Below are 288,358 nucleotides of genomic sequence, written 5' to 3'. Positions count from 1 at the left end.
CTGAATAAAACAGTTAATTAAATGAACCATGTACCAACTCTCAAAATGAGGTCGCAAATCTTAACCAAGAAGCATATCCTGAAAATCATGGTAACGGTGAATACAATCACCATTGGCAGAACTAAAAGAAGATATAAAATTTACAGTAAATTAAGACCAAGCATTGCTTCTACCACATAATTTCATGGTATTTCAACATCTACAGATACGATACGTATACTGCCGACGTCACCACATCCGTGGTCTTTTTTTACGTTTACCATAAAGTCACAGCAAATTTACAAACAATTTTAATTGATTTTCTTTATGGCACACAAGATGGATGGATGGATCGAATGAGCGCCGCATAGAACACTCTGTAACTAAACAAACAAAGAGCATTGCCTATTTCAGTATTATCGAAGTTTCAAATTAAACAATCGATTTTTTGCTATTTAAAAATCAAATTTTTGTAATTCATCGTTTTTGTTTGTGTCTATACTCTCTGGCTTTCATTCATTTTACGTTTTATTGGTTACCCAGCACAATAATGTGCTTCATCATGAAATAATCACATTTTTTTTACCATCCATTTCACGAAATTTTAAATTTACGAAAAAAGCGGAGAGACAAGAAATATTTTTCATTCAATTTTTCGAAGTGAGAAAATTAGTTTTTTCTCGCCCGTTTTTTTTTCGTTTTGGTTAATTTGTTTGTACAATCATTCATAAAAATGTGAAACGGACTTCTCAATGTTGTCTTTACCGTACGTCCATTCGATCAATGAATGAATTTCATTCAACCTTTTTTTTTTCCTCTTTGAACCATTGCACAAAAACTTTGGTTTACGAGAAACAAAAAAAGATTTTTGGTTTTTGTTTAAGTGGTTAGTAATAAGTTTTTTGTTGAAAATTTTTCTGATTGAATTCAAAAGATATGCACCAATAATCATTTGCTTACCTTTTTTTGTTGGTTGCATCGATTATATTGTGTTGATTAATGTGACTGACTTGTGTAAACAAAGTTCAATAACTATTTAATACGAGAAATGATAATATGATTGAAGAATGGGAAACCTTCAGGGCGTCAGTCTTCAGTGGGTTAATTTTGTATTTAATGACTTAAAAAAAACACGAATCAGTATACTAACCATAGTTCTGATGAAGTTTTGTAATTGAAACCTCCTCGTGGTGAGATTGAACGAAGTCTAAATAAAAACAGGTGATGTGGAACTTTAGGTATTCGGTCAAAATAACCCCACCAAAATAACGAATTGTAGTAATAACTAATGTCAAAAAAATTATTGGAAAAATGACGAGATGACCAGTATATCGACAAAATTCGAGGATATCGACAGAATTCGAGGATATCGACTATATTCGAGTCTATCGACTATATTCGAGGATATCGACTATATTCGAGGATATCGACTATATTCGATGATATCGACTATATTCGAGGATATCGACTATATTCGAGGATATCGACTATATTCGAGGATATCGACTATATTCGAGGATATCGACTATATTCGAGGATATCGACTATATTCGAGGATATCGACTATATTCGAGGATATCGACTATATTCGAGGATATCGACTATATTCGAGGATATCGACTATATTCGAGGATATCGACTATATTCGAGGATATCGACTATATTCGAGGAGATCGACTATATTCGAGGATATCGACTATATTCGAGGATATCGACTATATTCGAGGATATCGACTATATTCGAGGATATCGACTATATTCGAGGATATCGACTATATTCGAGTATATCTACTATATACGAGTTCGACTGTAATTGGAAGATATAAAAATTGTGGCTAGAACTTGCCCAGAATTCAATAAGTACAACATCGCAAATGCAAATACAATTATTATTTTTAGGGAAGTTAGCGCCGCAGGCCGTGAAGAAATAAAAAAAATAAAAAAGCAGGGTCGAGGGGCGGCAGCCCCCGCACAGGGGGTCAAGGGGGAATTTTCCCCTTGCGGGGTCTAAGGGGCGGAGCCCCTAGCGGGGTTTGGGGCAGAGCCCCATTAACGTCTACAAAGTATGAAAAAGCTCGCCGCTTTTAAATTATAAGAAAACGAGTTCGAGACTGACCCTAAATATTATGGGTAATTATCAGTGTTTTGTCCTCTTTTTTTTCACCGGGGTTATTTTGGTAGTAGTTATTTTGTCTCGTCGATATTTTATTGGGGTTATTTTAACCTAGAGCCATTCCACTTGGAGAAACCTTTGCAAAACACATAAATTTACACATTTGCAAAGGTTTCTCCAAGTGGAATAAGTTATCATCCACAAATAAATTTTTCCCTTAAAAGTAACACATTTTTGCATGCTTTTACTTTTTCAAAAAAAAGATTTTAATTCGAAGAAATCATCAAAAAACGAATATTTTTGCGCACAAATGTAGGCTAGAAAATTGCCAAGTGGTGAGCGCTCTTAAATGTAGGCTACAAAGCGAACGGATAAGTTAAAAGTTAAGAGGCATCGCCAAATTTCTGAACCTATAGCCTACATATAGGCGTTTCGTATTTTATTTTCAATAATAAATTCATATCTGTGTCGTTTCTGGAAAAAGTGGGACCATCGTTTTGTGTCAAAATGTGTTGGCTTTTAGTAAAAATAATAAATGTTTTTGGTGGTGTCACTTCTACGAGTAGCCTTCGTCACCACAAACATTTGTTATTGGTAATGAAAGCCAACACTTGTGTCAAGAAACATGGTTCTACTTTTTCCAGAAAGGACGCGGATATTATGTTATCATCGAAAATAAAATAAGAAACGCCCAAATTTAGGCTATAATGTCAGTCAAGTAGGGATGTCCCTCAAATACTTTTGAAATTTTAAATTTTGAAGGCATACCAGACCAAAATTCTGTTATGAATAATTTCCAGATCATTAAATTTCTGTTTTTCACATTTCATGAAACAGATCATATTGAACTACTTCAGATGTTCATTCTGACGTAAAACCCTGACTTTTAGTCATTGAAGTAAATGAACATCTTACAGCTAAATATGTCTATATAGCTTTACATAGATATTTAATAGAGATACCCATAAATCGAGGGGTAAACTACTTCGAGAAACGCTGTATCATGACTGGGTGTCAGGCTGAACCCAATGACTTTGACAGCTTAAAGCAAACCAGGCAGGAGCACTTGATTTGATTGGGGACCTGAATTATCTAGTAGGCTAATTTTTTGCGAAATTATTGAATTTATATTCATTTGAGTTCATTTTCAAACAGTGTATTAGGTCCCTTGACATTTCACAAAATAACCGCTCCTGCCTGGTTTATTTTACTCTGCCGTGCTTTTTGTGTATAGTTTCTGGGTCCTGTACAATGACTTTCCGGAGTAGTCCCATTTTTAGCATAAATAGCGTGAACTACACCCAACACATAACAAATAACTTCCATCTTGACAGCTTAATAAGATATGGAGTTTTCTTAGCTCGACAAACTGACGCAAACTATTTCATTTTTAACATTTTTCAAAAAGGCTTCCATCAGAATAATATCATCAAAAACGCATCAATGTGGGATTTTTATCAAGGCATCCAAGACTACGAAGTAAAAGATTTTAGATTAAACCTTCGGAGATAATTTAAACAAAATAAGTAAGATATTCAACGATTATGTCGCGATGCCGTTTGTAAAAGTTAAAGTTTTTACCGGAGTTTACCCAAGCTTAAAAACAAGATTCTTTCGAAATGTTCTTCCAAGAGACCACATCCGTGGAGAGTAATAAATTTCCGTTTTGACATTGAACACTGTTTGTACCCCGTGTAAATGTTAACATAACAAATTGTTGACCCGCAAAACATTTTCCCACTCAAAATATTAGTCTACCAAAAAGCAGAAAAGTTCCGTTCCAAACAAAAAATGAATTTATTCATTGTTTGTAACCAGCTGAAGAAACATATCAATAAATTCGAAATATTCAATTCCACCTGACATTATACATGGTGTATTTACAATAAATTATTAATGGCAGTTTTTCATGATGTAACCGCCAGAAATTTCGTATTCCATCGAAAAATGAATAAAACAAAAACCGTCCTTAAATCTGCAATTTAAAACAAATTTAGTTTAACATATTCACACGCACAAAAAATCCATCCTTTCCAATTCGAAAAACACACACAGACTTCCTTCGTTTACAAACTGTTATCGGACAATCGAAAACATTATTTCAAAAACCAGAAGCCTCCTCTCTCCCATGCACAGTAAAGTCGTTCTATTTAAATTAATTTCAAGACGAGCAAAAAAAAAACGACGGAAAATAATCAATTGAGTTGTGTATTTAGCGAGGAAAACGGATAAAAAATTACCTTCGCTGTGTTCCCTGCCAGCATATCATCATCAGTCTGCCAGTGGTACACGCAGTCTATTTGAATTTAATTTAAATAAATCCGAAAACCAACAAAAAACCAACATGATAATGTGATTCATTATTTTAGCAGTGAACAAACCATATTATCAGAGACCTACCTGATTTGAAAATGTTATTTTTACTTTAGATATCATGATACGACTGTTTGTGGATTGCTCTCTGATTTACCATTTTACCGCAATGGTGAACAGTGCGTATGTATACCAGACGAAGTGCGTTTAGAAGGTTATAACATAAATATTTTAAAATGAATTGGTTTCTGGATGAGTGAAGTCACATCTCTACACCCAAATCAGTGAACCCAACAATAATTATTCTAATCAGGTCTGAATGCCAGCGATAATCTGAAGAGTTTTCGTTCTACAATTTAAGCGTAGTTTAAGAACGTTGAGTCTGAAATTTTTCCTGAACAGGAAAATGGAACCGTACGGTGGGTAAAATTGAATATGGACTACTCTCGCAAAACATTCACATTCACCTTACCGACATGAATTCTTTAAATATTTTTAAAACGAAATTGTCAGTCTAATTTTCATCGAATATATCCTCCTGTACACATCCTTAACTTATCCAACAACAAAACAGCCAAGATATATACCAGCCACTATATCAACAAAATATATCGTGTAATCTCATCGTCCCTTAGCTCCGCTAAAAATATATATATGTTGGAATGAGGGCGAATCGGAGCGGAGCGAGAAAAAAAAAGATAAAATATTTTCATCATTGTCCGTCATCTTTATGTATGCGGGGGTAACGATGAATGCTCACTCTAATACATAACCCAAGATAAACCTTTGAGTGGAAACAAAGACATGGCTTTACACTGCTACACCGATTAATCATGACACAGCCATTAGGGGGGGCTAGAAATAAAATAAATTTAACGAGTACTGCAGAAAACTGGGCCGCATTGAAGATCGACCGTATTAAAGATGAGTTATATGTGAGAGAGAAACGATTTTCTTTTCTGGTTCTTCATTCACACGGACAAGGTTAAGTTTTTTAACGGAGGAAATTGGTTCGGCATAGAGTCAATAACTTCACTTAAATTAGCAGCTTTGAATGCATCACACTCAACCCCATATTACCCCACATCATCCATTTGATCCGTCAGGTAAATTACATAATATTCCTAACACGAAACATTTAATTTTGTCGAATGCTGTACACCGTGAAAAATAGTCTCTCCGGTTCGTTGTACCGAAAACATGAAGTGAAAACAAGACATTTATTTGTTTAGTGTCCACTTAGCCGTTGGTAAACCATAAAATTAAATGAGAAAAAGGCCAACATAACCGGCCCTTTTTCCTACTAGATGGAATTAACAATTTAGCGGACGAGTCAAACGGACATGATATATATGTCAGGTCATTTAATTAGGGTATATGTTTTCGAAATACGAGAAAATAAATATACATCTCGCTGGCATGCGATGATATATTGTATGTTAGGATTTGAATGTTAGCAGTATACCGTTCCCAGGTATACATTGTGTATTCGGTTGAACGTATTTCTGTGTGATGACCAACAAAAGGCTGACGTAGAACAACGAAACGAAAATTATGTAGTTGGTACAGTCAAACAAGATTAAAATGTCCACAAAAAATGCCATTCAAGAAAACCATAAAAAAACGTCGACATTCTCATCTTACAGTTCAAAATTTGAGTTCGGCAAAATCCTAGCAGTCGAATTTAAAAAGTGGAGGGTTGCATCACACCGTGTTATCCACCGTTTATACAAATTACGGGATATCCAACAACCTTCCATTTCAATGTGTAAATTTAAGGGATGAATAAATTCGAATTAATTCAGCTGCTATCCTGATCCATTTACTTGTTCGCCCCATTTTCATTTGAAATATTTTTTTGGTTTTCATTTTATCTCGGAATGTTTAAATCAATAAACACTTCATTGATCAATCTCGGTATTACGGAAACGGCAAAAAAACCCTCGTTGTTAAAATTAAAGAATTTCGACGAAAAATACCATGGATTTCGTGGGAAAATTTTTGTTTTGACTTCGGTGTATTTGTTGGAAAGTTTTCTTGTCGCCACTTGTTCAATCAGTTACACTTGCCAACAATTTGATTTAAAGAAAGAAAAAAAAGAGAAAATATTTATTGCGGAAAATCGGTTTAAATAAAATGGGGGTGAATGATAGCCAATAGCACAATGATTTTTAAATATCCGTATGAAAGGGAGGAAATTAGGTCATTTTAAATGTATTTAACAAGAACTTGAGGGACTCTTCAGTCAGGGTCATTTTAACTTTATTCAGTTCACAACATAGTATAGAAAACCAGGCGGGAGCTGTTGAGGCAAATGTGTTACGTGACTACTTTAGCAGATAAAAACTGTGTGCTCCACCCGGCCAAACTACTACGTATGGGTATCGTTGTAAAGCTGAGGTCCTCCGCATTCACTAGGCCCCACCTCTTGGGTGGGTCAGGTCCCTTGACTGGCTATTTTTTTTCTATAATTTCAGCCTTAGTTTTCTAACCATTTTTAAATGAGGTGGTGTTTTTGAGATCACAAAATTAAAATCACATGAAAAGTTGATGTCTCTTTTATTCAGAAAACAGCAGTCATCACATGCTTCATTTTACACATATTTATTTAATTTCCTGAAGAAACAAAAAGAGCTATGAGTTGAAGGTCCAGCGAGCGATGTCTTACTCCTAATATGAGTCTCCTATATAGTCTACTAAAAGCGCTGAACAGGTGGCGCATTTCTTGCTTACCTCTTGAAAAAAAAACTCATGTGAATTACGGCTCTGGTAAAATTCACACTCGTGCAAACACTTTAGGAACGAAAAATTTCTTTTAAGAACGCGATTTCACGCAAAAATTGTCGTATATCGCAGATTACCAGTCCAATAAAGTCCAATGTTCGAATTTAACCACATGAATTACGATACTGGTCGAAAACACTTAATATTTTCAAATCTGCGATTTTCGAAGCCTCTGAGAATTACTCGAGTTATCGTGTTATCAAGCAAGCAAGATTGTTCTAGACTTCTAGATTGTTCGACCAGAAATCCAGATTCACTTACTCGTCGAATAATTTTTTTTCTGGAAATCCGTTGCAAAAATGTCGCGGTAACAAGTTGTGTTTACAATTATACTCCAACCTCACTACTCCAATATTATCCATCTACGAACTTAAAATCGGGTAAAAATTACTTAAGTTATCACGATAACAAGGAAAAGCGTCTGAGTATAATTTGGCGTATTTCCTGCCTACCTCTTGAAAAAATTTAACTCGTGTGAATTACGGCCCTCGCTTCGCTCTGGCCACAAAGTTCACACTCGTTCAAACATTTTAGGAACGAAAAAAATTCTTTTAAGAATACGGATTTCACGCACAAATTGTCGTATATCCCAGATTACTAGTCCAATTAAATTCTAATGTTCGAGTTTAACCACATGAATTATGCTACTGGTCGAAATTGATTTTTGAAGCCTCTGAGAATTACTCGAGCTATCGGTTTCTCAAGCAAGCAAGCAAAAACTCTTTTGGGAAGTACTTCTTAATTGTTAGACCAGAAATCCAGAATTTCACTACTCGTCAAATAAGAAACTTTTCTGGAAATCCGTTGCAAAAATGTCGTGGTAAACAAGTTATGTTTACAATTACTCCAAACTCACTACTCCAATATCATTCTCTGTCAATTAAAACAAAAAATTTGAAAATCGGGTCAAAATTACTCAAGTTATCGCGCGGTAACAAGAGAGAGCGTCTGTGTAGAATTTCTCCCATCTCGTTGTTCGAACATTATCCATCTGCAAACTCAGCCTCAAAATTTTCAATCTTCGTCGATTAAGACAAAATCTTTGAAAATCGGATAAGAATTATGGAAGTTATCGCGGTAACAAGTAAAAAAATCTCTTGAGAATTACTCCCATCTCATTACTCCAATATTGCCCATCTACGAACTTAACCTCATGATTTTCATTCTCCGTCGATTAAAACCAAAATTTTGCAAATCGGTAAAGAATTACTCGAGTTATCGAGTCCACAAGTGTACGGACGTTTTCTGTATTTAACGTTTTTTGCCAATGTAGAACATTTTCAAAATATCAAAGTGAACTTAGCGTTACGGACATTTAAGGGTATTTTCTTTCATAAGACCCTGACTTTCAGTCAAGGGAATAATCAAATAATTGCATTATAGAGTTCACAGCCCTCGTCAAAGTTCGCCGAGGTTTCATCGACTCTGGGAAATTCTCCAGAGATCATATTTTCGGCCATTGATCATAAAATTTTATGAAGTTAATATTTGTAGTACTCAACGACTCGACCTCAGCTCTCCAACAAACCCATACACGGCCGTGTCCTCGCCACCTTACTGAAATAACATCCGGACTACGAAACCCCATTTTTTTACCTTTGGCCGCTTACCACCAGTCAAGTATGGAAGATCGGTTAGACGAAATTCCAAAGAATCACTCATGATATTTCAAATTGCAAGTGAGAGAAGTCCTTAGACTAAGTCTATGGAGAAATCAGAGAAACCAGGAAGGACAGCTTAGATACAACGGTTGGATTTTTAACGTGTGCAAAACAGTATACAAGAGAAAGCATAAAAAGGATCATCGACATGTAGATATATTTGCAAGTAAAACTACCTGCACATTTTGATGGTACACTAGCAATTAATCGTAACAAGAAACCTATTGTCCATTTAATAATCAACACATTCATTCACGCAGCGAAAAATGTTCCTCTTACTACTTTTGCTCCCATTCAAGCAGTCAATCTATAAAAATTTTCCTTTACTCTGACAGTGAGAGGCATCCACTGGGGGTTAACTACCGTAAAAATATTTCTGTTTTATATCCACTATACTCGTCCAACATAAAATTGTGTTTTGCTAATGATATTTGAACCCACAACACTTGGTCGAATCTTAAGCATTTTCCTTACAACTAACAAATGACTGTATCCAGGCAATATGCCTGCTAACAATATTATATTCTGCTAATGATACTGAAACGAAAATTATTTCGTAATTTACTGGAAATGCACATTGAAATTAATGATTTTGTTGCTTTACTTTATTCAATTGTGATATTAAACTACTCACGTAATTAATCAGTAATTCTAGTTTTTCTTCTTTCCTTCATTTTATACACAGACAAAACCAGTGGAAATGGAGGCTATATGGATGATCAATTCGTTTTGCAGTTGACTATCAAATAAATATTCGTATATATCGGAGAAGGCACAGTGTTACATTAACGCATAGTCAAGGTTACTCAAAATCTCATCTAAAATGCAAATTTTTTCCTAATTGCTCAGTTGTTCATTAATAAACAATCATTGTTCTGCCGAGGAGATATGATGTAAAAAGTATACTTATCAACATATTTCATATAGATTTTGCAATTTAAATTTACATAAACGGTTATTTATTCATTTTCAGCGCATCTGTTTCATAGTGTACAACGTTTAGCCTCTACATTTTTCAGTTAGACAATTCTCTTTCGCTCGATGTGAAAATTATTGTTTTGTTTTTAAATGTTATTGTACGAAGATGAACAGTCTTCAAATAAGACACTCCATGTTTGGAGGGCTTGGGGCTTCTTTATATAAACAGTAATTTAGCGAGAAATTAACAAGACAAAGAAAGTTATTGCGATTTATTAAGAATACAATGGGGTGCTTTTAACAGTCGAATCGGCTCTGAGTGGATATATGGCTGCCGCAGCTTCCAATTTAACATTTTGCTTTTACCAATAGGTGCATCTATAATCTGTTGAGTCTATTTTGCTGAATTTTGAATTTTTTCTTCATCCCATATGAGCAAGGTAGGAAAAGTTCGAAAATACACTGAAGAAAAAGAGTTCAAAATCTCACCTGTAGCTGGTAACTTTGGCTCCAGATAATCTACAATAGCAGCAACAGCTGTGGTAACTATTGTAGATTACCTGGAGCCAAAATTACCAGGTGAGATTTTCAACTATTTTTACTCAGTGTAAAACTTTCGTGTTAACTTTCGTTAACACGAAAAATGTGACTTTTTATTTTAAACCTTTTAAATACTGAGAAAGTTTAAATAAGTGCTTCAAACATGAAATGGATTTTTGAACTCGACTTCGTCTCGTATAATCAACTTCACACGAAATCTTAAATTTTTATATTTTTATCCCTTGTTATGTAAATAACAATTTCCGGTTAGAAAAGCACACGGTACGAAAAAAGTGAAATTACTAATGATAAAGATAACATTTTTCAAAATTCATTTCTTTGAAAGCGAAAACCTTGTCAAATACAATTATTTCATGCACGACGTTTTTTAAGGCGTCGATCAGGTCCTATTATGTAGAATTAAATTTGCAAAAATTCCCACAAAATTCTCCACAAATTTGCAAAATTTTTCAAAAAATAACTTCTACACACCTTCAAAGTCAAATTAATTGCTTTATTCACTTTAAATTGTACTAAAACAGACAAAAGAACGCAAAGACTTGCAAAATGTGCTGAAAATGAAGCGTAAATTTGTGCAAATTTTTGTGAATTTCTGTGAATTTTTGCAAATTTTGCAAATTAATTCTACATAATAGGCCCTGGTCGATTGTAGTGACATTTACCCCGGAAAATTACTTAACTTTAAATTTCCTCATGCCTGCAGCTCTGAACGGAATCCAACAAATAAATTTGAAACCTCTAGTCCATCCCTTTCGAAGGCTGTGGGTGCTTTGGGCCTTTGCCTAAATGTTGAGATAAAAACCAGGATTCCCGCGGCTCTTAGGACTGACAGTTTCAAACATAATTTTGAACTTTTCCATAACAGAATAGTGGGACAAGATTAATATTTATTCACCAATTTTGAAAATTTAAATGACATCGACATTTGGATGCGCCCCCACTTCGAGGCTTCTTCTCCTAGCCGGTTTCTCTTCCAGTGTGTTTAATGCCTTTGTCAGATTTTGCAGAAAAACTTCAGAGTCAACATTTGATAAGCCGTTAAAAAAATCTCCATTTATCCATTAAAGCAAAATAGTTCGTTCCTAGTACACTAGATGTCACTAGGTTAGTCACACAGTTTACCACTGAGCACTGTAAAACCTATTCGGTATGAGAGGATTTCGAAAAAATTAGCGAAATTAACACTGATGCTGTTGTTTTTATTAATTCAATTTATTATCATCCCTTGGGATGGAGGCGTTGCGGAGTAGGGTCTGTTATTAAACCAAAATATTTGATCAAACTAATGAAGTAAAAGATTTTTAAATTTTTCTGAAACAGCATATGCTTTGTACAAAATAAGTAAAAGATTTAAAAATTTTAACTGCGACAAGCTCGCAATTTATAAAAGCTTAAAGTTTAATTATCAGCTGTGATCGGACCTACGCTCACATAATTTCAAACGTTTCGTTATAATTTACACAAAAACAGATTTAATGACCAAAGACGGTTAGAGTTTACAATGTCAAATATCTGGGTCATCTGTTCTCCCTTTTTTTTCGAATCCAGCAAAAACATTTTGGAAAAACGGGCCATAAGATAATTATTTTGTCATTTTTTCCCTCCACTTGTTCAATCAATTTTACATAAATTAACGTCAGCATAAAATGTATATTTTATCAAAAGAGCATCGTGGAGAATTTATTTAACTCAACGGCAGACGGTATAGACCAAAACTATGTATGGCGTATTATTATAAGGGGGTTTCTGGTGATTTTTCTCAAATGTTAAGTGTATAACGCTGCTACATATAGTTGGCGTGGATTGTCAGCTAAGGAATGGGTGACTATTTCTCTCTCTTCAACAATGATTTATCGTTGTTTTCTGTCACTGCTATCTCTGCTTAAGAAAGTTGTAAATCCCCTTCCTGTGTATGTATCCTCAAAATTTTTATATTTTTGGGGGGTTCAAGAGATCATTGGTTATATATTTGAGCGAAGATTTACGATGATAGTAAACTCATTACTTTGCAATGAAATATTTTTAAATATCCCCGAGGTAAACTTTTCTTTTAATCTATTTCTGCCCCATCGAAACCGATATATGTCGTCAAACTACCGCATAAGTATACCTGGATCAGAATAACCAATTGTTTCAGTGCATACGGTACACTTTAAAGCTTGTAGTACATTCCGAAGAAGAGTATAAATGTAAAAAGTTTTACGAGAAATAATACCACCGAAGTGGTAGAAGTTGATCGAACATGTGAACGTATCTATACTATATCTATACAAATGTTGTTGACGATGTTTTTAAGAAACCAGCAGCAGAAAAAAACCTATTTTTATATCAGATTGTCGCTTGGGGAGCACTTTTAAGTTGATGTCTGAATGGTACTGTTAAGAAGCAATTCTCGATAAAGTTTTGTGTATTTTTATTTTCAACTTAGCCAATAAACCATTAAATATAAAGTTAAGTATTATTGGGTTTGAATTTGTCTGTGCGAAATTGTTCGTTTAATTTGAAATTTGTTTTTGCATTTATTTGGTACCCGTTCGTGAAGCAGGGGATATGAACATTGTTTGGCTTCATTTGTTACCACGGTGAGTAGTTTTCCAGGCAGTGAATTATTGGAGGTCGGGCTTAGGTTTCCGTTTAGCATAACTGAACCTGAAAAATTGACTTTAGAATCCAGGAAGCCTGAACAGGTTTCAAGGAATCTAAACAGGTTGAACCTGTCAGGTTCCAAGAAACGTAAAAAGGTTCCAAGAAATCTGAACAGGCTCCAAGAAACTTAGACAGGTTCTGAAAAATGTAACTATACGCGACCTGACTAATACTCGCTCAAGCCCTCGGATACGTATTCGTCTCGTAAAAACTACGGAGCATTATTACAAATCTCTTAGAGTGGTGTAACCCTAGGGTGGTTAAGATTAGTTATTTGTTTACTGATGCGTAAGTAAAATCAGGACATTAGACTTTGGATCATTTCGTTTCTCTATACTGCACAAATCCTCCCAAACCGTTGTTGAACTAATCAAGTCCCTAGCTGTGTGTACATAGTTCAATTATTTTGGCAGTGCTATTCACTATTAAGTCACAAGAACCTACCGTAATTTTTCACGAAAGTCGGTACTGTTCATCATGAAAGAGTTCCACTTGCAATAATGTATTCACGTTAATTAGCTAAGCTGGTCATTTCGTCCACAAATACTGCGCTTAAAAAAACTATAAATGTAAAAGAACGACAATAAAGAATGCAGATTTTTTTAGTAGTTGCTGTATACAAACAGTAGGATGAAAGAAAGAAAGAAAAAATGAAATCAACAACATGCATAAAATGTCTAAATGAAAAGCAATTTGTATTGAATGGGGTTTCGTTTTGCATAAAGACATAAAGAAAACTTTTAAGAAAATTAGCATTTTTCTACGACTCTCTTTTTTTTGTCGAAGGAAAAGCAAAATTTTTTTCTGCTGACAAAAATGGTATAAATTTACAGTTGCTAAATTAGATTTTGTATTCACATAATTTTGCTGTCTGTGTTTTTATTTGCAAAATTCTTTTATTTTCTAAAAAGAACACAAGAAACAAATGCATTAGTAAAATGATGACCCTTTCCACTCCATAATTTATATCCAAAATCCCTTTTGAATATTTTGGTTTCGCTTATTGTTTATGCATTCGATCTATCGGCTATTTATTGAAATTTTATTTTTTTTCGGCTGATTTGTCTATTTTCTTATGAAATTTTACGACATTTGTCTCACATCGTAAATATCTAAGTTTTTTCTTTGAATATTGGAATGGAATATAACAATAAATCGCTGCGCAGCATTCGTATTTAGCAAATGGATTAATTCTTTTTCAAGTCTACTAACAGAAGCATCTAAATAAATGAAAAATTATATCCACGGTTCGATGCTCGAAGCACTTAATGAAGACAAAATTTTGCAGGAACGGTCTATCAGCAATAATTAGGTCTGACTATAAGTAGAAGCAAAACAGATGCTGGCCAACTCCCTGTGGTATTCTCTTCTAATCTACGGCTTCGATTGTAACGTTTCTTTTGCAGTCATTTCAAGCAAAGATCTCAGCGCGTTCAGGATTACGATTGACATCCGAAGGCAGAGTGCAATAATTCTCAAATTTAACAGCGAGTTAAAAATCAACGTAAATATTAGGTATAGCCGATTCATGTCAAAATAATATGAAAGTGAGTGCGTTTGAATCCGTTTTGAAAATCCCGCGGTGACAGGAGACCATATCTGGTAGTTTATATCCATTGTTAAAAATGACAATTATTTTTGGATGTTTTCCCACTTCCTGTGGTATTATCTCCAAACCTTTCCCTTCGATTTTAATGTTTCTTTTTGCAGTTGTTTTAACTTCATTCTCAGAGCATTTGGGCTTATACGCATTTCATGGTCTTAATTTAGAGAATGGAAGTTTGAATTTTAAATAAAAGAATGTTTCAACGTCTTTTGATATCTTCATCAGTCAAGGGACCTGACCCATCCATACGGTGGGACATAATAGTTTTCGGCATACGTTATATAGGCTCTTACGACATTTTTAGAAGTCGAAATAATTTTTTTTTAAAATGTATATTCAGTTTATTGTCCAGGGTCCATCATTGGTAAATTTATTTACCGAAATTACCAAAATTTACCGAATAGTTACAAAATTTATCGATAAACTTACCAATAATAGGCCATGTTATTGTCACATCAGACTCATAGGCTACATTATCACTGGAAATCTTTGAAATTAATATTATGTTGCGCACGAGGTTACCGTTTAGGCTTCATCAGAAAATAATGCTTCCCTTCCAAACACAATTGGCTGATGTTTATTGAAGAATTAAATATCTCGTTGCATTACAAACAAAAGGTAGACGATTGCAGTTGAAAATGTAATTAACTAAAGAACGAAAAATGCTGAAAAACAAAACATATTATGCTCCTTCGTCGGTCGGGCTGAGAAACTGCTAACGAAAAAAGTAACAATTAAATTTCGCTTTATTCCCATTATGCATTTATGTCCATTAAAATTATTAGCAGAGAGAAGATGAAACGAAAACGAATGAAAAATTATTTATTTGTAACTAATTTTGATGTATTACTTGCAGTGCACATTAATGTAAATTGCATTATTTTAACTGAAGTAGCAGTATTTGTATTCTGAAAATGGTATTTCTTATAATATTCTATCTTTATACCACGCATCAGTCAAGTCGTTTCTCTTACAAAATGCAATTTATCATTAGTGATGGCTTATGTGTGGTGATTTAATGTTTTCATTTTGCTACGCATACATAAGGGCATCAGAATGGATTTTGTGTAAAATTGAGAGAAAATTAGCCGACGTTTCAATTTATTAAGTTTTTGTTTTTAACAAAAACTCAAGGTCAGAGTATCAAACATGTTTGATCTATAGAGATATGTCTCTTGCGTTCAACTTTGATTTACACTCTGAGACCACAACATAAAAAACATTTTCTTTATCTCTATGTCTATAAGCTTGACAAAGACCATAAAATGTAACAAATATCCTTCACATAACTTGTGCACTTCCTACCACTAAAAAAAAATCCCTCTAATTTGTGATGACATTCGCAACATCGCAACATACCAATTTCAATGTAGATCGAACAATGAAACGGATGTTCGGAAACATTACGTTGATTACCAGTCATCAATTTGATATATTCGTTCACATTGTCCATTCAAATCGTTTTCAATAATCCGAAATATTTGGCAAATATGATAAAACATCTTGTAACGTTCAGCACAGATGAGGGAGAAGAATCTTTTACTTAGATATGCACATTGAGAAATTGATAAAAAAAAAAATTGTGTTTAATACAGTCCTGTTAGTACAATGTATTATGGGGTGAATTTCGGAATATGGTTTATGTTAGCAATTGATGTTCGTAAATTTATGACTTTCTATTCTGGGATCAGTTGTGACTTCAGCTTAACACGTTTTATAAACGGTCAGAGTGTGGAGATATTTTAATTAAATCTGTTACTTCAATAGTCTTTTACAGAATCTTTTACTTCGTTACTTTTAGGAAGCACTTTAATGACACAGTCTTTTGCTTATTGTTGTGGTCGTTGCCGATACAGATCACTATAGTTGTTTCTAGAAGGCTAATACACGACCTATATTAGATCATATTGCACACATGCGTATGCAGCTAATTAAACTAGCTTAGAACAATTATCTGCATATATTTCCTGTTTCTTTAACTGACAAACATTATCCACTCCAACAAAATGTATTGCCCAAATACTAGATTTTGTAAGTAATGTTGGTAGAGTGAGCGTTTTTTTTGGAAATATAGAATCTAGTACTTCAAATTTGAAGAAACACAAGTGTACCGATCTTGTGGAAGCTGATAAAAGTGGGAAACTTCTATAACGAAGTTTTCCTATCTAAATTATCAAGGTAAACAACTGAATCTATCTTCTGCTTTAACTGTTTTCTAGTGTTAGATATAAAGCCTTTCATTCCATTTGTTGTTCCATTTGTCTTTTTTTCGCCTGGTGGCCGATAGTCATGACGGCAGTTTCTTACAAACTTCGAGTTGAAAATTTCATTGAGATTCGCGTAATAAAAAATCGTCAATAACTCATTTCAATGAATTTAGCTGAACAGAACATGACGCTAAGTGCCGTTCTCGGATAATCTTAAAACAGTCTATTTCGCTATTAACAACTCTAACCATTGTACATGTATACGTATTACACACAGCATAAAATTAAACCACAAAATATGCGAGGCGCGTAAAAAACAGATCACATATTATGAGACAGAGAACACATTGCAGGAAATGGATAAGTTAACATTAAAATGGATGAGAGAAAAAAAGCAAAAAAAATGTGCGGACCAGAAAAACGAACAAAATTATAATTAAGTGATATGGGAATAAAGTTTTTTTTCTACTCTGTGTTGATTTTATGAAATAATTTGCTTTTAGAGTGATGCACTTGTGGATTCACATTAAACTTGATATGCAATTTCTCCCAAGACAGATTTTAATTTTAATAATTCCATCCGAGAACGATGTAAAACATTTATGTACAGCAGTTCGAACGAAGTAGTAGAATGGATGGTGTCGGGGAATCTCGCACACGCGATCATAGTATGCGTCCTTTTACGACATGTAACGAAAAGTCATGACTGTGCGAGATTCACCACTTAGAGGTGAATCTCGCACACCATGAATTTGTGTGGTGTGCGAGATTACCCTACCCCGAATGGATTTTCATATTTATGCACTAGTACGTAAAAATGACGTTTGTAAAAATGACTACAAACTGACTACAAACTGTAGTTCATAAAGTCTAGTTTCTAACTCGTTTCTTAACTAACATTTTGTGTATTCGATATGTTGTCAACCTTAGCTTCGCCTCGGATTGATAATCCAACACAAGTTTTGCGCAAAAAATCCATTCACGCGCGCGTTGATAGCTATTTCTGAACTCATTAGTGACGATGACTATTGTAGACATGGGCGATAATTATAATGATTATCGATAATTATCAATTATCGATAATCGATAATTATCGACTTTTTTTATCGAAAATTATCAAAAAAATATCGATAATCGATAATTATTGATATTTTGATAAATATCAAGATATCGATAATTCGATATATCGATATTTCGGTCCGAAAATCCGATATTTATCGATATATTCCGATATATCGTTATATTATCATGAATTTTCGGATAAATATCAAAATATCGACATTTTGATAATTATCGAATTTATTCAAGAAAGGTGAATCTCACAAGGAGATCTTAAATAAAGACAATTAATATGAACCATTCTCAGAGCAAACGCACGATAGTCATCATAGATGAAAGGTGAATCTCTCAGAGAGACCGGAAACTCGTCACTAATGTGATAGATGGTGAATCTCCCACGGAGATCGGAATAGCAACAACAAACTAAACATAAATGTCGTAGTTAGTCGAACTGTACACCAGCTGAGGGTCAGTTCTTTGTATGTTTGTCCATTTTCCACATACCTGGTTGGCCTAGCGTAATCTAGGAGGCATAGCGAATGGAATACATCGCTCGCTGGGTATAGTGAAGTCGGAGTCGGAGTCGGATTTTGATAATTATCGAATTTCGATATTTTGATAATTATCGATAATTATTAAATTATCGATAACGATATGATTAATCGATTATCGATAATTTCTTTCGATTGATATTATCGATAATTTTGAACGCCTCCCATCCCTAGACTATTGTCACACTCAGTCTACGACCTTGAGTGACAATCTACAAATCTAGTGAATAAAAAAGCATTCGTACAACGGCGTTGCGAACAGTGAACTTTTTCATGTCTCAATCGGATGCAGAGAAATGATAAGTTGGTACGCATGTAGCGAGATAGAAGGAATATGTGAATGACAGTTGGCTCCCATGGAAGAGAATGTGAGAGAATTTGTATGCTTCCATAGGAGCCAGTTTGTGTGACATGTTCCTTCTATCTTGCCACAGGACTTATCACCAACTTATCATTTCTCTGGAGGGATGACGTTCGAGAGGTCTTTTCTCTATGTTTTTCTATATTCTGCTTATGTCTAGTGACGAAACCGATTTTCGTATACACTTTCGTCACTGAGAGACGAAATTTATTTTCATACAAACGTTTTGTCACTAAACGTAAATAAAATCCTGTCCTGACCAAATTTCGAACCCGCGACAACAAAACCCACTAGGTATCAAGCAACACCTCTAACCATTCGGCTATTGACATATATAATAACAAGGAACCAATTTTTGGAGCGTACATAATAGCAGTCAATCGTTCATATCATTCGCAGCTGGTTACGTGGAAAACGTCGTGTGCAACACGTTGGGAAATATAGTTGTTTTTGTCACTCAATGTGGTTATCAAACTCACTTCACTAGTGACATCTAGTGACCAAAACAACTACATTTCGCAACGTGTTGCATAAATTGCTATTGTCACTCTGTGGCATTATTAACTAATTCCACATTCAATGCCATAAATAATTGATCTACATTGTAGGTCTGTAGGCGCTTAACAGACGTACATTAGCATTGCAATAATTATGAATCTTGGCGCGAAGAGGCATTGTCAGATCGCTTTAAATAAATACCAATTGATGATCTATCATTACGATTGTTCCGCATTAAATGTGTGTTCGCTTCAGCGGCTATAGATATGCATGCAAAAAATAATAAGAAAAATCGCAAATTCTTATAAATGTTTGCCTATTACACACTGTGCTGTTTGCACCCAGCATTTATTTGACTTATTTGCTGCGAAAATGCTCTGCCATTACAGAGCTATATTGTCGGAAATAAAAAATATTATCCCGAATTTTTCATATTTTCCCTTGCTTTGTGTATGTGTGTCGGGTATACGTGGTATAAAAGTGGTTTTTTGTAAAACCAGAGAAGAATAATACAAATTGTGGTCATTATATATTAAAACAGAGGCATCATGTTTGCTGGTGGGATTTGTACGCTGTACATACATATATACCGAATGTGGATAAAGCGGGTGATGGCTGGGCGAAAGCAATTTACATAAAGAATGTTTAATTGGTAAGGGACTTTAAAAGCATGCAAAGAATTTAAGATTTCAGCGTATTACAGAGATTCCACAATCAAAAACATTATTTCCACCACTATCTTAATTGCATTCAAAACAAACCCCTTTTTGAATGTGCCATGCCGTTTATACTTACACCATCGCCATTGTGTATAAAATTTGTCTGTTCACAAAGGTGCAAACTAACTCTGCTAAGAAAGTTAAATATCTCGCCGAATGTCTTATCTATGTTAATCGTGTTGACAACATTAAAACCATTATTGTACTCTCGCATAAACCATACAAATTCTATAATTTATGAAGTCGCGTGTACGAGGGGTTACCCACATAGTCAACATTATATTTACATGTCTGAGATGTGAGCTCTTACTACCGCACGGCAAACGTTTTACACTTTATTCTTAGTGTCACATTCAAGAACATATTTTATCCTAAGTTGGAATTTTCTCGCACCACATCCACACAAATAAGCTGTGTTCATCTTGTCTGCATCCAACACATATACATAACATCCTTCAACTCTTACCACACGGCTAAAAAATAAATAAATTCTCGAAGACATTCAAATTTCCCAACGATAAATTGTCAAAAATATGCTCTGTGTGCTTTCTTTCTGCAGGTCGACCTTGTCTTTTTCACATTTATATTTTCTGTGTGAAATTAATGCGTCGGTTGGCGTGTTAGAAATTATGGTAAACACAACTTCTTCATGTCGAAAACACTCGACGGTAATCTGTCTACTATGTGTGCCCTTGTCTGAGAGGCTGGCAATTGTGGTATTGAAATGGGTGATTCAATTAGGAGTTTTGAATGAAAATTTTTGATTTTGTCGATGGTAAAGATCTTTCTGATAGATGCAGAATAGAAGCTATTCGATGTGCCTAATCCATTCGTATTTTTGTTTCTTACGAGGCCTGCGTCTCCTTAATTTTAAACTAACACACAACTTCTTATTGTCGTCAATGGTATCCGTGAAAAACTATCGCAAAAATTAGAAACAAAATCCGAACAACCAATACGAAAATCATTCCACTAAACACCCATCAAAACATTTACTCAAACACTGCTACCGGAATATTTCGTCGTTTTAATCTTTTTTCAGTTGCCACAGCCACCACACAATAATTTTCGATTGTCGGTGTTTTACCTTTTACATTTACTGTGTGTGTCCATTATAAAGACTTGGAAATGCATTTCGAATTAGCAACCGTATTACGGGTTGCAAGATTTGATAATAATACAGTTGCTTTAATAATACACTCGAGCGGTCAGACTGAGTGCGTATATAGCACTAGATGAAAATAAAGGAGTGGAAAAACGATGGTCAAGAAACTAATCGATGAAGTTTTGCTTGATTTTGTTTATAGGTACACGTCGTTAATACCTCCATCATTAGTGCAAGAAGGCAGAGCCAGAAAGTTGCTTTAAGTATGTTCCTCAGTTCCCAAAAACATGTTTAAAGTTTTTTTTTGTAGTAGAGGACTTGCATCAGGCTCCCTTACTACAGGCATGATGTAACATGCCTTGTACTCCAGGATCGAATTCAATTGTGTGATGTGCATTTTTTTTTTGAAGTTGTGGTCTGTATTTGTAATCCACATATTCCAATTAACAAACGAAGTAGTAGATTTAGATTTTTTGCCTTCTGGTATGATATATGCGAATGCAGTGAACAGGACAGTATTTTCTGCTACTTACTTAAAATTTAAATGGCTTTCGTCGGAGTTCGAATTCGAGGCCCAGTTCGAGGCCATTTTGTTCTTCGTTGGATAATTCCCTTGACTGTAAGTCATGGGTTTAACGAAAGAAAATACAAAAACTTTTTTTTTATCGACGAAGTATTGAAATCCTCAGGTCAAGTTCGAAAATGAACGGTATCGGTTCAACCATCTGGTAGTAGTTCTCAAAGGAAGCCTTTTCTGCTCTTTGTTAACACGATAACTGGAGCAAAGTTCAACCGATTTTCAAAAACTTTTTTTTATTCGACGAAGTATTGAAATCCTCAGGTCAAGTTCGAAAATGGACGGTATCGGTTCAACCATCTGGTAGTAGTTCTTGAAAGAAGCCTTTTCTATCTTTGTTAACAGTTAAGTCAAGTTCGAAAATGGGTGGCATCGGTTCAACCATTTGGGAGTAGTTCTCGAAAGAAGCCTTTTCTGCTCTTTGTTAACACGACAACTGGAGTAATTATCAACTGATAAAAAAAAATGTTTGGTGGAGATGGAGAATGGAATTAATTCCTGAGGTTAGGGTCTAAGATAGATTTTGTTGGTCTAACAAACAGCTTCATTTGTTTCGTGAACAAGATCGTCAATAATAATTAGTAACGGATCTTGAGGGTCGTTTTCAAAGGAGTCCGGTAGTTTATTAAAATATTCTATATCTAGATGCGCAGGAAGGCTTTCCCGTTTTGGGATAATGGCGACTACAAAATGACAAAAAGCGCACAGGTACTTGTTCCTGTACAGTTAGCTACACCATCGACTAATCCTCAACTTCATACTCTTCACTCAAATTTGGTTTCGAGTTTTTCCCAGCAAAATGCAACTCCTAACAAGAAGCCTTTTCTACTCTTTGTTAAAACGATCTGGAGTCTTGTTATTTGATTTTTCCTTGTAAACAAAACCGAATAAACAGAACCAAAATGAAAGAGTGTGAAGTTTGCGGCCAGAGCGAAGCGAGGGGCATTTTTTATACAAAGTTTCGATGATTTTCAGTGAAACTAAACAGAATTAAATCATCAATGAGAGATTTATTAGACCGTTCTAGTAGTTCTTCTTCTAAATGCGTTTTTATGGCCATCTACATACAAAATTACATTTCATTGAAATAAATCAATAAATCATTGCCAATAAAAATACTATTGATAAGCTTAGACAAACAGTTAAGCGATCTGACCCACCCAACAGGTGGGACCTAGTGAACTACTAATCAAATCAAATCGAATTAAGTAATATTCACTCTGACATTTTATTCCTTCGTTACGTATACTGGGTTAGATACTTATCTAAAAAAAAACTTCTGTTCCGCTTTGCATGCTTTTCACAATCGCAGTAGCAATCCTGCACACAAAATCTTGTTCCCAGATTGCGTCTGAAATGGAATTTTAAGCATAAGTTGGTCACATATTATGAAAATAGCTATTTTATACTATGGCTACGTAACGACCATAGAATGTACTCAAGGTATTCAATGTATTCAAAACTAGACGAAATAGTTATTTATGAAACAAGATATATATCGGTTTCCGCTCTGATGTCTGGTGCGATAATTTACCAGCAAACGATTCGTGTTGCATACAACGTTTTATGCAATGAACAAAATCGAATAAATATGGAAGATATTCGTAGTGTGAAGTCAGCAACATGTGGCTTTTTTCGCACTAGTACGATAAAAGCCCTTGCAAATCCGTTATCCCACTAGTGCGATAAAACACGTTCATGCGACATTGCACACAGGCTGCGTAAGTTGCATTATATCGTCACTGAATTGCATGAAATACAACAAAAAATGAGAACGATAAGACACCTACCTTCTTTCCTACAAAATAACAAAACTTATTACAGCCAGAATCTATATATCAGTTGTACTTAACAACGGACACATTATGAGCCCATAATAATTCCCAATTCCCAACCACATATTACGTACACAGAGTTTAAAGCACACACAAAAAACACACACCAAAGAAAAATAAAGAAAAATCCACAAAATGATTAATGAAAACAATAAATTATTTAAAAACTTTTTTCTGCAGCCTCTCTCATATATAAATTCTTCTTTTATGAATGCTTGACCGCTACTTATGGGTAAAATCCAGTCACCCTTTATGCTTTGCTTTGTCTTTTGCCGTTCCATTTGTTTTCTGTAAATGCCTATATGACTCTCTATAGTTGGTTGTATAATTTCGGCATGTTGCCGACAATGCGATGACTATTTTATAACAAAATTGACCATCTCTGTTAACCGGCGTTTCATCCAACAACGTTTCTTTTTGTAAGTATAGAAACAACTAATATCCACATCCAGATTTAGTCGACAGTATCGTATATATGTATACGCACGCCGAAGAGAGAGGCTATACTAGATAAAGAAGTGCCGAGATGATTAGTTAGATTAAAGATTAAGCTCGAGGGCGAACAACTACCTAACATTAAGCATGTAAAATATAAAATGTACAAAATAACATTACGAGTTAAAGGTTATCTGAAAATGCACCCGTGTAGCTCAGCTACTCTTTTTTCCATTTATATATTCATTTTGCCTCTCCTGGATGTGTGTTCGTTCGAATAAAACGTTTTGTATAAAATTGTGTTGTTCGGTTTATATCCATTTCTCTAATGACCAATGTCCGACTTGTTTTTCTGTCATTCGGGATATATTATATTGAATAACGAATGCAATGCTTATGGGTGGTGTGTTGTATGTGGTATTAGATTGTTGGTCCTGGTGTAGAGGAATACAAGTTTTCGATACAGATTCGTATATTATAGTGTTGTGGTCCCTACATTTTCTTGCAAATTTTGTGGATAAATTGCACTTAGATGGGTTTGTTGTTTTTTGGGGGTTTCCAGTTACTAATTACAAAAGATTTGTTATTGTCTTCTGGTCTCTTGGTTTATCGGGCATTGAGATTTATTGGAAATTTTATCAAATTTTGATGATTTAAATGGTTTTATAATTTATGGTCGGAAAATTAAACCCGAGGGTACAGAACTGTGTAACAAGTTCAGACAGTGTAAAGTGTTTTAGTGCTTGGAGATAGGTGAAAAGAGTGGTTTGACTAATGTAGATCTATGTTGGGCCGGCAATGTGTTACTTAATACTAATGAACATTGTCATTTTGTAAGATGATATAGTACTGAGATAGGAATGAACATTTATGCAATCAATGGTGTATGAGCTTAACAGGAATTCCCCCTTCAGCGTAAAAAAACAACACATTTAAAGTAACTCAAATCGAACTCGCCTCAATTCGTTCTGCACAAATTTTGTCTTTAAAAACTTTACGAGCTTTAAAGTAACCATCATTCGACCCATAAACATAGATTCCGTTCCCCCTCGAAAATCTTCCGAGAATAATCACTTTATTATCGGCATCAATCAAATTCACACAATAAAGACGACACAAAGATTACCCAAACAACACCACACAGTATCATCGGATAAGAGTAATAAAGTTTTTGAAACTTTTCCAATAAAAATAAGTATTGGAAATGGATGGTTATTTCGACATACATATCACGGTGCGGCTGAACAACTTTTTTTTTTAAGTTTGTTGACATGGGAAAATATAGCCCCAAGCGAAAGTTGATCATTTTGTAGCAATTTGCCCCTGCGAAAATGATCCATTACATGGTGGTTACTTTTTGCTCATTTTATGCGAATTTCTATGTGGTAGTCAATTTTCTCATGAGACAGGAATACCTTGGATGCAGCTACTTCATTTATTAATTCGGAAACAATCTTATGACACTCGAAAACTCACTCGTGTGTTTTTGAGATACTCGCTTTGGTAACTGTTTTTCGACAAATGCTGTTATATACCTCGCCTTTGACTCTGATATGCAAACTCTACAAACGTCGAAAATACAGTTACCGACGCTTGTTGCTCAAAAAACACAGTTGTTTGCTCTTGCCACAAAATTGTAACCTCATATAATAAATTACTTTCGCAACATCCAATGGTATCAAAATACTACTCTATTTGACGTGTAAAAACCTCTTTAGCAGGGTGCTTTGTTATTTGTATGTTCATTGAAAGTAGAGCTTGCGGAAGTTTGGTAGGATCTACGATTCAATATAAGAACTTAAACATTTCAACTTCTCATAATTTGTCGTAGATGCTTCCAAACCCAAATAAGACGCTACTTTCCCTGAGAGTATACAATTACCTTTCTATTGACAACCCACACGGCCATGTACGTTTCGTGTACCTCGAGAAATTTCTGTAAGAAAAGTCTAAGTTTCCAGTCTTTTTTCGGTGAAAACTTCAACTGCATATATCTCAGTGTGGATGAATTTTAAACCCAATACGTTCCTAATTGCCCCAAAAGTACATGTAATTACCTTTCTAATGACACCATACACGACCCTGTACGGCTCGTGTAACTGGAGTAATTTTTGTAAGAAAAGTGCAACCTCACACTAGCCACACAAGCTTCGAAGAATTTTTTTGAAAGTTGTTTTGGCTTCCGGTCGAATACCTCACTGGATACGTATAGAAAATGCGTCCGATTTCGGTCTTCTGTTTATCAGAAGAATCCCTCATAGATGTGTAATGATTTCTCTGATATGTGTAAGCTGAGTAGCGCCGTCACCCTTTATGATTTTAAAATAGAAATTTCCAATGTTCATGAACGTTAAAAAATGGTTGAGCCGCACCGTCATAATATAATATACCACAGCCATATGAACGAATGTATACCACACCGACCGCAATTTGATTTGGAAATGGTTTGGTTAGACTAGAGAGACTCAATTTGTGTTTCGATTTAATGTCGAGCGATATACTCGTTACAATTGTTCATATAGTCAGTGCAATATTTAACCTAATGCAATGGTCTCACACAGATCACATACATAAATATTCGATTCATAATCATCATATCGATATATTGCTTCGTTTTATCTTAGTTTTATTAGTTTTTGTTTTCTGTACGTACGTCTCATCTCATCTTTCGGTTGAACTTGATCATCGTATGAGAAATAAATCAATAAATTCATTTTGATACCTCAAATCCTCGCAGACGTTTATTTTTTATGATTTTTCATTCTCTGAAACACACCGCACACACTGGCTTATGTTTGAGCGCGTAATAAAATTGGCAGCGAAAAAAATCGCATGTTCCCATCGTAAATAAATTTATGTTTGGCTGTTGTATGATGTGCTCAATGAATAGATTGTAAAAATGTGCTTTGTACGAACGGATTGCAAAAATAATATTCTTAATTTCTCCGACTAATTAGTTGAACGCCAGTGCTGCATAAAGAAAACGCATAAAAGTAAAATGATGACGACGCAGCCATAAACATTTTATACAAATAATTTCTGATTTTAACTATCGACAAGCAGTTAGAACATGTGTTCGTAAACGATTTGAGAAGCTTACCGATCTTAGGTTCCAACCCAAACGATAATACTAAATTTGAAGACATTTAACGGTCGAATTCAGTCAATCAAAAACTTACCAAAAAAAATTGTTAAAACTCGTAGCCTTAAGGCAGTAAAACTATGCGCGTATGCGATTTAGAATAACGGATATTTTGAGTTCGAAAAGAAAGGTCCTAACGGTATCTTATAAATCTGTAAAATCGATAGGTCACTGTTACACATGCGTGTATCGATCACAAAACAATTTTTCTCACGAATTTCGAAATTTAATTTGCTTTCATATCGAAAGTGATCTTTAAAACTAAAAACCAAATTAAAGCAGAAAAAACTATGAATCAAAACTATAATCTCAAAATTTGCATAATAATACGTCTGCTTTACATACGGGATGACTATCGTTCGATAATGATGATGTGTTTGGCGAGCTGAGTAGAAAATTTCTTTGGTGTATATCTGAGTTAGTTTTAAATTACAAATGTTCCCTACACTCTGGTCTGTAACTCTCGAAGTTGCTGAAGAATTTAGTTTGTGTACAACACGAGGAACAGTATGCGTAAATGAGTTTTGACATAAATGTTTACGCACTAGTGCGTAAAAGTGACGTCTGTTAAAATGAGTATTTTTAAAGAAAATATTGTCAGTGAAAGATCTTGGAATCCGTAATTGCCCAAGGTGGCTTAAAGAACTTGTGGAGTCAGCCAAAACCCGCGTTGGTTAAAAATGACTGTTAAGTAAGTTGTCACTGATCTCACTGTGCAGTGTGCATGTATCACTCGATTTACGTATCGTACCTGTTTCGTAATCAACTCAAGCCTTATCATAACTTGTCCCTTGTCGAATTGTTGTTCGTACATAATTTTATACATTACATAGCCGGGCCAGGGTAGCTTGTTTACAAGTATTTTTGTATCTATTTAGGATCTATATCTCGATCATGTCGATACTGTTTTTTGTTTAAAGAGGTTCCTTGTCAAAATGAATTCCAAACTTTTCGGTTTTGTTTTATCGGTAGCTCTGGGCGTGATAATTTCTCTAAATTTTGTTTCTACTGCGGGTGAAGAAGCTCGGTAGCGTACGGTTTGTAGAACCAATACCAAATACCACACATGGTCTATTATTTGTGACATTTTTGCAAGTTTGTGAAATTTCACAAGTTTTGCGAAATTTGTGGAAAAAAAAAATTAATTCGAAAATGCTTTGCGAAATTTGTGAAATTTTACGGAATTTGTGTAATTTTACGAAATTTGTGAAATTTTACGAAATTTGTGAAATTTTACGAAATTTGTAAAATTTTACGAAATTTGTGAAACAGCGACATTTATGAATTTTTTGCGAAATTTGTGAAATCTTCCGAAGTTACGGTAAAATGTTTGCGTTTCCATTACTATTGGGGAGTTGTGAGGACGCAAATAAATGCTGTTTGGTTGTTTATTGAAAAAGACATTTACTGATGACAACTACGTGTAAACTTGTTACAAAAATAGCTGATTTGAATTGTTTGAGCATACTGGTATGGAGCTACGCTGTATTTCGTTGTTTTTGTTAATTAATGATTGAAATAAAGAAAGAAATAAAAATAAAAATGAGATTTTTTAAACAGTTTGAATCTTCACTATTTGCTTGCAGGAAAATTATACCCACGACCCACAGTTAAAGAACAGAAAAACGAACTGTCCTCATATCGATAGTGTGCCTCCACTTACAATATCAAATAAATTAAGAAAATTGTCACATAGACGCCAGCGAATTGTTTCGTACATTTCATTTAAAAGACATGTTCTCTCCACATAGTACTTATAAAGACCGTACTTTATTTTCACTTAAAATTCAGGGATAAAATGTCTTCGCCAAACCACAAGCCATATGAAAAAGGGGTTATGGGTTATATACCTTTAGCGAACAAAATCCAACTTAGTTTTAATGCCGAGAACGGCTTCACTCTTCGTACGTACACACTCGTATGTAATAAATAATACGAAAATTTATTGCAACATTAAAGATATTTAATATTATGATGGCTATATCCTTATAAGTGGAAGGAAATACTTTGTTTTCATAACGAGAAGAAGAATACCGCTGAGATGTTTTAATTTATTGGAATTTGTTGCTTTTAGTTGGGAAGGTTTCGTTCTTTTTTCTATACTTACTCTATCTATCTCTTTCTCTGTATATGGGTAAAATACAATACGAAATGCGGGACAGAGTTTGTTTATTTGTTTTCAATAAAATAATTGTTTTTCGGATGATTTATTTTATATAAATTGTTCGACATCACCCTCGTATTACTACTACCTGTATTCACAGTTAATGAATATAATGCCAAACAATTTAAATTAACAGTCTCCGACTTTGACTTCGTCTTTAAAATTAAATTTTAACTTAAAATTAAACAAATTTCCATTCGAATTTTCGTCTATTTTTTTTTTTGTTAAACCGACACAGAAACATATAACGAGTTCAAAATATTAGCTTAGGGTGAAGATATCGTATACCCTCCGTTTATGCGAGTTTATGTTGTGGGAAAATTCTTTTATAAAATAATTGCACAACATTGGGGATGACTCTACAGAGTTACTTTTTTACAAGTCATTTAGCGTGTCTTAAGATGATTAACTGAGAATTGAAATGATGAAAGTTTTATGTTTTGTAATTTGTTATTTTTTACTTTTTATGGGGGGGCTTAGAGGGGTCGCCAAAAATTTTTATTGATAAACTGATGATGGGCATTTTTTTGTCGGCTAAATGATTCGATGGTTTGCAACGCACAGTTGGACTCTTTGACATGCAAGAAGTGTAAATGTTATGCGTATAAAAGTTGTGACGTTTTGATTATAAATAATGTCAATCTTTTGCATCTTAGTTTGATTCAGCTAGTTTACATACTAGGCCACTCTTACAAACACACTGCTTAGCTTACCCATCCGTTGTTATATGGGAAAAATCTCCTTTTATAAATAATTCGAAGCATTTTACCGTTATTTCACTCAATTTCGATCAATATTGTCAGAATATATAAGTAGTACTATGTTTTCTAATGAAAACCTCATCTAAAATAACGCTCGATTATTACTATTTAAGAGTGTTATTGTTTTCGAAACGATTTTAATTTGTTGTAATGCTGTACGAATGTCTGTTGGAATCGGCAGGATTCCGGACAAAAGGTTCGAGTAGAAACAACGATTTTATGAAAGAAAGTTTAATGAGTCCGAACATGACGAATATATAATTTAGACTGACTACAAATATGTTTGATTGCTATGTTGATCTCCAACACTCCTCCTCAATCAAATGGATTTGGAATTCTCAATTCAGCCGGACTGATACCTTAGACCATTCAAGGTACAATCGGGCTCCTCCTGAATCAAGAATTTTTCGCCTTCATTATGTACTGAATATGCAATGCTTGGTTACGCTACGCCATGTACGACTATGCGTCTTGCCATGCTCAGCTATGCGATCTGCATTGCTACGCCAGTCGCTATGCTACGCCGATCGCCATACTTAGCTATGCAAATTGCCATGTCGATGATGTGCAATGCTACATCGAAGCTACGCCATTTCAGTCTTCATGAATCGCCCAATTGCCACCAGCCTTCCAGACTTCTTGTAAATTCTCAAAAAAATATTTGACTATGCTGCTATGAATTGCTACATCGCTATGAATTGCTACGCTGCTATGCATTGCCATGCCACGCCATGCTACGCCGCTATGCAATTCTATGCCACAATGCAATTCTACGCCTCGCTCTGCCAAATTACGCTTGATGAATTCGTTTCAACACGACCTAATGAACGTCCCTGGGCCCATAACCTGTTGGAATCGGCAGGATTCCGGACAAAAGGTTCGAGTAGAAACAACGATTTTATGAAAGAAAGTTTAATGAGTCCGAACATGACGAATATATAATTTAGACTGACTACAAATATGTTTGATTGCTATGTTGATCTCCAACAATGTCGGCCTTGGAAAGACCTAGAGGTAGAGTATACGCACTGGCTGGGACGAGTACATCCACGAGAGTTATGACTAAAAATATAGTTCGGAGAGTCCGCCTTCACTGCAGATTCGATGTTTCAATGAACTGAGTATGCGGTGTTGTATCTGGCCTCACCCACTATCGTTCCACATATAAATGAACCCAGTGCTTTTGTGCTGCAAGCCTACAGAAGTCTTGGAAAAAAGTTCGTGCGAAAATGCAGATTTTTTACTTCTTTCTGGGGGCCCAACTGCTGGAACAGCGTCTGGAACGGTACCACGGCAGTTATTTTTATCGTCTACTATTTTTTACCTTATCAATAGAAACATAGCTAACGCCGACCCGTACGAAACACCTATTCGTATCAAAAGCCTTTAATGTGAAACTCTTCATTTCTCTTACTTCATTTTCTTCTCTGCTGAAAAACTATTCTCCCTTTAAAATCACTTACATTATCCACTCTTTGCCTTGTTATCATATACAACTAAATTGCCGGAGGCAATATAGACAGCCCCGTACGAAGACAAATTTCATAAATTCCTATTTAAACAGCTGTATACCGCTATATTTACCTATATTTTCCTATAAATAAACATTTCACAGATGAATATGCTATTATATAGCTCTATATGCCTGTATATAGCTCAATATAGCTGTATATAGGTATATATAGATGTCCGTATATGGAATCCCTGAAACCCCACATACATAACAAATTATTTCCATGTTAACAGAGGATCATTTTTCCCAAGATATTTCTATTTTACTAAAATCCAATATGGCCGCCAGCAGCCATTTTGTTAGGAGACCGGAAATAGTACCGACGCTTTACATTCGTTAATACCTTTCAAACAAAAAAAAATTCATGAAATTCGGTCAAAATTTACTCGAGATATTGACAAAATACACCACGTTCACTGTACTTCCGAGTAGCCAGATAAGAGCTCACTCCAAGAGACCTAGCTCACGCTCCGGAGAACATAATTTCATAAAAAAAAATTTCCCTGATTGGTACGGTCAATACCTATCTAATAAAGCTAAAACAGACGAAATATGTTCAAATGTGGCCGACCTACAAGCAAAAACTGCTGTGCCTGTTCCACACCAAGGGGTCTAACTCACGAGTTGGTCATCTGATTTCCATAAACTTTTTTTTTTGTCGATCGGTATTGTAAATACCTTTTATTTGACGTATCACTTACAAGTTTAACGTTTAAATGTCCGGAGATATCTTCGAAAAACCGTAAAGCACTTATTGGGCCACAGCTCGGGAGGGGTCGATCCAAAATCACTCATCTTCGAACTTAGCCTGTCTTTTGACATTACCAAACGGGAAAAAAAAGAATTTTCAAAATCGGATGCGTTTTACTCAAGTTATCGTGCAGACAGACAGACGGACAGACGGACAGACGGACATTTTTTTTTTCGCGGATTTGGCATCTCTAGACAACCAGAATAGGTTTCCCCTTACTCAGGGAGTCCAATTCGACGTGTTACAAACGTATGCGTAAACCTATAAGACCCCAGTACTTCGTACGGGTCTAAAAACGCTTCGCCAAAACAGATCAAGGTCAAACTGGAGCAGACATTAGTTTATCAATCGGACCAATATTTGCTACGAAACAGGAGTTTGTAAAACCGTTTGCTCCCTTTTGATCATATCGTTTTTCCAAACTCCTGTCGCGTACAAAACCCCATAAGTTCAGTGGAAAGTCGAAGCTGCATGGAAGGCGGACTCTCCCGAACATTCCGAACATGCGCACAAGCGCGCATAAAGAACGACCAAACAGCCAGTAAATCAACTCAGTGCGATTTAATAATATTTCATTTATTCTCAATATCAATCTTCAAAAAAGATATATTCATCTGTTTGTCATTTATTGACAAAAATAAACGATAAGCTCTGATAAGCAGCAAATCTATAAGACAAAACGTATGTTTAAACAAATGAAGTAAAAGAGTTTTAATCGAACACTCGACATTTCGTCAAACATTAGAAGTAACAGATTTAATGATTTTGTGACGATATACATGAAAGACTACATAGCAGCAACATCAATTGCCATTTAATTTGAAAAAAAAAAATCAATTGTTTAATGATCCAGGCCTATTAAATTATCACATTAACTAAACAATTAAATTTGAATTGAACCTCGTTACTGCAAGTGTTTTTCTCATCGCACACAAAATATGATCTGACACAAAAATTTGAATTGACTTCTCTGTTGTCTCGAAAAGACAGCGAAACGATTTCACTCAAAGATTAAATAATTAAATTTACAACAACCATCATTTTTGCCATAAATATGCCACCACTGTACATTGCATCAACCAGACGTAAATTGGTTAAATTGAATGAAATGCGTGCGAAAATGAACATAAGCGCAGAGTGATAATGAAATGATGTTTGCAAAACATTGTCATGTTGGGTAATTGAAAGATAGATTAGTTTAGATAATTGAAATGGGGAATTTGAAACGGATATTGAATTTCAAATGATACAAAGTTCCCATTAAATGAAAAAAGAAAAGAAAAGATAAATGAATGGTGATGCTTGCAATGAAAATATTTTTTTTTACGACGCTATTGACCGCACGATTTTTTTAAAATATTTTTTTATAATTCACTTGGTATTATTATCACATTAGTTAGACGCTACTGTACCCAAGAGTCTCGTTTAATTGCCAAAACTATGCAATCGTGAAATGGTTTCTCCCAGAATTAATTTTCTAAGCCATTAGCCATTCAAAGCGATTTCCATAATTTTAATCGCCCTTTCGATGATACCTTATGCTCAAAACGATAAAACTAACCATGTATGTATAAAGGCAAACAATTTCACGAAATACATTTCCACCATCGAAGCTGAGCACCTAAAACATTCCCAAGAACTACTTACAAATGCAATGCGACATCTCAGACCAATTTAAGATAACGTCAAAATGGAAAAGGAATAGTTTTCATGTGGATAAAATGTTATTCGCAAGCATTGCGAACATTGAATCTCATAATAAATTATCCAAAAAGCTAAAATGACAAAGAGCACAATCCCATACATTGTTTTGGTATATTATGTATTGTGTGTGCGTGGTTGATTTGTGTTATTAAAAACACACTAAGATGAGGGGATAGGGAATCTATGCATATTTGTATTGCGGGAAGTAAGCTGATGGTGGTTTAACCGAGACAAAGTTGATATATAAAACAGCAGTGTCAGCTATTTGAATCACTTAAGTCCGCAGAACCTGTAAGTGCTTAAAGTTCATTGGTCAACACAAAGACATTTTCGTGATTTGTTAAGTAAACAATGGTCGATGTCCTAAGTAAAAATTGTATTAATAAATTGAGAGCCTCTGCGCTTATCATTCCTTCACGATATGTCACATTATATTGCACTACCAAAACGAAAATGGTTATTTTCCTAACACACGCTAAAAAAGAATTTTAGTCTAACCTATGCTTAAACAACAATATACGACTTTTGATTTTGAGGGCTCAGCGCTTCAAATTCAAACTTTGAAATATTGTCTTGGACGACTGGTTTCACCCTTTTACTAAAAATTGAATTTTAAAGTTCTTTTTCTCATTTGGGAGCAATACCTTCATTTTAACATCAATTCAGATTTTATACAATGTGTGCAGGCTCCCTCGTAAGTGATCTGAATCGCAAATCTAAATAACTTAATCACTATGTGCGAAAGCACTAGAGGAAGGATTGGACTAAGGCTAAGGATGGCCTATGTTCCTCCTAACAGAACATGGTAAAATGGTCCAAGGATTTGATTAACATGGGCTGCAATGGTAGAACTTTAGGAAAATAAGACCTGGAATACTTCCAACTTTACTTGTAGTTTGGAGTTAGGGGGAAGAATCAGACATCCGGGTTATTTGTGATTGCCCTAAGTTTTCTCAGCTTATCAGCAATCTTTTAGGAAATTTTAGGAGATTGGTGGTGACACAGTCATAAGTGTTGAAGCTACAAATGACTTGTCAAATTGGTCAGGTCCCTAGAGGAGACCGGAGACCTGGGTGATTTATATTATTAATCGGCAGGCAACAAAGGAACTACAGATCTGCATATGTAGATCAGATATGTCGTTCTAAACTGATAAATCTAAAAAACAGCCCAAACAGTGCTGCAATGCTATAGTCGTTGAAAAAGGGTTTTTCGTATCGGGTAATGCAATAATATGGCAAGTCTTATACGGTATGGCTATGAAACTCGTATCAGAAGGCAGTGAAGTTGTATGTGTGGATGATTGTTAAAACAACTGAATGAAATTGCAGCATAAATTCGGAGGGAGATGACTGTATTACAAAAGTTTTCTTTTGACATTTGTGAACTGCAGCATCAATTCCAAACGATATACCTCTAACGTGTCACAGACGGCAAGCATATTAACAGTTTTACTATCTGATCTATTACGTCATTTGACTGAAGATTTTCAGAGATTAATTTCAGAAATCTTTTACTTCATTTGTTTGGACACTCTTTTTGCTATAAGACTTCGTTAGTCAGAGCTTGTCGTTGTCGATTACAGATGACAGCCGTCTGTAACAGGTTAAGAACATTATGTTACTATTCGAAATTTAACGTACGCTCAGACCTTAAGTCTATTTTACTCCAATAAGCCTACGAAACGTCTTTTGAATCTTGGAGTTGTATGTTAAGCCGAAAAGGTTTTCAATTAATTATTTTTCCGTACACTTTAAAACTGTAAAGTAGAAATCTTCGTGAATAAGATTGTGCCGATAAAGAATATACATCAACGCTGACAAACAAAGTGAACCGTATTAGCCCAGCCACACAAGAAATAAAGATATTTTCCCAACAAAAGATGAAAAAGAAAATCAACGACTGAAATCCTAAAAGACATTTAATTTTCATGACTTTTCTCATCGAAGCAAATGATTTTATTATACACACGCATTAATACTCAACAAAGGGTTCAATATAATCATGTGATATGGGCTGTCACAATACAAAATAAGATTTATACATATCGCAATCCCCAATCTCGATGAAAATGCTTGTAACAGTATTACAACAACAACGACGACAACACTTCCCAAGAAGGAGCATTTTCATTTAATAAATTAATAACACAAAGAATGACTTGGCGAAAGTGTTGTTTCCATATTTTCCTTTACGACAAACGTCTCCATATTCCATACATTCCCCATTCATATACGGCTAGAACTGTGTATATAGACGAAACGCCACAGACACCATAGTACACATCCGAAATATTGTAGTAAAGCTCGAAAATGTCTGCAATAAATATTGAATTTATATGTTTCCACCAGTGTTTGCCATTAAGTTAGCGGACCTTTGTCAAAATTTTGGTTGATTAAATAATAGTTGTTGGTTGGGTCAAACAATGTTTTCAATGGCTTTAAAAACAAGAGAGGGGGTTTTATGTGTTGCAGATGAGTGTCGGTGGCATTGTTTTTCTGTTGACAGGGACTCATTTGGATAATTTAAATTATTTATTGTCGGAAGGTGATTATATGGAAAATTATGTTTGCATTTTGGCTGTGTGGTTCTTGAGTTATTGTTAATAAATCAATTTTGTGTCCACTTTCTCTGTGTGGAATATATTTATTGTGAAAGTCATGATACTTTGTGATATTTGATATTATGGGATTATTAGGGAAGCAGTGGTGGTCATATGCATTGCATAACAAAAGCGGTGGCCCAAAGGGTCTAATTCAGAAATTGGTTACAAGGCGGGAAAATTGAATGTAACTAAAAATTCTTCTGAGTATGTTTGTTGAAATAAGCCAACAATCACTGTTTGCTATGAGCTATGAACTCATACAACGAGAATATTTGAAACGTTGATTAACGTTGGACCAAAAAAATCATGAAAAGTGGAGAGCTCTGGAAAAGTGGGAAAACGATCATCAGCAGGAGAAAACTGACAGCAAGAATTGAATGATTTCTCAATTTTCTCGAAAATTTCTTAAATTTCCAAAAATCCAAAGATTTCTCGAATTTGTCCTCGTCGTGGCCGGGGAAATAAATGAGCAGTCGATACCTCAAATGAAATATATTGCGATATGATGTAAAGCTATAAATTCCTGAATTACCGAAATGTTAGGTTATGTTTGTACAAAGAGAATAAGTTTTTAACTCACGTTTGTGTTCGACCACAATTCGGATGATTCACAATTTAATACGATAATTATGCCAACTTCGACTTCGCCTCAGCTTGGCAATCTGACATCTAGTGCTATAATATACCTCCATACGATTCTTCTGACATAAATAACTATTAGAATCGTCTCTATCTCGGATTTATTGTATTATATTGGTGCAGTTACAGCACGTGAATCATTCACGGCAAATGTCTCTTTACCCCCTTCGTTATCAGTTTTTTTTGTCTTTGGAAACTATTCCATGGTTACTGAAACTTCCACTTGAACTGTGCCCCTTCAAACAGTATTCAAAGTTTCCTTTAATCATGAGCGACATTTTTACGTCAGATAAGTGGACAATCAGTTCCTCGAAAGATTTTTCAGACCGATTTAAACTCACCTGAACGTGAAAGTGGGCAACCGCAATTACATCGAGGTTCAATTACGCCATATCTTCATTAGATATTACGAATGTCAAATCAATTACAATGTATAATACCGAAATTACACCGACCTCTTATAAATTCATTAAACCAAATTTGAAATCAACAAACATATAACGCAACGCTGCTATAACGAACCAAACCGCAAATTATAGCTTTTCTTTTGTCGTCCAATTAAATCCATGACATGAAAAAAATAATTATAATTTATTACACGTCTATATTAGTTTTACATAATTGAGATATTGTTTTGATTGATTGCATTTTTCCAGCAGCACCCAACATATAATAACATTCGATTGAAGCATATATACATATATCGTGTATGGTGTATAAAGCACATCGAAAAAAAAATTGTTTTCAATCCAATCTTTCAACGAACATTTTACTTGCACTCGAATCGATTTTGATCGTAATTTCGGGTTATTCGGTTCGGAAAGATATAACATTAAATTGAAGTGTAACATCGCAACGGAGAAATTAAATTTCAATTGAATATTAAGAGCCGCCAAAAACATAAACAGAGCGCGAGACAATCGAAAATAGAATTTAGGAAAAAAGAAATGATTTCTTTTCGAACCAACAGCACATCATCGGAACCAACAAGATTAACATTATTTAAAATCGCTTAGGGCGCACCATATGGTGTGACTTTGTGAGGCATGATGAATTCAATGATGAACAATGTCTGATAATTGCCATATAATTGAAAAATGAATTCAAACGCTTCGATAATATTCAGTTTTACATAACGCCCGCTTTATGTTGTGCTTAGGTATCGAAAGTGGCTATATTCAAATCGTTCCACCGATGAAGATTTCTTCAGCAAATTTACTAGAATCCATAAATTATCAGATGATCTTCCCAGGAGATTCTCAATGTAAATCAAGTTAAGCTGAACACATCATCCGAAATATACAAATTTTGAAAAAAATTATTTTTTTCAATGAAAAACCACTATCACAAGCCAATCAAATATCGCAACGAATACGAGGAAAGCTAATTTACATTCCCTTGGAATACAAAAACAAAAGAAGAGGAGAAACTCTAAAAAGCGAAACGGAGTACGTTTTTAAAAGAAAGTTGGTCGGGCAATTACAGTTCTCTGGATGAGCGATAATATATTTTCATACCATCGGCGTGAATAACTTAATTTTCTCTACTACTATAAAAAAGATGACGTTTTGTTGACGCTTTGTCGGATGACAGTTCAGGTAAGAAATTTTTTTATTCTCTCAACTCTTGTTTTTCCCATGGGACGAACAAAAGTTCTCTTTGCAACTGTCATTTTGTTTTGAAAAAAGGTGAAACAAAATTTTTGTGTGTTGTTTCGTGAATAAAAACGGTTATTCACGCCACGCACGGATGAAATAGTTATTTGTTTACCAAGCGATGAAAAAGACAAATTTCATCAATAGCGAAAGTTCAAACGTCGAGATTATGTCTAACGATACTGGGATACAATACCTTGTTCAGAAACGGCAACAATTAGCGATCCTTCACTTCATCAACATTACATTAATGCAGTATCCCAACAAAAATCTCTTCGAGAAAAGTGTGACGCAGTCTTTGAAGTACAATTTCTAAAATGAATGATATCGCTAGAGTTGACGCTTTCAGCTTCGTTACGCAAAAATTAAATTTTACACCCAATTTTAGTTCAAACAAGCTGGCTTAGTTTTTCTCATCATCTGCCAAATAATTTTTACCAAAAAAAATTTGACTAGAAACAACCAAAATTTTACCAAAAAAATCTGCGTCGCATGTGGCAGATAAATTTTCTTGCTGGTCTGTTCCTGAACATTTGCCACTTTGCGACGCAGATTTTTTTGGTAAAATTTTGGTTGTTTGTAGTCAAATTTTTTTTGGTAAAAATTATTTGGCAGATGATGAGAAAAACTAAGCCAGCTTGTTTGAACTAAAATTGGGTGTAAAATTTAATTTTTGCGTAACGAAGCTGAAAGCGTCAACTCTAGCGATATCATTCATTTTAGAAATTGTACTTCAAAGACTGCGTCACACTTTTCTCGAAGAGATTTTTGTTGGGATATCAGTCGTTTTAGAAGTTTTAGAACACTGCTTTTTATAACAATTTATAACAGAAAATCGAAAATTTGACGATATTCGAAAATTTGACGAAATTCGAAAATTTGACGAAAATCGAAAATTTGACGAAATTCGAAATTTGACGAAAATCAAAAATTTTACGAAAATCAAAAATTTGACGAAATTCGAAAATTTGACGAAATTCGAAAATTTGACGAAATTCGACAAAAATCGAAAATTTGACGAAATTCGAAAATTTGACGAAATTCGAAAATTGGACGAAATTCGAAAATTGGACGAAATTCGAAAATTTGACGAAATTCGACGAAAATCGAAAATTTGACGAAAATCGAAAATTTGACGAAAATCGAAAATTTGACGAAGAAAGTAATTCTCTATCTGCCACCATTCAAGAAATATCTCTAAAACCCCAATTGACCCACCCATTTCCAACTTTCGACATTTTTCACATATGCCCCTCTGTTCTACTCGTAAAACTCTGAGACTTTGCCGAAGAAAGTAATTCTCTATCTCTCATAACCCAAAAAAATATTAGTCCTTTCATCCTACGCTCGAGTAGCTCAAAATTTGGTCACTCTAATCACTCTAGCTCAAACGAATCTGCCCCGATTTTTTTAATTATTTTTTTGTTCGAATCGTGTTACGAATACCTTTCATTTGATGGGTCGCCTCTGTAGGTTTCAATACAGCTAAGCTACAGCCGAAAACGCGTTCCCGACCCTCGAAAACCACACTCAGAAACCACTTCGAGGCCAATAAAACAAAATTCTGGTTTTTCCTGGGGTAATGGCGTATCACATTTTCATTTTTATGCCCACCCTGAGGTTCCTGCAAAATTTCATGGAGATTGGCTGACTAGTTTCCGAGATCGACCGTCGATAGATAGACAGATAGACAGATAGATAGACAGATAGATAGAAACATACAGAGTAAGTTGAAAGATTTTGATTCTTTGGAAAACGTTAATTTGGTGCATTTTCTATCAAAATGACCAACCTCAAAACGATGTATCTCCGGCAATTTTAAAGTTACATAGTTGAGTGATAGCTCGTTTTGCTCGTATTTGAAGCGCGAATAAGATAAAATAGGATTTGTGGTGATACAGGCCAAAGGAAAGAAACTTAAATTCTCGCCTATATATAGTTGCCGCGTCTCAAAAAATTTTCTTCGTTATTTTTTTGGAAGTTAGACTGCGTCAAGTCCTCCGCTATCGCTCCGGACATGATGCTTCATTTTATAAGAGAAAAACCTGTGTAGATCAATCGCTGCATCTTTTAACAGGTCGTTTGGAATCACTGAAAATACCCCCACCTGCCTGAAACTGAAATGCCTACAAATAAAGAGCTAAAGCTAGAAACATTTTCCAACAAACAGAGATTTTTCTCTTCCTTACCCGCTCATGGTTCACGTTGTGTGAATTTAACGAAGAAAACCGAACTGTTTCGACCTCAGGACTCAGTGGCGGTCTGGGGCTAGCGTGATCTACCCATCATCAGTTGTTTCCACTGATCCCTTCCCAAGACAGCAGTAAAACTTTCAAATGAACTCGTGTTCGAAAGTTTACAATGAAAATTTTTTACCGTCTCTTGATGGAAATTTCGGACATAAACAAAAAGCTACTTTGAAGAATCCCCTAGTGTAGCAAAGAACAGCAGCAAAAATTCAGTCAGCATTCGAGCAACAAACAAATCAAAAAACCTACACTTCACTTTCAATCATTCATCAAACTTGAACGCCTTCACCTAAAGGAAAAACTTTTGAACACGCAACAAGAAATTCTTAGCCAAATTCTTTTTGTCAGGAAGACCACGTAGTAGTAATTGTTTTCGACGAAGCCCGGTTTGTAGATGGAGGGTAGACTCATGGAGAACCCAACATCTGTTATGGATAATGACGACAAAAATAATGACAAGCTCTGGGTAATATGGTCCTTTATATAGAAAAATAATTTAACACGTATTGAAGTACAAGATTTGAAATCAACAGATTAAAAATACTCTGATCGTTGGAAGTAATAGACCCGATATTAATACTGGTCATATACGTGCCGTCAAAAACAGGTTAAATGTCGTCTTATCTGTTTTCATACATTAGAGTGTAGGCCTGTGCTCCATTCAATCGTACGTGTAAATGTAAATAGAGGTAATCATCTTCAGATAAATGTGAATGAAACCAACGAACCGATCAGCGAATGGAAAAGCATAAAAGTGGAACCTTTATGTTGAGTTCTACTGTATGAACATGTATGCTGAACTTAATTCTATCAAACGGCATTTTATAAATAAAATTGGTTTGTCTTTACTTTGTTATTTTGCAGCCTATCTCTGTTAAAACCAGGGCTTTTTATCACATACAAGCTCGGAGGAAAAATCCACCACTTTCAAAAAAACACTTCGAAGCTTGTGTGGCTGGTGAAAGGTGATCGAAAACCGAAAACATGCAATTTTCTTACAAAAATTTCATCAGTTACACGAACCGTACAGGGTCGTGGAGATGAATTTTAAACCCAATAAGTCCCTATTCGGCTCAACTCAACAGTACATGTGATTACCTTTCTAATGACACCCCACACGACCCTGTACGGTTTAATTTCTGTAAAAAAGTGCATGTTTTCGATTTTTGGTCACCTCTCACTAGCCATACAAGCTTCGAAGGTTTTTTTTTTTTTTGAAAGTGGTTTTGGCTTCTAGGGTCGAAGTCCTTTCTAGGTAAGAAAGTTCACTGGAAAATGCGTCCGGTTTTCGGTAGGCTGTTTTTCAAAAGAATCCCTCTTAGAAAGTTTTTAACTGATGCAGAACAGTTTTCTGATAACAAATTATTCTATGGAGTGCCTCGAAAATTGATGATTTTATTTCATTGTTAGAAAATTACATTTTCCTCCAACATACGAAACGGTTTCACTGCTTCGTTCCGTTGCTTATTTTCTACAAAAAAAGGTACGAATGAAAACCATGAAAACGGAACGTGAATATTAATTCACAATGTTCAATCAGTATTGAGGTCTTATATAGCAAAAAGCGTGGTCAAAACAAATGAAGTAAAAGATTTCTGAAATCAATTTTTGAAAATCTTCGATCAAATGAAGTAATAGATCAGATAGTAAAACTGTTGTTAAGATTTCTACGGTATCTAGCATCCTCTTGAAATGAAAGTGGTCGGAGTGGGCCGAGCTTATAAAACGATCAGAATAAATACAACAGTGAAACGGGCTGGATGCCCTAAATATTTGTGTTTATTTTCAAAGTTATTCGTAGTCGCACCGAAGAAGAATCGAAAGCATCTAAAATTTTCGACATGGCGACCGAGACAGGACGGTGCGGTTACGGATTTGGAAAAGTTTGGATAAATCGGAAGAGAATTTTGGTCATACCTGAGAAGGATAATGCATTCCGAGACCATTGGCGACGAAAGAAAGTTCGAGTCAACGAAAAGAAATGTTTGCATTACCAAGGAACGACGTATGGACCATTCACCGAATATATTTATTCATACTTTGGAAAACCGATTGCTAGACGGTTGGATCTAGCTGGAAAACGTCAATGCTTAAACGGGATTCGATGAAATCTAGCGTTGGTAAGGAATCGTTTGGTGGAGTTAGCAACGAAAAAACGCCCGGAATTTGTAAAACTTTAAATCTGGCATTGACAAGTTCACACGGATTGGGAATTCCTCTGTAACGTCGTTGACGAGACGAATTGGTTTTTTGTATTGACATGGAATGACCCAAATGGGAATCCTCTGTAAAGTCATTGACACTACGAATTGGTTCTTGTAACGACATGGAATCACCTGAAATTGTCTAAGATGGTCAATGGTCTTTAAACTCAGAAAGCGGGCATTGACAAGCCTGGTTCGTATACAGTCATTTATTGGTCGACAGTTGAATCGGTTGGTCCGCCGAAACAAGTTAGAAGCCGAGAATGATTAGGCAGGACAAGTTATCCTGGCATTCGTTGGCTGACGTGTATGGAGATCCGAAAATTGTCAATGGTATCTAATCCCAGAGTTCTGGCATTGACAAGTTTAGTTAACAGCATGTCTCGCTATGACGAGAGATGTCATCACAGGCACAGGAGGATCGACATATAAGTAGTTTTCCAACTTCATTCGAAAATTATAGATGGGAGTGTTAAGATTTCTACGGTATCTAGCATCCTCTTGAAATGAAAGTGGTCGGAGTGGGCCGAGCTTATAAAACGATCAGAATAAATACAACAGTGAAACGGGCTGGATGCCCTAAATATTTGTGTTTATTTTCAAAGTTATTCGTAGTCGCACCGAAGAAGAATCGAAAGCATCTAAAATTTTCGACACTGTTAATATGCTTGCCGTCTGTGACAGGTCTATCGAATCATCGTACCGAGGCCTACAAAGTAATAACAATTGACGATGTGTATCAAAAACATTAGCGATGTGTTGAGCTAAAACTGTTGGAGTGAGACACTCTTGTAATTTGTACTTGTTTGTGTCCCAACCCTTATTATACAAATTTTGTCTAATATTAGTTGGTGACTTCAAACATTTGAATAAGTAGATTCAAATTTCGATATAATGTTTCGCAACGAGATCCACGTCAAACACTCTCCAATTTTATTTTATTTTTTATCTCTGACACTCGAAAATATTTTTCCATAAATCGATAAGATAATGTGCAGTCTAACCTTCAAACTAGCACATTTTAACGTACAAGATGACTTCAATTTCCAGAAGAAGAACGAAATCCACGAGTCAAAAAAAAAGAACAACAACACACACACATATCTGCGCTTACATTTCTGATACTGAAAAGCAATTAATCACCCCAAGGGGGATGTTATTTTACGCTAAAATATTTTCTATCTCAATGGGATTCTATCTTGAATTTTGTGCATGGTAAATTTCTATGTAGACGCGACCATACATTATCATAATATAATGTATGTCACTAACTCTGACATTTTTGTGGCACGGTAGATATTAGATACACAAGAGTGTACAATGATATATTGGAATCGTTAATTTTATTTTTTTATTTTATTTTTTCACGTTTAATGACCAACTAACAGGCCGTAGCCCAATAACAAGTCAGTCAGATTACAATGAATAAAAACATAATTTACATAATTAAAGATCAAATTTAAATTTACGTTAAAAATTTTTTGACGCTAGTAATAATGAAAACATACAGTAGCAGAATTTAAAACAAAACCAGAACAGGGTAGAATAACCAAATGATAGCAGGTCCGTCTGCGAAATGATCACCAATCAAAAAAATTCCTGACCAAATTATTGTAAGCACGTAGATTCGAACCAACAACGTTGAGATCCCCAAAATAGATATCGTGGTTCAGTTGGATTCTATTTACCGGCGCATTCCTTTGATAGTTTGTGGTCATCACTGGCAGGCAGAATATGGATTTCTGTCTCGTTTGTCTCGTGGGGTTGTGAAAAGAGAGTTTCTGGCAGAGTGACGTATCAACAAGATTGTGGACTAATTTATAAAGCATGATCTCGTCATTCTCCAGACGTCTAGATTCAAGAGAGTGCATTTTTAAGCGTTTTAGTCGCACATGGTATTCAGGACGTGGATTAGCAATTTGAAATTTGTAATAAAACAATCTCGTAAACTTTTTTTGCACTCTTTCGATCTGATCACTGTGATTAGCGTATAGGGGATTCCAAACTGTGGAGCAGTATTCAAGCCGACTTAAAACGAGTGACGAGAAAAGCAGACGCATGCTCAATTGACTTGAAAAGTATTTGCCACAGCGGAATAAAAATCCAAGCATTTTATACGATTTGCGGGTTATGTCACTTATGTGTTCTACAAATGATAATTTATCGTCAATGATCACACCCAGGTCTTTTATCTTATCAACCCTCTTTAGTACGTCCTTACCAATGTTGTATTGGAATAGTAATTTGTTTGGTCTATAAGACGTTGACATTACCGCACATTTGCCCACATTGAGGTGCATGTTATTAACTCTACACCAATCTACGATCTTAGTGATATCATTTTGGAGTAATAAACAATCGTACTCGTTCCTTACGGACTTATAAACTTTAAGATCATCTGCGAATGCCGAGCATGATGAGAGTGATAACAATAAATCGTTGATGAAGAGAATAAAAAGTAATGGGCCCAGTATCGAACCCTGAGGAACGCCGGACGTCGGATTAATTCTATCAGATTTGGATGCACCGATGATGACAAATTGAGATCGGTCACGAAGATATGTCGAGAACCATCGCACAATCTTGTCCGGGAATCCATGGGACCTCAACTTGTCCAACAGGATACCGTGATCAACCTTATCAAATGCTTTAGCAAAATCGGTGTAAACCGTATCGACCTGGCCACCTCCTACTATTGCATCGGCAACATCCGATACATATTCCATAAGATTCGTTTGGGTCGACCTCTTAGCGAAAAATCCGTGTTGGGAATGATGAATGTTAGCTTTTACAGTATCGAAAAGCTTATTGAAAACCATCCTTTCAAACACTTTCGACATCGCACACAAAATGGTCACTGGCCTGTAATTAGCGACACAATTTTTGTCACCTTCCTTAAACACCGGGGAAACAAACCCAATCTTCCATCTCGAAGGGAACTTACTCTCATTCATGGACTTATTGAACAAAATGCAAAGCGGCAGGCTCAGTGACAATGACAGCCGCATGAAAAACATCATGGGGATGTTGTCCGGACTGGAAGCTTTATTCACATCAAACCCTTTCAGTGCTGCCTCAACTTGCCCAGGAGTGAATATCACATCCGTTTCTTCAGACTGACTGATTGTAACTGACTGGTGTTCAAACGGATCATAGACAACTTCAGAGGTGGTATCAATCGTGGGATTATACACAGAATTAAAGTACGTAGCAAACAAGTTGCAGATTGATGACCTACATGAAGCTTCCTCATCCAAGTACGTCATACAGTTGGGCAACGTATTAGTCTTCCTCAATGACTTTGTAAAAGCAAAAAAGCACTTAGAGTTCGACTTAATCTTTTCCTCACAACTTTTCACGTAATCGTCAAAGCAAACCTTAATGCCAGCTTTCACTGCCTTACGAAGCTTAACGAAATCAAACTCGAGTCTTTCTTTAACCGAAGGAGAGTCCTCTCCTTTGATACTTAACCTCACCCTTTCCTTCCTTTTTATCAGTGATATCAGATCATTCGAGTAGTAAACCGGGTAATCACCAGCATGAACAAATGTCTTAGGAATCGTTTCAATGAAGGGCTGAAGAAGATCATAAAATTTATCAACCGCATTATCAACATTGAGGTGCAAGAGCTCATTGCGCCAGTCAATTTCCATAAGACCTTTGTTCAGATGATCGTAATCGGCCTTGAAAAAGTTTACTCTTGGCGGTCTACGTTCCGCCAGGAATTTACACCGTGATAAGTTAATACACATATCAAGAGCTGGATGGTGGTCATCCTCTGGGACTAGTGGACTATCTGACCTCACTATACTCACACGATTAGGCTGCAGTGAAGTGATACAAAGGTCTAACGTCCTAATGATACCATTACGAACAACATTAAGCTGATTCAGATCACACAATGATAACATATCGAGGAGCTCATTCGGAATGGAACCATTTACATCGGACGCATAGTAGTTATCACTCAACGGGTCATGACACCACGTTATGCTTCCACCTAGGTTGTAATCTCCATACATAACGAACGAATCATTGACGTTCGATGACATCATATTCTCAACAGTTTTCTCGAAATGTTTTCTATACTCGTCTAGAACAGTGCCGGGCTCAATGTACTTCACATTGAAATATGTCTTACTGCCATCGACGTGTTCAATTGACACCCAGAGATCACTTTGGAGCTCAAAGCTCGAAATACGTTTGGAGAAAAGTTTTTTGTTCACCGCTATCAGGCACCCACCACCGTCTTTTTTGCCTGCGGCTCTATTATCACGATCGTTTCTATAGACAACGTACCGATCATCAAACAGTTCGGACGAAAACACGTCTTCTCTCAGCCACGTCTCACAAAGTATTATAACATCATACGATTGCAACAACAGCTCAGATCTAAAGTCTCTCGTCTTAGTTTTCAGTCCACGAACATTCTGATAATACACTCGTAACATACGATTCATCTTAGACTGAATCATTTTGTAGTCAACAATGAAACAAAATTAGCAGGAATATAGTTTTCGGTTTTTCGTTTGGTCTTACGTCGTAATGCTAATTTTGCCAGAGTGGACCACAAGTAATTCAAACAGTGCTTGACAGAAGAAAGCCGTACAGCCTTCAGAACAGAATTTAAAATTAAATGGTTTTGCGTTTGGTTTTTCGTAAGAAAATATGTATGGAATTGCAGTTCGGTTTTTTTTAACTGAGGTGGTTTTACGTATGAAATTATAGTTATTTATAGCAAATTACAATTACAGAGATTAATTTACCTTTTATAAGAAGTAGATCTACGATCAGTCGGTTTCCACCGATCGAAATTGGACAAATTTCTTTCAATAAAGGTAATAGTGACTTATTCATTGCACTATAGCGAACACATTACTGGTACAGGTGACTTAGCACCAAGTAAAGTTACCGTCGTGGCCTTTATCTCATCATCAATCGTATTGACGTTAAGTGATACGTCTTTTGTGTTGGATCCATCTTTAATGTATACAGTGCGTATAATTTCATGAAATTTAAATTCACTTAACTCTTATCAATGAAGTGGTCTAAGGGGTCCGTTTGACATGGGGTGTTTGTGTATCCGTTTTTTCTTCTGTTTTCTTAATTAAGAAACTCAAAACATCCGCCCTGACATTAAACAATTGCTTTTACAAATTATGCTCATTCTCAACACTATGCCACTGCTGAATTAAAATTCTGCATTAGCAAATTGTGTGACAGAGTTCCATTTCTTTTGTATTTTATCACAAACCATTCATAATATAAATAATAATAATTTCGTATAATGTAACCATATCCTACTACTCATAATAGCACACACATAACATTCTTCTTGGTATATCTATTCTTTTGATGGAAAACGATTTTTTTCGTAACGGGAAATAGCTGGCGTCTTGATGCTAACCAGAATGACATAGACAAATTTCCCAACATTCTATTCAGTTAGTATCCCATTCATATAATTTCATCGCAACGCCGAACAATTTTCCGTTAAGAAAATTATTTTTCTTTTTGGTGAAAAATTGTTACATATTTTTGTGGTATATAATACTACGCCATCCGTATAACCAGTCGATATTGGGTGTATTTATCACATGTTTCTATTTGCTCAATCTATATTTGGGCTTGGTAAATCAGAAAATTTGTACCACGTTTATGTGTAATAGTGCAATACCGATGATACGGATTCCACTTAGAGTAAAAAGAGTCGGAATTTGAACGGCAAAAGCACTGTACGCAACATATCAACCTTCTGTAACCTACTCTATATAAAAACCTCATAATTTGTTGGGTGTGTAAAAAAACACACACACACACACACAAATCGTCACAACTCCACATGGAATTCCAAATCGTTTCAAGTTTCAAGTAACATATAGTAAAGGTTTGATAAAAAGAAAGGATTTGACAGAAATGCAAGGATTTACAATAAAAGACTCCCATTGTTTTTTTCAGCCCTACTCCCACCAGGATCCTCATATACTCTGCTGGACAACTGGATTAAACCGAAGACACAATTACTCGGCTTGGGTCTACAATTTTACCTGACAGGTAGATAAATCTGCAAACTTTCGCCAATTATTTTAATCTTTGAAGTATCCTTGCATTCCTAATGAAAATGCTGCTTGCCCTTAATTTTCAGCCGATGTCCCTCCACACTATAACTTGAGGAAAATGCAACCGATTAGAGGGTTAGTCAGTGCTTTTCACAAATATCTACACCGTTTAAGATAGTGGCAATTTTTGTGTTGACAATTTTTTTGAAATTCGTTCAGTTTTTCGTTGTAATACAAATATTTGTGCCATCACGAATATTTAGGCTGACTCAATTTTTTTTTACTTCGGTTCAGTTTTTCCAATTCCCGCCGTAAGTGTGCCTAAAATTTGAATTTTATGTGAACGATTCGATGAAAAAGTGAACCACAAATTAAATTTCAACGCTTCCCTGTATGAAAATAACCCTACGCAACGCACTGCTACGTTGTAATCGGCCAATGGTACAAAACTTTATTTTACCTGGAAGCCAGACTAATTCCAGGGGTGGCGTTATCTAATATGCAGAACAATAACCAAAACAAACAAACAGAGCATAATTACTCTTCCATTTCCCATGGATCGCGTGAAGCGAAAGTGGAGACAAAATGCTCTTTCGACCTCCGGAACCAGTGGCGGTCGGAGGTTTGCATGGTCTAACCATCTTCAGTAGTGTAGGAAAATGTAGGAAAATTCGGAAAAATTTAGGAAAATATGGGGACATGAAAAATATTCTCTGAAAGGTGTCTTATTTGCCTTCATTGAGTGAATATGAACAGATTTTCATGAGCTTTTTTATTGGCAAGGTAATAAAGACCGCACTTGTGAAAAATGTCACTTTTAAAAGTTGTTGTCAAAAGGAAAGTGATTGGTTACGTGTTTGGTGCGGTAATATACTAGGTCGAGCATGTAGAATTTCAGTGAGCTTCTACATAGCTGAATATAGAGGTAGCACAGCTGTAATAAATATTGTGCACGTATGAAAAAGCGGTCGAGGCTTGCCGAGACGGCTTGTCATACGTGCATATTCTTTTTTATCGCATAAGCGAAAACGAGACAACAAGATATGCGAATGACACTTTGACAATTTACAGAAGTATAATGTTTGTTTATTCCCTTGACTGAAAGTCAAGGGTCTTATGCCAGAAAATACCCTAAAATGTTAGTAACCATACAGTGTATGAAAAATTATCAAAACTTTAATTGTTTGAAATATTTTTTTTGTCACGACGATAACTTGAGTAATTCTTAACCGATTTGGATGATTTTTTTTTTAATCGACGAGGAATGAAATTCTTGAGGTTAAGTTCGAAGATGAGCCATGTCGGGATAAGGTTCTGGAAACTATTCCAGAAAAACATGATTTTATTGATAATTGTAATTGATAATACAGTGCTGATAATTGCTATTGTGATAATGATAATTTAATGATAATTTAATGTGTTGTGGTGATATTATATAAAATGTTATTAAAAACGTAGAAGAATGGGATTTCTGAGGTTAAGTTCGAGGATGGGCAATGTATAAGGTTCTGGAAACTATTTCAGAGAAATAAGTATCTGATAATAATTGGTAATAATAATATTGTTCCCTTGACTGAAGTCAAGGGTCTTACGCCAGAAAACACCCTAAAATGTTGGTAACAGTTTACAGTACAGTCTATGAAAAATTATCAAAACCTTAATTGTTTGTATCCATTTTTTTTGTCATCACGATAACTTGAGTAATTCTTAACCGATTTTGATGATTTTTTTTAGAAGGTGGGCTATGTCGGGATATAAGGTTCTGGAAACTATTCCAGAAAACAGGATTTTACTCTGTTGATATTATACCGCTGATAATTGATTTTGTGATAATTTATGATAATTTAATGTGTTGTGGCGATATTGTATGAAATGTTATCAAAAACGTAATTGTTTGTAACCATTTTTTTTGTCATGACGATAACTTGAGTAATAATTCTTAACCGATTTTAATAAAATTTCTTTTAATCGACGAGGAATGGAATTCCCGAGATTAAGGTAGGAAGCTATTCCATTTACTATGTTGATAATTGATAATTATTGGTAATTGATCATGATTCCCTTCACTGAGAGAAGAAGATACGTCTGTTTTGAATGAAGTCGTTGTCGTTCCTGTTGTCAAAGTTGGGATTAACAGTTAATTGGAACAAACTGTTAGGACTGTCGTATGACTTTTAAGAAAACAAAATAATTTACCGCATTAACTTAAGTATGGTTGCCACTCAACAAAAAAGTACTCCTTGAGATAGCGAACTGTCAAGTAAACAAAGCAAAAATTCATTTTTTTTCTTTCACACGGAGTATTTTTGTGGTAAATGGTAAATGGAGAAATAGAAATGGTTCCTACAGTGGTATTATTGATATTTAGGTATTTATCTTCGTTCTGGTTACTTCATTTTCGCAATAATGCCACAGCGAAGAATTCGCCTAATTTAAAATACAATGCACTACGGCAATTATTTTTTATTTAATGCCACCACGAAAAAGGCTGTTGGCGCAACCTTCTAATAATACAACCTTGGAAACCACAGCGGATCATACTGATACAGACAGAGTGTGAGTTGTGTGGATTGAGTGGAATTCATTGAAAACGTCAAATTCCTAACAAAAAAGACATTTGAAATGTTGGCGGATGTACCTGAAATTACATATACAGTGAGCATATAGTATTACAAGCAATTCTAACATTAGACAACTCCGACGAGTGTGAAGTTTTCGGCCCGAGCGAAGCGAGGGTCGTAATTCACACGAGTTACGGTATCATATTGCAATCTTAGACAGCTCGAACGAGTGAGAAGTTTGCGGCTAGGCCAAACCTAATATTAGACAACTCGTACGAGTGTGAAGTTTGCGGCCCGAGCGAAGCGAGGGTCGTAATTCACACGAGTTGCGGTATCGTATTGCAATGTTAGACAGCTCGGACGAGCGATAAGTTTGCGGTTAACAACTCGGGTCTTATTGGATTATTGCACAATTTAAACGAATACAAAGTGACAACATTTCATTTTTGTAGAAGTAAATGTATCAAATTGAGAATTGTGTTAGATTATTACATCCATACCGTGACAAAAAGGCTTGGACTTCAGGAATTGTCCATTCTCACCCAGATGAAAAAATCAGTTAAAATAAAATAAGATAATCAAACCTGAAAGAACCAGGTTAAGACAACCTTGAGTTGATCACGAAGGCACACACAAAAACAAAATTCTTTCAGAACCTTGATTATAATATTCTGTAATATAAGGTAAAGGCAAAATGAAATGATCTAGTCTGGTTTTTGACAATTGAAATTCAGTTGACAAAAATGAGGCTCGATAATTTTGTTTTGCTTTCACTTTAATTGATTAATTATTTTGGAAAAATTATCAGTCAAGGGACCCGACCCGCCCAAAAGGTGGGACCTAGTATATCCTAGGTGAATAATTTTTTCGGGGAATCACACTGCGTATGCGATAAAGTCATTTATTATTACTATTAGATCGGACGGGATTTTCAAAATTGCTTAAAGCAATTTTAATGGGAGATAATATAAAGAGAAGTTTATATGGAGAGTCTTGAAGTGTAGTGCAGTTTAGTTTCAAGATAAATGACTTTTCTAGACAACTAGTCGACTCCCGTGGCGCTACGCGCCACATCGCCGCCTAGCAAGCTTCCCCGTCAAACACCTAATCCCGTCAAACACCTAATCCCGTCAAACACCTAATCCCGTCAAACACCTAATCCCGTCAAACACCTAATCCCGTCAAACACCTAATCCCGTCAAACACCTAATCCCGTCAAACACCTAATCCCGTCAAACACCTAATCCCGTCAAACACCTAATCCCGTCAAACACCTAATCCCTTATGTCGTCAAATACTTCATAGTTTCTGCATTTTCATGTTGTTATCTCAGTCTTAGTTGTTTTTATCTCCATTTGAAATCTTCATTTTTAAATTTTTAATCTCTGATGTTATCTTCTTTTCTGAAATTGTTATCTCAACTTTTTAATATGTTTTATCTCCATTCCATACATTTGTTATTTCCATATCTAGTTATAATATCTCCAGAACCAACTTTTTACCTTTCTATGACAAACCAAACAATTTACCTAATACAATTTATTAAAGGGTGAATTCAGTTGCCGTCTATAATTTGGTTCTGTAAATTTAAATTTTTTTATAACAAAAGTTACACATACTAATTATTAGACGTTGCGAAAGAAAAAAAAATAACTCCTAAGTTACCGACACCGTTCCGGCGCCCGGCTCGCATTGCGGCCCTCCGCTTCGCTCCGGGGCAATGGGCCGGATCGCTCGGCGTGTTAAACCGCTTTTTATGTACAAAGAAAATTGTAAATTTTCGTAAAAAGATGAATTCTGTAAGGACGAACAACACTCCGTAACGTTATATTTCATAAAATGATGAGCTCCCTAGGAACCAACAAAACGCCTTTAGGGCGAGAAGAAAGTTAGGAATTAAGTTGAGTTGAGATCTCAACTCAAGATCAGTCAATTTAGGAATTGAATTAAGATTGAGACCTAATCTCGTCAAACATGTAATTCCGTGAAACACCCAATCGCGTCAAACACCTAATCCCGTGAAACTCCTAATCCCGTAAAACACCCAATCGCGTCAAACACCTAATACCGTATCCCGTGAAACATCAAATCTCGTCAAAGATGTAATTCCGTGAAACACCCAATCGCGTCAAACACCTAATCCCGTGAAACTTTAATCCCGTTAAACACCCAATCGCATCAAACACCTAATCCCGTATCCCGTGAGACACCTAACCTCGTCAAACATGTAATTCCGTGAAACACCTAGTCCAGTCAAACACATGATCCCGTCAAACACCTAATCCTGTCAAACACATAATGCCGTGAAACAACTAATCCCGCCAAACACATAATTCCGTCAAACACATAATTGAAACACCCAATTCCAACTTCCACACTTTTTTATGAATGCTGCCGTCTTCTACTCTCAAAACTGAGACTTTGCCAAAGAAACCAATAATCCGAATCTCATAGGTCCAGAGATAATCCCAAAAACCTAATTGAAACAGCCAATTCTAACTTCCCGACTTTTTCATGAATGCCGTCGTCTTCTACTCTCAAAACTCTAAGACTTTGCAGAAGAAACCAATATTCCATCTCCCATAGTTCCTGAGATAATCCCAAAACCATAATTGAAACACCCAATTCTAACTTTCCGACTTTTTCATGAATGCCGTCGTCTTCTACTCTCAAAACTCTAAGACTTTGCCGAAGAAACCAATATTCCATCTCCCATTGTTCCAGAGATAATCCCAAAAACCTAATTGAAATAGCCAATTCTAACTTCCCGACTTTTTCATGAATGCCGCCGTCTTCTACTCTCAAAACTCTAAGACTTTGCCGAAGAAACCAATATTCCATCTCCCATAGTTCCTGAGATAATCCCAAAACCATAATTGAAACACCCAATTCCAACTTCACGACTTTTTCACGAATGCCGCCGTCTTCTACTCTCAAAACTCTAAGACTTTGCCAAAGAAACCAATATTCCATCTCCCGCAGGGCCAGAGATAATTCCAAAACCATAATTGAAACAGCCAATTCTAACTTCCCTACTTTTTCATGAATGCTGTCGTCTTCTGCTCTCAAAACTCTAAGACTTTGCCGAAGAAACCAATATTCCATCTCCCATAGTTCCAGAGATAATCCCAAAAACCTAATTGAAACAGCCAATTCTAACTTCCCGACTTTTTCATGAATGCCGACGTCTTTTACTCTCAAAACTCTAAGACTTTGCCGAAGAAACCAATATTCCATCTCCCATAGTTCCTGAGATAATCCCAAAACCATAATTGAAACACCCAATTCCAACTTCACGACTTTTTCACGAATGCCGCCGTCTTCTACTCTCAAAACTCTAAGACTTTGCAGAAGAAACCAATATTCCATCTCCCATAGTTCCTGAGATAATCCCAAAACCATAATTGAAACACCCAATTCCAACTTCACGACTTTTTCACGAATGCCGCCGTCTTCTACTCTCAAAACTCTAAGACTTTGCAGAAGAAACCAATATTCCATCTCCCATAGTTCCTGAGATAATCCCAAAACCATAATTGAAACAGCCAATTCTAACTTCCCGACTTTTTCATGAATGCCGCCGTGTTCTACTCTCAAAACTCTAAGACTTTGCCAAAGAAACCAATATTCCATCTCCCGCAGGGCCAGAGATAATTCCAAAACCATAATTGAAACAGCCAATTCTAACTTCCCGACTTTTTCATGAATGCTGTCGTCTTCTGCTCTCAAAACTCTAAGACTTTGCCGAAGAAACCAATATTCCATCTCCCATAGTTCCAGAGATAATCCCAAAAACCTAATTGAAACAGCCAATTCTAACTTCCCGACTTTTTCATGAATGCTGTCGTCTTATGCTCTCAAAACTCTAAGACTTTGCCGAAGAAACCAATATTCCATCTCCCATAGTTCCAGAGATAATCCCAAAAACCTAATTGAAACAGCCAATTCTAACTTCCCGACTTTTTCATGAATGCCGTCGTCTTCTACTCTCAAAACTCTAAGACTTTGCCGAAGAAACCAATATTCCATCTCCCATAGTTCCAGAGATAATCCCAAAAACCTAATTGAAACAGCCAATTCTAACTTCCCGACTTTTTCATGAATGCCGACGTCTTTTACTCTCAAAACTCTAAGACTTTGCCGAAGAAACCAATATTCCATCTCCCATAGTTCCTGAGATAATCCCAAAACCATAATTGAAACACCCAATTCCAACTTCACGACTTTTTCACGAATGCCGCCGTCTTCTACTCTCAAAACTCTAAGACTTTGCAGAAGAAACCAATATTCCATCTCCCATAGTTCCTGAGATAATCCCAAAACCATAATTGAAACACCCAATTCCAACTTCACGACTTTTTCACGAATGCCGCCGTCTTCTACTCTCAAAACTCTAAGACTTTGCAGAAGAAACCAATATTCCATCTCCCATAGTTCCTGAGATAATCCCAAAACCATAATTGAAACAGCCAATTCTAACTTCCCGACTTTTTCATGAATGCCGCCGTCTTCTACTCTCAAAACTCTAAGACTTTGCCAAAGAAACCAATATTCCATCTCCCGCAGGGCCAGAGATAATTCCAAAACCATAATTGAAACAGCCAATTCTAACTTCCCGACTTTTTCATGAATGCTGTCGTCTTCTGCTCTCAAAACTCTAAGACTTTGCCGAAGAAACCAATATTCCATCTCCCATAGTTCCAGAGATAATCCCAAAAACCTAATTGAAACAGCCAATTCTAACTTCCCGACTTTTTCATGAATGCTGTCGTCTTCTGCTCTCAAAACTCTAAGACTTTGCCGAAGAAACCAATATTCCATCTCCCATAGTTCCAGAGATAATCCCAAAAACCTAATTGAAACAGCCAATTCTAACTTCCCGACTTTTTCATGAATGCCGTCGTCTTCTACTCTCAAAACTCTAAGACTTTGCCGAAGAAACCAATATTCCATCTCCCATAGTTCCAGAGATAATCCCAAAAACCTAATTGAAACAGCCAATTCTAACTTCCCGACTATTTCATGAATGCCGACGTCTTTTACTCTCAAAACTCTAAGACTTTGCCGAAGAAACCAATATTCCATCTCCCATAGTTCCAGAGATAATCCCAAAAACCTAATTGAAATAGCCAATTCTAACTTCCCGACTTTTTCATGAATGCCGTCGTCTTCTACTCTCAAAACTCTAAGACTTTGCCGAAGAAACCAATATTCCATCTGTCTCAACAACATACAATCCTAATAACGAAAATATCACAAAAAAATATCAAATTCAAATTAAATATTTCAATCTGACAATGTACACACACACACACACACTGCGCATGCATAACATTATACCGACAAAATATACGCGCTGACTATGCATGCATAACAAACACACTCACTATACCGACACATACATAAAAATTTTCATATAAAAAACAGTGATACATAATTCTTATTAATCGCTAAATATTATCGTACGTCGTACTATGGTTAGGGTCATTGAATTTCATACATTCGTATCACATTACGTGGTGCTGTGTGTGAGCTTATTGACTCTAATTGGTTTGCATGGCACAATTATTTTTGTTTTGCCAATTTTTTTGGCTGGGGGTTTTTTATTTGCGTATTTTTCACGCTGGGAATTTGTGACCGACAAATAGAGAAATAGATAAACAGATAAGCAGACATACATTGGGCGTTTATAATTGTTAACTAGCGATTGCGTGTACTATTTGTTGAGGTCCCTTCGTAGGTTTATTTATTGGATTAACATTAACATTCGACTTATAAAGAAACGAAAACTTTGTGTTCGAAAACTTAAACGTCGACGAAATGCATAATCTGACAATGTCTTCAAAAGCAAAAAGGTTCAATAAAAATTGTCGTATACCATAAACATCGTATAAACCACAACATAAATCCATCATTTCTACGTTTATCAATATGTGGTATTCAGTTTATTATTAAACCAAAGATTTACGTTACATCTAAATGAACCCTCAATCATCATTCTATGAGAGAGCCAGATTTGAAAACATTAAAGTTATATGACCACCAACCACAGCCGCACACATGATTCATCTTATATATTAACCATAACTTTCGATATTAAATATTAAAAACGGACATTTTGACGACGGATGGTTTGAATCGGTATTATATCTGTTATCAGGTCAATATAGTTTGTGCACAAGTTTTCAATAAATTATTCCACAAAATCCCGGAGAAAGAGCTTATTGTTAAACATCTTATATGGTGTTTGGCTTCGGAAGAAAGAAAGAAAAAAATTGGGAAAAAAATCTCTTAATATTCATTCGTGTGGTAGAAGTTGAAGATGACCAAAGGGAAAACTTTTTACATGTTTTCTCGGTGTGGTGAGGTCATTTTAGAAATCATAATGTATGTGATTTGCGTCTCGATTATATATAAATATGTGAAAGAAAAAGGGATGATATATTACGTTCCAGAGATTTATGATGGGAATTTAGATTGTTTTGCTGATTTTACATTGACAATGCATGGATAGGGGTGGAAATTATGAATTCTAAGGTTCGAAGTTATCAGGCTTTTACATGTTTGCACGTTTCACGTACTATATGCGTTACACACAAACAATGGAAATCTCATATAAATTCTACTTCGTACATTGTACATCATTAGTTTATTTTATACCCACGAGTAGCATATAAAACGTAAGAGTACAAAGCACCAGCTCCAATAGTTTACAGTTGAAGTGATGTATTTATTGACTACCAAAAGGCGTAGTTGGGTAATTCGCTAATTGTCGTATGATACGAAAAAGTGGACAGTACGGAAAGGGATATTAGTAACCTATATCGATCGGAAACTGATTAATTAAATAATAAATATCAGGAGCAAATCAATGCATGAATTCAGACTTAATTAAAAAAGTTCCTGAGTAGGTACGCGAGCGGAGCGAGTGCAATTTTACTTTCCGTTGTTATATTTGTATGAGATTTGTGGAGTGGTTTGAAGTTACAACTAAATGAATCAAAACATTCGTCAGTCTGCACTTTGGATAACTTGAGGTTCTGGTTTTCAGCTGGTTCACTCAAACAACCAGTACTCCCCGTATGTCTTCATTTTCATACGGTTTTACCAATACCACGTTCGTGTTTGTTTTGTAACTAATTAACCTGTACAAACAAGGGTAAGAACTTCTATTTGCATGAGTGGACGTGTACCATCTTACAAACAGCTGAAGATAATTCTTGTCTAAATTTCACTGACGGGCCCTGTTCGTTATAAACATAGTGAATGGCGAACCGGTTTTACAAGTTTAACGGAATTACTATATTATTCGCGAAGAATGCAATAAGCCTAGCGATAAGACCAACTTACTTCTTTGCCCAACTTGCCCCATACTATCACTTATATTGTCAGGAAACGACATAAACTCCTAAATTTGAGAATGATATGTTCTCAATGAAGTGGCTCTTCAAAGCTTAAAAACAGTCAGAAGGAGAAGACTCTGTAGTATAGACTATATAACTACAGCCACTCAAACTTATTATTCAATCGTAAAACCTGTTCGCTTTGGACTTTGATTTTTTTTTCTTCCACTGAATTGCATGAGTGGTAAGACAGACACTAAACTTGCAACAATATTTTCAGTTTGTCTATCAATTTATCGTGATCCGTTTTGTTCCGTGATCAATTTCTCACAACAACAAGAAATCACATAAAAAGCAATTTTTTTTCCTCGCTCTTCTACCATCCGCACAACCGAATTCATTTCCATAAAATACGAGTAGGTAGAGCCCATCGTCAAAGTCAACATATAATTAAATGCGAACATATTTGAAGCTACTTGTTGTGCTTTTATGACTTATTATTATTTTTGATTTTTGTTTTCAACTCAATTTTTATGATTGAAAACGATATGGACGGGTAAAATAATATCGACAGCAACACAACCTTAATTGATTAACTGAACCACGTCGTTTATTATTATGATTATTATTATGGTTCGTATGCATTATATTGTATGTATGCCTACGGTAAACATTTTGGAGAATGTTTAAAACGTTTTTCAGATGGATATAGATTCGCTTTGTATGATTAATGCTGAGCCAGAGGGTAGCCCAATCATCATATAACATTTTTTAACGGTCGTAGGGCGGTACTAAAAATATATTTTATTACTGCGAAACATCATAATTTCAATATTTTATTTGACAATCGCAATCATCACACCGATGTAATAAGCCATTGATTTATTGATTTGTTGTTCTGATGATCATTACGCTTACAGTAAAAAATTGTGTATGAAACGTGTGCAGTATAAATGTTCCACATGTCATCGTTTGCTGATTAAATAATAAGAGTTCTGCCAACGAGAAACCAAAACTAAATTGTACTATTTTCGCTTTGTAATTGTAAGATTATTGCCGTAGCTATCAACCAATGCATGCATTTCTCACATCAAATATATATGTTCTGATGCAATCTTTTTTCCGTCTTTAGTTGAGAATTTATAAAATTGCAAATCGATTCAGATCGTGTAGAAGGAGAAAAAGAAGCTTAAGTACAAAATTACCATTATTACGTTACATTTAGTTAGCTCAACTGAGTTTTTCAGTTTGAGAAATGATTCGAAACATCACAGCTGGCAGAAAATGATGTGAAGTAAATGGTAAAGCTGGAGCACAGATTTAGAATAGTCCTAGAATATTGCACGAGATCTTGAAAATAAGTAGGGCTGAGTTGATCGAAAAATTTTTAAGCTCGTCCCGAACCTAGCCCAAATTCAATTTTCGACAACCGATAACGCAAAGGCTCGGTAAAATTAAATGAGGTTGTTCGGGCCAGAGTTTTTTTTTCGAGTAACTCGGTCATCTTTGAAAATAAGCTATTGCAGCAGAACATTGAATTGCGGCTTGTACCAAAAAAACTTGCAATAAGCCCAGAAAATATGAAAAAATTGACCCATGAACTTTGGTTTAATGGTGAAGCTGGGAGAGCTCGCAAAGATGTAATGGACAGACAAAAGGTCTTCGCCTGCTAGTCCAGTGTCACGGTCTTCGCCTGCTAGTCCAGTGGCACTAAGTATGATGTAGATACAGAAAATTTGGCCGAGATAGTTTATATTTCACTGACAAAATTTCACACACACGGAACTTTGAGTTTCAGGTATCCATTGCCCTGTACCTGAATTTTAGGTTGACGTGAGAGTATTTAAATCTCACCTGACCTCAATTCATCTGAAATATAAAAATCAGGTAAAATTTACGTAAATCAGTCAAGATTGTAGGTAAATTCAGGTCATGTAAAACATTTCAATTTTAGTTCAGATTAAGATAATCTGAGCTTTATGTTTATGTTATGACTAAAATAAACGAGAAAAAACGACCCTATTATTTAGTAGGGACAAAGCACCTAGCATAGTAGTAGAACAATTATATGTCAAATAGTCCTATTTACAGTAACAGCATTGAAACAGTGCAAAAATTAAAATATTTCATGGTACACTGTCGTAATTATACCTATATTTGAAATGGGCAATATTCTACTACAATGCTAGATGATAGGTTTGCTTAAGTTAGCGCATAACAGTCCGAGAAAAGGTATTTTAAACCAAAACTAACTTGCAATTCTATTATATTTAACTTTATATAATGAACATTGATGAGAGATATACGTGGGGCATAGTTACAGTGTTTCGTTATTTAATTGTTTCATAAAGCTTGAGGTATGCTAAACTTATGCTAAACTAATGTTGAAAAACATTAAAGCCTCAGTTAGACGTTGAATCAATGAAAAGAGTGTTGGAGGACACAAGACAATTAATGAGAACGGCACTTTACATTTCACAAGTAACTAATTTAGTTAATTCACTTGTTTTCCTGTTATTCTCTGCCGATTGGTCGAAAGAAATTAGTTTTGCAAATTATCCAAAATTATAATAATTTGGCCCACAAACAAATTCGTTTAAAGAAAGCAAAAAAAAGTCCTCAAATTATACAATTTGATGTCATCATACTTTGATCATTACAACACGAAAGCCATGAAATGAAATGGACAAAAAAAAACCATTTTGGCATTAAAAATTCAAAATTTCCATCAAAGCAAAAAGCGTGGTTGGGTTTTTTCATCAATTTGACTTTGCCTCCTCGATAAAAATGATAATGAACGGCAATTTGTGACATTATTATAGTTGAAGTCATTAGAATTGACCAAACAAACAACATATCTTTGCCACAGCAGCTGGTGACTTAAATATATTTATTTGTTGTTTAAATACAATTTAATAAATATGCGAATTGTGTAAAGCTAAAGACCTTGCTCGATTAAATGTAATATAATATAAATAGTGCTTCGATGGATGATTCGCTCGTAACAAGCTCAGGATCGTAACTATATACAAACAGCCTTTTTACCGCGGTTTTTTTTTTCTATATTAAAACATGGTAAAATAATATTGAAGAAGAAAAAAAATTGAGACTTTTCTCCCATCTGTCTCTGCAATTATTTCTGTATATAAAGATATTATTTCAACGAGAGCTCAAATATTTTATAAAAGTTCTGGAAGGAACGGGACATACATTTCCCTTTTATTCTTTCGTTTGCTTTGACTTGTTATATATCATATTTATATTTCACCGTTTTTTTCTTCTCTTTAATTTTTGTCATCGTATTATATATTTCATCGCGTTTTAATTGAATAAGAGAGCATAAGAATGGCAATATGAAATAAAACCGAACAAACGAAAAATAAAAAAATTTATCCAAGAGATTTCAAAATCGACATATAATTCTGTTGAATGGAAAAAATGTAGAGAAATACTTGAAAGGCGGCAATAGTTTGTCAAAAAACTGAAGTATGCGCAAAAAAAAGGAGATGCGATTCTCGGTTAGTTTTTAAAGAGACGTGCGACGAGACAGAATTCGTATCAATGTCATTTTTCGGCTTACGTTTTTCTTTTCATATTTTTTTCTTCTTTGACGATTTTTTTCACAACAATAAACTGTAGAATACATTACATCGATTAATCAGACACTTCATATAAATGACTTGTGCTGGCTTTTTCCTTTCTGTACGTTAGAGTTACACAATTTATATTAGCAACTTAGACGATTAATTCAAGTTTCCACTAGAACTGAGACTACCCAAAATGGTGACTATTTGTGCCCAGGAGAAGATTACAGCATAAGTTTCTCAATTCTATCCCGATTCTTCATGATAGAGTACGCTTCACTACTTCACTGAAAAATATCGTGTTGCAACAAAGTCAATGAGAGAAAAATAATTAATTTTTTACTCGACGGATTTCAGTCAAAAAAAAAAATGCCATCGTACTAGAGCACTGCGCCGTTCAGCCACGCCGAGGCCGCCGCCGAAAAAGCACATCAGCCGGAACCGCCGCCGATACCCTTCTCAGCCGCCTCAGCCGTGTTAAAAATCGGCGGCGGAAGATGGCTTGCGAAAGTTTTGGTTTTAACACAGTTTGGGAGAATTTTTTTCGTTGGCTTACAAAATTGTGTACGCACCTGTCGACTGGTAGAGGGCAGTACAATAAAGTCATGAATGTACTACATGTGAAATGGTAAATCGTGCGCGTGTTTTAGTTGTAGTACGAATGAGATCAGCTTATACAGCTAAAGCCTTTGTTGAATGTTTGATTCCTTTTTTGAATGGAAGCGGTTTCGTCTAATCCATATGAAACAAATATCTCTGTAACTGACTTCTGACTTGCGTACTTCTATGAGATTTGATTCGATTGTAGCAATACAGGAGAACAAAAGTGAATATCGTCAGGTATTTTGATTTGGGACTCATTGTGGATTCCAAATGATTCCACACAAAATGTGTTTAACAAAAGAGGACCTAGATTAATTTCATTTCAGCTGGCGATCGCGTGCCTACCAAAAATTCCGAATGTGAAATATTGGTCCTTTATTGGTTAAACAAATTTTGTGTGGAATCATTTGAAATCCAAAACTAGTCCCAAATCAGTAAACCTAACGGTATTCACTTTTCTTCTACTGTATTTTAATTATGTTATTCAGCCGGCTGAGCCGGCTAGCCGCCATAAATATCATACTAGCCGGCCGCCGAAGGGTGTCGGCTACGTTTTAGCCGCCAACTGTCCATCGGCTGAACGGCGCAGTGCTCTACACCGTACAAACCCCAAAAGATGCGAGAGAAGACAATCAGACTACATCTCGTAATCATTTATCTGATTTTTACTAAACATCACCTTAATTATTGGAGAACTCGGCTTCGTCTCGGTTCGGGAAATTTCACACAAAAATCGTAAAGTGGGCAGTTAATGTGGTCAATATACTACGTACGAAGACGTAAGACATATTCATAGACTCTGTGTTCTAAATTATTTAACTGACATGTTCCTGATACCTTCTTATCGAAATGGTTTATTCATTTGAAGTTTTGGCAATTTGATTCGACACCCATTTTTCATAACTTCAATTTTTTCTTCTTTTAATTAACTTACACATTACTTCTTCATTTATGTTTTACTCACTCTCCGTCCATGATCAGTTCATCTAACGTGAACAACCCGTCGGCGATGACATAAAAATTTATTATTATTTTTACTTCAACTTTTTTGTTTTCATTCTCTCGTCCATTGAACACAATCCACAGTGTGTTCATTTTATGTTGTGTAATTCAATGTTCATTAAACGCTTAATTTCCATTATTAGCAATTATTTCATTAACGCAAGATGGAAACATTCATTAAATTAATGTAGCGATAAAAATAGCGCGCATACACTTGTGGAATAGGATTGGATGAAATGTTATGCAATTATGGTGGTATTGCACCGGCACATAAACAAAATATTTGTTTCGTTTCGTCTTACTCAATAATGCAGATGAGATGAATCAATCTCAACTTAACAGTTCAGTGTAGACATTTGACACAGTCATGTCTATTCAGACATTCCATATATGAGTAAAAGGGTAATGCACTAATGCACCCATCCATTTAGAGAGGAATATCTTGGGTTGACTAAATCCAGACGTAAAGTTCTTAGAACAAATTTCAGAAGTTCTTCTCATGAGGTACGTATCAGATTCTTCTGTAGCTGCGACTGTAACAGTTCAGTGTTCAGTCTTCATCTTCAATCCTTACAATGCGCTTCTTCAAATGTATTTTCCTCTTGCAGAGAAATTTCGGAAGATGGACAGGAACTTAAAAGCCAGTTCATTGTTCCTACGTTTACATTTACAAATTTTCCCGATAAATCGAAGCAAATTTCTGATAACAATCTACACCGCTTTTCGCCACTATTACTTTTATTCCAACCGCCACATGCTGTGATTATATTTATCCAGCCAAGCAAAACCAAATGACAATGCAGTATATCGCCGACACACATAAAAGGAAGACAGATGAGAGGGATGTGATTTTTTCTCGGAACTTTATTTTCGTACATTTGACGAATTTCCCATATTCCCATCCAAAAATTATTTTCGAACTATATTTCGTCGATAAATAACTAAAAATGCTGATGGTGGCATTATGTGTGGATGTAATATGTTGTGAGACGAAATGACGTAGGCGAAAATTATTCCACCTTTTTTCTCCAAACATTTTGTTACATACGAATATGCCGAACCTGATCGTAAAGGTTTTCTTTTAAATGGCGATATGAATGCATTAAACTAAATTGAAGACAACATGAAGGACTGACTCTGTAACATCAGGCCGCTTGTAACAATAAAAACTCAAAGTTAATTCTAATCATCTTAACCTGTCATAGATGGCAAGCATATTAACAGTTTAACTATCTGATCTATGACTTCATTTGATCGAAGATTTTCAGAGATTGATTTCAGAAATCTTTTATTTCATTTGTTGTGTACATGCTTTTTGCTATATAAGACCTCATTACTGAGAGCTTGTCGTTTATTATTGCTGTCGTTGTCGATAACAGCTGACAGCCGTCTATAACAGGTTAAAGCATTATTCTACACGACAAGCTTTACTAATGCAGTGTTAAAATGCATGTTGAAAGAAATGAAGTAAAAGATTTGAAATCCATCATTTGGAAATATTTAGATAAAAAATGAAGTAATAGATCCGCTAGTAAAATTTCTGACAAGGTGGCAGTCTGTGACACGTTAATTAGCATCATCAGTCTCGTATTTGAAGCCTGAGATATCGATATGTTGAATACAGTTTGAAACAATAGGGTGATAGGTTTTGATATGAATCGTTTTACTTTCTGTTAACACACCCTCTTTAAAGATGCGTTTTTAGCTTATTTAACTGTATGACCCTACCAAATCTAAATAATTATCAGTTGCGATATACATTACCAGAGAATGATATCCTTTCAACTTGTTTTTTTATGATTACACGAAGAAAAAGGTCTTCTACTCACTCATTGCTCTTTTTTCCATAAAATTCATTCATAATCTTTCAATTCATGTGCATAAATTAACATAAAAAATGGAAAATTACCATCGCGTGCATATAATAAACTGTTATGGATTTTCATATAATAACCTTTGAATCTTTCTGAGTGCGTGGTGTATTATATAGCTTCTTGTTGTTCTTTTTTTTGTTTTGTTTTTATTTCATTTTTCTCATTATTAAATTAAGGATTTTTTTCTTTAAATTTGGTTGTTTGAATGGTTCGTTAAGAAGTCTGCAAAAATTTGTCTAACGCATAAAAGGAGATTCATTTTCAGAGATTCTTTTTGTTCTCATAATGGCTAAGATAATTAATGTTTTATCGTTGCTGTAGCTCTAACAAAATTTCGGAATAAATTTTGAACGATGCTTATATCCATCAGACGATTGTGAAGACTGAACAGGCATCCATACTACTTAAGTCACACTCTCACGGCGTGCTTGAACCGAAATTAATTGATTTTTTTAAGTATACGGAATTTATCTTACTGTATAACCTATAGTGACTTACTTTTGGCCAAGACATCAATCGCTGTTTCATCAAGAAGCCATGATAACACCATTGTGTCAAAAATGTGCCATCGTGACTTCTTGGTGCAAGATCGATGTAAAGATTGCCTTGACCAAAAATAGGTCCTTTTTATGATCAGACGATGTCAAATTGTTTGAAACCACACAAAAAAAAATTTGTATGGTGACGGTGACACATCTCCTCGGCTCGTAGAACTCGAAGAAAATTGACATGAAATCGACGACGTTTTTTTCTCACGCACTGAGATGTAATTCTATAAAACTTTTGTTTTGTGATTCCGAACAATTTTCCATCTGCAATCCTATAAACAGTCCTTTGAGCCAACCAAATTTGTATCTAAGTTTGCTTCAGCTGTTCTAATAGCTGATTCATTCTTGCCAACACACAGGTTATACGTCTTTATACGGGTTCTATAATCGCAAGCGCGAATAATATATATTATGCACCTGTTGCCAAGATTGGTATTTTGACGTGTAGGACATTATTGCCATAGCCGAAGGCGTGGGCCATAATGCCTATACGTCAAAATAACAGTCTGGCAATAGGTGCATATCATATTTTATCTGTCGAGAACAGATATATCGAGATAAGTAAAAACTCCCTAGGGAGATAAGCTCGAGATTATAGTTCTAGACAGATAAACAGTATTAAACACGCATAAACATGGTGCACATATGAGTGGAGCAGCTGGTGAAACTACTGAAGCAAACTTAGATACGATTTTGATTGGCATCAACTGTAAAAGATCAATCTAGACTTTCATTTGTTGAACGAAATTTTTGTGGAAACAATTACAAATCACAATTAGTCTCAAATCAGAAAACATGTGGTATTTCACGCGAGTGTAAAGATCGTTTGGCGTGTTTACAAATTACATTTAGAGAAATTTATTTTTTTTTTTTGTCACGTCGTAAATGAACTGAACAGAAGTTCCAAAAAAAGAACATGATGTTGATAACAGCATTTAGTTTTACATAATAGGGTTCCCGTTCAAACAATTAAAGTTCGATTTGGGCCATCCCTCTGAATGTATACCTTAATTCAACATAAAAACACCTTTTCGCTTTAAACCTGTAATTTTGTTACAGACAAATCCTCAACCATTTTTTTGTTGTTTGCTACCAAAATATAACATTTCGAACAAAATGTTCAACAGTCCAGAACTAATGTGTCAAATATAACGCCATTTGATCACCTGCACACCCATTCTCGTTTGTCTATTTTGATATGAGTATATTAACCCATATGTTGAATGTTTTAGAAAAAAATTATGAAAAAAATGATTTAAAAAAAAATGTTCAGAACAAAAAAACTGTCGCAACTACTTAGTTCCGGTAATTTTTGGAACCAACTTTTTTTTGCACCGGAAAATGTTTAAATTGTTGATAAATTGATTATAGAGGTGAGCAATAATTTACCTTTTGTTGTATTGAATTTCAATGCGACGCAAATCATTCAGGCAGCTAGTGTGTGTAAAACCTTTACATCCAAGTGAAGTACGTATCACATCAGATATAAATTTTGTTGAACCTTTGAGTTGAGAAACTAAAAACAAAATCGAAAGAAATGGAAGTAATGCACTCGATGTTGCAAAAAAAAAGAAAAGAAAGAAAAATCACATTGACTCCAAACCAAACAGTCCAACTAACCGAAATTATGAATCTTGGGTGTGCTTTTTACGAAAAATCTCACCGAGAAATTAGCTCTATCGTTCTTGGCGGAAGGCTTTGTTGCGTAAGAAGAAATGCCGATTTTAAGTTTGTTAAACTCGAGGAACATGAGACAAACAAAGCGAGGCGCTCATATTCCGATTCTTTCATATTGAATGATTTCTGCACTAATTACCACTAATAAAGATAAATAATGCAATTCCGGAAAGACGCAAACACACGGATTATCAGCAAAATAATAATTAACACATGCCACGTCTTAGCAGTCAATCCCAATATAAGGAGACTAGTCATAGATTTATCCAGGTGAATGTTAAGCGAATCATAGGGAAAATGTAACAAGTTTTTTCATTGATCTCATGCAATTAGATTTTTATTATGATTCGCTTAACATGCACGTACGTGGATAAATCTATGACCAGTTTACTTACGTTGTGAATATTGAGACGTGGGCAATGTTAACGAAGCTTGTTATCGTTGACATTTGTGAAGCAACAGTGGCTAAAGAAATATTGTTTTGTCGTATAATGTATGTTTCCATGTTTTAGCGCAGAAACAGTTCATTCCGTCATACAACTAGAATCGTATGCTGGTACATTATTTCACACAATGTCTTGTCAACCTCGGCTTCGCCTCGGGCGAAATATTCTGCAGTAAAACACACGTTGAAGTTAATTGCGGCTTGTCAACTTTCTGCACCCTGGACTTTACTTAAATCGTCGAGGAATACCTCCAAATAAATTTCTAAAAAACTAAAACGGAATTCTAGACGTTCAACGTAGTTATTTATGTAGGAGCTCGAGCAGGGTTAGTGAATTAAAAAAGATTTTCACTCTCTTCATCAATCAGGCCCTTCACTAAGTTACAAACCGAACTTTTCATGTTTCAAGCACTACTTTCGACGCCCTCAGCATGTAAATTCCATTTCATAACTCGGGATAAAAATGAAAAGTCTCGTTTTCGTGTGTTTATTGACCTTGACTACGCCTCGGATCAAGAACATTCACACGAAAACTCTACTTTTCATCTTTTTATCCCTAGTCATGTAAATAAGTATTTTGCAAATGGCTTACGATTTGTTGGATATTGTTGACATACTTTACTCTCAGATATCCGACTATCACACATGTACCTGGCCCATGAAAAACTGACAAAATTTCGGTTCGAATAATCATACTTCACGAGAACATAACACCTACCCAAATCACACATTCTATTTGATTTATACTCATGAGGTTATTGAATTGCATGGTCCTCCACCAGAAACAAAATGTAAATGCGAAATTCCATCGCCAACAATCAAATAATAAAAACCGAATACTCAATATTATACGAAATGAGAGAACAAATTTCAAAAAATAACTTCCAAACTCATTTCAATGCAATTTCGACGAGAAGATACATTGGTATCGACACAGTTTTTCTTGTTGCTTACATTAAAATGCCATCAGATTCTGCCACAAAGCACAGCATCCACATTATGCCAGTATCACATTCAAAAATATGTTAAAATCTGTAAATTTTATGTTATATGCAACATACATCTTTCTCGTTGAGTTAAGATATTCACTTTCGTGTAGATATATAGCTGTGTGCAGCCAAAACATTCAAAACGGATGGACGTTTGAATGATGATAGAGACATAAATGGGTCTCGAAGAATTGTGTAATTTTGCATAATGATCCTCAAGTGAACCGAATTGATGCAAAACCTGATTGACTTGATATCTCTCTGGGTGTAGTACATTCATTCAGTGGTTCTTGCAAAAATCAACATAAACACACATACGTACAAATGTGTACACACCAAGCATCGGATCGCCGATCGTCAGTTGTTTGGTTTTTTATTCTTGTCTGATTTTGTATACACACAAAACGGAAAGAGCCAACATACCGATCGAAAATGGATTTTTCTGCAACGTTTTTTTTGCGTGTGTAGCGTAGTGCGTTCGAATGGGTTTTGAAAAGACCTAATTTCCATTTTAACCACTGGTATGCGATTGGAACAAGTGAGATAAGCAATCAGTTGAATCGGTTGCATTTAAAGATTTGACGATAGGAGTTCGGTTCGTCAATTTAATTGTTTTTGATTATAGAAATGTTTTGTATAATCTTATATACGAAGTGGTGTCGAAATGGAATTGTAATTTTCCGTCAGTTGTCCTCAAATGGAGGAGTGATTCAAAAGACTTATTGATTGAACTAAGGTAGTTGATGTGCAGATTGTAGAGTACTTACTTACTCCAATGCCTGATATATCGACAGAATCGACAAGAACAAAGTCCATCTAGTCTGTCAACGAAGCCAATCATTTTATTACGAAAACACTTGCAAATTTCATGTACAATAAGTAGATGATGTAGAAGCTTAGAACTGTAACAAGTATCACAGAAGTAACTTTGTACGACAATTTCGATGCGAAATCAATTCCCTTTCCAACAGACTCCTCTTCAGACCCAACAAAATAATTGGATAATCTACCGATTGTGCATCCGAGAATATATTCCAGCCCGGTCTTAACGTATGACTCGGTAATTGCGAATCTCTCTTCGATCGTATGTGCCGCAGTTGCATTTTCGACTCGATGAATCGGATATTCTGTAGTCAGGAATCCAATCAATGTAGACCGCAATTGTAAAACCAGTCGCTTTTCGGCAAATTTATCGCGTTCTCCAGCAGCGCCATACCTGAACTTAGGCGAGTTGATTTTGTTCGTGAAAACTTTCAAATCTTTCCGTCGATTGCATAGGAAACAATTTTTGTACAAAACTTTGCAGTCGCTGGAGCTACTTATGTTGAGCAGGGAGAAGCAACTACGTCTGGATATTTTTAGGGTATTAATCTGAGCTTTTCTTGATGGTGTTCCCTCTGCTTTTGACTTCAATGTGACTGTGATGTGGTCACCGCAAGCATTTGTCTCATGCTGTACAGTACGTTTGTCTGGGCTGATTTCAATTCTTCCGGTAAAATAAGAGAAGTCGATAAGGAATTCGTGATTGACTTACGTCACTCATTTACTTGTTGTTGCCTGCTTTCGTCAAAGTATTCGTAGATTTTTGTAACTTCCAAAACGACTTCACTTTACTTCCACTTTTTTCGATTATGTCTTTCGGAGTGGGTAAGTGACCTACACGCAATTGAATTACAAAAAAGCAGGACTAAGAGTCGAAGTAAACTCACCTGTGGGGGAGTTAATGGAACCGTCGATAGTCGAAGCGCTGTGATTCGTGTAAACGTTGCTCTTAAAGATCTCTTTCATGTTCTTAATCCTTTTCTTGACCACATTCTCATGTCTAAATTTCAAATCTTTGCTCTTCACATTCTTGTCAACCATTGACTGACTCCTTGCACTTCCAAGTCGTGGGGTTTTTGGTTTTTCAACTCTACCCGACTGTTTCGCACTTCCCTGCTGTGGTGTCTTTGGCCTCTTCTTATTCCGGAAGTCATAACTCGCCGTTTTGATTTTAGATTTCCACAGACCGGTATACTTTGCATTGATTTCCTTCTTCTTCTTCAATGTGATCATATTTTCGCATTTCCTAAGATCGTCTCCGGTCAGGCTATGCGCTTCTTTGCGATCGACAATGAAAGTGGTAACGAATGACGGATTGTACTTTTTGACAAGCTTCAGCGTAGTTAAAGTGTCCACATTGAATTTTGATGGTTCGTTGGTGTTGAAATTTGCCGGAAAGTTCATGAAAATTTAATTGCTTTTAAAAGGTGTACTATGCGCACAATAGAAAATGCTCTTTGATTTATATGGCCATTGGAGAAAAGATTGAGAAAAAAATGAAATAATCGAAATCAAACAATTTCTGAATGAATTATTTCAGGATATTTTTCCGGCCAACTCTGTGTTGTCGGCATTTGAAATGAATGTGAAACTGGAGTACATTGGATGTAAATATTGGCTTGTTCATTCTACAAAAGCGATCAATTCTAGTTGAGGTCTGTGTTAAGTACCAAAATGTGACGTCGTTACCTTGAGTCATTATCCGTAGTCAGTCTATCGTGTATACCAGAAATTATCCGTGATGGTCGTAACACACAGCGTATCCGGTCGATCGGAAGGTTGCTCGTTGTTAAATGTTCAAAGAAGATCTGTCTAATGACCACAGATTCCGATGTGACCTCCTAGATACCCTGCTAGTTTCTGTTAAAATTTACTTTCCCCTTTAAAAAATGCCTTCGATCACACTTATGATGTCAATCAGTTCCATTTTCCCTTTTACATAGTGATTCGAAACTCTTTTCCCTTTACAACTGCAGAACATACATGATGACAAGGGCAAGGGTGACTAACTGGTCACATTAGGTGTTTCTTTTCAAATATTTATCTCAAGTGAAAATACAGTTTCTTGCTTCAATGATCACGGTTCGTAGCCCTGACTGTGAATCTTTAACCCATTGCTGTGTCTAGGTATGGCCACGAGACAGTCTAAGAGACACTTGGGTCGACCAGATCCGGCGCCATGGCTGTGACGTGAAATGGATAGTTTTTGGCTTTTGTGAGCTTTGTGGGCTTTGTTGTAGAGCTTTCGAAAGCTTTGAGCTTCCTTTTAATTCCATTGGAGAAATGGATTATTTGGGTGGAATGCGATAGAAGCTTAATGCATTCGTAAGCGCCTTAAATGCAAAGTAGATCATAGACCGCCAACCTCTCACTACAGTCTCGCGTGACATCATGTGTTGTTTCCGCCTTGACGTGTGTTATCTACTCTCTGCGTGACACGTCACTTTGGTAGTGAGTACAGACCTCGACCTGACAATGAACTAATTTAAGATTTTATCTGTTCTACTAGAGCACACGATACCGAACGTATAGATATTTGAATAGGGTCGATGGACGGCCCATATGTACACTTTATACATACATTTATGAATTAGAACGAATCGCTCAGAAACTATGATCAGAATGGTGTCTTCCACCGCATCACAAATTGCGTAATTAATTTATTACTTTGATGTAAACATACAGTAAAAATAATAATTTACCATGACCGCATCGCTTCTTGTTCATTTTATGTTTAGCTAAGCAAACAAATCGATTATTCCATATCGGTATTAAACATCAAAACTAAAACAAAGTCAACCACTTCGAAATCAGATCTCCATATCAATTCTCACATCAAACCGCGACACAAAAAAACTGTCCCGTCACTATTTTCCTATTTACTTTGCGTCGCCGTACACACCGACCGCTATGTGCTCTTAATTAAACACAAATTGACTTGACAAAAAAAAATGCTTAACATCCGACACCTTTAATCGAATTTTATGATATCCGAAACTAGCAGTGAAAAAATCGTGGTAAAAACATTCAATTTCCATGCTCATCTCTGTAAGACAAGAGAACATTCTTATACCATCGGTTCATTCATAAATATTTTTTTTCTTTTTTTTTTTTAATTTTGACTTTGACTTTTTTCCATCTTTGTACGCACAATCAACCGAAAAAACGTACACACTAGTTGAAACAACGAAATTCAATCATTCTGATATTATACGTTGCATTAGAGTCAACGTACCTTCTCATCAACCATGGACTCACAATCCATTTTAATGAAAGAGGAAAAAACCAACTCTGGTGTAAGTATTACACCATGCTACTCCAGAAGCTCATGACTATTCAATGCTAAAACAAATAAAAATAGATTAGCGAAGATATGTTGATGGATGCTTTACAACCCATCATCATCATTATCATCATCGACCGAGAAGTGTTATATATATATGCATCAAAGATACACTTATATCGTATGACATACACCAGTTGGCATTCTACTCGTTCATTCATGATATTACTTGATGCAGAAACAAAACGAACCAACAACCAAATCTGATCAAACATTTGAAACATTAGCCAACCAATACACACATCATTCATTCAACAATCACTCAGATGTCCATCTTTTTAACATTTTTGAACATCGAAACCATCTACGCTTTTAATGTAAGTACAATCGAAATAACAATGCAGAGAAAAAGCCTTGGTCTAATTTCAGAAAATTGAAATAGAAGCCATCATTACAATACAAAAGGAGACGGGCAAAGGTGATGATTAAAAATGAATTTAAGTTTTTTTCCACCGCTTCTCCTCTGTTGGAAGTTTTTTTTTTCGTTCATACTTCTGACGACTCATGATGCTCATGATTCGGAATGATTTTCGGTGAGGTGTCGTTTAAAAACATTATATTCTTGACCAGTAAATAATAATGTTGAAAGAGTTTAAATTCATTCGTGTGTACGCGCACCTGATGTACCACGAAATTAGTGATATAAAAAAGAACCGAGTATCTAATTATCGTCGAAAATAATGGATATTTTCGTTGATTGACCGAACGGTATATCCAATGTTTGTTTACTTGTTAGTGGTATTCGTTTTATTTGTTTATGGGCTTTTATACATCTGAGCGCGACACGATGTACAACAATGAACGATTTCAAATTTTTGAATTTTGATTTTCTTTATTTAAGTGGATTAACTATCTTGGCGACAGTGGTACTTGATGCAATGCTTTCGGAACACTATATCAATTTGCACACGAACAAGTATAGCGAATCATAATCAAAATGAAATTCCAATTCATCACTATCCTTGTAGGCTCGTGGCGGTCTGTGGCTAAGCCACCATAAAAGCTAAACAAAGTTTGGACTTTTGTGTCTCATACGATGTGAACTTAGGAAAGTTTTTTCAAACCTTTATAAGCCGTACAACATGTATGTGACGACGGGGTTTTGATTCTTCTATAGATACGAAGTGCAATGTATCCATATTTGTTAATGTTGTTAATTTGTCGAATCTACTACTGCATTGTGGTCATTCTCAGTTATTTGCTTACATTTCGATGACATTCTATTTCTCAATTAATGAAACGCATTGAGCCTGTAATACTGACTTATAAATTAAGACATGCTTCCATTCAGCATCGTATAACGTTTCCATTTATTTATACTCATTTCTTCGTCTGTGTGATGCGAAGCTCTGATTGAAATTTCTCCTGAATGTTACACTGGGTACGCAAAAGCTTCAAACTCTACCAAATCCATACTCTGTTGCCTGTTCATATGGTTAATTACGGTTCCAGAATTTTATAGAATTTCGAGAGAAATGTTAAGTTGGTACACATGTAGCGAGATAGAAGGAATATATGAATGACAGTTGGCATATAAAGGAGAGAATACGAATTCTCTCCCATAGGTGCCAGCTGTCATTCACATGTTCCTTTTATCTCGCTGCATGTGTATCAACTTAACATTGTTCTAAGAATTTCATCAGAATTCTTGTATTATTGTCGTTACATCGGCTGAATCCTATACAATTCTGGGAATGTAATGTAAGTTACTGTGGAATGAGCCGTATACTGTTGAAAAACTGATTCTTTTTGCTTCCTACTGCGTGACGAAAGAAAGAAAAAATTTAAACCCACGGGCCGAAAGTGACGGATATGTAAGCCTACGCGGCTAAAGCTTCGCATTTTTCAACTTTCGTAATACATAACTCTTTCGGCCTCCTCAATCGATACGTAATAGTTATTTGTGTATCTGTTTTGGACGATTGTTTTTAGGCAATTTCGCTTGTTGTAGCCCGAACGAAGTGAGGGCTACATGCGAAAGTGCCTAAAATCAATCGTCCAAAACAGGTACTCAAAAAATTTTTCATGTAAGGGGTCGAAAACCTGAGAAAAATATCGAAACTCCCTCATTTTCGGCCCCGACACATGAAAATAACTAGTACTGACTGTCCAGAAGGCGATTTAACGAGGCTGTTTCTGAATATACTTAGTAAGTTGTGGAAATTACCAAAGACGATGAGAGCTTTTTGGAACTTTTTACAGTCATTGCATTCAGTTCAGCTTTGTAAAGTTGGCAACGTTCATACCATAGAACAATTTCCTTCCTAAAATTGAACCCTTTATTGAAATGAGATGGAAAATCCGTGTGAGTAGTGAGTAGTCTCATAGATCGGATGTAGTATGATTCTTAGTCAATCGCACAAGCTTTCCATTGCACTTTATCAGTGTTGTATTAGTGAAAGTATTCAAAGTTAGAATTTTAAACAAGACAACTCAGTTTGAAGATTTATCTTTGAAAAAGGTTAATAGCACCGATAAATATTCAACAGAAATCTAGAGCAGCTAAATACAAATCATGCTTTATGGTATACTAAATCATGCTATAAAGAGTGACTTGATTTTCAATGGCCTGAATTTGTCCTCTTGACCTATTTGATCATGAGGGATTCTTTTGAAAAACATACTACCGAAAGCAAACACATTTTCCAGTGGATTTTTTTACATGTAACTTGAAAGGTATTCGTTCCTAAAAGCCAAACCAATTTCCAAAAAATTCCTCGACGCCTTGTTTTGCTAGTGGGGAGTTATCAAAAATGGTAAACTTTTCTTATGAAACGTCTTACACCATAAAAGGTCGTGCAGGGAGTCATTAGAAAGGTAATTAAATGTACTTTCAAGGTTTAAAAATCATCCGCACTGAGGTATGATTCAGTTGAAAAAAATTGGGTAAAATATTACGATTGCTGTGAACTTCTAGCGGTTCGTCTGCATCCGAAACGAAACGAAAACATCAAATAATTTTTTTATCTGCTTGCTAGTGGTCCCAGCTTGGCAATGACACCTTACTACTATTATTCTTCAACATCAAACGAATTTTTCCATTATTTTTAGTATAACTAAATCAGTGAGTGGAGTAGAAATGTAAAAATATTTTGATTGTAATTCAATCACCATTCCGATGACTTGTTACATATTCAACAACAAAAAAACTAGCCAGCGTCGTCATTAACAATAAATCAAATCATGTTTTTCACCTGATGTCCACATTGTCCACTATATAATCAACCATCATGTAAGTACTTCCGTTTTTATTAATAAAATATTTATCGTAGATTATCTTCGAATTTACAATTGTTATATCAAAAATTGTGTCATAATTTTTCATAAAAATTGACTTGTTTTGTAAAGCAATTATTATTGGAATTGTTGCCATTAAACATTGTTGTGGTAAATTAAATTTGTGTCAATAGAATTTCCACTATAAAAAAAAAATAATTCAAAATTGCAACACTGTAGCTCGGTATTACATTGAATACGAAGCAAATTACAGTGTTTACGATACATTGTATAGCGACAAAAATTACACTTTATTCATGACAATGATAACAATACAAACATTAATATGGAATGATTCCCTTTCATCAGATCAATTTACTTTATTATTATGCTGGTAGCCCGAACGACTGACCAGTGACCATGTTAGTGAATATTGAGTTCACGATGCATAAAACCGGGTATGACACTATGTTTACTGGAACTAATGAGTCTATATGTTTAGTATTTGTAATAAGGCCGTAGCGAAAACATATCCATCTAATGCCACAACAAATCCTAGACGATGGTGCACTACGTATAGATGAGGTTGATTACCAAGATCACATATTTTTACTTTGAGTTAGACAACTTAACTCATTAACTTATTAAGCTTTAAGAAACTGTAGAGTTTTCGCAACAAAATCATTAAATCTACAACTTCAATTTCTGCATCATGCATTTCTTTACTTAATAAAACTCCGTTTCAACAACGATAAGTAGAATTTTATTAGATAGGTATCATTCTGCCTATGGCCCTTAATCGATTTTTACATTTCACAAACAACAAGCGAATCTCCACATTGTCAGTAAATCTACTACTTCATTTATTGTTTTGTAGTTCATGTTAAAAGTTGTGAATATAACTCGGGATGAAAATGAAAAGTCATGCTTACGTCGGCTTCGCCTCGGATAAACAAAATTCACACTCAGCTTTTCATCGGCAGTTATGTTATTACAGACCAACGGATAAAAAGTCGAGTGTGAGTTTGATTGCCCAGTCGAGCGTTGAAGTCAATAATCACATGTAACGAGACTTTTCATTTTTCATTGCAGAAACTCATGAAATCTTTTACTTCATTAGTTTTGACATCGGCTTTGCTAATATTAGAACAATAACAGATAATTTGTATGGCCATGTTCGACTATAATTTCACAATAATCTACCGCTAATGTTTTTCCATAATTCAGATATCATCTTGAAACTATCGAATTAATGTTACTATTGAGCCAGTTAATTGTGCAGTGAGACAACAGTATCAAGGTTTAATCCATGGTAAAAGGAAAATCGAATCGGATGTAATTTGACTATCCACTTTAAATTGGAATTGGAAACCATCTCCATCGACCTGTAATGTTAACGATAATGATCTCTCATCTGAAACTAAAAACTATTGAACATAATTACGTACATGGCATTATACCTTCTCCGATTTTAATTGAAAGAATTCCATCGTAAAATATATATAATCGACTATACAACAATTACACGTACAATGCCATCAAAATGTCCATCAATGAATCTAAAGCTTAACCAAAATCAATCGAAATAATATTCGTTCGAATTGATTTCGAGTAGCCGAAACTCCCATTCCAATTTCCAATTCGACGGCATTGGGTATAGTGGCGATGTTGTGAACGTTATGTTATTAACATTTGAAAAGATAATTATTTTTAAAATTGAAACAGGAGTATGTTAAATCAATTTGATTCGAATGACTTGAAGAAAATTTATTTTGAAAAAAAACAAGAAAAAAAATGTTGCATTCGATTATGTGTATATATATGATGGAAGTGTGGCTAAATTGTGTATAGTTATGTTATTCCGAACAGCGTATAAATATCGAGTAAAACAACGAAAAATCATTTCTAATTTTGAATTAAACTTCTACTCGAAGAATGTGTGTATAACTACTGCTTCCAGCTATTTTCTTTTTGTTTTCAGCGAACACAATCCATTAAATCAATAGGTGCCGAGTCATTGTTATGCATAATGTCCGTAGAGTTAGCCGACAACTGTAAAACATAAGACAGACTTGATAACTAAATTCTTACTTTCAAAAGTAAGGAGGATGTGGGTAAAACAAGATACTTCTTTCATTTAACCTTTTTCGGACGACTATTCATCTGTTATCGATTAACGTCCCGTTATCAACTTTATTGACAGCATTAATGTCAAATCGGTACAACCCGAAAGTTAGGAATATTGGGAAACAGATGATGCTGATATCACTACCATTGATCAAAACAAAGCAACATGAATTTGTTGTACTGACTACTCAACTCAGTTGTCTGTAGTCTGTTTCCACAGTACGTACAGACTTTAAAGCGAAGTATTCGTTATTGAGAATGCTGTAAGCTACATCAGGCGTAGGGTCAAAGATAAATTGCTGTAATTTAACTATTATACCCCTATCTTACTTCTTTGCCTGATGAGCTTATCAGAGTTTTTCTTAAAGTAAAATTTCCATATTCGCAATATGTATGCAGCAAAATGTCAAAAAATGAAGTAATAGATTTATCATGCTACATTGGACAAAAGCGACCTTGTCATGTTTCAAGCACAACTTTCGACGCCCTCAACATGTTAAATACATTTCATGACTCGGTATAAAAATAAAAAGTCTTCTTTTCGTATGTTTATTGACCCTGGCTGCGACTTGGATCCCACGAAGGCTCTACTTTTCATCTTTTTATCCTTAGTCAATGTCTCGTTGCAATGTGCATTGTTTGGTATTTTTGAAAAGGTGAGATCTGCAGCTTTATGATGATGGTAATTATTTTCAGTTAATGATGAGTGTGAGGGTTACAGGGTTGGCCAAAGTTCACAAATGGAAACACATTTACATATTTGCATACACAAATGCGGTACTAAAATCTTCTAAAACGAAAAAATTACCTTTTTTCCTATTTCTCTTGTAACAGTTTGAATATAATCAGGTTACAAAGTAACCAAAAGTTTTTTAACCAAAAATTTTTTAATTTAAAATGGAACAAATTTGAGATGAAAATTGCAGCTGTTCCTTCCGTTTGGAAAAATCCAAAATTGGCTTCTTCGGCACAGTTGTAACAAAGAATCCAAAAAGAAACTTTTATTTTCAAAACAAAATTCAGCCCATATTTAAATTTAAAAACTACCCGCGAAAAAAGTGGAAAAATCGGAAAATTTTTGGTAATTTTATTTTCCTGAAAAAAAGCTTTGACGTTTCTTTTTCCTTTGAGTTAATATACCACTACACTAGCCCTGGGTGAAGAAAACAGTTCACAATAATTCATTTTGTTGCCGCTACACAAAAAACTTTGAAAAGGAGGTGGATGGGTAAAGAATGAGTTTTTTGTTAAAATCTACGTTTCAACATGTATGCCTTTACACTGACATGTACCCAGAACTCTTGCTTTCTTCAGATTTGTGGTAGCTTCAGTTCACAAACTGGTCACGAGTTAGCAAGTTTGGTTGCTGATAAGTTGATGATTCGTTTTAACTACGATTCGCTAGAATAGTTCGTGTACAAAATGGTATAATGTTGTTAGAGCATTTTTCCAAATACCACTGTCGCGCCAGTCTGATGTGAAATGTTATTTTTGAACGCAATGTTAGTGCAAAACATCGAAAAACTTACTTAATTTTCTTTCATATTGAAACAGTGATCAAATGTCTTACTATAGGTTATAGTGATTCAGATATTACATAAAAATTTCTATATATTTGTGTCCAAATATCTCATCCACCGAGAGATATAAAACTTGTTTATTATAAGAATTAAAATTCATTAAAAAAATCATCAAACAAAACAACAATTGGTGTAACTGATACAGCTCAGAATATAAAGTAATTCAAGCTTCTCCATTCTCTCTTCTCTATTCGATGAAGCTTTCAGAATGCATTTCACTTGAACCTGAAACGCATAAAATCTCTCCATACTGAAGCTAAGCCCTTCACCAACGAAGCTTTGTGAGCGCAACGTATTAAACAAATCTCTCGAAAAATTGCACACATTTCTATATAACGTACAATCGTCGAAGGTAGACCAATAATGCAGCTCTCTTTAACACGGTAGAATGTGATAACGTCGCATTATGCCTCTTTCTCAAGACAAGTGAACAAACATATAGTCTATAGACAAACAAAGTCCGCGACGGCGCATAGTATATTTCTTGGCAACTATATATGAGTATAAACAGCCAGTCAATGTAACAACCTTTTTATTGTTGCGGACGGACCAATGGGAACAAAGAATAGTCGTTTGATTGGCGCGGAGGCGTGGACCATTGTGTGTGTGTCAAAATAAATGAAATTTATTTTTGTTTAAATTTCGTTACAAACGTTTTGCAATTTTTAATTGCGCGCGGATTTTTTTTTCTTTTCTTCATTTGTGGATTTATAGTACGATTGTTCAGTTCGTTTCGTTTCGTTTCGATGGTGCTGAATATATTTATTATGCTGATTGTTAACCATCGAGAGAGAGAAAAAAAGCAATTCTAGTAAGACTAGTAGTACGAAATACATGTTATGCTTTATGCCTGATAATAAATGAAGTTTTGTGGTTTTGGAGATTGAAGAAAATATTTTATTATTCATTGGATTTTGTAAGGCCTTTTTTCCTGAGCATTTTTTTGTGCCTCTGGTTGGCTGGCAGTTTAGGTATTAAATTATGTGTTGTGTGTATTCCACACATGTTCATTTTGTATATAGATTGGCATATGGTCTCGTTTATCGATCATATCCATTTATATAATTCGGAACGACATATTTTTAACGTTTTTGTGCGACGGGAGTATATTGATTGAAAAATGTGCTGAATAAAGTTGAATATTGGTTCGGTTTGATTAAATTTATTTGTTACTTCGTTTTAGAGGGTTTTCGGGCAGGAGAGTAATTCCACTCTTTACAGTAGGTTACATACCAAAAAGAGCTCAAGGAATCAGCCTTCTGCAACGGATACTAGAGTAGAATATAATTCCTAGTCGACATGAGGAGGTGTCATGTTAAATCGACGATAAGTACTGATAACAGCGACACATAGTCGATAGATAGATACTTATAGCTCACCAGGCACCTCAAACTAATTTCCATTTATCGTGACTGCAGATGGCACTCAGTCAATTTCTAAGTGTTTCATTTTTCCCTTCGGTATCAAACCTTACATCTTGCAGGTACTACTTTGAGAAAAAATATTACGTCTGACACGTATAAAGTGTGGTAAGGTAATTATACACCAGTCACGTGTGCGTACTTACACACGACACGTATTTCCATACATAGTCACTGTATAATATACGATGACTAAGGTAAGAAACATGCCACTCGTATTTTATACAAGACGTATGTGTAACAATACGTGTCGTACGTTAGCACACATACGTGTCTGGCGTATAACTTCCTTGCCACACTTTATATGTGTCAGACGTAATCTTTTTTCTCAGTGTACAGGAAATATTTAACCAATGAACCCTGGACAAGTTAATGACTTTTAAACTTAGATTCTAATTTTCGTACGTTTCGTACCTTTGTTCGGCCCATATCCTTCCACATGTTGCCAACAAAAGGAGCTTGAGAGAGGCGTTTCACTCACACGTAGAGTTGAAACGTAAAGACAAGCGCTATTTCTATGTTATGGAATGGATGGAATGCAAGTGGAACGAATAGAACGAAAGAAAGAAACGAGACCCATGGAATTTCCCATTACAACGCATGGACATTTTCCACTGTGCAACGAGGACATGCAGGTTAGCTGTGTTGTACAAACAAACCCTTTTTTTAAACTTTAACCGTCAAATTTACAAGCTGCTTCAACAATCTATACTTTCACAATTTTAACCTTTTCTCATTTGTATTTTGCTACCTAAATATTCTCAGATCATTGTCACATACGTCAAACATGTCAGCGCACCAATATACTTAACTCGATTCAGTTGCAGTCCTTTTGCCAAAAAAATCTTTTACTTCATTAATTTGAACATGCAATTTACTATGTAAGATCACATAAGCAAAAGAGCTCATCAGTTATGTTTATCGTTGCTGTCAATAACAGATGACATATTGGTGAAAGAACATCATTAATTTACTGTGCAACTTACCATTCATCATCACAGTATATCACGAATTAACCTCAGAAGAAGTAACAACAACACAAAAAAAAAACATTGCCAGACAATGCAAAAATGTAACTATGAAAAATAAGCTTCTGCAGCAACAGTTAGTCAATTACTTTTTATTTTATTGCTTGAGAAAAATCCAAATCTTCTATCCTATAAATTGAATACATAAGTTTTTCTAACTCGACAAAACATCTTCACTCTCACAAAAATGTTACCGAAAACAAACCATTTAGGGTGAGCACTAAACTCAAATAACGAGCGATAAAAGTCATTTTTATTGCTATTTAGTAGAGAGATACATATATATACAATCCGGGGTATAATTTGTGTGTTATGATATTGATATAACTCATGTGTGTATAAATACTATTCGAGAGCCATTTCGTACAAGTCGTTTGCTCTGGTAATAATTATCGTCGTCTATGATCGATGTACTTACTGTTTGTTTATATTTATTCAAATTTCCAGCCGTTCACACGAAAAACACATTTGCTTTACCAAACAATTGAAATTTTACCATGAAAAAGCCACCGAAAAAAACCAGCCATTTGAGAAAAACCACATCTAAACACTCGTATTATTGAAATAGAGACAAAAATGTTGCTTGTGATGCACATCAATCACATACACGTCAACGTTATAACAAACTGCACCATTTTGCTGTTTTGTGCATATATGTAAATGAAAATATCTTCATTTTGATCATGACCTATCTCAAGTCGTACATTTTATGTTATGTATGAAAATGTCTAAATGATTAAAAATGTGGCTGCAAGAAAGCAATGCAAAAACAACAAAAAATTGACCCAACATGGTGTTGTTACATTCTCGCATATTTATGTCGTATACAGACTCGTACGTATATATAACACACTCAAGTGTGTACGGGCTCGTACTTTTTTTTTCACGAAGCAATATCTCATACGTAAACCAGGCATATACGCAATTTATTCAGCTAAATGTTTGGTTTTCCCTTCCATCCATTCTAGGAGCAGAATAAGCTGACTGCTTCTTCACATACACAATATATTTAATTTAGCAAAAACAATAAACATTTTTTCACATGCATATGTTGCTTACATGTTGTGGCATGAACATCATGTAATGAATACGTATATAAATGATGTGATATATATATACATATCTACTATCTACATCGTCAGTGCCGTATGTGAGCGCATTATATATGTATACACGTACGTATATAGTCGGTTCGTTAAAGTTAAACTCATTTACATGCTTGCTAAGCGGGGCGAAAAAGAAATGTAAACCCACGGGGCGAAAGCTATCGCTTTCGCCCCTTGAATTTGACATTTCTTACTTTCGCCCTGCTTAGCAAGCATGTAAAACTATATACGTCACTCGGAAAGTATCTCCCTTGTAACGTAATGTACTATTTCAATTCACCATCCAACATATAAAAACGATATGGCAGAAAAATTGAAGTACTGGCCTGACACAACTTCATCAATTTAGTAGATAACCCGTACGCGGTAGTCGTCCTAATTCATTGTTGCTTTTTGTGTTGAAATAATGGCTCAGATAAACGGTCGCACACAACTTCAAGGTCTACCAGGCGCGCCGACTTCCTATGGGCGAATTGGGCAGATGCCCCATACGACTTCATGCCGCCCCATACGTTGCCCCATACGGTTTTTTATTTCTTTTGTTTACCAAAATTTTGCCCCATACGACCAAAATAGAACTCTGCGCGCCTGAGGTCTACACTTTATTTCATTAGAGTAGTATACTTAAAACGTTTCTTCTTCACTTCTCAGGTAGTTGTCAGAGTACATAAGTCCGTAAGTAGAGTACGAACAGTTCTTGTTCCGTTATATATTTGAAATGTAAGCTTTTGTCCAAAATCAAGTTGTTCCAAATTCAATAACACGCAGACTGATTTTGTTCAGAAGATTGACAGCAGCAAACAAAGTCTGTTTGTAAGTGAAATATAATTGACCAAGAGAGGTGAGCACAATTTAAGGCTTTCCAAAACAATCAAGACTTTGAATTCTCATCTTTTTTGGCATCCAATTTCCATAAATTTTCCTTACGAAGTAAAGGTAATTTGACATTAGTCTTTCTCGTCACAAACTGACGCAATATTGAAGATCCGTCAGTTTGTGACGAGAACGTTGCTTCGCAAATGGCTTAATATCTGTTAAACTACAACTACGTTCGAAATAAGCCACTATCTACTGTTCATCATGTGTGGTATCATTTTGAAGACTGAATGTTTCCACAAACGAAGTAATAGATTTTGTACGAAATAACAGCAGAAGTAACAGATTTAATGATTATACCACGTTTGTCGTTTGTAGAAGCTAGAAGATCGCATAACCACACTCAATAACAAAAGTCCAAGAACATAAATTTATCATTTGCTAATATAGATTGTACATGTATCGATAAAATGGACACCGTTTTATATAATAACCAAGTTTCTTCCATTTAAAAAATGGTTATTGCTGAAATGAATGTTGCTGAAATATGAGTCTAACGTATAATCTTACGACAGATAAAGTAATAGCGAATGGATTGAAATTAATTCGAAATTCGAATTTGTGGATTATCAGGAAGATTTTCCATGGGAAATTTTCCTCGTCTTGAAAAAGAAACCTTGACCCTATATTTGCGAGGGGAAGTACATAACCATTCACACACGGCAATCAATTCACTGATACAATTATCGCGTCTACTACTTCTTTTGATCTATGAAATTTCAACAAATAAAATCTTTTACTTCAATAGTTTTATCGTACAATTTGGTATAAAACATTACATAAGCCAGAGTTCATCGGTTTTTTTTTGTCGTGGCTGTCAATAACAGATTGCATAGCCGTACCTACTTTGTTATGAAATCTATCGATACTGGACTTAACAACCTGAAGCTACGATTCATATCATAAGTGCTTATGCCAGATGTGGATGGTAGCCGGTCGAAGCAATAATAAAATGGTAAAACTTCTTTCATATCCGTCCATCATTGTTGTGTGAATACCTCTATAAATCTCAAATTTAGTATTCAGAACTGTCGTGAAGACTTACACTCCCAAGCAAGTGTTGGATTGTGACTCTTACTTGCCTCTCATATCGCTATCAAATCCCTTCACTTATTTTCATGAATCTCTTCATCCAAGAATTTTCCGACCTAAATTTCACAAAAATTCTATCTGGAAAAGCAACCACCTTCTCAGTATCAATTGAAAATCTTTACAGTCGATTTTCACTTGAAACGCCGACCAGACCGCAGAGGAAAGGCAAGTGGCCTATAGAACAGGCAGAGAGTCAAACACTCACACACACACACACATACACTCTGGCATGTATACATAACATTTCTAAATCAAAAATTTTAGCAAACTCAGATAGTATAGCCAACCTGAAATTTCTCAATTTGTGTTGGTCAAAATTTTCAGTTGCCACACCCACTAAATTTTAGTCCTATTGATAAACGATTCATCAACAATAAATATGTATTGTTATGTCCCATTTAAGCAACTCGGAATCGTAGATTGTGAGGACTTATGTGGCAAAGATTTAGGGAAATTTATTCCATTGAATCGATCATCACTAAAGATTCAAGCAAATTTTGCCAATATGATTTCACAAAACTTGTAATCAGTTTATTACTCCGAGGCGAAGCATCTACTGAAATCGAGCGAACAGAAACGTTTGTGTACAACCTACATTGTCCGCCGATAACAAAAGCACAGAATCAACGAACCAAACAAAACAGCGACGTTAAAACGCATGCACCAGTCTTAAAGAACCGAATATTTAATGATGTGCTTCGACTTGACTGTTTTGCTCTTTTCATTGCACTTGAACCGGTGAGCTTTCCAGTGTGTACGTATATGGCTAAGTTGTAACATAAAATTGCATTCAAAAAGTACAACAAGAAGTTTAGTCACAAAGAGATGTGTATGCTTCGGCTGTGTATAGTCGTTCGGTTGCAGAGAGAGAGAATTTCAAACTTTTCGCCATGTAACACCACATGGTATGGTTGGTAAAATGTTTTTTGTCCAAAGTGTTGTCGTTCGGCAGCGTAACAGTCGTGTGCGTTTTTTTTTATCCACTCGCTATACGGTTGGCGTAGTGTATATATATATATAACTAGAAATTGAGCTTCGTGTAATCCCTCCCGTTATATGGGTATGAATGAGAAAAACAGAAAATACTCGGAACCAAAAACATTCAACACCAATGAGAAATAGTTGAATGGCTTTGATGATGGAATGGATTTTATAAATGTATGTTTTGTGTGTCTCTAACGTGCGCTAGCCAATATATTCGTTTTTGAAGCCACGTATTTTCTATCTACCCATTCATTGCCGACGAATAACTCGGTAACGATTCAGTAGCGCGGAATCGACGGTGTGTGCAATTTCTTTTTGTTATATGCTTGTTCGATACAAGAAAATATGCAAAAATTTTCCTAAAAACTGGGAATAAAAACGGACGAAAAAATTACTCAAATTACACAAAGAGGAAAAAAAACGATAATTGTGCGGACGATGTGGAAAAAAAAAGTTTTCAGTGTTTTTCTTCACCTATAATATTAAACAAAAAAATAAATTTTCCTGCTTTTTTTGCATCGCATATTACTTGGCATTAATGTGTGATTGAGAAGGGAAGAATAATAACAGAAAAAAAAATTTATTGTGCGGGTTTCGTCACATTTATTTTGTGTTTTGTTTTCATTGAGTGAATCACTGGTTTTTTTTCCGGTTAGCTATATAACATACCAAAACTACACCGGCTCCTTCAAAAAACATTAAATGGTTAATGATGTCGTTTTTACATGAAGTAATTTTTTGGGTGACTGTGCCAAAACGGGGGCTGAATTTTCCGTTTTTGTGGTGATATATTTATTGACCAAGAGATTGTTTTCGATCCGAAACACGAGACACCGGGAGGAAAGAGATTCAGATAAAAAGTGTGTGACTGAAAAACGGCTTGAGTGTTGTATAAAACCGAAACAACGTAAAAACTGTGTCTGGAAATAATTCTCTTTTTGTGTGTGAGGTTGTTACCGAGTTGTGTTTGATAAATAATTTTTTGTTTGTTTGATATTTTGGTTGGACGACCTTGTCCTTTTGTTATAAGCGAATTTACAATACTATCAACAATTTTGAAAACAGTCAGTGAATTTTGACCCAAATTTGGTTTTCCATTTCATTTGAAAAACAGAAGAGTACAAACAACAAAGAAATAATAATTTCTCGCGTTTTATGTGATAACATGTATCCTTGGTATCGAGATACTCAAATTGGTGTTGGACAATTCTGTAATCCTATGACAACGATTAAAACCGAATCCGGATACAATGATTGCATGTTAGCTCTTGATTACGCTGCACAAAGTAAGGTAAGCATAATGATTATATTATGGTCTTCTTTATACGTCGTCCGTTTATGATAATTATATATCTATGCGGTCTTTAAAGGTCTTCTTTCTTTCTCTCTTCACTCATTATATATTATCGTTTTGCATAACAATTTATCGATCTCTGATGTATGAAGATATTAAAACCAAAACCGACGAAATTGTTTCTTCTTTTTCATCATTTCATACGTACTTCGACTCACTTACATTAACATCCATGCGATCAGATTCGTTACAGTAATCGTTTGGTTTTTAAACATTTTTTTTCCAAGTCGAAAGAGAACGAATTCAGATGTCGGTCGGTTTATCGTTCATTATATATTGTTTGGATCAGTATCGGAGTATGGTTCTTAGAGGTTTCAGATTACATTTGTTCTGATCGTTTGACTTGTTTCTCCTATATTTGTATCTAGAGTACCACCAGAAAATCTTGTAGGCTTCACTAGCTTAAATCTTTCGTTACTAAGCAAGACGGGTTTTATACAAAATCTTCTACTTCATTTGTTTAACATACGTTTTAGTATATAAGACACTCGGAAGGAAATCCTTGCATATTTATGTCATTGGTCTCGATAACATATGATTTGCCGTTTTTCAATGACCTCATCGTATCTTCACCTTTTTCGTTCCCGCGCTTCAAAGCCAGTCGTGTATCAATTCGTAAATGAGATGTTAGGCTTTGGGTTAACATCAAAAGAAATCTTGCTTTATTCAGCTTGGTTGTAGCTGACCACTCACTGGCCACGAATAAGTAAGATTAGTGGGAAGTTGATGTTTCATTTCGACTATGATTCACTAGAGTTGTTCATGTTCAAAGTATTCATAAAGGATTGTACCAGTTCCACTGTCATTTGTCATGGTATATTTGTACTTTTATACTTTTAAAAGAAATAATTATTCGAGACGTAGGTGAGAAATTAGTCACTTTCTCCACTCCGCAGAAACTTCAGAAGTCTTGAGAAAAAAGTTGTGTTTACCTCGGGAAAAAAGTTGAAATTTTCTCGGGTGATTTGTGTCCCTTGCTACGCTTGAAATGCAATTTTCAACTTTTCTTCCCTGGTTGAGCAAATAACTATTCTGTCTCAAGACCAAAAAAACCTGTAAATATTCATCACACGCCGCCTTTCAAAGTTAAAGTTACTCGTCAGAAAAAATATTTTACCGACAAAAGTGTCCTAAGATTTATTCTTACCAAACCACCCCATTCTATGTCCTCGGATCTTCTACGTTTCTTCTTCAACTAAATTTCGTTTGGATATTTTGGGTGGGTCTGTTGTATTCGGCGAAGATTCCGATAGATGGAAGAGTGTCGGTTTTAACATAAAAATTTCTAAAACAAAAATCGGTTTTTTGTTTAGGAAATTTTGATTCAATCACGTTAAAGTGGTAGCGTGTGTGACATGTTGGCCTTTAATTTCAGGTGTTGTTTTTTTTACTGTATCCATTTTTTGTATGGCGCTTCCGTTGCTGCGTTGTTTCTTTTCTAAAAAAAATATATTTTCGTGATCTCTTCAGATTAGTTACAGTTTGGGTTAGTTGATTGTTTGTTTTCATTCTTTGTTGAATATCAAGATATTTTCTGAATTGTAACAAGGTCTATAGCTGCTTAAAAAACTACAGCGACCCTTCTTTTGATTATGCGGAATACAAAATATTTTCCATTTAGTCAGCATGTTAAAAGTCCATCGATTTAACGGTTACTCAACTAACCAAAAGTTATAAAGAAACAAATTTTCTCCTCATCAGTTACATTCATTAAAATAAACTGACAACCCCTACTTGTGATACTGAAATAATAATTATAACAACCATAACCATCCCAATTTAAGACCCACCAATTTTATCCATCAAAACAAAACATCCATTTCAATCATAAATGATTATGCAAATGAACATTAATTTTAACGCGAAACATTTAATTTAATGACATAATTTGAGTAACTCAAAACCGTTCCCAAATCCCACATCGAATGCGAAAAATATTTTCTGAAAAATGTGTGCCCAACATGTGTGTGAAAATTATACAGCTCCGTTGAAGTTGAGTCGAAATTGAAACGGATGTAATCGTGAACATCAAGTGATATTTATTTGCCTCATCAGCGACAATTACACAACGAACCAGAAGAATTGTGAAATGATTACCATCAATACGTTGAGCTACTAACCGCATCACTGTGTGTACACTTTTTTTTTATGGAATAACGTTTTCAAGTCTTTGGTTTTGTTGATGCACTTGTGATACATTTACGATTCTTATTTTGTATGTTTATTTGTTCGTTTTGTAGTCAACAAACTATGTGAAGCGACGGTAGTTTACGTTTATGAGGATCTAATGTGTTTGATATGCTATACTAGTCTGTTTCTTTGCTTTCCTCAGGTTTCTAACAGATCGATAAAAATCTTTTACTTCACTACGTTTAACAAGTCGTTTACATATGTCCGGAGATCACCGGACATTATTTTAATGTCGTCGTCGACAACAGATGAAATTTTTAACGTTTTTTTAAGTGGAATTGGGGCATTTACACAGCATAAAATCATTAAAAATTCTTAGAAACTTCGAGGATTTCAAGAATTCTTCTTCTCAGAAATATGCTCTGCTTATCACTCATCACCTCAACATAGTTTGAGATTACGGTGAGAATGATATTACATTTCTGAAACAAACGTTATGTCGTGATGAAGATTTGTGAAGTGTCGGAAGAGTCGCCTTTTTTAAAGCACCTCCGTAGAAATTTCGCACCAAACGTCAATCAAACGAAAATATAAAACTAAAGTAGAAGTTAGTGGAAATTAGTTAGTGGTGGAGAATAAATAGCCTCAATCCAAACAACACACACTCTACGGATAATAGCGGCAGAGTTGAAATTTTGCTTGATTTTTGCAAGTGGTTCCAGGTGGTTCCGGGTGGTTCCCGTGGTCCAATCGAAAAGTGATGTATGGAAGGTGTCCCTTATTTTTGATAATGAACAAGTCGTCTATACATCATTTTGTCCAAAAACTTCAAATCTAGCCGATATAATTTTGGGTCATTTTGACTCTGCCGCTATTATCCGTAGAATGTGTGTTGTTCGTATTGAGGCTATTTAGTGGAGGAGATAAAAAATCTGGGAAATTGAGTCATTGATTCTATGGAGGGATTCTTTTGAAAATGTATCTACCGAAATCGGACGCATTTTCCCACGGACTTTTTAATAGGCCAAAACTACTGTAAGACGATGCGGGGTGTCGTTGGAAAGGTAATTGTGAGTTCTTTAGGGGCAAATAATTCTTATTGGCTTTAAAACACTGAGACATAAGCAGTGGAAAATAGGGGAAAATTTAGCTACTTTATCATGTAAAGGTTCCTCTGCTGCCGAAAAGCAATAGAGACACTAAAAAACTGTTTTTTCCTGATTATTACTGGGCGTTTCAACGATACCAGACATGGTTAGATTCACGATGAATTTACCTTCTAAGTAGAACTCAATTCCCGGAGACTTAGCGAGTAAAATCATTTACTAATTGAATCTTCAACTCTCAACATTTTAAAATGTCCAGCCCCAAAAATGTATACGAACGACAGACAAACAATTTATTCCCGCAGCCAAAATGCTAATAAATATTTAACGCTGACCTTGCCACTTCTATCGATTACAGAAGCACAGCTTTAATTTGCAATAAATTCACATAAAACGCTTTTTGATTTGTCCTGATTCTCAATCTGATACACTTAATATCTAATCGTAAATGTTTCTCCCCTTTTTTTTGGCCTGTGTGCATCCCCCAACTTAACATAAATAATCTCCGTATGGGATCCTTTCAAAATCACATGTATTATCCAGAACACACACTTGTTTCACACCAAAACAATTCGTAAAAGGAATTTTACTTTTTGGGGCAGAAAAGAAAAATATTTCCAGAATATTACATGTGACACAACATCCCTTTTTACTTTCAAATAAATATTATTTTCATAACATTATTTATGGGCATTTTCCCCAAAATAATTTTTCCTGAAGAAAAGCCAGTCTGGTGCGTAGTGTGTATAATATGCAGGTCCTACACACAGAGCAGAGAGAGTCGTATTCTTAACAAAAATAAATATTATTTAACGGTTGGTGTATATACAACTCCAAGTCAAATTCCTTCCTACAGATTAAATTTATTGCTATTTGGTTAGTCAAAATCTGTTCGGTTGTAAGTATTTATGCGTTAGAGCTCCTAACACAGTGTTCTCTCAATTCGTGTACGTTCGATAAAAATGAATTAACGACAAAACATGTTGTCCCATTGATATAATATACGAATATCCATCAAATCGGAGGATGTAATAAAATTTATTAAAGAGGAAATGACTTATCAATTTTATTGACTATCTCTACAGAACCGTTGCTCCATCGTACACGTTCATATAATGTACATAAATAATGTAGGCTCATTTAGACGGCACAGAAAGTATAACATTTGAATTTGTCGCACAACAAATTTATCTTTATTTAATTTTTGGCAATTTGTCATGTAGCAAAAAAGAGATATCCAACGAACTTTCCAACGAAAACCAAACTTAACATAGTTAAAAAGGAAGAAAAACTAAATAAATCCGTAAAACACTGACAATGAACTTCCTTCCTTTGGCTTCGTATCGCAAATACAGTTTGCGAAAAGTTTTCGTTTTGCTTGAATATGAAAAATGTGTCCTTAAGAGAGAGATGAATAGGAAATTCATAGAAAAAAAAACACACAAATTGCCATACCATATTCAACCGAAGGAACATATAACGACGTCGTCGGTCCGTGTATTGCACTACGTTAGCAATATAAAGAAATATTTTTCATCATTCGGACATTTTGCTACATATCCACATTGTGGATTCCACAATTCACATACGGCTGAAAATTGTAGCTTCACCAACGGTTTCTTAAATGATGCGATAAAAATATTTTTATCTGACGCAATGATATTCTGGATTTTTTTTGAAAAATGACCAACGAAAACCTTGTTGAATGAATGATTCTATTCGATTAATTGTAAACTTGGGAATTGGAGTGTAATGTTTGAGTGTGGTGGGCAAGTATGATGTATGGGCTACGCATGAAATATCTTGTGAAATATTTTAGGGTAAACTTCAATCTCAATTTCGGTCAATTTGCTTTATGTGTTAGTTAGCTTATGGTTTAGATGTGCCAAAATGTTTCAAAGAAATCAGAATTTAGGATGAGGATTTCGTTGATAAGTAATTTTACTTGATGAATAGACTACACAAAGTCAGACAAACGGTTTTTTTTGGTAAAAGATGACATTACTCTTGGTTGGATATATCTTCCGTTTTTTTGGACATTGTTGACAATTAATAGTACATTATGGCATATGGGATGTATTTCTCGTCTTCGACTCGAAATACAACCCTCCCACATGCCTCAACAAAATAATTCCTAACAAGGCTGTAATGTACTATTACAACCCTAGCATTGTAAAGTATTTTGTGCCACCGAGAATTGAAATACGACGGATTTCAATATCGATAACTAGATTGAAATGTCCAAAATTACAACACCCGTTTTCATGGCTTATTACAACACTCAAACCAGTGTTGAAATGAAATTCGTATGAGTTATTACAGCATTCGTTTTAAAAAAATGCAAAGCAACGTGATCGATCAAATTCGAAGAGTGATTGTTTACCATGAAAATTCTGAATTTTTGTGCATTTGTCTATTTCAATTCTCGGTTGGCACAAAGCATGATGTGTTACACGTATTGTAATGAGATTTTTTCAGCACACGACCCAATTTTCCTTACTCGCTCCGCTCGTAAGGAAAACTTGGGTCTAGTGCTGAAAAAATCAACATTACAATACTTGTAACACAACATACTATTACGGCATGCTTCATTTTCACTTACATTGCCTACGTGAAAGCATTGTACTTACGAGGTTCCAAGCTGTAATTTGACCAGTGGGTAATACAGTCCTCCTGTCGAAAATTTTAGATGCTTTCGATTCTTCTTCGATGCGACTACGAATTACTATGAAAATAAACACAAATATTTAGGGCCTCCAGCCCGTTTCACTGTTGTATTTATTCTGATTTTTAACAACCTCGGCCCACTCCGTCTACTTTCATTTTAAAGAGAATACTCGATCACCCGTAGAATTCACAACACTCCCATCTCTCGTTTTCGAATGAAGCTGGAAAACTACATATATGTCGATTCCACGGTGATGAAATCTCCCGCCGTAGTGAGCCATGCTGCCAACTAAACTTGTCAATGCCAGAACTCTGGGATTAGATACCATTGACAATTTTCAGATCTCCATACACGTCAGCCAACGAATGCCAGGATACAACTTGTCCTACCTAATCATTCTCGGCATTCTAACTTTTTTCGGCGGACCAACCGATTCAACTGTGGACCAATAAATGACTGTATACGAACCAAGCTTGTCAATGCCCGCTTTCTGAGTTTAAAGACCATTGACCATCTTAGACAATTTCAGGTCATTCCATGTCGTTACAAGAACCAATTCTCCATGTCAATGACTTTACAGAGGATTCCCATTTGGGTCATTCCATGTCAATACAAATAACCAATTCGTCTCGTCAACAACGTTACAGAGGAATTCCCAATCCGTGTGAACTTGTCAATGCCATATTTAAACTTTTACAAATTCCGTTGCTAACTCCACCAAACGATTCCTTACCAACGCTAGATTTCATCGAATCCCGTTTAACCATTGACGTTTTCCAGCTAGATCCAACCGTGTAACAATCGGTTTTCCAAAGTATGAATAAATATATTCGGTGAATGGCCCATACGTCGTTCCTTGGTAATGCAAACATTTCTTTTCGTTGACTCGAACTTTCTTTCGTCGCCAATAGTCTCGGAATGCATTAGCCTTCTCAGGTATGACCGAAATTCTCTTCCGATTTATCCAAACTTTTCCAAATCCGCAACCGCACCGTCCTGTCTCGGTCGCCATGTCGAAAATTTTAGATGCTTTCGATTCTTCTTCGATGCGACTGCGAATTACTTTGAAAATAAACACAAATATTTAGGGCATCCAGCCCGTTTCACTGTTGTATTTATTCTGATTTTTAACAACCTCGGCCCACTCTGTCTACTTTCATTTTAAAGAGAATACTCGATTACCCGTAGAATTCACAACACCTCCCCTTCGGGTTGGCGCGCTCCAACAAAGCTCATATTCTCGACACAAGGATGAACGTGCAGATAGTCTCTTCATAATAGGTTGGATATTTGCACGCACGTGCAAATAGCATCTACATAATACATTCGCTATTTGCACGCGCGTGCAAATAGCCATTTAATAATGTAATGACTATTTGCACGCCGTGCAAATAGTGCCTACCTTTCAGAATTGGTGCGATGTAACATATTCAACTCTAACATATTTACTTAGTGATTCAGACACGTAAAAGGCTAAGAATAAGGTTCAATCATTGTACTATATTGCCGACAGAGTCAAATTAAATGTGAAGCCAAACAGTTCCAACGGTTTTCCATTTTCCTTCAACTTGCCGGGCTGATGCTGATGCCGGGAAAGTAGAAGGTTGTGTGTTCTTGTCTCACCCGTGCACATCAAAATTTTTATTTCAAATCCAATTCGATTCTAGTATTTCTAAGCTGAAATTTAAAAGAATTCTTTTCGTTTTCTTTACAAATAGCTTCAATCATGGATCATGGAAAAGGCCAGATCATTAATTGACCATTTATATTCTTTTGTTTTATTTTTTTCTAAAAAAAATTCTTATGCAAATTACGGAAGTCATAGGATCAACATTATAACTAATCAATCTTAATTTTGATTGGGGGAACCTACACTAAATCTTGAAGTTCGCATCAGTCAGAAGATAACTTTAATTGACTCCGACTGTATTCACTGTATTCCATAAAGTACGGGAGGCTTAATCCGAATGATGGATCGTTCATATAAAATAATTAAATGCCAAGCCAACAAAGTATATAAATATTGGCAGACATCATTGTGTAAGTTTGTCGGCGCACTGCACACGCTTCTAATGTGTCTAATAAAACTTCTAAATGTAATTAGCTAGTAAACGATCAAAGAACCAATACAAATGCGACATTATTCATTCACCAACCATATCAATAATTATATGGTCAGGGTTTCATTTTTCAAATCGGATCGTAGCACTAATTTATTTTGTAACCTGATAGCCGTAGAACATACATTATTGTACCCTGTCGAACAGGTAATCATATATTTGCAAGCATTAGAAATCTCATACATTAAAAATTATATCGACGCGATTACAGCCTCAATTTCAAACGCGCATATCACTTTGCATTGCTAATGCACCAATTGGTTTGTATTTTTATGATATGCGTTAGATGTGAGAAATGTCAATTGTAAGTTCAACGCAGTGACGTCTTCGTGTACACAGGTATTTAAATTCAATTTGTAGAGATAAGATGTTGCGCCGCTCTAGACAAAGGTATTTCTAGCAAAACCAAGTCAGAAAGTTTTTTTTATTGAAGATGGCCAAGAGTGAAGTTTTGGGAGCCGGTTTAGCATCCACTCCACAGTACCTATAGGTCCAATTCAGCTAATCACAACAAATACGGCAGATAAATGTGACTGTCGCACTGTATAGTATATACCCAGAAAATGAGTCATTACTTTATTGACACGAGCGTTGAAACTCGTCTCCCGGGACGTAGTGAGTAAAATAACTTATGTAATTGTTTGAAACTTCCTGTTTTTCCTTGTACCGTTGCAAACCTTCTCTTCGGCTCGGATTGCAACTCTCATACTTCTAAGTACTGAGTGACACCGCGTGACACTTGTGATCTGGAGGTATTTGGATCGAGTCCAGCGAGCAACTTTTTTTTTTCTGCTTATTTGGTGCACCAGTCACAGATTTATTTCATGTGTTAAACGCCACAGATAATTATCAAAACGTTACCTGCCGCCGCAGATGATATAACATTACTCATAGACATACATTACCTGTTTCTGCTGGTTACTTTTTTCGTCGTACCACTGAAAAATTCCTTAAAATGTGATTTATCCATCGTACAGTCATTAGGTTTGATTAATTTTATTTCCATCTCGCGAGTACTTCCACTTACATTTGTGCCATTTCAAAGTTCCTACTCAATTCTGTTCGCGCTAATCTCATACGCTTATTAGCAATTTTCCATGTCAGTAATGATAGCGTATTTATACTGATGTGTTATGACAATTTATAATGATTGTCGATTACTAAAATGAAACGTATTTATATGACCCGTGTGTCAGTCGATATTAGAGAACTAGAAACAAATTAAAACTGAAACTATGTGATATGCTGAATGATTATTCCAAATTATATCTCTCGTTTGTAAATTTAATTTGTTCATTTTTATCCATTTTTTTTTCTCTTCATTTCGTCGATATTAAATTCCTGTTGTCATAACTCTTGTTGGAAAATTGCATTCAATTTTCAATGATTTTTATATTTTCCTTTTAATTTGATTTGTAATTGATTTATTTAATATGCAATGAGTTACAATACTTGCTCATACAATATATGTATGATATGTGTACTGTATGCACCGCCGTCCGTCGTCATTAAGTCATTATAATTGTGTAGAACATATTTTTCATCTAGCGCATAGCTGAATAATATCTTCTCGTAAAATAAACAAACTTATGAAATAACGGCTTCAATCAAGAACGGAATGCCATACAGTCAAAGTCTATTAGCACACTGAACTTCAATTAGTATTTATGAGTAAAAATTGTATTATGCTTTTTTGGAATGCAACCTGCTCTTTGCAGACGGATTGTTTTTACGCGGTAATTTTGCAATTATTTGCCACAGAGTAAACTCTGAATTGAAATCAAATAAACTGTAGCTAAGCGATGTAATACATCCACTCGAGCTGTATCTAGTCTAATGTCAAACAGGACAATGTATTAAAATGAATTAAGAGTTCTTCTTACCCCAATCATAGGAACATAGTCTAAAATTCAATCAAGAAGCTTAGTTTCTACATTTAATGACTTTGATGTCACAAATTTTCGATACGGACTCAATACCTTAGTGAACGGCCATACTTGGCTCGCTTGTCTGGTGAGTTCTTCAGAATAATATCTTTAGATTAACGAGATTACCCACCCGAAGGCATAACATCTCGTCCTCTCTAAGAGGAGTAGATTGAGATACGCTCAATCAGCGCGTCAAATGACTACCTTTATATGCCGGTGTTTCATGCACCAGCATAGCCAAAGGTGGGGCAAGGGCCTATCACAACCCTTACTGCAATTCACCCGGGAGCAGTACCCCAGCGTATTAAACGCACTTGAACCACAGCCACCACGTTTCAGCCAAGGATAGGCTCCTCAACCATAGTTGGGACCAGGAGGATAGTGCAATCCTGGTGGGCTCCCAACACCCGTGGTACCGATTTAACCCTCGGGTAGGGTAGGTGGTATCGAAGACCACTTCGGATGGAAGCATGAACTTCCAGCTCCGATCGACTAGCTCGAATTGCGCGGAGTCGCCACTCTCCGAGAGACAGTCTGGAATTGGCCTTAGCCGTTCAACCAGCTGAACTCATCCTGCGCCGGTCATTCACCCCACAATCAACCACATTCAAGACATAACGGCGTACACATGCATCATTCACGGATCCTCGTCCCCTCTCATCAACCTCGACCTCCTGCCGAATAGCGATACCGCAAACTGATTCAACTTTTCAAACGCTCCAATCTCGCTGAGTGCCCCGCTAACGTCAAGCGACCCGTTACGAATGAATAACCCACAACCATTCAGATCACGAAGATCCTCGTAGAGCGGGCACTCCCCGAGTAGGTGCTTGACGTCCTCGTTAGGTGCTCCACACATGCATACCGGCGTATTTGACAGACCACGTTTGTGCAGAAAACCATTCATGCTACCGTGTCCCGTTAATACATAACCAAGACACAGTCCAAAGGCCATCCACTCATTCTCACGATCAAATCGGACACTCGGAATAAACTCATGAGTGAGGCGTCCCTTTTCCGAGACATCCCACCTGCCCTGCCACACATCCAGCAACCTCTCCGTCAACAGTTCCTTGAACTGAGAACCACTCAACCCTAGCATCTCTTCATCCGTGATCGGATCGCCATCCACCGGCGTAATGCCTCTACGGAATTCGGTGAGCAAACCTCTACGGGCTCTCTGATTTTTTTAGATCCTTTTGGTAGCCAGTCTGGCTCTGATTTTAAAAAGATCGAGACTGCCAGGAATCTCGCGCCGATGTGATTCTTAATTAATACAAAATGTCAGAAGAAACACCGGCGAGAGATTCCGTACTACCGCTTGTAATAAGTTTTGACTTAAGATTTCGTGAAGTTTTTCTCACGAAAATATCGAAATTTTAGCATGACTGAAGAAATTTGTTTTTTGGTCGGATTCCCGCATCCTTCTCCAATAATCGTTTAAAGTATGTTTAACGTAAATGTAGTTCATGTGTAATAGTTACACCAATTTGCTCCAATTGAATCGTCATTACTGTTACACGTGTATTATAAAAGGTAGGTGTGACCTTTTCGGTAGATCAGGTCGCCAGACTGATGATCATCAAAGTGGACTTGAACTTCACGTAAATATTTAATATTGCTACTGTCTTCTTGAATGTTACGGTACACATCTTAGGTAATAATACCAAATGCTACCATATAGTTTGTTGGGACCTCAACACTTCTGACAATCATGATGGATGCTTTGATTAACTATTTGCTCCATCATCTTTGGAAATTCCTGAAACTTTGTTTTCTCCAATTTCTTATAGTGCTATTTTAAGCATCACAAAAAAGCAAATCTTTGAACGCCACTGTTACTGCGCTTGCAGTTACTCAAAATTTCTGTTCGCCAGCGTGTCATATGTTCTCATTCTTCTTCGGGTCACACTTAATCCATTTGTTTCGTCTGAACTGTGCAAGTTTTAAATCAACATTTGTGTGAGCCTATAATTCCGTCATAACTTAATGTCTGTGTGTTGTCACTGAATAGGCATGCATATCGTATCTCTCGTCAGCTATTAAATAAAACTAATTTCGACTAAAAAAAATGATGAAAACAATCAAATTACTTGCAATTAAAAGTTTTCTGTACTTTTCCGAACTCACTTGCTCACAATGTACACGTCGCATATACGTATGTTTACGTTCGGAGTTTAATTACGAAGATGATTTGCCAGTTTCGTTGCATATTACCTTTTACCAGCGTTAAATATGGCACAATCATTACACGGAAAACTACTAAAGCGACGACATTCGCTTCTTTTCAGCGACACACAATATAATTAATGAATTGAAATTGAACATGGATAGTATTTTGCACCCAGTGAAATTTAGCGGTGCACTGAATTAGCATAAATTTCAAACAGAGCTGAACAATTTGTTTTAATTAATTTATTTTCGATAATAAAATTAAAAAATAAATTTGCATTGAAACAATGTAGATATAACCGGTCAACACAGAGAACCAATTTCAGTGGTTGAACAAATCGAACCGGAGACAATTAATTAAATGATTAAGCGATTTGCATCGGTTTAATCTTGATTTAATCTGAAAGGGATATGATGTATCCCATCAATATTTCCATTATAAAAATTAATAAGTTCGATTAATAGACTTGTCCATACGTTCTTTCTGTTGCATACGTACCGCAAGAAGTCAATCAAAATTGCCCAGTTAATTTAATAATTTATGCGGAGAAAATTGACACTATAAAAAGCGCAAACACTTATTGGCTGTATATTCAATTTGTTGTATTGCATAAATTAATTTCATTCGATGCATTTACAATATTATGACCGAATTGACGCTTTTGCTCCGGTGGTGGTGACTGTGGATGCATGCATATTACATATTGCATATATATAAATACGGTTGCGGACAATGTGCAGCGATATTTTTACATTATTATTATTCATTTCGCCATTAATGTCAGATTATACACTTACAATATTTACAAGCGCACGGAGTAATACACCATGTTCGATTATTGATTTTGCCTGCGTGATCGATTAATTGTGCTGATCGTTACGCAAAATACGTTTAACCATGGCCACAAGCATTTCAAAATGATATAGATACTCGTTGATGTTATAATTAAAATATTTCCTGTAGTTATACGTTTATGTTACGCACTTAACGATTGATCTGTTGATAATGGTGGCAATATTTTCGAATTTGATCATCGTTTGCAATGCGAGAAATCGATGAGATCAGTGGGTCTAAGAGGTTTTTCAATATTGAAATTTTGTCATTTTTTGTTATCAATAGAAAATATCTGAAACCAGATTTGATATCTTGGGTGGGACCAAGAATTAAACATTTTTCCCCTCTGAAAGATATGTTTAAATATTACTTACTTACTTACTTAGCAGCCTTTGTCAACCCAAGCGGGTTTTGGCTGACTCTACTAACTTCCTCCACTCGTTCCCATCCTTGGCCAGACTTCTCCAATCCGCGACCCCCAATGATCTAGTATCTTCGACCACACAGTCTATCCATCTCTTCCGTGGCCGCCCTCTCGGTCTACATCCTTCAAATTTTCTGTCAAGGGCTTTCTTGGCAGTTCGGTCATCATTCATCCTAGCCACATGCCCCGTCCATCGGAGCCTCGCTGATTTTACTGCAGCTGTGATGAAATTCTTCCCAAAAATTTCGGACAATTCCATATTCGTTCGTCTTCTCCAACCATCTGCTTCATGTACTTGTCCACATATCGATCTTAAGAATCTTCGTTCAAAGCAGTTCAGCATCTGCTCTTGTTTGGATGTCATGGACCACGTCTCACAACCATACATGACGATGGGTCGAACTACAGTTTTATAGAGTCGGAGTTTTGTTGCACGGGATACAAGTGAGCTTTTGAACAGGTGTTACGTTGAATGTCAAACATAAATACTTGAATGACTGCACGACTTCAAAATTATCCGTATCCATCGTTCACGTTTTGCCCCACACGAGATCCTTGACTGCGCTCTAGTGCCATATACTTGGTTTTCTCTTCGTTTACCACAAGTCCAACTTTACACGCTTCTCTTTCCATTTCTATGAAAGGTTCCTTGACTGCTAGTGTCCCCCTTCCTATCAGGTCAGCATGGTCAGCGAAAGCCGTTAGCTGATCACTCGTATAGAAGATGGTGCCAGTTTAAATATTGGGAGTCCGAAAATTAGCAAAATCGGTAGGGTCGAAAATTAAAGATGCCACCAACTAGAAAAGCGCTTCTTCATTCTGCTTCACCACTACCAACTCTTCACGGAAAACTCATATGTGCACCCCAGACGAAGAAATCGGGAACAGCTTCACGATTATAGAACATTAGTTGTGTGCTGCATATTGATCTGAGGATCATACAATGCCCGCCTAATGAATATTGTTGTTGTGTGCTGGATATTATTTTTCAGCGTGCAGGTCTTAGCTGTATGCCTGTTTTATAATATAAAATGACGCCATTTTTTTTCAATTCAATAAACAACCTAATTTATCGTTTAATAAAAGAAATTGATTTAATTAACTTTATCAATTTTATTTGCGTTAGCAAAAAAAACAAAAAAACTTTTTCAAAATTTTTTTTATTTTTTATTTTTAATTTTATTATTATTATTTGTTATTAGCCGTAGATTTATATTTAAATTCATCATATTAAATTGCTAACAGAATTTTTTTTTGCTTACGTTTTTTCCGGTCACCCACCCAAGTACGGACCGCGACCATCGATGCTTAACCTCAGTTTCTGACTGCCAACGACTTTACCACTGCTGCTATACTGCTTGCATATAGTGGCAGTCTTATTTCGAACCGTTGTTACTTTGCTTTATGCAGCACACAGGCATATTTATACCTGCATGCTGAATATTGACTAAATGAATAAAGTCGTCCGTATTTAGAATGGGTTATGCAACAACATTTAATTGAATCTATTTTCTATGAAATGTAGTACTTCTCCCCACTAAGCAATGTCATCGGATATTATTATTTTAATTCTGAGCCTGGTTCTGAATTAGAGGTTTTTTCAATCGTTCTACAAAAAAACTGTTCACATTAATAGTGAGCATCTATTACGCGAATTAATAAATTAAGATTGGCTCACCTAGTTTGTGTATATTACGTGGGTGGAAGCACGGGGTTTCAGGGAGTTTCGAACATTTAGTTTTTTCATGTTGCAGATATTGCAGTGTCAAATTCTGTCCAAGATGTGACATATTTGCAAGGTATTGACCTTTTTCACAAAGTATAATCAGCGTAACCTTCGTAAAAAGAATCTTGAATCTGACAAGAGCATGTGAGCCAACGTGTAAAAAACAAATGTTCAAAACCCCCTGCTGAACCGTGGCGATCCTCTTGTCAAACGGACAGTACATAAACAAATTCCATCATTTATTGCTGAATACCACCAACTATTTCTGTTAACATTTCAAAAGCCTTTAACACCGAAAATGGATTTAAAAGTTCGTTCGTCAAAATTTCTATTGAAATACATAAATGTAACATTATCATTGCATATTAATTCGGTAAAAATAGAAATAACTTTAAATGAAGGAATAAAATTAGATTTGATAATCATCTTTATGCGTATGTTCTTGAGATCTTCCTTTTATTTCATTAAAACAATAAATTTATTGTTGCATAGTCCATTCTAAATACAGACGACTTTATTCATTTAGTCAATATTCAGCATACAGGTATAGTCCGATAGTACCATTTAGTCAATATTCGGCATGCAGGTAAAGTTAAGTAATACATCCCACAACTAATTTGAAGATATAATTCAGCACACAGCAAATATATACCTGGGAACCTCACAATATTCCTACGAGCTGAATAATATTGTTGCCGGAACTATATTTTGAAAATATTCATATTACATGTTTATTGTAATACAACACACGGGAACATTATTCAGTCTGCAGCAAATATATGCAGCACACAACAAATGTCGAATTTGCCGAATTTTCCGTGTTGGATATTTTTTCGCTTTTCTTGGATTTCTTTCTGGAGGTTCTGGGTATTATTGAGACGGTATCGGATTGGTTCTTAAAATTCCATCATTCACAATCTTCCGAGAACTTCAGAATGTAGGAAGGAATTTAATTCTTAAAAATTCCATAAAAATCTTGCAAAATTCGCTCAAATTTCGGAACTTGTAGATTCAGAAATTACATTTATTTTCATGAAAAAGAAATCTTCTTTTAACAAATGATCAGCGTAGTTCTGAGGAGCTACATTCATTGCCGTTGATACATATTATGTACGTACATCGACATCGTTTTAGGAAAGAGCTGACATATTTCCTTCAGCTCTTCAAACCCATCTACGCTCTACAACCCACACTCGTTTCTTTTAAAAATTAACAAACGGAAAATGATTTTGATTTGTGTGTGTAAAACACTTACTCCGTTGAGGACAGAGATCTACCCAAAACTGATCCATTTATGTCTTGTGTTGTGGATAAAAACAAGCTTTATGCAACCTTGAACTTAACTCAATGAGACACTAAATTCTCAATAAAAATCAATCAAACATTCAACCATATTTCCAATTATGCGTTCGGAAAACATTTTACGAAAACGTAAATAATATCGTGATGGATTTTAATTATATCAATTTTATGGTCAGATCATGATCAAGACTAACTCTTAATTTGGAGAATTTAGTTTTTTTTTATCTTGTCTGTCCTCTCTATCTTCCTCTTTCACAAGGAAAATCATTTTAGCTTGGTGAACGAAACAGCAGGTGACAAATAAAAGTAAATTTATTGAAAATGTGAATATATTGAAGGTTTTGTCGTTCTGTTATTCGTTGGCATGTTTCGACGATTTCTGTCATGCATGTTGAAAATAATGCACGTAGTATTTTATGCACGTAATGGATCGTCCCTTGTGAGGAGAGTATTTGTATACACAAGTTGTCAATTATTTGAAATGGAAAATAATGTGAAAATACTCAGAGGTAGCGTACGATCACGATCATTTACTGACAAAATGAAATACGATTAGAGGTTAAAAGCTACTTTTCAAGTTTTGGTTTGGTTCTTTCGTGGAAGTTCATGTGGAACGAAATTAAATAGAATTTTCTAAGTTTTGATTTTTCCAAAAGTGGTGTAAGTTTTAGGGAGGAGATGTTTGAAAACGTAGTTGTTGGATGTTGGTGGATGTCTATTATGTGTGCGTTGCAGTAATTTAATTGTTTTTGCTCTTAAATGCGCTGAGAAAATACCATATTCCACTCACTCCCTCGGGAAAAAGAAAGCGGGGACAAAATAAACATTTTCTCAACAGAACTGTCAAATCAGATTTTTTTGTTGATTTTCTTGTTTTATGTTTTTAACGAATTTTCTAGCCAAAACTTTACGTCAATCCACGAATGTCAACGTTTATTGGACATTCCGGGCATCCGCAGTCATCGTTTGATTCAGTTGAACTCTTCAGATAAATAAAATTTCAAAACATTACTTTCGCGTGCATGACCACTAAACTACATTATATCAATATCTTCTACATAGTCTCGTGTAAGTAAAACAAGCAAAATTACATTAACTGTAAAGTAAATAATATAAATTAATGCAAATGACTACATATTCAAACCAAACGTTAGGTCGAAGAGGGAAACGTAAACGTACGGTTGAACATGCATAATGCAAGGATTGTTTTTGATTTGATGCCAACTTTAACTTGCTGGTGTATGATAATCATTCGCAGCGTAAATGGTTGGAAATATTGAAATTAAAGCCATTTAGATGCAATCGCGTTCGCAAAACGCTAGACATAAAATGGAAATGCTAGACTTTCAGCCAAAATCATTTTTAAATTACTCATTAGTTTTTAGGTTTTGCGATAATATTTCCTTTGTAATGTATGGACGGGTGTTGTACATACAACACTGTCTAAACGTACAAGTCACTTAATTGAATTATTTTTGGGTGGTAAAGACTATCGTTTTCCTTCAAAGTTATTGTTGACTAAATGTGACAAAAAAGGACGAAGAAATTTTATTTAATTGACATTATGGTACTAACAGTTTGTTACAGTTGATTGATTTAGTGATCGTCAGGACTCCTGACTCAGGAGTTTAATTCAATGATTCTTACTTAAAAACTTGAGTTAAGGCTGACTTAAATTGACGGCGCCGAAACTTTACCATAAGTTTTGGAATGAAATACCTCATCTGTCAATGTAAGAATGATAGAAAAGAATTGACTCTATTCGTACACGTAATGTATGAGTATATCTCAGGATCCATCCAGGATTCCGTCAGGGGAATAGCGTTCAACATAATTACTTATTGCAAAGAATTTCAATTGCTATTCAAAGGGGAAAAGTAGCATGCATTCTTGGAACATTGGGTAGGAATAGGAATAGAGTGGACGATTTTTATTTATTGTAATTTCTGTTTTTGAAAAGATCGTTTTTTTACTGGCTGTGCAATTTGAGCAGTCTTTTTTTTCTGGTAATAATATCCATGTAATGTCCTACTTATGGCAGTGAAGTTCGTTTATAAAAAAAAATGAGCGTGAAGAATCTTGAAAAAACTCTCCAAAATACACCTGGTATTCGACCAATTTCGCTCTTACAATCAATAAATGAATTAACACCTATTTATCCACCGGCTGCACATAATAAAACAAGGCATCAGAACAGTCGGAGCGTTTGCTGCGACTTAGCCCCGTACGAGCCGTAATCCTATTTCGTCCGTAACCATAATACGTCCGTAGCCGTAATACGCCCGGAACCCTAATACGTCTACAACCCTCTAATGCGTCTGTTACCAAAATGCAAGTCAAGTTGGGCACGGTCAAATTTACTCAAAGTGTTCATTTTTAAAATTGCGCATAGCGCAATTACGAAAGCCCGTACGAAGTACCTTTCAAATGAAACCAACAATTTACGACATTATTTTAGAAACCCAACATTTTTCGCCAACCTTCCATTGGGTATTCAATTACCTCTCAAATGAAACAAAAACTAGCAAAATCGGATGAGATTTACTCGATTTATGTGCAAAAAATACTTAGGGCCGAGTAGCGGCCTTAGTCCAAGGGGCCAAATTTGAAACTTTTTTTGCCATCATTCTATTCGGCATTCAATTATCTATCAAATGAAACAAAAACTAGCAAAATCGGATGAGATTTACTCGATTTATGTGCAAAAACCACTTAGAGCCGAGTAGCGGCCTTAGTCCAAGGGCCCAAATTTGAAACTTTTTTTTGACATCATTCTATTCGACATTCAATTATCTCTCAAATGAAACAAAAACTAGCAAAATCGGATGAGATTTAATCGATTTATGTGCAAAAAACACTTAGGGCCGAGTAGCGGCCTTAGTCCAAGGGCCCAAATTTGAAACTTTTTTCGCCACGTTCTTTTCGGTATTCAATTACCTTCCGTAAAAAACTAAATCTGGCAAAATCGGATGAGATTTACTCGATTTATGTGCAAAAAACACTTAGGGCCGAGTAACGACCTTTGAGCTCTCCCAACAAGACCACGTTGGATCTTACCCAAAAACAATGTTCAGCAACTTTATTGCGGATTCTTCATCTATTAACATAACCAAATGCTTTGCCCTTACTGTCTGCTTCCAATTCGACGTGTTACAAACGGCATATTAATCTTATAAGCCCCCAGTACTTCGTACGGGGCTAAAAATAGAAATTATGGCGCTGACTTCATTGATAATAGTTTATATGTAAACAAAGGACTTATGGGGCTGTGCACCAATTGGTGGATAAACAGCTGTTGCTTACGCTGCACAAGAAAATCATTTAATGATTCATTCGAAATTAGAACTACGAATACCTTCCAGGTAAATAGTAGATTTTGCACCTCAGTCTAAGAAGTTTACTTTGACGATTTGGAAGTTATGTGCCGAGTCGAAGGCGAGGTACGTAATCCAAATCGTCAAAATAAACAATCAGGACTGAGGTGCATACGCTATTTGAGAAGAGATATGCATGAACAGAATTTTTTTAAATTTGGAAAATGTCTTTTTGTGACGGTTAGTGTATAACTCTCCTCATTTTATCTTCCGAGATATATGAGATAAACAAATTTTCCCTAGAGGTATAACATGAGATTATCGTTCTGGGCAAATAACAAAAGATGATCGAACTATTACAGTACTTAGGTCCAGGTCTTTTAGTGATGGTGCTCTCGATATATTTGTCGACTGTAATTGACAATTTACAGCAACCGATGTTTTAATCTTTTACATGCTTATGCACGGTAAAGTGTACTTTACATCACTGTTTGCGACAGGGAAAATGCACTTACCGTTCACAAGCATGTAAAATGTGTTACGTCACTGCTTGTAAATGCTTGTTTAGGCACGTGTGATTACTCCACTCGCCTTCGGCTCGTTCTGCAAACATCACACTTGCCTAAACAAATATTTACAAACAGTGACGTAACATACTATTACGTGCTTCTGGTCGGTAAATGCATTTTTTAGTACATCTATCGACCGAAAGCACGTAAAGCACTGTACGTACGAGGATCAAAAAATTTTATTTCGACGAGTGGGGACGGTATGGACGTAATGTAATAACTAATAATGTGATTATTGTTCTGTTGAAAGTTATTTTAAATTCAATGTTCCTTGAATGATTTAATATTTATTTCTCGACAGTTGTATTTCATGAATGACTCTTCTACTACAAAAATGGCAATTCTATAATTAGTCACTTAAAGACCACGTAAAAGAAAAATGCTGTACATAAGGCACCAAATGACAGAAGTCCATAATGGATAAACTTCCATATTGTAGAATTACGATTCAAGGTCTTTTCGTCCGACTTGTCATTGAGAAGCGATTGCGTTATACCTATTTTAACATAACAGTCCCGGTATTCAGGCCAATACGCATCGGCAAAATCGCATGGAAATATTTGCTTATCTGCCAGTGTCAGGCTGTAATTCAAATTTGTTTAAAAATAACTGTTGAAACCAGGTAAATACGCTCTATACCTCTTACAAACCCTTTTCATGTTTTTGTTCTCAAATTTGAATGTACTGCAAATGAAGAAGTTAATCACATCACCAAACGAATGTATCTGACGATATAGTTTTATAATCTGCGGTTTTTTGCCCTTAAGCAGGAGTCCAAGATCGAAAAGGACTGCCGGAATAATATGGAAAAACAAATTGCACAAAAAGAAGGAAACACTGTCACGGCAAACAGTGCAAGTTGGAAACCAAAGCGCCTTAGAGGGGACAACGCTAAGGCGTAATGGTAGGATTTCGTCCACCATTTGATCTAGCACAAAAGACTTTCCATTAGCGATGAAGATTTATTTACTGTGGAGAATGCAAAGGGACTTGCCAAATGTTGTAACATAATCGTTGCTTGATACAATGTTGTAAATTGGCGGTTTACCAATATTTCCTCCGATGGAAATATCGTGACCAGCAGCCAGTGCTCCATTAACTACATAATCACCGTACACCATGTCTATGGCTATGTCCTTTTGAATTTTAAAGCATCTTAGTACACCTCCAACTATTCCAGCAAAAACGCCGTTCGCTCCGGAAAAATTTGAAGCCCATCCTGGAATCGGTTCGCGGAATGTTGCCGTTACTAAAGGAAATGAGTTTTTTTTTAAAATTAAACTCATCATAAGTGGATCAAGCATTCAAGCAAGTAAAATGTCTTCGTACCAATCGATGGTTTGATGACGGTAATTTTGAAATGTTTTTCGTACTTGCGAACCATTAGTTCTGTTATAGCCTTCGTAAACGTGTATGTATTCGGCCACGGGTGTATGATTTTGTCTCGGAACGCCACTAAAGCAGTTTGATCATCTTCGCTGGTCATATTTTCGGCCATTCTTATTACCACCTCGGAGTCGAATGGCGTTTCGTAAAATTCTTCACCAATCACTTTACGCATACAAAATGCGTAGGCCGTTGAAATGTGAATGAAATTTTCCAAATTATTCATTTTCTGTGCAAGTTTCAATAGTTCTCTGGTGCCGCGAATATTTCTGATTGTAGCGTTAGCAATCGGAATGTCGAATCGAACATCTGCAGCTGAATGTATTATTAGTTGAATGTTCTCGGCTAGCATTGCCTGGTCCTCTTTCGATATCGCCAGTTCAAGTTCGTCCAACGAACCAGATATGGGTATGATGTCATTGGCAAATTGGGGTCGTTCTTTACGAAGTAATTCGAAAATCTGAGAATTATTCAAGTGAAATTCGGATTCAATATTCGAAAATAAACAACAGTTACTGGACTCTTCAGCAATTGTTCATATCTTTCTTGCGGTGTTTTGTTTTTTCGGGAACGTATTAATACGTAGACGGTCTTTACGCCAATTCTAAGGAGGAATTTAATATCAAGTGAACAGCTTGAAATTTTTTTTCACAAAAAAAAAACGCGAAAATTTGTGTTCTGTAACGATGAGATGCTATTCACACATTGTGCGAATGGTCAGTTTATAATTCTTTGACTATTCGCACACTAAATGTGCGAATAGCATTTCAGTACTGGAATTGTCGGGAATTTTTCGAATTTATCGTTTCACAAAAGCAATTTCCACAATAGTGAAAAATCACGAAAAGCATCCAGTGGCAAATTTCAGAACTTTTCTTTGAATTTCGTTGTTTAAGCGTTATACCTCAATAATTTTACCACGAAGCATTCTCCGAGGAAACCGGTCACACCTGTTAGCAATACTGTTTTTCCACGATAATAATTCAAAACTGGCGAACGCTCATTATCACTTTTATCTGCGAAATTATTACCACAGTTTTCCATATCAAAAGCGAAATTCTACTAATTGTTACTTGTACACGACCGTTCGTTCCGATTTCTTTCGATAAACTAATTAATGAAACTTTGAATACGTTTCAGACTACAATGAACGTTTATATACGTAAATCCGTCACAGTGAACCAATTTGAATTATTAATATTAATTTATTAGCGAACGGACGCTATTGAACTCTAACTTGTTAGGACGTGCACTTTATTAATACGTTTCAATTTGTTAAATTTGTGCGGGGCTAAAAAGGCAGAGACTATTTTCATGAACTACTTACACATCGATCAAAATAATTCGGGACTATACATCGAGTGCATGTTATGTACCAAAGGTATTTTGGAATGCTTCGAGTATATTTGAGTGTAATGTGGACTCTCTACATGTATATTGTCCGCGTGATATGTATTATCTAAGTGAAGACCGTTTACAGAAATCGCAATTTATTTAGAAGAATTGGCAGTCAAATGACCCAGTTCCACTTTCAAATTATTCATTTATTTACGATTCATGGTGGTTGAATATCAATTCTATATTCGCACATAATCCTACAAATTCACTTTCTCCATTTATTACAACCAATGTGTACAGTCGGTCACTTTGCATAATTTCTTGCGTTTGACTTACATTTAAATTACAGGCAGACAACATAATAGCCGGAGGGAAGGTAATCATGTTATATACTTTGCACTTCTTCCACCAACTGTATCATTAAGAGATAATGCAAAACGAACAAAAGTAATTTTAAGTTACTGTTCTATATAATAATAAGGTGCAGTAAGAATTTATGATGTACGATGCATTTGTGGAAGGTATTACCAGATCGTACAGATTTTTTTCTGAGGATTAAATTATTTACAAATTTGACTTGTAACCCAGTCAAACTTTGATAATATTAGTAGACTTAAAAAAATTCAACTTTTGATATAGATACTTCAAATGGTCAGCTGGAATATTCCTTGTAAATGTTAACATAGTTTGAAATTTTATTTCAATTATGATTCGCTAGACTTATTCGTGTGTATATCGGTATTGTGTTCGAAAAAGCACTGTGTCGTGTACACTGTCGCCATGGCCTGATGAGAAATGGTATTTTTGAACTGCATATTAATGCAAAACGTCGAAAGACCTATTTAATTTTCTCACAGTTCGAAACAGTGGTCAAAATATCTCACCCGTTAACAGAGTAACAGAATAACAGGGTCGCTTTCTGAACCGACTTTTTCTTTTACTTAGACTGCCAACTTTTTTTCTAAGACTTCTGTAAGCTTGCAGCACTAAAGTACTGGGTTCATTTATAAGAGGAACGATAGTGGGTTAGGTCAGCTACAACACCCCATACTCAGTTCCGCGGAACAACGAAGCTGCAGAGAAGGCGGACTCTCCGAAAATTCACTATATTTCTAGTCATAACTCTCGTGGATCAACTAGCACCAAGCGGTGCGTATACTCTACCTGTAGGTCTTTCTAAGGCCGACAATCGTACACCATTACAACAATTTAAAATAATTTTTTCGGTACTCTCTGTCATGTCTTCACTTTTGAGCGCTTTTCACAGAAAACAAATTTTTTTAAGAAAAAGTGAAAGACACGTGTTTCTTAGAATTGAAAGACGATTCCAACGAGCTATCACTCATTAAAATCGGAGACCGCTTGTTTCAAAATCACCTGAAAATTTGGCGATATCACTCGAATTAATGAATTATGTGACTGGATAAAAGTGAATTCTGTTCACTCATTCTGTTCGATCATTTTCGCAGAGGGCAAATTGCTACGTAATGCTCAACTTTCACATGGGGCAGTAAATGATAATTAGCGATCATATCAACGAATGGAGTAATGACTCATTTCCGAGGGGGCAGTAAGTAACACCGATTTTCATGCAATTTTAAAGAAATAAAATCTAGAAGAAAATGAGGGCGTTGTCGTTTAATTCTGACTTTGTTATAGTCATTTTGTCATTAATTCGAGTTTTAAATCCAACAAAACCGAATATTGCTGTGGCTCTTCGAAATAACCATATTAGCCTGGTTCTGACATAAAGCAGAGATAGTGAAATTTTGTGTTATTGTTGCTGGTATACGCTTCTAGAATCTGTTGATTTTGTAAAGTAAAACCAAAATTTGGGTTCTATTGAAATGGTATTTAATTGAAATTATTTGAATAGAAATCATAATCGACCAATTTGTTACAACCTTTGAATCGTGAGCGTCCAGCATATGTCATGCCTTTTTTTCTTTGATCGAATATAATAAGGCTTTGAATTAGTCTTCAAATTTTACCTTTGTATGTATCAATTAAACGTTCTGCCTCACGCCAACCAGTTTCGATCGCCCCGTGAACACTTGAAAAATAATGCTTCGAAGTTGCTTCGCCAGCAAACTGTACAACGGGAATTCCATTTTCGCTTTCTATTGGTTCCGCCAATTGCGAAGTTGTTGCACCAACTGCATCACTCTTTAACGTATAGTACGAATATGAGCCGCGAAAATGTGGATTCGAAAACCATTGGGACCGTTTTACGGACTTTGTGTCTGGCACAGTGAATTTCTTCGATAAGAACATTTTCATCACTTTATCAACGCCACGTTTAACGTCTTCATCGCTTTTTCGTTCCATATTCCGTGCTTCTGGTCCAGTTATCCATCCACATAAAATGTTTGGTTGGTAGCTGACACGATAAAAACCAATAATGCCACCTAGCCAATCTCCGTTAATTGCATCCTCACGGACTACTTTCAATTGCTCGGGTAGCCATAACATTCCAAAACCTTCCCATTGATCGTGCCAGAATGGTGCATCATATTCAGCGAATAGTTTGTCAACGGTACCTAATGCTCTTCCGTCAATACTGTTAATTTTCCGAGATGGCAACAATGGTTCGAACAAACTTAAATGACGATGTTGCAGCACTCCCAGTGACACTGTACATATTACATGATCAGCATTGTAAATAGAACCATCACTGGTTTCAATATGTATTGGGGCGTTCGCTGTTAAAGCTTCTTTGTAATTAATTTTCTGAACTTCTTTATTAAGCTGAATGTATGGCAAGACATCGACTGTATTTTGACTATCGTTTCCGCTCGGAATTTTGTTTTGCAGCAAATCGAATACAGTAACAAATCCTTTGTCTTTCCAATTTAATAAATAGTCACCAGGAGAATCCTCCCAGTCATTAGAGCTTCGACAGGACAATTCATACCAATTATCGCAACCATCGTTCGTGCGTTGTGATCCGTGATAGTATTCAAATGCCTGATGTTTCAGTTCGTCGTCAACATCTTTAAAATCATCACCTTGAAGTGCTGCCCAGTATTTATCGGCGAAAAAATTTCCCATCGATCCATTGTACACAATTTGTTCTTCACTGAAACCAGAATCTATTCCATGTCCCACTGCATTCAATTTACTTGCTATTTCCTTTGGAATTGCCTCACCATTTGATCTAAATAAATTGCCGACTGATACATCTACTACATGAGTCGATAGCAAATCTTTGCCTTTGGCCATCTCGTACACAACATTACCAACTTCACCATGACACCATTGAGCCCCCATATCAAGAACATTTGCACCATATTGAATAGTATTTATGCGGCCACCGAAACGATTTTCAGCTTCTAAGATTGTGACATTTTTGAATCCATTCGAAAGCAGTCTGGTTGCAGCAGCTATTCCGGATGGTCCTGAGCCAATGATTACGATACTTTTTTCCGAATTCACAGCTGCTGATTCGAAGTGGTTTAGTACCGAGAATAAGTATAGAAATTGAAGCATTAAAGCCCTCCCGTTCATGTTCACAGTTTTTCTATTTATTCCGACTTTGTACTGCACAGTTTGAAATCTACTTCAGTATTCCGTCGCGGACCAGCAATTAACTAAAAGTGTTTGCTGTGTGTTCACCAGCTACAATATTATGTAATAGTTTGGCATATAAATAGAATGTGATAAAATTTTTGACCTTTTTCATTGCGAACATTTATCTTAAGTGGATTTCCTTTGCAAATTGTATTTTTAATGGAAGCCATGGCTTCTATCATATGCAAATGGAGAAAAGAAGATAAGTAAAAATTAGTACATTACTGTAATCCGTTGTTTTTTCGAGACATGTACGTGTAGGAGAGCTTGCGCGAGTACATGTCGAGTGTAAACTACGGTGCATGGATGCAGTAATTATGACAGATATTTTGTTGCAGTAGTTGCCACTACATTAATAGTACTTTACTGCTATAAGGCTGTATAAGGCCGTACACGAGCGCTTGCGCGAGTATTAGTACGAGTCTCTTATATCAATTAAGTATTTTATCTCAGCAGGCAAACATCTATTTTTCTAGTGGTATAATTTTGCTTGCAAAACCGTTAGCACCCCAAATAAAAATTTATTCTAAGCTGAACGTATTGCCAATTCACACTCACACCGTGTGCGATAATAGTCATTTGCACAAATCCTATCTAGGTTCTTATAATATTTGACTTGATGCATGCGTCGAAAACCATATTTTTCATGATTCAAGTACTAACCCATTTAAAAAAATAATAAAAACTGGAGTTTTCGTGTGAATTTTGTTGATCCGAGGCGAAGCCGAGTCATCCATATTCATGTAAATTGATATTACTGCCCAAGGGTTTTATTGTATTAATTTCATTTGTTACCATTCCAAATTCCCTCATTTTCGTCACCACCACCTGTGATAACATTTAACTTAAAATCGTCTAAAATATAGTCGACCGGTCGGTCAAATCAGCGCCTAAAACCAGTAATTTCACGTCATCTTTTATTCTTTATCGTTCACGGCGAAGTGAAGATAACCGAAGACGAGAATTAGGTGTTTCAAATTCGAATTAACTTATGAGATTAAACACACTTTGCTGTATAACAGAATGAATCCAGACGTTAGTCAGCGAGCGTGACGCAGTCCAATACTGCAAACAACAATTGTAGGGACTAAGGAAAATCATTTGTCCTCAACCGAACACTCGTCACGCAACTTTTTTTCTTCGGGTACAATTCACTCTGGTAAAAATTTTACGTTCAGGCGCAGAATACGTCACCATTAGCGTTATTTTGGAAGTGAACACACAAGAACCTATTGCCTTTTACAGGTTTTTTTTTAATGATTTAACTTTAACCTTAAATTTGTTAAAAGATTCGGGGGGCTGCATTGATTTATTCGATTCAGCTGTCTCATTTTAAATTTGTCAATTAATTTAATCGTCAAAAAAGATCGGCTGAACACTCCAAGTAGCTCTCGATTCTCTGTAAAATAATTCCGAATTGTAAATCGTTATCGGTCTGGTCCACAACCAGAAATCGGATACTTACGCAGCCCTTAAACCGTACGAGTTCACGGGAAAGAAATGCTGCATTGTGTAGCTCATGAATGGGAACGTATTGTTACCGGTGAACACCAGAACATTCTGATTGGCCCAAGTAACTCGAAAATCGTTCCATTGATTTCGTTGGATGATATTTGGTGTCGGAACGGTGACCACGTTCGTTTCGTCATTTACACGAATTACTGACAGTGTATTATTGGTCGAACCAATATAAATCTCTATCGCTGGAGTCCACATGAAGTTGAATGGTGTCAGTGCGATTTGTATCTCGCTGTCGGATCGAACGCGTAGAACGATTCCAGGCTGTGGTGCTTCGAAAAAGGAATAGATGCCATCGTTTTCAGTTGTTGTTTCTGCATGGAAACGACAAAGTTATTTCGTTTTCGACTTCTCAGTAGTACTATTTCATTACCTGTGATGTATCTCATGTTACGGAAACATCTTTCAAGCATTGGCAGATATCTATCTCTGTTGTTCGCGAAGTTTCCGAAATAGTTGCTTGCACACAGATTGGCATCGAAATAAAGCGTATTAAGATTCACAGCATCATCGATGACTTCTCTGTCGATTGCATTCACAAGGTTTCTGTCCAAATCTAACGTTGTTAATTCGGTCAGTGTTCCAAAGCTACTTCGGCGCACCGTTTTTATCCGGTTTGCCCATAGTCCGATATAATTTAGCCTTGGCATTGATTCGAAGAATCCAGAAGGAATTTCCTCAATCGAATTGATATTTAAGGCCAAGTAAGTCAAATTCGGAAAGTTATTAAAAGAAACCGAATTCAAGTCACGTAGACGAGCCCGTTCAATTATTAGTGAAAGTAGTCCCTCGAGTCCTCTAAATGCGTTCTCTTCGATTGTCTCTATCGGATTTCCGCTCAAGTCGATGCTGTATAATTGGCTAAGGCCTGGGAACGAATCAGCTCGGAGTGTAGTGAAATTATTCCAGTTTAAATCCAATGCTGTGAGATTCGGTAAACCTGCAAATGTTCCGTGCGGAATCTCACCGATTCCATTGTTAGTCAAACTCATAAAACGTAACTCGTCCAATCCGGAAAATATGTTTGGTGATAGAGTGATCCTGTTGCCTCCCAAGTACAAATAAATTAAACGAAAATTCTGTGCGAATAACTGGCTGTTGATGGTAGTGATGTTAAGATTTTCGATGAACAAATATCGAAGATTTTCCAGAGGCCGAAATATACCGGGCGCGAAGTCATTAATCAAATTGTTATTCATAGTCAAATACTCTAAATTTTGTTGATTGGCAAACAGATTTTCTGGTAATGTCGCTAGTAAATTATCTCCTAAATTAATTAAAGTAGCGGCACGAAGGTTGGTAAAAGCATGTTCAGAGATCGAACTGAGCCTGTTGTTAGACAGATAAAGCCAACCGATTTGTGTACATCCACCGAATGAAGTATCATCAATGTAGGTCAGCCCAGCGCCGTAAAAGTCGAACTGATCGATATTAGGAAATGTGTCACAAATGATCCGTGGTATATTTGTACTAATACCTCTGCCCACTTGAATCGCAGTTACAGCTTCATTTGTGAACCCTTCCAAATGGACGCCATCAATTTCAGTAAAGTTATCAAAGCCGCTGGGATTGTCGATTGCTAATCGACATAGGTAACCCGTCCCGACGTTGAAGTAAAAGCATGACAGCGGAGGTTCCTGTGCAACAACGATAGTCGCCAACAACGAAATTAATATTAACAGTTTCATGTCTCAATTCACAAGTTTCACAAGTTTACGAAGCGATGATTAGTAAAAGACTGAGGAAATCTCAATGTTTTTCGGTTTAAGTATAATCTTTGAAGTATTGTTGGTTATATGATAAGATTTCTTCAGAATTTTTTTGAAGATTAGTTTAATTCAAGATTACAACAACCTGTCGACCTTTACTACGAAAATATGATTCACGAAACATTCCGCATTCATTACGACGAACACATTAACTAATATGATATGGGATATGAAATCGGACATGAGAGTTGGGAGGACACTAATGAAGGGAATAATCGACCTAGAAACTTCATAGTGAACCTGGAATGTGTTAAAAGAACGACAATACACCGTCAACGGGCTTTTCGCCTAATTGAATGACACTGAACGATGCACAAGACATAGAACAGTTAGTACAACGGAAGAATGAGAGATGTCGCGTCGCTCGTAGATAATATAACAGCGAACAGCCGCAACCAATGAACCAACGCACTGCTCCTAGCATGAACATAAGAAATATTTGGAGGCTGATGAAGTCACAGTAGGCACTGCGTTTCTTTCGTGAAGATAGGTGACTTGTTTTAGTTGTATGAGTTCAAACACACAATACAATCAATCTTAAGCGGTAGCTCTCATCACAAAAGCCTCCAAATTCGACGTTTGTCAAAGTAGTGTTCATGCTAGGAGCAGTGCGTTGAATGAACCGATTCAATCAGATGTTGTTATTGTGGACAAGTCTGATTGACATAATCATATAGTTTTTCATTTGAAATTCGAACCTACGAACTGGCTACTCAATAATTCGATGCGAGTCCTCTGTCAACACTAATAAGTTGTTTTGGTCAAATGTATGAAAATGTAAGGATACCAGTGAACTTGAAAGTATAGTTGGTTTCCTCTGCCTCTATTTTAATGATAGCTCGTTGAACCCGTATCGAAGAGAAGTTTCATTTACACTTAATTTTTGGTTCTTTTCCTTTTTTATGGGTGAGGTACTGGCGTCACGAATTCAGTTGTCGTTGTTTCATTATACTATAATGTCGTATATTTGACACGACTGTATGGCGTTATTCTCACATTTCTACAGAAACTGTTATTTGGAAACTAAAGCTAGTATCAACTTTACTGCTATGACATTTCAGGTAATTTGTCTCAAGGGAACTTTACTTTGCGTGTAATAGTATATTACTTCCGAGGTTCCAAGTTGTTTATTTGATAAGTGGGGTGTTACAGCCCGACCCGAAGGATACAAGTTACCTGCTACAGGTAACATTTTAAAATCTTTTTTGTCTGTGATGTATCCATCCAGGTACGTAGCCCTTGATCAAGAAATTTCACACCATTTCCATCGTTTTAACCAAATCCAAATGGAAGTTATTTTATTCAAACTCTTAATTACTTACATCTGGTCTCTAATTGTAGGATGTCGCCGGATTACATTTGATTGTAATATTAGTCTTTAAAGTGTTTTCTCATTGTAAAGATCATGATATCCATACAGCCAAATAATGAGCAACAATAAATGTATAGAAGATGTGCTGTGCTCGCCCATATATCAATGATAGTGGTCGTATGATAGGCATGAGCTAACCTCAGTTATACGCTCTTTATTTCAGTGGTTAGAAGGAAATATAAATTATTGATTGAACGTGAAATCGCATTTGTTTTACTGATTTTGCAATTTCGCTCTCATCAAATTTTTTGTTGTTGCATTGGCTTGTGGTCAGTCGTAAAATGGTAAATTGATTGAGGTGAGATAAAAGTTTAACAATCAGAGGAGATGAGGTTTGAGAAAGAATTGGTCTCAAGTGCTGTGGACTTGTGGTTTTTTCATCTTGTTTTTAATGGTGATCACTTGTGCCCACAAAAAAGCAGAATCGCTAGCTAAATGCTGTTTTGATATGCATTTTTCCGAATTTTCCTTTAGTGAAAAATTACCATAAAATTTTATCGTCTCATCATCCCTTAACGATTCGCTTAAATTTCCTGAAATAATTTTATTCTTCGCCGTACTGAACTACCTAAAAATGGTAATCAAATTTCTATGTACAGAAAATACAATTTTCTCTTTTCCCAACAACAACAACCACAACCGAACATTATTTTTAAGTTGAAAAGGAAAGATAAAAATCTCAATGTCTCGCATATTACTATGTTAACATAAACGCAGGAGACATAATAATTCAACGCAAATTGTCTCTGATCTCTCGTTTTGTTCTTGAAAACATTGAAATTTAAACGCATTTTATGCACGGGGTCTTTCGCATTATATCTACGTTATACTTGGTCTGATTCGTATGTTTCTCCAGATTTCGTACTGATTTTGCAACTTGTTTGTACATTAAGTAGTTTGTCTGTATGGTTGGGTAACAAAACTCGAAGATTTATGACTTTATGTGTAATTAAGTCAATAACGTAAAAAAAAATAAAGAAACGGAAGAGGATATTAATATAATTCCTGCATAAATAACGGTATCGACAGAGTCAATCGAATGGGGTCCGGATGCAAATCTCCCGTAAAAGTAATTTTCAAAGTTTGGAGAATGTAGACTATCTAATATATCTGCCGGTTCGAGTTACCTAATAACATACTGATGATGTTAAATAGTTAACAGCTTGTTAAGCTGACCTTGCCACAAATCAAATTGATATGACTGAACCCACTATCTATTTACCACTTTGTTGGTCTGATTTGATTTTGATTTGAAACATTTTATTTATCAAAAGATTACAGAATTTACAAAACCAAGTAATCAGACTGATAAAATCATTACGGTGCCAACATCGATTAACTGTGATGTAGCACGAAGAAGCAAACCGGAAGTGGAAGCAACCCAGTCGACCCGTCAAAATTGCAATCCACCTTATGCTTGTAGTACGAATGAATTGTGTGTCATGAGTTGCTGCAACGACGAGAATAGCCAGTAACGATCCTTCATCGTGAGGAGGACTTCACCCTGGAACGAAAAATCTCCCGAGAATCACTGGTTCTAAAAACGTCTATAAATCTTTCAAATTCTCTACATGCCTCAGCAATCGGCTCATGATAGCCATAAAGCGTTCTATGGCGTGGAGGACGAAAAACATTAAAGTGACGCAACCCGTATGGGTGGTCAGGCATATGACGATACGAATCAAATATCGTAGTCAACTTCGGCGAGTTCACTCTGGCCTTCAGCACATCATACAAGAAAAACACACGCGCGTTCCTCCTCCTAGTGGACAGCCGCTCAAGACACAAAACCCTCCGACGCTCGTCATACGGGGGAAGCTCATAGTTCCGATTTCTCCTTACCGAGTGCCTTAGAGCATACAAAACAAACCTCTTCTGTACAGACTCAATGGTGTCGCTGAGCTCAACACCAGAAGGAGACCAGACCACGGAAGCGTATTCAAGATGAGACCTGACATGCGCATTATATAGACTCGTCAAACATTTCACATCCTTGAAATCAGAACATATTCTCTTTAAGAAACCCAGCATAGAATATGCCTTCGCAACTTTCACGCTAATGTGAGGCTTAAAGGTCAGCTGGGAATCCAGCAACACACCAAGATCGGTCATCTCGGACACCCTCGTCAGAACAACATCACCAACTGAGTAGTCAAAAGCCACTGGGTTCTTAATCCGATAAAATGACATAACCTTACACTTGGAAACATTAATAGTCATAAGATTGCTAAGGCACCAATTCGCAAAAGCATCAATGTCACTCTGAAGGTCAACAGCGTCGGATAGACCATTGACGACGTGATAAAGCTTAGTATCGTCGGCAAACAGTCCACAGTCAGCTCTTACGAGAACATTCGTAACATCATTAAAATACAAAATGAACAGAAGAGGCCCAAGATGGCTACCCTGAGGAAGGCCTGACGTGACTTCAAACGACTTAGATGAGTGGCCCATGACTTTGACAAATTGGACCCGGCGACGGAGATAGGACTCAATCCAGTCCAACAAACACGGCTGTACGCCCAACTCACTAAGTTTCCGAAGAAGGTAGCTGTGACGAACCTGGTCGAATGCCTTCTGAATATCAGTGTAAGCTACATCAACCTGGGACTTAGACTCAATGGCATGAAGTGCACTGGTCACAAACTCTAAAAAAGATTGGTGGTAGTGGAGCGCCCCTTCAGAAAGCCGTGTTGTTTCACAGAAATTTTATCACTCAGGTCATCAACCATCCGTCTACACACCAACGACTCAAACAGCTTTCCCAGAGTAGTCAGTATCGCAATACCTCTGTAGTTGGAAACGTCTCTCCTAGAACCGTTCTTATGAACCGGCGTCAAATAAGAAGATTTCCACAGAGAAGGAAACGAACGAGAACTAAGAGACAAGTTGAAAATCCGATGGAGAGGCGAATACAGCGAGGCAGCACAACTTTCTATCAGAAGCGGCGAAACGTCATCTGGACCATCACCCTTATTAACATCAAGGCTCTGCAGAGCTTTAAGCACTTCCTTTGGTAGTGATCTATTCTTCTATTCGTTCAAGTTTTAGTCAATGTTTTCCAGTCAAGCTGGACCAATGGCACAACTGTGCCTTTAGGAAGCCAGGCTGGCCCTGGTCTGTTCGTATGGAATATATTTGATTGGCACGAATCTAGAGACTCTTCGTCGTAAAAATAAAGTTGGAGAGTTATATGCCTCAAGTGTTTCCTAAAAGAATCATTACGTTGTTTCTGTTAATCAATCATAGCCAGCATTAACATACAAATGCGCCTTTTCCTCTGTTAGTTTTTTTCTTCTTCCATTCTTCCTTCGAACACTCGGTTATCGTTACCATTGCTTAATGCATTACTGCTCGTCTCAAAGTATTACATAATCGCATTGATGAGAAAAGGGCGGACAAATGTGCGTTTCCATCGTTTGTCTAATAGAGATGGTTTTGATGCGTATTTACTACACACTGGAGGGTGCGTTTTTGGTGTTCCAATGTAGAGCGAAACGATATAAATACAGCTGTGGGTATATCGGTATAGATATATGTATGTGAACGATTGGAACATTAAGAACAATCATTTTGTACATCGTGTCATTGATACGAACGAAGGAAAAGTGTCAGTGTCATTCTATTGTTTTTCATTAATCATTTTCGTGTAGACAATCGACCAGGGTATTGAAGATGGTGATTTTTTCTCGTTGAGTTTTAAAGAGGCAGTTGATTTAGCAGATGAGTTGGATATATAAATAGTGGATACAAGTTCATCAATTCTGTGTCCCCTCAACTGAAATGTTCGTTGAATTTAAATGTATAAGAGGCGGAAAACATGAAATTAGGAATTGGGGAAAACTGGGACTTAACATTGAGCTGGACAATGTTTTGGTCCGTTGATGCTCCATGTTCAATATCCAATCAATGTATCCATGTTACGATCATTCAACGAATAAAAAACGTGCTTGCGGTTAAAAATCAATTTTCCCTGCATTCGCTCAAGATCGAACAAATTTATCAATGGCATGCCATTATTTTAACCTACAAATAGCACCTTCTTGTGCACATCACCTCGCACAGTAGATATTGTGTTATTATTGGCGTAATGTTCTTCAAAATCGCATCCGATTATTATTTATATTTATGTGGTCAATGAAATTTTATGGCGTTATCGATCCGATTTGCTCTGTTTTCGCGAAATCAATTTAAAAAAAATGGTTTTACTTGATCTTCATTGCTCATCGCATATTACACTCGTTTACATTTTATAAATGTAATGACTTCCGTTCGATTGACCAAATACACGAGAAGGAAGAAAAAAGAACCAGAGAGATCGAGTATTGTGGATTTGTTTTTTTTTTTTGCTTTTCGTTTGTTCGTAACAACAACGTACAAAATATTAAACCGCAAAGTAAACACGGGGTAATTTACGATGTTGGTGTTGCTAAAAAGAAGATAAATAAACAAAAAAACTGGAGCTTGAATCAATATCATTGCGACGGTATGCCTGAATGGAATTGAATTTCATAATCTCGTTTCCTTCTTTTTAAAATAATAATCAAATATTTTTGGGGACCCCGGGACAGTGCCGACAGAAGCGTTGATGTATCCTGTCGTGGCGATAAGTAGTTTGATTAATTATTTGATGAATGAATTTCTTATTTCTTCGAACTGGTTTTACGAGGGTAAAAAGACAAATGATTTTGTCTTAATCTGGTGAAGTATTGCGGTAATCGTTCATTGTCTTCAATAAGTTCAATTAATTAGATGGCATAAAGCTAAACAGAATGTCGATTTCGTCAGAAGTTTGGAAAAAGCACAATAAACAATCGTAGTCAATTGCAAGGTAATTTACAGCAGGAAGGAGTATACAACCCGAGGTTCAAAAGAATTCAAAACGACGAGTGCCAAGATTCTTTGATTTTGTATGGAGCCGTGGGCAGTGATTTTGATTCATTTTTGACTTCCCATAGATTTTTCTCACCTGTTGTGACATGATTCTCAGGAGTCATTCATCCCTCGAAATAGCATATGATGATGATGGATTGAAATGTAATAGTAGGTTACAGTGCACCCTGCGAAAATGATTCATTACATGGGGGAACAATTTTGAGATACGAGCAACTCACAAGTGTGTGTTTAAGCGCCAAGATTTGAAAACTGTTATTTAGACAAGGGTAGAGTTTGCATATCCGAGCCGAAGGCGAGGTATGTAACTACCCGCGTCAAAATAACAGTTTTCAAATCGAGGCGCTTAAACATACACGCGTGAGTTGCGAGTTTCAAAATTGTTCCACAATGTAATGAATCATTGCAGCAGGGTGCACTGTATTCTATTTTATTGCTTGCCCATGCGAAAATTGATTCTTACATATCAATTTCTATAAATAGCAACAAAAGCTGATTTAAATACAACTATCTCCGTAGACAAAATCAACAAAACAAATAAAAAAAATTTCGGCACTATAAAACCAGTACACAGCCGACATCGACTCATACTTCTTCAAAAAAATATCCCGAAAATATTGGTATTGGTACTGCTGTACCAATACCAATATTTTCCGTACCGAAAGTGATCGAAGTGATCACACCATAGCAGGTGCCATATTGTCATTGAATTGTTATTCCGTTACATGATAATACATTCTAAGCAATGATTTTGTTGTTTTTGTTATTTAGACGAAAAATTTTGCAGTGAAGTGAAATGAATTGTATCTAAAATTAATCAATGTGTGAAGTGTTTTCGAATTGATGTGAAAAATACGCAACTAAAAGTGCTCGCCATGTGTGTTCATAACAAACATTGAAATTATTGCTAGAACAAATATGGCTGACGCATTCAGTTTTGTGATTTTTCTTTTTAAGAATTGAAATTCTTTTGCCACACTGAACTCTCGCCACTGCAAAATAATTGTCCAAAAACACAAAACATCAATAATTATTCCGTTTTCATGTTAGAGAGCATAAAATATTTCAGATGACGCATTCACCTTCATATGGCTGCACCCCACGAAAACTGATTTTACATGAATGTCTCGAGCACCCCGCGAAAATAGAGATTTCCTGACGAAAGTGTTACGCAAATATCCCTCATGTAATCGACCATTTTCGCAGGGGCCAAATTGATATGTAAGAATCAATTTTCGCATGGGGCAAGCAATAAAACTATTTAACGGTCAACGAGCGTAGAAAGTTCTTAGCTTGTACCCGAATTTAAGATTTCCAAATGAGTGTGAATAAACCTGAACCGGAATACCATTTCTGGTTTGGTAAATACAGGTGGCCGTAACCAGAAAAAATTTAACTTAAAATTGACCGGAACTCCACCTGTATCTACTAAAAGCCTGAAGTCATTTTCATTCTCTGGTTTATTCAGACTGGTCATAAGTCTTCAGTACGGTACATTACGTCCGTGCTTCCAAATTCTTTTTTTGACTGGCTAGGATATATACATAGGCACTGCATTGTACGTGATTAAGCAATGTAAATGCATATTTCATATAATCAAAGCGTCAGTTACACAGCTGTAACTCGTACAACTCCTTCATCCATCCTTAACCAACGTTTTAAGAAGCGATATACGCGTACAACAACAAAATCAGTAGATCTATTACTTCATTCGTGTCAAATTTATGTTAGTGTTTGTTCCAAAATCTATCACTTCAATATTTGTATCATTCATTTCGTTATTTAATAGAACACTAGCCAGAGTTCATTGTTTATTCTTGTAATCATGGTCGACAGCAAATGGCCGTTTAACATGAATAATCTGTGTGGTGGATTATGATTCACACACGAAATAAACCGGTCCACAAAAAAATGCTATTGATCCATTTACCCCGAAAAACCACTTTTCAGACTTGGGTCTGGAACAATTTCAGGTTTAAAAAAGTCCAGTTTTCACATTTTCCAATCTGTTTTCGTTTCATTATGATAGCGTGGAGTTTAACGAGAAGAAATATACAAATACGGAACGAAAATTGCTTAATACCGTTTTCTGGTGAAGGTAATGGACCAATATATCGCTACTCGAAAATTTAAAGTTTTGGATTTTTCGCCCCTGAAGTTGTTCCAGACCATAATCTGAAAAATAGTTTTTCGGTGTCCCTGAACCGCCAATTTTTTGTGGACAGGTCTCTTTCGCGATCCGCTTAATCGACCTCTCCTAATGTGTGTGCAACATATTTTGATCAGCAATTTTGTTACATTGAATATGCAATCCCTCACTATTGCAAATCAATTCTAATTTATTTCTTTCGATCTGATCCTATATAAATGTATGGTACTATATATAAGTACATTATAAAATAGTCGTATCTATTGCTCTAATGCTAAACTTAAATTATAAATTAACTTTATACCACATTAATGATATCATAAAAGATTCCGAATTAATTATTTAACAAGTTACAACCTATTAATTGTTTAACTGCACAAATAGATATAAAAAAAGTTGAATTAACTCCCCATTGTTCAACAATATTTAACGACTAATACATACGTTATACATTTATGTTTAATAATTAATTGCATAAAATACATAAATAATCGAAAAAATAATTTTAAATTTTCAATTAAACAAGCAATCAACATTCTTTTTCGAGCAAAGAAAATTCTTTAGAAAATTACTTTTGTTTTCACGAAATATTTTATGATGCTCCTATCGCACGCACATTTATTTAAAATTCATAATGCAAGGTGCAAGGAAAAGTTTTCTTCATTCTGAAGCTGCACACTGGACAATACAGTTTTTACAATTTTTTTACCCAATTGATTTTCGATATTTAAATTGATTGCCAAGTCCCCCCCCCCATTCTATTAGTTCAGTATTAATTTATTGAAGAACACAACCGAAAGTACAAATCACTTGAAATAAATTGTTATTTTGTGGTGAATAAGATCTGAGTAGTTTGACTATTCTCCGCCAGATGTAGATGGCAAACTTAGTTGGTCTATTTTCAAATAGCAAAGACGCAAATCTTATGCACACAGTTTTTCAACATGGTACAAGTCTGTATTTATGTATGTTACGGCGCACATTCCGATAAAAAGGAGAATTTTTACGATGTGTTTATGAATGCTTTTTTATACTTCGGACACTATCTGTATTTGTGCCTGGTTCTGGTTTCCGGTTACTGTTGATGTGATTTCTTTTTTAAATCTAAGCTTTCCGTTCAAATCTAAATAATTTATTTTGCTCATATTTCCTGCATCAAACTTCTTATTTTTAAGGGTTTCTGTTTTCCAACGACAATCGTTACAATAGTCAACTATCATTGTCACATCATAATGACTTTCAGAGAGTCTTGATATACATTCTGATTGCTATTCTAACATTAGGAACAGGTGAACAGGTATTCAAACCACTGATAATTTTTCCTTTGAATTAACAGTTTGCAATAGATTTCGATAAACTTTTATAACTGTAATATTAATATCCACTCTTACGTAAGATATCGATCCAATAAAGCGTAACAATCATATTGAATTAAAATGTTTCTTTAAAATTAGATTTTCTTCGATCATTTTAGAAATTGGCGTTCACAACAACTCCTGATCACATATTGTTGATTCATGTATTTTTCCACAAAAAACACCCTTCTTTCAAGGGTTACTTTCAAGGCCAATGATTGTAGAACGTATAATGTACATACATGTAGCGTTGTGACGTGAATGTGGAAACTTTTTCCTTTTGTACGAAAGAGTAATGATAGAAGAGCTAGAAGAGACTAGAACACATTAAACCTACGTATTTATTGACCTCGGCTTCGCCTCGGATCAACAAAATTCACGCGAAAACGGTACTTTTCAATTTTTTCCCTTTACTACAGTAAAATTCAGTTCCTTCCTTATTAATCCATTATCCGAAAATAGGACAACTACGGATGCTACATTTCCTGGTGAATATATTTTTGCTATAAAAAAAAACGGAAACGTTGTAACTCCTTTGAATAGTGACTGTGTCAGTTCACCAGCAATTCAATAATGGTACAGCAAATTTATTGTTAAATTTTATTGATGAAACCGTAATTGTGTTGTAAGCAAGCAAGCAAACTATTATATCTGTATGAATCATGTGCATGAATGGAACAGCGTTTGAGTGAAACCATAAATATGAACAGAAGTTGATGCGTCTAGAAACAGTAATGCCTTCCCATTCGCATAAGACTTTAATGGAATATTTGAAGCATCTGTTGAGATAAATATTTGAGGAATAAAAGTTGATGTGCTGTAATAACGGGGCAGGTAAAATTTTACATTCAGACAATTAGATATTTTCACAAAGATGAGCTTCACCTATCCTAATTAGGTCATAGGCAAAAACAAAAATGAAGTGCTTTCTCATTACACTATCGAATTGAATTAGACGCAAATAAATTCGGCTACTGTAGCAAAGCAACAAGTTCACCCTTTTATTGCCGTGCCCGATGATGGTGTTTTGCTACACAAACGTTATAACATAAAACCATGGCCCATGCCAATGAATATGGCATTGTGAAGAATTCCTTTCATTTTCTTAGCCAACAAGCAAATTATTTCCACTGCGCTCTATATTCAGGTTTGTTTTTACTCGACGGTTTCCTTTTTTTATATTTCCCTTCTATCTATGTATGCATTCTCTCTCCGTCTATTTGCAGCCAACCACTACAATCACATATATTCATTTCACGGCATAATGGCATTGTGTATTGTAGTCGTTTATCCCAATTTTTTTTTTCGCTCGCATATTTGCTGTTGCTGAATATAAAGCGGAAAATTTATTTAAAATATTTTTATGAAAAATATTTTATCCCCAAAAACGGTTTTCTTTTATGTTTATTTTTATCCAATATTTTATCTGAGAAAAAACACACTCACTCTGTGTGTGTATATAAGCATACAAATAGGTAATATGCGAACGGAAAATGTATACAAAGGAGACATTTTCCAAGCGAAAACCAAATATTTTGACATTGTGCATCGGGGCATTGCAGTATCTCTACTCACAAGATGTTTTTTTTTTTTAAATTGGAGACTCTCCTTTAACATTCAACTAAATTAGAAATTTGCAACCAATAATTCTATCCATGAATGTTACAAGTTACAACTCTCTTTCACCAATTCGCCTTTTTACACGAAAATCATCGTACATCGAATATAATAAATTCAAACTTCTATTGCATCTATTGGTACGAATATTCAACAAGTGGTCAATACGGTCAATGTCCTGCGAAAACAATATATTTCTTAGCTCTATACATTGCCAGATTTAAGCTCATTTTGAACTTTAATTTCAAGTGGAAGCTTAAAGCTCGGAGAAAATTTTGTAAAAGCTTACGTCCCAATTGAAAGCATGTTTTTATGTGGACTGAAGAATCCTCATAAACACGATATGAGTCGACTGAAGGACTTGATTCACTTATCATTGCTGGACTCAATGAAACTAATTGTCGTCGGCACAAAACGGTACGGAGAGTTTACCGGGAAGCTTTTTTTTAGTAAACTAAAATTTTCTTTGATCAAATAACAATGCAAAGCTGTTATACCCTTTCAAGCAGCGAGCACCTTTCAACGAATTTCATCAAGCTTGCATCAATCGGTGTATATATTGGAAAAATATGAAAAGACTTATGAAAATTTCGTTTTTCGGTTTTTAACATGCATCTATACGTTCAAAGTAGGCATGCGTGTAGAATTTTTTCGCGTGATTTCCTATTTTATATCATTTTTTTCTGCCAAAGCGTCGTATCTCCCGCAAACATATATATATATACACGAAAGTGCATTCCGCATATAAGTGTACATATAGATACTGTACACATTTTCGTGCGACATATATAACACTGTGCATCTGTGTATATACATATATACATCGAAAATAGTTTTTTTTTTCGAAGCTCTGCGATTACACGTACATGGAGTTATACACACATTGCTTCGATATGAATTTTTCCTCAATGCATCGACGAAAAGTTTGTTTTGTCGATTTTTATCATAAAAATGGAATTTTTATTTTATACTTCCTTTTTTTGCAGCGAGCGCAATAAAATGGAATTGGGTGGGTTTATTTCTCGTATTATTTTTTTTTGTTCTCTGTTTCCTTTCTTTGCACTACAAGGGTAACATGATGAACAATTTCATGGAATGGGAAATATTTTCTCCTTTTTTCGAAATTACAAGACACTTTTATGTCGGTGAATGGTGTGCTTCATTTTTCCCTTTCTTTGTTTATTTATATTAAATTCCGTTGGACAAATAACAGAACCAAACGACAAAAAAAAATATTGCAAACCGCTCTACTTCCTGACTTCATATGTTCTGCAAGGAAAACAAATCAATCATTTTAATCTAATATCTTGTTTTTCATTTTGTAAATTCCATTGAGTGGGTGCACTGGCGCCAAATGTCCTTTTCGATTTGAAAAAGTTTTTGAATAATGTTCTGAGTTCATAGATGGTGCATTGTGTATCCTCGTAATGATAAAGTTAATTTCATCGTTTAATTTTTAAGTTTCCGTGTAAGTCACCCCTATTTTATACGTCAGCAATTTTGTTACAACTGTTCACCGAAATGAATGAGCTGGATTCAATGTCTAAAAAATATTTTACCTTCGTTTAAAAAAAGGCTTTGAAGACTACGTGCATTGTGTCTTTTGCTTATTTCGGCTCGAAAGAGTTCCTAAGTCAATTCCGCTTTAACTTACTTTGAACTACGTTGGAGCAGTACATTGTCTACATAAGAATCGAACATTAACTACATTAGAACCGTAACATCTATTCTACGCTCACAGGTAGCATTCATAGTGACCAGACGAGTTGTTACTGTCCCGTTTTCTCTTCACTTTACTTTCCTCAAAGTTTTTTTTGGTAAAATATTCATTTTAAAATTTGTGGGTCAAATTTTTGTTGTTACAATTTTGTACAGCACTGACAAAACAGAGTTGAAAATGTTACCTGTTGCAGGTGAGTTTGTCTCTAGGTAATCTATGTTATCTGCTACAGCTGTATTTTTTCGTATGTAGAGCTACAATTGTGGCAATTATTGTAGCGTAGGGTACCTAAAGTCAAAGTTACCTGCAACAGGTAAAAAAGTATCATTTCTTTTTTATTAGTTAAGTGCAGAATGCGTCACCTACAACGATATCAGTTGTTTGGAAGTGTACACAGGGATTTGTATCCCTTTTTAATCTTTTAATGGTTTTAGATAAAGTCAGACTTAGGCTTCAAGTAACGACAAGAGGGATTCTTTTGAAAAACAGCCTACCGAAATCGGACGCATTTTCTATTGGAATTTTTTATATGTGCCTAGAAAGGACTTCGACCCTAGTGGCCAAAACCACTTTCAAAAAAATTCTTCGAAGTTTGTGTGGCTGGTCAAAGGTGAGCAAAAACCGAAAAGTTGCAATTTTCTTACAAAAATTGTTCCAGTTACACGAGCCGTACAGGGTCGTGTGGGGTGTCATTAGAAAGGTAATCACATGTACTATTGAGCCGAATAGGGTCTTATTGGGTTTAGAATTCATCCACACTGAAATATGTGCAGATAAAGTTTTTAACCGAAGACGTACACTGTTCTTACTGAAATTTCTCGAGGTACACAAAATGTACATGGTCGTGTGGGGTATCATTTGAAAGGTAATTTTATGTGCTTTTGAGCCAAATAGAGACTAATGTGGTTTGGATACATATGCGATGAAAAAGAAGTTGAAATGTTTAAGTGTCCATATTTCATCATAGATGCATCAAAACCACATTAGTCTCTATTTGGCTCAAAAGCACATAAAATTACCTTTCAAATGATACCCCACACGACCATGTACATTTTGTGTACCTCGAGAAATTTCAGTAAGAACAGTGTACGTCTTCGGTTAAAAACTTTATCTGCACATATTTCAGTGTGGATGAATTCTAAACCCAATAAGACCCTATTCGGCTCAATAGTACATGTGATTACCTTTCTAATGACACCCCACACGACCCTGTACGGCTCGTGTAACTGGAGCAATTTTTGTAAGAAAATTGCAACTTTTCGGTTTTTGCTCACCTTTGACCAGCCACACAAACTTCGAAGAATTTTTTTGAAAGTGGTTTTGGCCACTAGGGTCGAAGTCCTTTCTAGGCACATATAAAAAATTCCAATAGAAAATGCGTCCGATTTCGGTAGGCTGTTTTTCAAAAGAATCCCTCCAAACGTTTCGCACTATAATCATTAAATCTGTTAACTCTTTTATTTAAAGTAAATCTTTTACTTCATTTGTTTAACCAATCATTGTGGAGTGGTCATCAGTTATCGACAACGATGTCAAAAACAAGCGATGAGTTCATTCTAGAGGCCTATCTAAGTTATACTAGAACTAAATATGACAAGATTTGGTATCAAGACGATACGAAAAACAGAGGAAGCAACAGATTTAGTTGTTATTTAAAAAACAGATACGCTTGCCGTTTGATTCGACAATTCAATCCATGCAATAAAAAAAAACGGGCGACAAATACGACAAATTTGTAAAGCCTTAAAGCACTTCGACCTTTTGTTACCCATCGAAGTAATTTATTTTTTTGTATTTATTATTGGAAATATTGCTTTTCTGTTGTGATGAGTAATCAGTTTTTCGATATGAAAATCTGCATTAAGCTTTGCATTGCAAAATTTACAGTGAAACATTCTCAAAGCTGAACACAAAAAATGTTTTATTATGTTTACCGTAGCTTATTGCAATCGACTTTTCGGAATAAATATTTCACACAACAACATCAACTTCCATCCCAGGAACAGCAGCAAAAAAAAAACAACAACAACAAGTCAACCGAGCCATAAAACGATATCTATCGTAACCCATAAAAATGGCTGGTGCATAGAAGCTATAAAAAATGCCATTTATGTTTTATAAAAATAAAAAAATAGGAAAAAAGGTAAATCACCACCATTCCAATGGTTCCAAAACCGTTATTTTCTCGGATATCGTGTGCATACTGAAAAAGAGCGACCCAATTTAGAAACTGCGCGCGACTGGCGCCAAAGTCTTTCTTCCAAATACTCTCGAGCATATACATATACGTATAAGCTAGTGTAACTTCTATTTCTTCTTTTTTTTCTTCTTCTTTCATTTCCCTTAAAAACTATGATAAAAGTAGATATATATCGATGCACATGCTATGCATATTATACGAATGTCAAATGTAGAAAAAACCATATTATATGATGTGTATACCACCCTCGCACAAAATTTTCTTCCCAAGAAACTGTGGTATCTCTTAGCTAGACCATGGTGTATGTGTATAGTCCACATGTATGTATGAACAAAAACACGGGTATAAGAAAACTTAAAAAAAAAGCTAACAACTGTGAAACGAAGTATGAGAAAACATGTGGGAAAACCTACTTGCCATTCTCTTCGTCGTTGCACCGAGTTCATAGCGTTAACACTACTCTCATCATATTGTACACACAACTGAACAAGATTTCTCATTTTTGGACTTTTTAATTTTAATTCGATAAATATACCACAAATTGTGCGGCTCCGTTTCGTGCAAGAATTTTAGGGTATATTGTGTGTACGAGCGAAAAACTGATAATTGTATTGTGATTGAAATCAGCAATTCATTTATGGGGTCGTTCATAATACGTAACGCAAAAATCAGGGTTTTCGAGACCTTTCCCGTAGCCACATTTACAATATATATTAAACAATCTAGAACGTCAAAAGAGCAAAATAAATTTAGATGTTGCACAACGCACTTTCCGTTCTTATGCAGTGCGATGCGTTCGTCTTTATTTAAACTTCGAATCTCCCTGATTTCAAAAATTCCCCCAGTGGGAACAGTTCATGCAAAACGTTGGAGAATTAAAATAAAACTGTCACACAAACCTTATATACGCACCTCTCTGTGATACGTAAATTATGAACGACACCTAAGTTTTTTATAGTTAAGGTTTATAGTAAGTCCAATTTTTACTTTTTGTCCATTAATTGTGTACAAAAAGGCATAAGATGTCTGGTCTAACAGTGAATTTTCTTGACCTGCACACTAATTTTTGTATTTGGCTAGTTTCGCCTGACTTTCATTCATCACTTTGATCTTGAGCATTTCTGTTTTGAGCCGGTAGAAGCGAAAGGGTAGCTATAGGGGCAAATAACCAATCAACGTGTATGTGAAGAAACATATAGTAGATCGACTGGGATTCTTCACACTCTATCGTTGAATAATTGGTTGTTTTTTCTAGTGTTAGTCAGTCTTACCGTCAATTACGTATAAGCGACTAGTCATGTTTTAGCGACGGTTGTCCAAAAGTAGAATGTTCGCTCAAACTATCGAAGTAAAAGATTTTGGAACGATGACTAGGCAATACGGGACGATTTTGCTGAGCAGGAAAGAAATCGGTTGACGAAAAATTGTATTGGTACATAGAACTCAGAAAACCACGTTTTCGCAACAAGTGACGGAAAGTTCGACTTTCCGTTACCTTTATTGCGAAAAATGTTGTATACAACTCGATGATAAATGCTTTTTTTTGGCACACGATGTGTATTGACAATCTACACATCTAGTGCCTAAAAAAGTGTTTATCACTCGGTTGTATAAATAACTATTTAGACGATGGTCTGGAGATAGTCTAGGTGGCGAAATATTGTCTATTTTTTACTATAGAAATAGTCCAAGCTAAAAAGTTTCGAGAAAGTAGAAACTTGACTTTAATTTCGCACTGTCAACCAAGTGGTCGATTTTCAGACCAAATTGTGTTCAAGGTCTTCATAGACTGAATGGTCCAGACGGTAAAAATAGATTGCCCAAGCTGAATTCATTCAAATGTAGGAGTATATTGGCTATAGCGAGAAAGACATAGTGATGTAGCCGTTGCTATCGCTCTAACGGAAACAGGATGACCACTTCCGAATTGCGATAGTTTTCGCCCCTTTGCAAAAATTTTAAAATCTAAGAATCCAACCTGGTGTCATTTGATGTTCCTGCATTCACAAAGATGTAGCCAAACTTTGACCCCAGGCAGCCTCTGAATTTTGTAAAAAAAGTACTCCTTTTACGCTATGTGTAATGCAACGAAAGTGTTGAAAAAAGTTGACTGGTCCAAACATTCTACTCTAACATGAAAGAGTGTCTAATATTTTCCTTCTTAAAACATTTTTCCCCTCTAATATAACGGTAACCTCATCCCTCGATAATGTTTTTTTTTTCGAAAAGCTTCTGGTACTTTATTCTTGCCATAATACTTTCAAATTTCAATATTTCTGAAAACATATTCCAGTGTACATTACATGAAAATTGCCTGCCATGGAAAACATAAAAAATGCATTCTGATCAATAAATATTTATTTTGGTTTTGGTTTTATTTTAAAGTTCTTGCATTGGGATTAATAAAATCGGCCAAGCATCAACTACACACAGTGCATTTTTTATACAACTAAAACTATAAAAATATGCGTCGATATAGTAAACTCGTATAGATATGTGAGTCTCACAATGTGAGAGTATTTTTCTTGCAAAAAGTTTTTTTTTTTCTTGTGTATGCTTTTTGCCCGTTCCATAGCTTTTCTGTGTAATATATACAACATGCATTACTCAACGGAATGTTACGATATTCGCTTTTTATATTAAACATGAGGAGAAAAATTTTACGATCACACCCACTCTGCCATTCAACACTAACAAAAAAAAAAAACGAAAGATGAAGCGAATGAAATGTTTGATGGCTGTGTTACACATATTACGTATTTAGACATTTTTATCTCATTGCGGTTGGGTACGGTAGATATTTCCATTCATATTATGAAGTTTTCGAATTTCGTCTCAGTTGGAATATGATTTTGTTCTGACACAACAAACAGACTACAATAAAGGCTCTCATGAACGTAGTCCTATATATCTGCGCCTTTCCTCCTTTTTTTTTCTTTTAACAAATTATAAAGTTACAATTCAAGTATCAATTATGGAACTTCGTATACCGTAGCGCAGCTCTTTGATTAATATCGAGAAACTATCACATTTAATGTCACTTGGTTTGTCCTGAACTAAGCTTGTCAACAACCACGGTTGATTAATAATGCACTAACAATTTGAACGGAGAGGCGTTTCATTATTGTCGTTTTCTACTAATATCGAAACGATTGATTTAGAATGACAAGCCAATATTTGATTAAAAGACTAATATAGTTCAATGGGAAACTTATAACTTATTATATTGTGGATAACTATCAATCGCGGTCACAGCAATCAAACCACCGTATCAATTAAAGGAAAACTTTTAGATTTTTGTCTGGAACGGTTTATATATGCAGTGTAAGTCTGTTTGACTTCGAATTAAATGACCGCTTATGTTTGTTGGTCAACCTGGTCCTATTTTTGGGAAAATGTTTTCATTAATTGTTCCAAATGTTCCTACACCTTCTCGAATTTTCCTGCAAACCAAAATATGGAAAAATCATCGAAAATTCAAGAAAAAGTCGGAAAATGTTTTCCCAAAAATAGTCCCTGGACTCAACACCGCATTACCAAAACTGTTGATTTCAATACAATATTCGAATATAACAACTGACCGGTTGCCATTCAATAGCAACCCTCGATTCCGTTGTGGGCTACACATTTTTGTAATCCGGTATATATAACAGAACGTTTCTTGACATGTATGGTAACATACTGGTTTAATGCAATAAAAGGACTATTTTAAAGTAAAAAATCATTAATATGAACGGCATTTGGGCATTTGTTACATGAACGTAATGTCTCATATTAACTTTAACCTTTTAGCTCGTAATGGGTATCGCAACAAAATCTTCTGCTTCATTTGTTTTAAGTATATTCAATGTTACGAAATCTATTACTTCAATGTTTTTATCATAAATATAAAAGAACATCAACCATTGTTATCATAGTTAACATATATTTTAGCCGTTACTATAATTTAAATGTCTCTGTGTGCCACACAGTGTGTGGTATGACGAACATTATGAGTCAGCTCGGAGAGGGAGTTTGGGTTTATCTTTGCATCGACACATAATAGTACATTATGATACTGGAGAATATTGCGAGCGTTACACACTCGTGTATATTACACAAATTACGAGTGCTAACAGTGTTTAATGTCGATGCAATAAACAGTATATTACTATACAAGGGAAAGAATTTGATATTTCGTATCCAGATGAGTAAACGTGTCCGAGGGCTTTAGCCCGAGGTACTTCTATATTCATCGTGATACGAAATATCAAATTATTTCCCGAGTGTAGTATGACGTTTTCCTTTACGACGGAGGGAAAGACTTTTCCCTATGGACTCAAAGTCCATTTTCCCTCCCTAGTAAAGGAAAAATGATATGCACCTATCTATGTCCAAATGTTTATTTTGACGAGTTGGATTATGATCCGCGCATTCGGCTTAGGATCACAATCACAAACTCGTCAAAATAAACATTTGGACACAGGTGCATAATATTTATTAGTAATCTGATTGTAGCCTTTCATAAATAACAAGCGCTTGGCGTTAATCATCTGTTACTTCATTTGTTGACAACATAGCGTAATAGCATCTTCTACTTCCTTAGTTTAAACTTACATTTGACTATAAATGATGCCGATATACAGAGCTCATTTGTCTTTGTCGTTGTCGATAACAGATGACTAGTCGTATACGGAAAAAAATCGTGCAGGTACAATATAAGCTAGGAAATACGAAAAAGACAAAGAAATGTTGTCATTAGAAGGACGATAATAGTTATTTATCTACCAAGGTAGGTATGAAGGTATTTTTTCGCACTAGATGTCGATTGTCGATCCGAGGCGAAGCCGAGGTCGACAAGACGTCGTGTGCGAAAAAATACCGGCATACCTACCGTGGTAGATACAACGTTTTTCGCAATTTCGGGCCATAATCACCTTTCCAATGCAAAATATTACCAAAATTTCTACCAAACATTCACATGCAAACATGAATTCATTTGAACGATCAAGCAACCTGTTCTATATACACATTGCAATGTGATGTATAGAGACGCGCTCAATAAAATCAAGTAGTCAATGCTTTGCTTAGTATGTACGCTTCAACAATACGTTCTGTATAATTGTGTGACTCTGTAGCCGAATGGCTATGGTAGTTGCTTGGTGTTTGGAAGAATTTTGGTGTTGGATGTTCAAATCCTGGTCTGTGCAAAGTTTTTATTTATAAAATTTAGTCTTTCTTAAAGGTACTGAGCTATGTAGCGTGCGAAAAAAATGTGAAAAAGCCCAAGTGCGAAAAAATAATCAAAAACGCACTGTGAAATAAATACCTTCAAAACGACATTAAATGGATGCATGGAAAGGTGATGATTATGGACCGGAATTGCGAAAATTATTATTACAACACTGACAAAAAAGTTTCGAAAAACTCACCTGTAGCAGGTCTCCAGGTTATCTAAATTATCTGCCGCAGCTGTATTTTTTTGTATGGGGTACTTGTTACCGTTTACATTTTTAAATTTAAAAGAAACGTTTTACCGTTTACATTAACAATAGACGAATAAAAGTAGATTACATTGGATGCTGCGGAGGTAGTTCATTACATGAGGAATCAATTTTGTTATATGAGCCAAACTCACAAGTGTGGTTTTAAGCAACAAGCTTTGGAAACGGTTATTTTGACAAGTGAGCCGAATTCGAGTTATGCAACTACACAAGGACAAACGATGCTGATTTTCAGATAGAATCCTGAGAAGTGAATAAGTCAGAAAAATATCTAAAAATCAATGAATTTAGGGAATTTAATTCAGTTCAAATAGGCCCGAGTTAACAGAGATCAAGTTAAATTTACGTATTTCAAAATTTATATAAAATTGAAATAATTTTTGTAAAAATTGCATACACATTGACTCTGTGGTGTTTGGCTGCATTGTCGCTTCTTCTACTTATTTTTCTTTGCATTCGAGTGATACATACACAGAGAGGTTAGAACGTAATAACAAAACCATTAATCCCTGTGCCTTTGTACACCATTCCATAAAGAAGTCTCTATGTACTGGATAAAAGCGAATACGGAAAAAAATGGCAAATCATATAATCGAAAATAGAAACAGTATATATATACCCCGTCATATAACCGTATGAGGTTGAAATCATTTTTTTTTTTCTATGTTCGTTTTTATATAAAAATGCATGTGCATGTTTCAGAATATCCCATTTCCTGTATTATGCTTTCTTCCATCTATATTATATGAAATGAATACTAATATCTATATCTGTACTTTGAAATCTCAAAGAACGAAGTAAAAACCGTATGGGGGTGTGCGCGCATATATAACTCTTTTTTTTCATTTCGTTCCACCGAAATATTGTAAAGTATTGTTGAGGAAAAAGGATTTACTCCTAAAAGCGGAAATGTCAATATCAAGTGAACTATTCCAATTTGTAATTTCTACAAAATATCTATCACAACAAAGGAAAGATTTTCACAATCATATTTTGTTCGGAAATTGTAAATACTCAAAGAAAAACCTTTACGTTAATTTAGTAACAAGTTAGACTTGCAAGATACAAAATAATGAGAAATAAGTGTGAATGTAAAACGACCTACAGGGGACGTCAGTAAAATTTAGACATGACTCTTCTTCGGCTGTTTTTCAGCTGGTACACTCATACAAACAAAAGTGCTTAGGCCCGTTTAAACGGATGAAATAGTTACTTAATCGCACGGGCTTTTTTAAGCGTGTATTTTACACATTGTGTGTAAAACCTTTTTGGAAGTGTGTATTTTACACACTTTTTTGTAAGGCTCGGAACGGGTCGGGTTCGGTCAGACCGGAACCCGAACTTGATTTAACCCGAACCTGAAAAATTATTTCGGGTTCAACCCGAACTTGACCCGAACTTGAATTTTCGATTTCGGGTTTAACCCGAACCCGACCTGAACCCGAAATTGTTCAACCCGAATGTGACCTGAACCTGAATTTTCAATTTCGAGTTCGACCCGAACCTGAACTGAACCCGAAATTTTAAATTTAATCAGGTCGGGTTCGGGTAACCCGAAATTTTTGACTTTTTTTAGTGTAATAAACGCTCAAAATTTCGGGTTACCCGAACCCGACCTGATTAAATTTAAAATTTCGGGTTCAGTTCAGGTTCGGGTCTAACTCGAAATTGAAAATTCAGGTTCAGGTCAAATTCGGGTTGAACAATTTCGGGTTCAGGTCAGGTTCAGGTTAAACCCGAAATCGAAAATTCAAGTTCAAGTCAAGTTCGGGTTGAACCCGAAATAATTTTTCAGGTTCGGGTCATAAATCCGGTTCAGGTCAACCTGAACTAAAACAGGTCAACCCGAACCCGTTCCGAGCCTTACTTTTTTGTTCGTAGTAAAAGTGTGTAAAATTACACACTATGCCTAATAAAAAATGTAAAAAATCGACTTATTGCCAAAAAAAACTGAGGCTTCATTCCAAACGAAGCTTTATGAGCTTAATCCATTTAACTGATAATTAATATTTTTTAATTTCAACCTTACTTCGCTCTTTTAATATTTTCTGTACATTACTGCAAGTCTTTTCGAAAGAATAAAGAGAAAATTGAACAATTGGGTAGAGCTAAGAGTAAAAAAGTATCCAGACGCTCAATACATCGAAGAAATCATCATCGTCCGAAGACGAAAAAGTTGAACAAGCCGTTCCAATTCGCAAACAGATTCTTAGCGCATTGTGTGAGTGCTCCTTTTGTGAAAAGCAACGAAAGATAAAAGCAAAGCCACGTTCGACGCTGAATTTGTGATTTCAAGTACATAGTAAGGAGTAAATTTGGAGCTGCGTTAAATGTGTAATAATTATACACTCTTCAGTCTACGAGTGTGTAATCATTACACATTTTATTCTAAAAAATGAAAAAGTGTGTAATTGCACAAAGGTATTATACACACTTTTTCGGAAAGTAAGAGTCTAGGAATTGATAGAAAAAAAGTGTGTAAAAACTCAAAAAGCTTAAAAACGCCCGTGTTAATCGGCATGAGTGACAAAAAGCTGAATCAGAATCATGCCTAAATTTCACTGACCTCTTTTGTATATGGTGGCAATGACAATCAAAAGTTAGGTTGATTGAAATATGTTGGCTTATTTATCGTCATGACTTTAGAAAAACTTTGATCAATTCCGATACTTTGCTTCAGTTATTTTACCAATTGATACCAGCTCATACAATTTCACTTCTTTTTACGGCCTTATCCCTTCTACGTATGAGTTTTACTATAAAATCTGTGTGAAGGGCCTTTCTGATGAAGCTGAAGCAACCTTAAACACGAATTCGGTTGACATTGGCTGTAAGGAATTTTTCATCTGTTAGCTCAGTATCAACGGATTACTTGTGCGGACTTCGATTTTATTCTTCTTATTTTCCTACTTTGTGGGTTTCGTTACTACATGAAGTACAAGATTTAGGTGGATATAATGAGTCATCTGTCAAGGGAAGAAAAACTAGATGAAAAGTTGACTATAATTATTAATGAGCCCTGGATACGGTTCGGTTGAACTTCGCTCGCCTTTTTTTGCTTTTCTTTTAATAAACTGCTGTTTTACCAATGCAAATTTCGTGTACCTGTCAAGGTTGCTGAATTCATCCGATACTCTCACTCACTTGACTACGACATCTGAAGTTTTTTTTAGTCCCAGTGACACAATAAATTATTACCGATGAAATGGGAAACATATTTTCCTAGAGGAACTTTAATATTCTGATGAAAAAGAAAGTATTAAACAGAAAAGATGTTTGTAAAAAAATAATAAGCAAAGCGGAGTTCTATTGTGAGTTACGAGCTTTGAGCGAAAAATGCTAGTTTAGAATATAAATGTGATTTCAAACATCATTCATACGAAATGAAGATGCAACCAAATAAAATAAAATTAAATTAAAAATTTAAATCCTATATCAAAGAAAGAGCCAAAACATGCACTGTGATATGCAGCCCATATATATATATAAAACGTGGTGGTGCTATACGTACGTACTTATATGTTTACCAACCGAATACAAAAATATAGAAAAAAAATGAACAAAAAATATTTTCTACAAAATACATAAACACACTCACACACAAAACTTTGAAATTTTCTTCAGTTTTTTCTTTCGAAATTTTCTTTCGTGCATTTCTTTTTCAATTTTTTTTTTATTTCAATTTCTCTTATTTTCCTTATTTTTCTCATATGTGCTCCTTTAGGAAAATATATATTCACCCTTGCACGCGAGCTAGTATACGTACATATATATATGAAGCAATACTGTACAATGGTAGAAGAAGAAGAAAAAAAAGAAGCTTTTTATACTACTAGTATACGCTGAGTGTACCATGAGTATAGATGTAGAATGCACAGAACATTATGTTTATACGAACCGCACCGACACAAAAGTGCATGTAATCTTCAAGCATGTAGAAGTAATATCATTGCATTTCTTCTGTTTGAGAAAACCAGAAGTAGTTACGCGAACGTCAAGACGGATAGTTGTCGTCGTCGTTGTCGTCTTCGTCGCGACTTAATATAAACAAAATAACAAAAAAAATTGAAACCAAGAAAAGAAAAAAAATATTTTTTTTTCGAAAATTTATTTTTTGGTTTAATTATGGATTTGTGATAAATAACAAAAAAAAAGTCGAAAAATTCTATTTTGTTGTTGGTTTTGAATAGTTTTTTTTCTTCTGAATTTCTGAATTTCATTCATTGTTTGACCGGAAAGAGATATATGTTTGGTGAATGAATCAGTGGGGTTTCAGAGTAATTTGTTTGTTTATTACTACTGTTGCGTCTTGGGTGTGATTTAACGGAAATTATTTGTAAAACCGATTGCCTTAAATGTTCCTTGTGCGGTAAAATTATTTTTTATTTTGAAGAGAAATTATTGTAACAATCGATTGTGTTGAGAGTTATGTATAAAGGAAGTAAAAATAAAATTAGAATCTAACTAAAGTTCCTAACAAAAAACCAAACAAATTTACGTGGCAGTAAAGTAATTTTAATAAATTCGTCGAAAAGTTCCTATTCATACGTCTTATTATACAAAGAAATAATAAATTATTTATTGCTGAGAAGGTTGAGTTCTAACTTCTCAAAAGAAAAGTTTAACAAAAAAAAAGTATATTTTAGACAACTGAATATAGTAAATATAAATCAACCATCAACCGTACCAAAGAAAGTCTACAAAAACCACAAAACTTATACTACATATACTGCGTTGCAAAGTGCTCTCAGGTGGATGTGAAGAATTTTTTGCCGAAACCCGCTCAATGAAAAATGTTCTGCTGCGAATAATAATATTATCCGCACATGTAGTAGTATTGGTGTAAAGGCGACTGATCCGTCTCCTCTAATTTACTAATTTACATTGTTTGTGGAACGTAGAAAGTGTGCCACGTTATACATTTTACGGGAAGTATATAGAAGAGTGAACGAAAAATCGAAAGTGCAAGCAAAACTTTCTGCATATATAATTACAGGAAAAGTGAAAACTTTGACGAAGTGTTAGACTTAGTGGATGTTCGGAAGAATCCATTACGTTCGATGATGCTCTTGGTTTGTTATGATGCATAAATTAGCGAATCAATTTTTCGAATTGTTCCAACCAATAACTAGTGTAACCGAATTCGAATCAATTTGATTGAATCGATTTTTATGTCACACGAATGTCGACTTTAGTGGGAACGGGTAGCATAGACAGTTCCGGTTCTTTCGTAGAAATTGACAGTGAGAATACAACATCGTCATCACACGGAATAGCTGACGACGACGTCGTTGACACTAAGCCAACACTCACCCATTATTCACCCAACTCCTTCAAAAATAACTTCAATACGATGGGTGGTATATCGATACCGCATCATGGATTATCGGCTGCTTTTCACGGTTATCACAGTCATCACAGCGGTGTGAATAACAATTCAAAGTCACCGTTTCTGTTGCCGGCTCAATTATATAAAAGTTTGTTTGCTAGTGCGGTGTTACAAAATCCGGATAAGATGAATTCGGTGCAGCCGTTTCCGAGAAATTTGTTATTTTCTTGTGCGGAAAAGTCACCGAATTCGGATGGCGAAGTGGATGAAAAGTGTTCGCTGGTGGATGAGGTAAATTCGTCTCTTTGATTGTTCCATTATGTCTTAGAGTTTTTTCATTGAATTATTCATGTTTCGTTGTAGAAATTGAGGAAATTTTGGAAATTTTTTTTCGTGATCTCGTCAGATTGCATGAAAAGTTGTCTACGTATCTGTATTGGACGATTGTTGAACGTTTAGGGGTTGTACTTGCACCGATATAATGAAAACAAAAAAGAAATGCTCGTCTTATTCGTACACTGCAACACTGCAATAAGTACATTCGAAGATCGTACTGCAGGGCCTATATTCGCGAAAATATTTTCACAAATTTTCACGAATTTTCTTTAAATGTCTTTTGGTGAATGGGTAGTATGATGATATCAGGAGGACGTTGATGTTGATGAGGGTTATCGGTTATATCGTGCCAAACTATAGTATGATGTTTTGGAAAAAGATGTAAACAGTGTTCGACGATGTATAAGTAGTAGTATAAGTAGTAGTAGTAGTAGTATAAGTAGTAGATCTTTTGCGTAGCTCCTTTGTGGAAAATGACTAGTCTGTGTGACGGTAAACAATGTCCAACTGAAGAAGATAATTAATAGAATGACTGGATTGGAACCATAAACAAACTTATTGATTGAAATATTTCCAATAAGACATAAACATTGATCGTCCTCAGTGTTGAAGCCTTAACTGCAACCAGGGACTATTTCTGTGAAAACATTTGGCAGTGTTTTCTAAAATTTTGAATATTTTTCCAAATTTTCCCAAAAATATTCTTGTGCAAAATTAAGGAAGAACTCGGAAAATCTAGAAAAATTTGGGAAAAATCATAGTGTTCCACACAGAAATATATTGGGATGATAATAAACGGATTATTTAAAAAAAAATCCTGAAAATAGTCACTGCCGATATTTTCTTCGTTCTTAAGATAAGTAGATAAGTGAATGGATGACTGAATAAATAAAGAGTAAAATTAAGACACAGTCGATGGAGTTTATTTGTATTATTTTACGGGATGAATTATTGAACATTCAACTTTTAAATTATTTGATCCTATTTTTGTCGCTTTAAATGTCCATTTTGAACGAACTGAATTTTTTGAACAATACCATAAAAAATGAATAATGTGGAGTGCGGTCAGAGGTTTTCATTCATTATACCTTTCGCTTAAATAGTTTTATCTGATTAAAAATTTACTGACTCCAACCAAATGTTAAAAGCTTCGATTCAAATGCAGCTCTTTAGCCTTAAACTTAGTTTATTCATAAATCACGTCTGCGATTTTAAATTGATTTTAGTCCATCGGGGAAATGTGTTGCTGTTGTTGTTGTAATACGAACATTTATAATTTGAAAAGAATGAGGTACACAATGAGCTTTCATTTTGTGTGTAATTACAAAGTGTGTATAAAAACGTATGAAAACCAAGATCATCAAATTCCTCCTTGCCTACTGTTGATGTGATATCTGAATGTCACTTAAGGTGTAAGTGATACAATCAGAACCTATCGAAATCCTTCTCATTTGGACATAATCCACTATATCGCGTAAAACAACAAACAGACCTTCATTACGAAGGTATTAACTATAGACGACAGGCATATCTACAGTATAAGTCAATATGTCATCATTATCGGATCGGATCTATTAGTCACCTTGATGTAATCATATAAACTAAATCTATTACTTCAGTTGTTTTAACATGTATCTTGCTGCATAACAGCACAATAGTCAAATCTTGCTACATAGCAGCACAATAGTCAATGCTTATTGCTTAATTATGCCGTAGCTGTCGATAACAGATGCGTGGCAGTACGTAAATGGTTTATTTTATTTTAATCTGAAACAACAACAACGTGGTGGCCAGTTAATTTTCCTTTTTCTCATAATTCTTGGAAACCGTTTAGTGTTCAAACGATTTGTTTTTGTCAATAAATTTCGAGGTTTTTTTCCCTTCTTTCTCATTTTATTCTTTTCACAAAGTTTGACTGTTGCAAAAAAAGTTTTCCAGCTATTATTGTCCGACATTTTCGTATCGAATTGTGTATGTAGTTTCAATTGCTAATCATGATATGTGTGAATCAATTACAATCTCTTCGAGTTTGAAATAATTTTTAGTTTGGCTCGTAATCATTGTCAATCAAAGTTGTAGCAGCAATGATTAACAACAATAGTAGATTAGGGGAAGGTTGTCTTGACCTTAAGGGCGGCACTGAAAACAATAACGCAAACCTGCAGAACGGAGTGTTAACGAAATTTTTAACTTCCTAGACGCACCCTGAACTACGTTGATCTTCACCCATCAATTGACCTAACATATCTCTGGAAATGTAATTCATTAATAAACAAACATTTTCTTACAGAAAGCCGCTGTAGCCGCATTTGCTTGGAGTGGAGAGTCTGGTATTAGTTCAACAAATCTAGCGTCAAACAACAATAACAATAGCAACAACAATAACAATACAATCGAAGCAACGAATACAACACCTGTACCCGGAAATTCACCTGTACCAACAACAGCCGCCACAACGACGACGTGCTCAGCGACCGGACTACCCGCCATGCCCGTTGGTGGAGTACAAAGCCAAAACCCTACTCAGGGCTTGGTTCATTGGATGAGTGCTGTGATGGCCGAACATATGACGTCAAATTCGCATCATGATCCTACCGTTGGTATGCATTACATGTGGAATGGTGGCGTTGATGTAAGTAAAGAAATAATATATTTTCCTATATTGCTACAACAAGACTTCACCCAACAACAATGTGAATGTGTGGTAGGTCAGGAAATGTGAGTTATGACTTCCAAGTGCAAATACGTTTGGAAGAATGATAGACGTTTTCCCATTTGGGATTTTACGGTTTCCTCCCGTCTACCCAACGACGATCTATCAATATCTGTGAGCATATATTTTTTCACCCAAACACCTTCCTTGTCCACCCACCGAAAAAACAACATAAAAACTAATGCATCGATATAAACGTTCACATCCATACAATGCGCTGCATAGCATATTTACACATATAGTGAATGCATAAGAAAGCTATCACAAAAAATAGCAAACAAAAAATCGCATAAAGGAAAATGAGAAAAACAAAACTTGCTCGCGGCCGTTTACAAAAAAAAAAATTGCAAAAATACACCGACGACGAGAGAACTGATTGGAAAATCAATAGAGGCAGACATAGATATATATGCGAACATCACATACGATAGGGAAAAAAGTGGCTCGAAGAGTGAGGAAGGGAAAGATGAAAATTTCTTTTGCTATTTTTTCTACTTGCAGAAAAAAATAAAAAGAAAAAGAAAAATCATATATGGTCTTGGGAACGTATGCACCATATATAGAGGTACATTACATTACGTTTGGTACATAATATAAAGCGAAAAAGAAGGAATGGGTTATTGCTTAAAGCTTATAGTTCCATGTGTGTACGTATAAATGCTCAGTAATATTGCTTCGGTTTTTATTTCTTCATATGTGAGAGCAAGGTTTTTACGACGATTTTCTTTTTTTTATTATTCGGATCTTGTTGAGCTCCGAATAGAGCATACATTTTTCTGTGTAATAGACAACAATTTCTCGGACTTTTCTTCAATGCAACGGGACTTTTCAACGTCTGTTTTATATGTCATGCAAAGCTCCGTTGCTTTACCAGATAAATTCTCCATGCACCCCCCATTAATAGCTTGATGATAACACCAATTTTGTCGGTTTAGGAATCGAATCGACTATGTCTTCAAAGATAACTTTACAATATATTACCTGATCTCATTCAAAAGAAATACACCAAGATCATAAGTTTCCCAGCCCATAAGTTGAACAAAAGAATAGATTTTCAATTCGAGCAAAATAGGTACTTCGGGACTTGAAAGACTTTTCTTCAGTAGCTTTTCTGTGGAAAGAATTAGTTGAGTTCCATCTGAAGTAAAGATAAAATGGAAGACATTTTTGTTTTTTTTTTTTTTTTTACAGCAATGTGGTCAGCACACAAAAGAAATCGACTACGGTGGTTGGCCAGCGCCGAGAAACCACATGTCAATGAAGCAAGGATATGAGGTATTGTGTACAATGAACGTTTTATAAATATTTTCCGAACTTTTTCTTTTTACTTTTTCTTGCTCCAGTTATCTTGTTGCATTTAAAATAACATTTGATTGAGGGAGTCTTTAGAAAACGGCTTCTACGAAATCAGGCCGAGTTTCCTCAGGGGGTGTTCTATGTATGTCTAGATAGTCCTTTGTCAAAACCGGCATCAAGGGTTATTCACAACCCTATAGGTCGCCAGTGGGTTTCTTCCAAAATTCGAATGGATTTTACAAACCAATTTATACGGCATTGGAAGCGAAGGATATGGCTGACAATGGATTTTTAGATCTAGGGACTAAAGGGCATATCAACACATTTATAAAAGGAAAAGGCTCGCCGCTCACAAATAGTTTCTTTATATTCACTTTGGTTTTTTTAACACTGTGCGAATAGCACGTTGTGCCAAAGGCGTGCGAATAACCAAGTTTTAACAAAGAGACTGTTTGAATAGAGTGGCAGATTTCGTCGTCCTTGTAATCTGCTGATTTTTTCTATGATTTTTTCGCTGATTTGAAGTTAGAATATTGAAGTACCAGTCAGTACGTCAGTAGACATTTTGCGCAAATGCTGTTTAGTTTATAAGTCAACTTATAAGTTGGAAATTATAAGTCATATCTATCTTCATACCAGACGTTCTGGGAGACTTATAATTGAAACCGTTGATTGTCGTGTAAAAATGACTTATGTAACTGGCCCGGTTCACAAACGAGATAGAAGTTCAAATTAATGAAACTTACAAATGAGCTAATTACCGGCCCGAGACTCTCTGACTTTACCTGTTTCCTGACGGCAATCGTATGACTTACAATCAACCCCAATTTGGATGGGTGGTCTTAGTCAAGCAATTGGCGTTGCAAAGACTTATGTCCTTCATGTACAACCCTTCTTTAAACCTTTAAACTTCAAAGGATGGGTGAAGTAACTTTTGTGGTTGATTTTAAAATAAATGTCAACTCAACGAATTATACCAGGATTTATAATTTGATTGGACAAAACAGACAATTTCTGAGAAACCATAAAATCTACTTTGTGTGTGGGTACATCAATCGACCATGAAAAATTGTATTGATTCCATGTTTATCAATAATTTTATTGTTGCCATTCTCTGTAATGCCATTGTACAGCAACATAAGATTAATTTCGTTTGCTCCGCAGAGTGTTTTCGAAGACAGTTTTATGAATGAACATAAAAATTTTCATTTTTCCTCTAAAGATTTATTGAGTTTACCGCCAGTGGTTAATGTGATGTGACGTTTTTTTTCTCTATTCTGGCATCAATAGACTATAAATTTGTCGACTAAAGAGAAATTCATACTTTTCTTCGCAATAATGACATCGTATACTGTGGCTTCTCAATTACGTTTTTCATTTTTTTTTATTTTTCCAATATTACATTTCGATATAAAACGAAAGAATTGTGCAACTTGATTCATATTTGTTTTTTACGCAGGCAAAAATGAATGAACATCACCACAACAATTTACAAAAGGGTAAGTACCACAATTTTGTCATTGTTATAAATGTAGACGACAATTTCCACATTTTCCGTTTCAAAACTTTTGTTGAACCAATTAATTGGGCTTCCCGGCGACACATAGAAATTTTGTGTTGTTTACGAAACACTTGCCCTTTTTTACGTTCGTTATAATACTTTTATGTCTAAATATTTAAAAAAAAAGTCGATCATAGTATGCAACCTTCGATAGCTCAGTTGGTAGAGCGGTGGACTGTAGAAGATTTGTCAGTGATCCATAGGTCGCTGGTTCAAATCCGGCTCGAAGGAAAATGTTTTTTTTTTTCTTTCCTTTATTACTCTATCTGTGGCAAGTACTGGTTGCTCACGGAATGTTAAAGTACAAATGTAAAAACAAATTGAAGCTAATGCAATACATGAAGGTCAAATCAAATTGTCTTTTCTACTGCTAAAGATTTACAAGCCGAAGCTTGGAACAAGTGAGGATTATCTGAACCTGTTCAGCTCCAAATGACATGATTATTTCTCTTTTCTTTGTTTTTTTCGTCAGACTTACCTAATGTCAGCGAACAACATAACCAACGCAACAAAAGTGTTATCAATGATAGCTACCAAATAGAGTACTATAGACTGTTATGATCAGAGCTATTATAACTTGCCTTGGGGTACTTGTCAAAGTATTTACTTCTCTTTGAACGTGGTACGTTGAGAGCGAGAGGACCGAATACCAGTTTATTAAAGCTTGGGGTACTTGTCAAAATATCTCTTTCTCTTTCATCATACAACTCTATTTTGTATGAAATTTTATCCACACTCTTTTTGCAGTGTAAAATTTTGTTTGGAGCACTGTCAAGTTTCAGTACCCAATTTCGAGTACCACTGTTGCTTGAAGTGCGTTGACATAACTTATAACAATGGATTAGTCACACTTTTGCACCGAGTCTCAGGTCGACTAACGTTCTTTTTTAGGGTCATATGTAATTCTTAGGAAATATCCCAAAGTTTGGATTTGGGAATTGTGACAAAGATTGTTGTTCGACGAAACTGCAGCTCGGTTTTCCTGTTTTTTCCCCTATAAATACGAAAAATGTCGATCGTAGTATGCAACCTTCGATAGCTCAGTTGGTAGAGCGGTGGACTGTAGAAGATAGAAATTTGTCAGTGATCCATAGGTCGCTGGTTCAAATCCGGCTCGAAGGAAATGTTTTTTTTTTCGTCTGTAAGTCTATCCACGTGAATTTTTGAAGAGTTAACAAAGTTCAGAGATAGCAACAGCTTTTACTTCATTACTTTGATAGGACATTTTGCTATGTAAGCTCAAATTAGCCAGAGCTCAACGTTTATTATGTCGTCGATTAAAGCATACCCTTAAAAGAAAATAAATTACGCACCGTAAACGAATCACAAGTAATTATCAACTAAAACAAATGTTCGAAACTCACATTAAATTTGATAATCAAAAATCATAATTCACAAAATATGAAAAGATTTTTTGCAATAGAACGTCGATGCATTGACGAATAACAACCATTAAATTGCATCGTAGCACACAGCCTTCGATAGCTCAGTTGGTAGAGCGGTGGACTGTAGTAATGCGAAATTTGTCAGTCATCCATAGGTCGCTGGTTCAAATCCGGCTCGAAGGAAATATTTTTTTTTTAGTTGAATGTCCCAACGATTCTATTGTCACTGAAAAATTCGATGCTATGTCAACGGAAAAGTTAATTTAAGTTCATCGAAACGTTGATAATAAAAACATTTCTTTCGTTTTAAACGTATGTGGCATTCTTTTCGTTGCATGTTTCGCTATCCATGTGTACCACATGTAATATTACAGAGTTAGTTGGTGTGCTATGCCGAATATTATATTGCCAAGCTCAACAATATATACGAACTATAAGTAAATGCAATACCATTTTGTGTAACAGCATTTCGTTCAAATCGACTTAAAAACCAGCATACGTTTAACATGGTTGTAATCGGCAAACATGCTGCCTTCATGGTGGTGTCGAATATCTGTTGATGTTGTGAATTTGTAAGACAATATACCGTGCTCCGTACGCGTATATACATAATGTTGTGTTATTACTCCTTATCTTATTGAATTTGTGTGTTTGAGACGATTAATCTGCTCTCTTCATTTATAGTCTTCGCGACTGCAGGGCAAAGATAATACAAATGACGACATATGTTGCAAAAAGAAAGATAGTGACGGACACTTTTTTTCGATAATTTTTCTCCTCATTAGCACGCCAAACAATATGTGATGGTTGTTGATGATTGTCCTAAACTTTCATTCAGAAAAAAAAAATAAAAAAAAAGTTCTCCTTCGAGCCGGATTTGAACCAGCGACCTATGGATTACTACTAACTTTTTCGTTCTACAGTCCACCGCTCTACCAACTGAGCTATCGAAGGTCTTACGGTGATTGAATCAAAATATGAATTACAAATTTTGATGAATGTGTTTGCCAAGCACACTGTGGCTGCATATACAAGCAAAAACAATCCAGTGAAAGGTGAAATTCGTGTTCTGATACGAAAATGTATACTTAAATAAAACATCAGAAATTAGTCTGATGAATAAATTTAAAATGTTTGATTTATCAACTGCGACACTGCACGTTCAGTTCATGTTCAAGAATCGGAAATTTGAAAATAGTTAAACAGAATTGTTCTGTCATACGAATAACGATAATTTTCTTATCAAACAGGTCATCTCTTAGACGATGGCCACCATGGTGGACAAGGACAGATGTCGATTTACGGTGCAACTGGACCAATACGTTCCAATTCTTCGAACAGTTCATCTCCAGGTGGCGGTGGTGGTCATCCGCACGCCGGAACACCAGCTGCGCTACTTGTCGTTCCACAACCGATAAATGCTACGAAAATCGGTGCTGGTCTCACAAATGGAGCTGGACCAGGTCGAAAATATCAGTGCAAGATGTGTCCACAGGTAAGACATGTAAGAATATTTTTTTGATACGTATTTAAAGCTCGAGTTGGAGATATTGATTAAATGAGTAATTGGAAATGAGAATGGCCTTCTCGCAATATCATGTTAGGATCATTTCACGTTATGACCATATCACTGTACCATCATTTTCATTGAGCCGTTCATATGCTGAGTATATACAAGAACAAGTCATCACGCTCATTTTACTACTTAATTGATATCAACTTCTTCCAAAATCTTGTTTTGTGATGCAAGGGATGTGTGGAAAAAAGTTATTTATTTGCCAAAATCCATGTGAAGGTATAAGGTATTTTCTCGCACCAGATGTCGAGAGTGTGAACCAGAGGCGAATCAATCTGTATTCACCATTCATCTTGGCGTCCGGGAAAATGTTTCTTGCACTAAAATGAAGTCAAATGTGTGCATGGAAAGGTAATGATAATGGTCCGGAATCTGAGAGTAGGTTTCTACTTTAAAAGTATCATTCTGACTATAATTTAGGAAACCAAATATGTGGTCTAGTCGATCCTAGTGACCACCTTATGTACTAAGTTCTGAAATAAATAGTTGGGACCGGGAAATCTTCTGTAGATTGAAAATGCATTTGGAAAAGTCCACTAAACTGTTCAAATTTAAGTACCAGCGGCCTTCGTATGTGTCTTAATCGGTTCTTTCGGAACCTTTAACGACTGTTTTTGAGGTTGAACACAATTCACTTCTGATTCGTGGTAAATTATTTGCCTTCAGTAAATATAAGCCACAATAGAACTCCTTAACAAGAACCTGATTGAACAAACTGGCTCTGAAATATAACAGCAAATGTAACATAAATATTACATGATATCCATTTGCTCTAATCACCTTCGAACTAGAAATTGACAAACTACCTACTTCCTGTCATATCAAATTAAAAAACGTTCGGTTATGATTTTGGATTATTTTTTTGGTTTGTGGTTAAATACACTGTGCCCATAATTTTATTTTAATTACACGTTTTATTTAGACAAATTGCTGTGTGATAAATCTTTTTGGGCTCATTTTAATGATAGAATTAAACCACTAACTAGAAGTCTTACGGGCATTTTGCTGAATTTTTGTTATTTCGTTACCATTACCATAATTACTGCAAGAATAGACGTTCTTGTTGTGTTGATTGATACGGAATGAAATGTTTTCGTGTAAACATTTCCTGATTGAGATCAAGAGCTTCTAGGTCGGTTTTAAAACGTTTTTCTTTTCTCGTCCATTTGCGTTACGGAAAGAAAAATTAAATTTTCCCTTTCAACCGGAGACTAAACTTTCTTTCGTTCATTTGTTTTTTATAACCTTATCAACAACACCCAATACCCGACTCTATTATTATAACAAGGCCAACAAAGTTCTCTCTAGTGAAACATAATTACAATTGTTAATTACAATTCTTTTAATTAAATATCCAAAATTCGAAATCCAGGAAATAAAAATTCAAATCATAACAAGTCATCTTCAACGCAGTGCTGATATAAATTTACAGACTACAAGAACTCGTCGCGATTTAAAATACAGAGAGAAAAAAATATGTAAACCACAAACAGACTTATCTGACACAAAAGTAAAGTCATTACCAAATGAAAAGGAAACACCTTCCATTACCTATATCTAAATATTTGTACGAATAAACTGTGAAGAGCTACGGGAACTAAATTTTACAAAAAAGGGTTTTCAACAATAGTCACTTACAGATTAAGAGATACAACTCGAAAGAAGTGCAAGTTAATTATAGAAAAGTACGATTTTTGGCGCATGCAGCATGTAAATGTATAATTTCTTGTAAAATACAGAAAGAGGAGGAATACTCAACTGAAACAAAGATATCTTGGGCATGTTTCTTCTACAAGACCTAGAGGCTTCGCCAATTTGCCGTCAAGAGCACATTACATTAAATACCAATATTAAGTATCTTGACACAGCCTTCAAACAAAGACAATTATTTTCAACGTCATATCAGACTTCTTTTAGAGATAGGATCACACTGTATAAGCTACCAACATTTTATGGGCTAAGTATAAGATCATTCCAGTGCATGTAAGGCAGATTCAGTAACTGACGTCATTTGTTTTTGTTTCGACAAAAATTTGAGTATCTTACACATAACCACTCGACACTGACAAAAAAGTTTCGAAAAACTCACCTGTAGCAGGTAACTTTGTCTCCAGGTAATCTGCATTATCTGCCGCAGCTGTATTTTTTGTATGGGGCGCTACAGCTGTGGCAGCTATTGTAGATTACCTGGAGACAAAGTTACCTGCGACAGCTGAGTTCTTCAAAACTTTTTTGTCAGTTTAGGAACTTAAGAGTTTGGAAAACCGTTTGCTCCCACTTCATCATATCGTCTTTCCAAACTTCTGTCGCGTTGCAAATATTGGCCTAAGTGATAAAATAATTGCTGTTCCGGTCTCCTGAGGTCATGTGCTATACGCTAACACTTAAGTTGACTAAAATCCTCCGAGAAAAATTTAATAATTTTTGTCTTGATATAACTAACATTGGATCTCTTTTAACGACATATATTCGCAACATAGCTAAGCGTTTTTCTATTGATAAGGTAAAAGAATAGTGACGATAAAAAATGACTGACGTAGTACCGTTCCACACGCTGTTCCAGCAGTCTACATTTTGGCACCAACTTTTTTTCCAAGACTTCTGTCACCCCCTAGACACTTCGACAAAATATATATGTGAATAGCATGAATAGTGTCCCACCCCTGACTTCTGTAGGCTTGCAGCACAAAAGTACTGGGTTCATTTATATATGGAACGATAGTGGGTGAGGCCAGCTACAACACCCCATACTCAGTTCCGTGGAACATCGGAGCTGCAGGGAAGGCGAACTCTCCGAACATTTACTGTCATAACTCTCTTGGATGTACTCGCACCAGCCAGTGTATTTATTCTACCTGTATAGGTCTTTCCAAGGCCAACATTCGTACAACATTACAACAATTTAAAATAATTTTTTCTTGAGTTATTGTCGAAAAACTGTTTTCGGTACCCTCTGACAAGTCTTCACTTTTGAACGCTTTTCATAGAAAATAATTTTTTTCGAAAAAGTGAAAGATACGTGTTTCCTAGAATTGAAAGACGAATCCAACGAGCTATCACTCATTAAAATCGGAGACCGCTTGTTTCCCAATCGCCTGAAGTCTTGGCGATATCTCTTAAAAATTACTTTCAGTGTCAAAGAAGACTGATCTTGGGCGATCTCTTACATCTATTCAAAGTAAACGGATCCAGATAGGATCGAAAAATTATTGAAATAAAAGACGGAATACCCATCGAAACGTTGTTTTCCTGCAACTCAATGTAATCAGAATAATATAATTCACGAGTCATGACTTATAACATCCAAAATCATTAGTGAAAAAATAAATCTCTGAAAAAAAAGAGAATTATAATAAAATGATTGTAATCTTCAAATAAATATGTTATTAGAATCATGAGGTAAAGCGAAGACTAAACAATTCTTGGAATATAATTTCCGTCAAGGACGTTCAAAAAACAATATTTCTTTTTTCGTGTAATACAAAGATCTTTTTCGGTTCTTCATTTGTTTTGTTTTCGAAAAGCACGGAGATTTTTGATTTTACAAATATTCTTACGCTACATGATTTGGGTATAACCATACCAAAACTCACACAGAATCTCATTACAGACAGAGTAAGTTTTGTGTTTTTACAATGAATGATAGAATTTCGGATGATGAATTGAAGTTATAAAAAAAAATAAGATTTTCGTCTATGCAATTAACTATGGCTGTATAGGATATAATACAAAATAACGAAACAAGATATCTTATAATGACTTTTGATATTTTTGTTATGTTTAAGTGTTGGATTGTATAATGTGTGTACATTGTTGGAAGCGTACATTATTTTGTGGTACCACAAATTGTTTGGCTTAATAAATGTGAATAAATAAATAAAAATCTACATTTTTAGATTATGTTCGGAAAAGATTGAGTTTGATAGATTGTAACAAGTCTCTTGGCTCGTTTTACGAACTGTATTCGATCAAATAAAAAAACTTTTTGTTTGTAATTAGAAATGACCATGAAACCCTGAAAACTATGAATGAATTTGTACATTTTTTCGGTCGTATTTTCAAAAATGGTTTAATTAGTTTTGGTTGATTCAAATTAAAATACCATTTCGCGTTCTTTATGTTAATTTGTACTTCATGTGATGGAATTTCCAGAGAATGCCTCTATATCTTTGTACACATCGTATTACTCTCTTGTATATAACCAATGGTCGGTGTGATCATTAATCATACTAATTTTTCAGAAGTTTCAGAAATTTGAAAGCAATCACTTCTCTTACAAGTTAATTGAGAAGACGCCATCACCTTTGGGCACCTTCAAAAATTTGATGTTCATGAAAAATCATATTTTCTCAACTCAGCATCGTAATTTTTTGAAAACTGCGAACTTTTGATGTCTCTGCATAAAACGTTGTATGAATCTCGGTGCAAAGTGTTTCATTAGGCACAAGATGTGTGTTGTGACACTCTGTGACACTCAATGACGAAAAGTAAAACTTTCGTTGCCAACATGAGCATTGTATTGTCGCACTCGACCTTCGGCTTTCAATCGCAATGCACACATCTAGTGCTATTTCGATTCAGTTTCTGATTAATTTCCTACATTGAACGTATTTTCTGACGTCTTCACTCTTTGATCTTTGATTCACGTAGCTTAAATAGTCAGATTCCGTTTAACTTGAAAATGTGAAAAAGCATGAATCGAAAAGAGGGATTCTTTTGAAAAACAGCCTACCGAAATCGGACGCATTTTCCAGTGGACTTTTTTGTATGTGCCTAGACAGGACTTCGACCCTAGAACCCAAAACCACTTTCAAAAAAATTCTTCGAAGCTTTTATGACTGGTGAAAGGTGATCAAAAACCGAAAACTTGCACTTTTCTTACCAAAATTTCTCCGGATACACGAGCCGTACATGGTCTTGTGGGGTGTCATTAGAAAGGTAATCACATGTACTATTGAGCCGAATAGAGACTCATTGGTTTTAAAATTCACTCACACTGAAATATGTGTAGTTAAAGTTTTCAACCGAAAACTTGTACTTTTCTTACCAATATTTCTCCAGTTACACGAGCCGTACATGATGGTGTGGGGTATCATTTGAAAGGTAATTTTATGTGCTTTTGGGCCAAATAGGGTCGCATGGGGTTTGGATGCATATGCGATGAAATATGGACACTTAAACATTTCAACTTCTCATATTTCATCGCATATGCATCAAAACCCCATAAGACCCTATTTGGCCCAAAAGCACATAAAATTACCTTTCAAATGATACCCCACACGACCATGTACGTCTCGTGTAACTGGAGAAATATTGGTAAGAAAAGTGCAAGTTTTCTGTTGAAAACTTCAACTGCACATATTTCAGTGTCGATTAATTTTAAAACCAATGAGTCTCTATTCGGCTCAATAGTACATGTGATTACCTTTCTAATGACACCCCACACGACCCTGTACGGTTCGTGTATCCGGAGAAATTTTGGTAAGAAAAGTGCAAGTTTTCGGTTTTCGATCACCTTTCACCAGCCATAAAAGCTTCGAAGAATTTTTTTGAGAGTGGTTTTGGCTTCTAGGGTCGAAGTCCTTTCTAGGTACCTATAAAAAGTTCCACTAGAAAACACGCCCGATTTCGGTAGGCTGTTTTTCAAAAGAATCCCTCAAATGTAAAACACAGCACTGCTCCTAGCATGATAACAAGTGCCCTAACTGCCTTAACAAGTGTCAGCTATCGCTTAGGATTGTTTGCATTCTATGTTTTAACTCATACAACGAAAACAAGTCATCTATCTTTACAAAAGAACCGCAGTGTCAGCCGCGGAATATTTTCTAGACACTGAATAATTCTCCCTATAATGTATCTCTACAAAAAGTGCATCGTTCATGATGAATGTGCGAATGAAAGTAACAAATTTTCATATTTTTCATACATACAGTCGACGACTCTGAAATAAGGTTTTAATTTCGTTTCAGCTGTTTGTCAGCTGGTTAACTCATACAAACAGGAAAGCTTTTACTTGTTTATTCGGCTGAAGCGATTATACGCATGCAGGGCACGTATAAAGACGTAATAAAAAGTTTGGTTTGTATGAGTGGACTTGCTGAAAAACAACTGAAATGGAAACAGTCAACTGTTCAGTGACTAACATTTTAAAACCAGCAAATCTAAGAAAGTTCATTTTCTCGATAATTTCAACATTTTCCAGTGTTTAAAATTCCGAGGTACATTAGTTTAGAGCAAATCTTTCCTTTTGTGTTCAATGTTAAAAGGATTTTTTTGCTTTTAATTTCTAATTTGGGTGAACCCGAAATGTTATGAAAATAGAACGTTGTTTTAATTTTTGACAAAATTTCAAATCGAGGGCAAATAGTCTAATATACTGTGGATTGGATATTTGTCCGCGCGGGCAAATGGTCAACTCCAATGTGAAATGGCTATTTGCCTCAGCGGGTAAATAGTCAACTCCTATGAGGAATGGCTATTTGCCCGCGAGGAGTACTGCGTTTATTTAAAGGGCTTGGTGGCCAAAACAGGTACACATATGGATTACATCAAATACCGTTAAGCAAAATTGAATAAAACTTTAAGCACCAATCATTGTACCGATAGAAAATAATGAACGACCGATAGAAAATAATAAACGAACGATAGAAAATAATGAACAACCGATAGAAAATAATGAACTACCGATAAAAATTAATAAACGACCGATAAACAGTCGTAAATTTATGAATTTGTCGGTACTTTATTACTTTTTATCGGTAAAAAATTATCGGTACTTGTGAATTTTTTTATCGATCATTTATTATTTTCTATCGGTAGTTTTGAATTAATTTATCGGTCAAATATAATATCCCTTAGTTTAATACGGCCTTGTCACATGCACCCGTATATGAATAGGAAAAATGGCTGGGAACGGCGCGAACATTGAAATCTTAAAATTCCACTTAGCCTCCATCTATATTCTCCGTCTCACAAGCATTAAAATGCAGAGTCTGAGTCGTAAAGATAAGATCAGTTCAAAAACAGATTTCTAGCAGCTACGTAAGCTTTCGTCAGAATTTGACGCTTCGACACGCAGATGTTATCAACTTCAAAATGACTGAATGACTGATGTCACAAGTGAAACGTTCAAAAAAAACCTCATAAAAAACTTGAAGTTCGTAGGATTATAGTTTGCGACCAGACTGACTCGCATCAAAATTCATTAAATCGTAAATTCTCATCTTGTGTTTTGCTTATACCAAAATCTACTCATTACAGAGCTCATAAAAAAAATCCTAGTTTATAAGCTGTGGCTGTATGTATACACTTCACTGTACGCTATATAGAGATGATGGAGTTTGGATTTTTTTTTAATTTGCCACCATATAGTGAGCGTCTCGTTAAGCTTACAAGAAACACCGAAAATATGGTTTCTGTGTTGTTGTTTTTTTCGAGCCAACTTCAGTCGAGGTTTAATATTGCATTGGATAACACTGAAAATTCATTTAATCCACAGAGAGAGAGTCAAAAGCGTTCGTTTGTTGTTGTTGTTTGTTTTTAATTTTATTTTTATTTTGTTTTAAAGTTTATTGTTTTGAAATTATTTCTTCTCAGTTTATTGTTTTTGTGCGGCCCACCAATGCTTTAAGATAAATTGATTGTGTGTGAACTTTTCGTTTTTCTCTTCCTTTTATTTAAAAAAAAAACTTTTTTTTTTGGAATTCAATGCAAAATAATGGAGGGTCGTGTTATTGAATACCGCCACTCCGGCGGTGGATTAGACTATCATCATTCTCCATTGACCGGTGAAATACCGAGCGGTGAATATACCATTGTGCATCGATCCATTGATCAGTTGCGATTACTGAACGATCGCAATGCACTCAGTGAAATATCGAATACGGACTTAAGGACGACAATTATATCGAATCATTTAGAGTACAAATACACAAATAATAATTTAGATGAAGATGGTGAAGATGGACGTGAAATACTTTATATGAATAATGACAAACATTTAGTGGTTGTGCAACAAATCGATAAAAATCAGAAATTTGAACAAAAAATCGAAAATGATTCGTACAATCATGGATCGTCGCTGTCGCCAAAGTCACAGATTTCGACGCATAGTGATGAAGATGGGGAAGTAAAGGATACTAAAAAGAAAAAGGTATTTTGTTTGAACTGATGATGAGACATAATCTTCACGAAGACTTTGCGTGAAGTTCGTATGATGATTTTGTCACGCAAAGTTAAATTCATTATTTATGATTGATGATGGTGACTGTGTGTCGTTGTAAAATCAGTAGATTAGCGTACTTTTGGCGCTTTTTCATATAGCCGAATTATTTAATTTATTTGAAGGTCAACCAATTTTTGAAAAATCTAAATTTAATCGACGTCTCTGGCTTCTAATGTCTAAACTTCAATAGCTTCGTAAATTTTCAAAATTTACTTTTGAACAATTGAATTGAGTTGTTTCTCGTGTAAACGTTTCACAGACGGAAAGTATATTACCACCAGGTGGAACTATCTTCAGAAGAGTTTAAAAATTCAGTTTCTCTTTATTTTGGATAAACAAAGTGACAAAAAGATTGGTTTCAGGTCGACGTATCCAATTTTTGCGATAGTAAACACCTTAACCTGGCCTTAAGAAAATTCCTAAAATTTTCTGAATTAAGCAATTTTTAGGGAGAATTTGTAGGAATTAAAATCCTAAAAATAGGCACTGCCACAGGCTACGCAGATCGTTCTTGTATCTACTCTATTAGCAGTATGCGAAGTCTCTATATTATCGAGCTTTGTTTTGTCAATGCATTTGCCACAATATCATTGCCACAAGTTGTCGCAACGTCTATATAAAGCAAACATCGAAACCAACCGATACGGTGGAAATATTGATTTTTTATTAATTGGAATACGTGGTTTAGATTTTTGTACTGTTTTTATTTTCCGAGCTTTCGCTCACAATCAGTGAGGTTCATCAGAGATGAAAACGGCGGCAATCCACTTGTTACAACGAAAGAACGAATTGCTCCATCAATTCCGCAAAATACAAAATTATTTGGACGTAAATTAACATGTAAACATGTAAATCTGGTCAGATGAAGTAACCATTTGCAAGAGATCAAAATTAGTGTCGAGGAACATTTCAACTTTTTTTACTCACTCATCCCAACGTCTTCAGAATTACGTGAAATTCGGTACCGTGCCCATGGCCCATTTACAAAAAATTTGTCTGCTGCATTCATCGACACCTTATGAATGCCAATGAACGTCTAGAACAGGTATGGTCGATCGGCGAATTCGTCTTAAACACACTCACGTTTTATGTCAAAATAATATGAAAATGAGTGCGTTTAATTACGAAAATCAAATTTTTATGTCCTCCGGGCCGACAATAGACCATACCTGTTTTACACTTTCATTGATGAATGCAGCAGACAAATTTTTTGTAAATGAAATTGGCACACGGCTTGAAAATAGACAACTTTCGAAATCAATTTATCGCAGAGGAACTACTGAATTTTTGATGTAACAAATACCTTTTTCAATAGTTCTCTACTTAGTTTCTCCTTTTACAAAATGCGATATGATAAAAATGTCTCCGAATTATCATTTTAAGAAGTTTGATCAATGTTTCTATGTTCACGCCGTGTGCCAGATTACCCTACGCCACGTCATATAAACGATAGAGAGTTTCCATTTCAATAATCTTGGCAACGAAACGTTCGTCTTGAACAAGCAGTAACATCCGTTTCTACCACGCATCATATATAAAGAGTTTCAAATAAAAAAAATTTCGCTGAAATTGCGAGTTGTCAGTGGCGCTGAAAACCTCAATCTGCCCTGCTTAGTGGATCACGATTAAAATCCACTGAACCGTTCAAATTTTGCTGCCAGTTACCTTTCAGAATCTAGCTTACGTCGACGGTTCAATGATGATTGTCAAAAAACTGATAGTAATGGGTTCTACGCTTCGGTTAAGCAGAAGTGACACACATTATACGCAGGTGGAAAAATGCTACTTTTGCTGTAAGGATAAATACAGGGGACTTCCGCGAAATTTAGACAAGAATTCGCTTCAACGGGTTTTCAGCTGATCGACTCGTAGAACTACTCGTGCAACGACTCGTTCGTATAAGTTGTTGCTGTTGTATAAGTGGACCAGATACGAAGCATCTGAATCAAATCCATGTCTACGATTCACTAACGTCCTCTGTACGTGTACATTATACAATGTACAGACCCACAGAACTAAATAGAATTTGGTATTGTCGTTTATACTTCTGATCATGAGAATATCTCGGTTCCTGGTAATTAGGAATTTCGACGAATTTTTAACATTTATCCGTTGCACCTAGAGTTAAGCAAGCACAACATGAGGACCAATGATTCGGTAAAAAAATCTCTGTCCTATCTTCGATCTTCGGCGTATTTTTTTACGAAAAGCAAAGAAGTTATTTCCTCATCACAAAATGTTATTCAACATCTCGCACAGGTGGATATCGCAAATTAAATTTCATCATCCGTAAAATTTTTATGAAAATATTACTTTTCACGTTCACAATAGACGAGTAATTAATAAAAAGCAAAAATTTTTAAAACGAGAAAAAAAACCATTGAACAAAACAACCTGTTAAAGCGTCCTCAATAAGCATAAAACATTTCGTTGAATCAACCATAACATTGGCAAAAAGTTTTTTTTTAATAATTTTTTGGCTTAACGTTTCGTCCACACTATGCATAGACGAAAAATATACACAACGCGAGATATATATTAATGAAATAAATGACTACTCACATACCCATACCAAAACTTTTCGGTAGATTAACATCTCCTGTCTCTCTAATGTACCACACACCAAAAAATGTTTAAAATAAAATTTTTGGTACATGCAGAGTGACCTTTCATATTATATTTAAGAAACGAAAAACGAACAGAAAAAAAATCTTTTCATATGAAGAGAAAAAAAAAACGCCTCAGGTCTCGCAGAACAAGTTATTCTCAAACGAAATAACAATTTTTTTTATTCCTTCACTATTTTGGCTGTAATTTTAAAGCTATCACTAATACTCACTAAAATACAAGAAGGAGAAGAAAAAAAAACAGCGCGCATAATTACACCCGTGAATTTTTGGAAGAAAAAAAAATTAAAAATTTTAATCCGCATCGATCAGGTTACATTACCCAAGTCCATTCGATACATTATATACATTATTTATATATGCCGTGCATGTTCCATACGTTATAATATTATAATGTATGGGTTTTTGTTCAATTCATTGTTGGCTCTATGTTGAAAATAATAGATTTGAAAATAATTATCTTCGTCGTATGTGATGAAATTACACACTCTGGTCTTTACAATAACACCAGTCTCTCCGAATGTCTTAAAGTAAAGCGAAGTGTTGTTTTGTTTCAGAATACCGGAGTGTAAAAAAAATTATATTTGAAATTAATCGATTTTTGACTGTTTCGTCCGTAGGTTTTGTCGATTAAATCGAAATTTGATTTTTACTTTAAGTTTCATGCATGACTCAGAATTTTGATTTATTTCATTAGGTCAACCTTGCACTGATTGGGATGAAATAATGTGCTTTTTAATGCAAACCAACACTTGTTTCCATAAATTGTTTTATTATTTATGAGGTTGATGGATTGAACACTTTCTTTTATTACTAATCGGTGTGCGTGGTCAGATTCTGCTGGTAATGTTAACAATAATTCAGTAAACTTTTCCATGGTCATTCGTTTACGCATACAATAAGTTTAAAAGGACAAAATGCAGGCTGAAAAGTCCACGGATAATTTGGTCTTTTTGATATGAATACCGTTAGATTCAGTCATTGGATAATGAGAAAATGCCGGTTCGCTGGGCCGGACACACTTTAAAATATTTAAAATCAGTCAAAAACACTCAAAAGAGTAAAAGTGACGCAAGTCCCTGTGCATACTTCCAAAACAACTGATATCGCTAGATGTGACGCATTCTGCGCTTGTACGCAAAAAATGTAACAGGAAAAATTTGACCAAAGAAATTCTAGAAACAAAATTTTACCAAAAAAATTTTGCGTCACAAAGTGGCAGATGATTCGGACGTATTAGGACGTATTCTTGCCTATTTTAAAAAAATTCTTAAAAGTACTTTCCTCAACATCTGCCACTTGTGACGCAAAATTTTTTTGGTAAAATTTTGTTTCTAGAATTTCTTTGGTCAAATTTTTCCTGTTACATTTTTTGCGTACAAGCGCAGAATGCGTCACCTCCAGCGATATCAGTTGTTTTGGAAGTATGCACAGGGACTTGCGTCACTTTTACTCTTTTGAGTGTTTTTGACTGATATCAGTTCTTTTGGAAGAATTAGTAGATTAAAAAATTTGAAAAATTTGAAAAATTTTTAAAATTTCAAAAATTTGAAAAGTTTGAAAAATTTTAAAAATTTGAAAAATGTAAAAAATTTGAAAAATTTGAAAAAATTTTGAAAAATTTAAAAAAAATTGAAAAATTTAAAAAATTCTATATTTAGGGAAAAAAAATTGAGGCGAGCAGAGCTTATCAAAGCGAACAAATTTCTTCTACCATACCCATCCACACACACACACACACTTAAGGTGTTCTTATATGGGGCTTATATGGGAACTTCGAGGAGCCCTAGCTCCGAAACGAGGCCGGTTCCCCCCAAATTTTTTTTTCTGGAATGACTTAGAATGACGACTAGAATCTACTCCCAAAATTTCAACAAAATCTAAAGAATACTTTAGAAGATAGGAAACACGGACGGACGGACGGACTAACAAATAACGTAGGATTTTTTCATTTCGTTTAAAGTACTGAAATTGACCAAAATGTATGGAAATGGGGCTTCTTGGAAGATTTTTTGCGTGGCCAAATTTTAAGCTGCAAGAACGTGTGATAGCTCGTTGAACTCGTACGGACGCCTAGTTTTGTTTTAATGGTAATTTGGAGTCATTTGTATTTGAATTGTGGAACTTCAATATTTGCTGTATATATGGTTCTGCAGTCTGCGACAAAAATTTTTTGATTCTGTTCAGTCGGACTTTTTTCAGTGTCTTCCGACCCGAACGTCTTTCAAACATAAAGTTGTAAGCAACATAAGCATCATAAATCGTATACAATAATCTTGATTACTATCAAAATATTTGTTCCTGTCGGGCTAAGAAGCCATCAGGCTAGCCTTGAATCGGATGGGCACCGGGAAAAAACCTTGGCTGGCATAGTTCTAATTCGAATATTAAATTTTTCACAACGCAGGCGAGAAAATAGTCATTTCCTCCCTCAACTGAAGGTCCAGAAGCCTTTGTTATGAAAAACGTTTTTATAGCGGTGTCTGCAAACCAATTTCTAAAAAAAGTGTTGAACTCGGGAAAAAGTTAGAAATTGTATTTTCTCGGGTGACTTGCGGCCAGAGCTTAGCGGAATGCAATTTCCAATTTTTATTCCCTCGTTGAACTATAGTGGAGGAGATGACGTTGACATCGAACAGTTTCCAAAATTGTTAACACGGCATAAAAACTCATACTACCTCAAGCCTTGTACAGTGATATTTATATTTTATTAACTGTATTGCCTGCATATCCACATAAAGATTCAATCTAATACTTCTCTGGTTTATCGCATAATGTTCATTACTAGATCTTGTACTTCATTAGATTTACTCTACATTTTGTTATATGAAGGAAACCTTACCAGAGATTGTCATTCATTGTTGTCGTCGTTGTCAATAACAGATGATCTTATGGAACAGACTTGTTTTGTGGGTAACATTGTTTTTCTCGTATCACTAACAACTTACAATGTAAGTTGAACAATTTTGTGAGCTGTCTTTTTTGAGATGATGTAACGAGTTCACCATATAAGATTAGTATAATAAAGCAGTTACAGGCCTGGCCCATTTAGTAAAAGTAAGAGCTGAATAGTTTAGAAGAATTCTTACAAGTTGTTTGTACGAGAACGTCAAGGTCAAACAAGAAAATTGAGGAGATGGTAGCTGATTTTTTCGGGCTTGTAACAGGGTGAATTCACTAAAAATTTTGAGACAGTTACTCTCTGTCACACGAATACAAATTAAGCAGCAATTGCATTTAAGTAGCGAAAAATGGAACTATGAACAGACCGTAATTTTGTAGTCTAGCAAAATACAAAAATTTTTCAGGACCGATACCGGCAAATGATAACGATTTCGGTAATGATAGGTATGGTCGGTTTTGCTTGAGCAATAGACTAGAATTGATCTTCCTTAACTCCGAAAATAGAACGATCCCCTTAAAGGGTAAATGTGACGTAAGTCCTTTATCTTACTTACAAAATAACTGATAGCCATGGGGGTGATGCATTATGTGCGCCGTACGCAAAAGTTTTATCAACAAAATATTGACCCAAAAAATTTGTGAAAGAAAATTTTACAAAAATTAATTTGCGTCACAAGTGGCAAGTGGCAGCTCCCAAGATATGGATTTTTCCAACTTTTAAAAATTCCATTCTTATTTTTGGGCCATTATTAACCTATAACTAAAATTTCAGGAAAATCTATAGAAACATTTAGGAGTTGCTGGATCCACATTTCCATTAAAACTAACTAACTGACTAACGAAGGCGATTTGCATTATCTGAAAGTTCGAGATTTTGCTTATTTTGATACAAACATCAATATTTCGAAGTTCAATATCACGGCCCATTTCGAAGCTGCAGTAACGTGTGATAGCTCGTTGAAGTCGTATAGATTCCTAGATATCCCAGTTTGGGGCCAATGGAGCCAAGGGGGAGAAGTCAAAAAGTTGCTGTAAATATGCTCGGCCGTCCCCAATTTTTTTTTTACTTTTCTGGTAGTGGACTTGCGTCATGCCCGCTTATTATCGTGCGGGCACGATACAATCTTGGAAAGTTCCTTTGAGAATGACGATTACAGTAATAAATGACGAGCTCATATCAATGTGGTCTGATACAGCAATAAACATGTTCAACAAATGAAGTAAAAGATTTGCAATCAATCTCTTAAAAATACTTAGATTAAATGAAGGAATAGATTGCTCATATGCTTTCCGTCTTTGCAAGAAGTTTATAGTATTGAGACAATTGAGAACGAACATGTATTATTTCCATGCAAATAAATAATCATGCCCTGCACATTATGCACCTTTGGCCAAACACAGGGATTGTAATTTAATATCGTTTATACGAAGATGAGTAAAAGAATCCAATTTCTATATGTTTACTGAATCAAGACCTCTGTGTAAAACAATGTCAATTCTATGTACCTTTTAGTACCTTTGGCGCCGCCAGCAACAATGTTTAAAACAAAATTTTCTATTTTTTTTTGTAGATATTCAGCTCAAAAGCCGATCTTCAATTGCACACACAAATACATATGCGAGAGGCAAAACCATATAAATGTTCACAGTGTTCAAAAGCATTCGCAAATTCATCTTATTTGTCGCAGCATACCCGCATTCACCTAGGAATTAAACCGTACCGCTGTGAAATATGCCAGCGAAAATTTACCCAACTTTCTCATCTACAACAGCATATTAGAACACACACGTATGTGGACATTTAACATCAACGCTTAATCTGTTTCTAAAATTCAATTATTTTGTTACAGTGGCGACAAGCCGTACAAATGTCGACACCCTGGCTGCCAAAAAGCATTCTCACAATTGTCAAATTTACAATCGCATTCCCGATGTCATCAGACTGATAAGCCTTACAAGTGTAACTCGTGCTACAAGTGCTTCTCCGACGAACCGTCCCTGCTGGAGCACATACCGAAGCACAAAGAATCGAAGCACTTGAAAACTCACATATGTCAGTATTGCGGAAAGTCGTACACCCAGGAAACGTATCTGTCCAAGCACATGCAAAAGCATGCTGAACGAACGGACAAACGTCCACCGATCACGACTGGCATCGGTCTGGGAATCAATCGGAATTTAGGTTTAAATGCACCGTTACCTGCTGGCGTCACCGGTGAGCACCATCCGTATTGGCCAAAAGTGAGTCCAGACTCGGCGGCAAGTCTGTCGGAAGTAATGCAACATCAGCAGCAACAGCACCCACCCAGTCATCATGATTTCGGTTTATCGAATCATCAGAACAATAGCCATGTGGAATTACAGTCACACCATCATCGCATGCTGGATCAGCATCGAGACGACGTTGGCGAAGATTTGGTCGTCAATCGGCAGAATTCCAACAATCTACTACCACCATCTTCAACACCGGCTGGCGGCTACGATACAATTACAAAGACAACAACCAATTCAGCATTTACACCCATCAATTCGATGACACCGCATTTAAATTCACTCGGACATCATCCAATGGCCCAGCGACCGTATCTGTACGATGCCATCAGTTTTCAGAATAAAAACGTCAACCAAAATTCGGCAAACTCATTTCCAAATCAATTAATTTCGTTGCATCAGATCCGAAACTATGCGCATCAGCCGAGCGGTTTGATGAGCGGCGAACATTTGTTGGGTGTTAGTGTGGGTTCGGGTAAGGATAAGGGATAACTGTACTTTTAAATTTCAGTTTTTTGAGTGATTTTTTACGGCGATTTGTTTAGTTGCATGTGGTTAGGCGGGCAAGTGTTTAACGGAAACTAGATTTTTCATTTGATTGTCGCACAGAAGCTAATCACACAAAATGGTACCTTTAAAATGTAGAAAACTAAACGCTATGTAACATAGTAACAATAAGGTAACAATGCCAATTATACCAATCAAGTCTCTCCAAGACTCCACTGGCCGATTATTAATGCATGACTCGCAATCGAACCCTATGCATCTAAAGTTTCAATTATCGTTAATGGGAATAAATATTTTGTTCGGATAATTTCCGATAGAATACCGCGGTGAAAACAGCCCTAATGGTCAGTTCTTCAATAAATGACTACAAATTAGAAATAAATTAAATTGAACACTGGCGACCGCTTACGTATGCTAATCAATCTAAAATTGAAACTGCAGGTTAGGCTTGCTATTGGTGTTTGTAATTTAGTACGGTACACATCCCTTGAGTTGTCTCGAACACACAGAATCATTGCCTCATCAAGTGATTTCTTTGCTAATTCTTTCGAACGATTTTTGTTACTGTACCATCAACACTGTGACCTAGTCAAACTAGATTGGAGTAGAGTAGACAATTTTGTGAAGGTTTTTGAATTTCACAACGAAATAAGTATTTTGGCTATGAAAAGCCACTGGAAATTTATTTTCGAATTTTTCCCTGTTAGCGCAAAATCAATGAAATTTGCTGCATTCCACAAAAAGTACAAAATTTGGTTTATATGTCTCGAAATGCCATACTCGAAAAACCGTTCCCGAACTACGAGAAAAATCTAAAATTTATGCCCAAAAGTCATGAAAAATTCTTTCAAGTGCTTTTAAAACTATTAATGAAACGTGCTAGTTTTCATGCGCGCGTTGGCCTCCGCTTCGCTTCATCTTTGGACGTTTTCACCACCTGGGTCGAAAACACACCTTTTTGATCCTAGTGATGAAACATACTATTTTTTAACGACTGGTCTAACGACATTTCTAGTAATAAAAGTGCTGTACTTTCTCTCCCGTGGGGAGAAAATAGAAGTTTTCTCATTCGAACTGTCACTTTGCTCATGTTTTCGAAAGTAGTATGCCGAATCGATGTTTACGTTTCGTGGAGAAATAAGAAATTCCAATTCGTGCGAAATTGCGCAAACATCGTTCCTGTTGGAATTTCCCTTTTTCACCCCTCGGTAAACAAATAACTATTTCATCGAAAATACGGTACATTTCAACGATTTTGCCCTAACTGGGAACAAATCAAAGAAATATAAATCTTCAGCCGATTTCAAGCCAAAATATTTATTTCGATGTTAAATTCAGAAACCTTTACAAAATTGTAAAATTGAGCATCGTATAATTGGGGTATCTAGCTGAACATGTGTGGCCCTTAAAATCTTTGTGTTTAATAACAAAAAATCTATCCTCCCACCACCGACAATTTTCTTTTTTTTTTTTTTAATTTGTAAACAGCTGCATCTTCTGTACACCGTCCACAAAAACCAATGAATGAACAAAAAATAATGATTTTGATCTTAGAACGATTATTAGATGTTAATATGCTTAAAGGATGAAAAAGGTTTTAAACGTAAATGTGGAAAGAAATTGAAATGTGTAAATAGGATGAAATAAGAAATTAATTTAATAAAAAACTAAAAATTTACAGAAATATTTTGCACGGATTAAAGAAACTGTGATATATATAAAATGACGAGCATGATGAACACAATTTTTTTCCTTAAAAATACTTAAATGAATTAATTTTGAAACATGAAGGAGAAACCCTACATTTTAAAAATGATAAAATATTTAAGAAACAAAGATGGTACATTTTAGATAACAAAAATGATAAATGATAAATATATTTATGTATATTTATTTGAACGTAATCGTAATACACCTTAAAGTTAAAAGAAAAAATAATTAAATTTAATTCAAGAAAAAGTGTACGTTAATCTATCCTACATTTAAACAAACAAAAAAATTGTGTAATTATTACGGTATATGGTTGTACATAAAGGAAAATAAAATAGAAGGAAAACCGGAGAAATTAACTTGAAAAAATGGTAACTTGGTCTCACCTTCATCAGAATTTATTTTAAAAAAAATATGAGAATGTTCTGTAGCGACTCGAGCGACTTGTGTTTGTCTAATATGTGATAATTGTGAACAATACTGTCTGAATTACTAAAAATTTCACAACATAAATACATATTTTCAGTTCTACATTTGTGTTTAGCTGTAGGGTGACTGTATATTGACTGAATTAGTAACAATAACAAAATAATTCGCTGCGCTCTGGTCGAAACTTACATCACTACCATTCAAAAGTATTCGGTCATTGTGTGTTTTCAATGTAAATTGACAAACTTTGAGAGGGCGCCAAAAATCGAAATGGTACCGGATTTTCGCGAAAGATGGCGCATTCGATAACTTGATACTTAATCTTCAAAGGAAAAAAATAAAAAATTATTTTCACAAAATATGAAAATTTTGAGAAATCCTAATTTTTGCAAAGGTCTGCATAGTCGGGGAACCATTTCGATTTTTGGCGCCCTCTCAATGTTTGTCAATTTACACTGAAAACACACAATGATCGAATACTTTTGAATGGTAGAGTATTTGTGATTTGTTTCTATTTTGTGACATTTAGGCATAAAAGTGTTATCGTCGATATTTTCGAAAATTAAGGAATTTTCATAAATTTTTGGGATCTCCAAAAATTGAGAAAATTTGAAAAATGTACAATCTGTTTATGAGAATAAAATTATCAAACTTTTGTTTGCAAAAAGTCTCACCCTTTCCCCTTCAAAAGACAGAGAATCCATTAAAATTGTCTTGTGCGAAGCTAGAACAAATTAATGGATGTTCTTACCCGTCAAAAATTGATAAACTCCTAACATGACATGCGATAAAAAGTTTCAGCTCTCGGGATTCGAGGCGTAGCCGAGGTCAACAATCATATGAAAACCTGACTTTATTTTTATCTATAGTTTTGTAATAGATGTTAGTCGCTGCATCCGAAGGAAATGTTTTTATTACCTGATGACATTTGCTGTAATTTTTATTTCCCATGGGTAAAATAGCGTAACTAATGGTTTGGACATTGTTATTTTCACTTGTGTGGTTGCATTCCTCTTCTCCGGTTCGAGCTGCAAACGTCACACTTGTCAAAATAAAAATCTCCAAACCAGTACGCAATCTACTATTACATGCTGCTTCCAAACTAATTCTCTTGTTTTCTTTAGTGATGTAATGAGTCTTAGAAAAATCCCTATTTTATCATCTCCACAATGGAAGCGCGCTTACTTTGGGTTGTTACCTCTTAAAGAAGTGAGACAAATAGTATATTTGGAACGAATTTTGTATTTCGTAAAAGTAAAAGCGTCCGAGGACTTTCGCCCGAGGCACTTTTACTCATCGTGAAACGAAATATCAAATTATTTCCAGACTGTAGTATAATATTTACGAAGGAGGGAAAGACTTTTCCCTAGGGACGGAAAGTCCATTTTCCCTTCCTAGTAGAGAAAATATTTTTTTTTTTAGTTACAAAATTGCTGGGACATTGAAATTGATTGACATGCCACTATAAAACTTAAATGTTGTCTTTAAATGGTGTCTTCTATGAACTTACAGTGTTGACTAATATAAGCTAACGTAAATTTGCATGTTGAATGTAATGAAGTAAAAGATTTTCTATGATTTTGTTGAAACTATTCAGTGATCAAGAAGTTAATTAACAAATTTGATAATTATATTCGTCGTATATGAAAACATTTTTGGACAAACAAACATCGTACGTCCCATAGCATTCTCTGTTAATACCATAACGACGAGAGTTCGATTTAAATTCAGGCTGCAATATGAAATATGATGAAACACGACACATTGATCAAGTTACATTTTTACGTACATTTCCAGATTTTAAAGATTTCATTGTAATTTTCGTAAACAAATATAAAGTTAGGCAAATGGAAGAACATTTAATTGTAAGCATCTCAGTGTTAACGTTTTAAACTACAACAACAACAACAAAAAATTATTAGCATAAAAGTGAAGAGTATGTTTAGGGTAAATCTTGGTTTTTCCCAAAGAGGAAGAAGAGACCATTACACGAGGGTACGCCATTACATGAAAAGAACATTTCCATTTTAACACATTATTATGATCTGATCATAAGTTTTCATATCCAAAAAATATAATTTTATTCAAAAAATCAAATTTTATTTCAATTGAAACATTTATTAAACGAAAAGTCATTGAACATTCCAATTCATTAATTAAATTAATAAAAACCAAACGAGAGATAAAATATTTAAAAAAAAGAACAAAAATACAACATTCGTCAGTGTAAGTTTTATGTGCATTTTACAAAACGACAAAAAATAAATTACATTCGATCATTCTTAACATTCATTCGCAATTTGAAATTGTTAAAAGTAAGAAATAAAAATTAATTAATTAATTATAGCAATATGAATCCTTGTCTATGAAGTATTATGTAATTTACTGTATATGTATGAAGCAACAAAAAAAAACGTAAATATTAAGTGTAATCAATTTGTGGTTTTCTTGTCATTTTCTACTCTCTGCGTCACACCCACCGTATGTGGTTCATTAAAGTTTAATAAGTAGTAGTTACTCCACTTGGAATAACTTTATGGAAGTCGATAAGTTAGAAATCGGGTGAGTTAAAAATAGCGGGAAGAGTCATTTTTTTCTGGAAGCACGTAGACCATTACGGAAAAATTCCAGTCTTTCACTAGAGGCGATGTTTTGCATTTACCATACAATTTTATGTAAATGAACTGCTGAGTTTTGAGATCAGAGAACGAAACGGCGTCTTAAGGTACTAGAGGGAAAAACTTGTCTTGACAAATTCGCTTTTCGCTATTTTCGTTATCGATTACGCGTTTTAATTTGACTACTCTTCCTATGTTTTTCTATGTTTTTGTCTCGTTTTCGCTTATGTGATAAAATAGAGTCGGCAAGCCTCGACTTCTTCGTGACCAAGTGTGTAATATTACTAACTAAGTCTGAAAGGCTCATGTCAACGAAGTAATGACTGAGTTACCGGGGGCAGTGTGTATAATCATTTTCCGGACTTACTGTTTTTTTTTTCCTTGTTTTGTGTTATAGTAGCACTTGCCTTCGGCTTCCCCTCTGCAGAACGTTCAAAGCAACTGGCTTAAATCAAGTATATAATCTGCTATTTTGTACAGTTTCTACTCACTGAAACCTTGAATGTTCCTGCAGCATGTTGTACCATGACTGATTTTGAATAAGCAAAAAAAAATCTGGGATGTAATATAAGGGATTCCTTAACGTCCTGGATAAGGACGCTACGATTTGATCTACACTGGATCTTCACTGGACGTAAAAAAGGCAGCCTTCAAATGGTCCCAATAATTAAAATCTTAGCATGCCAACTAAAAGACGTAACTATGGTATCTCTGGAACTGTTCTAGAGGGTATTGCAACATAAGGAACATAAGGAATGTTTTTCCAATTTAAGAATTAGCTTCGAAATTGCTTCCTACCTCGCAATTTTTTGGTCAAGAATGTTTGCGCCAAAAAATCTTCTTCAGTGAGTATTCCTCCGAACCAATGGACAAATTATCATAAAAAATTCTACCTTTCAGTGATATTGCTCCTCGATAGATCCAATATTTTTGGAACTTTACAAAAAGCTATTAAGCTTCGGATTAAAGAGTACATGGTATATTAAAAAATAGTCCAGACGCTTGTGTCACGAAAGGTGGCTCTGTGGGATTCGACGTTTTAAGATTTTTTGTGAATGGATTGTGATAGAAGTTGTAGAACTAATTTTTTTTTCTTGAGGTCGATGAACCAGTATTACCAGTAAAATTACCATTTTCGTGTAAAAATAAGAATCGCTATAACTCGAGATAGAAGTGACTTGGTTCGGATTTCTTTTTTTTTGTTAATAAGGTAGATTAATTACCTAAGTTTTATGGAAGAACTTTTTTTTGAAAAACAAAATGGCGGAAATATGGTCATTTTCCGTTGACACTACACAAAAAAAAACCGCTAACTTTGAAGCCAAACCGCTAACTTTGAAGCCATTTTTGGCCGGTGTCTTACTACCGGATTTCGTGTAAGTAGGGTCATTCGACAGGTACAGGTCTCAACTACAGCCAAAAAAGTTTCGAAAGTGATATAAAAAAATGCCCGAGATATTGAGAAAAAAGTGAGGTTAACACACTATCGGATTTTTCTTGCACCAAATTACACTGTTTCCTTTCGATTTTCGAGACATTTAAATTTGAAAATGACAGAAAATTGTAGTACTAACGTTAATACATCCGAAACAATGCATAAAATTTTTTCTATATGGGACAGACCAATGAATGTCAACACAAGGTATGGTGGAATGAGAGGTGAGTTTGTTTTTATGAAATCGCTATGTCCTTCGGTTTGTATGAACAGACCATACCTGGTTTATACTTTCATTGAGACAGACGCGTCACAAATGGTCAAAAATGTTAATAGTTGGTCAAAACTTACGAAATTTGAACTATTTTTTGCTGTGTTCTCAATTTTAGCGAAAAAAAAATTAAATTAAGCGGAGAACTTCAGGAAACCTTTTATAGCGGATTAGATACATCAACAGCAGCAATTAAAAAAATATATTTATCTGGAGACTCAATTTCGATAACAAATTTAGAAATTTTCAAAGAAATCGTTGAGGAAAGAACTGTTAAGAAAATTGTTAAAATATGGAAAAATACGCCCTCACACAAAGGAAAAACGAATCATCTGTCACTTGTGACACAACATTTTTTTTTTGTAATTTATTTTCAAGAATTTTTTCGGTAAAATCTTTATTTTACTTTTTGCGAGTCAAAGCTGTAAGCGTCACCCCCCGATATCAGTTCTTTTGTAAGTGGATAAAAGGACTTGCGTCACACTTCCACTGCAAGTGGTTTAGGGCGATTTTGAATTTACTTAGCATACCTTCGACGTGAATTTTGGCCAGATAAATCAAAACGTTCAGGATACATTACCTGTTTAATGTGGAAATTTCCCATCATGTGGTTTCATTCATGTCTTATGTTAAGCATCGCTATAGTCCTGCGCAGCTGGCTATTCTCTTCCTCTTTTAACAAACTCTCAAATTTTCAAGCTGAGTTCCTTCGACTTTAATTTAAAAGACGATGAATTGATTATTTGTTATGGCTTCATACATGTATTTCACTTATCAACTCAATGGATTCTCTTCAATTCTCCTCAATAACCTATTCAAACGTTTTCCGACTAGCTTTGGATAGCTTTTATTTCGCAACAAATTCTCTTTCGAATCATGAGGTACGGCACCATTATCAATTTGATATTTACACAGGACGTTCAACGGTTCAACCAATAGTTTCGTGTACTTGGGGTCCCTTTCCAATACGCTCAACGCACTAGCCGCTGTTTCCAACGTGCTCAGACATCCATCGGCTGGCTGAGTTCTGACAATATAGCAACTGTTACCAGTCAACGTCAACTTCACCTGCTTCATTCTTTGCAACATTTTCGAGGATGTGTAAATGGTTTTCGCTTGCGGCCACGTTCCATCGATGAGCACCAATGTGTATGGTCCAGCTGCGACGTCGATATCTTGCAGTGGTACGGCATTCGGACTGGGATATAAAAGCAACGAATTGGACGAACTTAAGATTTGCTCCACACACGGATCGTGTCCTTGCGAGGGAAAACGTCGACCTTTGTAGATGTGGCATTTGCCTGGCGCCAGACCCAATTTCAGCATTGGAGCGGTACGCAGACAGCGTTTTTCTTCGGCTGGATGTTGGAGAAGGACTACATTGCACTTTGGTTCTAAGGGAGGTTTGGCCAGACCAATGCACCAGCAGACGACAATTGGACGACTTATGGAGAGAAACGATTGTTCACTCAATGTTGAACATTGTCACACCACTGCTTCTAGCATGAGCATAGGAACAGTGCTGTGCCATTGTGGTTGGGTATTCAATTGCAGACTTACTTGCATTTGTCACACTTTTGACGAGCATCGGTCTGATCAACATCAATATTGCACATTTCGAAATTCCATTCTGAGTTTTCGTCAGAGGCCATTGTAACGATTTGGGCAGCTACTACGTGGCTTTGTTGGTTCTGTTTCTTTCATTAATTCAATGTCCTTTAATGCAAATTGTTTTAAGCTCCTAAACAACCACTCTTCGCAATCAAAACAACTTCTGACAGAACGATTTGACAACTATGAACACTGGGAACAGTCTTCCATCTCATGATCAACACGATAAACTGAGTGTTTTTAAACTGATTCAAGAGAGGGCATGAGCTATCACGTATTTTTGAATTTTTGGCACGATAACCACGGCAGAGTAAAAGTAACCCAGGCAGGAGCGCTTGCCAGGTTTACTTTTACTCTGCAGTGCTATCCAAATGACAAGGTTTAGTTAAAGGGTTAAAGTGCTGATTTTTACTCATCCAATTTTCTGTTCAAACTTAACATTATTCTATGTCTAACTCTACTCTCTGTGTTCAGATTTTTCATCCTAAGCTGAAGCTCTTATCACTAATGTATCCAAGTCTAAATTGTCAATTCAGTGGTCATGCTTGAAGCAGTACTAGTGGATACGGACTAATTCAAATGACACATTTATGAATAATATATATTTTCGGAAAAGTTTTCGATGCAACATTATGCATTTCCATTGAACCTAAACAAATATTTGGATGAAAATGTATCTGTTTAATGCATTTGATGCACTCGCCTCATAAGTTTGTATGTTCTCTACTACAGTGTAACTCTATGGTTTAATGAATTAATATAATTATGTTTCACGATTATCGTAATGAATTCTGTACAAACGACAAGCGCACCACGTTATAATTACTTCAATGTTAAGACAAAAAACAGAGATCACGGCTTAGTGTCTACAAGACTTCATGTCAAATATCTTTGAAATCGTTCACTGATCAAGTTTTCGCCCAAATTACACTGAAAATGTTTCTGATGAACTTTTCGCTCAAATTACACTGAAAATGTTCACCAATCAACTTTTCGCCCAAAATACACTGAAAATGTTTCTGATGGACTTTTCGCTCAACTGAAAATGTTCACGTACCAACTTTTCGCCCAAAATACACTGAAAATGTTTCTGATGAACTTTTCGCTCAAATTACACTGAAAATGTTCACATACCAACTTTTCGCTCAAAATACACTGAAAATGTTTCTGATGAACTTTTCGCTCAAATTACACTGAAAATGTTTCTGATGGACTTTTCGCCCAAATTTCACTGAAAATGTTCTCGGATCAACTTTTCGCCCAAAATACACTGAAAATGTTCACGTACCAACTTTTCGCCTAAAATCCACTGAAAATGTTTCTGATGAACTTTTCGCTCAAATTACACTGAAAATGTTCACCAATCAACTTTTCACCCAAATTACACTGAAAACGTTTCTGATGAACTTTTCGCCCAAAATACACTGAAAATGTTCACGGATCAACTTTTCGCCCAAATTTCACTGAAAATGTTTCTGATGGACTTTTCGCCTAAAATACACTGAAAATGTTCACGGATCAACTTTTCGCCCAAAATACACTGAAAATGTTTCTGATGAACTTTTCGCCCAAAATACACTGAAAATGTTCACGGATCAACTTTTCGCCCAAAATACACTGAAAATGTTTCTGATGAACTTTTCGCCCAAATTTCACTGAAAATGTTTCTGATGGACTTTTCGCCTAAAATACACTGAAAATGTTCACGGATCAACTTTTCGCCCAAAATACATTGAAAATGTTTCTGATGAACTTTTCGCTCAAATTACACTGAAAATGTTTCTGATGGACTTTTCGCCCAAATTTCACTGAAAATGTTCTCGGATCAACTTTTCGCCCAAAATACACTGAAAATTTTTCTGGTGAACTTTTCGCCCAAAAGCTGAAAGTTAATCATTAAATCTATTACATCAATCCTTGGTTAAAAATATTATTTGATATAAGATCTTCTACTTCATTTGTTTTAACACCCGTTATGAATGAACAAGATAAATTATTCAATATCCCGACCAGATGAAGAGTGGGTTCAAAGTTCCAACTATTCAGATTAAACTACACGTTTCGAGCGTTTGGTGTGGTGGAGTTTAAATTCGGATATTAGGTGCATACAAATGCGAGCCTTTGTCATAAGCACTTCTCCATCTCCATACTCGACATACCAGTACATCTTGTTACCAAAGCACGTTAAAATATTTTTATGTATCAGCGAATCAAGCGCACACTCCATAACTTTACATGAGCAAATTCTCCATGTGTACACATTCTCCAGCATAAATATTCCAACGAGATAAAATTCCATACCACCCCAAATAGAATCAACATTATAAGCAGAGCATGCATTCGATGAGTACTCTTCATACCAAACGGACTGAGAATTCGTATTTACAACAGAACATACCCACCAACCAACCCATATCGATTCCGGTAAAACATTTTATTTTCGATGGAGGCAAAAGCATGAGTATAATACACGTCGAACGCTGAGCTGAGCATTAAAAGCACCGAAACAGAACCAAAATATTGTATTTATATCAATGTCGGTGGGGAAAATATTGTAATATCAATATAAAGACGCAAAGAAACTACTCCAGCTGGTATATGTTTTGTGCTGTTGTTGTGTATAATATACAGTCGAAAAGGTATTAAGCGCGGAGATTTCATTTTAATATCATTTAAAGACTTCCTCTCTTTCAACATCAACTTAGTCGAGTTTAGTCGATCTGGCCGTAGCGTATTCCGTGTTTTTCGTTTAGGTTTTTTTGTTATATTATGCCCGTGTAAAAAGCGTTTGAAAGACAATTTTTCGACCGAAGTTTTTAAAACGAACATAAACAATTTATTGTAATGTACAGTATGCGGAATACGGACAACAAGTAAAATTTGTTTGTATATTTTGCGTGGTTCATCGAACATTTTAGTAAAGCTGAATCGAGCTGAACAAAAACAAAAAAAAATCGTAAAGAAACAAAACAAGCAAAGGTGCGTGTGTAATTAACTCGTGTCGTGTATTTCAAATGGTTAATAATAGATCAGCGCGTAATTAAGCGGATTGATTCAAATTGTAAATAATAATTCATATTGCGGAGAGTTTACGTTTGTTTTGATCATAGAATTCGGTTCGCTTCATTTATTTATAAAATATTTAATTGTTTATGGTGTAAATTGAATGTAAATACGACACAGACACAGTACAGATAGAATAGGTTGTGTGGTTTACAGAACATGTGTAAATCGAAAAATATTTTTGTTTTTTTCATGAATCGAAAGTAAATTGTTTATCGTTTTTTTTGGCTGCATTTTTTTTCTGTTCGTTCGAACATAAAACGAGACATTTTTGCTGGCGTTAACACAAAATAAAAATATTTTCATTTACAAAAAGCGAGTCAAGATAACCAGCGCTAAATTTTTATTTGTACGCATTGCAATCCAGAAATTCAAGTTTTTTATGGTTTCAAACACAAAAGACATTTAACATTGAATTCAGCTTACCATCCGATGTTTATCTCGTGAAATTACAGAAGAACGTGTCGTTTACCTTTACATAAATTTACTCTACTAAATCGTTGCACTTCTGAATTCTAATTACCATCGTCTCTAATAAAACCGATAAAACAGAAAGTGTTGTTTCCCTTTGCCGGAAAAGTTTCGATTTTTCATTTTTTGTTATTATCCATACATTCGCACAAAAACGTTGAACGAAGTGACGATATCGAAGGAGAATACAACAAAAAAAAAAAAATCGATGTGGTGTTGAATTTGGGAAAAAGGAGAGAAAAACAGCTGATCGTCAATGGCAACAATAGATTCCGGTAAGAATATGTTTTCGTTTAAATATTGTTTTGGTGTGGAATGAATTGGGTTTTTATAGTGATGATGAAAGGAATTGACAACAACTCTTTTTCATTAAAGAAAAGTTTGAGTCCAAATCTTTTTTGATGACGAACCATACTTGCTTATTTGTTTAATTTTTAAATCAGATATATATTGCTCATTCGATGACAATTTACGGTTTTTTCCGTTACGCTCTTATCACACCATTTACAGTCACACATTTTATCGGGAAAAGAATATTTGGACGGAAAACCTTACAGCCAAAAACGTGCCGAAAATATTTTCTTCTCTTAGTGTATGAATGCAGAAAAATGACTGCATTAGATTTATTTCGGTTGTGATCTTTGCGCAGTTTTCGTCGGCAGAATCGAAAAAAATGCGGACAATTTAGTTGAAGAGACAAAGAAATGTTTTTATTTTAATGAATGTCGTTATTTTTGATGAGCTAAGTGGATGACGTGATTAAAGTCAAGCATTTCAATTTCACGATTTTTTTTACACGAACTCATTTGTCTGCTTTTAGTTTTCTGAAATTTTCACGTAGTTTGTAACTTGTATTGATTCAAGACTATTGAAGGTCAGAACTACAATAAAGTCTAATATTCGAAAGAAGAATTTGGAAGCAATTATTCACCTTATCAATCAGAGCACATTTTTAAGCAAATATTTTCTTGAAATTTCTCTAAATCTCTGAAAATGCTTCGATTTACTCGAAAAGCATTTTCAAGGAAATTGAAGAAATTTTAATAAATTTTTTTCGTAAAACGTTGTAAATTGTTATTTTGACCAATAGTAGCTTTGCGTTTCACGCAGAAGTCTATATCAATACTACAGCCACTGTGGCATAGTTGAAAAGGTTAGACTATTCTCAATGCAACACATATCAGTCGTAAGTAGGTCAATTTCGTAAACTTTTGACATTTAATGTATTGGAGAAATGTCAAAAGTTTACGAAATTGACTTACTTACGAATTTACCGAACCATAATGGTTTACCGCTAGTGAGTCTTAAATTCACACTTACATTCATCGTGTCACTATCCATACATGTTTTGTGTCATTGGAAAGCTCAGACCAGTAGAAATTAGAGGAAACAATTTCTTGATGTTTTTGTTTCGTTTCGGGGGCAGATGAACTGTTAGAAGCTCTCCAAAATATCCAAATTGGCCCCATTTTTTCAACTGCCCATATCTCAGTGTTGATGAATTTTAAGCTTAATAAAACCGTATTCGTCCCGAAAGTAAATAAATTACCTTTCTAATGATACCCCCACGACCGTGTACCCATGAGAAGGAAGTTGTTTTGCAATGAAAAAAAAAACCTTTGTGAATCACCCTTTCGCCAAGATCTTGAGAAAGGTTTTCGTTTCGTTTCTAACTGAGAAGACAAAGACTTTGCGAATTTTCGTCCAGGCTCTAGAGAATAGGAGTAGTTTTGTTGTCATGTGAAGACTGAAAACTTTGCAAAAGACTTTCAAAAGTGAGAAAAACGGTTATGAATCGGGAAATAGCATTCAATAGCATTCAAGACTTTCAATTCTCCATACAGACCATAGACCTTCTTACTAGCCTCAGATTAAAAAATTCTTAGAGAAGAAAAACCTCCTCCAAACACAGCTATGCAAAAAATGCACACAAAAAACCCACTAAAATAAAACGATTAAAATGGAAACTGATTAACATGCATCTAGATTATACAACCGCAGACTTTAAACTCAAATCGAAAAATAAAAGTAAAATTTAAAAAATAGAAGATCGAGAAAATGTAAATAAAATTTACACATCAACATCAACACACCAAACTGTGGCTTCTGTTTTTCCTTTGTACTGATGCTTGCCTGTATTTCACCTCGATTCTTTTTTCAAATAAAACCACGAATAATATCTCTCTCAAAAAAGCGAAATAAGCGTAGATACAAAACCATTACGACACAGTTTTTTTCCGTGTATTAACCACATCTCCAATCGTTGTTTTATTTGCATTCTGATGTTCTGAAATAAAGTTGAAAATTACTATCAAGCCACACGAAAGACAACAAGAAAAAAATGGCCAAACGTTTTCGTTCTCAAATATTTGTATCTGTTCGCTTCGTTTCTTGTTTGTTAATATTTTGTGAAAATATTGAAATTAAAAAGGTCAATAGGTTTTTTGTTATCTTCGCAGAGCGATGTGTTTGAGCTGGTTGGAGCCACCACACATATAGATTTACATATATTCAAATTAAACCACATTCGATACCTACATGATATATGCGATTATTAATACTAGACATTATTGTTTGCCTATGCAAATCGTTTGGAATTGTTTCGTAAAGTTCACAGAAATGAAAAGTCTATGTCGAAAATATCGCTGCAATGTTCTTTTAGACTGAGTGGAGCAAAATTTAGAATTCAATTGTGTAACTGCTTTAGCAATGTAAATTGTTTATAATGTAAACAGGAGAAGTCTGTAAATTGTCTGTGTGGAATATTTATTTGTAGGTCGGATTTGGAACTCCACGCCAAAACTATTGGAAAAGATTCGTTTGGATCAGGGCTAATTTTTGGGAATTTTAATTCCGAAAAATTCAAACACAAACAGAAAATTTCCTTTGTACAAAGTCAATTGTGCTAATTAGAATTTATGAGAATGCTAAGTCTACTACTTCAATACTTCTTCTATTTTTCATAAATTGAACCACTTAAGAAATGAGCTTCCCAAAATAGCGTCAACAGGAAAGTCGACGAAACTTTGCAAGCCGTCTTCTTCTTCGTTGTTGTATTCTTGCTTCTTCTTTTCTTCTTCTCTTCTTCTCTTCCTCTCGAGGTTACACCTCCCTCATAATGGTGAGCCTTCTTCTTCTCCTTTACGTTTCTCTTCTTGTTCATGTTTTGTCAATCATCATATATTTCCTTGTTTGGTAAAATTCTGTTACTCCTCATCCGCCTTAGAGTTCAAATTCTGTTCCAGCGACTTTCTTCTCTTTTCTTTTCATTTCTGTTCTGTTTTTTTCTTCTGTCCGTTAGTATTGCCATAGTCGTTGCCGTAAAATATTTAAGTTTCTTTTCTGTTCCTTTCTTTTCTATTCCTTTCATCTCTTTTCCTTATTTTTCTTCTCTTTCGTCCGTTAAACTTTGCCAAGGTCGTCGCCGTAAAAAACTTTTTGTTAATTTCTCGTACTTTCATCACAATCCAATCTTTGGTCCATTTTTAATCCGGTCGTCAACGGTATTTCTATCCTCTTCGTATTCCGAATCATTATCCGTTTTCAGTCTCTGTCCATCATTCTACGTCAGTTCTACATCATATTTTCATTCCGTACGTTCAAATATTCCATATACCCAATTCACAAATATTTACTTGCCATTCTTCACTATTCCCGATGTGGGCCCATAACCTGATATAGGTTCCAATTGGATTCAAAATTCAAACCGAATGAACAGAAAATTTCCTTTGTACAAAAGCCAATGTGATTGATTTTATGCCAATTAGAATTTATGAGAACGCTAAGTCTACTACTTCAACAGACTGAAGCACAGAAGTCTGTTCTACATAAGCAGGTCAGGAATATGTCGACCCGATTCGACTATAAAACTGATCCTACTTTACTCTTCAACTCAAGAATACCGAGGCTAACGGTTTACCCTTTACCGCGCCATAAGGCCTTGGTCACTTGACTAGACTTGCCTTAGTCTTAGTCACACACTTTCATTCATAACGCACTTCTGTTTTCATGAGAAAACATTGAAATAAAATGAACAGTTGAATCACAATTTGTGACTAATGCATTTTTAACGAGGTGCATGCCGATGATGATGATGATGATGATGCATGATGCAAACAACGATAGGTAGCACAAAATTCAAACAACCTTTTTTCGCATAAAATTCACATCAATTTGGCATTTTGTTACATTAGAAAAGAAAAACGGGAATACTCGGTTAAGTAGCGTTCTCTATAAATCCGTTCTGCACCTTGCACATTAAACACAAACTGTTTGGGAAGTAAAACTTAATTGAGTAGTTGGTGGAAGTTACACCAAAGGTGTAACACTAAAACTGTGTGTGGAAAGCCATTTCCATTTATCTCCATCTAAGCTTGGGCGGTTCAAAATATAGTTCACTTCCGTTCTATACCGATTGAATCAAATTTGCATCGAATGGAAAATACAAAATTTGTAATGCAAAAACAGCTCATCATTTTTGTCGATTACGAAGTGATTGGACTTTACTCGCGGATGTTTTCACTTTCAAAATTGTGAATTGTGATACTGCTTGCTGCGCATTATACACATTATCATTTCTTTTAACTGAAAACAAAAAAAAAACACGAACAATTTTCTCTGGTCGAAGCGTGGACTGTTACTGTGATAGTAGTTCGGTGTTTCTGTTTCTGTGATCTAAATTTCTCTCCCGACGGCACAATAACAATCTATTGAAAAGCAGTGAAGCAATGTGAAATTTGAGGAAACATTTATGCATAGAAATTCGAAACCCAATAGTAAGCATAAAGAAACAACCGAATTTGCTATGCCTTCAAACCATTCAATCCAAAAATAAAACAGGATACGGGATCTGACAAAGAAACTGCCGTAGAAAAATAAGACCCAGCCACTAACGGCATTTTGCATATTAAACCTCAACCGAAGATGTTTTTCTTTTGCACACATTGTTGGGTTTCCTTTCCATCTATACAGTTTCATCATCAAATCGAGAAATATGTGTAACATTACACTGGTACACGAAACTGCGTCCCTTTGGTTCGGTGTTCCGTATTATAATGTTTTGCTAAGGTTCATGGAGCTAAAGCTTTTACGGCAATAATAAACTGAAAAATGTATTTTTGGATTATCTCTCTGGTATATTATCAACTGAAGGGAAAAAAGGTTAAAAGTGGGTGAAAGACCCCACGTATATTGAACATTGTTTTGGTACGGAAGTATATAATAGTGATTGTTGCGTGTAATGTTTTCTTGCCGATGCCGATGTCTTGTGCCTTTTAATACGGTTATTGTGTTCGGGATGGGGTTTGCGTATAAAACAATTTATTTCCAAAATGCTCTTAAAGGTGTTCTCCGTTGCAGAAACATCACGTTTACATCTTTACGGCTTGTATACGGTTGGTAATGTTATTCGCTAAATTAGAACAAGCGTAAAATTTAATCTTCCCTTTTCCATACATTGTACGTGTCTCACAAACCACTTCTTTCTACTTTCGTCCAAAATCCAATAATTTGAAAAGTGGCACTGTTTCATCTGTCATATCTCTCGCTTAATACGTGCAGAAATTGGTGTTTAGGAATTTTGTAAAAGAAAGCTGTTGACGAGCCAAAGAACGGGAACATCCGAATTGTAAGCTGAAGTAAAGGGTATTCATAAGTCGCATAATGTAACGGAGCTGCAGGAAATGGCGATTTTGTACACTGCTCATATAAGACTTTGGACGTCAATAATATAAAACTCAACCGTAACCTTTCCAGTATTATTATCGGCTCTATTACCTCTTTTATGATTCAAATATTTCTAAATGCACTGATCTATTACTTCTTTTGTTTTAACATTCGTTTTGCTATAAGTAAACCATTAGCTTGTTTCCATGTCGACACATACGCAAGTTTACATCGAACCAAAGCAAACCAAAGGCGATGATTATAAACCCACACATCCAATCAACAAATTAACAAGCAGGGCCGTACAGTGCCTTTCATCGCCTTCGTCGCGGGTCAAAAAATTTAAACACAAACAAAATATAAATATCCAACAACGTAATCTACTATTAAAAATCATGCGGCGAGATGTCCCGATACCTTTCGTATTGGGACAGCAGTATCGTTAAAAATAATAAAATTTTGTTCTCTCCAATGTAAAGGTATTTTTTACGGTAGTTACTTCTAACGATGCTGTCATTACAATTTCTTTCGCCTTTGAAAACTCTTTCCATTGATACGAATTCAAGATAAATATTGAAACTCTAGACATGTGTATAATACCCTTCTTGCTGTACAGTTATAGTCAACCAAATTTGTCTTTCAACTTTTTCTTAGACCTATGATTTTACCACAATCAAGCGTACGTGTGACTATGAGTGTACCAGCGGGTAAAACAGTTGAACCAAAATCTCAAACAAATTTGGTTGACTTTAACTGTCTCAAAGATTTGTTATCGGGCATTTGGTATATTTATTGGAACCATCTACGTAAACTTGAGCTTTTTGACGCCAACAGAAATATAGAAAAAAAAATATTTCGTTATTAAGCTGAGAGTATAGGTCTTGGCATAGACAATATGTGTGCACACCTAACGACAATAACCGAATATGAACGTAAAGACGTTATGAAATGGAACGAAGTATATATCAATATCATAAAGGGTGGTTAATGCTCATGAACTTTATCATATCATTTGGGAATCCTTTTTTTCCCTATTGTTCGCCGGACTGAAAAATATTTGCAACGATAAACCTGCAATTTATTTTCGCTCGCATAAAGCCCAGCCACATTTTTTTGTCAGCATTTTTGGCACATGATTTTTGTCAATCTGCGAGTATATGTTCGTTGTAAACGTAAATTGGATAATTTGACCAGATTTATTGCGATCCCGGTCATATTTTATGAGACTACTATCATAATTGCTTCGTGATTTAACGAATCCTTTTGCACTCCTCGTTTCACAATTTCTAAATTGCGTTTCGGATTTTCGCGTGAGAGCAACGGGTATTCATGTTCAACACCAAAAAAAACAGAAATTCAATCCAGTCTTTTTCTCTTTGCTTGTGGTGGTTAATTCAACACCATCTATCAATTAGCAAAAACAGTCGGCCTGAAATTAAATAATAAAATTCAGCAAATGTACGCCCATCATTCCCATCACGAGATGGTAATAATCTTTTGCGATTTTTAATGGTTTCAAATTAGGCTTTTTTATCATCAGACGTTGAACAACAAAACATAAAATGCTACATTGTCATGATACCGAATAATAACGAAAAAGAATCGATAGCACAACCGCAAACATATAATGGGCGAAACGTTGGAAAACTTGTCAGTAAAAAGTTAGTCATTTTTTTGGTGCATTTCAGACCAAAGCGGATAATACAAAAAAGGGTTCCGTTGGAACGATTCCAATATTCCCACAATGCTGAGGAAAATTCCATTGATGTGATTTCCAGAATTTTATAATTTTGCCTGGAGGTTGAGTTCAACGTTGAACTTCCTCTAAAGAAAGGTCTATTTAAATTCCTATGTTTTTGCTTCTTTGATATTAATACCGACAGCCAAAATGTTTTTTTTGTTTCGTTTTTTGTTTAATATACTTTTACATGCGAACCCTTACTTGACCTTTGACTTGCTAATGCGAACCGAAATTGTTTGGAATATCGAATTTCGTTTCTGTATTTTCGTTGACTGTAAACTTAACCTTACAGTCATAGAAATTCATTTTGCATTTGCATTTATAACAAAACATGCCTGAAATGCAAGATTGATGCGTTTTAGAGGTCAAAACTAAACAATTAAAAAAATCGCTATTTTTCACCAGGCGCAAACTAGCCATCAACATGTGCCTTTTCTGTAATTTAATTCATTTAGGTTTATTGATGCCTTTTGGTCACGCCTTTCAATCGCCTTTTCCCCACTTAAAGCGGCTTTTCGTTTACATTTTACATGAATGGCTTCTAGTCTAGCCAGTCCAGCAGCGACTCAATTGTATACAATGGAGTATTTGTGCCTAAAAAGACTTTTCTCAAATAAAAATTGGGGGCTCTTGGAGGATAAGAAAGTTTACAAAGAAAAACTCCCTCTCAACTGTTGCAACTGTTCTGGTTTCTGGTGCGGCACTGTTTTTCATAACACAATGAATGGAATTGCAATGGTGTCAGCAAGTAGATTTACTTTAAAAAGCTGCTGAATGAACTAAAGATATTGATGACCAATACTAAAATTTGGAATCCTCTCGGATAGATAGATTTGAGTGGCAAGAGGCTTCCTCCCAAAACATCAGAAACCCAACATCAGAAGTTCTTTTCGGAAAGAGCAAAAAAAACGAATCCTACAATTCGTATCCAGAATATGCTTCCAGGACTGTAGCGATTCCACTGAATTTAATCAACGCAATTCGGTTTAGTGTAATGGATTAAATGAATAGAATTAATGCCACAAATTTAGATAATTTACATTTTGATTTGCAATTGGCGGAATGGAATAGGTTTATTTGGTAATGGTTGTAATGCGTTCGTCATTTTATTTGAACGTTTTGACTTGGTAAATGTGGTTTTGATTGAACGATGGCATTAGTGAAACTATCGGTAGTTGTTCAAATATCAATGGTGAGTACAGGTGTTTCATCTGAGTGTTTGATCTGAGCTAGAATGATTTTGAGAAACTTTAGTTCAGCTGGATTAACATTTCTGATTTAGTAATTGGTCTCTGAAGGCAGATGTGAAACGGGACAACATAAATGGTCATTAAAGAGTGAATTGGGGTCTTTAGCCAAGTAACTTAAAGGACTGAAACATTATGGAATTTACTGTAATTCTATTAAGTAAGTTCTACTTGGGTAAAGTACTTTAGAGTAGTCTAGCTCCATTCAAAAATCCGAAAAATTCCGGGAAAAAATTAGAATTTTTTCGTGAAAGTCTCAGAATTATTCCAAATTTTCCGAATTAAAATTCCCAATAATAATAGGCACTGTCTTCTTACGAATTGAATGTTTCCACCTGCCTTGATATTCTCATACATTTTTTATTAAAAATCGATGAATGTGTTTCTATCCATAACTCTAATTAAACTTTCAATAGCGTTAGGTGAATGGATATAATATTTCTGAAAATAATTATCTATCACGTTCTTAATCAATTATTAATTAAATCAACGCGTCCATGTATACGTTTTTCTTTGGACGGCAATTTATGATATCAAAAGAAATGATTTTTTTTTTCTTTCATTGAAACAGATATTTCACACCGCAATAAGGTTGATAAAGAAAAAATATCTCTTCGATCGAATGGTTGCGTCCACATTTTTAGTTTAGAATTTATTGAAATCGATACTCGTTTTGCTGCGCTGCCACAAGATATTCACCGTTGAGCCGATTTGATTTTCAGTTTTAATTTATTATGAAAAAGTCGATATATTTGCGAGACGCTATAACAACGTTGATACGATTTAATTGTGCAATAAAACGTTGGCATATTCATTTATTCATAAAATAACGTTCCGATATAATATATATGATGAAATCGACGCGTTAAGCGCTTTAGACCTGCCTATCATAACGTATATACTAATAATGTGCCGGAGAAAATTGATCAGTGAATATCGTGTTGAGTGTAGTAAATTGGAAAACGCAGTCTATTGAAAATCGCTTTTGATGTAGAGTATAGGAGAGACAAATCAAATTATCTCGCTTTCAACATTTTACCTAAACATTTATGATACTTCAATGAGCCTTGACAAAATCGCATACACAAAAAGGGTCGAACCATACGTGACAGTCGAGTGATGTTTATTGAATTGTGCTAATTTCATTACATTGAAAAATAATTTCCCTGTTTTACGTGTAGCGTACACAATGGAAACAAAAGCCACACAAACTGGAGTGACGAAGGTTTTTTCTCGGAATCGAATTATTTTTGTACGTCAAACTCTCGCCTGTACCATTCAGAACTGTGTAACATAACAACAAAAGATTCCATTTTTCAAAACTTTCAATTTAATTGAGATTTTCTTAGCTTCATATTTTTCCTGTATGCGTCACATACGTCCTTACTCAGTCTCTGATTAGCGCTTGCAGGCGAATACCTACATACTATACATCCAATTCGAACTGGAGTGATTCTTCGGTAAATTTCTTTCATTTTATTGCTTTCTCTAACAAACATCATAAGATTAGATCGAATATCTTTCGAGTGTTTTACGATATTGATAAAGTTGATATTATCTCGTTCTGGATGTTGTTATTGCGACTCGATATTGCTCTCGTATGTGATGTGACTTTGAAATTTCCGTTGTGAACGTATTTCTTTCTCGGTTAAATTGAATTTGGTATTAAGTGAGTCGCATATTTCGCTTGCGTTTCCTTTTCAATAAGACGGTACACACATATTGAATTTGTTTGAGAAGAATTTCTATTTTCTTAAAATATCCATGGAACATTCAAATTTGTCAGTCGCAAAAACGGGTACAGATAATTTACAGTATTTACATATTAGTTTCAATTTTTTCGGACCAATCAAGAAAATAATAATTATTTCAGCATAAATTAGGAACAACGGTTTCCTAAACGATGTTGGAAATTAGCGATGAAGTCGCGATATTTTAACAATAGTTAGGAAAAGTCTTTACAGCTCTAGGTTTGTAAAATATTAAATTCCATCCACAAAACTAACAGCAACTTTTTGACTTTTCCCCCTTGGAAGCCTTCAATGGACCAAACTATGTTATCTAGAATCTAGGAATCCATACGAGTTCAACGAGCTATCACACTTTACTGCAGCTTCAAAATTGGCAGAGATATTGAACTTCGAAATATTGATGTTTGTATGAAAATAAGCAAAATTTCAAATTTAAGAATGTAATTTTCAAAAGTTGAAAAAAACCCATATCTTGGGAACTGGAGCTCTCCAAAGTCTCCATACAAATGCCATATAAAAGCCAATTTGTATGTGTGTGTGTGAGTTGTATATTTTGTATTCCACTAGGTTGGTTCCTAAATTTTGGGATGAAAACTGATTCCTCTAGCATTTCCTAACTTTCATCGGATTTTTCGATGGATTTGGGTTAGTTTCGACATGAGTGAGGTGTTCCAAGGTTGGTTCCTAAATTTTGGGATGACAGATGATTCCTCCAGCACTTCCTAACTTCCATCGGATTTTTCGATGGATTTGGGTTAGTTTCGACATGAGTGAGGTGTTCCAAGGTTGGTTCCTAAATTTTGGGATGACAGATGATTCCTCCAGCACTTCCTAACTTCCATCGGATTTTTCGATGGATTTGGGTTATTTTCGATATAAGTGAGGTGTTCCAAGGTTGGCTCCTAAATTTTGGGATGACAGATGATTCCTCTAGCACTTCCTAACTTCCATCGGATTTTTCGATGGATTTGGGTTAGTTTCGACATGAGTGAGGTGTTCCAAGGTTGGTTCCTAAATTTTGGGATGACAGATGATTCCTCTAGCACTTCCTAACTTCCATTGGATTTTTCGATGGATTTGGATTAGTTTCGACATGAGTGAGGTGTTCCAAGGTTGGTTCCTAAATTTTGGGATGACAGATGATTACTCTGGCACTACCTAACTTCCGTCTGTTTTTTTGATGGATGTGGGCTGTTAGCAAAAGTGGTGATATCAGTCAAAAAAAAACTATTAAATGGTAAATGTGACGCAAGTCCTTTATCTAACTTACAAAATAACTGATATCGCTGAGGGTGACGCATTGTGCGCCGTACGCAAAAGTTTTACCAACAAAAAATTGACGCACGGGCATTACAGTTAACCATGAGAATGGTCGATCTTTCAAATAATTACCCTTTTCGAATTATCAAGTATGTTCAAAACATTCGGTCTTTTCACCGTTCAAACTTTTTTTTTAGTAACTTTGACCTTTCACGCTGCGCGTTACCATTCGGCGACATACTACCTTTCCGTATATATTTTGTCATCATGGTTCTGATCGATAATTGTGTTTCGTGGTGACCAGTCCTAATAGGTACATCAGAATCAATAGCGCAGACAATTGATATCTTGTAACAGAACACATAACAAGAAATTATCACGATCAATAGCTGGATAGTATGAGTTAAAGGATTCTATGGCATACCATCACATTGTAATGTATAATAATACGAATATGTTTATCTCAGTAATTCAATCGGTTGAATCGACTCATTTTACCCATCGTTGTTGAAATATTGATGACACAAATAATATGATAGGCAATAGCTGGATAATCGGATAATTAAACACATAAATAAATCAAATCGAATCGAATGTAACTGAATCCATTTCCCGATTCGGTGTCATGTCTCTGTCATTGTATGGTAGATATTAAGTTAAATAATAACTTTTTCGAATAAAAATATCTACAGAGAACTGATGCAGGTATTTTATTTCGTTCAGATTGCGGATGAGTTGTTTTTCTTTATGATGGCTGTGTGTGAGTGTGTTTGTTTGAGATTAATTACCTTGTTTGTGCAACATAAATAACGTGATATTCTTTTAAGGGTTATTATTTGTTCGTCGTTTGCGTTTTTAGCGTCTAATATTATCCAACAGATAAATGAAATTATCGATGTGATATGCTTTTTGTCTCTCAACTTTTCTCGGATAGGATTTATTACATTAAATATTTGCTTAATTTTTGCTTTGTTTATTAGTATAATTCATTACCCCCGAGCTTGACAATATGTATCCTTTTCCGTGTCGAAGAGATAATTTTATTTTCGGATTTCCGAGAAAAGTTTTCCCCTTTGTGTGGACACAGGAAAAAAAATGTGTCCGTAACGATTATATACAACAGCAATTTACACAATTCCACTATACACACACAGCATTTCACGTTGGTAATTTCATAAAAGATTGGGTTAATTTGATTTGTTTTGCATTTCCAAATTGAATTTCGACGATGAAAGGATGCATATTCATGAATCTGGTTAGGAAATCTGAACATAGCCACAAATGACAAAAACAACAAATTCTGCGAACACAACGCTGATTTTTTTGGTAAAATTTTCGTTGTTTTCAGTCGCATTTTTTTGATAAATATTATTTGGTAGATGATGAGGAAAACTAAGCATGATACCTAGCGATATCATTCATTTTAGAAATTGTACTACTAAGACTGCGTCACACTAGTTTTGGAAGTTTTAGGTCAACAATTCGACGAAAATCGAAAATTTGACGAAATTTCAAAAAACACAACGAAATTTCACAAAACTTGACGAAATTTCACAAAACTTGAAATTCGAAAATTTAACGAAAATTGAAAAATTTGACGAAAATCTAAAATTCGACGAAGTTCGAAAATTTGGCGAAAATCGAAAATTTAACGAAAATCAGCTACGCCGAAAGTGCCCAAACATAATTTGGTTACGATGTTGGACATTTTGCCGGAAGTAGAATTCTCGCCGAAACATAGTTTTTCTTCGTTCTTTTTTGGAAGTTAGACTGCGCATAGTATAGTGTCAAATGAAAGCACTTTTTGAACAGTTGAATATAACTGGTCTGGGGGTAACACGTCAAAATGAGGAAGAGTTGCATACAAATTTAAACTGGACTTAGTCTGATCTAACAGTCCGTTCGTGAATTTATTAAAATTTGCCGAAAATGAGCAAAAAAAATGAAAGATCCACTTCGGAGAACTTCTCGCCACGAGCACGACCACAGAAAATGTTTTTCAGAAATTGTGCACATTCAAGCACAAAATAAAGCTGATTCAAGTACTTAAGTTGGAGGGGCAGAGATATTCAATGTTCCAAATCTATCAGTATTTAAAACTACTTTGGTTGGGTTGATGTACAATCTAACACGACTGTGTATTTTACCGAACCAGCTGTTTATCTAAGATTCAAAAAACGAGCCAGTCCTTCTCTAAATGTTTTCATACCATGTGCCTAAATTTTGCTAAATATATATGAAAATTGTTAACCTGAGGCGAAGCCGAGCAACACATCGTATGCTTAGGCAGCAGTTAGGAACAACATTTTTTGTACACCATAAGTGGTATCCTGATTTTGACAAACATCACTTTTATGCACTAGTGTGTAAATATATGCATAAAATCCATTTACGCACTACTTTGATTGAACTACTTGTACATAAACAGAATTATTCGATAAAAACAGAACTTCCAATTTTAATCCACTCTATCTAACTCTATCAATAAACTCTTGTAAGTTATTAGTTTTCGATTTCCTTCTATATGCTCGATAACCAATGCCAAAATAACTTCTGCTTTCATATTCAACAGAAAGATTAGAAATAATCGAAAAATGGTAATTATATGCCGTGATGTTACTAAATCTAATATGCAAAATGTTCGTTCTTTTTATCGTAATTGAATCGAAATGAAAAAAAAATGAAATCAATTTCCATTCGATTATACATGGAAAAACTGAATAAAAATCTCTACATTATGAGTGGTTGGCGAGGTTGTTGCTTGGGAAATATTTTTCAGGTTCACGATTACGCAGGTAGACGATTTCATGGAAATAGCCTCTAATTGCATGTTGAGCATGTAATATGAAAAATAAATGAAATATTTTCTGAAATGGTATGGTATCGTACTAAGGAATTTCACGAAGCGAAGGTTTCGTTCAAGGCTTTGATACTAAGTTTGGAAATTGTTTTTCTTTTGACGAAAAGTTTCGCTTCATTGAAAATGGAAAATAAATTCCAAAATGAGGGAACTGATTTTGACTTGAATCCAATTCAATCGCAGCTAGATTAGAAAACATTTAATATCGGTGTAATGACTATATGTGAGTTCGTCAACTGTAGGTGGTTTGCAGTGATACTGGTACATTTGTTGGAATAACTGGAAAACTTTATTCATTTTCACATTTCTTTCTCATATTGTCAAAAGTTGTTCTTTAGCATAGGACCTGAAATTTTCTTTGATAAACTTCATGATGAGGAGTCTCGACATTCTGGAATTGATAAAAATCTCCATCAAAATGTACGTCGAATTTAGAAAGTTAATTGATCTGCTGTATTGATTTTTACGAACGCAAAGGCTTTTGTCCTTACCTAGACACTCTGTTTGGTTGAAACAATCGAGCCATCTTTCTGAGGTTGAACGTGGAACTAACGACAATATTTTTCAACTTGACCTCCACTCGGCTAACCATTATTGTTAGGATAATGGGTGGCTCTATAAACGAATACTCATATCCACTTGTTGAATGTACACTAACACAGTCAAAATACAAGCCGAAAACCCCCCCACATATATATTGTGGTGTGCGATAAACATTTTACTCACGCAAACCAACAACGAGACAAACCGTTTTATTTGAGGCTATCGAAATTCTAATTCGTTTATTGATCGAACATTTTGTTGTTGTCGATTCAACTTACAATAGTCATCGCAGTGACGACGTTCGATTTCGTTCGCATGATGTTGTGAGGTATATTAATTGGGTGAGGTAGTACGTAGTAGCAATGGTAGACGAAAACCAGACTTGCACGATAAATTACGTTTCCATATTTTTCGCTTCATTTAGACGGTTTCTAAGAATAGCTTCGCTAACATCCATACAGAAAAGTATCAACACAGACTGTATGAACCTCCGAAAACAATTGCAATGACAAAAGTTACAGTTAACAAGCAACAGCAACTAACCCAATAAAGATTGTATCACTCAACGTCGAACAATTTTATAAAAATACTTTATTTTCTCTTGTTCAACCACATTATACCTATACCATGATGTACATCACTGAGCTGTAAAAAGAATTTTATATTTCTCTGTTATCAAAGCCAGAGCATATAGTACAAAAACACATTACTGTGGGATATGGGTGGGTGGATTTCGATTTTTGTGTTTATCAAAGAGTTCATTATACAAAGGGCTTTTAGTCATTTTCATCTCGTCGGTTATGATAACGCACTGCTGTATAATACACATATGTAAATCCATCCTGTTCGGGCCCAATCAAGTAAGACATGAGTACTAACTGCAACCATTTTTTCTTCACTGTGATAATAGGATTACCCTGCGGTTCCGCAGTTATATTTCCTGAGTGTCAATTGGCTTCGAAATAAGATTTTTGTAATTTTATGTTAGTCGATGTAGCATACTCTTTTAGCAGGTCTTTCGTGATATTAACATAGATGTTTTTCGGATTCATTCACAGTGTCAGAGTTAGATATGTGCGACGGTCAATTTTTGCTCATCGGATCGGCGTGAAGACAGGGAAAAGGGTATCGGCGACTTGATTTTCATGCAAGTTCAGTCAATGGTGAGCGCAAAATAACGTCATTTTTAATAAAAATGTTTAGCACCTATCGTCTCGCAGAAAGAGTCAAAATTGACCTATCACGTTTTCTTGAAAACTTCTATCCTCCCTAACAGCGAGACGTCATTTACAAATTAGTCCCATAGTTTCAATCACCTGTTGGAAGCTCTCAGATTCGTTGGCCTCATTGTTGATATTCATTATTGAAACGTACGTCGTACAATCCTTATATTTGTTAGAATGTCTAGAATTTCCGATACATAGAGAAAGTCTCACGGGGTATGTGTGGACCTGCTCTAAAAATCTAACATTTCAGAAAAATCTGTTTCGATCTAATTATCAATATGGGTTAATATCGGTAAACACAAGAAAAATTTTCATTAGTCTCACTGACATTTAGTTTAGTTTAGGGGTCACTCACAAAGTACAGGCGCAAAAATTACGAATTTCAGAATCTCCCCTCTTCACTATCATACGACCAAAGTTGTACTTTTTCTTTTTTTCTATTTTTAATCGATGCAACTCTTCATTTTGAGCAAAAAAAAATGGTTCCACAGTCTCCGTTTACTTTCAATAGCTTCTCTAAATCTAGTCCTTCAAACTCCGTCCATTGTACGCGAAAATGTAAAAACGATTTCTTCTAACCCTACCACCGTGGGTATTTTGTGAATATCCCGTTGGTAGAGTTTCTGAGACGTCAAGTCTCTCGTTGTTGAGTGATAAGAAAAGAAAGAAATTGACAAAAAATGATATGGAAGCGACCGAAAATATACCGAACTGTAACTAAAGACAATCCTTAGGGGAAATATTTCAATTGAAAATCACCTCTTGTGTCGAAATAAAATCCGTTAAAAAAAAACAATAAATATTCCTCGTCACATTACATATTTACGTTCCATCATTTTATTTCAACAATTTATCGATTACAATCAACGAATCAACCTGTAGCACGGATACCATGTGAACAGCGGAACGGAACAGTAAATAGAGATACGTTTGTAACTCAACACAATATAATTTAAAGCAAAATGTTTACCAAAAAATTGGTTTTCAAAAATTATAAACATGAAACGGAACATCTTATTTGACCGAAGAACATTTTCACTCTCGAATTTTCTTCATGTGGGTATGATGGGGCAAACACGGCATTTTCGGGATTATTTATTTGATTTCGCTTACAGAATGGAGGCAATAAATAACATCGGCTGGGTGCTTTTCACATGAAATAATAATAATGATTTGGTTGTTATAATCAAAATATGGTGTATATAGCAATAACATGCATTTGCGGTGATAATAAAGAGCTTTATTTGCAGTGCTTCAAACAGCTTTAACCTTTCAAACTTGAATTATACTACCGTCATATAATTTGTTTTTTTGTTCGTAAATATCTGCTGAATTATCTATAATATATGCAGAACCGACGCAACTACAATATGACCGTGTTGGGTAATGGGTAAACAATACCGATACCGAAAAACAAAATGAATATTTAACCCAAGAAATAATTATGTAAAACGTAGGTATCCTTCTACTAGATGCTTTGGTTTTGTAACATAACCGAGAGCTAGTAAAGGATTTGGAACAAGCAGTTAATCTCTGATATACTGGAAGTGATTAACCCGACCCACTGCAAATGTATTTTCGAGATAAATTGAAAATTCTCCGAAAAATGTTGAAATGTATGAAACATAATCAATTTGGTGGCAATGCAGGCACTAGTTGTCAACAAGTTTGTTACTTTTCCAGTGAAATTTCTGTGAAAATTTTGATCTCGAGTTCAATTTTATGTAAAAGTTGCACTCCTAAAATGTATATTGTGTTGCAGACAGGAAATTTGACTCGTCTAATATGAATAAAGCAGAAAAGTTTAATTAAAAAGTGGACAAACTAAGATACTTAAAAAAACGTTCTAAAATATGAACACACTTCAAGTGGATCATAAAGCTTTTTTACTAGCGGGAATCGGTAGTTCTCTGAACATCTTCACATTTTTCTATAATACATTATAAGTAGAATATGCAATTGCTACTCGAACGTAAAAAATGAACAAATGTTTGAAGCATGTTTTATCATTAAAAGTTTAAATTAGTTGCTAAATTGTTGTATTGCTCTTATAAAACCAAATGACTTCTACTCGAGATTCAAATATCAGCAGCACATCAACGTACTGTAACCTAGTAGTTATTTGTACACACCGCTGGGTAAAAGTTTCAAAAGTTTTGGTTGCGTGTGAATATTGTTGATCTGAGGCGACACAAAACATTAATGTGACTTTCCATTTTCTTGCTGAGTTATAACACACAACTTTACACGCGATACGCGAACTAAAAAATAAGAAATTCTTAATACCACTGAAGAAGATGTGCGATAGTTTTTTACATGAGTAGGATTGAATTCCATTAGGTGACATTGGATGCTGCGAAAGTATATCATTACATGACGTAACAATTTTCCGATAAAAGCAACTGTCTTTTCGTCAAGTATAGAGTTGCTCAAGCTGCTCAAAAACACACCGAGTGAGTTTACGAGTATCACAAAGCTTTTTCCGAAGTAACGAAGTACGTAGCAGCATCCAATGTATTCTAGTCTATTGCCTACAGCCTGGGACAGTCAAAAAAGTGCATTTTTATTCTATACGTGTTTCATCGATTTCAGCTGTTTTGCCATTGTAATTTGTATTGTTAAAACAGCTGAAATCGATAAACACGAAAATCATAAAAATACACTTTTTTGGCTGTCCTTGGCTGTACTGAAAATAATAAAAAAGGATCTGAAAATAGTCCTCATGTAATAAATCAATTTCGCATAGGGGCAAATTGCAATGTCAACTGTTCAACGTTGCAACGAAATTACCGTGCCATCATTAACGATGACATTATCTTGAGTTAAACATGACAATTTAATTGTACTGTCACTTCAATCTACATTTGTTTCTTAGACTTTGAAGCACTAGATTATTGCAAGTACCTTCTACACAGTGTTTAAAATCCGGCGTGAGAAGAATCTCAGGGAAAAATCAAACGACTTTATTGATTATTTTTGTGTTGTGTTCTATGTGAAATACGGCATCGCTATGATGGGAATTGATTCGGAATTTATGGTTGGTACATTTTTTGCCTTGCTGCTGGGTTCATATTGTCTTCCTATAGGGATACACTCGTTCATCATTCTATTACCTGTTCGCAGAATAGACATGTTCCGGTATTTGTTCGACGTTCGGTTTCTGTTTTGTGCACAAAACTACATAGCTAAATAAAACTACACAGGGCCTAATACTTGTGAAATTTGCGAAATTTATGAAATTAAGTTAGGATTTTGATTTCGTTAAATTTCTGAAATTTTGTTAAATTTCTAAAACTTCGTTAAATTTCTGAAATTTCGTTAAAATTCTAAAACTTCGTTAAATTTCTGAAATTTCGTTAAATTTCGTTAAATTTCTGAAATTTTCATTAAATTTCTGAAATTTCGTTAAATTTCTAAAACTTCGTTAAATTTCTGAAATTTCGTTAAATTTCTGAAATTTTGTTAAAATTACAAACTTTGCAGAATGTCATTAAATTTCCCAAGTTTTCGTTAAATTTCTCAAAATTTCGTTAAATCTTACAAATAGGCCCTGCACGTCTGTTCAAGTATGTGTTACCTATTGGTAGCCGGTAAATTTGGGCTGGAAAATTAATTAAATTTCCAAGTAAATTGTGCTGTTCCCTTCAACACATTTAAACTAACATCAAGTAAATTCGAATAACATTGCCGCTTTACTGGGAATAAAAATTGATTGAAATTTTCATATTTCCATAATATACCAAGAGAAATGTGGATGTAAAACTTTATGGTTGATTCTCTCTATATAATATGCCAATCATTTCTGCAAAATCAGGTTACATGAAAATCTAATTAAAATTACAAATTTCCAATCAATTTTCATAGCGTAATATAATTGCGCGTACATACTTGCATTAAACATTACATTGTATACGCGATATGTGTGTAGTGTACTATCGTTATTTGCAACTTTTGAATTCGAATTTAATTTATTTATAAGCGCATAATTGCACCTATTTATTAATAAATTCATGCATCATTTATCTTGCAGCAATCGCGGGTTTTTTCTCTCCATCGACATGGACTCTCAAACATTTTAGAATATCGTAAATATTTGTGTTAATTATAATCTATTCAATGAATGTGTGGTATCGGCGACATTTTACGTGATTATTCGTTCGTGGTGTAGAACAGTCACTCACTTAAAATTGATACCAATTAACGGCAGCCGTATTTCACGTATATTATATATGGGTATTAGCTGTACGACGAACAGAGTGTTTCGGCTGATTTATTATAATTTCATTTAATTGCTATCGAAAGCATTATGGATGAAATATTAATTTTGTGTATAAATATAATCAGCGAACGGTAAAAAGAAATAATAATAGCTAGACAATTACATAATTTTACCATGACTTATTCACGTTTTCAAGCGATATTCAGTGCAAGAAAAAGTTCAACTAGCAAGTCTAAAGTTGCGGAGACACTTTCAACGTTCAGGCAATTTATAGACACACAGCCCACAGGTTTCATCGTCCCTCAGGTCAATGATTGTTAAATTTGTAAACGTTTTCAAACCTTTCATTTGCTCTACGATTCTTACTTTTGAACTTCTGCCGCTTGGAGGACCCCAACGAATCGGGTAGGAATAATGTCTCAGCCGTCGCATGTCGTACAGAAATTTTAAATTCGTAGAACCAATATTTTTCAATTTGCAAAATCTCTAACAATGTTACACCAGTCTTCATCAGCTGCCCCCCTACAATGATTGTAGTACAATCAGACGAACGAAAATTGGCGGAGAATACGTCTCACTGGTTTATTTACTAAGAGCTTCTTCAATCTACCGGATCAACGCTAATAGCATGTTGTTTAATCATAAACGGCAAACATATCGCCACAAGAAGATTTAATCTGTTTCTTCTTTTGTTTTACATATCGATTGATGATTGACAACAAATCTAGTACTTCGTTAGTTTTACTATGTATATGTTTCGTTATATAATAGATCCCCAACTACATATATCATCATTTATTGTTGACGTTGCTGTCATCATTAACATTAGTGCCGTTTTTAAAGGTTATTGATTCTCATTAAAAAAAAATCCCAAAGCATTACCAGAGAGCTGCTGAGCGTGCGACTGAGTGGGTTCTTTAATCAGGCATTTTCGTAACATTTCTTTCAATACTTACCGGTCCAGATACAATTACACCACCCTTTGTACGGAATGGAAGTGCTAAATGCATAAACAGTTATTATTAGCAATTCTTTTGTTGGACTGTTATGTATAAACTTTCCCTTTGTTGGTAAATGCTGACGAATAATATTTCAGTGGGTACAATGTGAGTGGGGAATATCATAATAAATGAATGGTTTAGAATTAGAATTGTTTGCGTATATTACTGCCAAAGTCTTGTGAAATTCATACGAAATCATCAGGTAATTTTGTCAAATTAAATTGTAAATAATGTCGTTTCAAAACGCAAAAAGAGCGAAAAACATTTCTCTTAGAATTCAGAATTCACTTTATTAAATATTTATGTCGACAAAGAACAACAAAAGAAGTTTGCGATGAATACCGGTGCATTACATAAAATTTCCCTTCTAATACACATGATGAATAAAGACAACACAATGGCTGTGCGACGCTTCAGTTGATGTTTTGTCTTATATATTCTGCATGAAAGAAAGAAGAGCACTCAACCCAATGAACAATTCGTTTAAGTGGACGTTGTCACCTCTGGTGCCTAGACTTCTTTAGTGTGTTTTGTTCAGGTGAATGTGTGTCAAATGCGATTTCTTTCAGTTGTGCAAATACTTTTCACAAGGGAATGTACACAACGTGAATTCTAATTTTTTTTGCCTTTGCAGAAAGTTGAGGTATCTGTAAAACCTCTGGAGGTATTTATGAGAAATTGTTTTGCATGAACAGACATATCACACCACAGATGATACATAATCTACTACTTCATTCATTTTAACATATAGTTCATTACCACATTAGCCGGAGATTTTCACTTATTTTTGACGATTTCTAAAATGTTGACGGATTCCGTGTAGTGATTCTGGACCCAGGCATCCTAAAACGAAAAAAAATCTCAGATGAATATTGTAATTGTCCTCTAAAAAGTAGAATTGTTAGCAATTAGAAGAATTATTACTTTGCAGAGACAGAGCACAGAAATGCCTGGTCATCATTCGTTAATTTAAAGAATCATACAAGGGAAAGTATGCAAACAATTCATATTGTAAGGCATCCACTACCCCCATTCACCGTATTCGTTCGAAGAAAAGAAAGATAAAATTGTGTTTCCCGTATATAGCATTCCTTTCTGCTCATATAGCAGGTATGATGAGGTACATAAAGGTATTATGCGAATTGTCTGTTGTATTCAAAAACCTTTTCTCGACTTCAGCTTGTATGGATTCCTTATCCATACATTTGGGGTTAAGTTTAACAATTCATTGTAATGCTGCAAGAGCTTCCTTGTGAAGATTAAATGCGCAGAAAATTCAATAAAAATGTAATATTGGAAATTAATTTTTTTTTATCTCGTTCATAAAATGGGATTTTTTTTTGACTTTGTTCCATGCTACTCCTGCAGAGCGGGTGTGTGTATGTATACTACACCACGGAGTTGTAACGAATATAATGTAAATCTAATTTGTGTGTTGCGAAAAAAAGAGGAAGACTTTCCGCTGGCATAAAGAGGACGAAATAATTTAAAGGTTTTCTTTACAAGTCTAATATCAGCGGAGGTACGTCTGGTTTATTTTAATAATCGCCCTGGGAATACAATATTATTATACGCGGCCTTTATGAGCACAAAAATGGTAAGGTTACGCAGGTTACAATGTGTATAATATTTATGGTTTACGATGAGAGTTGTTGAATTATTTAACAGGATTCTTCCAGCATTCCTTACATTATTAGAACTTATAATATTAATGAAATTTTTCGTCAAGCGTATGTGGTTGTGACCTACTTCGCGGGCTTAATTCTTAATTCCAACATCTCTACAGTAAAAATGTTAATTCTTACCTGCCGTTTGATATGAACCCTGGGAATAATTTAGGCATGTTTTGTAATGATATTGTTTAACCGTACACTATAGTGGTTGTAGGACTTTACTCAACCTATATACTGAAAAGTTTACTGGAGAATGACTTCAATTTTAACCATCCTGCAAATTTGTCATTGTTTCATTCAAAAATATTTCGAAAATTCTCGGTCAATCAAGGAATTTCAATGCGGGGATTAAAGGTAGACGAATATGGCTAACGAAAGAATTTCATTTTTTACTTGAACTCTTGTCCTTTGGTTTTGATAGTTGAGATCAAAGCTTTTATAGTAGAAATTATTTCATCAAAGCAACTGAAGATCCGAGGAGGAATTTATGGATTCTATTTTTTGAAATGTTGGCAGCAAATAATGTTGGTTTGCACACTGCAGTGAGAATAACATTGGTGATACCAGATACCTGTCTGAACATTCTAAATTGTAGCTAAAAATGTCCTACATTATGCAGTTGACAATCGTATGGGTGAAATAAGTCGATTTTTGTAGCACTAGAGAATTAGTGCTACAAAAATCAACGAAGTGCAACGAAGTGCACAATGTATCGAAACAGACAAATATCAAAATACGTGAATCAAAGAATCATTTCCACGGACAGCTTAAATTTGTTCGAATAATTAAGTAGTCTTACCTCGGACAAAGAGTACAATAGTTATTTGTTTGTGGAACGTTTTTTAACGTTTTTTGACGTAAAAGGCGTCATGGACAGCGGACGTGTTTCATCACAGCTCTCATAAACAAATTATTTCTTGTGCAACTTCATTTATTCTGTGACAATTTTCTTAATTTTAATAATTTTACATCCGTGATTAATAGTGAACAGTGATTCCACCTTGCAATTTTATAGATTTTTGACAAAATCAAAATTTATTTCTTTTCATTTTTCAACTCGCTATACAATTGTGTATGAATTTGGTCTTTTGTGTGTGACCTTTGTAATATTTTAATTGTTTGCGTACATGTGCTTCGAGTGAGTAAAAATCAGTGTTTCGAATTGGATCGCTAAATGCCATCATAATGCGATGAGTGATGCAATTGGTTCGAAAGAACTTTTGCCGGAAGGCGTAATGGTTGGTCTCTCATAAAGTCCGACTTTAATGTTCCTAGGAACTTTTTGGCCTTTGGGCTTTCGGTTCGAATGTGAACTTTTCTTTTGTTTTACAGATTTGGACATTCATTTATTTGTCTCTTCTACATGAAAAACAATGCAGCTTAAATTACATTTATGCTGTGTGTATGTATATATGTGTCATTGTTGTTTTTAGTGTTCGGGAACACAATGACTTCGTTTTTATTGTCACGCTTTCATTACTAATAATATGAAAAAATATGTTGACAAAACCGAATGCTTTCTCAGGTGCGGCCTGGAGAAACAGATCTTTGCAACCGGAGGAAATTCCAAACTACTTAGCTAGCTTGGATGATCCCAAAAAACTGCAAATGTCTAACCAAAAAATAGTGAGCACAATAGGCCCAACGGAGGCCTCCGTGCGCGTTCTGCACAGAAATGAGCAGAACAACACCCCTTAATAAAAAAAAAAAAAAAAAGTGTTCGACGCGTGATTAACCCTTTTTATCTAAGAAACCAAAACATCAATTTATTGCAACAACAAAGACAAATTCGACAGTTCGGTGGAGAAAATGTATATTTTCTCTCCTCTCAAAACAAGATGGGAGGAAAGAGAACTTTTCTCCATCGAACTGTTATGAGACAAAGCGTCAACAAAAACCCATTTCCTCAAGGCCTTTTTAAGTAGAGAAAATTAGGAATTATGTTAATCACACCGCACATGTTATTTGTTCACCGAATGAAGAAAAAATGGAAATTTATTTCGAGTTGTTTGTGGGCAACTTGTGCAAGGGCAACAAGTCACTCGAGAAAATGCAATTTATTACTTTCTTCCTATGACGTTTCCCACAACAAAGGCTCCCGTTGCGTTCATTTTTCAATGTTCATTTTGACCAGTGGCATTCTGCTTCACACTTGTCGAAATGAACACTTTATATGTTATGTGTCGATGCATAGATAAGCCCAAATATCACTCCGAGCTGATGCATTATGCACATTATAGTCACAAAGACAGATAACTGATACATTGTACCACGATTAGCAAGTCCAACTTGAGCTGAATGATGGCTTAAAACTATTAGTTTCACATATCCAATAACAAGACTTCACGTGTGTGTCTACCTACCTATGTGCATTGCATACCTGTCCGGTCATATATAATATTTAATTTTTAATTTTTAATAATTTGACAAGTCAATTAGGCGAGTGAAGTGAAGTGTACAACTGATTTATAAATAATTGTTCGATACGTTTTTTTCTCTCCCGTTTAAACTGTTTGCCGATATGTGTGTTTATTGTGGTTCACCATATATGATAGTTTAAAAAAAAATTGTTTGAAAAACTTTTTTAATTGCTATTTTTAATTAACTAAACTTTGCCATACATTCACTTCAATTGATTTATTATGTGAACGAGAAAACGGTGTTCGTAGCCAGCTTTTTATAAAAAAAAAAAAGTTTTTCATACATGAGCGTTAGTATAATTGGATACAATTATATGATGGAAAAACGTTGTTCGTTTATGTGTTTTTTTCCCACTCAACCATAAATAGTAAGCCCTAGAGACTGTTGTTATACCAGTGTGAATAGACATAAATGAAAAGTTTATTTGGAATCGAACAATTAAAAATCCCGGACTACGAGTAACAATTAGTGTTTCGTTTCTACTATCAGATAGGACACAGAAAGACCCATGTTTATGAAGTTCCATCATTAAAAATTGAAATAGAAAACTTTCGTAATTTACATAGTAACAACCAAACATCAAACTAAAACTACAACAGCGATTTATTGAAATATGGATCGTGGTTGTTTCGACCATTTTTTGTTTTATTAATGTACGTGCATTTTATGGGTTTATAGCCCAAGACCAAGACCAATTCAAATACTAGCAGCGACTATTTTCGTTAAAATACATTGAAAATTCTCGAAATTCTTGAAAATGCTCAAACTTCTAAAATTCAAGAATATTCAAGACTTTTCAAGAAGTTCAACAATTTGAATTCTCACCATTCCTAAAATCCTTGAAAATTAATATGTTGGATTCCCGTGTCAGTCAATTCCAAATGGATATTTCCTGGTGACTATATCGTATTGGTAACGTCCTAAAGTTCACTCAAGCTTCACGATGGGCACACTAAGTCATTTAGTCTAAATGACTCGTACGACGTAACCCAAATATGATGTAAAGCGAATGAAGTACTAGATTCTGATACGGTATCGAACATAACGTGATACTTGAAACAAAAGAAGTTACAAACTGAATCTTTATGTAGCGATACGATTGCCGTATATAATTGCCACATTGTTTTAAGTATCAAGCGATGTCACTAGTTTTCCAAATTGATAATCTACTCTGCCGCCAATCACTCTGCTGGAGATTTTTTATGCTGTACCATATCATATATACGTATTCATGTTCCTTTTAGAGACATAGTATGGACGTTGTCATTTCATGTCTTTTTCATGGCTCTTAAACAAACCATCCTCTAACTGTAACAAATGTGCACTCATTGTTCTCTCAGCTGGAGGTAGCCCATACTTCAATGGTATAGTGCGTTCATTCGGTTGCATAAAATGTATCAGTTATTATCGGAATCAGAAAACTAAAAAAAAAAATATTTCCGTGCCTTTGTTATCAACCAAGGATCGGATTTAATAATTGAGTAAAATGGTACCAAAAAAAAATGTGACAAAAAATGATCGATCACCTTCAGTCATGACTCACGACTCTAACCTAAACATTTATCGAACGAAAAAAAATCTATTATTTCATTTCTTGTTAGCACTTGTACAATCATTTTAAGTCCGACGTGTAACATGTACGAAAATTATAAAAAGCTAACTAATCATAGCACGTGAATAGACAGAAAAAAAATCTCCAACAATAGCTGAGTTGTTAAGACTTCAGACAGTATTATGTGTCGAACGATTTACCCTAAGGTGTTTTTTGTTTTGTTTCATCGATCGGATTCGTAATAACGATCGATCATGCTAAAAAAACCGAAAGCCATTCTTTACGTTAAATTGTTTTGTGTGAATCCAATTGATTTTCAATTGAAAAATTAAAAATATTTTTTTTAATGTTTGTTTAGCGCAATTCCAACGATAATGATCGCCACACATTAATTAATTGATTGGAGACACAGAGTCATTCATGATTATTTTTCAATTCATGATTATCTTCATCTTGATTACGACCGATAATTTTGTCTTTTCTTTTCATGTGCTGTATCTTGACCGCAAGATTTATTTCGTACTTACTTATTACACCTTTGATATAAAGCGTTGAAGATAAATTTAATGTTGTTTCGTAGGTGAACACAACAGTGAATTGGATGTAGTTTATCCGGAGTGGACAATAAAAGTCGTCACATTGATTTATGGGATCTGGTCGCTTAATATCATTACGTTCAATTATATCTACGACATGATGCTTTGAGCAGTACACATTAAAATTGATTTTCTGTGATAATTCGAGCGAAAAATAAAATATAAAATGGAGAGTTTTTAGATGAAATTCGATACAAAATAATGTCAAAAACCATTATTGTAATTAACAAGCGTATCGCGGCAAAATCTTTGAATCTATTACTTCTTCTGTATATTGGAACATCTGTTACTTCAGAGTTACATTTGATTATATAAGAAAGCACCCATTTAAATGTTATCAAATACCTTTCTCGTTGCTGTCGATAACAAATTACTAGACCAGTCACAAAAGACGCCATGTCATTAGTATCAACTGAGCCAAACACCCGCCGTTAGTTTGATGAAAATGTATCTATTTTGGGCATTTTTAATTATAATCTTGTCCTGAATACTGTGCACTGTGATGAAAAAAGTCGATTTCTGTCGATTCATTTGGTTGCATATAAAGCAATCAACGACCTTTGATCGAGATCGAAATAAATTATTTTTTTCTTAGAAAAACTTGGACCGTTCTAAATTCATCCCTCTGATAGATGGATTCATGGCGCAAAATCGATTTTGACAATATCCTAACCAGGCATGAGCCATAAAATTTAGAATTTAGTCGATATTCGGCTGCACAGAACATTCTAACTTCAATTCTTCTTTTTGCGTAAAAAGAAAAAAATGAAAATTGAAAATTGTCTCTTTTCAGGAAATTTTTTTTCAAGAAATCCAAAATTTTTCAAGAATTTAAATTCTTGTGAAAATTTCGAGAATTTTCAACAAATTTGAGTATTTTCAACAACGAATTTCACGAAAATATAGCCTGAGTGCAGTCTGATTGGAAGCAAAGTTTCTGTACCACTTACTTTTGCATCAGCTTATGCTTTCGAAGTTTTTTATATAAACAGTCAAAGGCAGTGAATTTAGGGAGGTATTTCTCGTAAAATGGGAAGTCGAGGTTTGGAACGTATACCAACTCAACTTTAATTTTGAACTAAAAATTCGGTAAAGTGAAAGAATCTACTAAATGTTCACTCAAACACTCCACTTAAATCAAATACAGTCAGAGGCAGTGAATTGTCAGGATTAATTTGCGTCAACTGTTTTTCAGCTGATCCACACACCAATCAAAACTGTTGATTACCACGTGTGAGCTTGTAGCAGCTTCAAGCGTATAAATAAGTGTAAACAGTTTTGATTGTATGTGTGGATCAACCGAAAAACAGTTGAAGCAAATTAATCCTGACAATTCACTGCCTCTGACTGTATTTGATTTAAGTGGAGTGTTTGAGTGAACATTTAGTAGATTCTTTCACTTTACCGAATTTTTAGTTCAAAATTAAAGTTGAGTTGGTATACGTTCCAAACCTCGACTTCCCATTTTACGAGAAATACCTCCCTATACACCATGCATGCTGTGCCGTGTGTACTTAATTAAAGATAGAAATTGAATCAGCAAACATACTCAATTTGATTTAATTCAACCCAGTAATTGTAAACTTGCTATAATATTGTAATAGAACTTTCAAATTGTGCTGTGATGTTCATCGTCTGAATGTAGCGTATATACATTTCCATTACGTTTTGCAAACACACAACATATTTTCTCGCTAAAATGTTAAAACACCCACCTAGCGCAAAGAGAGAGAGATAATAAAGCATCCAGTTTGCTGAATAATTCATGAATTTTATTGATTTTTTGTGATAATTTTATAGTTCAAAATAATTGTATGGTTTGAAAATACAAATTATATACCTATCTGTCATGCATGGATAACTTTTCTGGTATTTTGAACTCAAAAAACATCCACAACAAAATGAATATTTATGTTCAGGGACTTTGAATATATTTATTCTTGTCATCTTGTTTTTCTACAGCAACAGAGCATATACCACGTTTTCAGGACACACTGTACAATGTACATGTTCATTAACTGAGTGTATATTGTTTGCCTTTCGGGCTTTCGTTTTATGGTGCTTTTGCAATTCAAATTATGAATGCAATAAAAACGACCAGGATTTCTATTTTCGTACTTAAGTTAATGGCATCATAGTCAATTATTCTCGCAGAAAATTGGATCGTTTTGACATTCTGGTTTTTCTCTTTTAGTAGAAGTCACTTAGTTTATTACGCTCGATTACGCTTGTGACTCCTAGCGAAAAAAAGTGCATATTGGAGCAAGCTTCAGAGTTGTAATCAAACGTATACCCGGTACTGTTGCGAGACTATTTTCATCATTATTTTATGTGAAAACTTTTATCATGCGGCGTGACGCAAGTCCACTCCCAATTTTTTTTTTTAAATTTTAAGTACGGCGGAGCATATTTACAGCAATTTTTTGACTTTCCCTCTCTTTGGCTCCAATGGCCATCAAACTAAGATATCTAGGAATACATACGAGTTCAACGAGCTATCACACATTACTGCAGCTTCAAAATTGGCCGAGATATTGAACTTCGAAATATTGATGTTTGTATGAAAATAAGCAAAATCTCGAATTTTCAGATAATGCAAATCGCCTACGTTAGTTAGTTAGTTACTTAGTTAGTTCCTATGAGAAAGTGGATCGAGCAACTTCTAAACGTTTCTATAGATTTTCCTCACCATTTTGGTTATAGGCTCCCCAAAGTCGCCATACAAATGCCATATAAAAGCCAATTTGTATGTGTTGTATATTTTGGTGCATGATATAGATGGTCTAGTGGTGAAACTTCCACTAGGTTGGATTTTGGGATGACAGATGACTTATCTGGAACTTCCTAACTTCCATCGAATTTTTTAATGGATTTGAGTTTCATTCGACATGAGTGAGGTGTTCCAAGGTTGATTACTAAATTTTTGGATGACAGATCCAAGCCTCGGGCACTTCCTAACTTCTGTCGAATTTTTCAATGTAGTTGGGTTATTTTCGACATAAGTGTCATAAGATTGGTTTCTAGATTTTAAGATTCAGACTGATTTCTCTAAAATAAAATTTAATTTCCATAAGGTTTTTTGATGTCGACTTACAAAAGTGTCCTTTTGCAAGTCCTTTATCTTCCTTACAAAATAATTGATATCGCTGAGGGTGACACATAAGAGACCTATTGTTAGGAAAATGGTTAAAAAATGTACAGAAAGAATTTAAACGGAAGAAAATCGAATCATCTACCACTTATGACGCAAATTTCTTTCTGTAAAATTTTCTTTCACAAATTTTTGTGTCATTTTTTTGTTGATGAAACTTTTGCGTACGGCGCACAATGCGTCACCCTCAGCGATATCAGTTATTTTGTAACAAAGATAAAGGACTTGCGTCATATTTACCCTTTATGGGTTTTTTGACTGATTTATCTATTTTCTTCATATCCAGTACTAGAGTGCAACACCAATTTTTTTACAAAAAGGCGAGGTACGGTAGCCCTTCACTAAAAATTTGTGAATATTGTTTGCTAGAGAGGGTATTAGAAACACACTTCTTTTCAGACGGCAAGTCTATCAGTATTTTTACGTTCGGATCTATTACTTCATTTGATCTCAAAGTATCTTCTAGAGATGGATTTCAAATCTTTTACTTCACTTCTTTGCATACTTTTTTTTGCTATTTAGTTCTGCCAGAGATTGAAGTCGTATCGATAAAATATGATGGACATCCGAAAAAGGTTAACTCTTAGATGAGAAATTCTATTGTATGGAACAATGATGTGACAATTTGACACTTGAAATGAAAATGAAAACTACGAAAAATTCGGAATACTTCCGAAATACTCCGAAAAAATACTCTTCTGAATTTTTCAGAGCTTTAAGGAACGCTTTCAGAATTTAAAATTCCCAAAAATTGGACCCGCTTGAGTGACAGTTTTCACATCCCAAAAACCCTTTATTACTCGGTGAAATAACTAACTATTCCATAATACAATTAAATGTGTGCACATTGTCACAAGGATTACACGCATTAACCACAGCCAACAGCAACAAACCGACGACAAAACAATTCTTATTCTTGTGATTGTAAATAGCATTGTAAAATAATCTTAAACCCTTGCATCCGACCAATGCTCTTTGTTCAAAAGTAAACCATAGCTTACAATGATGCATGAAATGGCAAAGATGTCCAACAAGAAAGTTTCTTTGAACTTTTCCATAATTTGGTTGTCGTTGTTCTTGCTGAAAAGTATGATGTCGCAGTAAATGAATTTTTCCCGGCGGATATTTCTATCCCTTTGCATTGATATAATTTCCTTGCTGTAAGTTATATCGTGTCTTGAATTCATCACCATAAGCCGGTTGACTGATTGCGAATATTGGTAAGGGAAATGTTTTTAATTACTTTGCGAATAAATCCGAAAATAGTTGCACAATAAAACACTCCCTTTGACCGACCCGACACGCACGAGTGTGGAAAGAAAATGAAAAGCTAACCGTCGTAATTCTAATACGCGACGCACTATAGTTGGAGCAAAATAAATTTACGATAAATTGATGTGCACAGAGAAAACTAATATGAAGAAGCCATTCGCAGACATCTTCGAGAAGCATCATTATAGTGTGATGTTGAAGGCCTATTTTGGGAATTGCATTCCTAAAAATTCTTTAAAAATTCCTGAAACAGAATTCGGCATTTTTTGAGAATTTTTAGGAATTTAATTCCGAAATTCCAAACTGCGGATATCATCTAAAGTCTAAGCCAGTCACATTCACCTGAGTAAGTAGGATGATTCCGGTACGAGAATAAAGGAAACAACGTAAAAGTTCGGCAAAAAAAAAATGTTTTCCAGAAACTTTGCGAATAGTTCATTAAGCCGAGTCGAAATTGATTGAGAGAAAATATTTATGAAGCTTTGCTTTCATTAACTTCTTCGAAGGTCTTGTCGATCTTCGAAAAAGTTAATGAAATTGTCGATATTGTGTTTTCTAATTTATACGATTGTACGACTAACAATGCTCCCTTTAATTAATCCATTTCCAAATTAGGGGAGTTTAAATTTACACTACCCATCAGTTCCATCATTTATTCGCTATATCATCGTATTGTGTGATAAATGTATTGATGAAAAATGTGTTAAATGGGATAGCTACTTCAGCACTTTATCGAAAGAGATAAAGTTAAATTAAACATATGATGCTAATGGTCAACCATACGTGGCAAATTGCAAAAGTTTTGACAAATTCAAAGACGTAAAGAAAGTTTTGTGTCATTAATGGGAACTGTTGTAACAAAATAAGCTTTCTGTACTTCGGTAAGAAGTATGAATATGTCTTACTTCGAACTAAAACAGCCGTTCTTTTAGTGCACTGGATTGTGGTATGATTAAGAATGAATTCGCGAAAACTTCAATCGGTTCGCACATTAAAGTGAAACTGAAGGCACTTCAGATTTGAATGATAAATAGTTCAAGACTGGCTTTAGTAAATTGTTTGTTGCTTCCTTCCTCTTCAGTCGATTTTAATAGCATTCATCATCAGCCGTCCAAGAAATTCCGAGACTCGTAATTCAATTTTTGATGGATTTTGGTGAATTTTATTTCTGAAAAATTTGGAAAAACTACCGAACTAAAATGCGTTGATTTCGCGAAGTAAATTTTAAATTTAGACTTATCTTCGACTTTTGTATTCAGATCGTAGATGCTATTGGCAGGCCATTTCATCTGCAAGTAGTCTTTGTAAAAGAGAAAATGCTATTGGCAGGCGCCTGCCAATAGCATCTTTAGTAATAATTTGGCTATTGGCAGGCGCCTGCGAATAGTCACTACGTATTTAGATTCTTTGATTCAAAAAATCGCGGTAATTCCTTCAATGCTGAAGTATCTGCAACGTGAAAACAGACATCACATTGTGATGATCACAATACTGGCCTTATTCGAATGTAGCTCTGAAAAAAATCCATTTTCGCATTAAAGCTTTAATCCTTGCCGAAATCGGTTAATACCGACGAACTAATTCCCATCTGTTACACTTGTAGCATATAGTTATTAATACCAATATGTGCCCCAATAAAGTATAATATTCCAGTTTATTAAATACCATCCGGTGAAAGAAACGAACGAACGAACTGAATATAAATAATTCAACAACTTGAGCGCCCGGATTATATATTATGGGTCTGTTGTTTGTAAAACATTATTACGAGAAGGTGCAATTCGTATTGCTCGTAGATAGGTGGCTGTTAGATCAGACAGGATTTTTGTAATGCAAATTGTTCGGCAAAGCCGGAAAAGCTTTTATTTTATAAATATTTTTATCAAATGAAAGTTCGGAGTTGGTTTTGATTTCCGTGGGGATTTGCGAGTAATATTATTCACATAATAGTTATATTGACATTGCTGCTTTGACACAAACTTAGTACTTGTCAAAATAAAAATGTCCAAACAAGGACGCAATCTATACCATAAAGGGTATAATTTCTCCTCTTTTTTGTCGATTTGTTCGATTTGGTATGTGTGATAGCTCATCGAAGAAAGGTAGATATACTATTTCCGGGTACAAATGTCACAGTTCTTATACGTGCTGTTTGCGAAGGGGTATTATTAATCGTTTAGGGTTTCCAAATCTGTAGAAACACACACTTTGGGTGCAAATAGCAATTACAACTGTGACTATTTGCATCCGGATGCAAGTACCATCTACACGGACGGAAGTTTGAAAACCGGCATATTTTTGCATTTTACTTGAGTTTGTCAATTTTGACATGTATTTGAACATGTAAACTAAAGAAAAGTCAGTAGACCACGGAACAGTAAGTGTGTCGGTTTTCAAACAATAATAATAATGACCCAATGACTTCCTTGGGTGCAAATAGTCACTTTGCTCCCCAAACGCCCCACGCACAATGGGTGTTTTGTTTAATAATAGTCTCAATCAAGGTAAGACCAATTTTTAGTCTGCCTCTTTAAGCTAATGACCTAAATTATAAACTTAAACGACAATTAGCAAGTGATTATAACTCTCGTCTTTTTCTTTTTCTTAGGAATAGGAGACACGGTCAATCAATCAATTTCTTGTCACGCGATATTGTCTTCTATTAACTACTTACTCGTATTACAATCAATCGGTCGTGGCGTGCCTCATAGATAATTCAATCGCAATGGCAATATAATTAAGATATTGGGCACTCGACTGAATAAGTCGTGAAATAAAACTGCCTCCCATATAACGATGGCATAGCAATTCCTTTATGTGATCAATAGGAATAATCTAATGTCTGCATCCATTGAAGGATATATCTTTGATCCATTTTAATATAGAAAATTCTCATTTGAAATTTGCGGCGCAATTTAATATCGGCACAGAATGAACAGCTGAGGGGATATTTGTATGCAAACCGGCGGATTTTTTTTTCTTCTTCAAAAGTTAAAATGAAAAAAGTTAAAATGTTTCCATGCTGTAGCCGTATAGACTGAATGCTTTATTAATGGAGTCGATACTTTATGCTTTCATTTTTTCGGAAAAGTTTGTATTTTGAAAGCATAATACTGAAAGCATTTTACAAAAGGAAAATGTGCAGAATTTACATTTTTGCTATTTAAATACACAAAAAATGTCTGTGCTGCGTACCTAAGTGAATAGAGCCTGTTCGCTTGTGCAAATATGAAATATTCATGACAAAAAGTAGTGAAAGCTGCATTTGAGCTTATAAAAAGACTTTCGTGTCAAAGTTTCAGCGACAAGTACGCTATTTAGCATAACACTTTGCACAAACCAGTAAAAGCGTGCATTTTTCATGGCATACAGATGAGTAGGATAAAAGAAAAGGATTTGTAGCCAACGTCGTCGCAGTGCAGATGAAGTTTTCAGCTTTGAACAGCAAGTTCAGTGTTTGTTGTAATGTTTGGATTGTATATGAACCTTCTTCAACTTCTAAAATAAATTGATTTTAAATTTACAAAAATTAGTAGCAAAACTGCAAAGGCCCCATATACATCGAGAGCAGGGCCTATTTTTTCCTGTCACGTTTTATCCGCTTATCTAAAATAAAACAATTCTTACAAATGGGTTTCGGCATTATCGTCACATATACACAATCCGAACGATGTATTGGCAGGCCTGGAATGCCTTCATAATAAGAATTTAGTTTTTCAATTGCACTCATCATTTGGTACCAACTCGGAAAGGGATTATAATTTGCAACATCGTTCTTTCTGCGTTGTTCTAACCGTAAGCTTCTTGCTCATTGTTTTTTATAAGCCGAAGACAGTACAAGCCAGGAATAGTAGGTTACAGTGCATGCTGCGAAAATGATTCATTACATGAGGGAACAATTTTGCGATAAGAGCAACAGCACAAGTGCGTGTTGTTGAACAACAAGCTTCGATAACTGTTAGTTGAGACAAGTGTAGAGTTTACATATCCGAGGTATGTAACTACACTTGTCAAAATACACTACCATTCAAACGTAATTCGATCATTTTGCGTTTTTAGTGGAAATAAAAATTTTCCGAGATGGATGAACACCAGCTGATTGAATTCTTTTACATTTGGCGCTTGTGTTGCGTGGTGAGCTTGTTAGAGAGACGAAATCTCTTCACAAACAATTTAACTCACTACATACATCCGGAAAATGAAGATTACTCGATTGAACGATAAAACTTATATCCTAGGTTTCCGTGAGTAAAATAACTGACGTCCTTGTTTAGAACTTTATATTTCGTATTGCGAAACCCCCACACTTGGAAAAACAAGAGTTCCAAACAATCACGTAATCTACCATTACGTCACGACATGTTAAATATATATATGATTGCATGTCAATCATATCACCACTTTCGATGTAGATTGATCCAATTAAGAAATGCAAAATGCTCCACCAAACATAACAACACGATAATATATGTCTGACTATGTTTGGGCCTGTTTTAAAACAAATAACTGAAAGGCCAAACTTCTCTGACTTCACGTCAATAAAGTCTTTCCTATTTAACATTTATTTCATTGTAAATCAGACCATTCAATTGAATGATTTATTCTTAATAGTTTGATGAAATCCAGCGAATGAAAGAACCATATTTGTTAAAAGGTACAATTAAATGTGTTCGATGTATTAATTCGATCAATAAATTTATGTTCTTTTTGTATCGAACTGACGCGGTCGAGGAAAATTTATATAATATTATGGTAGCTTACTGTCGAAACAACATGTTAAGCTTGTCATTAAATGTTCGAAATTCAAATGAATTTCTATAGAAATGAGTATATTGTAACGTTGTACATGTTTCGTAAGGCACTCACAGCGACGCATATAACTATATTCTGTCTATGGCATGCCATAAGTGTATATAAAGTGCATTGTAAACTTGAGAAAAGCATTTTACCATCAAATTATAATTCTGTGTTTATTTGCGATGCAAAGTGGGTATACGAAACCATTTGTAACATCACTCACTCTCTGTACTCTGCACTTGTAAGTACTTAATACTCACATGCTGTGTGTGTAACCGGCGGCTGTATGTAATATGTCAGGGCCGTAGCTACTAAGGAGCGAAGGTGTGCTGAGCACACCCTGGACCGACTTGAGTTTAAAAAAATAATAATATTAATAGTAGATTACAGCAGAGCCTATGTAAATGAGTAATACATGTGTGCGATGTTTGCGGCGTGTGAGCCGTCGCCCTTTGCGTACCTCCGTTTTGTTCATTTACGAAAAAATGATCATACGTTTACTTGACAGATTGGTTTTCAACAATAGCACACATAATAGGCCTTTTATAACACGTGCTCTTTTGTCAAATAAACGGATGAACCAAACGGACAAGTCTGAATTCAGCTTTAAAAGTAAAATAACGAAAACTGCACATTCTAAGCAGCACATAAATTGCATCAATTTATATGGACGATGGACTATTGCGCGGAGAAATGTAATATTGTGTGCAAGTAAAAATAATAATTTGAAAAAAGAAAGAAAATCAGTTTTATTTGCATACAATATTACATTTTCCTCGCAAAAGTCCATCCTTCATATATACACAAAATGTAACATTTCCCCGCACAAAAGTCCATGCTTCATACGCAAAAAAAACAATTCGCTCCTCCGCGCAAAAGTCCATCGACTTTATACACAAAACGTTCCTCCGCACGCTCCGCACAAAAGTCCATGCTTCAAGCTTCATACATACAAAAAAGTAACATTCTCCGCACAAAAGTCCATGCTTCATACACAAAATGTTGTAAAAGCCCATCGTCCATAAAATGTTACATTTCTCTTGAAATTTCCATCGACCATAATATATACACGGAAGAACACGCAATGGGGGACTGAAGTTTCAATAATTTCGATAGACAACATAATTCTAAGCAGAAAATTATTCTACACTATCGTAAAATTATAAACATTTATATTCTTAATTAATTGTTTTCTGATTTTCAAAGATCAGTCAAACATAAAAAAGACTATACGTCTATATATGCCTCTCTTTTCTTCTCATGCCATTTTTTCTCATTTCTCTCACGAAAAAGGTTTGCTTTTGGGTTGAATTTGGGTCGAAGTTGTAATTGAAATATAAATTAAAAGTATAAAACTTGAAAATTCGGCAATAGTGTAAAACATTTTTTTGTTTACAAAAACATTCTTAATCGAAATACAAAAAATGTCAAAAGTTCAACGTCCCATTATTGTGCGTTGTGTTCTTCCGTGTATATATTATGGTCGATGGAAATTTATGGTCGATGGGCTTTTGCAACATTTTGTGTATGAAGCATGGACTTTTGTGCGGAGGAACGAATTGTTTTTTGTGTGTATGAAGCATGGACTTTTGCGCGGAGAATGTTCCTTTTTTGTGTGTATGAAGCATGGACTTTTGCGCGGAGGATACAATTGTGTGTGAGAAAAGTCTATATAAGCCGGTTGCAATATGTATCTGTTATCTGTACTGTAGTTACTCGTTGACTACAGCCCAATCAACTGCTAAAAAAAATTGTTTTCCGTAAATTCAAAGAGTATAACAATGGAGTCACACGAAAGTTGTGACCACAACGTATTTAAAAGACATTGCGAGTCTTGCCGGACCAAAAAATACCTTGACCAAGCCTTTAAGTATTCGAAGGCATAAGAACCAAAGTCGATCTGCACACCGTATGCACATCCGGGAAGACCCACGTTAGATCCTATGAAATCTTACGGCGATACAACCGTGAGATGCCTGATCAATTTGATTGTAATTGCAAAGGAAACTTGATGACCAAACGCAGACGGCAAACATTGAATTTTGATCGTGTAGTTTGCTTCCATTGCACGTCAAGAGTCAAGAGTTGCACGGTTTGCAGAAGAAAGAAGAAAATTGAAGCCGTTTTTAAAAGATCGAAGTATGTGGTGGAAGCATGGATTACATCGTCCAAAAAAAGAGAGTCGATCTTACATACCGTCTGTCAGTCGATGATTTTATAAACCTTTAATTGAAATCCAGAAACGAAAGATCCAAACCTATTAATAAGTCATGATGTTTGTGTTAGACCCATAATGTTAGACGAATAACTTAACAGGAGGGTATACCATGAATTTGTAAATGTTTTTTTTTCCTCGGAGCTGAGCACACCCTGAAAATCGAGTCTAGCTACGGCCCTGTAATATGTTAAGAGTTTGCATAAGTTACATATGCTGGCTCTAACAGAACCTAACACAAAATTAATGTTTCATTCGGATTAACGATTTTAATTGCTTTTGATTTGTTTTTAAATAAATTTAACCAATGCGGCCTGGCGGTCTTATGAATGAAATAGAAAATAGAAAAAAAAAAACAATTTCATAGCAACAACACACAACCTGTTGCAATCTTTTTTGCGCGATAGGTCATTATTGACATGCTATTAACGGCATGTACCATGGACAAGTTAATCGATTTTAATTGTAAACTGTCAAATGGAATTGGCAATTATGGGTGCTGATATGGTGAAACTTATGCATAAATTAATTGGAAGTCAACTGGAAATGCAATTATAATCTGATATGTGAACGGATGAAGTGAGATGAAAAAGGTGTAAAAAAAAACTTATTTTCTCGCCAATAAATGAACTCAATTGATGATCATAATTAAGTTATGGGGTGCAGAGTGTCACGTTTGCTAATTGAAAAGGGAATGGATACGATGCAAGCGTTCTCATGGTTTCTTAGAACCACTGTCACTGCTCTCTTCTTCAATACGAAGCCGAATTTCTGAGCCATCCTTTGACAAACCACCAAAACAATCGATTGCGAAGGCAACAAAATGCTACATTTTGCATAAAGTCCGATCAACATCTCTCTTGCTTGCTCTCTGTTTGCGGAATACCAAGTTTGAGTAGCTGATCTACATGGACACTGACCTCCTACCACCTTATTTTGATTATCGTCACGGGAAATGTCCATTGCTTTTCGTGCATTTTAGGCCGTGATAATGACAAGCAATTCTTAGAGATTTCCGGTCAAGAAGAGAGCCAAGGTTGAGAGAACGAATATCACGTAACCAATCTTCGGATGTTATTTTAGATGCTACGATTGAGCGAGCCCTGTCGATTTAATCGATTCTTTCCAACAATTTGAGCAGTTCCAGCAGTTTGTAGTAAATGTTTTGTCGCATCAATACTCTCTCTAGCATACCAACATCGTTTTGACGCTGTCAAAATATCATCTTATTTCTTTGTATTTAGAATCATGCACTGTTGCATTTTGCATTTTGACCACCTTAATAAATATGTAGTTAGGTTGCTCGAGGGGGTATTGGTCAAATGAAGTAAAAATGTAATGGAAGAAAGTTTATCTCCCAGAAATTAAATTTAGGGTAAGAAAACTTGGTTTGTTCTACGGAAAATAATTAACCAAATGAATGTTGTACAGTGTGCAATTCATTACAATATTTCGTTAGTCCCTAACGTTAAAATTACTGATTTCAAAACCAGATACGCCAATATAATAACAAGAGAATTACTCTATCGATTTTGCCAAAATTATCACACAATTTCTCGGTTCTCCTTTCATTCTCGTTATTCAAATCGGATTCCTCTTAATTGTAATTCAAACCTATAGCCCATTTCACCGAAGGGAGGATTTTTTTTTTGTTTTCTCTTGAGGCATAAATATGTGTACCTTTCAATGGTAATGATTTGGCTATCTCATAAGAAACACTGGATTGTTCTCAACACTCTTTGCAAACAAAAAATCTGGCAAATCTTGGGACTTGAGATATTAAGCTTTCTTGTTCATTCTTCATTCATAAAAAGGAAATCATGATAAAAAACGATATTTGAAGATTGAAAGCACGGCCGTAGCTTCCTTTAGGGAATTTCTTTTATTAAAACGATGCCAACCGTTCCGTTCGTATATTTTACGGTAGGTCATTTAAAATATCTAACAATCCTTAATTGGCAAATCAATTACAGAAATTCATTTTAAGTCAAGCATCCTCGTTGCTGGTAGATGATAATTAAGATAAATATGTTAATTTGAGTCTGAGTACGGGAATAGAATAACAAGAATCGACAATTTCAATTCAATTTGATGCTATTTTACATGAGATAACGATGTCACCATACAGAAAATGGAAAGTCAACGTTGATAATAAACCATGTAATAAACCGTATGCGCATAATTTCAGTAAGGACACAAGTTGGGAGCGTTGGGAACTAGATTTTAGGTAAAACTTTTAAATGTAATCGATACACAGTCAATAAAATGATTGATTCACAGTGTATGATATTTTGGCGCTAAATTTGAATTCACTATCTAAATACATAATTGGCTGGGAACATCGATGGCTTTTAAAACTCTACAAAATCTAAAATATGTTTCGATCTAAACAAAACCACTGTAAGCCACTGTCGCAGAAGAGACCAAATTTTGTACGATATCGTATTCGAAATTACTAAATATTCACATGACAACAAAATATTATTTAATTAAAAATCACTTCTCCCGTCACCCGCTGCTACTGTAATAATATCAAATTGACCACGAAATATTTTACTACCTTCATTAATGACCAACTATGGATTGCTAAAATGTTTACATTACTCAAAACTACTTGTGTAAAACATACAAGAACCGACCAGCAAAACAATATTTCATTGAATCCGACTTTCGTAAGGTTCGCATTAAATATGCAATCTTGATAATGTTCGGTTTTGTGAATTAATTACGGAAAAATCCATAATGAAAATCCGTAATCAACAGTCTTGTTTCAGCAATTCACTTCCATTAAACGGAAGGGTGGAAGGGAATGTGTGTGTACACGTCCTTTCATTAAAAAAAATGATAATTTTTATGAGTAACAATGATTTCTGTAATTCATCGTAATCAGTTTCAATTATAACGTGTTTCTGTTAGTTAAATATTTTGTTATGATTACCATAAAACATACAGTCTCATATTTCTGATGGTTGATGAGTGGCATGAAATGGGAAGGTAAAAATAGTATTTTTCAACATACCTGATGTACACGTACACTAACACCGAGGGCGAAGAAAGAGATAAGCAAAACTAGGGTTTTTTTGAATTACATGGAGACAATAGGGAACGTCCGATTGATCGAACAGAAACAGAATGTCCAACACAAACGATTTTTCTTTGAAACAATGTAGCATTACCCAAGAAAAATCGTTTGCGTTGGACATTCTGTTTTTGTTCGATCAATCGGACGTTCCCTAATGCATTTCATATAGGCCGATGCTATTCGGCACCGGTGTCAAATAGCATGCACTGTGTTGTGTGGCTATTTGACACCGGATGCGAATAGCCAATCAACACAGTGCATGCTATTTGACACCGGTGTCGAATAGCCAGACAACACAGTGCGTGCTATTTGCATCCGGTGTCGATTAGCCACACAACACAGTAGATGCTAATTGACACTAGTGTCGATTAGCCAGACAACACAGCTGATGCTATTCGACACCCACCTTTGGGAGCCAGAAATAAATTTCGCGCGCGCGAAATTTATTTCTGGCTCCCAAAGGTGGGTGTCGAATAGCATCAGCTGTGTTGTCTGGCTAATCTAGACTATATATTTTGTTTTCTAAAAAAATCACAGGTTAACTAGAAACGAAAACTTTATTTGTTTAATAAGTGCTTTTCCCTAGCTGTAGATAAAGTATTTGAGTTTTTTTAACACTTCGCAAAGTTCATCAAACCACCATTTTTGATTTCTCTCACTTTTTCAGATGCATATCTTCGCATTGCATTTTTGAAATTGTGATAAAAAGATATCTAAATCACATTGGCGTCAAATTTTAACATTTCTAGCGTAACTTTATAGGAGAGACCTAATCATTAAGAACAGATACAGTATAGCTTCTAATTTTAACAGACTTTACTCATTAAATTATTTTTAATATAAGATCAGAAACACAAGCATATGGGATCCTAGTTTTAGACCACATACTTTTAAGGAATAAAAATTTAAACCTGACAAGAATTTATGTGATTTTGGGTCATGAACGATCAAGAAGGCTGCATTATAATACACATTGCAATGTGATGTAACGCGTTGAATGAAATCGAGTAGTCAATGCTTAGTATATACGCTTCAACAATACGTTCGGTATAATTGTGTGACTCTATACAAGGCTGTATACTTTGGGGAGGTCACGCAGACCGCCATTTTATTAGATATGCGGGAACACACCTTTTCCATACAAACAAATTCACCAAAATTAAATTTGTATGGCGTAGTGAATTTTTTGTATAAAACGTGGTGTGTAACCCGCGTATCTGCATCTGCGTGACCTCCCCAAAGTATACAGCCTTGACTCTATAGCCGTTTATAAAAATTTAGCCTTCGTTGAAGGTAATAGATTCTTTAGCGTGCGAAAAAAAGTTGGTATCGCACTGCGTGCGAAAAAAAAGTTCATATTGCACTGTGTCCGGGAATACAGTGAAATAAGTACCTTCAAAACGACATTAAATGGATGCATGGAAAGGTGATGATTATGGACCGGAATTGCGAAAAAAATTTTAAATTCTTAGAATTCGTTATTTTGTTGGAACTGTAAGACTGATATGCATGGAAAATAATAAATGTTGGGAATTACGGGTTGAGCCTGGCATTGAAGATGTTTTGGTATGTTTCATTATTTCACTGATGATTTGGATCTGGTTGTGAATTTATAATTTCGGAAATCGTAAACCGTATTGGAATGAAATTAAATTTGAAAAGAAAAATTTGGTTCACGGGTGGGGACCGAACCCACAACCTTCAACTTGCCGGGCTGATGCTCTATCCATTGGGCCACCGTGGACATCTTCTTTTCAACTCTAATTTTGAACCGTTCTTTCAAATGCTACGTCACAGCTCATATCGTGTGTTGCACACAAGCTGATCAATTGTCGAACTTTTCTACAACACACACATACTCAACATGTAACGCTGTCGCTTTCCGTACATACGAACATTTACTGTCTCCCGGCAAGTTGAAGGTTGTGGGTTCGGTCCCCACCCGTGAACCAAATTTTTCTTTTCAAATTTAATTTCATTCCAATACGGTTTACGATTTCTGATAATTATTGTACCAGTTCTAGTTACTTTAACTAACCATTAGTCAAAATTATAATTTCGCTATATTTCGATCCAGGTTTAGAACAATCATCAGACGGGGAACCAATATGATTTCGCTATTTCTTGAGTGCAAAATTGTTTTATTCTTTGATTTTTAATTTTCAGTTTTCTCTATACACTGAGAATATTTTTTACAATTGTCGGAAACTCCAATTAGAAATTCAGAATGTAATTATTTGAAAAGAGAACAACAACAACGGATCTCCAACGTTCAGAGCACCAACAATTTTTAGCTAATATGTCAATTTATCATCGTTACTAATATCGACCCCTCTTGACCTTCTTACACGAAATACCAACATTGCGGAAACCACAACCTATTGACATCAATATTTGAATTTCACATTTAATAGTAATTTTAACCATTGCGTATATTTAAAACCAAACAAATGAGTGCGTCTGGTGTCAATTAGCATGTACTGTGTTGTTGGGCTATTCGACACCGGTGTCAAATAGCATACACTGTGTTGTGTGGCTATTCGACACCGGTGTCAAATAGCATGCCCTGTGTTGTATGGCTATTCGACACCGGTGTCAAATAGCATGCACTGTGTTGTGTGGCTATTCGACACTGGTGTCGAATAGTCACTCCGTTTCATATATCAAAATCTTTCATTATCCACGTACAATTTACGTAGAAAACTTACAGTGGACCGCAAGTACATCGCTTATGTGGACACTTTGTACAGTGTACAGTGTTTACATCCATCAGTATACATTGTACACCTTTAAAATCTGCATTGGTGCTTTTGATTACTAAGCAAAGTCTCTTTAAAACATTGAAAACTAAAAAATTCTCTAAATCCTATTATCTTGAAATATGTTGGCAGACAACAATCAGTGTTTTTTACTATAAAGCCTATCATAATTCCAATTAACTTCACAGACAGCACTCCTGCCTTTAATGCAAAACTCCATTCCTTTTTCTTTGTTTCCTTTACCTACGCTTTTACATTAGATTTTCCTTCCGACTATCCGTCGTTCTATACCCACTCCAACATTTTGTTCGTTGCAATATTATTGAAGCCATAAAAAAACATGACGATTAACATCATATCTCTTCTTTTGCAGCTACTGCCTGGAACGATGGTGCTGGATGTAGAAATAAGTGCACAACGCGAATTCCTGATATGCCAAGGTATGTTATAAATTGTGAAGCAAGCAAATTCATACTCATTTGATTGGATTAATTTAATAGCTGTTCTCATTTTCGTTTTGAACAGTAAGGAATTATTGGAATTATTATTGATTTTGTGTGAACGGCGTAATGAATTCGGGTCGAGTGTGGGACAGTGGGACACGCTTTTTTTCTGTATAAACTTATCGTTTAAAAGGAACACGTTGAATTTATTTAAATATGGGAGGAACGGGATAAGCGTGATGATTATTCACATAGTGTCTTCTGTACTGTGCTTTAATCTGTGGCATGTAGCTATTTGTTGCAGGAACAAAAATGGAAAAATTCGGACACCAATCGTTTCATTTTACCAAAAAAAAGTGGAAATCAGAATAGTCAGAGCATAAATGTTTCGTCCAAATCTAGAGCTAGAAGAGTAAAACCGACCTGGATGCCTGATGTTCCTTTCTAATTTATCTTATAATTCCTATATCGTCGACTTTTTATAATTCGCCCTTGTTCTACGAGGTCCTTGATTCTAAATTTTTATTTCGACGATTGATAGCGCAACCCTTTTCTTCGGGTTGAGTTATAACTTTACTAGCTCTTAATAACCAGCCACTATAAGGAATTTAAACTTTTCAATGTTTTTGAGGTTCCAACTATTCAAAATGACAGGTGTCATTAGTTTGTTTATTGGTTTTCCAAGGACAGCCGAGTAGTGCACTCAGAAAGTTGTCGAACATGTGAACAATAGATCAAAAAAAAAACCACAAAACATAGAACAATAGAAGAGCTTATATTGTTCTATTGTTTGTGATTCTATTGTTCACATATTCAACAATTTTCTGAGTAATAATGTGGTATTGTAAAAGGCGTACAAGAATTCTATTTCATTCACCGACATTAGCTTTTTTCGCTCAGTTAATCCTGTCAAAGTTAACTGTGATACAACTGTGATTCAAAGTTCTGAACAAAACAGGTTTAGACACCTCACGAAGGCGGGTGACATCAAATTTGTTTAACGCACTCTATTACATATTGGAAATTTTAAGGCCACCGCCTTCGTGATCAACTCGAAAGTGTCTGAACCTGTTCTTTCAGAACCTTGGCGTTCTTCACAACCGATTTTGATCAAGGATGATTAACTTGTCAGTGATGAAAATTGTCGTTAAAAATGTCATTTAGTTTTTCATTTATCAAAACTAAGTTTTCGATGTAAAATTGTCGAATATCGGAAAACTAAAATTCCTTATAGTGGCTGGTCTTTAAGAGACATTAACTGTAATAGCTAGAAAAGAATTAGACACATTTCTTGAACGGCAAAAAACGTGAAAATACGTTGGATCAATCATAGCTCAAAATCGAATGTCTTTTCCTTACCATTGAGCTTTACTCATTGCCCTGCCAGTAACAAATCATACTTTTTTAGTACTTTCTACAGACTATTTCTATCATATGATATACCACCCCCATTGTACATACACTTTATACCAGCGAAACCTACCACCCGCCGTCGGCATACGTTTTTTTGTGTTGACCCATCAACACAACAACGCAGCCTTCTGCTATTCCTTGCGCTGATGATCCTCAAAGTGGTAATAAAATTATCGTTTGATAACTGACAGAAATATAACGAATAAATAAACTTTTCATCCACTTTATTTGTACACGGAATTCAAAGGAAGAAGAAGAAGAAGAAAAAAAAGGAAAGGAAAAACCACAAAGTTTTTACAGTTTCCATAAACACATTGATTCAATGAATGCGAAAAACTCTGAAAACTTTATCTAAATATGAAACCATAAAAACGTTATTTTTTTTTCTCGAGTTGTATAAACTGGATTGTGAATGAGATATGGTTTGAAAGGATTTTCGCGACGCTATGGTTACATTTGTAAAAAATAAATGAAACTTTCATCAGCATATCAAATAAACAAGAAAAAAAATCTCTGTGACGGAATGAGTAATCTCGAGTAATGGATACTTCTATGAATATTTTCCTGCAGTTTTAAATCCGAAAGCATTTTGATCCGTATCTGGTTACCTGTACCTATCCTGCTCTATCCAATTCAATTGTATCTCGAATTAGTGTTGGATTTTTGTAAGACTTTTCTTGGAAAATAAAACGTCTGTCGGTTCAGTTATCTACTACATTGACTGCGTCAATGTTACCGATTCACTTCTTGCCTATAGAAATACCATATTTTCCCAAACCAAAAATTTTATATTTGTATTCAACAAGGAAAAAATATCCTTAAATACATAAACGCATGAAATAACACACTTCTTTTTGTGGTTTCGGTCGGATATTTCTTGTTTGATTCTCTCCATCTCTGTCTCTTTTTCTCCACATAATATTCATACGTTTTAACATTTCAACCGGCTAAAATCTTTTATTCAGAAGGAAAATTTATTTGCCCATGTCATTCCGAATCCGTTCATAATAAATTTTCAGTTTTTGATGGTAAAAACTACATCAACATATTTTCAAGCACACAATTATTGAGGGACACGAACCAGTAAGCGATAAGAAGGATATTTAAATGAGAATGCATTTTGGAGTGGGTTTTTTGCGTAATTTATGGTTATAGTGGAAATGGAGGTAGTAGTAACGCCAAAAAGTTTCCACTTAAATTCACTGGAAACTCTAGTAAAAATCCCTTTTTTTTAAAGCTGAAAGTTTGCATAAAAATTATTTCCACAAAAGCGTTGATCAGCAGTGGATACACATAGACCAAAAAGAACCTAGGAAAAATTTTCATTAAAAAAATTGGACGATTGAGCCTAAAACATTACGGCTCATGATGTGCTTGAGGTTCCACAAAAATATTTGATTTTCATCCGTACCATGGTGGCACCCAGACTGTGAGAAGATAGGAAAGGATTGGAGAACTGATCAGAGGCGCCGACTTCTTTTTTCGTATAGTGTTGCCCAAAAAAAGTCGCTTTTTTGTATGATCGAAAATTGATGTTTTATTAATTGATGCTTTTGTGAAATTTAATTATCGATAAACAGCCGTGTCCTGGGCACTTTTGAACATTGGGCGAAATTTCTTTATGAGAACCATAAGCTTTGAAAAGAATAAAAGATAATTGCGAGCGTAGCGAGCGATTTTTTTCTTAATTGTGCTGCCAGTGTAAATTCGGATGAAGATAAAGTTCGTTTCAATACGGTCCCTCAAAAACTTTGCTAACGCTCTTGTTTCATAAACATTCACACTTGAATACATATACTCACACACACATTCAAATTTGTCATGTAATGACTCACTTACTTTCCTAATGTTGTAACATACTCTTACAAAACTAGAACAGCGATAAAAAGATGTTAGTCGAGGTATCGTGTGGAACCGAAGGATTTCTTTTAAATTATGTAGAATTCCGAGAAAGTAGTGAAGCTAACGTTGGAATTGTTCTTAAAGTGAAATGCCACGCAGCGAGAATTTTTGACTTACATGCTCGTTTTCTTCTACAGTTTAAATCATTTTTGATGTAAAAATGATATTTATTGTGTCGTCGAGTCATAGTGTTGCTTAGCCTCGACTAATTTGGTCATAGTGTTGCCCGAGCCTCGCGGCAAGACCGTAGTCGGCGCCTCTGGAACTGATTGAGGTTCAAATCGGTAGGAGATGGAATGCTAACGGTAATAATACTAAAATTCACTCCCACTGGTGCAAGGGAAACTGGTGGTCCTAGTTCAAAAATTTAGATTTTCGGAACGTCATACAAGAACCGATTCTCTGCCATTAACACAAAAATGTTTGATTTTCATCCGTACCATGATGGCACCCAGACTGTGAGAAGATAGGAAAGGGTTGGAGAACTGATTGAGGCTGTAATCGGTAGGAGATGGAATGCTAATGGTAATGATATTAAAAGTCACTCCCACTGGTGCAAGGGAAACTGGTGGTCCTAGTTCAAAAATTTAGATTTTCGGAACGTCATACAAGAACCGATTCTCTGCCATTAACACAAAAAAAAAATTGAAACAGTCTCCGTAGAACTCTGCAGTCTGGGTCACCGGTCACACCCATATTGCTTTATGACATTCAAAGTGATTATTATTCCTTTGCGGCGAGTTTCAGCTTTCCAATGACACCATGCCGATCTTTTGAACGCATAGGTGTCCCTCAAGGTTTTAATTAATTTTAAAATTGTTTACTCACAGCACCCCACGGAAATGATTTACAACCTAATTACATTTGCGATAGTTTTCTATTCCCCAGGACTTTACTCGAGTAAAATATATGTCCAAACAATACCTGCATGGACTAGGGTTACTATAGTCATAGTTTTCGTAACGACCTACAAACTACGTCATCAGAACAAAAACGTCGAAACAAGGATGTAATCGACTGTATACCATACAAAATATGTAAAACATTTAACCTGAAAAGCGTGGCTCCATCTAATTTCAACCCAAAATGTATGCACGAAAATAACCATCGTGTGTATTACCGAATTTAACCCATCTCTGAATTCGTAAATTCCATTATGGTTCATCCATCAACAACAAAAGGCCGATATGTTTCTGTATAAATTAGCACTGAATTGGTTTCACCTGAATTAATCCCTGACCCAATGTAAATTTTCGCATTGAAAATGATGAATGATAATGAAAACACTTTCAGACAATATTTTACATTGAGAATCTCTAAATTGATCTGAACAATGCAGCAATAACTCATTCACAAGCGACCTAAACATCGGCCTGAGGAAAATTGGAAAGCTTTTTGTTCGAACACCTACACTAACCCACACAACACAAATAAAATAGACAACAGATGGTGAGAGTCGTTGGAAAAATTCCCGAGGCGGTTAGTCGAAATTCTGTTGTTGAATGAAATGTTGGTCTAGGCTGATGCGATGACAAAAACGTAAATAGTGTTGGCAGTGGGGTAAAATTGTGAAAATTTTCAATGGCAGCACTAGTAGCGACATATTTCTGACGGCTGTTACCTCTGAAAGACAATGAACGTTTCTAAAGCTTCTGTCTCAGTTCTGTTTCTATGGTTTTGAATTCAAAGAAAAACATTCATTTATTGATAATTTCCCATTGGTATCTTCCTGTGCTCCCGATGCATATTAGTTTTCGAATAAACCGAAAACATACTGGAACTATCACACTGTATAGACAGACGATCGAATATTTTCAATTTATATTCATGGAAGCGAAGACAGAACAAAACACTTCAATGGTGTGTTTATGTGGGACGACGTGGGAGTGGATTTATTTCCATTTCCAAAGAAAAGCCATGGAATGATTTTTATGGAACTTTAAATTGATAGTTAGAGATATTTTCGATTCAAAGTGTGCTGCTGTGTGATTTGTTTTCTAAGAATATTCAGCGTTAAAAATTGCGAACAAAAGATTATTGAATTCGAATTCAACAGCAATCAACTTTATAAAATAGATTGAATTTTTCACTGCCACAAGCATACGAGCGTACTAAAAACAAGTCTAAGGAAACTACTTGAATAGTCCATTTTCAATACCGAAGGGATTCCATAGAAAATTAGCAAATGAACTTCTGCTCTTATTTATCGTTCTATTTTCTACATTTTTTTTACATCATTTTCATCGCATTCAACTCTTTGTAAATGTAGAAGGGACAGGCTCTTAAGAGCTTAAGTTTATTATTGATTAAATGGTTTCCAATTTTCTTCAATTACTTAATTGCATTTCTTAAGAAAAAAAAGCGTCATGGTCGAATGAACGTTCGTTTTTCAGCTTTGGAAATGGAAATATCGAATGATTGTAAATGCAAAACAACTAAAATGTTCTGCATGAATGAAATCGTTGCTCTTAATAATAAAGAGTATTAATAGTAGATTCTAGCGGAGCCGAGACAACAAGGGCTGCAATTACACAAAGTAAAATACAAAGTCCCAAACAGTTTTCTAAGTCATTTTCCTTTCTATGTCCCGGGGAAATGAGTAATGAAGTAATGACTAGTTTCCCGAGGGTGCACAGATAAAAATATGGACCTAGATCCAAATCTTTTTTAAGATTAACAGTACGCGACGGAATCTCTTTTAGAATTAAAATTTAATCACTTCAGGAATTACTTGAACTTAGCCCCAAATGAGTAATCCCTAGAGGAATTTAATTTTAATCTTTTAGGCCCTGAATTTTGACGATTGTTTACTTTGCGCTGAAATGAAAATCTCATTTTAATCCGATCAAAATGTTATTGTGGTGCATTAAAAAAATAGCATTCCAACCCATTTTACTTCAAAATGTCTTCTGTGGTTTTTTTTAACCATTTTTTTACAATGTATTTAACAATTTAAATTCAAAAATGTTTATTTCCCCAAAGTAATATGGATTAGTTTACTGCTAAAATTGGGTTTCTTTCCCATTTCAATCATGAATTTCTCCACATATTTGTGTTGACTACATTGATTTAATGATTTCTTCAAACTGGTATGATCTGTACAAACCTACCTTAAATGTTCACCACAGAATAAAGCAGCGGTAGTCCCATTGAAACATTTAATACCAAAATGCCCGTTTCAATTAAATTTTCTCACATAACCGTACCTTGTTCAAAACAAATTAACACAAAAGTGTGATTTCAAAGCAATGAAATTATAGACGGAAAATTCTTAGCAACGTTCAATCCCCAATATTATTCGTTTAGTCCTACTTTTAATCCCTGATGGAATTACAATTTTTCAATTTTTAAAGATTAAAAATCTAATCCAGAAAGAATTACTTTTTACTCGGACCTAAAAATTGTAATCCCATATTTTTATCTGCGTGCATTGAGTAAAATAGAAATACAACTGAAGATTATACGTTTAACATGCTACATGAGTCGAAAACCGTGTTTTCATGTTTCAAGCACTTCTTTCGACACTCTCAGCACGTAAAATACATTACGAAACTCGGGTTAAAAATGAAAAGTCTTGTTTTCGTGTGTTTATTGACCTCGGCTTCGCCTCGGTTCAACAAAATTCACACAAAAACTCTACTTTTCACATTTTTATCCCTAGTTATGTAAAATACTATTTTCATCAAAAAATTTGATTGAAAAGTAAAAATTCGTATTTTTTCGGCCGCTTTCGAATGAGCAAAAATGGTTGCGAAGAAATCCTGAAATTGGTGATCTCTTTGTTTTTGTGGCTTAATCTTATTATTTTTTTTAGACATGGCATATATCCTACCAAAATGTTTACTTTACATCACTTACTCCAAAATATATTATTTTCTGGCCTGACATGAAATTTCACGCAATAGTACATTGAATGACAAGGGGCGAAAGTAAAAAAATTCAACCGTGTGCGAGAGTTGGAGCCCGCGCCGAAGGCAAAAAAAATGCGGGGGTCCAGGGGGCGGCAGCCCCCTGGTATATGAAAAATTTAATAATTTAGCCATCACAACAATAACACACACAAAAATTAAGATATAACTAACAAATCATTCAGTAACAAAAAGAATCAACTTTGTATGCTAATTTCAATAAGAACACTGGCGCACAGTGTTTTACAATTTTGATCAAAGTATTCTGCATAATATGAGCGGATTTTGTTGACAACTCGACTCATTTCTCTCATTTTCTGTGACGTCAGTCACTTTCGCTGTTCGTTCAGTTGCGTTCGCTCTTCGTTAAGTACTTTCTCCCCGTGGGATGCATTTTTTTACTTTCGCCCCTCATATGCGGGGCGAAAGTATCATTTTTCAATGTTGGTATCAAAAAAAAAGATATGAAAATTGTCAGGTGAAATCACTATAAAAAACAAGAGAATCTGCACCGAATTGAATATTTCGATGCAACGAAAGTTTCGCTTTTTCGTCACTGAGTCGGGAAAAGAAAATCTCGCAACACCGTTTATCGATTTCAAACGTTAATTGCATGACTCGATGGAATACTATCGAAAGGTGAATTTAATTACTGCAGGCAATTTATGAACTATGAATAATTTACATAGTTTTACATCAGGTAGGTATCATCAATAATAATAACAGAAAAAACCAATTTGAGCGAGGATGCATATTATAGGTCAATGTAATTATAAAATCCATAAATTGCGTAGTTCGAATTTGCATTTGATTAAAATGTTTCAGTACATTCTTCGGAGCTGCGTGACGCAATCGGTGTGTATGCAACATAGTTGTTTAAATGTTGCAAATTGACGAGTGTAAGTCATTTATTTTGTATCAGATTATTGCAAACAGTCGCAACAAAAATAAAAATGATTGCGAAAGGCAAACATTGCTCCAAGCTTCACATACCACGAACATTTTAATTGGTCTTTGTAGAATTGTAGAAGTTGTGAAGCTATGCCAAAGACTATCGCTTTACTCTTGTTTTATTGATGTGGACAGAGCAGAGACCGTGTCAAATATGGTTTATGAATTTCTTCGAAATGCGGTCAGGTCAGAGAAATATATAATGTCCCACAACTCATAGCTGTGATGGCAATAAAATATAGTTTGATAAACAGCGGTAAACCCTTACGGTTCTTATGATTTATTATACTTAAATAAACATGTCAAAACGCTTCTACTTCCTGCAGTGCGGTTAACATTTTTCTTTCTTCTTTTATTTCACATCACAAGAAAATTGAAAATTATAAAATCCTATAAGATGTTAAAAGCGCTCAAGGCGAACAATAAGAGAACGTTCGCTGGAAAATTCAGAGATGTATACTTTGTGTATTACGTTTGTTTCACGTCATATTAAAATGATGGAATACGAAAAAATATAAAATTCGAAACTCGACAACATTGTATTTAATAATGTAGAAGTTAATGTCGCAAACGAAATATATTACCAACAGCACTGTTGTTCAACGTATTATATGAACAACTGGATCGGGCTATATAATCGGTTGTGTAGACACCCTCTCGCATTCAAAAGCGACCACATTCACTTTATATATTTATCCGGAAAAGGATTTGAAATTAGGTGTTATCTCCGCACAACACCGTCTATATTCATAAAGTATCTCTCTTTCGCCCTCGCTGCCAGTGAATCTTAATTAAAATCTTTTATCACAAATTGATGTAAATTCCAAGACTTAAATTAAAAACGTATTTCGTAGGCGACATGGTATAAAGGAGTATATATACATAAAGGACGTAAGCAGACATTACAGTGTAACCGAATAAATGTTGGTTGAAATACTTAATACACATAATCTCATTTCGTATAACATAACTTTGAATGAAAATGTCAAAAGGTGTTGAACTAATCTAATTGAATTGAAGTGAATATACTCACAGCTCAAGTATGTTATATATCAGGGCTGATTATTCGAACTTTTAATTCTCAAAAACTCAAAAAATCCTAGAAATTCTTAAGAATTCCTAAATTTGAGAATTTTAAGAATTTTTAAGAGTGAATTCGCCAAAACTTTTTTTTTGTTGGGCTGTCATGGCTCGTAGAGAATGTTTCTCTGAAGTGGTCGCGAAAATCGTTTTTTATCAATTGCTCCAACATGCGAGGTGTGAATAATTCAAATTGTGCACGTTTATGAAGGTCAATGATCTGAATATTATTGACCAACAAACGCCATTGTTCGGCCCACCCAGCCGCCGCAACAAGTGAAAAACCTCGAAAAAACCGACATTTTTGAAGGGTTATGGGCGGCAGGGAAAGTTAGTAGCAGGAAGCTCTAACCCGGAGTTTTTTTTAGCTTACTTCAAGCTCTATCCATTGACACCACACTCGACCATACCCATAGAAGCTGTTCGAAGTTTTGGCGAATTGACTCTTAAGAATTGAATTCCCAAAATCCTAAAAAAATTTAATACTCCTAAAAATGCTTTAAAAAAATTCGAATATAGGCCATTACAAGGCCAAAGGATATCGTATAATGATTTTTGCACTTTTTTATTGAAAATGGCTTATAGGGATGTTTGAGAGAAAAGCTAATTTTCCCATTTCCACTCGGACTTTTTTTGTGCTTTTTTTCTTCTTTACCTTGCTGGCATAATTTTTCGAAAATAAGCTCATAAAAGGTTTTCCTCTAATTCACTTTAAATTATTCCACATTCCGATTGTGTGTGTGCGTTTGTGTATGGACCGTATGAAATGAAAAAGTTACATGAAATCGTACAAACAACAACTTTTTATGCTTTTTCAAAACAGATTGTAATTGAATTAAAACAAAATCTGACAAATTTCCTAGAAATTCACATTTTCCATTTAGTATTACCTTTAAGCGAAGCGATATCCATTCTGATAGACCAGAAGCCTATGTGCATTAAAGTCCATCATATAAAATAATAACGATTTCAAGCAAGGAGAGCACGAATGAATGTAATCCGAGTCTATATCTCAGTCAGCTTTCACATCCTTCTTAAAGAAGTTCATGAAACTATTGAACGAAATAAAAATAAAAAAACTACAACACAATGCTTGATGATGATCAAGAGACCTTAAAGTCTGAGCGGTTCGGTGGGTTCAGTGGATATTTTCCACGAACAATATAAATATAGGAACAGAAAATTGTGGAAACACATAGATCACCTTCAAGGACGAAATGCCATACACGGTAAGAAATGCCCTCCACGTTAAACAAAGTTCATACAAATGAATGAATGAACAAAACATTTAACGAAACTTAAGTGAGGTTACGTCTGAATGTACCGTAATGTGAAGATGATCTGCTCTACAAAAATAGCAATTATTTTCGAATTCCCAAAATCGATTCCCAAATAATAGGTTCTAATACCGCATGCAGAACAAAAACGGTTTGACAGGTCAGATCATTCAAAAGACCTGACCTAATCTGAACCTTACTTTGTTAAGACCTTTGTGGTCTTATAAGGAACTGCTTTGCAAGTAGGCTCCCAGTCTGTGAATTTTACACAGCACAGCAAGTTAATATTGGTCGATGTCAAAAGTTTCGGTATATAGGAATAAAAGTCTAATTAAATTAGCAGAATTTCGTAATTTTATATAGTTTTGCCCCAACTCTTCCACGAACAGATGAATAGCAACGAAATTTGTTAATTTCAATTGTTTCTCCTTTTACAGGCATAAAACAACGGAAACGGACGGTGGCACAGGGCCGTACAGTTCCAATGTAGATGGTCCGTGCGCAATCTCACCAAAGAATGAAAAATCTGAACACACTTTGCACAATAGTACGATGCCTTCAACATTACCATATCAGCCAAATCAGGATACTACCGACAAAACGATTGAAATCGATGTAGCTAAACTAAATTTAAACAAAGACGTAGTACCATCATCACGCACCACCAGCGATCAGTCAACGAACCGTAGTAATTTAAATCTAAGTAGTAGTGATGTATCCAAACCCGTACCGACAACATCAAATACCGTTGATACGTCCAAAAAAGTCCAATTGTCAATGTGCCATAGATCCAATATACCCCCTCACATACGAATTTTACCTAAAACACAATCGTTGGATTTAGTTGACGACCGGACGGATGATCATCAGTCATCCAAGTCGTCGGACGTTACACCATCAGTTGCAGGAATGATGCCAAAGTATCAATCGCTAGATCAAACTAGACCAATTTATCCGAATGTGCCATATTCGCCATATGGAAGTCCATACGGTAGTCCAAGGAGTGGTAGACGGCGTCCACCATTAAGGGAATCGAGACGCGTGTCGATCGAACAAACTGGAAGCTTTTTACAATTAAATCAATACAAATTAATGGATCAAATTGGACAGGTTTGTGCAGAAGATTATTTTCAGTTTTTTTGTTAAAATGGTCAAATCATTGTCCCTTAAAACATCCATAGGGCTCGTACGGTCTAGTCAAATTAGCTTATTCGGAAGAAGACTCAACCCATTATGCCATGAAAATTTTATCGAAACGAAAACTACTGCGTAAGGCAGGACTTATGGGCATTGGACGTGGTCCGAAGAAAGGAACCACGTCGTATCTGGATCGCGTATACAGAGAAATTGCCGTACTGAAAAAGGTAAGTGCACCACACTGAATACACAGAACGATAGAATTCATACGAAACATTGTCCGCCAACAGTTAGATCATCCGAATGTTGTAAAATTAGTGGAAGTGCTTGATGATCCGCTGGAGGACTCGTTGTACTTAGTTTTTGAACTGGTTCAGTTGGGAGAAGTACTTAGCATTCCGACGGAGACACCGATGAGCGAAGAGCGAGCATGGTGTGTCTTTCGTGACGCTCTACTAGGATTGGAATATTGTAAGTGTTGATGAAATTGGGCCGAAGGTACCACATAGAATACATTACATAGAATAGTAGTTTAGCAAGAAAGTGTAGGCGAATCGAAACCGCATTCAATTCTAGGAAATTAGAACCAAACCAAACCAATTGCTTCTCATTACACAGTAGCTTTTTGCTACGAGATTATTATACCGAATGTTCACCACAGAAAACCATTTAATTCACTCGTTGAAATTTAACGCTCTTGGCATAGGTTTTCAGGGTGTACAGTTCCCTTTCATGCAATCATTTACAGCAGAGATGTAATTCTGTACGCTTCCTTTTTCATTATAAATCGGAAATTTCAAAATGAAGCAATAATAACCAACCAGGTAAGCAATTTATCGCTTAATTCGAAATTGAATTCGTTTTATGAATGCTCCGAATTGCTTGCGGTTATGATAGCGTAAAGTAGTGAGTGTATTATATGATATGCGACAAACAGATTTTCTGATTGGAAAATTGGATTACACAACAACAAAAAAATGCGAGAATTTATGTTTGAAATTCAGATGCAGAATTTATGTTTATCAAAATGCAAAGCGTGCAGGTCTATTGACTGACATGTTTGATGTTCGTATCTCTTTGATTGAATGTAATACATAAAAATATTCACTCGAACTAATATGCAATCCCAGAGAACATAATCCTTTTTCGCATTCATCGTTCGAATGTAATATGTTATACGTGACAGGCGTATTCAAATACGATTTTATGTTATCAAAAGACATGGTATTATAGATGGGAAATGTCGACATATTCGAAATGAAAACTTCTTGTAACGTCATTCGATATCGAAATGATCGTCCTTTACCTGCCTGGTGTGATAATAGGAGATTTCATTGGATGCTGCGTAGGCAGTTCATTACATGAGTGATCAATTTTGTGATACGAGCCGAACTCACAAGTGTGGTTTTAAGCAACAAGCTTTGGAAACGGTTATTTTGACAAGTGTAGAGCTTGCATATCCGAGCCGAAGGCGAATAAAGGATTTTTGATGACACAAACTAAAATATCAATCTGTCATATTCGATGGTGTTGATGGCAACATCGATGAGAGATTCTTCTCAACAGTTTACTGGACTTGTTTCGAATTAGAACACACTCTTCCGCACTTTTATCAAAATAAATGGCATTTGCGTTGATTGCGTGTCAATTAAGTTTTAATTGTCAAGGGATTCACGCTAAAATCAATGTTTTTCAGAAGTGAATTAAACCTTAAGAAAATAGGTCAGACCCCATTCCTCCTCTTAGTGTTCCAGCTCACTTAAACGGAGAGGTCTTCATTTAGAAAACGGTTCATCCATCATTTTGAGTGTTTGAGTATTTTGCAAACAAATTTTATTTTCACTTAAAATGTTCTATAAAAATATAATTTCTCACTGTAAAAGTACTACAGTCAAAGGCAGTCAATTTTCAGCATAAATTTGCTTCAGCTGTTTTTCAGCTGATCCACACATACAATCAAAACTTGTTCCTTGTTCATACGGTTGAAGCTGCTACACGCACGCGCATGATAGCGGTAAAACCGTATAAAGACGTATAAACGGTTGTGATTGTTTGTATGGATCAGCTGAAAAACAGCTGAAGCTAATTTATGCTGAAAATTGACTGCCTTTGACTGTAATTATCAAATTTAAATGATATTTTAATTGATTGAAACTATTATCGCCATTTATTTTACATATTTGAACGAAATAATTAATAAACAAAAATACCGACCTTCCGCTATAAACATGTTGCAAGTTTTGGAAATATTTGGTGAACGAAAAAGAGCTTCGAAATAAAAGCTTAGAAAGTTGGAACTTTCAAGTGAACGGAGAAAAAATAGGTTTCTTCCAAGCAACGGTTAAGCCGAACAAAATGAACCGAACACGAACCTATGTCATTCATAGAACCATAACCACAACTTATTTTTCTTTGTTATTTTGATAATTGCATTGTTAATAGTGTTGAGTATGGCTCCATCATAGCACTGAACAAAGCACGAGAACAGAATTTTCAAGAGGGGTCTTCTCGACGCAGTAGTCCAAAATTCTCATATGAAAATAAATAAATTAATTGGAACGCAGTAGAATTTTTCAAAAATGAAGGGCCAAATGACCGTTAAAAAAATCTGCTCTAGTGCTTTGTTCAGTGCTATGGCTCCATGGATGACGGCTTGACATTTCATTGCACCTTGGCAAAACGGATGTAAAACGGAATACTTTTTGAAGAGCGCTGGCACACTTATCATCTCGTCTTATTTCTCGGAGAAATTACGGCAGAGTAGAGCCAGGTAGGAGCGCTTGATCTGACTGGGGAATTAAATTGTCTAGGTCCCTTATTTGACATTCGAAAAATGATCTGCTCCTGCCTGGTTTTACGCTGTCGTGATTAAAATACGATTTTTTTCGGTCTAGATCAAAAATGAAATTTACGTAATTTTCCATCGAAAACCGTGATTTTCATGTTGTAAGGATTAAGGACTTAAAATCCATTTCGAGTTAAACTCGGAATACATAACTCGCCTCAGATCAACAAAAATTACACAAAAACTCTATCTTTCGTTTAGTGTTTTATTAGGCACCAGATGTGTAATTGTGAAACGAAGCCTTCTATTGATGTCGTCGGTCCACTGCAAATTCAAAATTTAAAGTGTCAAACCCAAATCAAACGCAGCGTCGTATATGGGTAATTTACGATATTGGATTCACTTCTTCATCCACTAATTCACCAAAATTCAAATTCCAAAGCGCACTTACAGAAGATAGAAAATCTGAGATTGTCAAGTAGAAGATTTGTCTCAGGATGTCTACAGCTGTGACCCATTATTTTTCTACCCTTATGTGCATTTGTACCAAGAATTTCTTATTATATTGCAACAATAGAGTTCAATTTAACACCTAAATAACACCTCAGCATCATATTTCAACATTTCGTAATCTCAGTGACAAATTGATGCCAGCGTCAGTCAACTGAGGATGGGTGTTAGCGAGGATAAATTGCAATTTTAGCAATGTAAATTTGCTGCCGAAGGCTCGAACCACAGAGAAATATTCACTCGAAGCACGCAACAATACAAATTCAATTAATAACAATGTGTTATCCATATTTTTTTCAGTACATTACCAACGCATTATTCACAGCGACATCAAACCTGGTAATTTTCCAATTTTTTTTTTATTTTTATTTATCCATCAAATTAACATCATTAATAATTGTTACATAAATCATTGGCACGTTCATAGGTAATTTACTTTTGGCTGAATGTGGCCGTGTCAAAATTGCTGATTTGGGTGTTTGTAATGAGTTTATGGGTGAAGATGCTTCGATGAATAATGGCACAGTAGCCGGAACACCAGCTTTTCGTTCACCGGAGACATTATTAACAGGACAGGTATGAATTTAGTCTAAAAGATTTCACTTTTTTTTTTGTTCATTATCTGTGTTCCATTACAACTTGTCTTGCAAATGGTGTTGGAGTTTTTTTTTTTTTTTTTTTTTCAAAACGAAAACAATGTTTTGTCGATCCATCAATCTATTTGGGAAATTAATTTGTATTTACCTCTGATCAATTGCGTATACAACATTTACTTCTGCGATGAACAACAACCCTCCATCACAGGGTGTAGTAACTTAGAACATTTTTGATTTTTGTACCAGCCCTGTTGAATGTCGTTCAAAAACATCGACTCGTTTTTTAGATTTCTGAAGTTTTCGGCAACAACGATTTTCTGTTTTAGTAACTTTTAATTGCCTTTGGGCAATTGCCTTAAATCGATGGTATTTTACGACAATTTTTATGGTAAAGTGGTACACCCTCCATACTAATATAACGCCGATTGTGAGTAGAAATTGTTCATAATATATACAAAGCATCGAACGGAAATCGAAATATCTTGAATACAATACCCCGAGCCACTAGAACTTTGCCCAATTTCCTTCTTGGAAAACAATACCAGTTTCATTTAACACGAAAAAAAAAAAACGTCAGGAGAAAATGGAGAAAATAATTTTCTCTCCGAATTTTCTATTAAACCGTCATCATCATCGTTTGTGTTTCGTCATCTTTTATTACGACGTCGCACGCACGTAATGTTAATGAATTGAAAGAAAAGCTGTTTGGTTTTTGATGTATTATACATAGAACGGTGTGTGATGTCACAACGCGTTTATAAGAACCGTGGGTGTATTATTATGTGACGTCAAAGGTCGAGTGACCTGTGGGACGAATCAATAGCACTTTAGATGTAAGAAATTGATTACTCTATTCATTAGAGATTAGTTGGATGCATTGTTAACGAGAACAATAGAAAATTATCGTGTTCCGTTCCACATACATTTTCGCTTGCAATATTCATTCACCCGACAATTGTTAGTGGATGTACGAGATACAACAGATAGGAAAACGTTTACCTTGCATATTTGTTGGAAATTGTGTTTTAATTAAATTAAATGATGAATGAATGAATGAATACTTCAAGCTATGATTTTTAAGGATAATCACTGAGGACTATTTTTTTCATATTTTCCACATTTTTCCAACAACACTTTTGGCGAAAGTAGGAAAAAATTCGAGGAAAAATGGGTAAAAACATGAGAGAATTTTTCCCAAACATAGCCTCTGATAAAATCACTATTATTGTCACTGAACAGTATTACTATCGCTATCAACATAGCACTGAACCAAGCACTAGAACAGATTTTTTTTAACTGATATTATTTAGCCTCTCTAATATGATGTACCACAAAATAGACAAAAAAATTTGAACCCCTGCAGGTAAAAATTTGATGGGCGTTTAAAAATGAACTACTTTAAAATGTAGACAAATACGTCATTTCAAACTGATTTATAGAAATTCTCACAAATAATTGTCAAACTTTAATGAAAATTTGTCAATAAACAATTGGATGAAACGTTTAATTATCGAAACCAAAATACTGTCAACAACTACAAGAGCATGTGTGTCCAAAATATAATACACCGGCAACTCTCATCTCTTATAATGACAACATAGTAGGCCTGTATTCGCAGGCCCCTCTTGGAAAGTATATTCTACTGCTTGGTTGTAGATGCTATGCTATAAATAGACAGACATACACTTCAGAATTCCACTGAAAGATGTCCTCGCAAATATTATTGCAAAGTAATAACGTCACATAAAAAAGCCTGCGTGCGTATAACACATGATCTCAGGTCCTGTGCCTTCTAGGCGATAAGAGTTTAGAAAAACGGTTGTGATCATTTGGCCATATCCCCTTTACAAATATTGAACCGATTGAAAAGCAAATAGCCGGAGAGCGATCATGAGCTCCGGTATTTTAGTTGAATTAAGTTTGTCAAGTAAAAATTTAATTATTTTTCCGTTTAAACTGCTTTAGTTCCAACGACATCTTTCAGCAAAGTAGGTGAATGTGTGCCATCCAATAGTTGATGTGATAGAAAAGAGAATAGAGAATTTCTGTCGTGCTGTAATACCGTGGCCATCTTATGAAAAACTTCAGATTTTCAAAGTGGGCAAAAGGCAAAAGTTCTACCAAATGATTCGGATGAATTCCCTTAGAAGAATCATCTTCAACACCCATAACTTTGGATCGAATTGACCAATATCTTTGAATTTTGCAATGTTTTCCAACTCCGAGGTATCAAGATTTCAAGTCAAAAACGTTGGGTAATAGCTGCAATCACGGCAGAGTAAAATAAACCAGGCAGGGAGCGGTTCATTTTCGAAACGTCAAATAAGGGACCTAATACACTGGATGAAAATGAACTCAAATGCCTGGTTAACTTTACTCTGTCGTGCTGCAATACCATATGAATTGCACTAGACCCGTGACGTAATTTAAATAAAGTTAAACATTTCCGAAGGATAATCACAGAGAGCAATACTTTGCTTTAATGAACCATTGTCTATAATTTAAATTCCAAGCATTGCTACACAACTCTGTGTTCTTGTGATGCAATAAATCATGGCACCACTGAGAACATGCAATTTTAAACTTTTTAACACAGAAATGCCATTATTCATTCAGTGGAGCGTGGTATATTTAAATTATAACATCGGCTGCGGACCAACTGCATCTACTTGGGAGGTGCGGGAATCGTGGTTTTACAGAAAATGAAAAGCATTTCTCTAAAACAATATATAATTGAGATGAAAAATGTCTTGCAGATTGTTCACATATTTCGAAACAAGGTTTCTATTCGAACGAAAACATAACACCACTGCACTCACGAAACGTTTATTCAAAAATGATCACATCAACGTTGATTTTTTAATACAAATCCTAGAAGTTGAAATCATGTGTGCATTGACTTTTCATACACACGAAATTATTCTGTGAGATCTTTTATTGTAAGTTGCCAACATTGCTTCGAAAAAGTGAAACAAAACAAAACAAATCAAAACAAATCAAAACAAAACAAAACAAAACAAATCAAAACAAAACATGTTTCGGCCACTTGGCAACAAATTACAAGATCTGTTTTAAGGATTAATATTTGGATTTCGTTAATTATTCTTTTATGGTAGCTTAATTATGATTGGACTTAGAGGTAAACAAAGTGAAACATAAAAATATTGTAAGTATTAGGTCGCGAAACAGCACAAATTAAATTTGTTTTCCGTAGATTTCCCACGGAAAAACAATTTGTTTTTAGCTGTTTCGAAGCAATTTAAATTAAAAAATTTAAAATTTTACTTTGTTTACCTCTAAGTTCAATCTCAAAGATGCTACCTGGAAAGAGTGATAATCGAAATCCATGTATTAATCTTTAAAACAGATCTTGTAATTTGTTGCCAAATGGCCGAAACATGATTTGTTTTGTTTTGTTTTGATTTGTTTCGTTTTGATTTGTTTTGTTTTATTTTGATTTGTTTCGTTTTGTTTCATTTTTTGAAACAAGCATGGTTTACAAAAAAGTCATAGAACAATTCCATGTAATGTTTGCACAGTGTACTCTTGCAAACTTAAATGAAAATAAATCAATGTGATTATTTTTGAATGAATAATTGGCATGGTAAGTGCAATATAGTGTACGTTTTTGATTCAAATAGAAATTCTTCTTCGAAAAGATTAATCGAATTGCGAAGACTTTTTTATCTCAAATTATTAAATTATTTTGTTACACAGAAATGCGTTTCATTTCGCTATCAAACCATGATTACCGCACCTCCTTGCATAATAATTTTGAAAATTAATCTTGCAAATGGTACGTACAATGCAATCAAACCCTTGAAAGCAGTCAAGCCCTAAAACCTTTCATTCAATCGTCCCTGAAATGGATCTCGTTTCTCAGACGGTCGACGAAGTAATGGAACAATAAAAGTGGTAATCTATTAGGCAAAACCTCAACTTATTCAATAAATGGCTTCTGCCAAGAACCAATTGTTATAGTCGGAGATAAAGCACAAAAAAAAGGAAATTTTGTTTGAAAGACTTTTCGCCATTCTCGGTAATACATTTCTTTGCGTTCAATATAATTTTATCTGCCAATATTCAACCTACGTTTTATGATTGCTATTATTCTCGTCAAATTCTATTTGTAATGTTTGGATAATTTAATTTTCTCTCAAATGGTTTCCCCGTTCCTAACATTCCCTTCATTTTTTTTTTATTAAATTGCGTTTGTGCGAGATGTGCGGGATCTTTTGTGTGTATGCTTATGCAATACGCAAGGATTTTTTGATTAAGAAACTCATGTATCTTGTTGGGTGGGCCCTAACTTGAATGCGAAGATTATTCGAAGTAGAAAGAGGCATTAAATGATGCTGCGCTATATGTATTCAAATGGAATGATGGAATGAAAATTTCTGAAATTTTAAACATGAACACTATGAACATTAGCAACATTAACACACTCTTCGAATTACTTTCCTCTTTTCGACATAATCATTTCACTTATGTGATAAAGTGCAGAGAGAATGATTGCATTTTCGATTTATTACACAGCATTCATACAGTGGAAAAGCTGCAGATATTTGGGCATTAGGAGCGACATTATATGCACTGGTTTTTGGAAATGTGCCATTTTCTGCAACGAATGTGCCCGCTGTTTATGAGAAAATTAAGCATGACGACCTGGAATTTCCGTCGACAGCATCTATTAGCGATGATTTACGTGATTTGATAATGAAAATGTTGGATAAAGACCCGGCGAAGCGTATAACATTGCCGCAGATAAAGGTTTGCATTTACACCCACACAAAGCCACGCCGGTAAATTACAACGATTTTCCATTGTTAATATTAGGAACATAGCTGGGTCACGAACGACGGCAAAACGCCGTTGCCATCTGAAGAGGAAAATTGTCGTCTCGTTCAGATTAGCGATGAGGACATCAATTCGGTGGTCAAAAGCATTCCAAAACTCGATACGCTCATTCTAATCAAGACGATGTTGAAAAAACATTCGTTCCTCAATCCATTCTCGAAAGGCATATCCGGCCGAGCACCGATGCGCGGCGGATCCCGTTTGGAACGGTTCACCCGAGCTGGTCGATCGAATTCAGCGCCCGGTGCCTATCATATGGTGGAGAGGTGATTTTTGACATGATTTGAAACAAACGTCGTAGACCGTTAAAAAACCAATTTTGTTTTTTAAATTTCAGGCAACTATCTTCCGATAGCATTCTGCCTTCGTTGACGGAAGGAGTAAGCACTTCCGTTAGTACTTCCAATTCATCTGACGTTGAAGAGGAAGGAGGCGAAAATGGTTGTTAAGTTTTGATTCTCTTTTTTTTATTGATTATTTTTTCCACTTAATTTTTGTTTGTTTTACATTATGGGAGACTTGCAATAAATTTTAATTTTTTTTTATTTTGTTTTGTTATTTCATTTGATTGCGGAACCGTGTCGAACTCTGTCTCTGACTGTAGAATTCAATTAAAATTTTAAATTTTCCTGAGTTTCACTTTAAACAATTGAAGGCCTTCCTACAATTGGGAGAACTAAAGTCTCAAAAATTCGAAAACCATGTACTCACGTCTCAAAAGACAATAGATTTGAGGTCGTGAGTCTTTCTAACTTTTGATACTTCTGGCACAGTGTCATCATCTGTTCTTCATTCTGGTAGCCTTATTCCTTTACGACTTTTTCGTTGATTCTTTGCATTTATCTTTCGGTTTCATTTTAATTATTCATTAACTAGTAGAATAGGAACAACAGTGACGTAATGTTCATTACGTGTAGATATAGAAGTAAGTTAATCGAATGAAAACAAGGGAAAAGGCATCTCTCTAGCAACGACACATAAAGATTGTTTACAAAATTAGACGGCGGGAATTCAGGCAGTCTATATCTTGTTATTTTCTCTCATTAAAAATTCGTACACTTTGAAGATAATGTAAAGAGAGTTGGAGAGGTGTCTCGGTTTAGTATGGAATTTTCGCGATACCGATACAAATGCAAACTAAATATTCGCTCGGTATTCTTCAAAAATGTAGTGTTACCATCGAGAAAATGTTTTCTGCTTGTCAGTTGGACAAACAATGAAAATTTTCTTGGCATTTTGAATGGAACATCGTTCCTAAATTCTGGATTTTTCAATTTAAATTACCAATGGCATTGAACAGGTCTGAGAGTCGGTAAAAAAAATTGATCTGACAACTACCAAGTCTCAACAAAAGGACAATTAAACTTACGGTGAGTTACATCAGTCCAAGTTGTTTCATATCCCGAAAAAAGGTAACAGAAATTCGAGAAATCGAGAAATTCAAGAAATAGAAAATCGAAAAACTCAAGAAATTCCAGACACTCTAGGAATTCGAGAAATTCAAGATTCTCGAGAAATTTAAGAAATTCAAGATTCTGATACAGCGTATATAGAACGTTACACTAATACATACCCAAAGTAGCCTCGAAGATTACTCTGCCATACATGCCATATGTTAACACTTTTAGTCCTCCTAGCAACTTCATCACTCATTTCCAGGACACTTTAGATAAATTCGATTCTAGAACTCGCCTTCGACTCGGGATGGAAGTTCTCTATTGCTAAAATGAAGCCATTGAGGATGCGCTGTAAAAACGGCTACTTAGTCGATGTAGACTTTGAACTTAAAACTAGGGTCAAACAAACTGTATGATTTCAATTTTCGATGTGTACCGAGTGAAATTTTAGAGAGATAATTGCATCGATTGTAATATTGAAATGCCGAAAAGTTAAATTAGAAATAGAGATAACCAAAATCTTGCTCTTCGCACTGCAAAACTTGCAGGTGGAGTGATTAGACATCACATTTAGATTATTTAAATCACATTCCTTGAGACTCACCAAATGTGTGTACATATGTCAGACCAATCAATCCAAACGCTTTAATGTAAAAAGAAAATAAAACTTTAAAAAAATAAACATTTTAATTAATAGAACCTTAGTGTAACACAGAACGCTAGAGGAGTTGTTAGTGGAAAATGACTTTTTTAATTAAAATCAAGAAGAAATTTATTCAAAAATTAAATTGTGAAAGCTTTAAAAAAATAATTTAAATTTAAGTTTTTATCAAAAAAAAACGTAGAAGATTAGATGAATGAAAAATAAAAATAATTTAAAACCAATAGCTTTAATAAATTTAATGAATTTTAGTGAACATAAACAATGCGTTATCAGTATTTTTAATTTAGTCAATTCGTATAATTAGAGTGGGGACCATTTACTCAACTAGCGTTAGAAACCTTAAAAATACACTCAATGGATTAGATAAAAAAAAGTACGTTTCACATGCACCTCCATTAATGGCTCTATTCTATGAACTCGCATCAATAAACCGGTCAAGGCAGATGTCGAAGTGAAGCTTTTGCCACCTTTCGCATAATGTTAGCATGGTTTTGCAATTACCTGACATTGAGTCTTTTACAGACTGCTTTTTCATCTGGTAGCGATGCTGACGACAAAAATCAGCGATAGACTACTTTGTATAATGTGTTCTTATGTGGCAAAATTTATGTTGAAACTAATGAAGCAAAAGACCTTTTATCATTCCGCTGAAAATACTTCTCAACAAAAGTAATAGATTTGATAGGCATACGGATGGCATGATGTCTGTAAAAGGTCGGTATATCGAACAATCGATTTTTCGGATAATTTATATAACTATAACTACACTACCCAACAGGCTTAGAAACACTTTATGATTCTATTCATTTTTCTGTTTCTTCAATCCACAAGCAATCCAAAATGCATTGAAATGAAAGTACTAGATTTGATTTAGCAGAGGTCGTTTACAATCTGTGTGTTTTCTCTCTAAATGACAAATCAAGTACTTCAAAGTCTGAAAAACACAAGCAAGTGTGGATTGTACTTTTGGAATTTGTTAAAAAAGAGAAGTAGATGATGATGGATCGTTTGGACCAATTTTTCTTTAACACACCACATCGACACGCTATCTGCAAGCCAGTTTACCTTTGGCATGTGCACAACCATACGCATTCGATCAAATAAAAAGTCACGATTTTGTCTGATTAGAGCTAGGTTTGTAAATGGACTAAAAAATTCAACACGAACAATTGACTTTCTGGAACGCGTGAAGAAGTGTCGAAATGTCTTAAAAGATATATTTTAGGTTCACTTTCGAGTATGAGTAATAGAATAGTAATAGTCAACGACTAAAGCGACATTCCCGCATTCTCCGAAAACTAAATTTTCCGAATGTTGAGGACTTTACAAAACTAAAAACAATTTGCTAATTTTATCATTTTCAAACGCTGCGATAGAGCAACAGAACGGAGCCATTAGTAGATGTTTAAAATAAAATCCCAAAAAAAGCTTTAAACATTTCGACAACGAACATAATTCGGTTAATTTTTCAATTCAAAATTTAAACACCTTATCGGGATTATGAATTGTGTATAGCATTTACGATTCAATAAAATTCTCTTTTTCCTTAAATATATTTAAAACAAAAAAATAATGAAAATTTACGTAAAGATGTAAAAATTTTCCACTTCCGCATGTACATTTTAGTGAATATACTGTCAGTCTCAACACTTTACTCTTTCAGGTATTCAATTTAAGAATCTTATATCAATGTTTCTTATCTAACTCTAAAACCTAAAACACTTAAACCTTGTAAATAAAACTCAAATCAAATTTGTATGCATTGTTCAATTGAAAAAGCTTTAACATAATAGTTTCAAGAAAAAGAATAAAAAATACTGAAAAAGTGATAAAAATTATGAAAAATTCTTAAGTGTAAGCAAAAATAGAAATGGCATGTACGACATGCATTGCTTCGATTCAAAAGAGAATATTTTACGCGTATAAAATGAAGTATTCATATGAAGTGTACAGCTGATGTTTGTTAGTTTCGTCGAATAAAAGCTCGCTGATGCGCGATTAATTTCTTTCACATAAAGTTCAGCATAAAAGGAGTGACATATCATAACGTGCTGAATCCATTCTGTGTTCGGAAGAATCAAATTGTACATTTACGGAAATTGACACGTTTTCATAATTCACTCTTTTACCCGTTTATGTCTTCTAACTAGTTGTTTCCCAGATCCCTCGAAAATCTTCTTTCGCTGGACAATGAAGGTATCTAAATATCAAACTCTCTTTTACATAAAATCTTCACTTTTATCCATTTCTAAGAAACCGTTGTATTCTAATAGGCTTCGTACGGTTAGCGTGGTGGTGTAGTAAATATTATATTTTCTTTGCACAACAACAAGACACTTATCCCTTATGCATTACATACCAGAAATTCGGAACATTCATTGTTATCCACTAAAATTCAAATCGAAAAAGTAAGGTGACATAGGCGATGATATTTACAACTTGTGACTTGTCTAAAGCACTGGCAGCCTAAGTCATATGGAGACTGGACAAGACATTCTCCTTCGACTTCCTGGGACAGGTCAGTTTCTTACAATTCTCAGTGTCGTCTCGTCTCCCGAGCAACGTATTGAGTTTGAGGAGGACTTTCAAAAAAAAAAGTTTGTTAGCTGTCCCTAGGAGTACACTGTGTCATACACGACCATCCAGTCGGCAATGAAGTACTCAAAAGTTTCTGAGATCTTAGTCTATTTCATCAGTCTTTAAAAAGATGAAATGTCACGTTTGCATGTGCCTATTAACCACAGCTTCACGTCGGATCAACAATTCACCTGGAAATAGTTAATTATGCAGCCGAGCCCGAGACTTTTAGATTTCTTTTAGAACAGGGCCGTAGCTAGAGCGGAACTCCAGGCCTTCAGGTCAAACTTGTAGTGTATATTGTCGGTCGACTCGGGCTCATATGTCTGCAATGGAATTTTGGGTGAAATATGACGCCTAAGTTCTTGAAGCCGACCCATACCAAGTCTAGAGAATCCTCGAAAATTATTGGACTGAAAGGTCTATTGGGCTAGTCGTATATGTTTAATGCTTCAGCTTTTCGTGTGTCTGCTGCACATAGCTTCATTGAAAACAGTTAAAAACTCAATATATTTCACTTATTTGATTCCTGAGAAATTCAACTTTCTTGGTGTGGTCCAATTTTTAATGCGTTGGTAGTTTTTGGTAAAAGTTTCAAAAATATTGGCGAATTGTTAAATTATGTGGCACGTCTATGTAAAACGTGAATTACAACTTCAAAAAATATATATTTTTTTAACTTATAGTTGATGTAGTTACGTAAAATCTTGTTAATACTTAATTACTTAAGTAGAATTTTTAATTCATAATTCTTTTAATGAATTGTATACACAACTTATAGATGGTTTTAATCTTCTATTGCTAAAATAAATTATTTTTAAATAAAAATGTCGTTTTCTTCTCTCTTAGTTTCGATGAGTATTCTAGAGCTTGTTCAGAAACTCTTCGTTTAGTTTCACTGGTGAGTATTTTGACACTTCTTTCATATAAAATATGTCAAAAACTTCACTTTGGGTAACGAATCTTTAGTTCCTGAACGAGTTCCCATATGAATACATGGTGTCGCGTTCATTCTTATTGCACAAAAGGATCGTCATATGTAAACATTGGTATTACCTGTGGGTTCATTCATAGATTACTTATCGTTTTTTCAGTGCTGTCATTAAAATTAAATGTTAAATGACTCGGGAAGTACACGCTCTGCGAAGTTGCGACCATCTTTTACCTCCAATATACCTCATTTAGGGCGGTATGCAAAATTTAACATTGCAGAACGCGTATTCGTCGGGTTATTGAAGATTTAATTTTGATGGCAGCACTGAAAAACGATATGTAATCTATGAATGATCACTTTGCAAGAGAACAATATTGTGTCGCAATATTTCGTCAGGTCAGTGTGGGCTTCTTCAGGCTGTAACATTAGAGAAACCCAAAGTCAAATCGGAGTCTAATCGAGAGCTTAAAGCACAATCCATATCTCATTAAACCTTCCATGCAAAATCTAAAGAGGATTCTTCTACACAAGAACAGATACAGCTTGGAGCGTTCCTCAGCAATCGTCAATCATCAGTATATCTGCTGAAATTAATTTGAATACAGTCAGAGTGATTTGGAGCGATATGTGCATTGTTTGCTTTTCGCTATACCTTAAACATCTAGTCAGTATCAGTAGTTAAGAAAGTTCGACAAACACAATCTCTTCGGTCTGAGAAAACTTAACATACAGACCCGAGATGAAATGCTGACGACGCGACAGTTATAAAGCAGAGACACAAAATGACAAGATCGCCTAAGCCAATATATTCTCCATATTAATTCTCATTCTAGAATTAAATATTAGTGACGGTAAGGGAAGGACGAGCTCTAAGGGCTCTAAAGAAATCAGAAAACTACGTTTACTTTATGCATAAATTTGCAAAAAAAAAAAAATTGAAAACAGTAACCCCCTGTAGCTACGGGCCTGTTGAGAGAGGAAGTATTTTTTCCATTGAAGAAGACTTTATGTGCATTTCGTTTCAAATTGATTTTCTTCGAAATCGTGATACCAACCCATACCATTTTTCGATGTTGTAGACTAGTTTAAGGCGTTTTTGAAATATCTGGTTAAACTAAATTTGCAATTATGTGCATAATACATATAGAGCAAAGTCGGATTTTTTCCCATCAACTGCGACTGTGGCATGATGAAGTTTTCTCATTAATCATAAATAATCTTTTGTATGGGATATGGTGTGCAGTGGTTTTATGGCAGCATATACATTACAAGCTAAAAGCGAACTTTCTCTAATTTAGTTTTATGAAATCGTTATAGTTTGGGTTTGAACTAATAATCGGTTTATCACATTTGAATAACCGCTTCAATTGGGGGATATTCCCGGCGAAAAGATTAAGCTTTAGAATCTTAGTGACTGCGGGACTTTTTCTGAATTTCGTCAGTTTCTAGCTGTTCGCCAATAAAGTTGCAACCAAACGTATGGACAACTTTCGACGCAGCTCTTGTTAATTGTTCGAATATTACCATAATCTATAACCGTCAGTCTGACAAAATGTTCTCTTCAGCCGAATAACAAAAAGTTGTTGTGTGGAGGTTTCGGTAATTCACACAAAATGGAAAAAAATAAGCGGGGATTTCATGTAAATATTTAATTTGAATAATAAATCGTTTCCATTTTTAATGTGTGAAATTAGATATTCAATCAGATATGAATTGAGATGTTTGATTTGCCTTTGATGAATGTGTTTTAATGAAATTTTTGTGTTTTTTTTTTCCTTCTTTCCGCTTCATTTTTCACATATGCAAATCAAATGGAACTGCGTTAAGAGAGGCGCCGACATTGATGGCTGGATATATTTATGGAAGGCGCCAAATGGGACATATATATAAAACTGGCATCAGAGTCTAGACTCACCGAGCTGTTTCCCACCTATTCGGCGGATTATTATTGTCAGGGGACGTCATAATTGAATTATAGTTGTTTATCCAATGTGCGAGGAATTGTGAACAGAATTTTGTTTCGATTGTGATTTGCGTCACGTTCATTTTTTTTAAATAAAAATTTCTATTTCAAGTTGATCTTGGATTGAAGGTGATATCCCCGAAAAAGTACAAAGGAAGGTTTCGATAAAGAATGTTCGAAATAATATCAATTGTTGGCTAGTTATCGATATTTTTCAGGGGTCTTTTCAGACGTATATTCAATGAATCGAATCTCGAATCTTTCACCTAGTGGAAACACACAAAGATTTAGTTAGATTTCTTAAAGAGTGGGTTGGTAGCGAGTGTAACAGTTTTCTCGATAGGCCGTTACACTGACTGCATAATAGAACAAGATCTTTCATACTCAAAAACTTGATAATGTTCATCCCAGGGTTACGAACATTAAATTCTTCAGAACTCTACAAAATTCAACAGAAATTCTTTTGTACTTTCCAATCAAATTCTGTGGAATTTCGACGATTTCTGTGATTTTAATTAAGATAATGTTGGAATGAGCCATGAGTAAATTTTTCAAGAGTTCTACCAGAATCGGAAATAGTGATTTTTTAGTAACTTTTATTGGGAACCCCCCTTTCAATAAAAAAAAAAAAAGATCGTCACAGCTGGCTGGAAAAATTATTTTTCTTGATTTTTTAACGATGTGAAGAAGGTAGGAGCGACTTGATACCATTGATTTATCATGCAAAGGCCTTAACCACCAAAGTCATCTGACCACTATTCCGAAAAGCCCTTTTTCACCTTTTAAGGGTGAGTAGTATAGGTCGCATAGGTCACATACGCCGTTACTCAATGCATAATTTTATGAAGTGTTTGAAGCAAATGAGCTTTCTGTGAGAAAATTTTAGAAAATATATTTTCGTTGATCCGTTGATTCATCAAAAAAATTCTAATTTTTTAAAGTCTGTTTGTCGTCTAAGTAAATGTTTTTCTTTCTCTAATAGGAGATCAGATTGTTCTTTATCTGTGCATGCCTAATCTCCTTTCTGAAAGGCTATCCTTTTTGAAACGGCAGATCACGCAATAATCATTAAATCTACTACTTCCTTTGCACAAACTTTCGTGTAGCGTTTCATGCAAAATCTTTTACTTCATTTTTTTCAACATTTATTTTACTATATAAGCCCACTACATACTACATGCTATTCCAGGCCAACAGTTTTTTTTTATTTTTACTGTTTACGGTTTCTGAAATTTCTTTCGTAAAGCGGCTTCAAGTCCTTCGTACAGATACACCCTTTTTATATCAATAATAATGACAAATCAATGATTTCTTGCAACTGCAAATATCAATGTCCACATAATGTTACTAAAGATTGCTGTTTCCTATCAGTTTCTTTTAATACGTCACTTTCACTGTTGCAAATGAACATCCGAATGTAAAAGGAACTCTTTGTGGTGTATTAGCCTGTGTAGTATAAGATAACCGTTATCGGACCATTAACCGGATGTATCTGCTTTTAGAATCACTCTATTTATAGGTCCATCGTATCTTATACTATTTTAAGAATAAGAATAAGAAAAAAACAGTTTAAAATCCCTGACAGTGTTGATAAGAGCACATAAATCACTATAAGTCCATTCCATTGACGTGTTGAATAATTTAATCAATTATACCATGAGTTAGTAATTACACTGCTTGGCTGCATATCGACAAAATTATTATGATCTTACACACTTGCTCGTTCAATTCTCTCTCTCTCTCTCTCTCCGTCTCTCCATTTAAATATACAATCACAATTATAAATATTTCAATTTTCATAGAACCTCGAAAAGTTGATATTCTAACGACTTTACTGTACCCAGTTCAGTTCTCATATGAATTTGTTGAATCGATGTAAGAAGGTGCTGGCAAACAGAAGAAAATATTTTTTTCCTCTTCCAAAAACCACTCGCTATTCAACTATATATACTAAACGTTCGGTCAGTGATAACAAGAACACAATTCGGTGTGTGATATATATTGTGGGGTCGAAAAGTGATCATCTGATGTGAAAAATAACAAATATTTTTGGTTGGAAATTAATTTTTGTTATTTCGGTTTTCCTGTATGTTGCACGATAAATGCTTTGTTTTGGAGTGATTAACGAGAATTTTTATCGCAGAATTGGTACGTGGGAAATTGTTGTGGATTAATTTGAGCCGCTAAATAGCTTGGAATTCTTTGGAACCACAAATTGTTGCGAAAATGCTGAGACTGGTTTTTTGTTTGGTGGCGAGTAAGTAAATTTAACTTGATATACCGACTTCATTAGACGATTGTTTACTCTAAGCGAAAAATGGTCCGCCGGTACGCACCTCCAAAATGCACCGATTTTTTTCTTTAAAAAATTAGTTGACAAAATTGAATTTAGCAGAAACAGCGGCCAGCCGGCCAGTCGGAAGGCATCAAACATTTAGGTTCTTACCAGTTGATTTTTCAGTTTGAAATATAAATTTATTGCAAAATATTCACTCGGCAGAGTAATGTAAATTATTGCAATGATAAAACTGCATTTTACAGACTGGTATGTCGATTTTGGCGGCTGTAAGGCCTATGTTTTGGTTAAACTCAATTTTTACAATCAATTTAATAATAAAAAAAATAGCGAATGCTGGAGGGACCAAATAAAGACCAAATTTTTGCTTACACTAAAAATAGCTTGTGAAAATTTCTATTCTTTGTTCATTCACTGTCCAAGGGTCCGTGCACATATCACGTAACACTCGGATGAGAGGCACACAAATACTCATTTTCGGGCTATTTTCAGTCACTTACACGAAATTTTGGTTCATTTTCGTGCTAGTTTTGTTAATCTTCGTCATTTTGGGGGTCAAAAATTCTGAGTGTTACGTAATATTACGGAATATAAGCAAGGACCCATAAACGGACCTATAAAGAAGCTTTTGAGTCTATTCTACCCTTCGACGTACTACGTAATGTGTGTTGATCTTCTGAATTGCTTTCCAGATCACTTTCGTTCACTTTTTATTAAACTCCCATTTGCTGTTAATCTTGTACGGCATTACCAACGTAAAATATCGAACTTTCGTATAAATGTAAGTAAGATTTTACTACTATTCCTCTCTCTTTCTTTGATATCTCGTGTGCTAATTTAAATGGCAAATGAGAGAAATCGGCGAGACGAAGAAGAACTGCTTAGTGGGATTTACTACTTTACTTCTTTACTGCTACTAAAAGTTCCTTGCTAGATACACTCCTAAATATCGCTCATTTTCTACGTCCCACTTTCATGATTTTTGATTCGGAATCGAATCGAATCGAATGAAAATTGTGCGGTAAATTTGAAAATGATAATCTGTAATTGTATTTGACCGACAAGAAAAAGCACAATTTCGTCTCGAAACTTTGATTACAACTGGCGTGTAAAACATCATTTAAACTTATTTCCACAGAATGTAATTAATCAACGCAAAATTAACGAACAACAATTCCATTCTAGCAGAGTACATATTGATGTTACTGAGAATTTTAACATTTCATCATCCATAATCTTATACAGCTGTGATGACTGTGATTCATACACATTTTATGTAATCAGACAGGGCCTAATATTCGATGCGTAAATTCTCGTAAATATTTTGTTCAGATTTTTAGCGAATTTCTTGTAACATAACAGTAGACCATGGCTGAGAACAATTAACCAATTTATGTGAACAAACATCGAATATACAAACAGCGGATCTGTTCCACCCAACCCACAGCATTCTAATACATTTTTAAGGACATGACAATCAAAATGTCTGAATAAATCGCACCCTGATGAACATTAGATTGAAGACAGAGTAATGACACTGTATAGTATTGGAACGGTACCGCTGAGAATAGAGACCGTGTACTCATACTATTAGAGAGCAACATCATTAAAGAAAGACTCACATTACTGGAATTTCGGTTCCCTTATTTTATTTACTTCCGGATCACGTATAATCAAGAGTGGAAATTTTCATTCATTCCGAAAGTCAACGTTACTGCACCACAGACAAATATTTAGTAGATTAGCAATTCATTGAATAGTCCTTATCAATATATCAATAACCTCAAGCTGTAATTCATTACTAATCTACGACTGGAGTTGATTTTAAGAATTCATAAATCTCGTGTCAAAAAATATGTAAAGCACAACGCACTGTGAAACTACAATCTCGCACAATCGTATAATGTACGTACGCAAATCAGCACCATCATTTTTGCCACAATAATAAAACTGGGGCAAATTTTTTGTTGTTGTGGTTGTCGTTCTATGCGTGTCCGATAGAAAATAATATTTTGTTTTTGATAACATCACATCGATGATATCATAGCTAATTATGGGAGACATTAAGACTTGGATGAAATGTAAATAAAGCGTGTTAACCCAGCGGTTTTTAGCCCCGTACGAAGTACAAAGGGGCTTATAGGATTACGATGCCGTGTGTAATTGATGGAATTTGAAGCAGACGGTAAGGGCAAAGTGTTTGCCTATGTTCATAGATGACGAATCCGCAATAAAAATTTTGTCTGTCCGTCTGTCCGTCACGTCGATATCTTGAGTAAATCAAATCCGATTTCAAAAAAAAAATTTTCCCTGAAAGATAGTCAAAATAGTGAGGCTAAGTTCGAAGATGGGCATATTTGGGTCGGCCCTTCGTGAGTTAGGGCCGCCTAAGTGCTTTAAGGTCTTTTGGGATATTTACGGCAAAAAAAACGTTGGAAATGTAAATGAAACGGCAAAAGATAGGTAATGTCGATACCGATCCAGGACAAGAAAGATTATTAAAATCGGGTGAATGGCCTGTGAGTTAGGGCCCCAGAAGTGATAGGCTACTCGGCCCTAAGTGTATTTTGCATATAACTCGAGTAGATTTGATCCGATTTTCCTAATTTTTGTTTCATTTGAAAGGTAATCGAACGCCGAATAGAATGTTGTTGAAAAAAATTAAATTTGGGTCCCTGGACTGAGGCCGCTCCTCGGCCCTAAGTGTATTTTGCATATAACTCGAGTAAATTTGATCCGATTTTCCTAAATTTTGTTTCATTTGAAAGGTAATCGAACGAGGAATAGAATGTTGTTGAAAAAAATTTAAAATTTGGGTCCTTGGACAAAGGCCGTTCCACGGCCCTAAGTGTGTTTTGCATATAGCTCGAGTAAGGTAATCGAAGGCCGAATATAATGCTGTTGAAAAAAAAATAAATTTGGGTCGTTGGACTAAGGCCGTAAATAGGCCTTAGGCCTCTCAATAAATTAAAATTTTAGGTCAACTTGAAATTTGTGTTACATTTGAAAGGAACGTCGTACGGGGCTTCGTTATTGCGCCATGCGCAATTTCTAAGATGTACACATTTCATAATAATTTGACTTCAACTAGGGTGACAGACGCACTAGGGTCACGTGCGCAATAGATGTACGGGTTAGTACGGGGCTCAGTCGCAGCAAATGCTCCGACTGTTCTGACGGCTCGTTTTTTTCTTTCTTAATTATAGAATAATAGACGATTCGGTTTCGGATAGATTGTAACATAGAATAAAGTCGTAGTTCGTTGACGTCCTTGATAGTAGAAAATAATTTTGTTTGCTTCTAAGAGGTTGTGGTTTGTTTTTGTATTTCTTTTTTTTGTACATTTCTGGTATCTGTTGCAAGAGACAAATGTGATCTATCACGTGAGACTGGAGATAGACTAACATTATGATATGTTGTGACGAGTTATTAGGTTGGTCACTCAAAAATGGTGGCCAAATGGTGGTCAAAAATAGGAATTCTTAAGAGACGACGTTTACCATAGCACCGATCCCAGCATTAATACATGTATGTATACGTCTGGCATCGTCAAAAAACCTCCAAAATATGATACGCTTGCATGCGTTGTATGTCTTCTTCACTTATGTCTGTGCGAAAGAAATACTATTCTGGTCCTTCAGCCTCCAAACATTTTTTATGTTGATGCTAGGAGCAGTGCTATGCGTTTACGAATTGCAATTGAGTTCCAATTTATCTTCAAATTTAAACTGAATCCCAATTTAACCTATTTCCGGGTTTTCTCGCCAGGAACAGATTACCTTATAGGCTTGTGGCTCTAATTGTTCCCCATAATCCACCTGAACTTTGACTAGATACACAATTCGGACCGTATGTCTATCTCTTTGGCGAAGCAAAGAAATACGGACGACTAACAGGTTTACGAATTTAGGGATCGCTGGCGTCGACTTATGTGTTTTACCAGCTGATCTACACGTATAAACCAATTAACATTTTGAGAATGGACCAGCTGCAAAACAGCTGATGAAACTTAGACACAAATTTTGTTGACTGTGTTGACACTGTGTAATACTAGATGTGTGTTGAGTATCGAAAAATACGTACTTACTGTCTCCGACTCCGACTTCACTATACCCAGCGAGCGAAGCGAGATAAATTATAAAATAAATTTTGCTTATCAGTTACAGCGCTATATCTTGTCACATTACCAATAAAAGCTGACCAGGAGAATACGAACGGATGTGACACGTTTTGCAATCTAACATACCTGCCAATTTGCGGTATTGACGATAGTGGTAAAAAGAAAAGCTTTCCGAACGAATGCGTTATGAAGTCGGAGAATTGTGTCAACAAATCAAGTAAAATATTTTCTTTTCCGTCGTTATTGGAATTAATTAAATTTTCTTTTTGTAATGTTTCAGATTTTCAGCGAATAGGCAATGGAACGTGCCCATAGATAAAGCACTAATACGTTAAAATTATGCTTTTTAGACAAGTAGATAAACCTTCCTAGTAAATGTGTAATAAAACCGTAGGTACGAACAGGTCAAACAACGTTATCAACCCTCAGATTTATTGATGCTAATTCTTAAATTACAGGATTATATAATGGGAAAAAGGAGTAGGATGATAATAATTTCCGTAAAATTAGTTTTTCTTTAAATGTAATTTGCTTATGCTTAACTGATTCGTCTATTTTTGTAAACATTAATAAAAAAAAATGTAAATAATACGAGTGTTTGGCGATTCGTGTCGTAAGTGCGCCGCAGAATTTGAATTTTGAGTGAAAGAACGGGTGAACGTGAACATTATTAGCCAAAAAACCTTACACTTCGTTACAAGTCTGTTCCAAGGTTATTTCAACTATCAAACAGTCATCCACAACGAGGTTCTGAAAGAACAGGTTAAGACACTTACGAAGGCGGGTGAAACACAAATCTTGACAATTCAGACATGTATTGTATATTGTTTGAAAAGTCAACTTGAAAACAATTTTTTTTTGTTAAGTTGCAATCATCATATAAAATTTTCCAAACCTAGTTGGCGCTACAGGAAATTGTCTTAACCTGTTCTTTCAGAACCTTGATCCACAAAAACGTAACCAAACAACTATTGTTGACGAAATGTTCCCAAAAGCATTCACAATATGGCTCTGGGAGTAGATTCTCATGCCGTTCGTAGGAATTCGCGCCGAAAGTAAGTGTGCCTAAAATTTGAATTTCAAGTGAACGAGTCGATGGAAAAGTGAACCGAAAAACACATTTCAACGCTTCCTTGTATGAAAATGACGCTGCATTAGAAAGACTTGCGTGAGAAAGATTTTGAATGTTGACCGCACTTACGGTGTGAATTCGTAACTTGACAGTTGCATGAAACTCATAAGAACTGTCAAGTTATGAATTCACGCCGTAAGTGTGCCTAAAATTTGAATTTTAAGTGAACGATTCGATGAAAAAGTGAACCGAAAAATACATTTCAACGCTTCATTGTATGAAAACGACGGTACATTAAAAAGACCTCCGCACTTTTCATTTTGAATTTCGACCGCACTTACGGCGTGAATTCTTAAAGTTAAGAAAGGTATGAGAATCTACGCCCTGGGTATGCTCTCATTTGTTTTCGCCTTATAGTACAAGGGAACATACATCGTGAATGGAAGTGATTTGACGCTGCGTTGGTCACCATCACTGAATTTGCAGCGCACTTACGATGTGAATTGTTTTTTTTTAACTGTAGTGAGTGCCGAAGGTTGGCGCTCAAAAAAAAAATCAGCAACGAGCATCTCCTTCTATGGTTCACAGGCGAAGAAATACAAGGAGCTGGTCATACGTGTGTCCTCAAAAGCGTTTTCCCAAATATAATTGCAACATCATCGATCGAGACCGAAAAACTATACGAAATATTTCAACTATAAGAAATAATTGGACTTCTTGAACCCTGTTGCCTAGGTTGAGTTGAATAGATCACTAAAAGCCTGCTCACACAAAACTGAACTAATCTTACTCTCCGTTCATCTGTCAAATTCAGTGAATCACCTAGGAAGTTACACATTCAACCAAGAAACTTAAGAAGAGTAGACACTAGTTTCGTCTCACTAGCTAAACAGATAGCGATGAACAAACATAATGAAACTTGAACTTACTTTTTTTTATTTTTTTTTTCTAATTTTTATTTTGAGAATTAACATCGCCATGAGTGCCTTGTGCAAATTCCTGGTGCATTCCACCACTTATTCACATCTTCAAACCATTTAGGAGTCGACATGCGATCACCATTATGCAACATAGCACATGCATCACATAAATGATTGAGCTTAGCAAATTCCCCAGTGCCTTTCCATTGAAAATACGCATTGTACATGTCGTCGTTTCCATTCAATTCATGCAAATATTCGGCCAGTTTCATCGGCGACTCGAAATCATCGACGTGAATGTACGATCGTTGCGGAGCATATTTTTCATAGTCTTTTGGCGGCGCTCCCATCACGATTGGTAACACATTATGTTGCAGTGCGTTCCGGAACAGCTTCTCCGTGATGTACTCCTTGCAGTTTGAGTTCTCGAAGGCCAAATAGAATTTGTAGTCCTTGTCAAGCATGTCAAAGCATTGGTCTTCGTTTTCACGCAAACAAGTCAAGTTTCCACAACTGCCATAGATATCGACCTTTTGGAATTCAAATTAAGTAAGTTCAATACCCTGATGGAAAATGAAATGATTCCCGCACCCCAACATGTTCCTGCAAATCATGTGCATATTTGAGTCGACCGTTTTTATCGTTGCAGTTGGAAACAAACCAAGCGACCATTTTCGTTTTATTCGCTGCATAGTTGTGAAGTTGTTCTTTTTGCTTGACATCCGGATGGAAATACATCCATTTACTGTAAGGAGACGGAATGGTGCTGTCATATCTGTACGTTATGGTCCAGTTGAATACATCTGAATTGGAACATAAAACATGAGCTCATCATAGAATAAAAACCTTCGAGAAACGGCAAACGCATCACAACCAAGTCATTGAATCTGTTACTTCCCCTCCTTCTCCTAGTGCTTGATCGATACACTCTCTAGCAACCTAACCACATTTATTAGCGTGGTAAAAACCGCAACGCAGGCTTCGCATTTTATATGTAAAATTAGAAATTAGTCAACAGTGCATGACTCTACAAACAAATGAATAAGGTTTTGATAGTATCAAAAGAATGTTGTTTTGCTAGAGAGAGTATTTGCTTGATACAAAATCTGTCACTTCGTATCATAAACACTTGTCAGAACACATCGATTATTTTTGTCATCGTTGACGATAGCAGATGATCAGCCGTTTCTATAAGGTTGATACATAAATACACTACCTGGATAAGGCATTCTAGCGGTATGAAATGGACTTTCTAGATGGAATATTGCGTAAATTTGATTTGGTGGCCGAGTGTAATTTAAGCGCACATAACGTTCGTAAAATATAACCAGATCGGCTTTTGGTACGTGCACTGGGTCGGTTGTGAAACGACATTTGTCAACTGAGCAATTGAAATCTTTCAGCAATCTTTCGGGACCAGTCGGTGCTTTTAAATACTCGGGAAAATTACAGGAAAAAATCGTTTTGTATTCATTTAGTTCCTGATTGAACGCATGCTGATTTGATTCCACTTTTCGATTGCTCCTATGTTGTAAATGTTAACATTTCTCATTTAATAATACCGTATCACAAATCATAGCTAACCCATACTGGAACGTATATACGAAGAATATTGTCAAACCAGAAAATAATAAAACGATCCGCTTCAGCCCCTTGACATAGTTCAGTGACTAAGAAGAAGTAACAACAAAAAACTGATTAAAATTCAATTAAATCTGAAATGAAATTTTTTTGGTTCACTGATGGGTCACGAACCTACAGCCTTCAACTTTCCGGGCTGATGCTCTACCATTGAGCTACCGTGGACATTTACATTTCAGACCTAATTTTTAGCCGTTCTTTCAAATGCTACGTCACAGCTCATATCGTGTGCTTTACACACTAGCTCACATGTAACTCCTTGGTTCTTGGGCCTCCGTGAACCAAAACTTTTTCATTTCAGATATTCTAATGATTAATGTACCAGTTCTAGGATTTTAGCTAGCCATTAGTCTCAGGAGTTTTCATGTTTCACGCACTTCTTTCGACGCTCTCAGCATCCATTACTAGATACAAATGAAAAAGTCTCTTTTTCGTATGATTCGAAAATTCACACAAAGAACAAAGAACTGGACTTTTCAAGGTTTGTTCCCTTGTCATGTAAATAACTATGACGCAACTCATACCGTGGTGTCAGGATAAAAATGACGTGACAAGTTTTCACCTTCAATCAACATACTTCACGCGAAAACTGAAGTTTTCAACTCTTCAACTCTTGTCACATGAACTTTTGACCAAAGTAACTACAATAAACACTGCAAAGCGGATCTAAAAAAAATATAGATCCAATTTAAGCACAGCTCAATAACCATATACTCCCGGCTCAATGTTAACTTGCATCCAGGCCCGAACTGGCTCAAAAAAGCCCTTCGGGGAAAAAGTCAAAAGGCCCATCCGTTCGGGCGACTTTTTCCAATTAGGCCCTCGATTCGTATGACTGATTAATATTGTTTATCGTTCGCTACACTCGATCGTTACACTTCTGTACATAGCACACACACTCGCTAACGCTCGTTCGTGTTATGTACATCTCATTACCCCTCCTACCACATAATAATTATTAACTTACACAGTGTAAGTGAATCACACAGTTCCGCCACATCACACGGAAAATTGGGACATTTGCCAATACCTCAGGGAAAATTTTTCGATGAGAATATAAAAATGTACACGAAAAATGTATTTCAAAAACTTCGCTCACTTCGCTCGCTAGTGAAAGTATACAAATTTTGATTAGGAGATTCCGTTAATTTTTTCTTCGATTTCCAATCGACATTTTTCTGCTTGGGCCCTACTCTTCCTTTGGTTTCCCATCAAAATTTTCCTACTGAGGCGTTTCTCCTATTTTTTTCGATTTCCAATCGAAATTTTTCTGTTGTGGTCTCTTTCCGTTAATTCTTTATTCCATTTTCAATCAAAATTTTTCTACTGTGGCCTCTCTGTTGATTTTTTCTTTGAATTGCAATCAAAATTTCCAATTCAATGAAAAGGTTAACAGAATGGCCTCAGTACCACTAAGTGAATTGGAAAATGTTTGATTGAAAATCGAAAAAAAATGAGAGAAAGGCCTCAGTTCGAAAATTTCGATTTCCAGTTCAATGAAAAAGTTAACAGAATGGCCTCAGTACTACTGATTCAGTAGGAAAATTTTTGATTGGAAATCGAAAAATTTATTAGTTAAAGGCCTTAGTAGGAAAACTTTTATTGGAAATAGGAGAAAGAATTGAGAGAAAGGCATCAGTAGAGAAATTGCGATTGGAAATTAAAGATTTTGTCTATGTTCGCTAAAATAAGCTTCATTTGTTTGAACAATAAATGGTTGAAATTTTTGCTTAAGCAAATGGCCCTTCGGGAATCGCCAGTTCGGGCCTGTTCAGTACAGCTTGTTTACATTGACCGGAGATATTGACATCGGCTGCTTCTCCTCGAAACATTGTAGAAATGATGGAATGTGGTGAATATGAATGCATGAATATTGGAGACGTATTTCCAGCCTGCAAAAATTTGATTGTAGTCTTAAGTACTACAATGAAGTGAACTTGTGCTGCAATCCAATTCAATCGATAAATGGGTTCCGTGTGTTCTTGCGGATTTGTTTATTATACCTTTGTTTCGACGACTCTAGTATGTAAAGTAGTGTTCATAGCCATTCGATATTCACTTTAGCGAAATTCACACAAAAACGAGAATAAAAAATGTTTAAAATTCACTTTCATACTTTGGAGCCCATATTGAATAAGACAGCTCTATTTATATCAAAATTATTAGCACTACTGATTTGAATCGATGTGTGTTGTTTCATTTAAACAAATTTGTCGTTTAAAACTTTTCTACAAATGGAAACATTATTGGAATATGACAGTAGATAAGGCGAAAAGTAAGTAATTTATATGTAAAAAATTTCGTATGACACAACACCTTCAAAAAAGCCACCTGTTTGATATAATAGAAACATATGGAACATGCAACTGTTTTCGTATTGTATACGGTGTGTTCTCGTTTGTTGCAGCTAAAATGTTTCAAATGGTCTCTGACGACCTGGGAACTGATCCTAGGTTTTTAGATTTCAAATATTAGCTCCTTAATAGGCTATTCGCCAGAGCCTATTCTGGCGAATATCCAATTAAGGATCGAATTTGTAGGTGAACAATTACGAAGCCCAAAAACGTATAATGGCCACTTCCTTTGTACTTCAGGCTAAAACGTAGTATTTGGTTGGATATTTGTTATTTTGAGTATTTTCGGGTGTATTTGTATTTGCGGCGGACATGCACAATCGACCGGTCGACACAGTTTGAGTTTCAAGGAAGATTTTCACACCACTCCGAACCAAATGACATTACCGCAAGATCACTTCGGTCCAGTAATATCCGAAGTATCCGAATAATCATATTTACAACAAACTTCGGTGAAAGCTGTATGAACAGCGGATCAAGTAGTTCGTAAAAAAACACAGACTGTATACCAACAAGTAAAAAATTAAAATTACAACTTTGTTGCTTCAGCAGCCGAAGCGATTGGCCCATAGTCAAATGAAGCGAAAGACTTCTTTTTTTTGTCAAAAAAGTTACAAAAGATTGATGGCGATCCTCGGTGCATTTCATTTTTCTACCAGCGAATATCTCTAGCCATAAAAAAGCCATACCGCAGGCTAATTCTGAGAAGTGGAATCTCTGACCTATTCCGGAAACTAGTTTCGTCTCGTAGGCTATACACATAACGATGGACAAACCTAAATACATTTGAACTAACTTCTTCATATTTTTTTTTCAAATTTTAATTCTGAGAATTTACATTGCGCCATGAGTGCCTTGTGCAAATTCCTGGTGCATTCCACCACTTATTCACATCTTCGAACGATTTCGGAGTTGAGATGATTTCACCAGTGTGCAACATAGCACACGCATCACATAAATGATTGAGCTTAGCAAATTCCCCAGTGCCTTTCCATTGAAAATACGCATTGTACATGTCGTCGTTTCCATTCAATTCATGCAAATATTCGGCCAGTTTCATCGGCGACTCGAAATCATCGACGTGAATGTACGATCGTTGCGGAGCATATTTTTCATAGTCTTTTGGCGGCGCTCCCATCACGATTGGTAACACGTTATGTTGCAGTGCGTTCCGGAACAGCTTCTCCGTGATGTACTCCTTGCAGTTTGAGTTCTCGAAGGCCAAATAGAATTTGTAGTCCTTGTCAAGCATGTCAAAGCATTGGTCTTCGTTTTCACGCAAACAAGTCAAGTTTCCACAACTGCCATAGATATCGACCTTTTGGAATTCAAATTAAGTAAGTTCAATACCCTGATGGAAAATGAAATGATTCCCGCACCCCAACATGTTCCTGCAAATCATGTGCATATTTGAGTCGACCGTTTTTATCGTTGCAGTTGGAAACAAACCAAGCGACCATTTTCGTTTTATTCGCTGCATAGTTGTGAAGTTGTTCTTTTTGCTTGACATCCGGATGGAAATACATCCATTTACTGTAAGGAGACGGAATGGTGCTGTCATATCTGTACGTTATGGTCCAGTTGAATACATCTGAATTGGAACATAAAACATGAGCTCATCATAGAATAAAAACCTTCGAGAAACGGCAAACGCATCACAACCAAGTCATTGAATCTGTTACTTCCCCTCCTTCTCCTAGTGCTTGATCGATACACTCTCTAGCAACCTAACCACATTTATTAGCGTGGTAAAAACCGCAACGCAGGCTTCGCATTTTATATGTAAAATTAGAAATTAGTCAACAGTGCATGACTCTACAAACAAATGAATAAGGTTTTGATAGTATCAAAAGAATGTTGTTTTGCTAGAGAGAGTATTTGCTTGATACAAAATCTGTCACTTCGTATCATAAACACTTGTCAGAACACATCGATTATTTTTGTCATCGTTGACGATAGCAGATGATCAGCCGTTTCTATAAGGTTGATACATAAATACACTACCTGGATAAGGCATTCTAGCGGTATGAAATGGACTTTCTAGATGGAATATTGCGTAAATTTGATTTGGTGGCCGAGTGTAATTTAAGCGCACATAACGTTCGTAAAATATAACCAGATCGGCTTTTGGTACGTGCACTGGGTCGGTTGTGAAACGACATTTGTCAACTGAGCAATTGAAATCTTTCAGCAATCTTTCGGGACCAGTCGGTGCTTTTAAATACTCGGGAAAATTACAGGAAAAAATCGTTTTGTATTCATTTAGTTCCTGATTGAACGCATGCTGATTTGATTCCACTTTTCGATTGCTCCTATGTTGTAAATGTTAACATTTCTCATTTAATAATACCGTATCACAAATCATAGCTAACCCATACTGGAACGTATATACGAAGAATATTGTCAAACCAGAAAATAATAAAACGATCCGCTTCAGCCCCTTGACATAGTTCAGTGACTAAGAAGAAGTAACAACAAAAAACTGATTAAAATTCAATTAAATCTGAAATGAAATTTTTTTGGTTCACTGATGGGTCACGAACCTACAGCCTTCAACTTTCCGGGCTGATGCTCTACCATTGAGCTACCGTGGACATTTACATTTCAGACCTAATTTTTAGCCGTTCTTTCAAATGCTACGTCACAGCTCATATCGTGTGCTTTACACACTAGCTCACATGTAACTCCTTGGTTCTTGGGCCTCCGTGAACCAAAACTTTTTCATTTCAGATATTCTAATGATTAATGTACCAGTTCTAGGATTTTAGCTAGCCATTAGTCTCAGGAGTTTTCATGTTTCACGCACTTCTTTCGACGCTCTCAGCATCCATTACTAGATACAAATGAAAAAGTCTCTTTTTCGTATGATTCGAAAATTCACACAAAGAACAAAGAACTGGACTTTTCAAGGTTTGTTCCCTTGTCATGTAAATAACTATGACGCAACTCATACCGTGGTGTCAGGATAAAAATGACGTGACAAGTTTTCACCTTCAATCAACATACTTCACGCGAAAACTGAAGTTTTCAACTCTTCAACTCTTGTCACATGAACTTTTGACCAAAGTAACTACAATAAACACTGCAAAGCGGATCTAAAAAAAAATATAGATCCAATTTAAGCACAGCTCAATAACCATATACTCCCGGCTCAATGTTAACTTGCATCCAGGCCCGAACTGGCTCAAAAAAGCCCTTCGGGGAAAAAGTCAAAAGGCCCATCCGTTCGGGCGACTTTTTCCAATTAGGCCCTCGATTCGTATGACTGATTAATATTGTTTATCGTTCGCTACACTCGATCGTTACACTTCTGTACATAGCACACACACTCGCTAACGCTCGTTCGTGTTATGTACATCTCATTACCCCTCCTACCACATAATAATTATTAACTTACACAGTGTAAGTGAATCACACAGTTCCGCCACATCACACGGAAAATTGGGACATTTGCCAATACCTCAGGGAAAATTTTTCGATGAGAATATAAAAATGTACACGAAAAATGTATTTCAAAAACTTCGCTCACTTCGCTCGCTAGTGAAAGTATACAAATTTTGATTAGGAGATTCCGTTAATTTTTTCTTCGATTTCCAATCGACATTTTTCTGCTTGGGCCCTACTCTTCCTTTGGTTTCCCATCAAAATTTTCCTACTGAGGCGTTTCTCCTATTTTTTTCGATTTCCAATCGAAATTTTTCTGTTGTGGTCTCTTTCCGTTAATTCTTTATTCCATTTTCAATCAAAATTTTTCTACTGTGGCCTCTCTGTTGATTTTTTCTTTGAATTGCAATCAAAATTTCCAATTCAATGAAAAGGTTAACAGAATGGCCTCAGTACCACTAAGTGAATTGGAAAATGTTTGATTGAAAATCGAAAAAAAATGAGAGAAAGGCCTCAGTTCGAAAATTTCGATTTCCAGTTCAATGAAAAAGTTAACAGAATGGCCTCAGTACTACTGATTCAGTAGGAAAATTTTTGATTGGAAATCGAAAAATTTATTAGTTAAAGGCCTTAGTAGGAAAACTTTTATTGGAAATAGGAGAAAGAATTGAGAGAAAGGCATCAGTAGAGAAATTGCGATTGGAAATTAAAGATTTTGTCTATGTTCGCTAAAATAAGCTTCATTTGTTTGAACAATAAATGGTTGAAATTTTTGCTTAAGCAAATGGCCCTTCGGGAATCGCCAGTTCGGGCCTGTTCAGTACAGCTTGTTTACATTGACCGGAGATATTGACATCGGCTGCTTCTCCTCGAAACATTGTAGAAATGATGGAATGTGGTGAATATGAATGCATGAATATTGGAGACGTATTTCCAGCCTGCAAAAATTTGATTGTAGTCTTAAGTACTACAATGAAGTGAACTTGTGCTGCAATCCAATTCAATCGATAAATGGGTTCCGTGTGTTCTTGCGGATTTGTTTATTATACCTTTGTTTCGACGACTCTAGTATGTAAAGTAGTGTTCATAGCCATTCGATATTCACTTTAGCGAAATTCACACAAAAACGAGAATAAAAAATGTTTAAAATTCACTTTCATACTTTGGAGCCCATATTGAATAAGACAGCTCTATTTATATCAAAATTATTAGCACTACTGATTTGAATCGATGTGTGTTGTTTCATTTAAACAAATTTGTCGTTTAAAACTTTTCTACAAATGGAAACATTATTGGAATATGACAGTAGATAAGGCGAAAAGTAAGTAATTTATATGTAAAAAATTTCGTATGACACAACACCTTCAAAAAAGCCACCTGTTTGATATAATAGAAACATATGGAACATGCAACTGTTTTCGTATTGTATACGGTGTGTTCTCGTTTGTTGCAGCTAAAATGTTTCAAATGGTCTCTGACGACCTGGGAACTGATCCTAGGTTTTTAGATTTCAAATATTAGCTCCTTAATAGGCTATTCGCCAGAGCCTATTCTGGCGAATATCCAATTAAGGATCGAATTTGTAGGTGAACAATTACGAAGCCCAAAAACGTATAATGGCCACTTCCTTTGTACTTCAGGCTAAAACGTAGTATTTGGTTGGATATTTGTTATTTTGAGTATTTTCGGGTGTATTTGTATTTGCGGCGGACATGCACAATCGACCGGTCGACACAGTTTGAGTTTCAAGGAAGATTTTCACACCACTCCGAACCAAATGACATTACCGCAAGATCACTTCGGTCCAGTAATATCCGAAGTATCCGAATAATCATATTTACAACAAACTTCGGTGAAAGCTGTATGAACAGCGGATCAAGTAGTTCGTAAAAAAACACAGACTGTATACCAACAAGTAAAAAATTAAAATTACAACTTTGTTGCTTCAGCAGCCGAAGCGATTGGCCCATAGTCAAATGAAGCGAAAGACTTCTTTTTTTTGTCAAAAAAGTTACAAAAGATTGATGGCGATCCTCGGTGCATTTCATTTTTCTACCAGCGAATATCTCTAGCCATAAAAAAGCCATACCGCAGGCTAATTCTGAGAAGTGGAATCTCTGACCTATTCCGGAAACTAGTTTCGTCTCGTAGGCTATACACATAACGATGGACAAACCTAAATACATTTGAACTAACTTCTTCATATTTTTTTTTCAAATTTTAATTCTGAGAATTTACATTGCGCCATGAGTGCCTTGTGCAAATTCCTGGTGCATTCCACCACTTATTCACATCTTCGAACGATTTCGGAGTTGAGATGATTTCACCAGTGTGCAACATAGCACACGCATCACATAAATGATTGAGCTTAGCAAATTCCCCAGTGCCTTTCCATTGAAAATACGCATTGTACATGTCGTCGTTTCCATTCAATTCATGCAAATATTCGGCCAGTTTCATCGGCGACTCGAAATCATCGACGTGAATGTACGATCGTTGCGGAGCATATTTTTCATAGTCTTTTGGCGGCGCTCCCATCACGATTGGTAACACGTTATGTTGCAGTGCGTTCCGGAACAGCTTCTCCGTGATGTACTCCTTGCAGTTTGAGTTCTCGAAGGCCAAATAGAATTTGTAGTCCTTGTCAAGCATGTCAAAGCATTGGTCTTCGTTTTCACGCAAACAAGTCAAGTTTCCACAACTGCCATAGATATCGACCTTTTGGAATTCAAATTAAGTAAGTTCAATACCCTGATGGAAAATGAAATGATTCCCGCACCCCAACATGTTTCTGCAAATCATGTGCATACTTGAGTCGGCCGTTTTTGTCGTTGCAGTTGGAAACAAACCAAGCGACCATTTTCGTTTTATTCGCTGCATAATTGTGATGTTGTTCTTTTTGCTTGACATCCTGGCGGAAATACACCCATTTACTGTAAGGAGACGGAATGGTGCTGTCATATCTGTACGTTATGGTCCAGTTGAATACATCTGAATTGGGACATATAACATGAGCTCATCATTAGAATAAAAACCTTCGAGAAACGACAAACGCATCACAACCAAGTCATTGAATCTGTTACTTCATCTCCTACTACTTGACACAAAATTTTTGACTTCAATATTCGTATCATAACATTGCGCTAGCCAGAGATGATCTGCCGTTTCTATTAATAAGGCTCATTCTATTGTTCCCTTCATATCACTCTCCGAATTCTTTCAGAATTTAAGGATAGAACAAAGAAATTTCTACTGAATTGTTAACAATTCTGCGAATGGAATGAAGACAACGATGGAATGAGTTATATACAAATATGTTACCCTGAGGCATTATGTAGGTATGAAACGGACTTTCCAGTTGGAATATTGCGTAAATTTGATTTTGTGGCCGGGTGTAGTTTAAGGGCACATAATAGTCGTAAAATATAACCAAATCCGCTGTTGTTTTGTACACTGGGTTTGTTGTGAATCGGCATTTGTCAACTGAGCAATTGAAATCTTGGAGTAACCTTTCGGGACCAATCTCGGTATTGTACTGCTTGGGAAGATTGTATGAAAAAATCGTTTTGTATCCATTGAATTCCTGATTGAAGGCATACTGTTCTAATTCTACTTTTTGTCTGATCCTATGTTGTAAACAAATATTGAAAGATTCAGTCTCTCTCATTTAACAATAATTATTTTATCACAATTCTTAGCCTCACTCATTTTGGACGGTATGTATGATGAAAACTGACAAACCAGTAAATACGGAAACAATCCACTTCGACGGCTTTGCATAGTTTAGTGACTGAGAAGAATTTTTAACAAAAAATTGATTAAAATTCATATTTTTCACGCAACGCAGGTATATTGTTCAGTCACGTTTTCGTTTGACCTCAGCTTAACCCAGGGCTTATTATTCGAAATTGTAATTCTTAAAAATGATGAAGATTGTTAAATTTGGAAATTTTAAGAATTTTTTAAGATTAAGTCTCTAAAAACTCTAGAAAAACTTTAAAAATCGTAAATTTGTGAAATTTTAAGAATTTAATTTAAAAGTTTTAAATTACTAATTAGTTTTATAAGTAAAGGAAGTTTAAACAAGTTTCACTTTGGATCAGCAAACTTTACACGAAAACCTCTGCACTTTTCATTCCATCGTTATAAAATGCCTAAAATAGTAACACTCCAAAAAAGTCTCGTATTCGTGTGAGTATACACTACTGCACTTCTTCTAAGGTCAACAAAATTCACACAAAAACTGCTTAAAAATAAAATAAAATTTTCATACTTTGGAGTCCATATTTAATGAGATAGCACTATGGATATCAAGATTATTAGCTCTACTGATTGAGATCGATTGAAAAAATACCACTTAATACTGTTACAAAAGTAGGAATAAGAGGGGTAAACCATTGTGGTTGGTAATGTTCGTAAGTGAACTTTTTTTTGAATGTAACAACAAAACTTATCACACAATAGAGACAAACCATTATGGTTCGTAAAATGCGTAAGTATTTCAATTTCGTCACTTCGAACTTTTGACATTTCTACCATATATTGTATGTCAAAGATCTACGAAAACGGACACACTCACGAACTTTACGAACCATAATGGTTTACCCCAATTATGCGCTACATCTACGAAGTTCGTAATATTTACTATTTCATCAAGTGTGTCACGAACGCACGAGTTTCATTGTGTACGTGAGTGAATATCTGTAAAACGAGTGTAGCGAAGCGGGATATATCCGAGTGCAGAGCAGGCAGTCATCGACAACGAAATAAAGTATAAACGACAAGCTCTGACTGATGAGGTATTATGCAGCAAAACGTATGTTTAAAACTAATGAAGTAAAAGATTTCTGAAATCAATCTATGAAAATCTTAGATCAAATGAAGTAATAGTTTGAATAGTAGAACTATTACTATGATTGCCGTTTGTGACAGGTTCACCCAGACTGTTTTTATATTATTTTATGACATTAGCGTCATATAACAGTTGAAAACACAAAGTAACCAAACGAGTCGTAACGGCTTACCCCTATTGACTGGTAGATAAAACGATATTTATCTATCTGAATACGGCCGCTAGTTGACAAGTGAATATATTGGTTTTTATGTCGTAGTCCATAAAAACGAGTTTGAAAATTTAATAACTCAGACAATTTCAATTATAAAGTTTAACGAAGTGGCTATTCACAGGCGCCTGCAAATGGTTAATAGTGTCTTTACAATATTTTAGATATTTGTAGGCGCCTGCGATCAGTCTATTAATAATTCTTGACGCTACTTACAAGCTCCTGCAAATAGCCAAAATATTGTAAAGAGACTATTTGCAGGCGCAAAAACATATAGTATTCTCGATCTATCTTGCCTGCAACTAGAGCTTAGACTATTTACAGGCGCCTTTAAATAGTTGCTCTTATAATATTTTGACCGTAGCTGTTTCCACCCATTTCGAAAAATCGCGATGTATATCCACAACCATCATTACTTCCACAACCATCGTCAGTGAAATATGACCAATATTCAACCGATAATAAATTACCGATACTGGTATGAAGAGGTGTCTTTCCTGCTGTGGCAAAAATTGGGTCGGTCCTTGGAGAATGGTTTATATTTCGTTGGATTATCTGTAGAATGTTGGCCCCTAGCTACAATTGTGCATACTACTTAGATGACACTTAACTGAATGGAAAACCACTGAAATTAGTTTTTTACCAGTATCTTATCGTCGAGTAACCAACTCGATGATTAAAATTGTATCTCAGCTCAGATAGTATGTGTATGATACGTAAAGCTAGCAGGTAATTTGTTTCACGTCAGTATTTCAATATTTTGATTAAAATGTATCCGTATGATCCGTCAACTGAGTTAAAGTCTTGAAATCCTTTTTTCATTAAAAACAATTTTATTCGACAAATGTCCACACAATTTACATCATTGCATCGATCCAGTTTCTGAAATGCGCTACCCTAGCATAAACTCCGGGAGAGTTAGGTCTAGCGCATCCTATACCCCAGGACACTACACCAATCAATTGATAGTTAAATGTGAGCGGCCCTCCAGAATCCATTTGACATGCGTCTCGACCGCCTTCACGAAATCCAGCACAAAGCATACCAGCTGTGATCATTCCACTATACATTGTGTTACACTCTGCATTGGTCAAGACAGGAACGGTGACAAATCTTAGTATATTCGTTGAAGTACATCCTTCACACGTGGCACCCCAACCAGCGACATCAGCCATTGCTAATAAAAATTTTAAACAGTCGTGTTAATGGGCAATCGGCCCATGTGCACATCATAAAATATCTTACCACCAGCTGGTACACCAGAACTTTGAACTGGTAATGGAATAGGAGAAACGCCAGCAGGAGCTAGATTTAATGCCGAGCTGAGAACCATTACGCAAATATCGTTGTTGATTGTCGCGGGATTGTATTGTGGATGGTTGAAAACTTGGCTAACAGCGATAAATTGTCCACCAGACTGATTATTGGTTGATCCAGCACGAATAGATATGGAAGTGGGTGGTATGCCCACAGTACAATGTGCAGCAGACAGAATTCGCGTCGCTGATATAATGGAACCACCACAAAAATGCGCCCCAAATCGTTGCAGTGACACTACCCACGGAAATCTTTCGATTGTAGTTTCCTCACCACCGACAATAAGCCCCACATTCGAATCGAGCGGCATTAGTCCACCATGCTCTTGGCCTGTAAAAGAGTGCAAGTGTACCGATATCGAAGTGTACTAAGTTCTTTCGATTTTTCCTCACCAAAAACGCTGGCGAATAGACCAGCTAATATTAGGAACTTCATTCTCAGCTTTGGAGGTGTGGACGAATGAGACTGATGTTTATTTTTAAAAAAATCTTCGCTTTTATCAGCAAACCTTTTATAACGAATGGTCGTATCTTAACTCTTGACGTATCGGAAACATTAGATAATTGTGAAGAGTTTTTGGGAAAAACCTTTTATTTCAAAGTTTCTGTTGCTAGATTCGAATTTGCTGGTTTTACTGAAAAGATATGTTTAATTTCTGAGGAGAAAGTGAACGCACCGACACGGGTGACGGGCGTCTTTAATTTTTCAGATATCACAATCGGGCAGTGCATTCACACATTCGACTTACATTTGTAAAAATGTAGGACTATAAATTGACACCTGTTTTCTGATTGCTACCTGTAGCTGCATAATTTTCATCTTGCAACAAACACGAATGAATTGAACATGGGACATAAACGGAAAGTTCCTGAGATTGTTAAATAATTAAGGTAAATTTTGATACTCATGTTCAGTACAAAACCGGACATCTGGTAAATTGGTGAAAATTGTGTGATGTTTTTCTTGCATTGTACATTGTAAAATTCGTCTTGAGTCTTCTTCTTCTTCTTCTTCTTCTTATTCTTCTTCTTCTTCTTATTCTTCTTCTTCTTCGTCTTACTATTCTTCTTCTTCTTCGTCTTACTATTCTTCTTCTTCTTCGTCTTACTATTCTTCTTCTTCTTCTTCGTCTTACTATTCTTCTTCTTCTTTTAACTCTTCTTTTTTAAAAAAAAAAACCATTTATTTATCATTCCATTATTTCTGCGTGGAACACAATGTATAACAAACATTCATAAATCAAGTGGGTTAAGCACAATAGGGTAAATTGAGTAAATTGAAATTAAATAAATAAATTCTCGTCTAAATATTAGGCTTAAGCAAGTGTAAACACAAATATATTTTTTTTAAATTCGGATAACCATTCGTCCAAAATAAATTAAATTAAGAAAACATGGTCCAAGTCATGAATTAAATTCAATAGAAAAAGTTATAAAGCCAAAAAACAAAAACAAAAGATATCACAGAAAATCGGCTGAGAAACCATCTGCAGAAAAATATCACAGATCAATTAACAAACACAAAAGGCGATATCACGTCATAAGCAACGCTCTCCTGCATCACTTTTAACTTAACTTTAGTGCGAAATGTCTTAAAGGAAGTCGAATGCCGCGTCGTCAACACGGTTAAACTCGTCGATTGCTAGCATCAGAGCCACATTCGGTGCATCAAAGTCAGTAGCCGTTGCCGAATAAACGTTGAAATTATGGATCATAGAATCACGTCTGGTTGACCTTCCGTGCACATTTTCGTTTGTATGAAATCGAAAATTGTGTTTCGTCCGAGAATTCACCAACTTGTAGACCAAACAAATCCGTTCTACCTTAGCTAATTCGGTAACAGGCATAATCGAAGTGCTGTAGATGTAGGTCGTAGAAGTATTCCTGTCCAAGCGGAACGCAGCTTTAATGCAGCGATTTTGCAGCGTTTGTAGTTCCTTCATCTTATACTGGGCACATTCCCCATATATTGGTAGCATGTAAAGGAGATGGCTCTGAACATACGAGGCGTACAGTTGCCGACGACTCTTTACAGGAATATATTTTCCTTTTCGCCACATCAATGCAATGAAAGGCGTAATTTGTTTTTTAACGTGATCAACATGTTTGTGGAAGGTGAGACCGTCATCAACGACTAATCCGAGGTATTTATACTCAAATACACGATGTATCGTCGATCCATTGATTGTGACATTTACTTCCGGAATATTTCTTGCACGGCCAAACAACATGTAGCATGTTTTGGATGCATTAATTGACAACAGATTTCTGCACAGCCAATCGTGGAGCAAATCCGCATCGTGTTGCATCGCAAATTGCAAAGCTTCGGGTGTATCAGCAGCGTATATTAGGGCCGCATCGTCAGCATACAGCACCATCTGTCCAATGAGGTCAAGTCCCAGGAGATCATTTATGTAAATTATGAATTCCAACGGACCCAATTTCGAACCTTGAGGAACGCCAATGTTAACATTTCTGAATCTGATGGAGCATTCACCGAGTGTAGTTGCGGTTTCACGATTCAGAAGGTAGTGCTGTAAGAGTTTCGTCGCACTATCGGACAGACCCAGTCGCTTAAATTTACGAACCAAGCGATTCGTGTCCACCGTGTCGAAAGCCTTCCTCAAATCTATATACATTGCTTCGACAAATTTCTTCTTCTTCTTTTTCTTATTCTTCTCCTCAAACTTAAGTAGGGTTTCTACTCAACAAAAAAAGTAGTTAGAGGCGTGGAAAACAAGCAATTGCCGAAATTTGAAGCGAAAAGACTTTCGATTGACAATGATTTCGTATTTCATGGATTTGATGCTCTCATTATTTTTCCACATTGATCAGCTTGTGCTGATAACAAATTCTACACGGAGAAAAGATGATAATATTCACTTTGCTGGTATACACTTCCTATGATCTCGTTTTCTCAACAATATTATTATTCAATCTACCATTGTCATAGATCGCTAATTCAATATTGATTGATATTATCGCACGCCTCGTAATTTCCTACAAACTATCACTCAGTGGCAAGAATCTACTCAAATACCGTCACAGCTATTTTAAATTACGTCGATTTATTCGGTGAAAATCAGCCGCGTTTTTTCTCTCTCTCTATATTGAATTAGGAATGCCATGTACAATTATGAGTCTTTGGCACAGTATCGTTGTACCAGTTATAATGATTTAAATCCCAATCAACCGTAAAACTTATTTAATTTATTTTCTTTCCGAAATGGTAAGTAAATCTGCATGTCGGGACGGGCATTAGTGTGATTTTTTCTTTGCGCTTTAAACAAAACAAAAATTGATGTGATATAATGTCTGCCATGGTTATATCATTATTGTTGTAAATTGAATTTAGTTCCACCAGAGATCCAATGCAGAGGGAAAAAATCCATTAATTTGTAGGTTATAAGCGCGATAATTTAATTTCGATGTGGAAAATTGTCTTTTTTTTTATTCAACACTTCAACAGCCTCAATGACCGTATGGTATTGGGAAATGCGCCAAGGGAAATCCATTTTGGAATTGAGATTTTTGTCTACGGCGATTGATCACAAAAATCGAATTAAATCGAAAACAATTTTATTCGTATAATAATTTACAAAATAAATTACAGTAAAAAAGAAGGCATGTGCTCGTTAACAACTACTACTACTACTACAAACTGATATCCATATAACATTCACCACCATGAGGAACCATTTTAAAGCAATTGCCTACCGATGCGATTTACCAGATTCAGCATATCCATGTTCGCTATGTTTTTGAGCGCCACCTGTGTAAGACATTTGAAAATACCATCAGTGGTGAGTCGATCATTCACATGTGAACGGCGAAAATATTTACCTTTCTTTCCATAATCTTCTTCATGATGATAATGCTCATCATGACCATGCTTGCCGTGATAGCCTTTGTCCTCTTTCTCGTGCTTTCCTTTTTCGGTTTTACCTTTCTTATTGTGATGATCCTCATGAAAACCAGAGTCATGATGACCGCCCTTCTTATGTTCTCCTTGATCGTTCTTATGGTATTTGTGGTCGGATCCATATCTGAAAAGTTAAATTCATTAAAAAAATCTATTTCATACACAGAAGGTGCAAGTCACATACTTGTGAAATGTTCCCTTATGGTCGCCATCGTCGTAGAAGGTGTGATCCTTTTTATATTCGTCTTTGTGGAACACATTGTGATAACCGGTGGTTTTCGATCCTTTTTTGTGCTTTTTCTTTTCGCCATATTTGCCGCCCTTCGATTTCTTTTCGCCTTCGTGGTGCTCGCCGTAGTGATCGGCCTCGTCATATTCGGATCCCTTCTTTTCACCTTCGTGATGGTAATGGCTCTGATGATCGTCTTTCTCGTAGTGTCCTTTTTCGCCCTTCTCAAACTCATGATCGTTTTTGTATCCTTTATGCTCTTCTTCGCCCTTTTTCGAAAAATCCTCTTCGCCAAACTCGGATCCATCCTCTTTCTTAAAATGAGACTCATGGTCACCATGATCACCAGAATCATAATTTTGATGTGTATATCTAGACAGTCCGTCGTCACCGTAACCGTAACCACCGCTGCCACCAAATGAATAACTCTCATGCGATCCACTGTCTTCGTTATCATTCTCCACAGACTCAACGCTTTCATCATTTTGTGGTTTTTTGTACGCAATCGGTTTAGCTGGTTCTTGAGTATAATGAGCTGGTTGTGGAGCCTTATGTCCGACGTAAGTTTTATAAGTTACTGGTCCTGTATATCTAATGGGCTGATTGTATGCCACTGTTGGTTGATAGGGAGCTCTATACTTTTGATGAGTATCGTATTTCAGTTGTGGCTCGCTATGAATTGCACCTTGTTTTTGGGCTCCGTAGTACAAGTATGATGGACGTACGGCAGTTCCACTGTGGCTTAGCACATATGATTGAGCTGATTGAGCACCCAAATCTCCGTTAAAAGTGTATGCTAAAGGTTTTCCTTGACCTAACACATCGCTGGTATCCAAATAAACAATGTGGGCTGGTCCAGAACCGTCTTGGCGATAAATGTAACCCGATGCACTTGAATCCAAATCCGATGACGAGTGTTCGATAAACATTTTTCGCACTTTGCTCTCACCGTGAACGTGTACGCAAATAAATGCGACAATAAGTAAACCGACTACGCGCAGCGACATTCTCAAATTTATTTATTTTTTACGTTCGATTCAATGGTCAGTCGTATTATATTTTCTTTCCGTACTTAACTGAGTGATAATGTAAACAATACTGGTCGTCTGTCTCAAATGCAAAGGCTTATATACCGTGCGATTTGGCTTGGTTCAGAAAAACCAATTTTGTTCCGTAACGAAAATCATTGAAGAAAAATGTTTTTTTAATGGCGAAAAAAATCGGTTGAAGCAATGTTAAGCGGTTTAACGATCTTTATAAGATCGCCTCAAATTTGCACTTGTAATTTCGTCTGGTGCAACGTAATATTTGGATGATTTTGACTGTTTTCAATATGCAGTCGCACTGTGTCAGGACGTTGTATCGAGTTCGATATTCAGAAGGTCAGACTTCAAAGGAAAATAAATTTGGCAATTTTTGGCCTTCACAGACGGCAAGCATGTCAGCAATTTAGCTAGAGGATCTATTATCTCACTCGATCTAAGTATTTTCATGAGATTGTTTTCAAATCTTTTACTTCATTTGTTAAACATGCTTTTTGCTATTATAAGATCACACTAGTCAGACCTTGTCGTTTATATATGTAGTCGTTATCCTGTTATCGATGTGCACAAAGCGTAAATCATTTATGCATCAATTTTCAATAACCAATATCAGTTACAGAATGTTGCGACCTTTTTAACGTCTCAACGGAACATAGGTAAATAACAGAAGGGATCAGCAAATTTTCGATTGAAAGTGCTACTCGTGTACTCGTGCCTCATGTGTTATATTAACGGCTCGTTTTTGATTGGACTTTGTTTCTGGCCATATGTGGGTAAATCAAAGAACCACAACTGCACCTTTAGCTTAATGCATCTGTTTCATGTCTATGGTTGCTTTTTCGTCATACTCACGGAGGTCCATAAAAAAGGTGTCATTAGCATCGAACTATTGTGTTAGGCTGCGCGTCTGAATGGTAGTATCTCCGCCCATATCCTTGGTCATTCAGAAGCGCCTTTTATTCAATTACCCAACTGCGTTTTTGGGAAGCAAGCCCACGCCTTATCTATTCTTGCAGCACCGATACAATGGATAGATTGCGATTTTGAGTGTTAACTTTTAATTATGAGTCAAGTTATTCACATTACAAAATATCTTACAGTCGGATGTCGGACCAGTGCTCCGGTTGAGGAATCGACAAAACTATGCCGGTAGTGTCACTTTGCAGAGACGTTTCAAATAAAAACACGCTTTTTGCTTGTTAAAGGTAAACAAACATTTGTAATGAGAACTAATGCTCGGAACAGTTTGAAATCAGGCCATGCGAAATGTAGTTAAACCGAGGGCTTTGGTCTGAGGTACCTTTACTCATCGTGATAGGAAATATCAAATTTTTTCTTGAGTGTAGCATGACGTTTTCCTTTACGAAGGAGGGAAAGTCCATTTTGCCTCCCTAGTAAAGGAAAAACTAAAACAAACGAAGTAATAGTACATTACTATGCAAGGGAAGTAAAGTGATATCTCGTATCCAGATGAGAAAAAGTATCCGAGGGCGGCAGCCCGAGGTACTTTTACTCATCGTGATACGAGATATCACTTTATTTTCCCTGTGTAGTACGACGTTTTACTATGCGAGTGATGTAAAGGTTATTGCCTATACATGTAATAGCCTTATTACATGCACCAGCATAGTAAAAGATTGAATTTAAATCTGACAAAAGTCTATCAATATATATTACACACTTGTCACGAAGAAGTAGAGGCTTGCCGAGACTGATAGTGACCTTAGACGAATTATATATAGACTGGAAATTACGAACTAAATTACGTAAAAATATTTGATAGTGTGAGAATTGGTGGGCAAATTAGCGCGAATCTTTTGAATTAAAAAAAAAATAATAAAATGTTGGAACGAATACCTTGGGGATGAGGTTGGAACCTCTCTGAGATGGAAGTGTACTCTAAGAAGAGTGATTTATTTCAATGGATTAAAATATTTGCAAAAAGTTTCCGTGAAAAATATTTTCGAACTAGCACAATTTTGACACAATTCATAAAAAACACTTGAAAGTTGAGAAGTTTTTTCTTCTCCTAATATAAACCACATTCGAAAAAATGCGTCTACACAATATTTTCACAGTAAATTAAAGATAAATTGTCCCGAATATTAAATAAAAACAAAGTAAACTGACAACTACCAAAAATGTCATCGCCTTCATGTGCTGGTGTAAAATTCTACGTAAAATCGTACGAAATATTCATCTTATACAAACTGATACCTGAAGCATAATTTTTGAATTATTCTTCTAGTTAAGTAATTTTGACATCGGAACACCGCACGTATGTGATAAATTAAGTAATAGATTTATCTCTAAGATGATGTTGCGTCGTCTGTAAAATTCTAAAAAAGTGAAAATTTTGAATTCTGTCTACGTAACTTATAATATCAACGCTGCTCCTAGCATTAACATAGGAAAAATTTGGAGGAATAAGCGTGCCATTTCTTCTTTTTGCAGACAGGAGTCATGATTTCTTCGTGTGAGTTAAAACACACCCTTCAACGCATAGCACATTTTTATAAGACGTTATATACGTTTACTCTCTCAAAATCTTGCATCTATTTATGGGTCTACCGTCTACCCTACAATAAATATCAGGAAATATATTAGGATAGATATGCAAGTGTACGCGCTTTTTGTCGCTTGACAAGTGTTATTGCTAGTGACTTTATTTTAAGGCAAAAATGTCTTTCATTTAGTTGGAGTCAATAAACGATCATTTATGATGGACCTGAAACTTTCCAAGACTCTTTCTAAAATGCAATGAAACTCAAAATTTTTATCGCAAAAAAAGTTTGTTTTTGTATGGTCTTGCTCTAATGATACGCTATGTGTGTTTTCGAAGATTTTTTTTATCATTCGTTGAATTTTTACACAAGAAGGAACAGAATTCTTTCCAATATTTTGGGGCAGTTTATGGAAGCTATGCGTCTTTTTATTTTTTTGATGGAGTATTTTTGATGGACCCTCTTCCACGGGCATCTAAAAGATACCAATCCAACGACCAGTGTATGAAAATCATATCCAATCTTTTGATAAACAAAATCGATTGCTAAATTCTACAATATTTTGTAACACACGTTGGTTACGTCTATTATTTCAATCAATTTTTACCATCAACAATCACAATTGCAATTTGTACGATTGTAATGCATTGAAAAAAGTCTACAAAAATTCCGCACAAAAAAAAACAAACTCAATCGAACAGCCGCAAAAAACAATGATTTGTCTCAATCGTACATGTTTAACCAAATCATATAATACCCAAGTCGAATAATTTCGACGAAATGTTAACATATAAAACTGTATCAGTCATGGAGTTTTTCCAGTCTAATCATTTGTTGGAACAGATTGAGTTTGAATCGGTAGGTAGTACATGCGTAAAGTAAATGTGTGATGAAAGTAATTATTGATTTGTTTAATGAACGAATTGGACATTTTATTTAGATTTTCAGAAATTGTGTCGAGACAACCGTGACGTCACGATATAGTGCATTTGAAGATTATGTACTTCAGATGTTTAACTGTATGTCCTTTTCTTTCCCTGGTGGGGTGTTCTAATGAGTATTTTGAATAGAAAATGTCGGACGGAATACTTACCAATTGCATTGCTAGATTTTGAATCAAAATTGAAACTATTTTTTCATAATTTCAAATCTAATACTGCATGAGATTAACACCGGTCTGGTATACTTACCTCTGTCGAATGAAATAGTTATCTCTGTCGAATGAAATAGTACCTCCGCCAAATGAACAGAGACCTTCGTATGTTTGACGTATGTTCGTATGGGTCAGAAAAAGCATAAGAGCAAAATTCTAAGAAATGTGCATTTGGCTGTTGTTTCTGTCTGTGTCTGTATTGAACAACGATACAAATTTATACAGATGGGACAGTAATGACGAATTTCGTCACAGATTAAAATGAAAACTTGAAAAAAATTAATACGAAGGGCGACACACTTGAATTCGTTTAGAATCTGATGCAAAAGCGTACAAAGAAAACGATTTTTTTTTAAATAACAATTTACACGCTTTGATAGTGAAACAATAGCAATTTAACCTCATGTAAACCACAGTCATTCATTTTTCGCACTATAATCGCATATTCGCTTTCGATGCACGAAAGTATTTATTCGTGGAATGTAAGAGACTTTGTGATGAATAGATGGAATGAAATGTAAATAATTTTGAAGTGACGATGATGGTAAAATCTCAATTAGTTGATGCCTCTCATAAATGGCTGCTATAAACCATGACGACAATAATAGTCGATGATCTCTTATCATATAGAAGAACACATTTTGAAAATGATAGCCCGAGATACAACGACACCAAATAAGGACACCTCCGTCATATTTTTTACTTTCCAAAAATTTACTTGCGTTTCGATTAGCGAACAAGTGAACCATTCCGTTGGTCGGTGTATAATATATTCTCATCACCGCTAACGCTTCCTCGTCTATTCTCATTCACATTCTTCTCAGCCCGTTATGGGTAGTCACAATTTGTCAGTTTGAAATTCTAATGAAATAGTCAGAGTGTTAGCACACATTCATTCGTCGTCCATAGTATAGCGAAAGTAGAGCATCTCTCCCATTATTTGGATAAATTACATAAGCAAACTTCAACCTGTTACAGACGGTTGTAATCTGTTATCGACAACGACAGCAAGAATAAACGACAAGCTCTGACTGATGAAGCCTTATACAGCACAAATGAAGTAAAAGATTGCTTAAATTTCTGAAGCGATAGTTTGAATAGTGAGGGATTCTTTTGAAAAACAGCCTACCGAAATCGGACGCATTTTCTATTGGAATTTTTTATATGTGCCTAGAAAGGACTTCGACCCTAGAAGCCAAAACCACTTTCAAAAAAATTCTTCGAAGTTTGTGTGGCTGGTCAAAGGTGAGCAAAAACCGAAAAATTGCAATTTTCTTACAAAAATTGCTCCAGTTACACGAGCCGTACAGGGTCGTGTGGGGTGTCATTGGAAAGGTAATCACACGTACTATTGAGCCGAATAGGGTCTTATTGGGTTTAGAATTCATCCACACTGAAATATGTGCAGATAAAGTTTTTAACCGAAGACGTACACTGTTCTTACTGAAATTTCTCGAGGTACACAAAATGTACATGGTCGTGTGGGGTATCATTTGAAAGGTAATTTTATGTGCTTTTGAGCCAAATAGAGACTAATGTGGTTTGGATGCATCTATGATGAAATATGGACACTTAAACATTTCAACTTCTTTTTCATCGCATATGTATCCAAACCACATAAAACTCTATTTAACTCAAAAGCTCATAAAATTACCTTTAAAATGATACCCCACACCACCATGTACATTTTGTGTACCTCGAGAAATTTCAGTAAGAACAGTGTACGTCTTCGGTTAAAAACTTTATCTGCACATATTTCAGTGTGGATGAATTTTAAACCCAATAAGACCCTATTCGGCTCAATAGTACATGTGATTACCTTTCTAATGACACCCCACACGACCCTGTACGGCTCGTGTAACTGGAGCAATTTTTGTAAGAAAATTGCAACTTTTCGGTTTTTGCTCACCTTTGACCAGCCACACAAACTTCGAAGAATTTTTTTGAAAGTGGTTTTGGCTTCTAGG

At 35.4% G+C, this 288,358-nt stretch overlaps 13 protein-coding genes, 3 long non-coding RNA genes and 4 other non-coding genes across 24 annotated transcripts; 6 read left to right on the top strand and 14 right to left on the bottom strand.

Moving 5' to 3' along the window:
• Positions 1-53,094: 53,094 nt before the first annotated feature.
• LOC119074627 lies at positions 53,095-55,737 on the bottom strand. The gene is made up of 2 exons (XM_037180894.1): positions 53,895-55,737; positions 53,095-53,209 (listed from the first exon to the last, which is right to left on the bottom strand). The coding sequence occupies exon 1, from the start codon at positions 55,698-55,700 to the stop codon at positions 54,384-54,386; it is 1,317 nt and encodes a 438-aa protein (XP_037036789.1). The 5' UTR covers positions 55,701-55,737; the 3' UTR covers positions 53,095-53,209; positions 53,895-54,383.
• Positions 55,738-70,168: 14,431 nt separating this feature from the next.
• On the bottom strand, positions 70,169-82,843 carry LOC119074722. Its single transcript, XR_005087225.1, has 3 exons — positions 82,652-82,843; positions 81,034-81,036; positions 70,169-70,182 (listed from the first exon to the last, which is right to left on the bottom strand). It is a non-coding gene; the product is annotated as an uncharacterized LOC119074722 (long non-coding RNA).
• Positions 70,822-72,386, bottom strand: LOC119074633. Of its 2 annotated transcripts, XM_037180904.1 has the most exons (3): positions 71,710-72,386; positions 71,548-71,656; positions 70,822-71,486 (listed from the first exon to the last, which is right to left on the bottom strand). In XM_037180904.1, exons 1-3 carry the CDS (start codon positions 72,224-72,226, stop codon positions 70,838-70,840), a joined length of 1,275 nt encoding a protein of 424 aa, XP_037036799.1. In that variant the 5' UTR covers positions 72,227-72,386; the 3' UTR covers positions 70,822-70,837. The 2 variants fall into 2 exon arrangements, with proteins under 2 accessions (XP_037036799.1, XP_037036800.1); XM_037180905.1 differs by having other exon boundaries at positions 70,822-71,656.
• Positions 82,844-87,579: 4,736 nt separating the features above from the next.
• Positions 87,580-174,463, top strand: LOC119074573 (zinc finger protein rotund-like). Of its 3 annotated transcripts, none has more exons than XM_037180803.1 (7): positions 87,580-88,886; positions 147,569-147,910; positions 149,183-149,266; positions 150,747-150,786; positions 153,484-153,737; positions 169,136-169,353; positions 169,415-174,463. In XM_037180803.1, exons 1-7 carry the CDS (start codon positions 88,761-88,763, stop codon positions 170,325-170,327), a joined length of 1,977 nt encoding a protein of 658 aa, XP_037036698.1. In that variant the 5' UTR covers positions 87,580-88,760; the 3' UTR covers positions 170,328-174,463. The 3 variants fall into 3 exon arrangements, with proteins under 3 accessions (XP_037036698.1, XP_037036695.1, XP_037036697.1); XM_037180800.1 differs by lacking the exon at positions 87,580-88,886 and adding an exon at positions 143,828-145,233; XM_037180802.1 differs by lacking the exon at positions 87,580-88,886 and adding an exon at positions 143,830-145,233 and having other exon boundaries at positions 153,484-153,728.
• On the bottom strand, positions 109,492-111,760 carry LOC119074609 (fatty acyl-CoA reductase wat-like). Of its 2 annotated transcripts, XM_037180867.1 has the most exons (6): positions 111,534-111,760; positions 111,146-111,233; positions 110,573-111,089; positions 110,238-110,492; positions 109,883-110,171; positions 109,492-109,825 (listed from the first exon to the last, which is right to left on the bottom strand). In XM_037180867.1, exons 1-6 carry the CDS (start codon positions 111,671-111,673, stop codon positions 109,597-109,599), a joined length of 1,518 nt encoding a protein of 505 aa, XP_037036762.1. In that variant the 5' UTR covers positions 111,674-111,760; the 3' UTR covers positions 109,492-109,596. The 2 variants fall into 2 exon arrangements, with proteins under 2 accessions (XP_037036762.1, XP_037036763.1); XM_037180868.1 differs by lacking the exon at positions 111,146-111,233 and having other exon boundaries at positions 111,534-111,725.
• On the bottom strand, positions 113,799-115,678 carry LOC119074607 (spermine oxidase-like). The gene has a single exon (XM_037180864.1). The coding sequence runs from the start codon at positions 115,472-115,474 to the stop codon at positions 113,948-113,950; it is 1,527 nt and encodes a 508-aa protein (XP_037036759.1). The 5' UTR covers positions 115,475-115,678; the 3' UTR covers positions 113,799-113,947.
• On the bottom strand, positions 116,776-118,806 carry LOC119074707 (leucine-rich repeat-containing protein 70-like). Its single transcript, XM_037180994.1, has 3 exons — positions 117,429-118,806; positions 117,003-117,369; positions 116,776-116,936 (listed from the first exon to the last, which is right to left on the bottom strand). The coding sequence occupies exons 1-3, from the start codon at positions 118,741-118,743 to the stop codon at positions 116,888-116,890; spliced, it is 1,731 nt and encodes a 576-aa protein (XP_037036889.1). The 5' UTR covers positions 118,744-118,806; the 3' UTR covers positions 116,776-116,887.
• Trnay-gua lies at positions 150,993-151,079 on the top strand. Its single transcript is given in 2 exon segments — positions 150,993-151,029; positions 151,044-151,079. It is a non-coding gene; the product is annotated as a tRNA-Tyr (tRNA).
• Positions 151,878-151,970, top strand: Trnay-gua. The gene is made up of 2 exons: positions 151,878-151,914; positions 151,935-151,970. It is a non-coding gene; the product is annotated as a tRNA-Tyr (tRNA).
• Positions 152,324-152,416, top strand: Trnay-gua. Its single transcript has 2 exons — positions 152,324-152,360; positions 152,381-152,416. It is a non-coding gene; the product is annotated as a tRNA-Tyr (tRNA).
• On the bottom strand, positions 153,096-153,187 carry Trnay-gua. The gene is given in 2 exon segments: positions 153,096-153,131; positions 153,151-153,187. It is a non-coding gene; the product is annotated as a tRNA-Tyr (tRNA).
• Positions 156,378-162,305, bottom strand: LOC119074719. The gene is made up of 5 exons (XR_005087222.1): positions 162,295-162,305; positions 159,157-159,161; positions 158,857-158,864; positions 156,478-156,613; positions 156,378-156,407 (listed from the first exon to the last, which is right to left on the bottom strand). It is a non-coding gene; the product is annotated as an uncharacterized LOC119074719 (long non-coding RNA).
• Positions 174,464-177,540: 3,077 nt separating the features above from the next.
• LOC119074667 (tRNA-uridine aminocarboxypropyltransferase 2) lies at positions 177,541-178,587 on the bottom strand. The gene is made up of 2 exons (XM_037180949.1): positions 178,366-178,587; positions 177,541-178,249 (listed from the first exon to the last, which is right to left on the bottom strand). Exons 1-2 carry the CDS (start codon positions 178,455-178,457, stop codon positions 177,580-177,582), a joined length of 762 nt encoding a protein of 253 aa, XP_037036844.1. The 5' UTR covers positions 178,458-178,587; the 3' UTR covers positions 177,541-177,579.
• A 2,170-nt stretch (positions 178,588-180,757) lies between these two features.
• LOC119074584 (calcium/calmodulin-dependent protein kinase kinase 1) lies at positions 180,758-248,388 on the top strand. The gene is made up of 10 exons (XM_037180817.1): positions 180,758-182,225; positions 227,354-227,420; positions 238,392-239,064; positions 239,136-239,318; positions 239,382-239,562; positions 242,687-242,725; positions 242,814-242,962; positions 247,519-247,752; positions 247,819-248,105; positions 248,177-248,388. The coding sequence occupies exons 1-10, from the start codon at positions 182,207-182,209 to the stop codon at positions 248,286-248,288; spliced, it is 1,944 nt and encodes a 647-aa protein (XP_037036712.1). The 5' UTR covers positions 180,758-182,206; the 3' UTR covers positions 248,289-248,388.
• Positions 248,389-257,182: 8,794 nt separating this feature from the next.
• LOC119074713 lies at positions 257,183-262,381 on the top strand. Its single transcript, XR_005087215.1, has 5 exons — positions 257,183-257,460; positions 257,518-257,631; positions 261,831-262,007; positions 262,071-262,184; positions 262,249-262,381. It is a non-coding gene; the product is annotated as an uncharacterized LOC119074713 (long non-coding RNA).
• A 1,430-nt stretch (positions 262,382-263,811) lies between these two features.
• On the bottom strand, positions 263,812-265,719 carry LOC119074987 (glycoprotein 3-alpha-L-fucosyltransferase A-like). The gene is made up of 4 exons (XM_037181389.1): positions 265,673-265,719; positions 264,999-265,306; positions 264,374-264,585; positions 263,812-264,312 (listed from the first exon to the last, which is right to left on the bottom strand). The coding sequence occupies exons 1-4, from the start codon at positions 265,717-265,719 to the stop codon at positions 263,830-263,832; spliced, it is 1,050 nt and encodes a 349-aa protein (XP_037037284.1). The 3' UTR covers positions 263,812-263,829.
• A 2,878-nt stretch (positions 265,720-268,597) lies between these two features.
• On the bottom strand, positions 268,598-270,502 carry LOC119074986 (glycoprotein 3-alpha-L-fucosyltransferase A-like). Its single transcript, XM_037181388.1, has 4 exons — positions 270,456-270,502; positions 269,782-270,089; positions 269,157-269,368; positions 268,598-269,095 (listed from the first exon to the last, which is right to left on the bottom strand). Exons 1-4 carry the CDS (start codon positions 270,500-270,502, stop codon positions 268,598-268,600), a joined length of 1,065 nt encoding a protein of 354 aa, XP_037037283.1.
• Positions 270,503-273,381: 2,879 nt separating this feature from the next.
• LOC119074985 (glycoprotein 3-alpha-L-fucosyltransferase A-like) lies at positions 273,382-274,869 on the bottom strand. The gene is made up of 3 exons (XM_037181387.1): positions 274,866-274,869; positions 273,941-274,152; positions 273,382-273,879 (listed from the first exon to the last, which is right to left on the bottom strand). Exons 1-3 carry the CDS (start codon positions 274,867-274,869, stop codon positions 273,382-273,384), a joined length of 714 nt encoding a protein of 237 aa, XP_037037282.1.
• Positions 274,870-277,033: 2,164 nt separating this feature from the next.
• Positions 277,034-278,083, bottom strand: LOC119074665 (trypsin-3-like). The gene is made up of 3 exons (XM_037180946.1): positions 277,934-278,083; positions 277,470-277,871; positions 277,034-277,401 (listed from the first exon to the last, which is right to left on the bottom strand). The coding sequence occupies exons 1-3, from the start codon at positions 277,974-277,976 to the stop codon at positions 277,082-277,084; spliced, it is 765 nt and encodes a 254-aa protein (XP_037036841.1). The 5' UTR covers positions 277,977-278,083; the 3' UTR covers positions 277,034-277,081.
• A 3,019-nt stretch (positions 278,084-281,102) lies between these two features.
• Positions 281,103-282,791, bottom strand: LOC119074629 (hornerin-like). The gene is made up of 3 exons (XM_037180895.1): positions 281,647-282,791; positions 281,384-281,586; positions 281,103-281,312 (listed from the first exon to the last, which is right to left on the bottom strand). The coding sequence occupies exons 1-3, from the start codon at positions 282,696-282,698 to the stop codon at positions 281,254-281,256; spliced, it is 1,314 nt and encodes a 437-aa protein (XP_037036790.1). The 5' UTR covers positions 282,699-282,791; the 3' UTR covers positions 281,103-281,253.
• Positions 282,792-288,358: the final 5,567 nt, after the last annotated feature.

Source organism: Bradysia coprophila, unplaced genomic scaffold (assembly GCF_014529535.1).
Source record: "Bradysia coprophila strain Holo2 unplaced genomic scaffold, BU_Bcop_v1 contig_151, whole genome shotgun sequence".
In the NCBI taxonomy this organism is placed as follows: Eukaryota; Metazoa; Arthropoda; class Insecta; order Diptera; family Sciaridae; genus Bradysia; species Bradysia coprophila.
Note: the sequence above shows the minus strand (reverse complement) of the source record. Positions and strands in the feature narration are given on the sequence as shown.

Coding starts and splice junctions, on each gene's coding strand:
- LOC119074627 (XM_037180894.1), bottom strand. CDS start 55,700: ATGGAATATTGGTTTCTTCGGCAAAGTCTTAGAGTTTTGAGAGCAGAA.
- LOC119074633 (XM_037180904.1), bottom strand. CDS start 72,226: ATGAACTTTCCGGCAAATTTCAACACCAACGAACCATCAAAATTCAAT. Junction 71,657..71,709: donor TTCCATTAACTCCCCCACAG/GTGAGTTTACTT, acceptor AATTGCGTGTAG/GTCACTTACCCACTCCGAAA. Junction 71,487..71,547: donor ACGAAAGCAGGCAACAACAA/GTAAATGAGTGA, acceptor TTTTACCGGAAG/AATTGAAATCAGCCCAGACA.
- LOC119074609 (XM_037180867.1), bottom strand. CDS start 111,673: ATGGAAAACTGTGGTAATAATTTCGCAGATAAAAGTGATAATGAGCGT. Junction 111,090..111,145: donor AACAATTGCTGAAGAGTCCA/GTAACTGTTGTT, acceptor AATAATTCTCAG/ATTTTCGAATTACTTCGTAA. Junction 110,493..110,572: donor CGTCATCAAACCATCGATTG/GTACGAAGACAT, acceptor CATTTCCTTTAG/TAACGGCAACATTCCGCGAA.
- LOC119074607 (XM_037180864.1), bottom strand. CDS start 115,474: ATGAACGGGAGGGCTTTAATGCTTCAATTTCTATACTTATTCTCGGTA.
- LOC119074707 (XM_037180994.1), bottom strand. CDS start 118,743: ATGAAACTGTTAATATTAATTTCGTTGTTGGCGACTATCGTTGTTGCA. Junction 117,370..117,428: donor TAACATGAGATACATCACAG/GTAATGAAATAG, acceptor GTTTCCATGCAG/AAACAACAACTGAAAACGAT. Junction 116,937..117,002: donor TCGTACGGTTTAAGGGCTGC/GTAAGTATCCGA, acceptor ATTATTTTACAG/AGAATCGAGAGCTACTTGGA.
- LOC119074573 (XM_037180800.1), top strand. CDS start 144,796: ATGTCGACTTTAGTGGGAACGGGTAGCATAGACAGTTCCGGTTCTTTC. Junction 147,911..149,182: donor TGTGGAATGGTGGCGTTGAT/GTAAGTAAAGAA, acceptor TTTTTTTTACAG/CAATGTGGTCAGCACACAAA. Junction 153,738..169,135: donor TGTGTCCACAGGTAAGACAT/GTAAGAATATTT, acceptor TTTTTTTTGTAG/ATATTCAGCTCAAAAGCCGA.
- LOC119074667 (XM_037180949.1), bottom strand. CDS start 178,457: ATGGCCTCTGACGAAAACTCAGAATGGAATTTCGAAATGTGCAATATT. Junction 178,250..178,365: donor CAAAAGTGTGACAAATGCAA/GTAAGTCTGCAA, acceptor TCTCTCCATAAG/TCGTCCAATTGTCGTCTGCT.
- LOC119074584 (XM_037180817.1), top strand. Junction 247,753..247,818: donor TAACATTGCCGCAGATAAAG/GTTTGCATTTAC, acceptor TGTTAATATTAG/GAACATAGCTGGGTCACGAA. Junction 248,106..248,176: donor GCCTATCATATGGTGGAGAG/GTGATTTTTGAC, acceptor TTTAAATTTCAG/GCAACTATCTTCCGATAGCA.
- LOC119074987 (XM_037181389.1), bottom strand. CDS start 265,719: ATGAAAAAGTTTTGGTTCACGGAGGCCCAAGAACCAAGGAGTTACAT. Junction 265,307..265,672: donor CAAGAACCAAGGAGTTACAT/GTGAGCTAGTGT, acceptor TTTACAACATAG/GAGCAATCGAAAAGTGGAAT. Junction 264,313..264,373: donor ATTTGCAGGAACATGTTGGG/GTGCGGGAATCA, acceptor GAATTCCAAAAG/GTCGATATCTATGGCAGTTG.
- LOC119074986 (XM_037181388.1), bottom strand. CDS start 270,502: ATGAAAAAGTTTTGGTTCACGGAGGCCCAAGAACCAAGGAGTTACAT. Junction 270,090..270,455: donor CAAGAACCAAGGAGTTACAT/GTGAGCTAGTGT, acceptor TTTACAACATAG/GAGCAATCGAAAAGTGGAAT. Junction 269,369..269,781: donor CGCTAGAATGCCTTATCCAG/GTAGTGTATTTA, acceptor GTTCCAATTCAG/ATGTATTCAACTGGACCATA.
- LOC119074985 (XM_037181387.1), bottom strand. Junction 273,880..273,940: donor ATTTGCAGAAACATGTTGGG/GTGCGGGAATCA, acceptor GAATTCCAAAAG/GTCGATATCTATGGCAGTTG.
- LOC119074665 (XM_037180946.1), bottom strand. CDS start 277,976: ATGAAGTTCCTAATATTAGCTGGTCTATTCGCCAGCGTTTTTG. Junction 277,872..277,933: donor TCTATTCGCCAGCGTTTTTG/GTGAGGAAAAAT, acceptor ACTCTTTTACAG/GCCAAGAGCATGGTGGACTA. Junction 277,402..277,469: donor TTCTGGTGTACCAGCTGGTG/GTAAGATATTTT, acceptor AATTTTTATTAG/CAATGGCTGATGTCGCTGGT.
- LOC119074629 (XM_037180895.1), bottom strand. CDS start 282,698: ATGTCGCTGCGCGTAGTCGGTTTACTTATTGTCGCATTTATTTGCGTA. Junction 281,587..281,646: donor CATAAGGGAACATTTCACAA/GTATGTGACTTG, acceptor TTAACTTTTCAG/ATATGGATCCGACCACAAAT. Junction 281,313..281,383: donor AGAAGATTATGGAAAGAAAG/GTAAATATTTTC, acceptor TGTCTTACACAG/GTGGCGCTCAAAAACATAGC.